The sequence below is a fragment of the Phocoena phocoena genome, chromosome 3 (assembly GCF_963924675.1).
Source record: "Phocoena phocoena chromosome 3, mPhoPho1.1, whole genome shotgun sequence".
Classification (NCBI taxonomy): Eukaryota; Metazoa; Chordata; class Mammalia; order Artiodactyla; family Phocoenidae; genus Phocoena; species Phocoena phocoena.
Window position 1 is genome coordinate 148,374,706 of NC_089221.1, and position 256,112 is coordinate 148,630,817.

At 44.8% G+C, this 256,112-nt stretch overlaps 3 protein-coding genes and 1 pseudogene across 3 annotated transcripts; 2 read left to right on the forward strand and 2 right to left on the reverse strand.

Moving 5' to 3' along the window:
* Window positions 1-47,127: 47,127 nt before the first annotated feature.
* On the reverse strand, window positions 47,128-165,690 carry STK10 (serine/threonine kinase 10). The gene is made up of 19 exons (XM_065873917.1): window positions 165,505-165,690; window positions 141,617-141,781; window positions 114,488-114,536; window positions 109,129-109,278; window positions 96,354-96,426; window positions 95,188-95,382; window positions 94,522-94,603; window positions 86,445-86,579; window positions 85,035-85,580; window positions 82,194-82,324; window positions 77,856-77,979; window positions 77,226-77,405; window positions 61,683-61,775; window positions 58,737-58,866; window positions 56,718-56,842; window positions 54,787-54,975; window positions 54,065-54,190; window positions 51,334-51,447; window positions 47,128-47,284 (listed from the first exon to the last, which is right to left on the reverse strand). The coding sequence occupies exons 1-19, from the start codon at window positions 165,658-165,660 to the stop codon at window positions 47,144-47,146; spliced, it is 2,904 nt and encodes a 967-aa protein (XP_065729989.1). The 5' UTR covers window positions 165,661-165,690; the 3' UTR covers window positions 47,128-47,143.
* An 8,589-nt stretch (window positions 165,691-174,279) lies between these two features.
* On the forward strand, window positions 174,280-182,413 carry EFCAB9 (EF-hand calcium binding domain 9). The gene is made up of 5 exons (XM_065873741.1): window positions 174,280-174,415; window positions 177,195-177,343; window positions 178,129-178,305; window positions 179,055-179,162; window positions 182,384-182,413. Exons 1-5 carry the CDS (start codon window positions 174,280-174,282, stop codon window positions 182,411-182,413), a joined length of 600 nt encoding a protein of 199 aa, XP_065729813.1.
* A 1,968-nt stretch (window positions 182,414-184,381) lies between these two features.
* On the reverse strand, window positions 184,382-239,749 carry UBTD2 (ubiquitin domain containing 2). Its single transcript, XM_065875053.1, has 3 exons — window positions 239,642-239,749; window positions 200,108-200,344; window positions 184,382-184,978 (listed from the first exon to the last, which is right to left on the reverse strand). The coding sequence occupies exons 1-3, from the start codon at window positions 239,709-239,711 to the stop codon at window positions 184,581-184,583; spliced, it is 705 nt and encodes a 234-aa protein (XP_065731125.1). The 5' UTR covers window positions 239,712-239,749; the 3' UTR covers window positions 184,382-184,580.
* On the forward strand, window positions 199,129-199,219 carry LOC136121807 (U5 spliceosomal RNA; annotated as a pseudogene).
* Window positions 239,750-256,112: the final 16,363 nt, after the last annotated feature.

Here is a 256,112-nt window from a genome sequence, read left to right on the forward strand (position 1 = left end):
TTTGGGATGATTCGTTGTCTATTCATATATTCCACAGACATGAAGTTGATTGTGGAGCTTTAATTCGCTGCTCCTGAGGCTGCCTGGAGAGATTTCCCTTTCTCTTCTTTGTTCTCACAGCTCCCAGGGGCTCAGTTTTGGATTTGGCCCCGCCTCTGCGTGTAGGTTGCCGGAGGGTGTCTGTTTTTCGCTCAGAGAGGACGGGGTTAAAGGAGCCGCTGATTCAGGGGCTCTGGCTCACTCAGGCTGGGGGGTGGGGGGAGGGAGGGGCACAGAGTGCAGGGCGGGCCTGCGGTGGCAGATGCCGGCAGGACGTTGTACCAGCCTGAGGCTCGCCGTGTGTTCTCCCAGGGAAGTTGTCCCTGGGTCCTGGGAACCCGGCAGTGCCGGGCTGCACAGGCTCCCGGGAGGGGAGGTGGGGATAGTGACCTGTGCTCGCACACAGGCTCCTTGGTGGCGGCAGCAGCAGCCTTAGCGCCTCATGCCGGTCTCTGGGGGGTCCGCGCTTTTAGCCGCGGCTCGCGCCCCTCTCTGGAGCTTCTTTAAGCAGCGCTCTTAATCCCCTTTCCTTGCGCACCAGGAAACAAAGAGGGAAGAAAAAGTTTCTTGCCTCTTCGGCAGCTCCAGACCTTTTTCCGGACTCCCTCCCAGCTAGCCATGGTGCACTAACCCCTTCAGGCTGTGTTCAGGCCGCCAACCCCAGTCCTCTCCCTGCGCTCCAACCGAAGCCCGAGCCTCAGCTCGCAGCCCCGCCCGCCCCGGCGGGTGAGCAGACAAGCCTCTCGGGCTGGTGAGTGTCGGCACCGATCCTCTGTGCGGGAATCTCCCCACTTTGCCCTCCGCACCCCTGATGCTGCGCTCTCCTCCGAGGCTCCGAAGCTTCCTCCCTCCACCACCCGCAGTCTCCCCGCCCCCCCCCCCCCCCCCCCCCCCCCCCGCTAAGTGGCTTCCTAGTGTGTGGAAACCTTTCCTCCTTCACAGCTCCCTCCCACTGGTGCAGGTCCCGTCCCTATTCTTTTGTCTCTGTTTATTCTTTTTTCTTTTGCCCTACCCAGGTACATGGGGAGTTTCTTGTCTTTTGGGAGGTCTGAGGTCTTCTGCCAGCATTCAGTAGGTGTTCTGTAGGAGTTGTTCCACGTGTAGATGTATTTCTGGTGTATCTGTGGGGAGGAAGGTGATCTCTGCGTCTTACTCTTCCGCCATCTTCCTCTCTTACCTCTGCTAGTATTTTATTGAGAATTTTTGCATCTGTATTCATCAGGGATATTGGTTTGTAGTTTCCTTCTCTGATAGTGTCCTTTTCTGGTTTTGGCCAAGGTGATGCTGGCCAAAGTCTGGGAGTGTTCCCTCTTTTTTGATTTTTTGTAAGAGTTTGAGAAGGATTGGCATTAATTCTTCTTTGAATGTTTGGTAGAACTCAAGTGAAGTTATCTGGTTGTGGACTTGGTTCTTGGGAGGTTTTTGATTAGTGATTCCGTCTCTGTTGAGATTTTGTGTTTCTTCATGATTCATTCTTGTTAGGTTGCATGTTTCTAGGAATTTATCCATTTCTCCTAGGTTTTACAATTTTTTGCTGTATAATTGTTCATAGTAGTCTCTAATGATCCTTTGTATTTCTGTGGTGTCAGTTGTAATGTCTCCTCTTTTATTTCTGATTTTATTTATTTGAGTTCTCGCTTCTTGGTGAGTCTAACTAAAGGTTTGTCAATTTTGTTGATGTTTTCTAAAAAAAACAGCTCTTAGTTTCATTAACCTTTTCTATTGTCTTTTTAGTGTATTTCATTTATTTCTGCTCTAGTCTTTATCTCCTTTCTTCTGCTAACTTTGGGCTCAGTTTGTTCTTTTCTAGTTCCTTAAGGCATAGAGTTAGGTTGTTTATTTGGGATCTTTCTTGCTTCTTAATGTAGGCATTTATTGCTTCTAAGAACTTCCCTCTTAGAACTGCTTCTGCTGCATCCCATAAGGTTTGGTATGTTGTGTTTTCATTTTTGTTTGTTTCAAGATACTTTTTAGTTTCCTCTTTAATTTCTTCTTTTATCCATTGCTTGTTCAGGAAAGTGTTAATTTCCATGTATTCATGAATTTTCCAGTTTTTCACTTGTTATTGTTTCCTACTTTCATGCCATTGTGGTCAGAGAAGATACCTGGTATGATTTCAGTCTTCTTGAATATGATAAGACTTGTTTTTTGGCCTAACATATGGTCTATCCTAGAAAATGTTCTGTGTATTCTGCTGTTGTATTTGTATTTGTATTCTGCTGTTGTCAGAATATTCTATGTATATCTGTCAGGTCCATTTGACAGTGTTCAAATCTACTGTTTCTGTATTGATTTTCTGTCTGGATGATCTATCCAGTGATGGAAGTAGAGTTTGTTTTATTATTAATTTTTATTGAAGTATAGTTGCTTTATAATACTGTGTTAGTTTCTGCTGTACAGCATAGTGAATCAGCTATATGTATACCTATATCCTCTCTTTTTTGGATTTCCTTCCCATTTTAGGTCTCCACAGAGCACTGAGTAGAGTTCCCTGAGCTATACAGTAGGTTCTCATTAGTTATCTATTTTATACATAGTATCAATAGTGTATATATGTCAATCCCAATCTCGCAATTCATCCCATCCCCTCCTTGGTATTCATACATTTGTTTTCTATAACTGTGTCTCTATTTCTGCTTTGTAAATAAGATTGTCTATACCAGTTTTTTCAGATTCCACATATATGCATTAATATACGATATTTGTCTTTCTTTTTCTGACTTACTTCACTGTGTATGACAGTCTCTAGGTCCATCCACGTCTCTACAAGTTATGCAATTTTGTTCCATTTTATGGCTGAGTAATACTCCATTGTATATATGTACCACATCTTCTTTATCCATTCCTCTGTTGATGGACATTTAGGTTGCTTCACCTGGCTATTGTAAATAGTGCTGCAATGAACATTGGGGTACAAGTGTCTTTTTGAGTTATGGTCTTCTCTGGGTATATGCCCAATAATGGGATTGCTGGATCATATGGTAGTTCTATTTTTAGTTTTTTAAGGAACCTCCATACTGTTCTACATAGTGGCTGTATCAATTTACATTCCCACCAACAATGTATGAGGGTTCCCTTTTCTCCACACCCTCTCCAGCATCTGTTGTTCGTAGATTTTTTGATGATGGCCATTCTGACCAGTGTGACGTGATACTTCATTGTAGTTTTGATTTACATTTCTCTAATAATTAGTGATGTTGAGCATCTTTTCATGTGTTTGTTGGCCATCTGTATGTCTTCTTTGGAGAAATGTCTATGTAGGTCTTCCATCCATTTGTTGATTGGGTTGTTTGTTTCTTTGATATTGAGCTGCATAAGCTGCTTGTATATTTTGGAGATTAATCCTTTGTCAGTTGCTTCATTTGCAGATATTTTCTTCCATTCTGAGGGTTGTCTTTTGGTCTTGTTTATGGTTTCCTTTGCTGTGCAAAAGCTTTTAAGTTTAATTAGGTCCCATTTGTTTATTTTTGTTTTTATTCTCATTACTCTAGGAGGTGGGTCAAAAAAATTCTTGCTGTGATTTATGTCAGAGTGTTCTGCCTATGTTTTCCTCTAAGAGTTTTATAGTGTCTGGCCTTACATTTAGGTCTTTAATCCATTTTGAGCTTATTTTTTGTGTATGGTGTTAGGGAGTGTTCTAATTTCATTCTTTTACATGTAGCTGTCCAGTTTTCCCAGTACCACTTATTGAAAAGGCTGTTTTTGCTCCATTGTATAGTCTGGCCTCCTTTGTCATAGATTAGGTGACCATAGATGTGTGAGTTTATCTCTGGCTTTCTATTCTGTTCCATTGATCTATATTTCTGTTTTTATGCCAGTACCATACTGTCTTGATTACTGTAGCTTTGTAGTGTAGTCTGAAGTCGGGGAGGCTGATTCCTCCAGATCCTTTTTTTTTTTTTTCTCAAGATTGCTTTTGCTATTCGAGGTCTTTTGTGTTTCCATACACAAAATTGTAAAAAAAATTTTTTAGTTCTGTGGAAAATGCCATTGGTAATTTGATAGGGATTGCATTGAATCTGTAGATTGCTTTGGGTAGTACAGTCATTTTCACAATATTGATTCTTCCAATCCAGAAACATGGTATATCTCTCCATCTGTTTGTGTCATCTTTGATTTCTTTCATCAGTATCTTATAGTTTTCTGCATACAGGTCTTTTGCCTCCTTAAGTAGGTTTATTCCTAGGTATTTTATTCTTTTTGTTGCAATGGTAAATGGGATTGTTTGCTTAATTTCTCTTTCTGATCTTTCGTTGTTAGTGTATAAGAATGCAAGAAATTTCTGTGTATTAATTTTTGTATCCTGTGACTTTACTAAATTCATTGATTAGCTCTAGTAGTTTTCTGGTGGCATCTTTAGGATTTTCTATGTATAATATCATGTCATCTGCAGTGACAGTTTTACTTCTTCTTTGCCAATTTGGATTCCTTTTATTTCTTTTTCTTCTCTGATTGCCATGGCTAGGACTTCCAAAACTGTGTTGAGTAATAGTGGTGAAGGTGGGCACCCTTGTCTTGTTCCTGATTTTTTTTTTAAGATTTATTTTATTTTTACTTTTGGCTGTGTCAGGTCTCAGTTGCAGCACGCGGAATTTTCACTGAGGCACGTGGGCTTCTCTCTAGTTGTGGCACGCAGGTTTTCTCTTCTCTAGTGTGGTGTGTGGGCTCCAGTGCACATGGGCTCTGTAGTTGTGGCACGCAGGCTCCAGACACATGGGTTCTGTAGTGTGTGGCACACAGGCTCTCTAGTTGAGGTGAACGAGCTGAGTAGTTGTGACCCGCAGGCTTATTTGCCCCATGACATGTGGGATCTTAGTTCCCTGACTAGGGATTGAACCTGTGTCCCCTGCATCATGAGGTGGATTCTTTACCACTGGACCACCAGGGAAGTCTCTTGTTCCTGGTTTTAGAGGAAATGCTTTTAGTTTTTCACCATTGAGGATAATGTTTGTTGTGGGTTTGTCATATATGGCCTTTATTATGTTGAGGTAGTTTCCCTCTATGCGTACTTTCTGGAGAGTTTTTATCATAAATGGGTGTTGAATTTTGTCAAAAGCTTTTTCTGCATCTATTGAGATGATCATATGGTTTTTATTATTCAGTTTGTTAATATGGTGTATGATATTGATGATCTATCTAGTGATGCAAGTGGAGTATTAAAGTCCCTTACTCTTATTGTATTGCTTTCCATTTCTCCTTTTAGGTCTGTTAATATTTGCTTTATATTTTTAGGTACTCCAATGTTGGGTGCATAAATATTTACAAATGTTATATCCTCTTTTTGGATTGACCCCTTTATCCTTCTTTGTCTTTTAATAGTCTTTGTCTTAAAAGTCTATCTTGTCAGATATAAGTATAGCTACCTTCCGCTTTCTTTTGGTTTCCATTTACATGGAATATCTTTTTCCATCCCTTCACTTTCAGTTTGTGTGTGTCCTTACATCTGAAGTGAGTCTTTTGTAGGCTGCATATAGATGGGCCTTGCTTTTTTATCCATTCAGCCATTCTGTGACTTTTAGTTGGAAAATTTGGTCCCTTTCCATTTAAACTTATTTTTGACAGATATGTACTTATTGCCATTTTGTTAATTGCTTTCTGTCTTTTTTGTAATTCTTCTGTTTTTTTCTTCTTCTCTTGCTCTCTTCTTTTGTGATTTGATAGTTTTCTGTAGTGGTATGCTTAAATTCCTTTATCTTTTCTGTATCTACTATAGGTTTTTGCTTTCTGGTTATCATGAATCTTTCACAAAATAACTAATTATATTTACGACAGTCTGTTTCAAGTTGATAGCAACTTAAGTTTGAATGCATTCTAAAGCTCTGCAGTTTTACCCTCCCCCACCACTTTTCATGCTTTTGATGTCACAATTTACACCTTTTTGTCTTGTGTATCCCTTAACAAATTATCATAGTTATTTTTACTACTTTTGTCTTTTAACCTTTATACTAGCTTTATAAGTGATTAACCCACCACCTTCACAAGATTAGATTATTCTGAATTTTATTCTATATTTACTTTTGCCAGTGAGTTTTATACTTTTATATATTTTCTTGTTACTAATTACACCCTTTCATTTCAGCTTAAAGAAGTCCCTTTAATATTTCTTGTAAGGCCAGTTTAGTGGTGATGAACTCCTTTAGCTTTTGCATATTTGGAAAACTCTTTATCTCTTCTTCAATTCTAAATGAAATCTTTGCCAAGTACAATATTCTTGGTTGGCTTTTTTTTTCTTTTGGCCCTTTGAATATACCATGCCACTTCCTTCAGGCCTACAAGGTTTCTGCTGAAAAATCTACTCATAGGCTTATGGGGGTTCTCTCGTATGTAACAAGTTGTTTTTCTCTTACTTTTAAGATTCTTTCCTTGTCTTTAACTTTTGACGCTAATTATGTGTCTTGGTGTGGGTCTCTTTGGGTTTGTCTTCTTAGGAACTCTCTGGTCTTCCTGGAACTGGATGTCTGTTTCCTTCCCCAGGTTAGAAAAGTTCTTGGCCATTATTTCTTCAAATAAGTTTTCTACTCCTTTCTCTCTCTCTTCTCCTTCTGAGATCCTCATAATGCAAATGCTAGTCTGCTTGGTGTTGTCCCTTAAGCAGTTCCCCATGCTATAGAGTAGGTCCTTGTTGGTTATCCATTTTTTTTTTCCATTTTGCCTCTTTTATTTTTAAAAGTGCAAAGGGGATGCAAAATAGAGTATGGCTTCATTTACTTTTATTTTTTTAACATCTTTATGGAGTATAATTGCTTTACAATGATGTGTTAGTTTCTGCTTTATAACAAAGTGAATCAGTTATACATATACATATGTTCCCATATCTCTTCCCTCTTCCGTCTCCCTCCCTCTCACCCCTCTAGGTGGTCACAAAGCACAGAGCTGATCTCCCTGTGCTATGGGGCTGCTTCCCACTACCTATCTATTTTACGTTTGGTCATGTATATATGTCCATACCTCTCTCTTGCTTTGTCACAGCTTACCCTTCCCCCTCCCCATATCCTCAAGTCCATTCTCTAGTAGGTCTGTGTCTTTATTCCTGTCTTACCCCTAGGTTCTTCATGACATTTTTTTCTTAAATTCCATATATATGTGTTAGCGTACGGTATTTGTCTTTTTCTTTCTGACTTACTTCACTCTGTATGACAGACTCTAGGTCTATCCACCTCATTACAAATAGCTCAATTTCGTTTCTCTTTATGGCTGAGTAATATTCCATTGTATATATGGGCCACATCTTCTTTATCCATTCATGTGATGATGGGCACTTAGGTTGTTTCCATCTCCGGGCTATTGTAAATAGAACTGTAGTGAACATTTTGGTACATGACTCTTTTTGAATTATGGTTTTCTCAGGGTATATGCCCAGTAGTGGGATTGCTGGGTCATATGGTAGTTCTATTTGTAGTTTTTTAAGGAACCTCCATACTGTTCTCCACAGTGGCTGTATCAACTTCCATTCCCACCAGCAGCGCAAGAGGGTTCCCTTTTCTCCACACCCTCTCCAGCATTTATTGTTTCTAGATTTATTGATGATGGTCATTCTGACTGGGGTGAGATGATATCTCATTGTAGTTTTGATTTGCATTTCTCTAATGATTAATGATGTTGAGCATTCTTTCATGTGTTTGTTTGCAGTCTGTTTATCTTCTTTGGAGATATGTCTATTTAGGTCTTCTGCCCATTTTTGGAATGGGTTCTTTGTTTTTTTGTTATTGAGCTGCATGAGCTGCTTATAAATTTTGGAGATTAATCCTTTGTCAGTTGCTTCATTTGCAAATATTTTCTTCCATTCTGAGGGTTGTCTTTTGGTCTTGTTTATGGTTTCCTTTGCTGTGCAAAAGCTTTGAAGTTTCATTAGGTCCCATTTATTTATTTTTGTTTTTATTTCCATTTCTCTAGCAGGTGGGTCAAAAAGAATCTTGCTGTGATTTATGTCATAGAATGATCTGCCTATGTTTTCCTGTAAGAGTTTGATAGCTTCTGGCCTTACATTTAGGTCTTTAATCCATTTTGAGCTTATTTTTGTGTATGATGTTAGGGAGTGATCTAATCTCATACTTTTACATGTACCTGTCCAGTTTTCCCAGCACCACTTATTGAAGAGGCTGTCCTTTTTCCACTGTACGTTCCTGCCTCCATTATCAAAGATAAGGTGACCATATGTGCATGGGTTTATCTCTGGGCTTTCTATCCTGTTCCATTGATCTGTCTTTCTGTTTTTGTGCCAGTACCATACTGTCTTGATTACTGTAGCTTTGTAGTATAGTCTGAAGTTGGGGAGCCTGATTCCTCCAGCTCCGTTTTTCATTCTCAACATTGCTTTGGCTATTCGGGGTCTTTAGTGTTTCCATACAAATTGTGAAATGTTTTGTTCTAGTTCTGTGAAAAATGCCTTTGGTAGTTTGATAGGGATTGCATTGAATCTGTAGATTGCTTTGGGTAGTAGAGTCATTTTCACAATGTTGATTCTTCCAATCTAAGAACATGGTATATCTCTCCATGTATTTGTATCATCTTTAATTTCTTTCATCAGTGTCTTATAATTTTCTGCATACAGGTCTTTTGTCTCCTTAGGTAGGTTTATTCCTAGATATTTTATTCTTTTTGTTGCAGTGGTACATGGTAGTGTTTTCTTGATTTCACTTTCAGATTTTTCATCATTAGTGTATAGGAATGCCAGAGATTTCTGTGCATTAATTTTGTATCCTGCAACTTTAGCAAATTCATTGATTAGCTCTAGCAGTTTTCTGGTAGCATCTTTAGGATTCTCTGCGTATAGTATGTCATCTGCAAACAGTGACAGCTTTACTTCTTCTTTTCCGATTTGGATTCCTTTTATTTCCTTCTCTTCTCTGCTTGCTGTGGCTAAAACTTCCAAAACTATGTTGAATAAGAGTGGTGAGAGTGGGCAACCTTGTCTTGTTCCTGATCTTAGTGGAAATGCTTTCAGTTTTTCACCATTGAGGATGATGTTGGCTGTGGGTTTGTCATACATGGCCTTTATTATGTTGAGGAAAGTTTCCTCTGTGCCTACTTTCTGCAGGGTTTTGATCATAAATGGGTGTTGAATTTTGTCAGAAGCTTTCTCTGCATCTATTGAGATGATCATATGGTTTTTCTCCTTCAATTTGTTAATAAAGTGTATCACGTTGATTGATTTGCGTACATTGAAGAATCCTTGCCTTCCTGGAATAAACCCCACTTGATCATGGTGTATGATCCTTTTAATGTGCTGTTGGATTCTGTTTGCTAGTATTTTGTTGAGGATTTTTGCATCTATGTTCATCAGTGATATTGGCCTGTAGTTTTCTTTCTTTGTGGCATCCTTGTCTGGTTTTGGTATCAGGGTGATGGTGGCCTCGTAGAATGAGTTTGGGAGTGTTCCTCCCTCTGCTATATTTTGGAAGAGTTTGAGAAGGATAGGTGTTAGCTCTTCTCTAAATGTTTGATAGAGTTCGCCTGTGAATCCATCTGGTCCTGGGCTTTTGTTTGTTGGAAGATTTGTAATCACAGTTTCAATTTCAGTGCTTGTGATTGGTCTCTTCATATTTTCTGTTTCTTCCTGATTCAGTCTTGGCAGGTTGTGCATTTCTAAGAATTTGTCCATTTCTTCCAGGTTGTCCATTTTATTGGCATAGAGTTGCTTATAGTAATCTCTCATGATCTTTTGTATTTCTGCAGTGTCAGTTGTTACTTCTCCTTTTTCATTTCTAATTCTATTGATTTGAGTCTTCTCCCTTTTTTTCTTGATGAGTCTGGCTAATGGTTTATCAATTTTTTTTATCGTCTCAAAGAACCAGCTTTTAGTTTTATTGATCTTTGCTATCGTTTCCTTCATTTCTTTTACATTTATTTCTGATCTGATTTTTATGATTTCTTTCCTTCTGCTAACTTTGTGGGTTTTTTGTTCTTCTTTCTCTAATTGCTTTAGGTGCAAGGTTAGGTTGTTTATTCGAGATGTTTCCTGCTTCTTAAGGTAGGATTCTATTGCTGTAAACTTCCCTCTTAGAACTGCTTTTGCTGCATCCCATAGGTTTTGGGTTGTGCTGTCTTCCATTGTCATTTGCTTCTAGGTTTTTTTTTTGTTTTTTTTTTGTTTTAACGGTACACGGGCGTCTCGCTGCTGTGGCCTCTCCCATTGCGGAGAACAGGCTCGGGACGCGCAGGCTCAGCGGCCATGGCTCACGGGCCGAACCGCTCCGCGGCATGCGGGATCCTCCCAGGCCATGGCACAAACCTGCGCCCCCTGCATCAGCAGGCGGACCCTCAACCACTGCGCCACCAGGGAAGCCCTGTTTCTAGGTATTTTTTGATTTCCTCTTTGATTTCTTCAGTGATCACTTCGTTATTAAGTAGTGTATTGTTTAGCCTCCATGTGTTTGTATTTTTTACAGATCTTTTCCTGTAATTGATATCTAGTCTCATAGCGTTGTGGTCGGAAAAGATACTTGATACTATTTCCATTTTCTTAAATTTACCAAGGCTTGATTTGTGACCCAAGATATGATCTCTCCTGGAGAATGTTCCATAAGCACTTGAGAAAAATGTGTATTCTGTTGTTTTTGGATGGAATGTCCTATAAATATCAATTAAGTCCATCTTGTTTAATGTATCATTTAAAGCTTGTGTTTCCTTATTTATTTTCATTTTGGGTGATCGGTCCATTGGTGAAAGTGGGGTTTAAAGTCCTCTACTATGAATGTGTTACTGTCGATTTCCCCTTTTATGGCTGTTAGTATTTGCCTTATGTATTGAGGTTGGGTGCATAAATATTTGGAATTGTTATATCTTCTTCTTGGATCGATTCCTTAATCATTATGTAGTGTTCTTCTTTGTGTCTTCTAATAGTCTTTATTTTAAAGTCTGTTTTGCCTGATATGAGAATTGCTACTCCAGCTTTCTTTTGATTTCCATTTGCATGGAGTATCTTTTTCCATCCCCTCACTTTCAGTCTGTATGTGTCCCTAGGTCTGAAGTGGGTCTCTTGTAGACAGCATATATATGGGTCTTGTTTTTGTATCCATTCAGCTAGTCTGTGTCTTTTGGTGGGAGCATTTAATCCATTTACATTTAAGGTAGGGCTTCCCTGGTGGCGCAGTGGTTGAGAGTCCGCTTGCTGTTGCAGGGGACACTGGTTTGCGCCCCGGTCTGGGAAGACCCCACGTGCCGCTGAGCGACTGGGCCTGTGAGCCATGGCCGCTGGGCTTGCGCATCCGGAGCCTGTGCTGCGCAACGCGGGAGGCCACGATATTGAGAGGCTCGCCTACTGCAAAAAAAAAAAATCTGAATGAGAGCCTTGCTGGGTAGAGTAATCTTGGTTGTAGGGTTTTCTCCTTCATCACTTTAAATATGTCCTTGCATTCCCTTCTGGCTTGCAGAATTTCTGCTGAAAGATCAGCTGTTCACCTTACGGGGATTTTCTCTTGCTGCTTTTAATATGTTTTCTTTGGTTGTTTTTTTTTTTTTTTGCGGTACGCGAGCCTCTCACTGTTGTGGCCTCTACCGTCACGGAGCACAGGCTCCGGACGCGCAGGCTCAGCGGCCATGGGTCACGGGCCTAGCCGATCCGCGGCATGGGGGAAGAGCGTGTGGGATCTTCCTGGACCGCGGCACGAACCCGTGTCCCCTGCATCGGCAGGCGGACTCTCAACCACTGCGCCACCAGGGAAACCTCTGTATTTGATTTTTGATAGTTTGATTAATATGTGTCTTGGCGTTTTTCTCCTTGGATTTATCCTGTATGGGACTCTCTGTGCTTCCTGGACTTGATTAACTATTTCCTTTCCCATATTAGGGAAGTTTCCAACTATAATGTCTTCAAATATTTTCTCATACACTTTCTTTTTCTCTTCTTCTTCTGGGACCCCTGTAATTCGAATGTTGGTGCGTTTAATGTTGTCCCAGACGTCTCTGAGACTGTTCTGAGTTCTTTTCATTGTTTTTTATTTATTCTGCTCTGCAATAGTTATTTCCACTATTTTATCTTCCAGGTCACTTATCCGTTCTTCTGCCCCAGTTATTCTGCTATTGATCCCTTTTAGAGTATTTTTCATTTCATTTATTGTGTTGTTCATCATTGCTTGTTTCCTCTTTAGTTCTTCTAGGTCCTTTTTAAGTGTTTCTTGCATTTTGTCTGTTCTATTTCCAAGATTCTGGATATCTTTGCTATCATTATTCTGAATTCTTTTTCAGGTAGACTATTTCGTCTTCATTTTTTAGGTCTGGTGGGTTTTTATCTTGCTCCTTCATCAGCTGTGTGTTTTTGTGTCTTCTCATTTTTCTTATCTTACTGTGTTTGGGGTCTTGTTTTTGCAGGCTGCAGGTTCGGAATTCCCATTGTTTTTGGTGTCTGTCCCCAGTGGCTAATGTTGGTTCAGTGGGTTGTGTAGGTTTCCTGGTAGAGGGGACTAGTGCCTGTGTTCTAGTGGATGAGTCTGGATATTGTCATTCTGCTGGGCCGGTCCACGGCTGGTGGTGTGTTTTGGGGTGCCTGTGGGTTTATTGTGATTTTAGGCAGCCTCTCTGCTAATGGGTGGGGTTGTGTTCCTGTCTTGCTAGTTGTTTGGCATGGGTTGTCCAGCACTGTAGCTTGCTGGTCATTGAGTGAAGCTCAGTGTTGCTGTTGAGATGGAGATCTCTGGGAGATTTTCGCCATTTGATATTATGTGGAGCTGGGAGGTCTCTTGTGGACCAGTGTCCTGAAGTTGGCTCTCCCACGTCAGAGACACAGCACTGACTCCTGGCTGCAGCACCAAGAGCCTTTCATCCACACGGCTCAGAGTAAAAGGGAGAAAAAGTAGAAAGAAAGAGAGAAAGAGTCTAAAATAAAATAAAATAAAGTTATTAAAATAAAAAATAATTATTAGGAAAAAAATTTTTTAAATAAAACAAAAAAAAAAAACGGACAGTCAGAACCCTAGGACAAATGGTGAAAGCAAAGCTATACAGACAAAATCTCACACAGAAGCATACACATACACACTCACATAATATATCTTGCTCTCAGAGCCCACGTCTTCAATTTGGGATGTTTCGTTGTCTATTCAGGTATTCCACCGATGCAGGGTACATCAGGTTGATTGTGGAGATTTAATCTGCTGCTCCTGAGGCTGCTGGGATAGATTTCCCTTTCTCTTCTTTGTTCGCCCAGCTCCCAGGGTTCAACTTTGGATTTGGACCCGCCTCTGCGTGTAGGTCTCCGGAGGGCGTCTGTCCTTCGCTCAGACAGGACAGGGTTAAAGGAGCCGCTGATTAGGGGGCTCTGGCTCACTCAGGTCGGGGGGAGGGAGGGGCACAGAATGCGGGGCAAGCCTGCGGTGGCAGAGGCCGGCGTGACATTGCACCAGCCTGAGGCACGCCGTGCGTTCTCCCAGGAAATTTGTCCCTGGATCATGGGATCCTGGCAGTGGCGGGCTCACAGGCTCCTGGGAGGGGAGGTGGGGATAGTGACCTGTGCTCGCACACAGGCTTCTTGGTGACGGCAGCAGCGGCCTTAGCGTCTCATGCCCGTCTCTGGGGTGCGCACTGATAGCTGTGGCTCATGCCCGTCTCTGGAGCTCCTTTAAGCAGCACTCTTAATCCCCTCACCTCGTGCACCAGGAAACAAAGAGGGAAGAAAAAGTCTTTTGCCTCTTCGGCAGGTCCAGACTCCCTCCCGGCTAGCCGTGGTGCACTAACCCTTTCAGGCTGTGTTCATGCCGCCTGTCCTCTCCCTGCGATCTGAACGAAGCCCGAGCCTCAGCTCCCAGCCCCCGACCGCCCCAGTGGGTGAGCAGACAAGCTTCTCGGGCTGGTGAGTGCCCGTCGGCACCGATCCTCTGTGCGGGAATCTCTCTGCTTTGCCCTCCGCATGCCTGTTACTGTGCTCTCTTCTGCGGCTCCAAAGCTTCCCCCCACAGCTACCCGCAGTCTCCGCCCGCAGAGGGGCTTCCTAGTGTGTGGAAACCTTTCCTCCTTCACAGCTCCCTCCCACTGGTGCAGGTCCCATCCCTATTCTTTTGTCTCTGTTTATTCTTTTTTCTTTTGCCCTACCCAGGTACGTGGGGAGTTTCTTGCCTTTTGGGAGGTCCAAGGTCTTCTTCCAGCATTCAGTAGGTGTTCTGTAGGAGTTGTTCCACGTGTAGATGTATTTCTGATGTATCTATGGGGAGGAAGGTGATCTCCGCATCTTACTCTTCTGCCATCTTCCCCATCTCCCCTGGTTATCCATTGTAAATAAAGCAGTTGTGTACATGTCAGTCCCAATCTCCGTAACTATCCCTCCCCCCATTCTTTTTTTTTTTCTTTCTTTCTGCTCTGATTATGTGAGTTCCACTGCCCTGTCTTCAAGTTCACTGATCCTTTCTTCTGCTTCATCTAGTCTGGTTTTGAACTCATCTCTTATATTTTTCTGTTCAGTTGTGGTACTCTTCAGTTCTGTGACTTCTATTTGGTACTTTCTTATATTTTCTGCCACTTTGTTGAAATTCTTACTTTGTTCATCCATTCCTCTCCTGAAATCAGTAAGAATCTTTATGACCATTACTTTGAACTCTTTATCAGGGAAATAGCTTATCTCCACTTCCTTGAAGTTTTTTTTTTTTATATAAATTTTTAAATTTATTGCCGTGTTGGGTCTGCATTGCTGCATGCGGGCTTTTTCTAGTTGCGGTGAGCGGGGGCTACTCTTCATTATGGTGCGCGGGCTTCTCACTGCAGTGGCTTCTCTTGTTGCAGAGCACGGGCTCTAGGCTTGCAGGCTTCAGTAGTTGTGGCTTGTGGGCTCTAGAGCGCAGGTTCAGTAGTTGTGGTGCATGGGCTTAGTTGCTCTGCGGCATGTGGGATCTTCCCGGACCAGGGCTCGAACCCATGTCCCCTGCGTTGGCAGGCAGATTCTTAACCACTGTGCCACCAGGGAAGTCCCCTTTTTCTGAGATTTTTATCTTGTTCTTTTGTTTGGAACATATTTCTCTGTATCTTCATTCTTCTACGCTCTCAGTGTTGGTTTCTGTGCATTAGATAAAACAGCTACCTCTGCCAGTCTTGAAGGAGTGGCCTTATGTGGCGATGAAATTTATTGTTCAACTTTGCGCTAGCTCTTGGTTGTCTCCCCAAACCTTTGTGATTGTCCAAGCAACCTACGTTATTTCTAGTGGCTCCCTGTAGTCGAGGGACCTGCTAAGACCTGTCAGTGTCCCAAAGGGAAGGATCTCAGTCAGCACCTAGATTCAGGCTGATTGGAAGTCAGACCCTCAGGCAGCAGCTTTTAAAGTATGCAGGTATATGCTATCCTTTGGGACTGTGAGTGTAAACCCCACTGACCACCAGGACCAGGTGATCAAGAAGTGTCCCTGGGCAGAAGCTGTAAAAATTAGGGTGCCAGACAAGTGTATAAGCTCCTTTCTGGGAGATACTGATGACCTAAAGTGAGGCAGAGGGAGAACACAGAGATACTGTCCACCAGCGTTCATTGCAAGAGAGCACCTCAGTAGTCTCTTAGATGCATGCCAAACCAGAAGCCTGCCCCTCAGACCAAAGCTCCAGGAGAAGCAAATAGGCCTCTTTCACAGAAAAACTGGAGATCTTTTTTCAGTCTGTTGTCCACACTGTATGCTGGCAGTGGTAGCTGCTCAAGAGCTATCTCTGATTGTTATAACCCATGGGACCCAGAAACACAAGTGCCACCCCACTGGCCTTGACAGCCAGGTGATCACAGGCCATACCCTGGGCAGCAGCCACAAAAACGGGGCACCCAATGTAAAGATGCATGTACAAGCTCCCCTCTGGGGAATACTGGCCCTCTGGAACACCGTAGAGGGAGAGCAAGAAGATATACCCACCCTCCAAGGTCTCTGAAGAAAATTACAGCCAGCCCCTTAGATATGTGTTTAATAAGAAGCCTGTTCTTCAGGCTACAGCTGTGAAGATAAACTAATAGACCTATTTCACAGAAAGACTAGGTGCCTCAGTCTGTTGCCTCTCTGCTGTGCCCTGGGGTATAGCTGGTTAAGAACTCTTTATTTGCTGTTACAGTCCTGTGGGACCCATAAGCATAAATCCCCCTGGCCACCAGAGCCAGGCAACCTAGAGGTGTCCCCAGGGTGGCAGCAGCAAAAATCATGGTGCCAAATGAGGGTGTAAGCTTCTTTCTGGGAGTCACAGGCAAGCTGGAACAGGGCAGAGGGAGGGTGCAGAGATGGTAACCACCAGCCTCTATCTTTGGAAAATAAGCAAATAAGCCTCTTTCACAGAAAGTCTGTGTGCTTTCCAATCAGCTGCCTCCGTGCTGGGCCCTGGGGTGGGTGAGTCTGCCAGTCTGTACCCTTCAAGAATGATTTCTCAGTGCGCTGAAGACTTGTGGGTCTCATGAAGGCAAGCCCTGTTGGCTTTCAAAGCCAGACTTTTGAAGGGCTCATCTCTCAGGTGCAGGTCTTAAATATTGGGATGCCAGATGTGGGGTTCAAAGCCTTTGCTCCTCAGGGAGAAGCTTGGGGTTTTTGAGATACCTCCTAATTGTGGATTTGTAAGTCAAGGGTGGGGTTTATGGCAAAATCGTGTCTCAGCCTCTCCTGCCTGCTTTTTGATGTGGGTTTTTTCTTGTTCACCTGATGTGTAGCCATTGCTCAGCTAGTATTGGTCTCTTACAGAGGAAATTTTTCCATGTGTAGCTGTAGAATTGGTGTCTGTGGGAAGAGGTGAGTACAGGATCCTCCTACATTGCTGTCTTGAACCAAATCCCAGACAAATCTTTTTTGGGACCACACTTCAACCCACTCCATTTGTCTTCTGGCCTCCATCTCTTCTGATGAGAAGTCAGTACTCATTGAGGTTGTTGTTCTCCTGTATGTAATTTGTCACATTCTTCTCTGGCCGCTTTCAAGACTTTTTTTTAATGCTTCGGTTTCAGCAATTTGACTGTGATGTGCCTGGGCATGGTTTTCTTCATACTTATTCTGCTTAAGATCTGCTGACCTTGAATCTTTAAATTTATATCCTTCGCCAGACTTGGGGCAATATCAATCATTTCTGCAAATATTTTTCTGCCCTTTCTCTGTCTCCTCTTTCTGGAGATTGTCCTACAGGTCCCTGAGTCTCTGTTCACTTTTTTCCTCATCTTTCTTCTCTCTCTCTTCTGATTGGGTAATTTCTTTTACTGAGTCTTTCCTCTGTCACCCCCATTGTGCTGTTAACTCCATCCAGTGAATTTTTTACTTCAGATATTGTGTTTTATTCAATTCTAGAATTTATTATTTTTTTTTAAATATGCGTTCTCCTAACTTTCATTCGTTGCAAATCTGTTTTCCTTCATGCCATCGAGTATTGTTATAATAAACACTGTAAGATGTTTGTCTGCAAATTTCAGCATCTGGTCATCTTAAAATTGGTCTCTATGGACTGTCTTTTCTCCACAGAGTGGGTCACATTTCCCTGTTTGTGTGTTAAGTAATTTGGGGCAGTACCCTGGATGTTCTGAAAGTCATATTGTGGAGACTGGATTCTGTTATATTCTTCTGAAGGGTGGTGGTGATGGTGGTTGTAATTTTAAGCAGGCAGTTGGTTTGGTTGAATTCAAACTGTAAACTCTGTCTCCTGGACATCAGCTCACATCTCAGTTCAGTTCTTTTATTCTTGGCTGGGCTGCTTGCAGTCAGCCCTGTGCATGCGTAGGTTAGGGGTCAACTAGAGTCTGGACAAAGCTTATACACACAATCTGGGGCTTCTCTCTCATCCTCTCCTTTCTGGCATATCCCTCCTCACTTTGCTGCCACATAATTGTCCTGAAGTGTGTTCTCTGGTTTTTAAGGCCAAAAAGACTGAGAATTTTCTTTCAGGGTTTGAGCTGCCTTGCATAGCACCAACTGCACCCTACCCTCAGGCTAAAAGCCACAAAAATTGGAAACTCATCTCATACTATTCTCTTCTTTCAACTTCCAACTCCCCTCCAGTATACACCTGCTTTTATTTACTCTCGTGTCTTTAGGTCATTTGTTGTTGTGTTTTTGTTTTTATTTTCCATATTGGTCCAGAGTTTGTAGTTGTTATCTGTGGGAAGGTGAGAGTTAGTCATCACTCAGAGTATACCTAGGTTTTTTCCTTCTCCATCAGCTGGTGGAGAAAACCTTCCTCTCCCAGTGAAGCCATAGGTATCAGCTGAAGGAGAGGCATTAATGGGGCTCAAAACTGGTAGCCTATTAAGTAACTCAATGGATGGGTTGGAGCGATATTCTCAAGGGCGGAATGTGCCATCTGTGAAACTGGAAGAGGCCTGGCAAGCATGGTGCTTCTTTTTTAGCATTAGGAGTTGCAAGGTGCAATAGTAATTCCTGTACTCTAAAGGGGATGTCCTGGCATAACATGCCCTGGATCATTGAGCACTTCAAAACTATACTTGCATAGTAAGATTTTTATCTCCCAACCTCTTGGAGCACATGGTCTTACTGGGACATATAGAGTAATGGCCACTTCTTGCTCATCAGGTCCAATTAATATTATGTATCCATATAATGGACCACTGTGATGATACGTGGAAGGTCCAGAAAATCAAGGTCCGTTTGGACTGTGTTTTGACAGAGAACAGGAGAGTTCACAGGAGAGCCCTGAGGTAAGATTGTCAATGTATACTGTTGTCCATCTGTAAATGCAAATTGTTTCTGATCCTCCTTTCTGATCAATATTGGAATATTAGGTCAATAGCCACATACTATGTAAGAGAGGCTATGTTGCTTCCTTCCAGTATAGATACCAATCCAGCATAGCAGTTGCCTTGTGGCTGCCCCTTAGCTAAGTTTGCAGTAGACCACTGTCATCTGCCATATCTGTCTGGTTTTTACAGGGACCAGACTGGCAAATTAAAATAAGATATAATGGGGACTACCATCCTTGCATCCTTTAAGTTTTTTAGGTTAGCACAGCATTTGACCCAAGAGGCAGTATTGTTAGTGATTTACTATCTTAGCCAGATTCAGAGTGATGGGGAGGAAGATAGCAGTTCAGGGGCTTTCATTTGGCCTTTTCTACTGTAATAGTCCTTATTACATAGGTCAAGGAGCTAATGTGAGGGTTCTTCCAGATGCTAAGTATATACAACCTGATTATACATTTAGGTACCAAGGAAATGACTACCAGATATATCTGTGAAGACTTTGGACCCACTGTAACGAAGTCCAGAGCCAGGACTTACATATATTACCTGACCTCCAGAGTCCCTGCTTTAATGATGAGTCTTTGATGTGCTTTAGTTTTGGAACTTCTACTCTCCTTCTCAGCACTGTCATGGTAGTTCCATCATAGTACCTCACTTAACGTGGGCATCAGCTTTCCAAGTATCTAAACACTATCTTACTATTTGGATCAGTTCCAAAGCCTCTTTTCAGCATATTAAATATTGAGTCCTGGAAAAGTATCTCCATGTCAACAAACACTCCTTTAATCAGACTAATAGTCCACCACCCCTGACCCTGGTTCAGCATCCTCGGTACATTTGCAGGCAAACACTCCTGGCTTTTGCTGCTACATATTAGCCTGGTCCTGTAGCTCCTTTGGTGAATAATTCTTTTCCACCCTGAACAGGCCAGCACTTCCCCAGGTGGGTCGTGCTGAGACTTAACCCTAGTTATTGGCCTAGGGTCCAGAAGGGGATGTGTAGGAAGATCTTGAGGAAGGCAGATACTGTTTTGCAGGACATCTGCCTCAGGTAAGACCTCTGCATAGTTTCTGCAAGGAGGCGTGCTGCTGTTGTCTTCTAGCGAGGGGAAGTAACTCGCTTTTGCATGCCCAGAGTGTTCAAATGGATCTCAGGTTCAATATTCTCAAGTGCATCTTTCTGGATATCCCTATGCCAAGTCTCAGCGTCCCACTTCATCCCTATCAGGGGCCTAACTTTGGTGTAGGAGACTTATTGAGGCTGTAAAGTTAGCCACTGCTGAAATTCTACTATTCTTACAGTATAGCCTTGTGCCTGGTCTTTAGCACAATTTACCTTCCAGCTACAGTAGATGACAGTCTTTTTTGAAAGCTGCTAGTGAGACCTTCTGATTTTCACATCTTGCCTTAAAGTGGTAATTATCTGCCCTGAGCTTGTCGTTTTCTCTCTTCCATGTATCAGTAGCATCCAGCAATAATGAACTAATTCCATAGTCCTTTAAGTTATTGTTTCCTCTGTATTGCACAAGCCCATACAACTCTTTTCAGTTGTATCTGATTCCAGTTTACCACAGGTACATGTTTTAGTAATGTCAGCGTTATGGCATAGCAGGTGATAATAACACTGCACTTACCATCATTGATGGCATCTTTATTGCCATCTGACCAGCAAGTGATCAGATTCCAAAATCTCATCCTTAGAGTCTGTTTCCTGTGACCACTACGAGTTCCAAATGTCTTAGGTAGGGTTCTTCAGAAGCAGACTATGAAATGGGACTTCATGTGCAAGTAATCTATTTAGGAAATGCTCCCAGGAAAAACTGGAAAATGAATAGGAGAAGCAGGAGGGGAAAAGCAAAGCAAGTGTGTGATCTCAAACAAAGTCCCATGGAGGGTAGCTTCAGCTTGATGCCACAGGGGAACTTTGGAATATAAATTGGGCCTCAGAGTTTTTGTCCTGACTTGTTGCCAGGAAGCTGGGCTTTCACACTCCCACACCAGTCAGTCACTGGCTAAGGCCCATCTCAGGGTGGGTGGATGTAAATTCCCCGAGCACTTCTGACTCTGCCTGTGGGCACAGTGGCTCCGGTAGCCCTTGAGTAGGCCTTTGAAGAGTCTCAGGTGTGGACTGCTAGAAGCAAAAGACACAAGCTGGGGGAGGGGGCAAAGAGAAACCTTTAAGGGGGACCTGGGTGGAGCCCCAGGAGTATCCACTGTAAGTGCTTACCTTTCCTTCCCTCCATAACTCCTCTTTTACTCCTCCAGTCCTGGGGGAGCCAGACACAGCAGAGTGAGTGGGGAAGAAGAGAAGAGCGAAGTGGCAGAAACGATGAAGAGGCAGATTAGTTGGGATAGGCTAGGTTATACTGCACTAACAAACAACCCTAAAATCTCAGTGGCTTATCACAATAACGTTTATGCTTTCTTATGCCTCGTGTCCTGTGTGGATTGACAGCGGGCTGTGCTCCACATGGTCACTGGGGGCTGAAGTTGTTAGAGGATCCACCGTCTTGTTCTGCAATAGCTTGAACACACAGCTTCCCGGGTGATTTTTTTTTCTTTTAATTGAAGTATAGTTGATGTATAATATTATGTTACAGGTATATAATACAGTGGTTCACAATTTTTAAAGGTTATACTCCACTTATAGTTATTATAAAATACTTGCTGTATTCCCCATGTACAGTATATCCTTGTGGTTTATTTTATACCTAATAGCTTGTACCTCTTAATCCCCTAACCCTGTATTGCCTCTCCCTCCGTCCCTCTCCCCACTGGTAACTACTAGTTTGTTCTCTATGTCTGTGAGTCTGCTTCGTTTTTGTTATATTCACTAATTTGTTGTATTTTTTAGATTCCATATATGTGATATCATACAGTATTTGTATTTCTCTGCCTTCTTTCATTTAGCATAATGCCCTCCAAGTCCTTCCATGTTGTTGCAAATGGCAGAATAATTCTTTTCCGTGTGTGTGTGTGTGTATGTATATATATGTGTGTGTGTATATACATATATATACACACACACATACATACACACCACATCTTCTTTATCCATTCATCTGTTGATGGACACTTAGATTGCTTCCATATCTTGGCTGTTGTACATAATGCTGCTGTGAAAATTGGGGTATATGTATCTATTCAAATTAGTGTTTTTGTATTTTCTGGATACGTACCCAAGGAGTAGAATTGCTGGGTCATATGGTAGTTCTATTTTTAGTTTTTTGAGAAACTTCCATACTGTTTTCCACAGTGGCTGCACCAATTTCCATCCCCCCCAGTAGTGTACAAGGGTTCTCTTTCTCCACAGCCTCACCAATGTTTGTTATTTGTGTTCTTTAGCTGTTCTGACAGGTGTGAGGTGACATTTCATTGTGCTTTTGATTTGCACGTCCCTGATGATTAGTGATGTTGAGCATCTTTTCATGTGCCTCTTGGCCATCTGCATTTCCTCTTTGGAAATATGTCTATTCAGTTCTTCTGCCCATTTTTTAATCAGGTTGTTTGTTTTTTTGATGTTGTATTAGCTGTTTATATATGTTGAATAGTAACCCTTGATTAGTCATATCACTTGAAAATATTTGAAATATAGGGAATCAAATGGTGTAGTTGGTGAGTATCATCCCGACCATTCCTGTCTTTTTCACTGCAAGCTTCTAAGTCTAGTTTAAGCTTGAGCTGGATGAGAAAAAGTTTAAATCAAATGTGAAAGTAAAACTTGGTAACTAGACTTGCCAAAATAATTTTAGAAAAACAATGGTATTTGCCAGAGATTTTGTCACCAAGGCAGGGGAAAATGGTTTTACCTAGCACAGAGGATGTGAAAGAATTAAAGTTCCTAACAAAAAACTGAAAATAGCCAAAATGCCTAACTATATAATAGTGGTTAGGTAGATTATGTACATTGACAGGTGGGTAGGTTACTTAGCCATTTCAAACTATGTGTTTCCCGAGAACTTTTAGTGGTCTTGTTAAAATGCTTATGATGTAAGGGGAAAAGTTAGGATATAAAACTGCATATGAGAATTCCCATCTCTTACCTGGATTACTGTAAAGGCCCTACTTACCACCCTTCTGCTGCTCCAGTATGTTCTTTATGTTGCAGCAGTCACCTGTCTCCAACATAAAGCCAATGTCACACATGACCTTCAGGATAAAATCTCTGTTTCTTTTCATAGTTTACATATATCTCTCTGGTCTGTCTCTCCTACTTCATTTTTCTCAACTACCCACTTCATACCCTATTCTCAAATTTATACCCCCAGGCCAGACATTTCCTCCGAGTCCCAGATGTATGTAGACAAGCAACATCCCTCTTTGGTTGTGTCACAGGCATCTCAAATTTAACATGTGCAAAATTAAACTTGGTTTTTTTGGAGGTCTCACTTTAAAATTGAACTTCTGATTCCCTCTCTTCAGTACACCAGTGTCCTGTGCCCATCTTTTCTAACTCTATAAATGCCACCTCTATCTACCCGGTCACCAAAGCCAGAAGTTCAGGAATCACCCTTGAGTCTCAGCTCCTTTCTAACTTCAGCTTGCACTTGGACCCTCATGGTCTCTCTGATCCCTCACTATGTCGTGGTATTTCAGCCTCTCAACTTCCATTTCTAACTGGTTGTTCTCTGAGTATACCCCAGTTCAAATCACTAAGAGAGAGATTCCAGTTGATTCAGTTTTGTCCCTACTAGTTTTTTGATGTCCTGAAGGAAGAGTCAACCCATCTTACTGGTTCTACCGTTTCATCAATTTTTTAGCATGTTTCCTCTCTCTCGGAATTGGTAAGAAAAAGGTTTTGCAAATTTTTCAAAGTCTTATCCAAAGTGAGAAGACATGGACAAGTAGAGGTAGGAAGGATGGAGCTCCAAACTAATTTAATGATTGTTGGAGGCTTATGACAACATCCGCTCTTGTGCCTATACGCTGAATATTTCATTTCAGTTACTCTTGTTTCATGTCTAGACTTTTTACTTGTTTCTTTTTTTTCTTAATAAAACTTTTCTTCAGATATAATTCACATACCATAAAATTCACCCTTTAAAATTATACAGGCAAATCTCAGAGATATTGTGGGTTCAGTTCCAGACTGCAATAAAGTGAATATCACAATAAAGTGAGTCACATGAATTTTGTGGCTTCTCAGTGCATATAAAAGTTATGTTTACACTATACTGTCATCTGTTAAATGTGCAGCAGCATTATGTCTAAAAATGCTTAATTAAACCTTAATTAAAAATACTTTTTTGATGAAAATGAAAAAACAATTACAGTAGTAACATCTGAGATCACTTATCACAGCTCACCATAACAAATACAATAATAATGAAAAAATTTGAAGTAGTGTGAGAATTACCCAAATGTGAAGCAGAAACACGAAGTGAGCAAATGCTCTTGGAAAAGTGGTGCCTCTAGACTTGCTCAATCCAGGGTTGCCACAAACCTTCAAGTTGTAAAAAACACAGTATCTGCAAAGTACAATAAAGCGAAGCACAATAAAATAAGGTATGCCTGTACAACCAGTGGATCTGTTTTTTTGTTTGTTTTTTAGTATATTCAGAGTTACACAACCATTACCGCTACCTGATTTTAGAACACTTGGTTCCTTTTTAAACTTTCGTTTTTAGCTCTCTGCTGAACATTTCGAACCACGTCCTGTCTCCTCAAACAGTGATTTTATCCTCAGATTACTCCAGTATCTGGCACCCCTGTTGGTCAACTTCTAATGTTTTTTCTGCCGACTTTAGCTTTAATATTTTCCTATGTGCCTAGTTTTTTTTTTTTTTTTTTTGCCTGTTTGGGTCTTTGTTTCTGTGCGAGGGCTTTCTCTAGTTGCAGCGAGCGGGGGCCACTCTTCATCGCGGTCTCTCACTATCGCGGCCTCTCGTTGCAGAGCACAGGCTCCAGACGCGCAGGCTCAGTAGTTGTGGCTCACGGGCCTAGTTGCTCTGCGGCATGTGGGATCTTCCCAGACCAGGGCTTGAACCCGTGTCCCCTGCATTGGCAGGCAGATTCTCAAGCACTGCGCCACCAGGGAAGCCCCCCCCCAAGTTATTTTTTAATTGTGTGCTAGACATTTTATTTGTAAAATTGTTTGCAGAAATCGTTGAAACCTAAGATGATGTTCCCCTTCAGAGAGGATTCACCTTTGCTTCTGCCTGGAGCTTGTAAGCACTAGCAATACTGCATCACCCGAGGCCAATTTTAGGGGTTTTGATTATTTGAAGGAGAACTACAGTACCTATGAGGCCTCTTAACATCAGGTTTACTGTTATTCATGGGTGTAGCCTTTGAGGGCCCTACAGAGGCAATGGTTTCACTTGGGTCCCCTCTGTCCTACCCTTCTCAGGCTTCTAATCCTTGTGCTCTTGGCCCTGGGAGGTTGTCAAAAGCTGTTATCCACTCTGGGGTCAGCAAATGCTCCCAGGGTAAAATACCAGCATCGTCCCTCTGGCTCTCCATCCTTGCTTGAATAATTCTGGTAATTCTTCACTATCTTGTAGTTCTCATATGCCTTCAAGTAGATGTGTTTGTTACCGACCAGGGTCCTTGGCCTTCCTTAATCAATAGAAATTGATAAGAGACCAGACAAGAAATTTAGGCCAGGCTTTATTGGGGCCCCTGCTGCAGCAGGGGGAGAGCAAAAACAAATAACAGGTTCCCTTGCTCTCTTGCTCGCTTGCTGAGCGGGGGCCGAGCTGGTTCCTTATATGGGGTGAGGGTAGGGGTGTGTCCAAGGGTCGGGCCCAAACTGTGGTTTGCCCACCCCTTACGTGGTGTTGTGTGGAGGGGGTGTGCACAGTACCCTTCTTTTGCTCCTGTCTCCCTGCTTTTGCTCCCGGCTCTTCAGAAGTGGCAGTTGGGTTTTTTTGGTTTCTTTGTATCTTGTTGACCATAATTTGCCCCAACTGCGTGGGCATGCATGCAGTTATTTTTAGTTCCTTATAGTTTCTTTGTATTTTGTTGCTTGAGGAGACGTTTGTCCAGGTGCAAGCATTGTAGCACCGTAGCAAAGGGTCCCAGGTCCCTTGTCTCATCCCCTGTCTCTTCCCTGCTAAGGGATTCTACACCCCTTATTCTTAAGGGGTAAGGGGCCAAAGGTCTGTTCTTCTGAAACTTCTTCTTGCCCTAGCCTACCCTAGAGGTACAGTTGCTGACTGTTCCAAGGACCTGTAGGGAACTGGGCCATCCTCCGCTGGAATGCGCTGAATTCCTTGAGACATTATGAGTCTTACTTGAAACTGTTGGAGCCTAGAAGACACAAACTTAACCAAAAAGTTAAATAAACAAGGGCCAAAAAGGGGAAGGACAAAAGTAGCCATTAAAGGGCCTAGAAAGGGAAGGAACTAGCTTAACTTCCAGAGGAATTCTTTAACTGCTGACCAGACAGTGGAGGAGATAGCACCCCTACCAAAATTATGAAGCCACTCTGCCTGGTCGTGTATTTCCAGGTGCAGTAGGAAGTATTAGTTATCACACAAAGTATCTGTCGATGGTGCCTGTCCTTTGAATGAGTATCTCAGATTTTCCACTGGCTCACAGGTGTATTGTTCTTTTGCGACCTGCGGGGTTTCTGGATGTCAAAGCTTTGGTCTGGACAAATGTACCCAACTAGCTGTCCCTTGCAGGTTGACAGCAGTGGGGGTGGTTAAAGTTACTTTATAGGGGCCCTTCCATTTTGGCAATAGTTGGCCTTTGGGGAACCCCTCTTTCCAGGCTTTAAGAAGAACTTGGTCCCCGGGGTTTATTTGTGAAGGAATTGCTCCTTCCTCTATATTTTTAGTGGGAGCTGGCAGTGCCCTGTGGGCATAGTCCTGGATTGCCTTCTGAACTTGTCCTAGATTAATAATGAATCTCAGGGCCTGGTTCACTTCCTCATCCAGTAGAATGTCAGTAGTTAGAAAAGGCCTCCCATAGGTCACTTCAAATGGGCTAAGACTCAGACCACTCCTGGGGGCTACACGGACCCCGAGGAGTACAATAGGAAGAAGTTGGTCCAGGGTTCATGAGTTTCTTGGTAGAGCTTTGCTAAGGTTTTCTTTAAAGGACGGTTCATTTTCTCTACCTTCCCTGAAGACTGTGGGTGCTAAGAGATGTGTAGCTTGTAGTCTATCCCTAGGGCAGTTGTGAGCCCCTGTGTGATTTTGGCTATAAAAGCGGACCCATTTTCGCTTTAGAGGGACTTTGGAAGTCCAAACCAAGGAATTCCTTTCAATTGGGACTTACACACTTCCATAGTCTTTTCAGATTGCGTGGGGAAGGCTTCAGCCCATCCTGTGAAAGTATCAACAAACAGCAAAAGATATTTATATCCTGATCGCGGGGGCATTTGGGTGAAATCTGCCAGTCTTCCCCCGGATATGTCCCTCCGTGTTGAATTGGCCTGCGTAATGAAGGGGGAATTGGATGGGCCTGTGGGTTATTCCAGGCACATAAACCACAGGCAAGCGTTACTTGTTTTACTGTTCCTTTAAGCCCTGTCCCTGAAAAAGTCTTTTGCATCAGGTTCCACAGTGCATCCCTCCCATAGTAGTGGCATCATGTAAGCTCTTAGTGAGTTTCCATGGTTGGGCCTCAGGGATTAGAACCTTATCCTCCTTTTTATACCAGCCTGTGCTTTCTTTCTCATAGCCCCATTTCTCAGCATTTTCTTGTTCCTATGGGGAATACTGGGGGAGGCTAGCGAGTTCACGGGGGCCAATCACTAGGGCCATGACTTGTTCAGGTTCCTACAGTCGAGCTGCCTGTTTTGCAGTTTGATCAGCTTTGCTGTTCCCTTGGCTCACAAAGGATCCATCCCTCTGATGGCCCCTACAGTGGGTTACTGCTACCTGGGTCGGGAGCTGCACTGCTTCTGAAAGATCCAAGATCAAATCTTTATGTTTTATGGGGGAATTTCTAACGATTAACATTCCTCTTGCTTTCCAAATGGCAGCATGAGCCTGTAGCACGTGGAACCCATATTTAGAGTCAGTGAAAATATTTAATTTCTTATCCTTCCCTAATTGCAAAGCTCTCATTAATGCAGTTAGTTCAGCCTTCTGGGCTGATGTCTGGGGTGGCAGGGCCTTGGCTTCTGTGACTTCATCTAGACTAACTATGGCATACCCCACCTTCCAGGTTCCCTTTTCTAGAAAACTGCTCCTATCAGTAAACCGTTCGACCTCAGAGCTGTCAGGAGGTTCATCGAGAAGATCAGGCCTGCTGGAGTAAGTTTGTTCTCTGGTCTCTATACACTGATGCAGTAAGTCTCCACTCCCGACCTCTGAACGCACAGTTGCTGGGTTCAGGGTTTGGCACACCTTTAAGGCAATGTCTGGGGTGTCCGTTAGGAGGGCCTGACATCTTGTTAACCTTCCTCCAGTAAACCAATGATGTCCTTTGACTTCCAGCACAGATGGTACCTGATGAGGGGTTAATACATCTAAGTGTTGTCCCAGGGTGAGCTTGGAAGCCTCATTAGCCAACAGTGTTGTGGCTGCTACTGCCTGCAGGCAGCTTGGCCATCCCAGGGCCACTGAGTCCAGTTGTTCTGAAAAGTAAATCACTGGTCTCTCTCTGATCTGGTCCCAGCTTTTGGGTCATGAGTCCTAGTGCTATCCCTGACCTCTCGTGAATGTATAGGGTAAAGGGCTTGTCCAAACTTGGAAGTCCCAGTGCTGGTGCTCTGCTCAACTCAGTCTTTTTTTTTTTTTTTTTTTTTAATTTTGGCTGCACCAGCTCTTTGTTGCAGCATGTGGGATCTAGTTCGCCAACCAGGGCTCAAACCCGGGCCTCCTGCATTGGGAGAGCAGAGTCTTACCCACTGGACCACCAGGGAAGTCCCTCAACTCAGTCATTAGAGTCTCAAAGCCCCACTGGTGGTCCCTATTTCATTGAAGGTTTTCCCTTTCTTCTCCCTTTAGAACCTCATATAGGGGTTTTGCTGTAAGGCCATAATTTGGAATCCAGATACCACAGAACCCAGCCATCCCGAGAAAGCCTCGGAGTTGCCTCTTTGTGGTTGGGGATGGTTATATACTAATTGCCTACGGCCAGGGCTCGTGCCCCTGGGGTCAAAACAAATCCTAAATATTGAACCCTTGTTGTGAGATCTGAGCCTTAGTTGGAGAGACTTTATATCCCCTTTTTTTTTAAGGATTTTTTTTTTTTTTTTTTTTTTTTTGCGGTTCGCGGGCCTCTCACTGTTGTGGCCTCTCCCGTTGCGGAGCACGGGCTCCGGATGCGCAGGCTCAGCGGCCATGGCTTACGGGCCCAGCCGCTCCGTGGCATGTGGAATCTTCCCAGATCGGGGCACGAACCCGTGTCCCCCCCATCGGCAGGCGGACTTTCAACCACTGCGCCACCAGGGAAGCCCTATATCCCCTTTTTGCCAGAAAATTTACGACCCTAACAGTATTTTGATCTGAATCTTATTTGGTCTCACTACTTATCAATAGATCATCAACATATTGTAGGAGAGTTCCCTTCTCAAGGCTCAGTTCCCTCAGTTCCGTAGCTAACACATTTCCAAAAAGATGGGGCCGTCCCGAAAACCCCGCGGAAGCACCGTCCAGGTGTATTGGGTAGCCTCCAGGGGGTCAGGGTCCCTCCATTCAAAGGCAGAAAGGTATTGCGTTTGGATGTAGGGGAATACAGAAAAATGCATTTTTGAGGTCCGAAACAGAGAAATACTGGGTGCTCCCTGACACTTGGGTGAGGAGGGTGTCAGGGTTTGTTTGCCACCAGTGGGTGAATAGGGATGACTGCCTCATTCACTGCTCGTTAAGTCTTGCACAGACCGATACTCCCCGTTAGGCTTCTGAACGGGGAGGATCGGGGGTATTGCAAGGGGATTGGCAGGACCTAATGGGTCCGTGTTCTAGGAATTTGGTGAGCAGTGGTTGGATTCCCCTCAGGGCCTCAGGCTTTAAAGGATATTGTCTTTACCAGGAGTATTTTTCCCCAGGCCTTAACCTTATTTTTATTGGGGGAACACATTTTGCCCTTCCTGGCACTGAGGTATCCCAAACTGCAGGATCTACTTGTTCTCTAATTTCTTGGGGGATGTCTTGGGGGGATATTTTGATGACCAGCAAGTGGGTCATCTGGGGCTACTAATAGATGCATTCTCTGTTTGAATTCTCTACCTCCTTGGACTTCACCCTCTCCTAAGCTGTCCTACTAGCTCCTAACTTATTTAGCAGATCTCTCCTGAGGAGGGGGACAGGGCATTCTGGCATATACAGAAAGGAGTGAGTAATAATAATGGACCCAACTCTGCAGGCAAGGGGAGACGTAAATCGCCTTACCTTTGGCTGTCCATCAACTCTCATCACAGTAGTCATGGCTGGAGAGGCCAGCCGGCCAAGTCAGGAAAGAGCAGGTGGCTCCAGTGTCTACAAGAAATTCAGTTCTCCTACCTGCCACATCGAGGGTGACCCAGGGCTTCACTGGAGTGACGAGGATGGACTGAGTGGGATCTGGAGCCAGGCAGGTGCTTGGGCCCTGTCAGTCCATGTGTGGGAATCTCTCATCCGAGACATTCCTGGGGAACTGGGGCCGGTCGGGGTTGCCCCTCCAGTGTCCCACAGGAGGGCGCTCAGGACATTCCCCCTTCCAGTGCCCCTCCTTCCAACAAAAGGCACACTGGTTTGGGCTTCATTTTTTTTTTTTTTTTTAATTCTTTATTGGAGTATAATTGCTTTACAATGGTGTGTTAGTTTCTGCTTTATAACAAAGTGAATCAGTTATACATATGTTCCCATATCTCCTCCCTCTTGCATCTCCCTCCCACCCTCCCTATCCCACCCCTCTAGGTGGTCACAAAGCACAGAGCTGATCTCCCTGTGCTATGCGGCTGCTTCCCACTAGCTATCTATTTTACATTTGGTAGTGTATATATGTCCATGTATATGGAATTTAAGAAAAAAAAAAACGGTTTGGGCTTCTTGGCAGTCTGTCTAGCCTTCTCGGCCCTCCGGGATCCCCTGGAGGTGGTGGATGAATCAGAGCAGCCAAAAGCTGCGTTTTCTTTATTAGCCTCTTATCCTTCTTGGCTTCCTCCGTTAAGTCTCAGTTATCTTAGACCTTGAAGGCCTCCTCCACCAAGGTTGACAATGGGGTTTGGGGCCCAGCCTCAAGCTTTTGTAATTTTCTCCTGATATCAGGAGTAGCCTGGGTGATAAAATGCATGGCCAACAGTGTCCTTCCTTTTGTGGGCTCAGGGTCTGTATCGGTATACTTCCTGAATGCCTCTGTCACCCGGCTCAGGAAGACTGCCCGGGTTTCATCTTTTTCTTGTGTAACCTCTCAGACCTTATCAAAATTTACAGGCTTCGCCATGCACCTTTTCATTCCTTCTGATTGACAAGTAATTTAATGTCTCATCCTAGCCTGGCCTACACGATCTTCATAGTGTGGGTCATGTTCTGGGACTGCATCCCCACCCACCTGATAAATTTGGTGGGGTAGATTGGTGGCCAGTAGGCCATCTGCATGTTCCCTGGCCTTTTTTAGTATACCCTTCTTTTCATCCAGGGTGCAGCAGTGGGCCAGAATAACCATGATGTGCTGACAAGTAAGAGAGAGTGTTCCTATAAGTTTCCCTATGCTGGGATGTATTCCTTGAGATTGAGCATCTGTAAAGCCTACGATGCGGGCTACTTGAAGTGGCCAATATGTAATCTGTAACAGTGTCTGGGCTGCCAAGGCCTGGAGTGATGGGGGTCCTAGAGGTGCAAAAAGGAACTCCTGGAGGAATTGGAGTTGGGCACAATGGAAAATGCCACAGGAGTCAGGACCTGAGGGCCTAGAGGTGGGAGTATACCCCCAGGGGACTTTTTTTTTTTTGGACATAGAGTAAGGTGAGAGTCTAGGCAGGAGAAGAACCCAAAACCCTTTCCTCTATCTGTTTGGTGGCTACAGTAAAATTGGGGAGAGCCTGATGATTCCATCTGACAACAGGCAACAGTGAGTTTGGACAGTGTTTCACATGTCATTTAACATATCAAATGACCCCAATTAGTTTAGGATTTCTCTTTGGGATGCTCCAGGGGTCCCTTGGAGCACCCCAAAGTTAGCTGGAGGTCAAAAGAATTTCAATTAGAATTTGATATTTGGGAAGCCTGTCAAAAATTTTAAAAAGTTTTAAAACACCTGGTCAGACAGGATCATAGGTTGCTGTGAAACAGTACTTATTTCTTGAGCTAAGGTGGAAAAAAGATTTCAAAAATAAATACAGATCACTTAAAGGCACAGAAACTCACACAATCTGTTATCAAAAGCAGCATTCCAGGAAAACTTTGTTCTCTTATGAGAGAGAGAAACCAAATCCAGACCTGCATCAGCCTACTCTTAATAAAGTCCATTTACCTAATTAAATTTAATCCAACCTTAGAAAGTCCTGACCACATACAAGATTCTTTTTCAATTGTTCCTTTTCCACAAATCTACTGCAAATTTCTGTAGCCATATTTTGTCCCTTATTCTTTTCCCATTCAGAAATAACCAGATCTAGGACAAAATTACCTTTTTCCTTTTAACAATATATTTTCGTTCCTCATACCTTCTTTTCTGAAAACACACATCCTACTCTCCTTAAACAACCATGAACTGTCTTTTACAGTAGCATTCCTTGATTGGAATATCCCATAACCTCTAGAAACTTGTATCTTCCCAAAGCACAATTTCTTTCCTTAATGTGGTGCAAGACATGTGTCTAATAAACCCAAACATTTTTAGTTTCCCTCTCACAAGAAGACAGCACTAGGTAAATTTAGACCTGTTTAGCAATTAATGTTCCAATATTTCATCTTATTTGGAATGGTCTGGATACTCAGTGGATTCCTATCATTCAACTTAGTTTAGTTTCAAGTTACCAAAATTTGGAGGGACTATTTAGATGGACATTTCCAAAACATCATTATTCCTATAGAGTTTACCAAAAAGCTCTTATCCCAGTTATATTTACTTAAAAGTTTAACTATATCAGGTTATTCTACTTGTTGACAGATTTTATAACAGAAACAATATGCACTTATTGACTTCCAGTAACCTTAGGTACAATAAAAGTATTGATATTATACTTAATGTTAATGACTCTAAAGAGAGGTCTGTATTAATTAAACCCACAGACTTAAGCTAGACAAGTTAATTTTTACATAAAGACAGAACCAGAGATCTCATAGTTTTCCCACTTGAATGTATTTTTAAAATTTTTAAACATCTTTATTGGGGTATAATTGCTTTACAATGGTGTGTTAGTTTCTGCTTTATAACAAAGTGAATCAGTTATACATATACATATGTTCCCATATGTCTTCCCTCTTGCGTCTCCCTCCCTCCCACCCTCCCTATCCCACCCCTCCAGGCTGTCACAAAGCACCGAGCTGATACCCCTGTGCTATGCGGCTGCTTCCCACCAGCTATCTACCTTACGTTTGGTAGTGTATATATGTCCATGCCTCTCTCTCGCTTTGTCACAGCTCACCCTTCCCCCTCCCCATATCCTCAGGTCCGTTCTCCAGTAGGTCTGTGTCTTTATTCCTGTCTTACCCCTTGGTTCTTCATGACATTTTTTTTCTTAAATTCCATATACATGTGTTAGCATACGGCATTTGTCTTTCTCTTTCTGACTTACTTCACTCTGTATGACAGACTCTAGGTCTATCCACCTCATTACAAATAGCTCAATTTCGTTTCTCTTTATGGCTGAGTAATATTCCATTGTATATATGTGCCACATCTTCCTTATCCATTCATTCGATGATGGGCACTTAGGTTGTTTCCATCTCCGGGCTATTGTAAATAGAGCTGCAATGAACATTTTGGTACATGACTCTTTTTGAATTTTGGTTTTCTCAGGGTATATGCCCAGTAGTGGGATTGCTGGGTCATATGGTAGTTCTATTTGTAGTTTTTTAAGGAACCTCCATACTGTTCTCCACAGTGGCTGTACCAATTCACATTCCCACCAGCAGTGCAGGAGTGTTCCCTTTTCTCCACACCCTCTCCAGCATTTATTGTTTCTAGATTTTTTGATGATGGCCATTCTGACTGGTGTGAGATGATATCTCATTGTAGTTTTGATTTGCATTTCTCTAATGATTAATGATGTTGAGCATTCTTTCATGTGTTTGTTGGCAGTCTGTATATCTTCTTTGAAGAAATGTCTATTTAGGTCTTTTGCCCATTTTTGGATTGGGTTCTTTGTTTTTTTTGTTATTGAGCTGCATGAACTGCTTATAAATTTTGGAAATTAATCCTTTGTTAGTTGCTTCATTTGCAAATATTTTCTCCCATTCTGAGGGTTGTCTTTTGGTCTTGTTTATGGTTTCCTTTGCTGTGCAAAAGCTTTGAAGTTTCATTAGGTCCGATTTGTTTATTTTTGCTTTTATTTCCATTTCTCTAGGAGGTGAGTCAAAAAGGATCTTGCTGTGATTTATGTCATAGAGTGTTCTGCCTATGTTTTCCTCTAAGACTTTGATAGTTTCTGGCTTTACATTTAGGTCTTTAATCCATTTTGAGCTTATTTTTGTGTATGGTGTTAGGGAGTGATCTAATCTCATGCTTTTACATGTACCTGTCCAGTTTTCCCAGCACCACTTATTGAAGAGGCTGTCCTTTCTCCACAGTACATTCCTGCCTCCTTTATCAAAGATATGGTGACCATATGTGCATGGGTTTTTCTCTGCGCTTTCTATCCTGTTCCATTGATCTTTCTGTTTTTGTGCCAGTACCATACTGTCTTGATTACTGTAGCTTTGTAGTATAGTCTGAAGTTGGGGAGCCTGATTCCTCCAGCTCCGTTTTTCATTCTCAACATTGCTTTGGCTATTCGGGGTCTTTAGTGTTTCCATACAAATTGTGAAATGTTTTGTTCTAGTTCTGTGAAAAATGCCATTGGTAGTTTGATAGGGATTGCATTGAATCTGTAGATTGCTTTGGGTAGTAGAGTCATTTTCACAATGTTGATTCTTCCAATCCAAGAACATGGTATATCTCTCCATCTATTTGTATCATCTTTAATTTCTTTCATCAGTGTCTTATAATTTTCTGCATACAGGTCTTTTGTCTCCTTAGGTAGGTTTATTCCTAGATATTTTATTCTTTTTGTTGCAATGGTACATGGGAGTGTTTTCTTGATTTCACTTTCAGTTTTTTCATCATTAGTGTATAGGAATGCCAGAGATTTCTGTGCATTAGTTTTGTATCCTGCAACTTTACCAAATTCATTGATTAGCTCTAGTAGTTTTCTGGTAGCATCTTTAGGATTCTCTATGTATAGTATCATGTCATCTGCAAACACTGACAACTCTACTTCTTCTTTTCCGATTTGGATTCCTTTTATTTCCTTCTCTTCTCTGATTGCTGTGGCTAAAACTTCCAAAACAATGTTGAATAATGGTGGTGAGAGTGGGCAACCTTGTCTTGTTCCTGATCTTAGTGGAAATGCTTTCAGTTTTTCACCATTGAGGATGATGTTGGCTGTGGGTTTGTCATATACGGCCTTTATTATGTTGAGGAAAGTTCCCTCTATGCCTACTTTCTGCAGGGTTTTTATCATAAATGGGTGTTGAATTTTGTCGAAAGCTTTCTCTGCATGTATTGAGATAATCATATGGTTTGTCCTCTTCAATTTGTTAATATGGTGTATCACGTTGATTGATTTGGGTGTATTGAAGAATCCTTGCATTCCTGGAATAAACCCCACTTGATCATGGTGTATGATCCTTTTAATGTGCTGTTGGATTCTGTTTGCTAGTATTTTGTTGAGGATTTTTGCATCTATGTTCATCAGTGATATTGGCCTGTAGTTTTCTTTCTTTGTGACATCCTTGTCTGGTTTTGGTATCAAGGTGATGGTGGCCTCGTAGAATGAGTTTGGCAGTGTTCCTCCCTCTGCTATATTTTGGAAGAGTTTGAGAAGGATAGGTGTTAGCTCTTCTCTAAATGTTTGATAGAATTCGCCTGTGAAGCCATCTGGTCCTGGGCTTTTGTTTGTTGGAAGATTTTTAATCACAGTTTCAATTTCAGTGCTTGTGATTGGTCCGTTCATATTTTCTATTTCTTCCTGATTCAGTCTTGGCAGGTTGTGCATTTCTAAGAATTTGTCCATTTCTTCCAGGTTGTCCATTTTATTGGCATAGAGTTGCTTGTAGTAATCTCTCATGATCTTTTGTAATTCTGCAGTGTCAGTTGTTACTTCTCCTTTTTCATTTCTAATTCTATTGATTTGAGTCTTCTCCCTTTTTTTCTTGATGAGTCTGGCTAATGGTTTATCAATTTTGTTTATCTTCTCAAAGAACCAGCTATTAGTTTTATTGATCTTTGCTGTCGTTTCCTTCATTTCTTTTTCATTTATTTCTGATCTGAGTTTTATGATTTCTTTCCTTCTGCTAACTCTGTGGTTTTTTTGTTCTTCTTTCTCTAATTGCTTGAGGTGCAAGGTTAGGTTGTTTATTCGAGATGTTTCCTGTTTCTTAAGGTGGGCTTGTATTGCTATAAACTTCCCTCTTAGAACTGCCTTTGCTGCATCCCATAGGTTTTGGGTCGTCGTGTCTCCATTGTCATTTGTTTCTAGGTATTTTTTGATTTCCTCTTTGATTTCTTCAGTGATCCCTTCATTATTAAGTAGTGTATTGTTTAGCCTCCATGTGTTTGTATTTTTTACAGATCTTTTCCTGTAATTGATACCTAGTCTCATAGCGTTGTGGTCGGAAAAGATACTTGATACAATTTCAATTTTCTTAAATTTATCAAGGCTTGATTTGTGACCCAAGATATGATCTATCCTGGAGAGTGTTCCATGAGCACTTGAGAAAAATGTGTATTCTGTTGTTTTTGGATGGAGTGTCCTATAAATATCAATTAAGTCCATCTTGTTTAATGTATCATTTAAAGCTTTTGTTTCCTTATTTATTTTCATTTTGGATGATCTGTCCATTGGTGAAAGTGGGGTGTTAAAGTCCCCTACTATGAATGTGTTACTGTCAATTTCCCCTTTTATGGCTGTTAGTATTTGCCTTATATATTGAGGTGCTCCTATGTTGGGTGCATAAATATTTACAATTGTTATATCTTCTTCTTGGATTGATCCCTTGATCATTATGTAGTGTCCTTCTTTGTCTCTTGTAATAGTCTTTATTTTAAAGTCTATTTTGTCTGATATGAGAATTGCTACTCCAGCTTTCTTTTGGTTTCCATTTGCATGGAATATCTTTTTCCATCCCCTTACTTTCAGTCTGTATGTGTCTCTAAGTCTGAAGTGGGTCTCTTTTAGACAGCGTATATATGGGTCTTGTTTTTGTATCCATTCAGCCAATCTGTGTCTTTTGGTGGGAGCATTTAGTCCATTTACATTTAAGGTTATTATCGATATATATCTTCCTATTCCCATTTTCTTAATTGTTTTGGGTTCGTTATTGTAGGTCTTTTTCCTTCTCTTGTGTTTCTTGCCTAAAGAAGTTCCTTTAGCATTTGTTGTGAAGCTGGTTTGGTGGTGCTGAACACTCTCAGCTTTTGCTTGTCTGTAAAGGTTTTAATTTCTCCATCACATCTGAATGAGATCCTTGCTGGGTAGAGTAATCTTGGTTGCAGGTTTTTCTCCTTCATCTCTTTTAATATGTCCTGCCACTCCCTTCTGGCTTGCAGAATTTCTGCTGAGAGATCAGCTGTTAACCTTATGGGGATTCCCTTGTGTGTTATTTGTTGTTTTTTCCTTGCTGCTTTTAATATGCTTTCTTTGTATTTAATTTTTGACAGTTTGATTAATATGTGTCTTGGCATATTTCTCCTTGGATTTATCCTGTATGGGACTCTCTGTGCTTCCTGGACTTGATTGACTATTTCCTTCCCCATGTTAGGGAAGTTTTCAACTATAATCTCTTCAAATATTTTCTCAGTCCCTTTCTTTTTCTCTTCTTCTTCTGGAACCCCTATAATTCGAATGTTGGTGCATTTTATGTTGTCCCAGAGGTCTCTGAGACTGTCCTCAGTTCTTTTCATTCTTTTTTCTTTATTCTGCTCTGCAGTCGTTATTTCCACTATTTTATCTTCCAGGTTACTTATCCATTCTTCTGTCTGTTATTCTGCTATTGATCCCATCTAGAGTATTTTTCATTTCATTTATTGTGTTGTTCATCATTGTTTGTTTCATCTTTAGTTCTAGGTCCTTGTTAAATGTTTCTTGCATTTTGTCTATTCTATTTCCAAGATTTTGGATCATCTTTACTGTCATTATTCTGAATTGTTTTTCAGGTAGACTGCCTATTTCCTCTTCATTTGTTAGGTCTGGTGGGTTTTTATCTTGCTCCTTCATCTGTGGTGTGTTTTTCTGTCTTCTCATTTTGCCTATCTTACTGTGTTTGGGGTCTCCTTTTTGCAGGCTGCAGGTTCGTAGTTCCCGTTGTTTTCGGTGTCTGTCCCCAGTGGCTAAGGTTGGTTCAGTGGGTTGTGTAGGCTTCCTGGTGGAGGGGACTAGCGCCTGTGTTCTGGTGGATGAGGCTGGATCTTGTCTCTCTGGTGGGCAGGTCCACGTCTGGTGGTGTGTTTTGGGGTGTCTGTGGACTTATTATGATTTTAGGCAGCCTCTCTGCTAATGGATGGGGTTGTGTTCCTTTTTTGCTAGTTGTTTGGCATAGGGTGTCCAGCACTGTACCTTGCTGGTCGTTGAGTGTAGCTGGGTGCTTGTGTTGAGATGGAGATCTCTGGGAGATTTTCGCCATTTGATATTATGTGGAGCTGGGAGGTCTCTTTTTGACCAGTGTCCTGAAGTTGGCTCTCCCACCTCAGAGGCACAGCACTGACTCCTGGCTGCAGCACCAAGAGCCTTTCATCCACACGGCTCAGAATAAAAGGGAGAAGTAGTAGAGGGAAAGAATTAGTAGAAGTAGGAAGAAAGAAAGAAAGAAAGTAAGAAAGAAAGAAAGGAAGGAAGGAAGGAAGGAAGGAAGAAAGAAGAAAAGAGGAAACAAAGAAGGAAAGAAAGCAAGAAAGGGAGGGAGGGAGGGACAGTGGGGGGAAGGAAGGAAAAGAGAAAGAAAGAAAGAAGATAAAGTAAAATAAAATAAAATGTAAAGTTATTAAATTAAAAAATAATTATTAAGAAACAAAAATTTAAAAAAAAACGGACCGATAGAACCTTAGGACAAATTGTGGAAGCAAAGCTATACAGACAAAATGTCACACAGAAGCATATACATATACACTCACAAAAAGAGGAAAAGGGGAAAAAATCATAAATCTTGCTCTCGAAGCTCACCTCCTTAATTTGGGATGATTCCTTGTCTATTCAGGTATTCCACAGATGCAGGTACATCAAGTTGATTGTGGAGCTTTAATCCGCTGCTCCTGAGGCTGCTGGGAGAGATTTCCCTTTCTCTTTCTTGTTCTCACAGCTCCCAGGGGCTCAGCTTTGGATTTGGCCCGCCTCTGCGTGTAGGTCGCTGGAGGGCGTCTGTTTTTCCTCTCAGACAGGACGGGGTTAAAGGAGCCGCCGATGTGGGGGCTCTGGCTCACTCAGGCCCGGGGGAGGGAGGGGCACGGAGTGCGGGGCGAGCCTGCGGCAGCAGAGGCCGGCGTGACCTCGCACCAGCCTGAGGCTCACCGTGCGTTCTCCCGGGGAAGTTGTCCCTGGATCCCGGGACCCTGGCAGTGGCGGGCTGCACAGGCTCCCCGGAAGAGGGGTGTGGATAGTGACCTGTGCTCGCACACAAGCCCCTTGGTGGCGGCAGCAGCAGCCTTAGCGTCTCCCGCCCGTCTCTGGGGTCCATGCTTTTAGCCGCGGCTCACGCCCCTCTCTGGAGCTCCTTTAAGCAGCGCTCTTAATCCCCTCTCCTCGAGCACCAGGAAATAAAGAGGGAAGAAAAAGTCTCTTGCCTTTTCGGCAACTCCAGACCTTTTCCCGGACTCCCTCCCGGCTCTCCGTGGTGCACTAACTCCTTCAGGCTGTGTTCAGGCCGCCAACCCCAGTCCTCTCCCTGCGCTCCAACCGAAGCCCGAGTCTCAGCTCCCAGCCCTGCCCATTCCGGCGGGGGAGCAGACAAGCCTCTCGGGCTGGTGAGTGTCGGCACCGATCCTCTGTGCGGGGATCTCCCCGCTTTGCCGTCCGCACGCCTGTTGCTGCGCTCTCCTCCACGGCTCCGAAGCTTCCCCCCTCCGCCACCTGCAGTCTCCGCCCGCGAAGTGGCTTCCTAGTGTGTGGTAACCTTTCCTCCTTCACAGCTCCCTCCCACTGGTGCAAGTCCCGTCCCTATTCTTTTGTCTCTGTTTTTTCTTTTTCCCTACCCAGGTACGTAGGGAGTTTCTTGCCTTTTGGGAGGTCTGAGGTCTTCTTCCAGCATTCAGTAGGTGTTCTGTAGGAGTTGTTCCACGTGTAGATGTATTTCTGGTGTATCTGTGGGGAGGAAGGTGATCTCTGCGTCTTACTCATCCACCATCTTCCCCTCGTCCTCCTATTTTTAAAATTTTTTTAAAATTTGTATTGGAGTATAGTTGATTCACAATGCTGTGTTAGTTTCAGGTGTACAACAAAGTGAATCAGTTATACATATATTGGGAAAAGTATACATATATTACAGAAAAACCCAACATTTTGGCCAACCCAATATATATATATCCATTCTTTTTCAGATTCTTTTCCCATATAGGTTATTACAGAATATTGAGTAGAGTTCCCTGTGCTATACAGTAGATCCTGTTGTTTATCTATTTTATATATAGTATTGTGTATATGTTACTCCCAATCTCCTAATTTATCACTTCCCTCCAGGTTTCCCCTTTGGTAACCATAAATTTGATTTCTAGATCTGTGAGTCTGTTTCTGTTTTGTAAGTAAGTTCATTTGTATCATTTTTTTTGTGTGGATTCCACATATAAGTGGTATCATGTGATATTTGTCTTTCTCTGACTTACTTCACCAGTATGATAATCTCTAGGTCCATCCATGTTGCTGCAAATGGCATTATTTCATTCTTTTTTATGGCTGAGTAATATTCTGTTGTGTATATGTGTACCACATCTTCTTCATCCATTCCTCTGCCGATGGACATTTAGGTTGCTTCCATGTCTTGGCTGTTGTAAATAGTGGTGCATTGGGGTGCATGTATCTTTTTGAATTACGGTTTTCTACGGATATATGCCCAGGAGCGGGCTTGCTGGATCATATGGTAGTTCTATATTTAGTTTTTTAAGGAATCTCCATACTGTTCTCCATAATGGTTATACCAATTTACATTCCCACCCCACTTGAATTTAAAAGACCTCTTTTTTTTTCTCTTCTCAATTTGGGGGGCTACAGATAGATCAGGTAGTTCCTGAGAGCCCAGGCAGAATAGTTACATTGCAGAAGCAGAGGAGAGAAATGCAAACTCCTTGAGTTCAGATAGAATAGTTACGTTGCAAAGGCAGAGGAGAAAGATGCAAGCTCCTCTCCCCGCCCCACCCCCACTGCCTGTTTTTCTTTAAAATCCCAGTAAGTAGCCCAAGGCTGGAGTCTTGGGCGATGTGGGCTGTGTTTGTATTTCAAGGCTTAAGTGCTCCACTGTGCCCACAATGTCGGCGGAGACTTGCAGGAGCTATTGGACAGATAAAACAAAGATACCAATGACAAAAACTTAAAGACACGAACAAGAAGTTTTCAGGATAAAGGGGACCGGAGTGCAGGTATAAGGATCAAGGGAGAGATAAAGGGAGGAACAGAAAAGACTGAAAAAGAGAGAGACAGCAGGAAAATAAAGGTGAGAATAAACAGGACAATAGGACTTCCAGCCACTACACAGTATGAGGTTTGAGCCTCTATCACTCTCATAAATCTCCCTGCAGAGAGAGCCCGCTGGACCAGGATTTGCACGGTGTGAGGCGAGCCTCTCCCGCCTCTGCTTGTCACCTGTCAAGGTGAGCCATTGCCGGCCAGAGGGAGCATGGTCTCACAAGCTGAGAGGAGTGATGCTGTAGCTGCCTGACGTCCACGCGGAAGGATAGGCCAGAAGTAGGAGAGGACAGAGAGAGGAGAGGTAGAGAGCTATCAGGAGAGGGAAAGGGACAAGGGAGAGGGGGAAAGCATTGCCTGAATTGAGGGTACTGAGGCCCCCAGGGGCCAGGAAGGCAGACTTACCAACATGGTGATGCTGAAACAAGACGTTCAGGTGGCCACTTGTCACCCATGGGGAAGCTGCATTCGGTGGTCCCAGAGGTGCCCAGATCCCCTCCCGGGAAGGGGACAACTGCCCCACATTGGGTGCCATAAATCTGTTACCAACCAGGGTTCTTGGCCTCCTTAATCAATAGATATTGTTAAGAGGCTAGACAAGAAATTCAGGCAAGGTGAAATTTTCCCTTCCCAGGGAAGGGGGCGTGGGCATGAGCTGGTTCCTTATATGGGGTGAGGGTAGGGGTGTGTCCAAGGACCAGCCTGGAGGGGTGGCTTAGGTGGTGTGCCCAGCCCTTTGGTGGTGCTGTGTGGAGGGGGCATGCATCGTACCCTGCTTTTGCTCCCAGCTCTTCAGAAATGAGGATTGGGTTCTTTTGGCCTCTTTGTATCCCGTTGCGCATAACTTGCCCCATCTGCGCAGGCACGCAGTTGTTTTTAGTCCCTTGTAGTTTCTTTGTGTTCTGTTGCTCGAAGAGACATTTGCCCAGGTGCAAGCACTGCAGCAAAGGGTCCCAGGTCCCAGCCTGTCTCATGTTCAGTATTTTTGTCCAGATTTTCTAATCGTCCTCCGTGTCAGGACTGATCAGGATGACCTAGTCTGCCATCACTGGAATTGAAAGTTCTCTGTTTCATTTTTAACTAAAGACATACTTGTTAATCAGACCTAGTGAACACCCATGGTAGCACAGTGAGTTAATATACATCCATTCTATAGCCCCCAGATCCCTACTGCTCCCTTTATGGCACGAGAAGCCCAGACTGCGTATCTTGGTGTTGCAGCGTGCTGGATTCTGGGTGTTTAGGGGTCAGCTAAGGTCTTACTCCCTGCCCTCATGAAGCCTGCAGTCTGCCCTTTCCTTCCTAAAGTCTCCAACCTTTGTGAGCCAATATTCCCATTTGATTTTGTCTCTGTTCTTCTCGGCCCATCTCTTGGATTGCGACGCTCATGATTTCAACTGTCCTTCCTCTGAGTAAACTCTTTCCCAGACTTCGTACTGCTCTCGGGGCAGTAAAGGTCAGCCTGAGCCTGGAATGCCGGTCTGGCCCTGTCCTTTTCTCAGCCTCATGGCCCATAAACCATTCACTCTCAACTATAGCCCAGTCTCTGAATGCATGTGTTTTGGCACATACAAGTTTGTCCTCCTAGACTCGGCATCACCTCCACTGGGAAGCCTTCCCTGATTCTCCCAGGCTACATCAGCCTGAACTAACACGCTGCTTCACCAGGTCTGTTTCCCCAGGAGGACAAGCATTTTGAAGCCAGTGTCAATGTCTTATTCATTTCAGCGTCTCTAACACTTGGCGTTTAAGAGTTGTCAATTAATGTGGAAGGATCTCATGGGAAATCTCATGGGAACTTGGGAAAAGTGCCACGCATCCCCTAATGCAGTGTCTTTTCCACCAGTCGAATGAACCTTTTTCCCTGGGAACCTCAGTCAATTTCTACTCCTTAATGGGAGGCATGCCAGCTGCTTATCCGCCTGCATCCCCCCCAGACACATCGAGTTCACAGACCTTTGGGACACTGTGACAGTGGACTGCCACCTGCTGGTGAGAAGGTTTCTTGGACAGTGACAGGAAAGTTTCTAGGCCAGTGACAACTCAGGGCTACAGACAGAGGAGGGGTTCTTAAGGCATTCCACAAACAATATAAACCCCTTCTCAGAATAGTATTTTCAAATGCACAGTATAAAGCACATAGATTACAAGTGAAAGCAGTCATAATGAAATAGAGGTGTCAAAATATTAGAAAATATATATACTATGTGTGATATATGTCATATGTATTATATTTGTATCTCATTAAATAACAAGATCTAGTAGTAGGTCCAATAACTACTATAATTAAATGATGAACGAAAACGATAATTGAAGATGTCTGCAACAGCTGTAACGTGAGATGCAGTCTCTGTGATTTCTACTGCTGACATAGTCACAAGTACTGCTAATAATATTAGAGTTTGTTGCCTATACCCATAAGGAAAGGAAATGCTGAGTTTCAGTTAGAGGTTAGTGAAAAGACCAAATATTTCCCATCCAGGTACAAAGATACCCTGAATTCTACCCATGGATCCCTTGTGTGTGTTTGAGGGGGGGTCCATGGACTCCAGGTTAAGAACCCCTGAATGAGGTTTTAGAGGCATGGCTGACACTTTTTTGGGGGCTGCACTGGGTCTTTGCTGTGCGCAGGCTTTCTCCAGTTGCGGCGAGCGGGGGCTGCTCTTCGTTGCGGTGCGCGGGATTCTCATCGCGGTGGCTACTCTTGTTGCGGAGCACAGGCCCTAGGCATGCGGCTTCAGTTGTTGTGGCACGTGGGCTCAGCAGTTGTGGCTCGTGGGCTCTAGAGCGCAGGCTCAGAAGTTGTGGCGCACGGGCTTAGTTGTTCCGCGGCATGTGGGATCTTCCCGGACCAGGGCTCGAACCCGTGTCCCCTGCACTGGCAGGCGGATTCTTAACCACTGTGCCACCAGGGAAGCCCATGGCTGACACTTTTGAACATGGCAGAGATGCTGGTGGTTAAGTGTGTGTGACTCTTGCTAAATGGGTGCAGTTGGCAGGAGAGGAGCTGTGGAGGAGACAGTGAAGTTCAAACTTTGAAGCCATAGGCACTTTATCAGCACTTACCAGTGCTCTGAGCTTTCGCCTGACTCTCCCCTTACCCAGCATGTTTCCTTGTCTATAAAACGAGAATGACAGTGTCTTCCTCGTGGGTTGTTGAAAGGATTCAATAAGTTAACATGTAAAAACTCCTGGGGTCAAATGTTCACTGTTAAATGAGAATGATATAAATGTCTGTAGAGAAAACACACACACAGCCAAGCGTAACTTCTTTCAGAACAGAAACCCCAGTGTCACCTGCTGTACAACCTGGGAGGCACCAGTGTACTCAGAAGATAGGAAACCCTTTCTTGTTTAAGTCTGCCCTGCTTTTCCCACCCGAACCCAAGAGAACAAACCCAAATGCAAAGAGTTTCCAACCTTGTTATTTTATTAGAAGCATATTTACATTCTCGCAGTTAACTTTGAAGAGAACATTTTACAAAAGTTTTTTATATAAAGTTTGGAAACTACATAAAAATAACTTCTATTCTTCATGAAGAGGAAAATATAAGTTAGTTCTATTTACTCTGCTAAAAATTGACTGTAAATGTGAAACAGTTCCGTCCGTCCCTTCCAGAGAAAACATTAGCACAGAACACAAAGAATACTGCATGGGCCTTCTCAATGTTGGGCATTGCACGCTGGCTCAATTGTGAGACTGGGAGACCCAACCAGACCCCATCCAGGAAGGACAGGGGAGGTGTTAAGGCTAAGGCAGCACTGAGCAGGAAGCAGCAGCTCCTTGAATGAGATTCCAATGTGAACGACAAACCAAAGAAGGAAATGATCAAAGACTTTCACCTACACCATGAAACCGGCATTTCACCTAATAGTCATTCTCACACCCCAGGCTACAAAAGGCAGTATTGTAAATAAAGCACAAGTCAGCCCTGCCACTGGCCATCACCTGACCATTCGCCAATGCTGGCCTCGCCTGGTGGAACTGGGTCTGTGTTCTGTAGTTACACTGTTAGTTCACGTTTTCCCAGCACCTGTGCACCAAAGAGAATCAAAGGGCATAACTGTTTCACTTGTCTCATTTGTGTGAGACCTGAAAATTGTCCCTTCTGGGTCAAATAGTGAAGCAGGCAAGCTGAGTGCTCACTAACCGAAGAGGACCAGTGCCTTCCCACGGCCCCCAGTGCATCTTTACTGCATATGTAAGTCTTTGGAACCCCAAGTCCCTTTTCCTATTGAATGGTTACGCTACTTTCCCAAGATCCATTTACAACCAGTCCCCAGAAAACTCCAGGGAATTGCTTTAGAAAGACAAAGCACTGAACCCTTACCTATAGGAGTGAAGAAAGAGGAAGTCCTCCCAGGGTGTGTCAGCCACCCCATCACCACCAAAATAGTACGCAGACTCAGTACACCCATTTGATTCCTCAGAATCACCTTCAGTTTTCCGCTTTGTTTTTTTAAAGCAGGCATTTTCCTAAGGAAGCCATTTATTTATATTTTTTTCAAGTTAGACATAAAGGTGAAAAAAAGTTTTCTTTGTAAATAAACCGAACGCTGGGTTGAGCATTTGCTTTTATTGGGTTATCTACGCTCTGCAGCCTGTGGGGATCAGAATCTGTGGGAGGCCGGCTGAGTCATCCAAAGGCCCAGCATTCCATCTGAGATACAGAAGCTTTGCTTTTGCCAGGTTCCTGGGGGCGGGAAGCACTGCATTTCTCCCTGATGCTTTTTCTCCCTGAACAGAAGTTCCAGTGACTGCCAGCCTCTGTGTGAAGTGTGAGGCCGGACTCTGAACTAGGAGGGACACAGAGCAGAGGGAAGCAGCCATTCCGTATCACCTGCAGACAGGGTGGGCAAGTGTGAGACAGAATGACTGGGGTGGGAAAGTCTTGTGCGGCGAGGAATTTATCCCTGAACATAGGATCCCGTGCAGGCCCCAAAGGAATCGCAGGCTGGCGGTTCAGCCTGTGCCTCTGGTGCCAACCCCCAGCACGCCCATACCAACAGCTCCCCTCACGTGTTCAGTGGCACAGGCCCAGGCAGCGAACATGTTCCAATCCACCTGGCACAAGAGGCCCAGGGGGCCAAGGGTGTGTGTGTGTGCGTGTGTGTGTGTGTGCGCGCACGCGTGCATGCGTGCATGTATGTGCAGGAAGGGAGAGTACGAGATGGCACGAAACACTTGAGATCAGGGTGAAGCGTTCAGCCTCTCCCCATCCCACCACTGTAGATGCTGTCTCAAGAAGAAAGCAGACTGGGGGAACTGGAGGAAGGAGGGCACCCCCGGAGCAGCTGGCTGCAGACTCAGGCTCCACTGGGAACCAGAATGGCTGTTAGAAGGCATGGTTCTTGGTCTGACACTGCAGGGAATGACCGAAAAGCCATCGGCAATTACAATAGGACACGCCCACGGTGACTTCAGCAGTAGCACTTTGTGCCCACAGACAGCAAAGCTGGTGTTTTGGCAAACAGGAGGGGCCTCGAGGCCACAGAACCCCTACTCCTCCTGGTCCCTGGCCCCCCCAACAGCCCAAGTCGCTGACAGCTCAAAGGAACCTGGGGCTCAAATGGAATGCACGTTAGTATCAGGCACATCATAAAACCTCGCCCTCCACGACCAGCGAGAGTCAGAAATGCCGGGTGGGTCTGTCAGGCACAGCTGGGGTGGCACAAGGCAAGGGGCTGGATTCGAGCCGGCATGGAAGCAAGAGGGAAGGGGCTCCTGAGTTACTTGTTCACAGAGAATGGGAGGGCCCCGAGGCCCACCGGCCTGCCAGCCACAGCCCTGGGCGGCTGTTACGAAGCATCCGCAGAGCTGTAGGGGAAGAACTTGGTGGCCTTGTTTGGGGTGGTGGGGCTCAGGCACTCTGCCTCCTCGTTCATTTTGAAGAACATCTCCTGCTCTCGTTTCTTCTGGTTCAGCTCTTCTTCCAGAGCCTAGGACAGAGGGCAGACGGAGCTCGTTTGGATCCCTTAGGACACAAGTCTTCCCCAACCACAGGACCCCCACCAAAGTGGCCTTCTCTGGAACTTCCCCTCCCAGGCCTCAATGCTCGGGTAACTTGGTCTTCCCTCGCTCCTGTCCCAGCGCCCATCACCCAGAAGGTAGGTACCACCTCCTCCTTCCTCGTGCCACAGCCACGCAGGAGTTTCCTATGGACCAAGGGCTCTGCTTTGGGGAAATGCCAGTCTAGATGGGGTGTGAGGGAGAAGCAGATGCAAATCAGCTGGCAGGAAAACAACCAAAAGAATGGAGAAAAACCTGAGAGGTTTAACAGCAGGGGAAACAGAGATGCCCAAGTTACATGGTGTTCCTAACCAGGGCACCGTCCTGCAAAATCAGGGGACTTCTTTTCAAAATATACATGCAGTCATGCCACCCCCCTGAGATTCTAATTCTGAACATCTGTGGTAGGACAGGGGTTCTCTACGTTGTAAAAGCACATCAGATAACTGCAAGGGGAGCATCTAGACGACAAGCACTGCAGGAGCTTCCCTTGGGCACACGCAAGTTTATCTAGCTAAATTGTGTCCTACCAGAAAAATTTCTTGAGGGTTCTCCAAAAATAAATAATTATTCAATTAAGAAAGGAAGCAGAGTGCAGAGGAAAGAGCAGGGGCTTTACAGTCAAATAGGATTCAGCTCCATTACCAGCTGGGTGGGCCTCTGCATGCTACCTTTCCTCTCCAAGCCTGTTTCCTCTCGTGTAAAATGGCAATATCACTACCTGCCTGGCCGGGCTACTGCAAAGATTAAATTAAAAACTAATGGGCTATAATTACTTAGTACTTCCTACATGTCAGACACTATGCTAAGTGCATTACATCTTTTTTTTTTTTTTTTTTTTTTTTTTTTTGTGTTACACGGGCCTCTCACTGTTGCGGCCTCTCCCGTTGCGGAGCACAGGCTCCGGACGCGCAGGCTCAGCGGCCATGGCTCACGGGCCCAGCCGCTCCGCGGCATGTGGGATCTTCCCGGACCGGGGCACGAATCCACGTCCCCTTCATCGGCAGGCGGACTCTCAACCACTGTGCCACCAGGGAAGCCCCATTACATCTTATTTTAATCTTCACCCTATGAGATAGATACCAGTATCCCCATTAACGATGGAGAAACTGAGGCTCAGAGAGCTTAGGTCACTTGCCCAAGGTCATTCAGCTAGCTGGGAGCAGGGCCAAGATGGGTCTAACTTCAGAGTTCAAGCTCTGAAACACTGTGTGCCACCATCTGCAAAGCCTGGCACACGAGTTACTCAGTAAGTGTGGCTTCTTTATTACTTTCACTATAGAAGTAACCACTTTCACAGGATTTGACCAGCATTCTATTATGTCTCTCTCTTTAAAACTATTATTATTATTATTTTTTTTTTTTTGTACGCGGGCCTCTCACTGTCGTGGCCTCTCCCGTTGCGGAGCACAGGCTCCGGACGCGCAGGCTCAGCGGCCATGGCTCACGGGCCCAGCCGCTCCGCGGCATGTGGGATCTTCCCGGACCGGGGCACAAACCCGTATCCCCTAAATTGGCAGGTGGACTCTCAACCACTGCGCCACCAGGGAAGCCCCTAAAACTATTATTTGATGCCCTGAAATAGTGTCAACAAACAACTTAATTACTAGATACCCCCTTAAGCTCTCATTCCTTCAACAGTACTAAATTCTAGTGAGCTCTACCTCTAAGGAAAAATGGGGAAGGGACACTGAATCACAATGCCAATTTTTCCAGTCTGTTGTAAGATATCCATATTCAAAAGATACTGGAAATCCAGATTTTTATGTAAAATTTCCTTATACTTAAAAAACTGGCAACTTAAAACAATTTTTTGAATTGCTGTATGTTGGCCATAGCTAACGTCTATATGCCAGTTTCAGCCTGTGGGCCATCAGTTTGTAACTTCTGCTATAAGAATACCAATTTTATTATAATAGCTACTTTTTGTTTGTTTGTTTTTTTGCGATACGCGGGCCTCTCACTGCTGTGGCCTCTCCCCTTGCGGAGCACAGGCTCCGGACGCGCAGGCTCAGTGGCCATGGCTCACGGGCCCAGCCGCTCCGCGGCATGTGGGATCTTCCTGGACCGGGGCACGAACCCGCGTCCCCTGCATCGGCAGGCGGACTCTCAACCACTGCGCCACCAGGGAAGCCCCTAGCTACCACTTTTTTGAGCACAGAGAGGTTTAGTAACTTGCCCACGGTCTCACAGCTAGTAATGGGGGAGCTAGGACTTTCTCCCACGTCTGCCTTCCTTAAAGCCTGTGCTCTTAAGCACTACTCTGTTTTACCTCTATATAACCTATATATTCCTCTATAAAACCTACGGCAGGAATCAGCAGTCTTTTTTCTGTAAAGGGCCAGATGGTAAATTTTTTTGCCTTTGCAAACCTTAAGGTCTCTGTTGCAACTACTCAACTGCTGTTTGGTGTAAAATCAGCCAGAGACGATATGTAAATGAACGAGCATGGCTGTGTTCCATTAAAACTTTATTTACAAATACAGGTGGTGGGTCAGATTTGGCCCGTGGGCAATAGTGTACTAACACCTGTTTTAAGGGAAGAAATGGTATCTTCATCTTATGGCCCCAAAAAGCAAGGTTCAGGAGGGAAGACTTGTCTGAGGCCACACTCTGTGTCAACTATGACCCAAGCAACACCTTATTGACCTTACAAGATATTCTATACTTACTGAAAGAAATCTGAATTTTTCTAAAAATACTCCACAATGTACAGTCATCTCGCCTGCCCCCCCATACATGGGCAGCAGCTCAAAGCTGCTGACTGAAATGCAAGAGTGTAAAAGAACGTTTATTCCAGGATGCAAATCACCACCTCCGGGCCAGTGTTCCAGCAGCAACCCAGGTGACTAAGGATGGGATGATTCTACAAAGAATTCTGGAAAGAGGCAGCCCGCACCAGCAAAATCCAATGGCTCTCCAAATACACACTATGGCACCTCCCCTAAGCCCAGGCACCCCCAAGAAGCAATCTGGGCAGTTGCTAGAGGCAAGATGATGATTCATTTTCAGACTCTCAGGATGTGCCAAGGGTACAGAAGCCCTAGGTAAGAGAACCAGGTGAGCATCTATTTCCTGATGCCAGATTCGCTTGTGTCAGCAGGAGTATAATTGATTTGAGTGTCAAGTATCAAAAGTCCTAGCGGACCATGCGTGGTTACAGATAAGCGTGGGCCTATTAACAGGAAGGTCTGGGACCCTGGCCAGCTTCCAGCTAGAAAGCTCCATTAGCACAGGGAGGGAAGCCTCTATTCAAGGACTCCCAAGGCCGTTATATGGCTGAGGTGGGCAACTGCCTCCTGGGAAGATCACAGTTACAGCAAGTAGAGCTCAAGTACGACGGCAGAACAAACCTCAGGGCTCAGGACACATGATCAAGGGTAATTAGGGCAGCTCTCTCCTCAGAGAGTTTAGGAGAGTGGGAGGACATGAGTACGTCCTTGGCCTATACCGTGGGCTGGTGGCTTTCTGCATAACGCTATACAATATTCATTATCTTCACTTTACAAATGACCACACTGAGGCCCTGTGATGGTCAATTTATTTGTCAACCTGGCAAAGCCATGGTAACCAGGTGTTTGGTCAAACACTAGTCTAGATGTCACTGTGAAGGAATTTTTTATATGTGATTAACATTTAACTCAGTAGACTGAATAAAGCAGCTTACCCTCCAAAATGTGGTTGGGCCTCACTCAGTTGCAGGCCTTAAGAGAAAGACTGAGGTCCCACTAAAGAAAGAGGGATTGGGCCTCCACACTGCCCTGGGGCTCAGCGCTGCAACATCAACTCTTCCCTGGCTCTCCAGCCTGCAGTCTGCCCTGCAGATTTCAGGCTTAACAGTCCCAACAACTGGGCGAGCCAGTTCCTTCAAATAAATCCATAAATCTGTACCGTATCCATATCTGTATCTATATCCATACCCCGGGCAGACACCGATGGCACAACACGAAGCAGAGCCCACGAGCCCAGCCAGGGTTACCTTTTTGCGTGGCCGAAGCTTGTCCCGCCATTCCTTTAGGTTCTGGTTATGGCTTTCATCCAGGGCCTTCAGCTTCTGGGTTTCATGCTCTACCAGGAGGTGACACTTTTCATTCTGCAACATATTCCAGGAAGTACAGGTAAGAAGCACAGAGGGCTGAGATATACCGTGAAGGTACCAGCATCATTCATTCATTACTTCTCCTTGATTATAAACTCCATGTATACAAAACGCTCTGCCTGTAAAGACACATGCACCAAAAGGTGCCTGGAAGACTATTCCAGAATATTAATACTTCTCACTGAGTAGTGGGATCTGCAGCAATTTTGCCACTTTCTACTTCGGGCTTTCTGCATTGTTTGAATTTTTCAGCATGAACGTATAAAACTAATAACAATAATCTCTGCCTTAATCCCACCACAGAATTTTAGATATATTTCCTGTCAGGCTCTGTCCTGTGCATTGTTTAGCTCACCCTGTATACACAATTCTGAAACCTGTCTCCCTCTCCTCTTAACGTTATAATGTAAACATTTATACAAAGAATTAACATCTTTTACAATCATCATTTTAATTCCTACAAAATATCCCACAGTATGGTTTATCTAATTTATTTAAACATTTCCCTATTTTTGGCCACTTAGGTTGCTCTTAATCTTCACTATTATAAATAGCATTGTATTAAACATCTGTGCTATATACTGAATTGTGTCCCCCAAAATTCATATGTTGAAGCCCTAATGCCCAGTGTGATGGTATTTGGAGATATGGGGCCTTTAGGAGATAAATAGGTTTAGATGAGGTCAAGAGGGTAGGGCCCTCATGGCGGGATTAGTGCCCTTATAAGAAGAGACCAGAGAGCTCACATGCTAGACTGCTCCCTCCCTGTCTCCTTCCCTTCTTTTCTCCCCCTCCCCATCTCCCTCTCTCCCCCTCTCCTTTTCTCTCCTCTCTCTCTCTGCCATGTGAGGACACAGCAAGAAGGCATCCATCCGCAAGCCAGAGAGAGAGACTTCACGAAAACCCAGCCATGCTGGCAAAGCTGATCTTGGATTTCCAGGCTCCAAAACTGTAAGAAAATAAACTTCTGTTGTTTAAGCCACCCAGTCTGTGGTATTTTGTTATGGCAGTGTGAGCTAAGATAATCTGTGTGTATAAATAATTTGTATTTATGTAAGTTATATAATTACCTGCATCACATACCATTTCTTCAGGAGAGATGTGTGACAGGAGTAAGGGCCATGGACCTGGCTGAGGCCTGCCAGCCTCACTGTTCTCTCGCTGAGGTAAGTTACCTGCCTCACAAAACTTAACCTGGAATCTCTCAAAGGCAAAAGTGACAATTCCCTGTTGATTCCTCATAGGGAATCAATCTTGTGGTTTATAAGGAGTTTAGAAGCAGGGGGAAAGTGCCTTTATCCAGATACCTCAACCCTACTGGACTGGAAGAGTACAACCCCTTGGGGAATTTTTATTTGGGGTTTCAAGCTCAAGGGTTCTGGGAATTTAGAAATTGCCTTGGTTGGAAATAATACTTATGGCAGCCCTGGAAATAATACTTATGGCAGCCCTGAGTACCTCTGGCCTGCCCAGAGCTGGGGTCCCAGCACTCTTTATGGGTTTTCTCAGTTCATCCTCACAGTAAACCCATGAGGCAGGGTTGGGAACATAGATACAGAAGGTGAGTGGCCTGGCTAAAATTCACACAGCAACAAGCAGCAGAGCCCCTACCTGACAGGCGTCAATACCTGCAATGTTTCCTCCACACCTCCCTGCCTTTCCAGAAATTGCCAGATGGATCCAATAGCCTAAAGAATTTCCTGAGGTCACAGAGGTTTGTGTCAGCCCATCTGTCAGGTATGGCAATGCCTCGCTCCACCACAAGGGGGCTCCAAGTACCAGCTCCCGGGCGGGGACCCTTAGGGTGAGGCAAACCTTTTTTGTGAGGCAAACAAAAGGTCAAGGATCTCCCCAGGGAAGGAGGTCACAAAGGGGCTTGTCAATATCAGGATACCTTTTCCTGACTTCAGTGGGGAAGCTTTGAGCTTCTCACCATTAAGGATGATGGTAAATAGCTGTAGGTTTTTATAGATACCCTTCATCAAGTTGAGGAAGTTCCCCTCTATTCCTAGTTTACTGAGTGTTTATCAGGAGCAGAGGTCAGCTTCTGTCAAGTACTTTTTCTGTATCTGTTGATGATATGATCACGTGATGTTTCTTTAGCCTGTTGATGTCATGGATTACATTAACTCATTTTCATATATTGCACGAGCCCTGGGATAAATCCCACCTGGTCACGGTGTATACTACTTTTTATACATTTTTAAATTCTGTTTGTTTGCCAACATTTCGTTGGGGATTTGTGCATCTGTGTTCATGAGAGATACAGGTCTGTAGTTTTCCTCCTTGTAACGTCTGGTTTTGGTATTAGGGTAATTGGGACACCTTTTCCCAAGACACAGTGGTGACCGAGAAATCCAGCAGCATGCCCACTGCCGGGCCCCGGGCATGGCACGTTCAGCTCAGCTCTGTCATCTCATTTACAAATCCTCACTACAGTTCTGCAAAATAGGAATTATCATCCTTACCCCCTGCCTATTTTACGAATGTGGAAACCGCGGCCTGGGAGGGTGATGTGATTTGGCCACCGTCACACAGAGCAGCAGGATGGAAACCATTCCACCCTGAGCTTCAGACTCCTTCCCCCGTTTGGAGGGTCTTTGGGCAGTACCTGCAGCTGCTGCAGCTCGCCCATGTTGCTCTCGCACTGTGCCGCCATGTCCCGCGTCTGGCTCTCGTGTTTTTGCTGCTGCTGCAGCCGCTCTGACTTCTGTCTCTTCTCCTCCTGCTGGGAGAACTGCAACAGAGAACAGGTGAGGCGCCTCGGCGGGCCACGGGCCTGGCTGGGGGCCCAGCTCAGCCCTGTCCCGGGGAGACCCCATCTGAGGGGCTGGTTTGTACAGAGCCACACTGCCCCGCACCACTCAGGCTGTGCCCCCCGTCTGAAGTCCTCCCCCCTGAGCTGAGACCCAGGAGCCCCCAGATTGGCGAGGACACTGAGACGTGCTAGGACAGCGTGTGTAGTAAGCAGGAATCACAGGAGCCCACGGCCACCGACTCTGTCCCGGAGCCACATGGGTGACTTGTGAGCGGGGTCTCAGTAGAGGAGAGGAAGGAGTTTAGCAGGAGAAGCAGCTGCAGGATAGACACCCTGAGTGTGACAGGGAACACGCGAACACGCGTGAGAAAGCAAGGCCAAGCCTCCTCCCCTGTCCACTAGAGGGGGAGTCAACGTGAGGCTTTTAGGCTTCCGGGCTGTGACTTCTGGCTTCCATTCCTCCTTCCAAGACCCCGTGCTGCGTCTTATATTCTATACCGCCCCCCAGCCATGTAAGATTCAGGCTGCAACAAACCTGGATCTGGCCCCACTCCAGGACACCCCCGGCCCCCCACCTGCTTGATCTTCTCGCGCTGCTCAGCGGCACTGCCCGCCCCGTTGATGTGGAGGCTCTTCTTGTACATGGCCATGCGTGTCTTGCCCTCGCTCCTCTGAATCTTGGGCAGCCGCGCCTTTTCCTGCTGCTGCCGCACCTTCAGCTGCTCCATCATGCGCTGGTTGTAGCGCTGCATCTGCTCGCACTCCTGAGGGGGACACCCAGCCGGGGCCAAGGTCAGCTGCGTTCCACGCACGCGGGTGTGGTCAGATACCAAGGCTGCCACACGCAACTCAGGAGCCCAGGACCTGCGTGGTCCAGAATGCTCAGCAGAGCAAGGCTCGTGTCATTTTACTACTACCCTTCAATATCATCTTCTGTTCTCACTGTAAAGATTACCGTTAATAACCTTACCTTCTTACCTTCTAAATGCCTTCTTAATCTCCAAAATATACAAACAGCTCATACGACTTAACAAAAAAAACCACCAAGCAACCCAATCGAAAAATGGGCAGAAGACCTTAATAGACATTTATCCAGGGCTTCCCTGGTGGCGCAGTGGTTGAGAGTCCGCCTGCCGATGCAGGGGACACGGGTTCGTGCCCCAGTCCGGGAGGATCCCACATGCCGCGGAGCGGCTAGGCTCATGAGCCATGGCCGCTGAGCCTGTGCGTCCGGAGCCTGTGCTCCACAACCGGAGAGGCCACAACAGTGAGAGGCCCACGTACCGCAAAAAAAAAAAAATTTATCCAAAGGAGACATACAGATGGCCAGTAGGCACATGAAAAGATGCTCAACATCACTAATTATTAGAGAAACGCAAATCAAAACTACAATGAGGTACCACCTCACATTGGTCAGAATGGCCACCATTAAAAAGTCTACACATAACAAATGCTGGTGAGGGTGTGGAGAAAAGGGAGCCCTCCTACACTGCTGGTGGGAATGTAAGTTGGTGCAGCCACTACGGAAAACAGTATGGGAGGTTCCTCAGAAAACTAAAAATAGAGTTATCATATGATCCAGCAATCCCACTCCTGGGCATATACCCGGACAAAACTATAATTCAAACAGATACATGCACCCCTATGATCATAGCAGCACTATTCACAATAGCCAAGACATGGACACAACCTAAATGTCTATAAACGGATGAATGGATAAAGATGATGTGGTACATATACACAATGGGATACTACTCAGCCATAAAAAAGAACAGTAATGCCATTTGCAGCAACATGGATGCAACTACAGATGGTCATACGAAGTGAAGTAAGAAAGACAAATACCAAATGATATCACTTACATGTGGAATCTAAAATATGGCACAAATGAACCTATCTACAAAACAGAAACAGGTTCACAGACATAGAGAATAGACTTGTGGTTGCCAAGGCCAGGTGGGGAGGGAGAGGGATGAACTGGGGGTTTGGGATTAGTAGATACAAACTATTACGTTTAGAATGGATAAACATCAAGGTCCTACTGTACAGCACAGGGAACTGTGTCCAATCTCCTGGGATAAACCATAATGGAAAAGAATATTTTAAAAAGAATATATATACGCACATAACAGTCACTTTGCTGTACTGCAGAAATTAGCACGACACTGTAAAGCAACTACAATTAAAGTATTCTGAGGGAATGCATGGGAAAGAGATATAAAATGAAAATGGAAAGAAAGGCAGGACAAAAGGAAAAAGCAAGAGACGCGTACATCAGGTGTCAGGGTCAGCGAGGGAGCTGCTTGGGCCATCTGCTTCCCTGCCAGTTTCCCCAATTCCTAGCCCCTGGATCTGAGGCAGGACATCGCCCAACAAGCTCTCAAGCCTCACTGTGGCCGACTTGGCTGCTCTCAGGAGCAAGTGATGCCCCACTGAGGGGCAGCCTCGCGGCTCTCCCAGGTCTCCCAGCGGCAGGCCCCGAACCCAAGCTGACTAGGAGCCTCACCTTCTCATGCTTGCGCATCAGCTCGTGCCGCTGGAGGAAGTACTGGTCTTTGAGCTGCTGCTTCGCCAGCTGGTGCCTCTCCTGCAGGTGATGCTCCTCCATCTCCCACAGCGCCGCCTCCCGGTCTGTGGAGGACATGTCACCCGGTGAGGTGCAGATGGCCAGAGCCCCACCAGGCCCTCCCCTCCACTGCCCCGAGCCGGGTCTCCTCACACTGGCTGATAACTGTGCCACGTCCTTAGACTATGTGGGCTGAGCCAACTCCTAGAAACTTCCAGGGATGACAGCACCCAGCAGCATGGTAGAGCAGAAGTGTTTGGAGTCAGGAGCCAGAGAAACCAGAGGCTAAAACCCAGCTGCATCACTGGGATTTGAGATGAACACAAAATCCTCTCCAGGCCTCACCTTCCATCTCTGCCAAATGGGCACAAACACACCACGGAGGGAAAATGTCCTTGGAAGATACTTTTATGTTCAGTCTACACTGCACCTCTGCTTTCCTAATGGGTAAATAGGAAGGGCTCACGTGGAAACCCCATGAAGAAGACAGCCTCTTGTCACTATTTCCTCCTCTGAAAAATAGGTGAGACCCTTCATGTCCCATGTATGCATTATTGAAACAGTTCTCTGGCATTTTATCACTGGAAGTCTGTTAACCGACCCCTGTGCTCAGGACAGGGCAGGGAGCTGGTGTCAGATGGAGAAGCTCACGCCCTGCAAGATACAGCTGGTCATGCTCAGCCTGCTGCGAAGTCATTTCACTGCACTCCTGTTCCATGGAAGCCAGCCTCTATCCACAGAACATCAAAACAGTGATTTGGCTTCTAAACCAAAATCAGAACCCCAGTCCCACAGGGAGGATGGTTCTTACAGGCCATCACATGATAAGAAAAGGAAACAAGGGCTTTTCTGAAGCATCCGTGGCTCTATTCAGAATGTCGGAATACCAAGGACCCCATTTTTCTTGGCCCACATCCAGTACTGAGTGGTTTATACTGTTTTAACTGCTGGCCATCAGAGTCCTGGCTGTGGCCCCTGTTATAATAATGAGCCAGAGACAGCACTCGTATATTAGTCCTATGTTTACATCTTTACAACGGACAGGGACCATTAGCTCCCAAGCCCACAGGCACCAAACTCTAATTTTCACCCATCCAGTTGTTTTAAATGCAGTTCCAACAACAGACTTCCAGCCATTTGGAGCCTGCTTGCTTTGCATACCCCATAAAGTTGTACCCCACATCTGCTAGCCATAAATTAGATAGCCTGGGGGCTATATACAGACCCCAAGCCCTGCGCCCTCCAGAGCTCTCTACCCCAGAGCTTCTTCAGCTGAGTGACATCATCCAGATACATAAGCCCCCTCTCTGATCCCCTTCTTTCCCAGGGTCTCCCCTGCCCTCCTCCTTCTGGGTGGTGGCTCACACTGTTGTCCCCGGACAGTCTAATGCTGGGAAGGACTCACCAGCATGCAAACCTGCCAAAGCACCACCACACAAGGGTAGTTAAGAGCTTGGCTTCAAGATAAGGTCTGCATCCAAGGCCCTCTCTACCACTCATTAACTGTGCAACCCAGTCCAAAGAAGAGTCACTCTCCAAACATCAACTTCCTCATCTATAGAAATGGGGAGGACAGTAGGGCCTGCCATGCAGGGCTACGGATAGGATGCAGGGTGACTAAGGTGTACGATTAAGGCACGTGGCTAGGAGCGGCTCTCAGCACTGCCCCCCGACCCCCGTTAACCCAGCTCGCTCACGTGCAATTCCCACCCACTCTACATCGCTTCCTTTTTTTTTTTCCCTTCCTCGACATCCACAATAGTGTCAGATACTGTTGTTGCTAACTGGTGTCTCTGCCTCAGTCTTGACTTCAGTGGGGATTTTCCTCATGTTTCACCATAAAGGCTGATGTTTGGTCTTAGGGTGGAGAAGACCTAGCAGTTCTTCCTTGCCCGGGGCTGGCATGTACATTCATGGAGAGTCTGGGCCAACATGCGCGCCCCGCTCTCGGGCACCCACCTCGAAGGAGCTCCTGCTTCCTAGTGAGGCACTCGCGCTCCTTGCCGCAGATCTCCCGCCTGTTGTCGGCCGTGATCCTCTTCATCGCCAACTCCAGGTCCTCCTTCTGCTTGGCGAGGAAGTCCCGGTCCTATTAAGTATTTAAAATTTTAGGCGTGTTCATGGTACTGTGGTTATTTTTTTTAGAGATACATATTGAGATATTAACAGGTGACATGATACGATGTCTGGGATTTGATTCAAAATAATACAGTAGAGTGGGGCAGTGAGTGGGCAGGAATTAATAATTACTGAGATCAGGTGATGGGTACATGGGGATTCATTATACTGTTATACCCCTTTCTGCCTATGTTTTAAACTTTCCTTAATAAAGAGTAAAGAACTGAAATTTAAATTAAAAATTTTTAGCTACTATATGTGAAGTAGATAACCAACAAGGACCTACTGTATAGCACAGGGAACTATACTCAATATTTTGTAATAACCTATAAGGGGGAGTTCCCTGGTGGTCCAGCGGTTAGGACTTGGAGCTTTCACTGCTGAGGGCCCAGGTTCGATCCGTGGTCAGGGAACTAAGATCCCGCAAACTGCGCATGGGGCACAGCCAAAAAAACCCCAAAAACAAACAAACAAAAATACCTATAAGGGAAAAGAATCTGAAAAAGAATATATATATATATATATATATATATATATATACACACACATATATACATATTTATATATATGTACACCTGAAACTAACACAACATTGTAAATCAACTATACTTCAATAAAAAAATAAATTTTTTTTAATAAAAATTTTAGGAAACATGTTAAGAAACTAAAAATTTGCACTAATCTTATCACTCCATGCCAGCAACTGGTTTTGGTGTATCTATATAAATGTATTTGCATCTGTTGTTGTTTCACAAAGATTATTTTAAAAGACTTGAAGAAATATTTGTACACCCTTATTCATGGCAGCATTATTCACAACAGCCAAGGGATTGGAAACAACTCAAGTGTCCATAAACAGATGAATGCATAAACACAATGTGGTCTATACATACAATGAAATATTATTCAGCCTTTAAAAGGAAGGAAATTCTTATATATGCTACAACACAAATGAATCTTGAGGACAAGGTAAGTGAAAGAAACCAGACACAAAAGGACAAATACCGTATGATTCCACTTACATGAGGTCAAATTTGTAGAGACGGAAAATCGAATGGTGGTTGCCAGGGACTGGAGGCAGGGTGTCATGGGGAATTACTGCTTAATGGGTACAGAGTTTCTGTTTCGCAAGATGAAGAGTTCTGGAGATGGATCATGGTGCTGGTACTCACCATGATGTGAATGTACTTAATATCACTGAAGTGCACACTTAAAAATGGGTAAGATACCAAATTTTATGTTATGTCTATTTTACCACAACTTTTAAAAATTATTAAAAAGACCTTTCCATGTCATAATGTAATCTCCTATCAAAAATAAGTTGTAATGGCTGAAAATATTTCATGGTAGAGCCAGCTATACCCAACTTATCTACCCAATATATAATAGGTTGTTTATAGGTTTTCTTTATTTTAGATACTGCTGCTCTTCACGTTCTGGTAGCTAAATGTCCTTGAACCTCTGTGATGATTCATCTTCAAGATTAGTCCTAGAAGCAGAAAATCTAGGCCAAAGGATGTGTACATTTTTGAAGCTCTTGATGCAACTGCCACAGTGGCCTCCTAAAAGGGCCAGTCTTCTCTCCCTCTGTGGGGACTAGGGCCTGTCTCCCCACCCTCCCTAGCCCTGCATGCTTTTTCTAATCAACCTGTCAAGGGACAGGTTGGAGGGAAGTATGATGGTGTCCTGGAGTCAGACTCCGCTTGAGGCCTTGGACCCCACTGTTAACTGTGCAGTGTTACCTCTCTGAGCCTTAGCTTCTTCCTCGGTAAAGGGGAAACCAAACAGCACCTATCCTGGTAAGCCATGAATGCTAAACCAGAGAACATACAAAACAATTGTAATTGTAGACTCTAATTTTCTTTGCATTTGGGGGCAGAGGAAGTGGGACAAAATGAGAACATGAAGTGAAAAGGCTACCGAGGCTGGGGTAGAGGGGACTGAGTGTAGCTGGGAGAGGCTGACAAGAACGCGACCTATAGGGCCCTGAAAGCATGTGAGAAGGCTGATCTGATCTTATGGACAAAGTGGGAGCCACTGAAGGTTTTAAAGGCCCAGGGCTGTTGGGGAAGGGTGCCATGATCAGATCTGGAATTCGTATTGATCACAACAACTGGTATGAGAGAAAGAACTGCAAGAACTGGAGGGAAACTAGCTGGGAGGCTACTGCAGTAGTCCAGGCAAAAGAAGAATGGCTAGGGAGTCACAGAGATGTTGACAAGTTGATGGATCCAGAGAGAGTTTGGAGATTAAAAAAAAAAAAAACTCAAGCTTCAAGAGGCGATGAAGGATTGCAGGGAAAAGGGGTGTCAGGAATAACAAGGCTTCTGGCCTGACATCACAGTGGAGGACGGTGTCCCCTCAGAACACGAGAACAGGACCAGGTCAGGGAGATCTGGGTTTGGTGTCCTTGAGACTCCAAAAGATGCCAAGTGGGCAGAGGGATGTACTGGGTTGGTCAAGGAGATGGGATGTACAAACAGCTCTAAAACAAGGCGGGAAGCGCTAAAGGCTTTGGGAGAGGTGGATGTAAAGGTCTGTGGTATCTCCTAGAGATGGGAGAGTTCACTTCCAGCTGGAGCAAGGGCGATCAAGGAAGGCTGCATGGGGGAGATGATAACAGGGAGGATCAATCCGGATGGTCTGATTTATTCAGAATGAGAGATAGGTGAGTATCCAAAGGGCAGGGCATGGGCACAGACAGAGAAGAGCTCTGGCCACCATTCAGGGACTCAAACCTGAGACTCCCCAGCCCCTCTACTCCCCAGCTGAGGGGCAAGGACTCACGAGAAGCTGCTTCTTCTGCACATGCTCCTCCATCTTCTGCTTCATGCTCTCCTTCCGCTGCTGCCTGGGGAGCTTCTCCACCTCATTCTTCACCTGCACCAGAGACAGCAGAGAATGGCTAGGTCAGCGTACCTCCACACTTCATACTGAGTAAGCCTTCAACCCCAGAACTCCTGGGCCAGGGAGACTGAAGATGAGGCTCAGCTTTCTAGGCACTAGCCCCGACGCTGCTCTCCACTCTGCTGACAGATGGCACCTACTGGCCACCTGTCTGCTGCTGGCTCCAGTTTCCAGACTCCTTCAGAGCAGACAGATGCTGTTTTTGCTGTTTAGTATCCATCCCCCTTCTTCTGATGACAGCACCTCAGTTTCTTTTAGGACAGTGTTTCTCAACCTCTTCTTAAATTGTTGCCCCCTCAGAAGCCCTTTTACACATTTTTCCCCTAATTAACCAACACCATGAAATTTTAATCCCACAGATATACTGTCAATCTGTTAGACTATTGTAATATCTAAGACGTTTTTAATTCCTTGGGGGTGATATCACCCCGGTTGAGAATGCATGCATTAGGTAGCCCCTGCTCAGTCTCTGAGGTTCAGGCATGGCTGATGCCCCCAGCCCCATCTGACTCTAGGCTGGGCATATGATCCAAGCTGTCAATCAGCATATGCCATGCCCTGGCATCTGGGATTGGTTCAGAGATGAGCGTGTGATCTTCGCTGGGCTAGTGAGAGCTTCAGGATGGGTGCTGGAATTACTGGGGGAAGCCGCTCTCTGTCCTTTGGGGTTGCTGAGCTGGGAGGATGTAGGCCATGGTGGACCACCCTGGAGGGGTCTGCCTGAGACAGAATCAATGCATGGAAGCAATGTTAAGAGATGAAGGATGCCTGGTGACACTTCCACCCTCCTGGTCAGAGACGGGAGTTCTTGGTTTGATGTCTTTGAGACTCCAAAAGATTCCAGGTGGGCAGATGGTGAACTAGTAGTATTCTCAGGCCAGCTGGAACTGGCTTTCTGTTTTTTATAACAGAAGAAGAAGAGATTCATGACACTTCACTATAAGGAAGCTACAGTTCCTCAGTTTTCTCTGAGTAACGCATACCTTCACAGTTACCTGACACCCCAAAACATGCACTCACTGACAGGGCTCTTAGGAGCAGGTAGTGAAGGATTATTCCATACTTGTCCATGATCAAAAAAGAGCATTCCAGGAGAGTTCTACTTCTGGCATGGTGAGGTACGCCAGTGCAGCCTCTCATTCCTGCTGATTACAGTGGAAAACTCTGGATAAAATACAAAAGGCAACTAACTGAGGACTCTGAAAAGTAAACAAAATCAGGCGGCTATGAAAGGGAGTCAAAACGTATAGAAGGGGCTGGTACCGGGGGTGAGTTTCCTGGGATTTTTTTTTTTTCCTTTTGCTCTCCTGGCTTTGCCCCTGTCCTAGACAGTGATGCAGTGGCTAAAACTGTAAGAAACATTGTGTTTCTGGCTAAAGAATCAGGCAGAAGTCAATAAAATTAATAAACCTTTAGTCAGATTATTGACAGAGAAGATGGAGGAAGTGGAGAAGAAAAAGGAGGAGGGAGAGGAAGAGGATACTACAACACAAATTACCAGTATGAAGGGTGAAAGAGACATCACTACAGATCCTACAGTCATTAGAAAGGATACTAAAGGAATCCTATGAACAGCTTTATGTCAGTAAATTCAGCCACTTAGGTGAAATGGACAAATTCCTTGAAAGAAACTACCAAAGCTCATTCAAGAAGAAATAGATGACTAAAACCAGAGTGACATTAAAACCACTGACCAAATCCTTTTCATAAATAGACTCAAAAGTCCTCATCAAAATATTAGCAAATTCCTGCTGGTGGGAATGTGAATTGGTACAGCCACTACGAAGAATAGTATGGAGGTTCCTTAAAAAACTACAAATAGAACTACCATATGACCCAGCAATCCCACTACTGGGCATATACCCTGAGAAAACCAAAATTCAAAAACAGTCATGTACCAAAATGTTCATTGCAGTTCTATTTACAATAGTCCGGAGATGGAAGCAACCTAAGTGCCCATCATCGGATGAATGGATAAAGAAGATGTGACACATATATACAATGGAATATTACTCAGCCATAAAGAGAAACGAAATTGAGCTATTTGTAATGAGTTGGATAGACCTAAAGTCTGTCATACAGAGTGAAGTAAGTCAGAAAGAGAAAGACAAATACTGTATGCTAACACATATATATGGAATTTAAGGGGAAAAAATGTCATGAAGAACTTAGGGGTAAGACAGGAATAAAGACACAGACCTACTAGAGAATGGACTTGAGGACATGGGGAGGGAGATGGGTAAGCTGTGACAAAGCGAGAGAGAGGCATGGACATATATACACTACCAAACGTAAGGTAGATGGCTAGTGGGAAACAGCCACATAGCACAGAGAGATCAGCTTGGTGTTTTGTGACCACCTGGAGGGGTGGAATAGGGAGGGTGGGAGGGAGGGAGACACAAGAGGGAAGAGGTATGGGAACATATGTATAACTGATTCACTTTGTTATAAAGCAGAAACTAACACACCATTGTAAAGCAATTATACTCAAAAAAATATATATTAGCAAATTCAATCTAGTAATATATAAAAAGTAAACTACATAATGACCAAGTGGGCTTTATCCCAGGAATGTAAAGCTCATTCAATATTTGAAAACAAAGCCATGTAATTCACAATATCAATAGACTAAAGAAGAAAAACTATATGATCACATCAATTGATATAGGAAAAACATCTGACAAAATGCAACATCCATTCATGACAAAATCTATTAGCAAACTAGGAACAGAAGGGAACTTCCTTAATCTGAAAGGGCACCTACAAAAAACCCTAATGCTAACATCATACTTAACTATGAAATACTAAATGTTTTCCCCTTAAGACTGGAAACAAGGCAAGGATGTCCACTCTACTATTCCTATTCAACATCCCACTAGAGGTCCTTGCCAGCATAATAAAGCAAGAAAAAGAAACAAAAAGCATATAGGAAGAAATAAAACTCTGTTTGCAGACATTGTTGTCTATGTAGAAAATCCCAAGAAATCTATATTTTAAAAAGTACTAGAACTGGTAAGTGAGTTTAGTGAGGTCAGTATACAAGATCAATATACCACTATTTTCTATACTCTAACACTGACATTAGAAATTGACATTAAGGGGGACCTTCAAGATGGCTGAAGAGTAAGACATGGAGATCACCTTCCTCCCCACAAACACATCAAAAATACATCTACGTGTGGAACAACCCCTACAGAACACCTACTGAAGGCTGGCAGAAGACCTCAGACTTCCCAAAAGGCAAGGAAATCCCTACACACCTGGGTAGGGCAAAAGAAAAAATAGAGACAAAAGAATAGGGACAGGACCTGCACCTCTGGGAGGGAGCTGTGAAGGAGGAAAAGTTTCCACACACTAGGAAGCCCCTTCACAGGCGGAGACGGGGTGGGGTGGGGGTGGGGGGTAAGCTTTGGAGCCACGGAGGAGAGCACAGCAACAGGGGTGCAGAGGGCAAAGTGGAGAGATTCCCGCACAGAGGATCAGTGCCAACCAGCACTCACCAGCCTGAGAAGCTTGTCTGCTCACCCGCTGGGGCAGGTGGGGGCTGGGAGCTGAGGCTCAGGCTTCAGTGGTCTGGTCCCAGGAAGAGGACTGGGGTTGGCTGCATGAACACAGCCTGAGTGCACCACAGCTAGCCGGGACGGAGTCCAGGAAAAATTCTGGACCTGCCTAAGAGGCAAAAGACCATTGTTTCGGGGTGCACGAGGAGAGGGGATTCCTTCCCCGTCTGCCCACAGAAGGCAGAGCAATGCCTAAACGAGCTCCAGAGACGGGTGCGAGCCGCAACTATCAGCTTGGACACCAGAGACAGGTGTGAAATGCTAAGGCTGCTGCTGCAGCCACCAAGAATCCTGTGTGCAAGCACAGGTCACTATCCACATGCCCAACCCCCACCCCCCGCAAGCCTGTGCAGCCCGCCACTGCCAGGGTCCCGTGATCCAGGGACAACTTCCCCGGGAGAACACACGGCACGCCTCAGGCTGTTGCAACACCACGCCAGCCTCTGCCGCCAAAGGCTTGCCCCGCATTCCAATTATAACTACTGTACCCCTTCCTCCTCCCCCACCCCACCGGCATGAGTGAGCCAGAGTACCCTAATCAGCCGTTGCTTTAACCCCATCCTGTCTGGGCGAGAACAGAAGCCTGAGGGCAACCCACACGCAGAGGTGGGGCCAAACCCAAAGCTGAACCCCAGGAGCTGTGCAAACAAAGAAGAGAAAGGGAAATCTCTCCCAGCAGCCTTAGGAGCAGCGGATTAAATCCCCACAATCAACTTGAGGTACTCTGCATCTCTGGAATACCTGAATAGACAACGAATCATCCCAAAATTGAGGCAGTGGACTTTGGAAGCAACTGTAGACTTGGGGTTTCCTGTCTGCAACTGACTTGTTTCAGATTTTTATGTTTATCTTAGTATACTTTTTAGCGCTTGTTATCATTGCTGGATTTGTTTATTGGTTTGGTTGCTCTCTTTCTTTTTTTTTTTTTACTACTTTTTAATTTTTTAATTTTGATTATTTTTTAATTTTAATTATTTTATTTTTAATTTTTTTATTAAAAAAATATTTTTTCTTTCTTTTATTCTCCCCTTTCTTCTGAGCCGTGTGGCTGTCAGGGTCTTGGTACACTGGCCTGGTGTCAGGCCTGAGCCTCTGAGGTGGGAGAGACGAGTTCAGGACATTGGACCATCAGAGACCTCCTGGCCCCATGTAATATCAATTGACAAGAGCTCTCCCAGAGATCTCCATCTCAATGCTAAGACCCAGCTCCACCCAACGGCCAGCAAGCTCCAGTGCTGGACAGCCCATGTCAAACAACTAGCAAGACAGGAACACAAGCCCACCCATTAGCAGAGAGGCTGCCTAAAATCATACTAAGTTCACAGACACCCCAAAACACACCACCAAATGCAGCCCTGCCCACCAGAAAAACAAGATCCAGCCCCACCCACCAGAACACAGGCACCAGTCCCCTCTACCAGGAAGCCTACACAAGCCACTGAACCAACCTTACCCACTGGGGGCAGACACCAAAAACAATGGGAACTATGAAACTGCAGCCTGCGAAAAGGAGACCCCAAATACAGTAAGTTAGACAAAATGAGAAGACAGAGAAATACGCAGCAGATGAAGGAGCAAGGTAAAAACCCAGCAGACCAAACAAATGAAGAGGAAATAGGCAGTCTACCTGAAAAAGAATTCAGAGTAATGACAGTAAAGATGATCCAAAATCTTGGAACTAGAATAGAGAAAATGCAAGAAACATTTAACAAGGACCTAGAAGAACTAAAGAGCAAACAAACAATGATGAACAACACAATAAATGAAATTTAAAATTCTCTAGAAGGAATCAATAGCAGAATAACTGAGGCAGAAGAAAGGATAAGTGACCTGGAAGATAAAATAGTGGAAATAACTACCGCAGAGCATAATAAAGAAAAAAGAATGAAAAGAATTGAGGACAGTCTCAGAGACCTCTGGGACAACATTAAATGCACCAACATTCGAATTATAGGGGTCCCAGAAGAAGAAGAGAAAAAGAAAGTGTCTGAGAAAATATTTGAAGAGATTATAGTTGAAAACTTCCCTAACATGGGAAAGGAAATAGTCAATCAAGTCCAGGGAGCACAGAGTGTCCCATACAGGATAAATCCAACGAGAAACACACCAAGACGCATATTAATCAAACTATCAAAAATTAAATACAAAGAAAAAATATTAAAAGCAGCAAGGGAAAAGCAACAAATAACATACAAGGGAATCTCCATAAGGTTAACAGCTGATCTTTCAGCAGAAACTCTGCAAGCCAGAAGGGAGTGGCAGGACATATTTAAAGTGATGAAAGGGGAAAACCTACAACCAAGATTACTCTACCCAGCAAGGATCTCATTCAGATTCGATGGAGAAATTAAAACCTTTACAGACAAGCAAAAGTTAAGAGAATTCAGCACCACCAAACCAGCTTTACAACAAATGCTAAAGGAATTTCTCTAGGCAGGAAACACAAGAGAAGGAAGAGACCTACAAAAACAAACCCAAAACAATTAAGAAAATGGTAATAGGAACAGACATATCGATAATTACCTTAAATGTAAATGGATTAAATGCTTTAACCAAACGACAGAGACTGGCTGAATGGATACAAAAACAAGACCCATATATACACTGTCTACAAGAGACCCACTTCAGACGTTGGGACAATACAGACTGAAAGTGAGAAGATGGAAAAAGATACTCCATACAAATGAATATCAAAAGAAAGTTTGAGGGGCTTCCCTGGTGGCGCAGTGGTTGAGAATCTGCCTGCCGATGCAGGGGATTCAAGCAGCGTTCAAGCCCTGGTCTGGGAAGATCCCACATGCCGCAGAGCAACTGGGCCCGTGAGCCACAACTACTGAGCCTGCGCGTCTGGAGCCTGCGCTCCACAACAAGAGAGGCCACGATAGTGAGACGCCCGCACACCGCAATGAAGAGTGGCCCCCACTTGCTGCAACTAGAGAAAGCCCTCGCACAGAAACAAAGACCCAACACAGCCAAAAATAAATTAATTAATTTTTAAAAAGCTGGAGTAACAATTCTCATAACAGACAAAATAGACTTTAAAATAAAGACTACTATAAGAGACAAAGAAGGACAGTACATAATGATCAAGGGATCAATCCAACAAGAAGATATAACAATTGTAAATATTTATGCACCCAACATAGGAGCACTTCAATACATAAGGCAAATGCTAACAGCCATAAAAGGGGAAATCGACAGTAACACAATAATAGTGGGGGACTTTAACACCCCACTTTCACCAATGGACAGATCGTCCAAAAGGAAAATAAATAAGGAAAAACAAGCTTTAAATAACACATTGAACAAGATGGACTTAATTGATATTTATAGGACATTCTATCCAAAAACAACAGAATACACTTTCTTCTCAAGTGCTCATGGAACATTCACCAGGCCAGATCATATCTTGGGTCACAAATCAAGCCTTGGTAAATTTACGAAAATTGAAATTGTATCAAGTATCTTTTCTGACCACAACACTATAAGACTAGATATCAATTACAGGAAAAAAAACTGTAAAAAATACAAACACATGGAGGCTAAACAATATGCTACTAAATAACCAAGAGATCACTGAAGAATTCAAAGAGGAAATCAAAAAATACCTAAAACAGGGCTTCCCTGGTGGCGCAGTGGTTGACAGTCCGCCTGCCGATGCAGGGGAGTCCAGGAGGATCCCACATGCCGCAGAGCAGCTGGGCCCGTGAGCCATGGCCGCTGAGCCTGCGCGTCCAGAGCCTGTGCTCCGCAACGGGAGAGGCCACAACAGTGAGAGGCCCGCGTACCACAAAAAAAAAAAAAAAAAAATCTACTAACAATAAATGCTGGAGAGGGTGTGGAGAAAAGGGAACCCTCTTGCACTGTTGGTGGGAATGTAAACTGATACAGCCACTATGGAGAACAGTATGGAGGTTCCTTAAAAAACTAAAAATAGAACTACCATATGACCCAGCAATCCCACTACTGGGCATATACCAAGAAAACCATAATTCAAAAAGAGTCATGTACCACAATGTTCACTGCAGCACTATTTACAATAGTCAGGACATGGAAGCAACCTAAGTGTCCATCAACAGATGAGTGGATAAAGAAGATGTGGCACAGATATACAATGGAATATTACTCAGCCATAAAAAGAAACGAAACTGAGTTATTTGTAGTGAGGTGGATGGACCTAGAGTCTGTCATACAGAGTGAGGTAAGTCAGAAAGAGAAAAACAAATACCATATGCTAACACATACATATGGAATCTAAAAAAAAAAATGGTTCTGATGAACCTAGGCACAGGACAGGAATAGAGATGCAGATGTAGAGAATGGACTTGAGGACACAGGGAGGGTGAAGGGTAAGCTGGGATGAAGTGAGAGAGTAGCACTGACGTATATACACAACCAAATGTAAAATAGATAGGTAGTGGGAAGCAGCTGCCTCGCACAGGGACATCAGCTTGGTGCTTTGTGACCACCTAGAGGGGTGGGATACAGAGGGTGGGAGGCAGGCACAAGAGGGAGGGGATATGGGGATATATGTATACATACAGCTGATTCACTTTGTTGTACAGCAGAAAGTAAAACAACATTGTAAAGCAATTATACTCTAATAAAGATGTTTAAAAAATTAATTAATTAATTAAAAATAAATGCTGGTATACTCACAAAGGAAGAAAAAAAAGAAATTGACATTAAAAAATAGCACCTTGCACAACAGCACCAAAAAAGATATGAGATAAGAATAATTCTAACAAGATATATGCTGAATCTGTATGCTGAAAACTAAAGAAGAACACTAAGGAAAGATGTCAAAGACCTAAATGAATGGAGAGATGTACTGTGTTCACAGAAAGGAAGGCTCAATATTGTTCAAATTCCCTTCTCCCTAACTTGATCCATGGATTCAACTCAATCTCAATCAAAAATCCCAGCAGAGATAGCTAGGGGGAAGCAGCCGCAAGGCACAGGGATATTAGCTAGGTGCTTTGTGACAGCCTGGAGGGGTGGGATAGGGAGAGTGGGAGGGAGGGAGACGCAAGAGGGAAGACATATGGGAACATATGTATATGTATAGCTGATTCACTTTGTTATAAAGCAGAAACTAACACACCATTGTAAAGCAATTATACCCCAATAAAGATGTTTAAAAAAAAAAATCCCGGCAGACATTTTTATAGAAATCAACAAGCTGATTCTATGGTGTATATGGAGAGGCAAAGGAACTAGAATAGCCAACACAATTTTGAAAAAAGGAACGAAGTTGGAGGACTCACACTACCTGATTTCAAGACTTACTGTAAAAATGTATTTATCAAGACATTGTAGAACTGGTAAAAGACAGATCAATAGAACAGCCCAGAGAGTCCAGGTACAGACACATATATGTGTGGTCAATTGATTTTGCACAAAGATGCAAAGGCAAGTCAGTGGAGAAAGCACAGTCTTTTCAACAAATGGTGCTAGAAAACTGGACATCCACAGGCAAAACAATAATGATAATAATAGTGAAACTCACCCATACATTATGCATTTAATATAAAACCTAAAATTATAAAACATCTAAACCATATGACCTTGTGTTACGCAAAGATTTCTTAGATAAGCCGCTAAAAGCACGATCCCTAAGAAAAAATGATAAGTTGGACTTCACCAAAATTAACTGCTTCCGCTCTATGCAAGACACTGTTAGGAGAATCAAAAGACAAGCCACAGACCGGGAGCAAACATTTGCAAAATATATAACTGACAAAAGTACTTGTATTCAGAATGTAAAAATAACTGTCACAGTTCAGTAATAAAAAAACAAATCACCCAGTTAAATAAGTGGGTAATAGGTTTAAACAGGTACCTCACCAAAAAAGATATGTAGATAGCAAAAAAACACAGGAAAAGATACTCAACTTTAGTCATTAATGAAATGCAAATAAAGCCACAATGAGCTACCACTTCCTATCCGAATGGCTAAAACAGAAAAAATAAAACTGATAATACCAAGTACTGGTGACGATGTGAAGCAACTGGAACTCTCACACATTGTCTTGGATGTAAAATAATACAGACTCTTTTGGGAAAGTTTGGCGGCCTCTCCTAAAGTTAAACATACACTATCATCTGACCCCCAAATCCTACCAGCTATTCTTTTTTTTTTGCGGTACGCGGGCCTCTCACTGTTGTGGCCTCTCCTGTTGCGGAGCACAGGCTCCGGATGCGCAGGCCCAGCCGCTCCGCGGCATGTGGGATCTTCCCAGACCGGGGTACGAACCCGTGTCCCCTGCATCGGCAGGCGGACTCTCAACCACTGCGCCACTAGGGAAGCCCCTACCAGCTATTCTTTATTGTCTCTTCTTCCAGTTCTTCGGTGTTTTCTTTCATGGTTTTAGGTTTGTAATCTGAATTCTGCCCCTTTGTTCTTTAGCTTTAATGGCCTTGGATTAGGGTTTCTCAACCTTGGCCCTACTGCCTTTGGAAGCAGATAATTCCTTGTTGCGAGGGATGTCCTACACACCAGGCAGGATGTTAATAGCATCGCTGCCCCTACCCACTAGATGCCGTAGCACCCTCTCCCCAGTTGTGACAACAAAAATGTTTCTAGACACTGCCAAATGTCCCGTGGTGAGCAAAAGAGTCCCTGGTTGAGAATCACTGTGTTAGAAGTCCTCATAAAATATCTCAAAAATCTCATTTGTGCCACTTCACCTTCCATTTCCAAGGGCTCGCTTGGATAATATGGTACTTAACCATAATTCAGCACCAGTCAGGCGTTCGTCAAAATGCCTCTGACAGCCCCATTCAAGGCATCATGCAATTGAAAGGATGCACTAGCTTAGAAGTGTGCTTTTCAAGCTTGATGATGTGGTTTTCCAGGACAGAAGATGAGAAACAGCAGTTTAGAAAAGGGTTTGGAGGTTTCTGCTAAAGGCACTGAAAACAGTAAGAACTCTTATACCACTGACAACGGAGGGAGAAAGCAAAAGAACATTCAGAGTAGAGTCACATGGAGCTACTTAGCAAAGGGACACCTGGACCTGCTCATAAGTAACCCCTGAGGACAGGGATGGACCAGCGCCGCTCTGGCTGAGGCCTATAAAGAGAGGCTTTCTACTACATGTCAGAAATTCTGCTTTCTGGTCCAACTGCACATCTTTGGAACAGTCCCTGGACTCGTTTCCCATTTTCTCATCAGAAAAAATGATCTGGCTTTTAACTAAAACTTCTAGGGTCCTTCCAGGAATATAACTCTCTGATGTTATAGAGATCCAAACTATTTAAGAAATAGTTAAATTATGTTTAATGAGTTTTGCCTAGGAAGGCAGGAAAACAAAGAGTTCTGGAAAGACTTCCTTCAAGACTGATCGAATTTGTTTTCAAACTTAGATGATCTAAGAAGTAAATTACAATTGTCCACTGAGTTTCTCGTGGATGTTAAGTGTACTGTGTGTATGGGGACTGAGGACCAGACCATCAATTCCATTCTCATAGAACACAATTATACATTTATTCTATTTCTATATGTAGACACACACAGTACTAGATTTAGTTAATTACTTGAAACAACAATGAAGAACAAACACGTCCCCATTCAACTAGCTTACGAATAATGATTTTTCCTATATGCATACCTCCTAAATGCTGGAAGGTCATTAGTAACCATGAAAGAGGTCCCATGAGGCATCTCAAGTTTTACCCTCTGTTATTTTTGTACGTTTTCTATGCCTGAGATCACACCATGACTGGCTTTCTCACATTCAGTGGATCATAGGGAGATGGACAGGGTGAACCCTTCCTTGCTCGCCCACGTGGGTCTGTGTATGGTCTTCTTCTCCAGCATCCACGTGTGGATTCCTCTGATGCACCACTGGGCTGGCTAATGCATCTGTGGGTAGTTCAGAGCCTGCTCAACTGGGGGTCCTACTCGTGCCCGCTTTTGTCCTTCACCCCTGCTGGTGCATCCTAACCACCAATCCAAGGGCGTACCCAAGCCTCCCTGCTGGGCTTCGCCAGCAGCCCTCACACAGGTGACCTTTGTGATCAAAGGTCTTCGGACTGTGCAGTAGGCAATGGCAGGACGTGGAATCTTGGGACACCTGGGGGGGGGGGTACCATGAAGCAAAGCCCTTCACCGGCCCCCACCAGCAAGAATCTCTAGACCTTACTTTGGAAACTGATAATAATGATAATGGTAAGAATAAGCGAAAGGGCCAGCATGCAGTAAGTGCTTACCAGGTGCCAGGAGCCTGGTTCTGTCATTTAGTCTCTATCCAGAACAGCTTCATGAGTGATCCTGTCATTACCTGCTTTCACAGAGGAGACAGAGGCTCCGTGAGTTGCAGCAGCTTGCCTGAGCTCAGAGTCGGGATTCAAACTCGGGTTTCTCTGACTCCAGGCCCACACAACCACTTCCCTATGATGCCGTCCTAAAAGAACTTGCTTCTCTCTTTACAAGTGGAAAAGACCACCTTCCCCCTTTACTCCCTCTGATAAAAATGTAGTATGTTCTCAAACTTCTTATAACCATGTAACATGCAACTCTCTCCGCATTGACAGCCTCTTACAACAATGGCAAATCTGAGGACAGGGGCTGTGTAAGATTTGCTCATCACTGCCTAATACAGGGGTGACAAACAGTAGGAGCTCTAAAAATATATACTGATTAATTAAGTAACAAAACCCCTGCAGCTACCTCTGGGAACCGGAAGCAAGCACAAGCCGCCTACACTTTGCCTGGCTCCACCATGAAGCAGGTTAAAGCCGGCAGCTCTGTTCAGTCAGCGAGCCGGAGTCCTGGCAGCAAGAATGCCTCATGGGAGGACAGTGACAGGGTCACAGTCTTAGCAAACGGCAGAAGCCAAAAGGGCAAAGAGGTCAAGCTTTTTCTTTCCATGAAAACTTTTTGAAGAAAAACACCCAGGGAAAAAGAAAAACCTAAAAAGTGAATCTGAGTAGAAGCCCAAGTACCAGATCCCACGCACTGCCTCAGAATTCACTGACAGGCTTGAAAACCCTCCTAGAATGCTGCCAACAACGAGAACGTCCACCTTTGTTAAAGGTCGGTGCCGGCCAAGGGCGAGGAACTCCGTGGCGACCCCTCACACCTCCCCGTCCCAGGCACCTCCTCTTTTTTCCACTTTTAAAGTCCCCACAACTCCTTCCCCCACCCACACGTACAAAGGGTGCGCGTACGTGATGGGGTGAGGCGCCAAGAGGAAACTGGAATCCGCGGGGTACTTGTTCTGGGGCAGACACTGGGTGCTTCTCATTTAATGCTCAAAATATCTGAGAGGAATGCACGGTAAACAGCACCGAATCAAACAGCAAACTCCTGCCTCTGACTCACCTCCCTCCGTGATTTGGCCCCTCTCTACCTGTCTGATTTCATCTCGTCCGAATCTCCCAAGCGCTTCCTAAGCTCCTACCACACTGATCATTTTTTCAGTTCTTTCCAAGCTCTTTCCCACACCTCAGGGCCTTTGCAAATGCTGTTCCAGCCTCCTGGCATGTTCTTATTACTGGAATGTTCTTTGCACATGCCGTTCCACCCTCCTAGAAACATCCTTCTGGTCTCAGCCTAAATGTCCCATACTGATCTCTCCGTAACTTCTCTAGTTAACCAACCTATTTGCTCTCACAGCATGTACGCAATGGGCAAGTGTTTTTTTATTTGATGTTGTGCTTTTTTTTTTCTGGTTTCCCTGGCAATTAACAACTCCTTGAGTGTAGGGACCCTATCTATTTTGTTCATTACAGTATCCCTGGCACCTCCTACAGTGCCACACATGTAGATATTCAACAGAACAGTAGCTGAATAACTCACTGTGACAGAAGGCAGCCAGAACTCAGGCAAGAACTCAAAAAATATTGCTGGCTCGGTTCCCGACCACCACAATAAGGCAAACATCTCAATAAAGCAAGTCACGTGAATATCTTGGTTTCCCAGTGCATAGAAAAAATTATCTTTACACTATACTGTAGTCTGTTAAGTGTGCATCAGCGTTATGTCTAAAAAAAAAACAACGGTACGTAACTTAAAAAATATTTTATTGCTAAAAAAATGCTCATCATCATCTGAGCGAGTTGTAATCTTTCTGCAAAAGTAACATCAAAGACCACTGATCACAGATCACCGTGACAAATGTAATCATAATGATAAAGTTTGAAATATGCAAGCATTACCAAAATGTGACACAGAGACAGGAAGGGAGCAAATGCTGTTGGAAAAATGGTGCAGAAAGACTTGCTCAACACAGGGTTGCCACAAACCTTCAATTTGTAAAAAAAAAAAAAAAAAGAAAACACAGTATCTGCGAAGTGCATTAAAACAAGGTCTGCCTGTAGCTTGTCCAAAGCCCAGCAGTTCACTTTGAGCCACACAGCCGAGACTTGGAACCAAGTCTGTGCTCCCAGCACTGGGGCTGGGGATGTGCTTAGTATCAGCTTCTCCCTCGTCCCCCACACACATCTCAGCCCACTGGCCCATCTCTCAGCAGGAGGTTCAGGACCAGGATAAGTCAAGGCACTCACCTCAGGCACAAAAGGGAATGCCAAAAAACTCAGTAATCAAGATAGATACAATTTTAAAAACTCAAAATTCATGCCAAAAAAAAATTATGAACAAAATTCAAATACAGACCGGGTCAAGTCCTATACTTGCAGGGCTCAGCCTCATCGCCTCACACTAACCCCAGCCCTGTCGGATCCTGCCTATTTTATTTTATTCTATTTCATTTCATTTATCTTTCGCTGCACCACGCATCACGTGGGATCTTAGTTCCCCGACCAGGGATCAAACCCACGCCCCCTGCACTGGAAGCGCTGAGTCTTAACCTCTGGACCGCCAGGAAAGTCCCCTGCCTCTGTTTTAAATAGCTGATATTCTGTTCATCATGAATATTTTACATGAATTTTTATTTGAAAACACTGCATCAGAATATTATTTATCTTGATTATGGAGTTTTTTGGCACCTCCTTAAATTCTGTGCCCTAGACAAGTTGTCTCATCCCAGCCCTGGCCCTGCTCAGCCAGCCAGTGGCCCCGGTTCCCACAGGCAGCCACCGGAGGGCCCTTGGATACACCAAATGTCATGTCCGTCACAGTCAAGTCTAGGAGCTGGGTTCTGAGGTCCCCGAGCACCACGGAAGCTGTTCACCTGCTGCTCCCATCTGGAGATTGGGAAGCAGCCTTGATTGGTATACCTGCCCCAGGGCTTCTACCCTCCTCATCCCCCTCCTTCCCCCTGAGAGTTTAGGAAAGAAAGTCTGTCCCAGCTTCCTAGTGTCTGGCTCCACAGGGGGAGGTGTGAGCTGCTCTCTGGGACCCAAATGCCCTTCCCTGGGCAGGCTGAGAAATACGCCACCCTTCCCTTGTCTCAGGACCATCTACCTCTTTGCCACCTCCCACTTCCCCTTCCAGCTGGATGGGAAAAGAGGGAGAACAGGCACATAGGTCCAAACTAGGGGGCTGCTGTTCTGGGGGAAGGGAGAGTAGGGCACCCATCCAGCACCCACTGCCCCTCTGGAGATAGCATCTCAAGTTTCCCTGAACTGCCATCCCTTCCTTCCTCCTGCTCTCTCTCAGCGAAGGCTGCTAAGCTGGGGGGATGTACAGGAAGCTGCCTGAGGCCACGTGGCGAGGGCCTGCCTGAAACCAAATCCACACAGAGGAAAGCAGAGCCCAAATGATGGGGAAGGGGCTCCTAATGGCACAGTGGGAGGGTGTAGATCCAGACATAGCTGGATGTGAGCTTTTCATGTATACAAGCTCCCCCGAATTCCCTCTGTTTCTGAGGCCAGGTTGAGTTGGGTTTTGATTACTTGCAACTGAGAGGGTCCTAATCCTCCTAGACACCCCTGCTTCCACCCAACACGTATTCACCTCCTTCTTCATCAGCTTGAGCTGCTCCTGGAACCTGGCGTAGTCCCTCTCCTGCTCCAGGCGGATCCGCTTGGCCTCCTCCCGGCGCCGCACAGCATGGTCTTGCTCCATCTTCTCCACTTGCTGCTTTTGCTGACGCTCCAGGTTCTCCAGCTCTGTGTCAAAGAACTTCTTCTTGGCCTGGAAGGAGCAGAAAGGGAAATTCAGGAAAGTCACCTTATACCTGGGAGGGAGATGGGGAAAGCCCAGAGCCCGTGCTCAGACCCGGGTTTGAATCCCAGGTCTACCACCTCTTTGCTGTGTGACCTGGGACAAGTCACTGAACCTCTCTGAGTCTTTTTGCTCATGTGCAAAAGGAAGACCAGACCATCTACCTCGCAGGGCTGTTGCCTGGGGCTCAGTAAAGGTTATGGCCCCTCTAGAGATCCTCCTGTGTGACTCAGAGGCGCATCGTGACCTTCGTGCAATGCTGTGTTTATAAGTCAACGCCTAATGAGATCAGGAAACAGAGGAATCGGGCAATTGTTGTGAATTATTCTCCATGCCCAATCATCCTCACTCTGCAACTTCCGCTCAAAGAAAACATGGAAGCAAGAAGCCCTACAGGGACCCATCTTTTCTCACGCTCACATTGATTTCTTGTTCAAAACGCTTGTGCATCTGCTCCAGCTGCAGCTCATGCTTGCTGCTCAGCTGGGTCTGGTTCCGATGCTCTTCTTTCTGGAGCAGCCGAAGTTCTCGGAGTTCCTGGCGCCTGAAGGGTGGAAGGATGTGGACATTTCCGTCAGAAAGTGCCCTCAGTGATCATATAACTCCTAGCTAGGGACACTGAAGGCTGGGGCGTGGAGAGGCGTCACACAAGACTGGGGGAGAGGCAGGACGCGAACTTAGAACTCAGACTTTACTGGACATTTATGGACGGGCAAAACATTAATAATTTTAATATATAAAGGGTGCTTCCGAATCCATAAGAAAAACAGGAATATTCTAATTTTAAAAAGCGGCACAGAACACGGACAGACCTGAAACAAAAGACAAAATCTTTAAATTAGCTCGGAGATACTGAATTACATGGGAAAAAAAAAAATCTATGAAAAAATGCAGCAATTCTTTATGAACAGATAGGGATGGATCCCTGAATGAAAAAAGCAAGGTGTTGAAGAGTGTGGGTCTCTTATGCTACCTACCACCTGGGTGAAAAACAAAAAGGACCCTGTATGTGTGTGCGCATGTGTATGTGTGCGTTTACTTTCCTATTTAAACACTGAGTGTTTCTGGAAGGATTACACTGTAAAATATTAACACAAGGAGGGGAGCTGGATGGCTGGCAGAAAAGTGAGAGAGGGAAATTTTTCGCTGTTTACCCTCTTTTTCTTGTCGAGATTTGAACCACGATATTACCTATTCAAAATGTAAATACAATAAAAATTTGACCCCAACCACACAGTGTACCTTCATTTGGTAACATACCTATTGTCACTGTGTGTATGTGTGTACACAGAAAAAATACTGGTGGGATAAACCCCACCAATTGTGTTTCTTTCTGGGCAAGTCCATTAAAAATTGATACGTATCATTTATGGAATCAGAAATTAAAATGATGCAGAAAGAACTTGGGCCTCCTGACTGTGAACAGCGTCTGCAGCCTGTACCATGGCCACCCCCGCTGTGGGGCTTTCCTCACAGCTCTGAGTGGAACAGCTGCAGGAGAGGCCTGCACGCTCTCAGGGGTCGGGGGGCCTTATTTGAATCTTAGCTCAGCTCACTTTCCCTTAGGCAGTCGCTCAGTCTGTGCAGGCTCTGTTCCTGCATCTGTAAAATGGGGAGATAATCTTTACCTCTCAGGTTCTTTAAGGTTACATGAGATGATACCTGTAGTGTCTGTCTGGCACATGGCAATCACTCCCCAAGTGGTAACTTCTCGAATGATAACGAGAAGAAGAGGTAAAGGCTGCCCAGTCTCTGGGAAAAGCCAGAAATGCTTTCTAGAGGCACAGAAGAAAGCTTCCTCGGGAGCCTCTGCGTTTGGGAAGAGAGGAGGCAGGAGGTGATTGCTGAGAGCTGACAAAGAGAGGGAGACCCTGACACAAGAGAGACTAAGGCTCAGAGAACAACTGACCAAAAAACGAACAGAGAAGGAGGTAAGCAGCCAGGTTCTGACGTTTCCTCCTTGACCAACCTGAGTTCTCACAAGGGAAAGGCAGGCAGACACAGGCTTAAGAAGGAAAGAACCAGCAATTTTAGGCAAAACCAGAAGGAACTCTGACCTAGCAGCCTCAATCTGTGAGAGCAACTATCCGGTGACACCATTCAAAAGCCTACGTGTCACCCAATCCTCCGGAAATGCTAGGATGCAGGTACGACCAGGGACGTGGGCCAGAGCCCGCCACAGCTTGCAGCCTGGCGGCCTGGCCACATTGACAGGACGTGCAGACCTTCAGACCACAGCAGGCAAACAAGCAAAGCCTTGTTCTCTCACTGTGAGCACCTCTTCTCCACCGCGGCTAAATCTCACCTTCCAAACCTAAGTGGCACCCACTCCTCTGCTTGGGAGGAAGGTGGAGGCCCAGTGCCAGGGCCAGAGGCATCGCTTCTAGACAGGGTGTGCTGGGTCTGGAATTTCAACCCCAGGAACCTGAACTGCCCAGAGACGAGGTGATGGAAAGGAAACTGAGCCCTTGGTGTCTGAAGAGTGAGGAGTACAGGTCACCTCCGAGGTGACCATTAAAACAGAAGGTGGCGTCATCGTCCAAGAGCAACCACACCCACCCCTCCCCCAGCCTCAAGCCTCTCCAGCGCACATAGATGAGGACACCAGTGTGTGCGTGCGTGCGTGCGTGCGTGTGTGTGCACGCATATGCATGCACGCAGAAACTCCACCAATGAAAAGTCTGCCTCTCACCCCCCTGGCTCCTAGAGGGCAGAAATGCCCCCAGCCATCCAAAACTGTTTATGTTTGGCTTTGGGATGTCTATGCTTTTCTTTTTTTTTCTCTCCTTTTTATTTTATTTATTTATTTTTACATCTTTATTGGAGAATAATTGCTTTACAATAGTGTGTTAGTTTCTGCTGTATAACAAAGTGAATCAGCTATACGTATACATATATCCCCATATCCCCTCCCTCTTGCGTCTCCCTCCCACCCTCCCTATCCCACCCCTCTAGGAAAATCAGGCCTTGTTTCTTTTTTTTTTTTTTTTTTTTTTAATATTTATTTACTTATTTTCGGCACGCATGTGGTATCTAGTTCCCCGACCAGGGATTGAACCCGGGCCCCCTGCATTGGGAGTGTGAAGTCTTAAACACTGGACCACCAGGGAAGTCCCTGTGCTTTTTAAAGATATGAATGTGTTTGATATGATATGTTACAAATCAATCATGAATTTAGCCTTCAAAGGCCTGGCCTCAAGGGAGATTCGTGGGTCCAAGGCCTCCCTCCCTAACTGCAAAGCCCCTCACCCCCACCCCTGGCAGCCCCCCAGCAAGCTTCCTCGTCCAGTGGAAGCTGGGTAGAATCCTCACACAGACAGAGCTTCTCACCTGGATGACCTGAGGCAGGTAAGTTCCCACCAAGAAACAGTTTCCTAGGGCTTCCCTGGTGGCGCAGTGGTTGAGAATCTGCCTGCTAATGCAAGGGACACGGGTTCGAGCCCTGGTCTGGGAGGATCCCACATGCCGCGGAGCAACTGGGCCCATGAGCCACAACTACTGAGCCTGCGCGTCTGGAGCCTGTGCCCCGCAACAAGAGAGGCCGTGATAGTGAGCCGCCCATGCACCGCGATGAAGAGTGGCCCCTGCTCACCGCAACTAGAGAAAGCCCTCGCACAGAAACGAAGACCCAACACCGCAAAAATAAATAAATTAATAAACTCTACCTTAAAAAAAAAAAGTTAAAAAAAAAAAAAGAAAAGAAACAGTTTCCTAATTTACAGAACGGCCGAGATAGGGTCTCCCTGAGGAGGGCTGTCAGGGCGCCTTAAAAGTGCAAAGACAGTTCCTAGCAAACAGCTTTGCCTAACACCCTCCTCCCCACACCAATCCCTTCCAGTTTCATGGGGTTTGCCTCCAAAATGCATGCTGCATCCAACCACTTCTTCCCTCTGTCTGGCCACCATCCTGGCCGGGGTCTCCCTGGATCCCTGCATCAGTCCTGCCCCACCTCTACGCCCAGATTCATACGGCAGCGGAGCTGGCTTTCTAAAGGGATGTTACCGCTGGTCACTCTCCACCTGCTTCACTCCAGCTACACTGGGGATGAAATCCACACTCTTCCACCCCTGCCCACGGGCCAACATGACCTTGGCCCTGCACGTCCTGGGACGGCTCCCCATCCTTTCCCTCCCACCTTACACTCCACACTCCAGCCCTGCCCTCTCAGGTCCCTAAACAAGCCACGCGGTCAACCCTCAGGCCTTGGCCTCGCAGGTCCCTCCGTGATCCCCCGGCTCTGCTCGTGGCCAGCTCCTCTCAACCTCCTGGCTCTGGCTCAGGGGATTTCCCACAGAGCGGCGTCCCCGACCCCGGCCCAGGGGCTCACTATCCTTTCACCCATATTATTCCCTTCACAGCATGTACCACAGTTGGGAATTATCTTGTGTGCTGTTTGTTGGCCCATGAGGTGTAAGTTTTACAAAGGCAACAGCCTCAACTACCTGGGTCACCACCATGTCCCCCAACCTGCTGGGGGGTATGGATACATGGGTGAATGGCTGGCTGGCTGGAGGGGAGGGTGGAGGGCTGGGTAGGTGGGTAGGTGATGGATGGGTGGGTGGATGGATTGGTGGATGAGGGGGTTGGGTGGGTTAGAGAATGCAGGATCTCAGGCAAAGCCAGCTTCCTTCTGTGTCCCTGATCCCACACTTGATGCTGTAGACAGACAAACAGCTCTTGCACCAGGAGGACCCACGCCCATCCCTCTCACCGCATCCCCACTCTCTCACCACCATCAGCGGCCCTTCCCGGGCTTACCTGAGAAATCTCATCTCCTCGTCCTTCTTCTCATCGTCACTGATGATCTTGGAGGTGGTGATGCTCACCTCCACGCCATCCACCACAAACTTGCGTGTCCTCTTGAGGGTCTTATTGTGCAGCCTCGAGTTCTGGCCAGGGCAGATCATCAGGCAAAGCTCAGCATCACAGCTAAGAATCCACGGGTGACACAGAGGGTGCAGTCCACAGCCCTCCTGGCCCCAGAGCCTCAGCCCCATCCAGGTAGGAGGCGACTGTCCATTGTCCCCCTCTTGCCTCAAGCTTTTCAATGGGCGGGGTGGGGGTGGGGGGGCTGAGTGTCTGACGCTGGGCCCTTTCCTCTCCCTGATCTCGCCCTTCAGACACGGCCCATCCCCTGCTCGCTGGCTGCCAGCACTCTCTCACACACAAGACGCGGCGTCAGAAAGAGCGAGCTGGCTTCCAATCTTCCCTCTACCACCTACTGGCTCTGTGACCCTGGGCAAGTCCCTTGTCCTCTCCGAGCCTCAGCTTCCTCGACCTGTCAGAGGAGGTTCCAAAGGTGCGATGGTGGCGGGGCATACACCACCACCCGGCTCGTGGCAAGGGTTCAACACTTGGTATTTATTTTTGATACTTATTATTGCAGACCACGATCTCTTTATCCTCAATGCCAAAACCCAAAGAGCCCGGAAAACCGGAGTTCATAACTGCTTTGGCAGCCAAATCTGACCTGACCTGAATTTCACAGGAGGCCATGCCCATCCGGAGCCACCATGAGATTATTCATAATCTTTATCTTTACTTTTCCCTACGAATAAGCATGCCTTTCACGTGTGGTTGCTTACACAGTGCTGCCAGAACTCCTCCAGGAGGAGTTAAGGGTATTTAAATACCCTTTGAAGGTCCTCCATCCTGATTCGGATGAGGCCCGTGGGCCTGCACGGAAGTCATCACGACCCCTCCCCTGCGACCTCTCACTGGTTTCCGAGGCCCTTCCTGGTGCAGTCCAGGCCGGCCTTTCCGAGGGCCTGCCAGCCTGAGAGTGAAGGGAGAGCCAGGGTGGCGCCCAGCAGGAGGCCTCTGCCCTCAAAGTCCACGCTGACCCCCGTGCCCGTTCAGTCGAGCCCAGCAGGCTGCCCTTGGCCCTGAGGCCTGGGTTCCCCTCCCCTGCAGGCTCCCACCTCTTCCCATAGCACCTCGCCCAGGAGCTCTGGATGCTATGGGCCCTGAAAGGTCACCCTGCAGCCCATCACCCTACAGCATCCAGCTCACGTGTCCCAGGACTCAGTTCAAGGTGAGCCAGGCTAGCAACCAGAAATGCAGGCTGGCTGGAGATGGCGGGGGGAGGAAGGAGGCCTGCGTGCAGCCCTCACACTAGAGCTGCTCCTGGTCACAGGGCCTCCGCCTGGGGGTAACAGGCTCCCCGTCAAGCCAAGGGTGCTGACGCAGCCGTGGACTCTTATCAGAAGAGCCTCGTTCCCTGACTCACTGCCAGCCCGTCAGCAAAGGATGTTCTCAATACCCTTGAGAAGAGGTGGGGACCCGGCTGTGGGTGGGTCAACCTTTATTTAAAAGAAAAAAAAAAAATTACTGTTTTCTTTTTAACCCTTAGTGTCTTTTTAAGAAGAGAAGGGACAGACCCCCTATCCTAAGGAAGATGATTATACATCAAAGCTGCTGCCATCTCTGCTTGTCCTGGTGACCTGTTAAAACTGTGCTTTCGGGCTTCCCTGGTGGCGCAGTGGTTGAGAGTCCGCCTGCCGATGCGGGGGACGCGGGTTCGTGCCCCGGTCCGGGAAGATCCCACATGCCGTGGAGCGGCTGGGCCCGTGAGCCATGGCCGCTGAGCCTGCGCCTCCGGAGCCTGTGCTCTGCAACGGGGGAGGCCACAGCAGTGAGAGGCCTGCGTACCGCAAAAAAAAAAAAAAAAAAAAAAAAAAAACTGTGCTTTCTTTCTGTTCCCAAAGCTAACTGTGCTGGCTGACTGCCTCTCCTTTGGCTCCCTTTCATTTGGCCAATGTTTTTGAGTCTCTGCTGTGTCATTTTCACCAAGTTAAGTGACAGAAGGAAAAAACAAAAAAGATGCAGAACCTTCCGTAAATTCAGCCTTGGTTGGGGATGAGGTCCTCAGTGTGGCCAACCAGGTGACCCACAGTGAGTTCACGAAGATCTCACGATTTGTGAGATGGGCAGGGGATGCGGTCTGCCCTTCCTGAGGACAAGCAGGCCAAAGCTCCCACCGCGAGGGCAGAATGGCATGTGGGATTCAGAGCTCAGAGTCTGGAGTCTGACCAGCTCCCCACCTCCCACCTGAGCCTCTGTTTGCTGGGCTGTACTTTGGGATGATTGAAGGCGCCACATCTGTGGTTGCTTTTAAGCATTTTGCAGTACAGGCCCCGTGCTGAGCTCTCAAGTGCAGTGGCTGCTGTCATTCACAATGCTACCTCCAGCAGAACAGCCACGAGCCAGGAGGAAGCCTCGAGCCCACTCCCTTTAACTGAATCAGTCGGCAGCTGGACCACACGGCTGATCTCCAAGTCAGAGAACTTTCGCTTCTAGAATTGTCTCTCCCCCATTTTAGCAGGGCCTTTAACCAAACCCAATTTAAATGGAAACCCCAACTGAAATTAAAACCCAAACCAATTAATTGCCTGACGTGACTAAATCCCAGACCGAACTCAGATATTTGGGGGTTTAACTATGAATCAGACGGAGAGCTCTTGAAAGAAAGAGCGGTCTCATGAACTACTTATAATGGAAGGCAGCCACCATATGCCTTCAAACACCAAAACCGGGCAACAACACATTCTGCAGTGCTTCCTGCTCCAAGCCTGAGGCACGAGGGGCAGCATTAGTTACCTTGATAGACAGAGAGCCCGTCTCTCTGTTCAGGGACAGGTCGGCTGAGAGGGAGGCGCCATAGTCCATGCTCTCGGAGGTGGAGATGCTGGCACAGTCTGAGTCCCTCTTGGAAGGGCCTAGAGCCGCCTGGGCAGGGAGCTCCAGGCTGCCGTTGGCCAGCTTTTCGCCACCCAAGGTCTCCAGGGCGCTGCTGTTGGGACGGCTCTGGCTTGCTTTCTGGGACCTGCTGGCTGTTGGACTGAGGTCCCCACCCTGGTCAGTGGCTTGCTTCTCCTCGGATACCTGAATCCTGGCATCCATGGACACCGGTCGGGACTTCCGGAGGGGCACGGGCACTGCTAGGCCGTTCTCATTTCCAGGGGCCACATCTGGGGGGCTGCTGGCTTGGAGGGATGTGTCCCCAGAGGGTTGGTTGGGCCCATTCACAATGTCCTGAGGCTGGCTAGGTGGCAGTGGGGTCAAAGATGATTCTTTGAGAAGCTTGTCAGCATCGAGGCTCAGCTGACTCACCTCAGAGGATTCCCGAGTGTGGTTCCCCAGAGGCTAGGAGAAAAAAAAAAAACATAGTCAAGGCCATGCTACTGTGTGTCCGAGGCAAGAGTCAGAGACGCAGTGAGGTCAGAAAGTCAGACACCCACAAGGTGAAGTGGGCCAGGGAGGTACAATAGGTATCCCTCTCTAGTAGGCCACAGTCCCCCCCACTCCTTATTGCCTAACTAACAATCAAATTATTGTACTACTTGCTTTGAGGAACAGGTATTCCTCCTAGGAGTGGAGGCAACCGTGGCCAGCTAGATAGCTCATGCCCTGTCGCAAGGGGGCAGTGGCTACTCCGTTCCAGCCAATTGTGACAACATGGGAAAATGGGTCCCCTGTGTCCAGACCCTCCAATTTTCCAAGGCAAGCTCAAATCTGGACTTGTACATGACATCTCCCAATTTTTAGATGGTAACTAACTCAAATTTTAAAAAAAAATCACAGAAAGGCCAAGCCAAACCTATCCAGGGGCTAGATTCAGACTATTAGCCACTTTTTTTGTTTTTTGTTTTTTAGAGCTTTTCAGGGGTAGAAAGTACTGGAAATGTTGCTATCGAGAAATACTGTGAATAGTTGCTGTTGTGAAACGCAGTGAGAGGCCCCCGCACAGCAAAAAAAAAAAAAAAAACATCTGATTCCTGGTCTTCCCTGAAAATGTACAGGATTTGGTCAACACGCCCTGCTGCCTCATCCCAGCCTACGTGCGATCTTACGTAACTGGTGGCGTGGGGGCCTGTGACCTCTGAGCTGGGGATAAACAGAAGGGAACCCTTCCTGCACCGCCGGGCCCCTCCCACACCAGTCAAGGCCTGCGGGGATCCCACCCCTCCCGCACGCCCCCGCCCCCTCCCCGCTTCCTCCAGGCCTTACAGAGGTGGCATCCACCGAGTCCTCCTCTTCCGCCTCATCCCGGCCGTCTTCAATCTCCTCCATCACTTCAGCCTTGGCCTCGGCCACCAGTTCCCGCAGAGCCTTGTTGCTGGTGATGCTGCTGACGAAGGGATGCTGAGGGGGGGCAAGACAGCTGGATCAGAACCACTGTGGGCTGGGGGGTGAGGAGGGGCAGCCAAGGCTGGGGGAGGCGATCCCCCAGGCGGAGAAGGCCAGCGGCATCCCTGAGCGAAACGTGAACGTGAACTTGGTCAGGCAGACCCAGAGGCAGCTCAGAAAGTCCTGTGTGTGGTGGAAAGTGAGCCAGCTCTGCCACTCACCAGCTGTGTGACACCGAGCAAGTCCCCTTCCCTCTCTGAGCTACAGGCTTCTTTCTCACCTTTGAAGTGGAGACAATAATGCCAGACCCACAGGGAAGGCATGAGGATGGAATGAGATCACGTGCAGGGAAGAGCTTAGCCCGAAGCGGGAGCAGAAGTAATGTTTCAGGAGGTTTGTTTGTTAATTCACTTTTTTAAAAGGTTTTCATATACGGTTTAAAAAATATAATAGATACAGTATATACATGCGTATACACACATATACTTTATTGAAGAATTACTTACACACAGTAAAGTTCACACATCATTAAGCTCAGGGACTATTTCCATACGTACACACCTGGTGTAACCACCACCCAGCTTAAGACACAGACCATTTCCATCACCTCGAGAAGGTCCCCATTCCCTGTACAGTCAACCTCACTCCCCACAGCCACCCAGCTCCAGAGACTAGGTTTGCCTTCTCTTTAACTTCATCTGAACAGAATCACAGAGTTCGTATCCTTTTGTGGTTGGCTTTCTTCACTCAACGCAAGTTGAGCTGAGACTATGAGATTCGCCCACCCTGTTGCATACGTCGGTAAACTCTTCCCTTTTGATTCCCGTGCGGTATTCTACCACGTGACTCTGTCACGGTTTGTTTATTCTTCCCGCTGTTGCTGGCCATTTGTATTGTTTCCCACTTGGGGCAACTATTAATAAAGCTGCTATGAGCACGCTCGTATAGGTCTCAGGGTGGATGTGTGTGTTTGCAAAATCTCGAGGCCAAGCAGTGTACGTTCTATTCCTAGGTGTTCACAGAAATGCCACATCTTTAAAAAGTGAAGGCTCTTTCACGGACCTTGGAAAACACCAAAGCTTTTAAGACCTCAGCAGATGGTAAATCAGCCCGAAGATCTCCCTGGTACAAGTCTGTCTCTGAGCATCTTGTCCCCAGCACCAGGTTGTGGACAGGGACAAGGGATTCCTCAATTCCCCACACCCACTTAGAAAGGCATTGGCAGGGGCAGGGTGGGGCGGTTGTTAGGTTGGAATTTGCTCATTTGAAATGCGCAGGAAGGCTCTGATGAAATTCACTGTTTTTACTGTCAGTTATCAGAGGAGGAACAGTGTCAACAAGATTGCAGGGAAGTATTTAAATGACTAAAGAGAATAAATTTTCTTGAAAACACCTTGAAAACACATTCACACCTGATAGGTCCACTACAAATCATTCCTATCTGCTTGTTCATTCTGATCTGTTTAGTACATTTGTGGAAGGCCAGAGGCAACACCCTATTCAACCTGGGTACCCCACTCTGCACACGGGAAAGCAATACACCTCACTCCTTTTAAAGAGCCCTGTCATTCAGATCTTCCTAAGCCAGCCTGACTTTCTCTAGTTAGTCCAAACTAGTAAAGACGTGAAGAATTTTATTTCTTATCTTTCTCTCCCACACCCCCCCCCACCCCATTCATTCGTTGATTCATGCCTGAGCCCCATGTTGAGGCCAGTGATGTGCCAGGTGCTGAAATAAGGCCGAACAAGGAGACAGGCAAGCTCCCTGGCCTCGGGGGCTCGCAGCTGAGCGGGAAAGACAATGGGTACGTAACCAAACGACAAGATCATTTTTCAGATCAGGTAATAGGATAGGCTGGAGGAACATGGGCCTGGATTGGTGCAGTGGATGGGTGGCCGGAGAGTCTGCCTAGGTCTTTGGGCAGAGGGCCCTCCTTGGAGGTGACATTCAAGCTGAGCCCTGAGGGATGTGAAGGGGCTGGCCAGAGAAAGATCTGGGCACAGAGAATTCCACGCAGGGGGAGCAGCAAGTACAAGGGCTGCAGTGATATAAAGAGTAACCCTTTGAAGGTATCACTCTGGCCACCGTGTGGCTCCAAAAGGTCTTGAAATGGATATTAATAAGGAGGTACTAATTGTGAGAGGCAGGAGAGTACAGCACTGAAGATTGCTGGCTCTAGACTCGAGAGCCAGGCTGCCTGGAATAAAATCCCACTTCCAGCAACTCGGGCAAGTCACTCAACCTCTCTGAGCCTCCGTTTGCTCATCTGTATACTGGGAACAATAGTATGGCTGTTCTAAGCATTGTAGTAAGAGCTCAAAATACAGCAGCCGTCATCTGTATCATCACCACCGCCACCGTCATCACCACCATCACTACTGCCTCTGCCATCACCATGCCTACCATTACCACCACTGCCACTGCGATCATCACCACCATCACCAGCAGGAGAACCACAGTCAGAGAAGCCTTTAGCACCAGTCTGCACTCCCAGCCACTCCCAGCCCCTCCTGCAGCCCCGGAGTGCAGCTTTTTGGAACTGAAGGTAAGAATCAGATCCCAAAGCTTCCCGAGCTTCGCATTGCACAACCTCGCACCCGTGAACTGGAGCAAGAAGCCACGGGACACTTCACTGCAGCTGCTGAAGCAGCTGTGGCAGAAACAAATAATGCAAACACAGGCTTCTGGAAATACCAGGTTTTCATCGGGTCATATCACATATTGACCAAATTAGTGACTCTTCAGCTTGGCCAGGAGCCTTGCTTTCCTGAGGCTGAACATCTTCCGCATGGCCTCCCTTGAGCAGCCCGGGGTCTTTAGGAAGCGGAAGGGGAGGCATGGGGAAGAAAGCCTCTGACAGAGGGGCAGGTGAGCAGGGCCATTCCCCTGTACGCCAAGGTCCTGGAATCCCCGGGCAAGAGGGGCTGGCAGATGCGGCAGGCCCTCCTGTGTCTGATTAGGCCCGGAACACTGTTCTGTAAACTGCTCTGGGACACAAAGCACAGACCACCTCCTCCACTGCATCAGCTCTGTTACTTCCAGGGTTGTGTTTAGAAAAGACGTTTCAACCGCCAAGCTGCCAAGAGGCCCATTAGAGACAAAGCCCAGCACAGAAGGGTACGGGGCCTTCCCCGGTGGCCAGTGCACTGTGCACCTCCACAGGGACAGGCTGGTCTGGGCACATGGGTCCCTAGAAAGGTGCTCGGTCAACCCCGTGGAAGACCCAGATCAGAGGGAAACTCAGCCGACCGCTCCTTCAGGAAGAGGAAAAGCTGTTCTGTACTATCTCTGCAGGGAGCCAGCCCCAAGGTGCCACAGAGCTCGCCAGCTGGCACCCACCCTCTGGCCAGGACCTCTCCTGCCATCTACCCAGTCATCCTTCCCAAGAACTTGAGCCTAGTTTTCCTCCGTGTGCTTACAAACCATCAGCCGGGATGTCCCACACTCCAAGACTGGCTTTAGAAAATGCCTAATAACACTTCCAAGTTTTCAGGTGTCAGCATCTTTCCTTCAGTCCTCCTTCCCTCCCTCCTAACTTTATTCCATCTCTCTTTCTTTCCTTCATTCATTCAGAGAGGCAACTTACTAGAGTGGTCAAAAGAACAGGCTCTGGAACCAGATGACCAGGATCAGAAATCAGCTCTGTCGCTTACACACTGTGTGACTTTGTGCAGGCTACTTAGCCTCTCTGTGCTTCAGTTTTATCATCTGTTTGACAGAGATCCAAACAGTACCTATTTCATAGGGTTGTCTTGAGGATTAAATTAGCTAACATTTGCTAAGCATTTAGAATAGAACCTGGCATGGAGAAGAGGTTACATAACATTTAGTTAAGTAAAAATAAGTAAACGTATTTAACGAAGGCCCTCTCCATACCAGGCACTATTCTGGATGACTGGGGCACATCAGTGAAAGCAAAAACGAAAACGAAGACAAAAACAAAGACGGCTGTCCCCAGGGAGCTGACATGCTAGTCAGGGAGATCAACGATAAACTTAATAAACATGTAAGTTATATGCTATAAGTGCTATGTGCCATGGAAGAATCAAAAGTAGGGCAGGGGAGGAAGAATTAGGAATGTGAGGGTGCAGTAGGTTTTAAACAGGGTACTTGGTACAGAGGCCTCACTGAGAAGCTGCCATTTGAGCAATGACTTGAAGAGAAAGAGTCAGCCATGGAGGTGTCTAGGGGAAGAGCATCCCTGGCATAGTGGACAGGCAGTGCAAAGGCCCTGAGGCTGGAGTGTCTGAAGAGTAGCAAGGAGGCTGGTTGGCTGGGGAAGAGTGAGGGGACAAGAGGAAGAGAAGTCTGAGGAGTCAAGGTGGGGCGGGCAGACCTTGCAGGACCTTGCAGGTCACTGAGACTGTGGATTTTACCCTGAGTAAGATGGGAGCCATTAAGGGGCTCTGGACTCAGGAGGTATAGGAGCTGACTTATGTTTTTCCCTCTGGCTGCAATGGAGGTGGTGAGAAGTGGCTGGATCCTGGGCATGTTCTGAAGCCAGGGACAACAGGATTCCCCGGTGGAATGGATACAGAGTGTGTGAGAAAGAGAGGGGTTAAGGATGCTTGCGAGGTTTGGGGCCAGACTGCTGGCAAGGTGGGGCTGCCATCGAATGAGACAGGAAAGCCATCGCTAGAGCATACTTGGGGAAAGATGGGGGCGCTCGGTTGCGGACGTGTTAAGTTTGAGATATCTACGGACACCTAAAGGGGTGGAGGGTAAACAGCCAGATACAAGGGCCTGTGGGCGAGGAGGACAGTCCGGGCTGCAGGCAGAAATGCGGGAGTCATGGCAAACAGACGAGCCCGTCAAGGTGACGGAGATGGAGGAAAAGGCCCTGGCACACTTCACGTTAATGAGCTGGAGAAACAGAAGGCCAAGGAGACAGACGAGTGGCCAGTGAGAAGGAAGGAAACCAAGAGAGCGTGGAGACCTGACATCAGGCGTTGACAGCCAAGGGGAAGAGGGTCGCCTGTGGCTCTGCTGAGTCCAGCAAGACCAGCACCGAGGCCTGAGCTGACCACGAAGTCCAGAAGGTACCAATGACCTTGACAAGAATGCTGGGCTAGAACGGGGTGGGTTGAAGAGCAAATTCAACACGTGCACGCTGCGCACCGGATGTGTGACAGCCATGATGCTGAAGACAGCGGCTGGGTACAGAATCGCATCCACTCACACACTTCCGTGATGCAAGCACGACCCTCCCACAGAGGAGGAAACTGAGGCTCAGAGTGAGGACCGCTCGGGCTTCAGGAGGGCGAGCCTGATTTCCGAGACTGGGTTACCACCAAGTGATACGGTCCCAACAAAATATCCATGCGAGCGAATGAATGGATCATAAACCAGCGGGGGCATAAGTCAGTCAGCTGAAGGCGGGATGCAGGGCAAAAGGAGGGGCCAGGAGGAACGTGGGGGCCGCAGGCAGATGTGAGGCTCTGGAGGGTGTGCTGGCAAGTCAAGGTCTGCGCTTCCCTGTGGCCACTCCAAGTCAGGTGACCTCTGCAGGCCACTTCCCTGCCCTGAGCCTCAGGGTCCTCACCTAAGGCGGTAACGATGCCCCACCCTCCCTAACTCAGAGACGAAACAGGCACGTGGAAAAAACTGACGGCAGCCTAAGCTCTGAAAGGAGCTTTCTTTGTCTGGAGGGATCTCTACTTTCTTCTGCAACCTTTCTGTCTCAGTGAAGAGTCCTCTGACAGGACGTTTTTTTTCTCCACTATGGAACGGAAATTCCTGTCTCTGGCTGAGGCTCCTGGGCAGTCACGAGGGGATGAGGGACAGCTGGTCTCTTCCTGGCAGCATATCCTGGAGGCCGGATGTATCAGGCCAGGGGGTGCCTGCTCACGGGAAACAATTGGCCCCAGGAGCTTGGAGCTTTTGTATCTGACAGTGACAGCAGGCCCACGCACCCCCACCCCTGGTTGGCCTGGTCCAGTCCCTTGCCGACGCCACCCACCAAGCACCGCAATACCCCGAAAAGAAGGCCTCTGGGAACTCCAGCCGTGTGCTTTCAAATGCAGTGCAGAAATCTACAAGGAACAATCACGAGCCCCAGCAGACAGACCCCATTCTGCATCGCCGCTTATTTCCATTGTTTACTAATTCAGTTCAATGCATCAGCTATTCACTGCGCACAGCACTTAACAACTAAGCTAAGCGCTTTACAGTGTCTCCTCACTCAACCCTGTAAGGGGGGCCTGGCTATCATCCTCACTTCAGAGTGAGAACAGGGTCACAGAGAGGTTAAGCCCCCTGAGCAGGGTCTCACAGCCAGTAAGTGGCAGAGCTGGGATTTGAACCCAGGACTTTCCAACCCCAGTCCCACACTGAATCACTGTGCTACACACCCCAGAGAGATGCACTGTGGCCCAGAGTGCCAACCACAGCCCCAGCACCTGGTGCACAGTTAAGTCGGTGCTTGGGAGAAGCGGCTGAATGTGAAGAAAGACTCGAGTGCATGGTGGAGCGTCGGGCCCCCTTTGCTCCCACAACACGAAGGGGGAAGGACCAGAGTGGACAGGCCACATCACCCAGGCCCACTTCCTCTCCCTCTCCCAACAGCATTGGTGGCCCGGGGAGTGGGATCAGCCGCGCTAGAGACACCGGGTGTTTCCAAACATAGCTGCAAACACTCCAACCCTCACCCCGCCAGGACACGAGGCATCGGCCCGGGACAAGGGCAGCTCGCAGCTACCTCCAATATTTCAAAGAGGTTCAAGGAAACAGTCATCCACTTCCCCACCTGGAGGCCGTTCCGCCGGCTAAGGGGATGCTCCCTGAGACAGCTGTCATCCTGGCTGGTCTTGGAGATTCCACACCCAACAGCCAGAGGGAGCCTTGTAAGTGTAAGTCAGATGGTGTCTCCCTCCTCCAAACCCTCACGGGTGCGCCATCACACACAGGGTGAAGCCTGCATCCTCCCGAGGTCCTGCATGACCCACCATGACCTGGTCCCCCTCCTCTTTGAAAGGCCTGCTTCCACCGTTGGTCTTTCTCCAGGAACTTGGATTTGGGAAGGGTTCCCCCCATTAACTGATAAGAGGGACCAGCTCTGCCTGAACTGCTAGCGACGTGGCCCATGCTGAACGCCTGCCAGACGTCTGCAGTCTGGAACGCTGCCCGTGCCAGGCAGAGGCTGCCCACGTGGCCAGCCCCCAGTGAAACCCTGGGCCCCGAGCTCTCCAACACGCTTCCCAGGTAAACAACACCTCACACGTGTCACCACAACGTACAGCTGGGGGAACTAAGCACAGACCGTGTGACTCCACTGGAAGGGGACTCTGGAAGCTCCTGCCTGGCTTCCCTCAGGTGCCTTTTCCTCTGTATCTTTTTGCTGTAGTAAGTCATAGTGGAGAGTACGACTAGGTGCTGCGTCCCGAGTGTCCTCTTAGGGAAGCACTGAACCCGGGGGTGGGCACGCCCCCGTACCGCTCCGATCTCATCTCCAGCCCTGCCCCCCTCCTCACCCCGGCTCCTGCACCCTGGCCCCCCGGCTCTCCCGGCTGTATCGATCGTGCCCCCATCCTAGGCCTTCACCCCTGCTCCTCAGCACCATGTGCCTGGCCCCCTGTGTCTGTGCACAGAGCCCCTTGTGTCCTCCTTTTATAGGAGAGCAACCAGGCCCCCCTCCCCTGTGCTGTTCTCTTTTCCTCCACAGCCCTGCTCTCCACCTGCCACGTACACTATCTGCCCATCAGCTGCCTGTCTCCCCCACTGGAAGGTAAGCTCCTTGAGGACAGGAGTCTGGGGGCTCCCTTACCACAGCCAGCCCTCCCCGCACAAGGGCCGGCACGTGGCAGGTGCTCAGGGAATGTCGGCCAATGAGTGAACAGCTGTGCACACCATGGCCTGGGCCGGGGGAGGACGAACCCAGCTTCCAGGTCACGAGTGATCTGTCCACAGGAAGGGCTGGGCAGAGGGACAGGCAGCCACCCAGGAGAGGGGACCACTCACCTCCAGGAGCTGTGCAGCGCTGGGCCGGGTCTCCGGGTTCTTATCCAGGGCCGTCTTCAGGAAGTCTCGGAACTCCGCAGACCTGGGAGGACAGACAGGTAAGCTGGGAGCGGGCGAAAGCCGAGAAAACTCCCCACCATCACTGACTCCACTCTCCCGGGAGGCGTGTGCTTCCCAAACACGCCCTTCAAAGGACAAAGGGCGCCTTTATAAGCTACATGGCAGAGGCGACGGGGCCTTCAAGATGCCCTTCTCGTCACAGACATCACCAACAGAGAGGATGTGGAAATCAGAGGAGCAGGGACTTGCCCGAGGGCACACAGTGAAACACAGCAGTGCTGGGGTTCGAGCCCCAATTCCCAGCCCAGGGCTGTGCCACGTGGCTGCTGGGGCTCATGTGGGCTCTTACTCCTGCAGTGGGATCCGGCTTATCTGGGTTACCCATTCTCTCTGATGGAGAGCCCATGTCCACAGCACAGAGGGAGGAAAGAGCCAGGAGGGTCCAGGGAGCTCAGAGAGGCCTGCAGACCCCCAGGCCCAACCGCTCCCCAACTGCAGAGCCCAGCAGCAACGGCAGAGCCCTGGCACCCCGCATCCCCCCACCCCGCGTCCCAGGCCCGCTGGCCGTCCAGCAAACACCCTCAGGCAGGCCTCCTGGCCACTTACCACTTAGAAGGCGTGAGTAGCGTGGGAGGGTCTGACTTGGCAATCTTGAGCAGGACCCGCATGGGGTTGAGCTCGTGATGTGGGGGCTCGATCTGGGCCATCTCAATCAGAGTGATGCCCAGGGACCAGATGTCGGCTTTGTAGTCATATGGGGTGTCCTTCATGGTCTCACACATCACCACCTCGGGGGCCATCCTGAACCAACCAAGGGACAACAGAGGGCTCAGATCCTGGCCTCCACAGGCGCTTCTCAGAGACTCAGGGTCAAGGACCAGCACAAGCCAACATCAGGGGGTTGGCAGCACTCCCGAGTCATGATTTTCATTCCTTTCCATCCCACTGTCTTTCTTAGGACCGTTTTCTCACACAAAGACGCCTTCCAAGCAGCTCCAATGCCCAAGTCCTGCTGCAGTTCTGATTCCTACCACGAGATGGCAGCAACAATCCAGAACACAGGGTCCTGGGGAAGGGGTGGGTGGGAGCAGTGGGGAAGGTGCCCAGGAAAAACTGGGGGCGGGAAGGAGGGTGAAGAGAACACAACGGCACAGAGAGAAGGGATGGGAGAGAAAAGGAGAAAGAGGAATAAAGGGGCAGAGAGAGAAAGAAAGAGTGAGTAATAAGCAAGAAAGGAGCCTCACTCCATGATGGGAAGTAAAACAGAAAGTAGTTAGGTGTGAAACTGAGAGAGGTTTTTTTGTTTGTTTGCTTGTTTTTAAAGTAATAGTTTTGGAAAAGAAGGAAACACAGTGGACTGGATAAGTCTGGGGAGATTTCATATAAGCACAGGAACTGAACTTGTATTGTTCATCTTCATGGCCCTAGCCCTACGCCTGGCACTCAGTCAAGAACCGTTTTTCAGGGGTGTCAGTTCTTATTAACGGAGCATTTTCTATATGCACCATCCCATTCAATCCCCACAAGAGCCCATTATGTAGGTGCTATTATACCGCTGATTTTACAGGTGAGTAAACCGAGGCACACGAAGCTGAGCAACATGGCCAAGGTCTCAGCGCTAGTGAGTGAGGGGATCTGGGCTCAGACCCAGCAGGCTGACGCAGGAGTCCCTGCCTCTGTCCTCTCTCCTCTAGACCAGCCAGAGGAACCACGGGGAGTTGGAGGTGTAGCGTTCAGTCCACCATCCCATTTCCAGAAGCTACACGACTTACCAGTAAGGCGTTCCTATGAAGGAATCTCGTTTCTGCAGAGTCTTCAGATTCTTGGCAGACACACCAAAGTCAGCTGCAAGGCAAGAATCTCAGATCGAGTACTGGATGGACATTCCTCCACCCACAGCCCTGGGGCATGGACTCAGAGACACATGTTCCAAATCAACTAACAGGATGCCATTTTCTATCTAGCAAACTAGTGATCATTAAAAAACAATAATACCTACTGCTGTAAGATGTATTGAGACATACACTTTCCTACTTGCTAATAAGAATAGAAACTGAAGGGGACTTCCCTGGTGGTCCAGTGGTTAAGCATCCACCTTCCAACGTAGGGGGTGCAGGTTCGATCCCTGGCCGAGGAACTAAGATCCTACATGCGGCGGGGCAACCAAGCCTGCACAACGCAACTAGAGAGAAGCCCGTGCGCCGCAATGATGGATCCCAGGAGCCGCAGCTAAGACCCAACACAGCCAATAAATAAATAAATAATTTTTTTTTTAAAAAGAATATAAATTGGAGAGGCTTTTAGGAAAGCAGCTTGGCAATAAATAGCAAGAACCTTTCAAATTATCCATACTCTTCTGGTGCAGTAATTCCAAATCTAGGAACCTACCTTAATGGAATAATCGGGTTTTTAAAATTTTTATTTATTTATCTTTTATTATTTTTGGCTGCATTGGGTCTTCGTTGCTGCGCGTGGGCTTTCTCTAGCTGTGGCCAGTGGGGGCTACTCTTCATTGCAGTACACGCAGGCTTCTTACTGCGGTGGCTTCTCTTGTTGCGAAGCACGGGCTCTGGGCGTGAGGGTTTCAGTAGCTGTGGCTCACAGGCTCAGTAGCTGTGGCTCGCGGGCTCCAGAGCGCAGGCTCAGTTGTTGTGGCGCACGGGCTTAGTTGCTCCGCGGCATGTGGGATCTACCTGGCCCAGGGCTCGAACCTGTGTCCCCTGCATCGGCAGGCGGATTCTTAACCACTGCGCCACCAGAGAAGCCCGAAATAATCTTAAATATTAAAAAAAATATATGCGTAACGATATTCACCGAAGTGCCATCATAATAGAGACGAGTTAAAAACAATCACAGTTGCTTGGCTTTCAGGGAGTGACTTTAAAACTTCTTGTATGCAATATATAATATATTCTATATTTTCCAAAAAGAATTTAAGGGACTCTCCTGGTGGTCCAATGGTTAAGACTCCACGGTCCCAAGGCAGGGGGCCCAGGTTCGATCCCTGGTCGGGGAACTAGACCCGCATGCATGCCGCAACTAAGAGTTCGCATGGCACAGCTAAAGGTCCCACACGCTGCAACTAAGACCTGGCACAGCCAAATAAATAAATCAGTAAATAAATATTTTTTTGAAAAGAATTTAAGATGGTGTATCAAATACACACACACACATACACACACACACACATACACACACAGAACAAGATGAACTAGGAAATTAGGAGAGGTAAGAAAGAAGGTAAAGGGTAAACAACTGAACAGATTAAGAAAAATGTGATACACACACAGTGGAATATTTTGTAGTCATTAAAGTTTTGAAGTACTTTATTCAATATTTTAATATTAAATTATACATATTAATATTAAATTTTAACATACCTTTCATAATGATAATAGATGAGGAAGGTTAAACGGTAGAAACTTCCCATTACAAAACAAATGAGTCATGGGGATGCAATGTACAGTGTGGGTAATGCAGCCAATAATCATGTAATATCTTTGTGTGGTGATAGATGGTAACTAGACTTATCATGGTGATCATTTGGTAATGTGTAGAAATATCGACTCACTATGCTGTGCACCAGAAACCAGCATAGTGTTGTCAATTATACTTCAAAACAAACAAACTCACAGAAAAATAGATCAGATGTGTAGGGGTTCGGGGGAGGGGGAATTGGATGAAGGTGGTCAAAGGTACAAACTTGCAGTTATAAGATAAATAAGTCCTGGGGGGTAATGTACAACGTGACAAATAGAATTAACACTGCTGGGTGTTATATATGAAAGTTGGTTACACAGTAAATCCTAAGAGTTCTCATCACAAGGAAAAACATTTTTCCTTTCATTTTGTAACTATACAAATGGATGTTCACTAAACTTCCTGTGATAATCACTTCATGATGTAAGTCCAATCATTATGCTGTGACCTTAAACATATACAGTGCTGTATGCCAATGATATCTCAGTAAAACTGGGAGTAAAAATAAATTAAAATTTTTAAATAACATATTTCAATATTTAATAGAATATTAAAATATTTTATTGGTATATTTATATAGGATAAATGGGAAAGGGAGAGGATGTATATTGTATGGTCAGAATTGTGCCCCACTCCCTCCCCCACAAAAGGGCAAAAATATATTTTGAATTATTGGAGGAAATGTACCAGCCTGCCTAAATGGTTGTCTGTGGGTGGTAAGACTAGACGAGGTTTCTTCTATTTTCTGAATGCCCGAAGTTTGCTGTGAGAAACGCGTATGACTTTCAGGACTAACAGAAAATCAATAAATATAATTTCCCTTTACACACACATCCACCACCACCAGTCTTGCTTCACACACCTGCTGCTAAGGGAAGAGCCCAGCGCCACGAAGAGGAATTTTCTCCAGTGCTCTGGCCTTCAGGGGCCAAGTTTCATCTTCATTAAAAACTAAACTCAGGAGGAAGCAACACCTTGAGAGAACTGTCGATGTTCAGTTTGAAGCCTGGCTTCGAGAAACTGCAAAGTTGCTATGTAACTGCTGGCCACCCCGGGAGCCTCCGCCTGGGTCTGGAAGCCACGATCGGGTGCTTTCATCAGACTCACAATTTCAAACCAGGAGGGAGCATAATGCTGAGAGACGGGCCTGAACACTAGAGAGGTGGGTTCCAGTCTTGCCCCTTCTACCGCACCAGGTTCATTCATCTATTCATTCAGGTACCATCTGGAACCACACACAGGCCCAGGGCAGAGAATACAGTGGGAAAAAAGCAAATGAAGTCCTTGCCCTCAGGCAGCTCAAAGCTTACTTGTGGAAGCAGACAGCAATCAGATAAACACAACCATGGAAAGATAGGGCTGTGGGGCTAGGAGGGTCTACAGTCATGTGACCTCAAGAGCGCAGGGAAGGGAGGACCTGGAGGAAGTGCCACCAGGCTATTCATTCATTCAACAAGCACTAACTAAACATCCCTCATGGGCCAGGCACTGTTTTAGGCACAGAGATGAACCAAAACCCCCACCCTCATTGCCTTGTTATTCTGGTGGTGGAAACAGGTTCTCCACACCACGTGATTCCTGGTAATGAGAAGGGCCATGCAGGGATAAGGCAGGGCAAAGGGACAGAGAGTGCTGGATGGATGGGCGGCTATTTTAGACAGGAGGTCAAGGTCTAGGGGAAACTATTTCCAGGCAGAGGAAGCAGGCAGGCTGGAGGGCCCAGGAGGGGCAGGGCAGCATGGCTGGAAGGGCGTGGACTTGGATAAGTGGGGAAACAGGCAGGGGCCAGGATAGTTACCAAATCTCTGACCCTCAGTTTCCCCGCCGGTGACACGGGGATGTAGAACTTCTTTGTAGGGTTGCAGTGAGAATTAAATGACACATAAAGCAAGCAGCTCCAAGCCCGGCTCTTGGTAAATGCTCTGTCACGATGGTGAATATTCCATGGGTACCTGAGCTGGCACCCTCGAGATCCTTACGTCGGGAAAAGGACGAGGCTGTACTGAGACCCCTTCCTGGGAATGGGCAGGAAAGCTGGCCTCTGAACCTCAGTCAGTGCTAACTGGACAACAGCTATCCCATCAGCTGACGACAGTGCTCACGGGACAGTCTGTCTATTGGGGTTGGGGGGGCTGTCGCCTTCCAGGGTGGGAGCAGCTACTGCTGCAGGGTGAGATGCAAAAACCAGCAAACCCAGGTGAGAAGCCAGCTCTGCTGCTGACCGCCCTGTGGCCTGGGCAAGTCATCACCCCATCACTGGGCTCCCTGGGTAAGAATGGGGAGCCAGGCTCACCTCCTTCCTGCTGGGTCCGCCTGGGCCCCACGTGGGCCTGGCTATCCTGTAAACACCAACAATGGCTGGCACGCCATTCCACGACGTCTTTGCAGGAGAGCGACTGCCTCTCAGACCCAGGGTGAGGCTTCCAGGAGGGAGGCTAGAGCTGGCCACTCCCATACCACAGCGCCCACTGGTCCCTTCCGGAGAAGGGAGAGGAAAAGCAGAAACCACCAACTTTCAAAATGACACACAGTTGGTCCCCAGGGCCCTCCCTGAAGCAAGTGCCTGCCAGCTTTTTGGGTGGCTGCTACTTCCCCTTCTGGGGACCAGCCAGGAGGGTGGGGCGGCCCCTCCCTGCAGCCCAGAACCCTCACACTGTCCCTGGGCAGCGGTGGCCACAGCCGTTTGTTCCCTGAATGGAGTTTATAAGCCATGTCCTCCGATAGGTAGGATGGCTGCCCTCAGACAATTCAAAAGCAGTCTGAGATTTTCACCAGGCAGTCTTTTCTGTTGAAAACATTCCTCCCTTCCCTTTTCCTATTTTAGAACAAGAATCAGAGACAAAGCAGCAGGCAGGTGGGGACTCCATAAATTATCATTTCCCTATGGAAAGAGGCCATTTCTGCTCTGTCCACAGCAGTATCCCAGCACCACGTCTGCCACATGAAACACTCAACAGGGCTCTCAAATGAACAATAGAATAAATGAACGGACGGAAAAAAATGACAAAACTGGGTTTTAAGAAATATGTTGGACAACAATTCTATTTCTGGAAATAAATCCCCCCCCCCCCAAACAGATTTCACATATACATGGAAGCTTCTGAAAGCATTATGCAAAAGAGTGAAAAACTGGAAAAAACCTAAGCTGTTGCTGGAGCCTGGTTGGTAGATAGTTCAGTAAATCTGGGCTCACCCGGACCATGAGATAACACGCAGCCCTTAAAAAGAACGAATTTGCCTTTGTCCACACTAACGTGGAAGTTCGTCCATAACACACTGTCCCCACCAGGGTGCTGACAGACCGATGCACTGTGTGGAATGAACAGTATGAATTCCAGTTGTATCTTAAAAGAACGACCCACGCATACTGCGTGCACACAAAGACGTCCACAAGCATCGAAAAGAGTCTGAAAGGCTGCACATCAAACTAATTGCGACTACCTCCCCGGAAGTGGGATTTTGCTGGGGGCAGTGTGCTGAGGGGGCCTTACATTTTGTTACTGACTACACCTTTTATTCTTTAAAACGTTTATGACAGAGAGTACGCATCGCTTTTATGAAAAGCAGGTTTGAAAAGCTGAGATGCATGTGACAAAGTCTGGGGTGAGGGTTGTGGGGTTTTGTTTTTGTTTTTTTAAAGTAAAACTCAGTGGGGGCCAGGATGTGGTGAAAGAACTTCACACTCCACGGGGGGGGGGTGTGAACTGGCGCACCCAGCGTGAACGGCACACTGGCCACAGGTATCAACACCACCCGACACGCCGCACACACCCAACAATCCTAATTCCAAGACTCCCCCCTCAAAAGTGTGATTACAGACAGAGACGTGCGGACCCATGAACAAGCATGCCCATCACTGCGCTTGTTAGAGGATAATGCGAGAAACCTCACGAGATGTCTAAATATCCAACTTTGGGGGTTTCATAGGTCAGTTATCGTTTGCGCACACGATGGAATGAAAGGAAAACATTAAATAACCATGTTTCCGAGGAATATTTAAGGATATGGGGAATTATCGGATATTATTCAATTTTTTTAAAAAGCTGACGGAAAAATATATATATACTATGATCCAAATTTTTTTTTAAAATACATGTTAATCTAATAAAAACTAATATTTACTGAGAACTTATAAGGTGTACAGCACTCCACAAAGAGGCTTATGCGTATCATTTACCTTCCTCTGTATGTCATTTTGCATCTCATCGGCATATATATTCCTATGTATGTCATTTATATCTATGACCCTTTGGGGCAGGGAAAATTATTATCCCCATCTTACAGATGAGGACAAGGAAGTTTAGAGAGATTAAGTAACTTGCAGATGGTCACCCAGATCTAACGACAAATGTGCTAAGTCTGTGCTCTACCAGTCTCTGGTCTTTCTGAGCTCAGAAAAAAGACTGGAAGGAAGCAGTGCATCTTGGCAAGATGAGAAGAGACTTTAATTTCCTTCTTTGTGCGTCTTATTCCTAAATGTCTATATGACTATATCTACCTATATACTCATTCATGTATTTATTTTCTTATTACCAAGGTAATACTGCTTATCAAAAATTCAAACATTTACAAAATAAAAAGTCTCCATAATCCTGGCAGAGATAAACACTTATGAGTTTGCTGCATATAGCTCCAGATTTATTTATAAAAATAAAAATCATATATGTAAATAAAAATATATTAAAATTATACGTATATGGGCTTCCCTGGTGGCACAGTGGTTGAGAGTCCGCCTGCCAATGCAGGGGACACGGGTTCGTGCCCCGGTCTGGGAAGATTCCCACATGCCGCGGAGCGGCTGGGCCCGTGAGCCGTGGCCGCTGGGCCTGCGCGTCCGGAGCCTGTGCTCCGCAACGGGAGAGGCCGCAACAGTGAGAGGCCCGCGTAACGCAAAAAAAAAAAGAAAAATTATATGTATAGATCATTTTCAGGTATTTGCTACTTTTAACAATGAAATCAGATTAAACATACTATCCTGCAACTTGTTCTTTCCCCCTTCACAGTATGTATATACATCTTTACAAGAGATTACACATTTTCTACAACTTGATTTTCAATAGCTGAAGAACATTCCATTGTATGACAGTACCATACTTATTTAAGTAATCTTCTACTGGAATAAATTGGATCATTTCTGATTTCTTGCTATTACTAATATTGTTGCAATGAATACCATTGTACATATCTTTCTATGCATGCATAAATAGCACATATTACTTTATAATCAGAAAATTACATAACAGTGTAAAATGCATTACATATTATACACACACACACACACGCACGCACGCAGTGAACTTAGAATGTATGAAGATATATAAGAGAATCTTTCATCTGTCCCCTTAACTGCAGGCAACCAAAAGAATCCAAGATAAGAGGAGTCTTTCCCCAGACAATGCCAATTAAAGGCAAACCACTGCCCAATTGTCCTCCTCTCCTGGATCCTCCACCCCACACCAGCGGAGTCCACAGTCTAGCTTGGTCAGGGCTTACACTCGAATTCTAGGTGTCTGAGAAGCTCCCAGGTGGGCCTCAATCAGGGGTCGTTCCATGTGCCCCAGGAAGTATCTGGAAATGAATGGGGGCAGTCAGGTTACCACAACAAAAGACACTGCTGCTGCCATTTAGTGAGAAACAGCCAGGGACACTGCATCTCCTTACACGGCAAAAGTGTCCCAGCCAGCCAGCAGTGGCCCTGTGGGCAAACTAGCCACAGCCCTCCTGGTGCAGACAGAAAAGTGAACTCTCTCTAGAGGGTTTGGGACCTGCTGAAACTGGGGTGGTGACAGGAGAATCAAAGGCTCCCATCCCCAGCCCTGGAATCCCAGGGGTTTCCTTCCTTAGAGCAGCCGGAGGCACGCCTGGGCTCAAAAGAGGGAGGCTTCCACCAGTCACCCAAGTGACCTCTCTTAATTATCAGGACTTCTGCCTTCCCAGGAGCATCATGGGAACAGTACCAGGCAGGGAAGTGAGAAGAGTCTACTGTGATCTGAGACAAACTACTCCCTGTTTCTGAGCCTCAGTTTCCTCATCTATTAAATGGGGGTCATATTATGCAACCAACTGTGAGACTGAAAGAACTGCTCTATTTTTCTATTTTTATTTTCTTTTGTTTTTTAGGCAACCAGGTACACATGGCCACTAATGAGGGCTTTGCTTTCCCATTCATTCCCCTCCATCTTTGGCCTCCTACCTCACTGCCTTCATCAACTCTCTCTTCTCCCACATAACCCTGCATTTTTCTGGTATTTTCTGTTTCTCTCAACCTCAATTGCAAATTCAGTCCTTTGTTCTTGCTTTCCATCCACTTCTGCCTCACTCACTCCCTCTTCTGGGTCTCTATTACTCCAGCAGGCTGTGCCAGTCTATGGTGGACAGCAATCTGTTTTTCTGGCAAGTCCAAATCTTTCCTCCTTCTGGAAAACCATCTTGTCCACTCCCAACGCCACTGTTACAGGAGGGCGAGGGGGACTTCCATACTGCTACATGATCCCACCTCCATTCTCAGAGACTGACTACAAGCTGGGCCAATGAGAGAAGCCCTCCTTACTGGGCCTCCTTGATTGGTCCAGGGATCTGCACCCGAGCCACGCTGGGCCAATCAGAGCTCTTCACTGGGATTACTGACTCTGAGACTTGAAATGATGAGGTTCAGTTCATCCTGCAGGAGGCAATGCTGGGGAAAGTAAAATTAAACCCAGCCAGAAGCTGTGTGTGAGGGGTTGGACTGAGAGCCTAACCAACATACACAGAAAGACAGAAACCACAGACAGTCCTGGCAGCATTGTTTTCCAGGGTCCAACTAACTCCATGTCCAGCTGCATATCTTCCCCAGCATGGTTCCATACACCATATACACACATTCTCCTGTCTGCCTTAAGTCGCGTGACCAGTTTTTATCACCTGCCACCAAAAGAGTCTAAGGAGGGTAGTGGTTAAGCACATGGGCTCTGAAACCAGATGCACTGGTCTAAACCCCAGCTGTTCCTCTTACTAGCTGTGTGACTTTGGGTAGGTTAATTAACCTCTCTAGGTGCCAAATCCTTCCTCTGTAAAATGTTATCAGTAGTCTGTGAGGATTCAATGAGTTACATACCAAACACTGGCTCAGTGCCTGGTAGCCACAATGAAAGAACCAAGACCTCAGCCTGCTGGCAGCAGCACACAGGAATTCTGGGTTAGGGTCCAGGTGGGGGTGAGAGGCAGGTGACTGGTTCCTGCCAGGCCTCCTGAATATCAGGGGGCCTTTGGGAAGTAGAGATCCTGTAGTAACTTGAACTGATAAAGTAATGGCAATGCTGGACACTACGATTTACTGAGCACCTACTATGTGCCAGGCTCTGTGTTAGGCACTTTGATTTTTAGGCCAGTTCAGACCTCTTCTCGGAACTTGAAAGACCCCAAAAGTTGTGAAATTCACCTCCCGCCTTCAGAGAAGCACCTCTGGGGAGAGGAACACAGGTTCTTTGGAGAATGAAGAACATTCCTCCTCGTGACAGCTACTGTGAGACATTCCTCAGCCCAGGAAAGAAACTCAACCTTTGCCAGGCCTCTCTCTGATAGGCTGGGCACCTATAGATGCTTTGCATATATTGTCTCATTAAAGCATCATACCAATTCCATGAGGTAAGAACTACTACCCCACTCTGTTTGAGGAAAGTAAGGTTCAAAAGGGTTAGGTGACTCATCCAAGGCCAAAGGCAAGTCCAGGACAAGAGCACAGACCTCAGAGTCCTCACCCCACTTTATATCTGAACTGTCTCTGGTGGCAGACACTCTTCCTTTCCCTCTCTGCACAAATGGATTCCCACTGGCCATGAAGAACTGCTTCACAGCCACCCAGAGCTGGAATGTGTGCTCTGCTTGGCAACTATCAAATGAATCTCAGAGGAAGTTTGAAATCCTAGACAGAAGTAAACATTTAACACAAGGAAGAAGCAAAATGCCTAGTAGCAGAGAGGGACAGAACCCTGAGGCTCCCTGTGACCATACTTTGTATTTCAGCCCACTGGTCACAACCCTGTGAGGAGGTTCTGTTGTTACACCCACTGCACAGATGAAAAGACTGAGGCCTGAATGGTTAGATGTGTTTGTCCAGCTCGGAAGTGGCAGAGTCAGGATCTGACACAGGCTTGTCTGTGTCTCGGGCCAACGCTTTGCTCAGCTCACCCTGCAGCTTCCCATTTATTCCCACTCCATCGAGAAACACAAACTGTCTCTGATAAGGTGACATCTCTACTTGGGAGATCTGCTGAGCAATTCTCTTATGCAGCCCTGAGTTGCATAATGCCCCTCCAGGGGTCCCAGATGGTCCCAGGGACCTAGGAAGAGGCAGACAGACTGCTACCTCGTCTCTCAGGCCTCCTCCACTGCTTCACCAGACTGCAGATTCCAAGCCCCAGGGGGAAGGAGGATTTTCTAAAACAGAATATCAGGCCTCAGCGGGCGTCCACACCAGGTTCCCAGGGCCCAGCGGTAATTGTGTAAATACTCGCACATTCAACTCTCCCTGAACTTTTCTTCCTCCTTAATTGGTTTCCTAGTTTTCTCAACTGCATCTGCCAAGTCATTTGGAAAGCTGATGCCCCCATCTGCTTCTGCTGGGTTCCGAGTGGGGTTCTGGAGTCAGCTCGGCACGTCAGCGCCCTCCCGATTGAAGGGGTGTGTGGAGGAAGTCAGCAAGGGAAAGGAGACCCTCACCGGGCACATCTTAGCCCCAGGCTGCTGGGGCCCTCCCTCCATCCCTGTCTCCACCCAGGGCTTCCCGGGCTTCCCTGTGCTGACAGCCCCTCAGGTTGCTCCTGACCCAGGCTGTCTGTGTCCTGTCTCCTCCATTTGATATGTTCTTTTTTTTTTTTTTTTTTTTAGGTATTACCGTATGTATTTACTTTATTTTACTTTTTTTAGTATCTTGCATATTTTTTTCAATTAAAAAAATTTTTTATTGGAGTATAAATGCTTTACAATGTTGTGTTAGTTTCTGCTGTACAATTAACACATATCTGTGGAATCTAGGAAAATGGTACAGATGAACCCATTTGCAGGGCAGGAATACAGACACAGACGTAGACAACGGGCATGTGGACACGGCGGGGAAGAGGAGGGTGGGACGAACTGGGAGATTAGGACTGACGTATATACACTACCAAGCGTAAAACAGCTAGTGGGAACATGCCATAAAACATAGGAAGCTCAGCTCGGTGCTCTGTGACGACCTAGATGGGTGGGATGAGGGGGTGGTGGGAGGGAGGTCCAAGAGGGAGGGGATATAGATATACATTTGATATGTTCTTGAAGGCTGAGCGAAGGTTTGCCTTGAATTCCCCAGAGCACATAAGACTCTTCTGTTTCCAGATTCTCCCTGACCTGGCTCTTCCCTGGCCACCTCCCTCCACCTGTGACAGAGCCAGTCCACTGGCAGCTAGAGTCAGGGAGACCCAAGTCCAAACCCTGCTGCTTCTCCCCCCTCATGGACTGATCCTGGGCATCTCATTCCATTGTGGGCCTCACCGTCCTCACCTGTGATGGGTATAGTCACCTCCCCTCCCCCAAGTGTCCTCAGGAGTGCTGACTAAATGAGATGACGTCTGGAAAGTGCCTTGTCTGAGGGCTGGCATCTAGAGGGTGCTTCCTAAACCCGATACATATGCATTATTTTTATTATCACTTTTTTAAATTATTTTATTTTTATTATCACTTTTAACTCTTCTCATATTTACTCCTGCATTTACGCAGGAGTAAATATGAGAAGAGTTAAAAGTGATTGTCTTGGGGTCCGGGGACAGGGAAGGGAGATGGTAGGAGTAGACGACACATGTATGTGTTATTTTGGTTAAAAAAACTTATTAAAAATATAAAGAAATTCTGACACATGCTACAACATGGACGAACCTTGAGGACGTTATGCTAAGTGAAATAGGTACAAAAACACAAACGATTGCATTTATATGAGATTCCTAGAGTAGTCAAATGCATAGAGACATTCAAGAGAATGGTGGTTGGGGACTTCCCTGGTGGTCCAGTGGTAAAGAATCCGCCTTCCAATGCAGGGGACGCGGGTTAGAACCCCTGGGGAGGGGACTTAGATCCCACATGCCGAGGGGCAGCTAAGCCCGCGCTTACAACTGCTGAGCTCGTGCGCCTCAACTAGAGAGCCTTTATGCCACAAACTACAGAGCCCGTGTGCTCCGGAACCCGCGTGCCACAACTAGAGAGGAGCCCGCGGCGTGCTGCAACAAAGAGCCCGCGCACCGCAACTGAGAAAAATGAAATAAAAATAAATTTAAAAAAGAGAGAGAGAGAGAGAGAATGGTGGTTGCCAGGAGCTGGGGGCAGAGGGGATGGGGAGATGCTGTTGAATGGGTACAGAGTTTCAGTTTGGGAAGATGAAAAAGTTCCGGAGATGGATGGTGTGATGGTTGCACAGCAATTTGAATGTGCTTGATGTCACTAAACTGTACATTTACAAACAGTTAAGATGATAAATTTTGTTATGTGTATTTTACCACAGTTGAAAAGAAAAAAACAGAGAGGAGACATAAAAAAAAAATTAATAAGGTTTCACTATATGCCCCTGATGTTCTATTTTCTGTCTGGGAATGGATGAGAGCTGTCTTTCCGTCCATCACTATCTCTCAGATTCTACCTATCAGAAGCAAGAGCAAAAGGGGTTGGGCCAGTGCCTCCTTGCAGCGCTGCTGGCCTGTAGGCAGGATCACTCTTGGTAGCAAGGGGCTGTCCTGTGCACTGTAGGGTGCTGGGCATCCCTCTCTCTACCCACCAGATGTCAGTGGTCTCCCCCAACCTTTAGTTGTGACAACCAAAGATGTCTCCAGACACTGCCACTGTCCCCGGGGGGCAAAATCACCCTCGGTTGAGAACCCTGGATTAGATGCAGCCACGATGGGAACTGTGGCCCTGTGGCCCGGGGAAGACCGGGGAGGACCTCGACATCCCATGGGAGTGCAGACCCACACTCGCTCCCTCCCGCCCGCAGAGCCCAGGCCGACACCCCCGGCAGGTGGCGCAGGGCTCTGCCTTCCCGCCTCGCCCACAGACACCCCTTACCCAGCCTGATGTCTCCCTCAAGCGTCATCAGCACGTTGCCAGCTTTCAGATCCCGGTGGATGACCTTCTTCCCGTGCAGGAAGGTGAGGGCTTCCAGCATCTGGCGGCAAACCACCTGAATCTGGGGCTCAGTGAGGCCTCTGTCCAGCTCTGGAAACAGAGAGAACTTGTCAACCCAGCAAGTGCTCAATGCAAGCAACTCCATGTCAGGCCCCTGCCAGGTACAATAAATACATAAGCCGCCAATGTGGTTGAGCACTTACTGTATACCAGGTTCACTTCTAAGCACTTCACATGGTACCTGCTTCGTCCTCACAGTAACACTATGGAGCAGGCACAACTGTTCCGCCATTTCACAGGTTAGGAAACTGAGGCTCAGAGAGGTCAAGTCACTTGCTCAAGGTCATACAGTAGGGAGTCACAGATCTGAGATTAAAAACAGCCAGCCTGGGGCTTCCCTGGTGGCGCAGTGGTTGAGAGTCCGCCTGCCAATGCAGGGGACACAGGTTCGTGTCCCGGTCCGCGAAGATCCCACATGCCGCTGAGAGGCTGGGCCCATGAGCCATGGCCACTAAGCCTGTGCGTCCGGAGCCTGTGCTCCGCAGCGGGAGAGGCCACAACAGTGAGAGGCCCGCGCACCACAAAAAAAGAAAATAACCAGCCAGCCTGTCTTCAGAGCTCAGGTTTGCAATCACAACCTTTCTGAGGGGCAGAGACCCATTCTGTGAGCAGGCACTGAGTGTCAGGCTCCGTGCTGGGTGTGGGGACACAGAGAAGGGTATGGAAATGACAAGCAACTTTTGGAACACAGGGGGGTTGGGGGGCATGGGAGGGCAGGACAGGCAGCAAGCCCTTCTGCCTGGGGAATCGGGAAGCTCCCCAGAGGAAAGGGCATTCGAGCTGTGTCTTGAAGGAAGAACAGGTGTTTGAGAGGAGAAAAGTGGGGCAGAGCATTCCAGGTCAAAGAACCAGCCGAAGCGAAGGCCTGGAGGTGACATGAGCTGGTGTTGAAAAATGTTAACTGGCCGGTGGTGGTGGTGCCAGAGATGGGGAAGGTGAGGGGCCGTCACCAAAAGCCTCTTGTGTGCTGGTTGGGGCCGTGCGTGCGCACACACACACAGACAGACACACACACACACACACACACACACACACTATTCACAACCCAGCGTCCACTGAGAGACGGCAGGGACTTCTTTTCTGAGCAGGTGAGGAATGCAAAGAAGAGTTCCACAGCATGTGCAAAGGACCCCGCTTGGCTGGCGGGGAAAGTTAAGTGGAGGTTGGAGGTTGGCAGGAGCTATGGAGGCTGCATTTTCTTTGAAATGCAATGGGCAGTCTGGGAGAGACTCTGAGCGGGACAGAGATACAACCTGAGTTTTGCGTTTAAAAAATTCCTCCTGGTGCAGCGAGTGAAGAGCTTGCAGGGAACAAGAGTGGGCAGGGGGCTTGGCTGGGGGCCACACCATCGTCAGGAGGGCTAGAAGGTGGCCAATGCTCTGAAGAGGAAGGATTCCTGGCCTGGGTTGGGGAGGGCGGAATGACAGCGTGTGGGACCAGGTGGGTGCAGTGGGGAGGAAGGGTGCGAGAAGAGTCAAGGATGACATGCCCCACTCTCTGCCCCACTGGTCACCGTGATTATTGAGTTTTTGCTGCCGCCCAAGCTCCCTGTGCTGAGATGAGCCTCACAGCCCTGCCTGCTGGGCCTTCAGGCTGCAGGCTCCCAGGCTGGTGGGCCAGAGCACTGCATTGAGGCCTCCCTCTGGCTGGAGAAGCACTCTCCCTTCTGACTTCCCAGGGCCAGGGCCAGGGCCAGGGTGGAGATGCCAACTGCACTGTCCTGGGAAGTCCGGCCCCAAAGCAGGGCTCCTGGACCAGAGGTCCCTCTCTCTGGGTCCACAACTGCTCCCCTTCCCAACTGCTCATCCTTAACCCCTGCGCTTCCCCCAGGAGGGGTCTAGGCTCAGAGCCTGAGGGGACCTCAGGGCCACACAGACTGTGCCTGAACCCAGCGCTGCCTCTTACTGGCTGTGTTGTGTGGTTTCTGGCAAGTTGCTGTATCCCACTGCATCTTCATTTCCTGGTCTGTAAAATGGGAGTATGATGATGGATGTAGGCAGGGCTCCAGCGATAAAGCATGTTAACCTCTCAGCATGGAGTACAGTCAATAAAAGGTGATCGCTGTTACGCTGGTCCTGAGATTATGTCAGATTATCTGCAGCAAATTTTTTTTGTGTGTGTGGTACACGGGCCTCTCACTGTTGTGGCCTCTCCCGCTGCGGAGCACAGGCTCCAACACGCAGGCTCAGCGGCCATGGCTCACAGGCCCAGCCGCTCTGCGGCATGTGGGATCTTCCCGGACCGGGGCACGAACCCACGTCCCCCGCATCGGCAGGCGGACTCTCAACCACTGCGCCACCAGGGAAGCCCTGCAGCAAATTTTTTAAATGTCAAAAATGAGTCTGGCTCATGTCTGATTTACTTACATAAATGAAACAGGAAAAATCAAAGTGATGATGTGATGATCAAGATCTCAACGCCACCATCTTTGGAGCCTTTACAATGCACTAGGCACAGGGATAAGGATTTGGGTACATTATTTCATTATATCTGTACAATAATCCAGTGAGGTAGATAGATAAGACACATTTTTAAAGTCTAGTTTATTGAGATATAATTTACATACAGTAATAGTCACCTTTTTTTGGGTATAGACTTCTATGAACTTTGGCAAATGTATGTAGTCACAAAAACAGCACCACAATTTATTAATAGAATACATATTCCCATCTCTCCCCCAAATTCCCCTGTGCCCCTTTCACCCCCATTCCAGCCCCAAAGCAATCACTAATTTGATTCCTGTCCCTATAGTTTCATCTTTTTCTAGAAAGGCATATAATTGGAATCACACAGTATGATAAATTTTTAAGATGAATTCTTGATTACACAGCAATACATGAATACTTTCTTCTTAAGAAAAGAAGCTGCAACATTGCAGACGAGTCTAAGTCCCCTTCGAAACCACATCCAGACCCGCCCCTCACCCTACTGTTCTCAGGAGGGCTGAGAGCCAAAATGTTTAGCAGCTAGCAAGGCGCGGCCAACAGGATCAGAACAAACTAAGATGGCCACGTGGTGATGTGCCACGTGCATGTTCTTCCCGTGCCGTAAAGGAGCCAGCCCAGGACCCCACAGCTACCAAGCCAAGGAACCTGGGATGGACCTCAGGAAGCCTGGATCCCAAGCCCAGGCTCATCACTTTGCACAACTCTGCAAGGCGATGGGAGGCAACCTAGGGCAGAAAGGCCCTCTGAGCAGGGCGGGCATCTGCGGGAGAGTCCACCTCTGACCACAGAGCTGCAGCCAGAGCCTGGCTCTCCTTGTCCCAGCTTCTCTCCTCCCACCTTGATTTCTAACATGATGATGGCACTTTAACTGCTGCCACCAAAAAGGAGCGAACCACTTGGGGCCGGAGCCGTCGGTTCCACCGGGAGACGTGAGACACAGAGCCCAGGGTGAGTTTGCCTGCTGGCTGAGCAATAGCCAGAGGTGATGCCCCAGCTGTGAATGAGCTCAAGGACCTGGGACTCATCAATGCCTCTTCCCTCTCTGATATCCTCCCCCAGGTCTCATTCAGCTAAGTGGCAAATCGGGAGAGGCAGGCTGCTAGTTGGTTCCCATTCTCCCCTCTTTTTTAAATATCCAAACATACGGCCAACCGGCCAGAAGACCACATTTCTCAGCCTCCCTTACAGCTATGTGTTACTATCTTCTAGCCAGTGAGATGAAAATGGAGGTGTCATGTGGGGCTTCTGTGGTGTCTTAAAAGAGTGGCAGTGGGATGTGTTTTTGTGGACCTGTCCTACCCTTCCTTCTTCTATCCTGCTATTTGGAATTCTGATGTGATGGCTGGAGCTCCCACAGCCATCTTGTCACCAAGAACAGAAAATCAGCATGAGAATGGGGCCAACAGAGAGGAAAGTAGGGCCAAGAGTTGGAGAAGGAAACCAAGTTCTTACAACAATGTTTTTAAAACCCTTAGCTCAAGCTGTGCCTGAAGCCTGATACCCTTAAACTTTTCAGTTATTAGTGCAAATAAATTTCCCCTCCCACATCCCCTAACTTTTTTTTTTTCCTAAACCAGCCCTTATAACCTAGAGCATCTCAACTCATACAAGACCATCATTTTTACATTGTCAGATTCTACCCAGAACAATGAAAATCTTCAAAGCCAATCTCTGCTGGGAGAAGGCACACCCAAGGGCCATATCACAAGTGCCCGTATCCTGTTCCCTACTGTCATTTACCCACCTGGGAACTCTGGGAGTGGCAAGAGGCTCTGCAAGGAAAGCCAGCATTCTATAGCTCAGGATGGGAAAGGGCTGCCATAAATTTGAGACATTCCTGAGATAAACTGAGGGAGAAAACACCCTCTTCACAATAAAAACGTGGCTGAATGGTGCTATGTTATACTGAGGGCCTCTCCTCTCCTGAGCTGCCCCAGAATCCCGGACATGTTATTCAACCTTCTGGGCCCAAGACTCTCAACCTCTCCTCACTCACCGCTCACCAGGCTGGCAAAAGCAAAGGATAATGCAGGGTGGGCAGCGATTAGGAACCGCATCCCCCAGACCTGGGTTCCCATCTCAGCTCTGCTGTGTGACTCTGGGCGAGCTCCTTAACCTCTCTAAGCATCAGTCTGGTCAATAAAACAGAGATGTTCTTTCTGATTTTATACATGAGGATAATATACATGAAAGCAGCTACTACAATCTCTGGCATATAGTGGCCATTCAAAAAATAGAGGTGATTACTAATATATATGTTTAGTTACTGCTCAAGCTTGCCTGGAAAAACAATTTCCCCACTGAGCTCTTATAGGATGGGTGGGGATCCCCACCTTACAAAGAACCTCCCTCAGGTGTCTCATTTTCACCTCCTAAGAGTACTGTGGGGTCCAGCAAGGGGGCACCACATCTGTCTTATGCCGAGGGCTTGAGGGAGAGAATGACCCGCTCAAGGTCATGTGGCTTTTTGAACGGGAAGTGTTGGTCTTCCAAGTGTCCTGCATCCTCTCCAGTAACCCAGCCCCTGCTCCCAAAATGGGACAGAGTGGGGAGGTACTCAAACAGGCCACGGGCATTACTGGGGCAGAGGAGTGATGGACACCAGTCCCAAGCAGCGCCAACACCAGCACCACTGCACTGCATGAAGGAAGACTCACCCAGGGGGCTTCCCTGGTGGGCCAGTGGTTAGGACTTCACGCTTCCACTGCAGGGGGCAGAGGTTTGATCCCTGGTCGGGGAGCTAAGATCCCGCATGCCGCGCCAAGAAAAAAAACAAAAAGCAAAAAACTCACCCAGCATGATGGCGTCCACAGCTCCCCCAGGACAGAACTCGATCATGATCTGCAGAAAATACAAGGCAGAGTAACAGTGAGCAGACGCCTGGGAGAGCCACCAGATCCAAGCCTTCCAGAGGCTCCCAGCCCAGCGCGGCGGATGGAAAAGGGCAATTAGAGTAAAAAGTGCCGTGGGTATTGACACAGGCCCTCCCTCTCTGGTCCACTCCCATCTTCACACTTCCTGCCCCACTCTAGGCTCCTATCCTTCCTGCCCCACTCTAGGCTCATATAGGAGAAGGCTCCTGTCTTCTCCTATATGAGAAGATGGTTTCTCTGTTTTTTAAAGTGCTGATAGAGGTGGGTGGGGAAGGCAGAAAGTGACACAAAATTTAAGGCACTCCCAGCACCTCCTCCAGCTCCGGGCTCCCGGCCCCTGCTTGTTGTAAAGTCCCTCCAACCGAGCTCAGCAGAGGCAGACACAGTGCCTGCAGCGTGGTCAAGAAGGCTCGTCGCTCTAAATAGAAAAGGAAAAACCTCAGCCATGACCCAGCTGGGCCAGAGCCAGCTCTCCAGCCAGAGTCCGGAGAAATAGCCTTAAGGTTTCGATGAGGCCTCTAAGCTTGTCGTCGCCCTTCCAGAGGCTTCCTGGCAATGTAAACATGAGGATGTGGTGATGCATGGCTGGACCCAAGTCCCAAGCCCACGGCTCACTAGTTGTGACCTTGGGCAAGTCACTTCCATCGTGTGAGCCCGTTTTCTCAGCTGTAAGATGGGGCTGCTGATGCTATTACTCTTAGCTGGGCCCCAGCTCTAAGTATATTTGGGGGGAAGGACACCCCTGGGGGCAAGAAACCAAAGGAGGTCAAGCAGGGGGCTTTAAGCTGGGCCAGGGACACCAGAGATACTGGGACCAGGTGTAGCAAGACTGCACCGCCCTCCCAACCCAGGACAGCAGACAGGCCTGCCACACGCTGTGCTACTCACCATGGGAGGGAACGACGCAAGGGGGCACCCACCCACTCACACACCACCACCTGCCGGGGAGGAAAGACCTGGCCTCTGACGTTCCTACAGTCACTCTGGTCCTGCCTGGCCATCGGAGCATCAGGCCTGACCCCAGCTCCCCCAGACTACCTCTCTACCATTTTGGTGACTGTCGTCCTAAATAAAAGTCATCAGAGATGGATTAATGTCCTGCAACCCAGAACACGAGGAAGTGGTACTACTTTCTCCCACTCACTCACTCATTCATTTGTTCATTTAACCAACCACCAATGAACCAGGCTTGTTCCCAGGGGTCAGGGTGACCTGGACACAGGCAGTGACCTCTCGAAGCTCAGTGTATCATTCTGCCTTTTAATAATCCTCAGCTCCACAAAAGAGAACCCCCAATCCTGTTAATTGCTAGAAAAAAACGCAGCTACGAGAGGCAGTGGCAGAAAAGAAGCCAAATTTAGTCACCAAGCAAGGCCACTTATGAGTTAAGTGGCCTGTGAGATGGTGGGATACACGCCCGAACCCCACAGGAGTGACACAGTCATCCAGGTCTTGCCGGGCAACGGGTGAGGCTCAGTCAGTATGAGCTGTTCCTATGATTCCTTCCTTGAGCTCAGAGGTTCAGGCTTTTTTGGTTTTCGTGTTGTCTTTTGAGACCCCGTGAAAGCCACCCTCTCTCCTCTCACACAGAAAAATGCAAATACAAACAAATGTTTGTGTGCAGTTCCGCTGACTTCTTGCACGCCCTTAAGTCCCACCACCAAACCCAGGTTGGGAACCCCTGCTCTTCACCCGCTACTATCTTTGCGGCCTTGGCAATGACCTACCTCTCTGCAAGATGGGATAATACTATGGATGCCCCCAGAACTACTGTAATGATTGGATGAGGTGGTACTTATAAAGCAACAAGCCTGAGCCTCACACACAGCAGACACAGGACAGGCTCAGCCATTCCCTTCTCTAATGGGAGGCAGCTGAAGAGGAAAAGGTGGTAGTGCCTCTTAATTAGCTACGTGACCCTGGGTAAGCCACTTAGTGTCCCTGAGCCTCAATTTCTTCGTCTGTAAAATGGTACTAAGCTTCTCTCCCTCCAACATCATCAAGACAGTCAACGACATGCCCAACACAAAAGCCACACCAACTAATAGGCACTTGTCGAATCTAGCAAAGGAAATCACTAGAAAGTGTCACACTTAGACCATGTTATTTAGGCCTCCTACAAAAATATGCCTTCCCAGAACTACAGTTCATCAACACACCCGTTGCCGTATCAAAAGTCAGTATGAGAAGTGGTCAAACCCAGGCAGTTCCTGCATCTTTCAGTTAAGCTGTCCCTTACACAACATCCTTACTCAAGGTCCCCCATGACCCCTCCTCTCCCAGGTCAGCACTAGGAAAGCTTGAGCACTGTGCCATTCTGGTTTGCTTCCTCTTCTGCAATTCGAGAGCTCCATGACCCCTTGCCTTTTCCGTATTTTTTTACTTATTATTATTTTGCCTTGGCTGCTGGGAAGCTCTGAGCTTAGCTTTGGTTTTATTCCCATGAATAAATGTACCGACTTTTCATTCTATGCCAGGATTAAACCTATAATGCTTCACAGTTTGCATATGGACCCCGAGGAAGTATCTTTAGGAGATTACTGCCCTGTAACACAGGCATCCCCAACCCCTGGGATCTAATGCCTGATGATGTGAGGTAGAGCTGATATAATAATAGAAATAAACGCACAAAAAATGTAATGTGCTTGAATTATCCCAAAACCTTCCCACCCCCCGACCCCGATCCATGGAAAAATCGTTTTCCACGAAACTGGCCCCTGGTGCCAAAAAGGTTGGGGACCACTGCTGTAACCCACACTTCAAACTGTGAAGCTTTTTTTTTTTTTCTTTTTTTTTCAGGTATGCGGGCCTCTCACCACTATGGCCTCTCCTGTTGCGGAGCACAGGCTCCGGACGCACAGGCCCAGCGGCCATGGCTCACGGGCCCAGCCACTCCGCAGCAAGTGGGATCCTCCCGGACCGGGGCACGAACCCGCGTCCCCTGCATCGGCAGGCGGACTCTCAACCACTGCGCCACCAGGGAAGCCCGAAGCTTTTTTTTGAAACAGCAGTCCTTGTTCAGAGTTAATCAGAGTGATGTTCCATTAATTAACTTTTTGTAATTCTGCCCAACTATAGTCTCACATGTGGCAAAATAAAGTTTGATTTTTCTTCTTTTTTTTTTTAAAGTTGCTTTTTTTGTGTGTGTCCTTTTGGTTTAAAAAGCTTCATGTCTTGGTGCCTTTTATGTGACGCCAAAAAAAAAAAAATGTCCCTTTCATGACATGGTTCTCTCACTAGGTTCCATTACATGTATCTTAACACTTTACCTTTCAGCTTGCCAGTGGTAGGGTCACAGGGGGCTTATATTATAAACTTCTCAGGGCTTTTACAGAAATGCATGAGGTTTAATTAATAAAATAATAATCTCAATAAAGGCAATAAAAACAATAAATAAAATAATCATCTTGATGCCTTAGGAAATTACTAAATATGCCTGCTTAGAAAAGAGAATAGAAACATACATCAACACCCACAGAAGGATTACCGGTGTTCTGTACTTTCATGTATTTTCCGTATTTTATTCAACTAATATGTAAAATAAAATTTTATATTAGAGGTACTCTTTTTTTTAATGGAAAGTACTGGCCTAAAATCACCCATGGCTACAGATGCATCTATTCATCTGAAGGGGGATGGGGCTGTGCCCATCCACGATGAAGGCCCCAGCAGGACCATGCCCAGAGCATCCTGTGATGAAAGGAGGCTCAGGATCCAGGGTTCCTGGGTACAAAGCTGACGGCCTCTAAGCCCTCACCAAGCCCAAAATCCAACAGCTCCCAGTACCAAGGACCGACTCCTAGAACCCATCAGAGGCTCATCCATCACTCTTCCTCGAGAGGGCAGCAAGCAGCTTGTGACCGAGGTTTTTCCCAGGATCTGGTGAAGGGAGGTTTGTGATCAGCTTAACTCATCAACAACTGAGAGTCTACCAAAGGGCTCACATTGCTAGGCAAAGTGGGGGCCATGAAAGAAGTATTTGATCAACAAACACTACCTGAGCTCCCAGTCTATGACAAGCCTGGGGACCCAGGACGATTCAGACAGGTCCCTGCCCTAAGATCACAGGCAGAGGCAGACGCAGACGCTGACAGAGGTGAGTGGTGCAGGCACATCGTGGCTATAATTACCCAGAACCTGTGGCCACAGCGGTTAACCCAGCACCTGTGGCCACAGCGGTTAACCCAGCCTGGAGCTGGAGAGCTTGATAAAACACAGATAATCGGGCCCCACCCCAGAGTTTCTGATTCAGTAGGTCTGGGGGAGGGTCCAAGAATCTGTATTTTGAACAAATGCCCCAGGGATGCTGCTGCTTCTCCCCCCGACTATACTTTAAGAACCACTGCTCTATAGGAATTCGCAAAAGAGCGAGAGGTCTGGACCCTAGAGTCACATCTCTCCTCCGCCTACCAAAAACATAATGTAAGATGGTGGTACAGAAATCTTGGGGACAAACCGGTGGAATTAACATTTCTTTTATGTTCCTTAATTAACCTGAACTTCATAATCAGTGTTTCCTTTACTTCTTGCCTCTAACCAAGGAGCTAGGGGCTTGGGGAGGCTGTAAGATCATCCTGGTGAGCCTTTACCAAATGATGGTTTGAGAAGCCCTGGGTATTGGCAAAGAGGCTTTAGGGATTTGCCTTATTAGAGATGGTCAGATTGAAACAGAAGAGTATTTCAATGAATATTTTTTTAAAATAAGTATAAATATAATTATTTAAATACCCTCCCATCTTTTTTTTTTTTCTTTTCTTTTTTTTTTTTGCGGTACGTGGGCCTCTCACTGTTGTGGCCTCTCCCGTTGCGGAGCACAGGCTCCGGACGCGCAGGCTCAGCGGCCACGGCTCACGGGCCCAGCCGCTCCGCGGCATGGGGGATCTTCCCGGACCGGGGCACGAACCCGTGTCCCCTGCATCGGCAGGCGGACTCTCAACCACTGAGCCACCAGGGAAGCCCCCCCTCCCATCTTTAAAAAAAAAAGATTTGTGGGCCTTCGAGTGTGTGTGTATCAAGGGGCATGATGAAGATCAGGTGGGTAGAAGTGACACCAAAAGCACAAGCAATAAAAGAAACAACAGATACACTGGACTTCATCAACATTAAAAGCTTTTGTGCATCAATGGACACTATCAAAAGAGTGAAAAGACAACCCACAGAACGGGAAAAATGTCTGCACGTCATATATTTGGCAACAGGCTAGGATCCAGAATATATAAAGAATTCTTAAAATAAAACAATAAAAGGACAAATAACCCTATCTAAAAATAGGTAAAGGATTTGAAGAGATGTTTCTCCAAAAAAGATATAGAAATGGCCAATAAGCATATGAAAAGATGCTATCACTGGCCATTAGGGAAAGGTTAATCAAAGCCACAATGAGATACCACTTCATGCCTGCTAGGATGCCTAGAATCAAAAAGATGGACAGTGATAAGTGTTGACAAGAATATGGACAAATAGGAACCCTCATACACCGACAGTAGGAAAGTAAAATGATGCAGGTACTTTGGAAAACAGTCTAAATGTTAACAGTTTAAAATGTTAAACATGGCATCACAATATGATCCATACAATTCCCCTCCTAGATATATATCCAAGACAATTAACAACATACCCATTCCACAAAAGATTCCAAATAGCCAAAACAATCTTGAAAAAGAACAAAGCTGGAGGCATTATACTTCCTGATTTCAAACTATATTACGAAAGCTATAGTAATCAAAACAGTTTGGTATCAGCATAAAAACAGACATACAAATCAGTGGAACAGAATAGACAGCCCAGAAATAAACCCATGAATATTATGGCCAATTAATCTACAACAAAGGAGGCAAGAATATACAATGGGGAAAGGATGGTCTCTTCAATAAATGGTGTTGGGAGAACTAGATAGCTACATGCAAAAGAATGAAACTAAATAAACCCACTATCTTACACCATACACAAAAATCAACTCAAAATAGATTAAAGACTTGAATGTCAGACCAGAAACCAGAAACCTCATAGGAGAAAACACAGGTGGACATCGGTCTTGACACTGGTCTTAGCAATATATTTTTTTGATCTGACTCCAAAGGTAATGGCAACAAAAGCAAAAATAAACAAATGGGACTACATCAAACTAAAAACCATCTGCACAGCAAAGGAAACCATCAACAAAATAAAAAGGCAATCTACTGAATGGGAGAAGATATTTGCAAACCATATATCCAATAAGGGGTTAATATTCAAAATATATAAAGAATTCATGCAACTCAATGACAAAAACCCAAACAACCTGATTAAAAAACGGGCAGAGGATCTGAATAAACATTTTCCCAAAGAAGACACAGGGATGGCCAAGAAGCACATGAAAAGATGTGCAACATCACTAATCATCAGGGAAATGCAAATCAAAACCACAACGAGATATCACTTCCCACCTGTCAGAATGGCTATTATCAAAAGGACAAGAAATAACAAAGTTGGTGAGGATGTGAAGAAAAGGGAACCCTCATTCATGCACTGTTGGTGGGAATGTAAACTGGTGCAGCCACTGTGGAAAAACAGCATGGAGGTTCCTCAAAAAATTAAAAATAGAACTACCATATGATCCAGCAATGCCACTTCTGGGTATTTATTCAAAGGAAATGAAACGCTAATTCGTAAAGATATATGCAGCCCTACATTCACTGTAGCATTATTTACAATTGCCAAGATATGGAAACAACCCAAGTGTCCATCAATGGATGAATGGATAAAAAAAGATGTGGCATATGGAATATCAAGGGACCCCAAATAACCAAAGCAATCTTAAAAAGAACAGTTGTTAAGAAACTGTTCAAAGAAGGTTGGAAGTCTCACATTTCTTGATTTCAAAACTTACTACAAAGCTACAATAATCACAACAGTGAGGTACTAGCATAAAAACATACAGACAATGGAAGGAGATCCCAGAAATAAACCCTTGCATATGTAGTCAAATGATTTTCAACAAAGGTGTCAAGACCATTCAATGGGAAAAGGACAGTCTTTTCAACACATTTTGTTGAGAAAACTCAACTACCCATATGCAAGAGAATGAAGATGGTCCCTTACCCTACACCATATACAAAAATTTACTAAAAATGGACCAAAGACATAAATGTAAGAGGTAAAACTACAAAACTCTTAGAAGAAAAAAATAGGGAAAAGCTTCATGACATTGAATTTAGCCATGATTTCCTGGTTATGACACCAAAAGCACAGGCAACAACAAAAAATAAATAAACTGGACTTCATCAAATTTGATAACTTTTGGACATCAAAGGACACTATCAACAGAGTGAAAAAGCAACCCACAGAATGGGAGAAACTACTTGCAAATCATATATCTGATAAGGGACTAATATCAAGAATATATAAAGAACTCTTACAACTCAATAACAAACAAAAAAATTGGGCAAAATACTTGAACAGACATTTACAGATATACAAATAGGCAATAAGTGCATGAAGAGATGCTCAGCATTACTAATTAGGGAAAAGCAAGTCAAAACCACAGTTAGATATCACTTTACACCCATTAGGCTGGCTACTTTAAAAAAAAAAAAGAAAATAACAAGTGTTGGCAAGGATGTACAGAAATGGGAACCCTGTGTATGTAAAATGGTGTGGCCACTGTGGAAGCAAGTATGGCAGCTCCCCAAAAATTAAAACTAGAATTAAAAAAATTAAAAATGGAATTGACTTATGAACTGGCATTCCATTTCTGGGTATATACCCAAAAGAACTAAAAGCAGAGTATCAAACAGACGTTTGTATACCAATGTTCAGAGCAGCATTACTCATAATAGCTAAAAGATGGAAACAACCCAAGTATATACATCAAGAGATGAATGGAAAAATAAAATATGGCATATCCATACAATGGAATATTATTCAGTCATAAAAAGGAATGAAGCACTGATACATATGAATGAACCTTGAAAACATTATGCTAAGCGAAAAAAGTCAGACACAAAAGGCCACATATTATGTGATTCCATTTGTATGAAATGCCCAGAATAAGCAAATCCATAGAGACAGAAAGGAGATGAGTGGTTGCCAGTACCTGGGGGAGGGCTCCCAGGGCAAGAGACCGTGGGCTCTGAAGATATGACCCAAGTGCTTTTCAGCTCAGAAAACTGCTGACACTATGTGTCAAGCCCTGTCCCAGGCCCTTTATTCACAGTCTCTCATTTAATCCTCACACAGTTCTATAAGATGAAGACAATAATCATCTCCATTTTCGAGATCAAGGGTCACCAAAGTTTTTCTGTAAGGAATCAGATAGTAAATATTTTTGCCTTTGTACTCATGAGCTCTTTGTTTCCCTGGAGACCTCAGCCCATAAACATGTTCAGAGGGTGCCCGACAGGGGACAGCCTGCAGTCCTGCTGGCTTTCCACTCTGGCTGGAGGCCAAAGGAAACTGGAAACCTGTGTTTACCTCGATCCCCTATCAGTTTAGATTAAGCAGCTGTCATGGTGTAGCATAAGGGTCACGGTCTTGCTACATGATCCTGGCAGCCCACATCACCCCTCCTATCATTCATCCATTCATTCATTCGTGCATATATTAGGCACCTACCCTGTTCCTGCACTATTTTAGCCATGGGAATTTAGCACTGCACCTGCACAGCTCAGATCAAGAAGTACTCTCTTCCCTCTCAGGCCAGTGTCCTCTCAGAGTTGCGCTGGGATTACTTACAATAAAAATCTTCTTTGGGGCTTCCCTGGTGGCGCAGTGGTTGAGAGTCCGCCTGCTGATGCGGGTTCGTGCCCCGGTCTGGGAGCATCCCACATGCCACAGAGCGGCTGGGCCCGTGAGCCGTGGCCGCTGAGCCTGCGCGTCCGGAGCCTGTGCTCCGCGACGGGAGAGGCCGTAACAGTGAGAGGCCCGCGTACCGCAAAAAAAAAAAAAAACTTCTTTGAAGCTGTTGCAAATGAAGATTCAGCTCAGTACTCCTTAGGACTGAGAGAGCCAGAATTTAAAATCTCTCCTCTACCCGATCGACCCTTCAGGACTAAACCCTGACCCCACAGTGCCATGCCGAGCTGATTTCCACCCCTCTGAATAACACACACGGAAAACACCACCTGTGCACTGCTTCCCCCATATAGTCTCACTCCACACCCTCAACCTCCTCAGCATGTAAGCAGTTGCCCGGTCAGTTAACCCAGGTCAGTCTCAGTCTCCCCACCCGTGACATTTAACAGGAATCAAGAGTTTATTCTGTGCCAGGCCCCTTTGCATGGATTATCTTACACTCACCATTTGAAGTGGGTATCCTAAAAAATGCCTCTACCTCATGGGGTTTTTGGGAGGATTAAACAGGATAATGGATGCCTGGCACTTAGAACATTACCTGGCACACAGTAAGTAAATGCTTGATAAATGTTACCAATTATTATCAGCATTTGGTGATACTTTATTCCCACTTTACATACGAGGAAACTGAGGTTCAAAGAGATTAAGGTCACAGAAATAGTAAGTATCAGAGCCAGGACCTGAACTGGGACGTATTTGGGTGCCAAGTCAGCTCTGTTTGTCTCCCCGATGGAAGAGACCTAGTGACCCCATCCTCTCTTCCTTGTGCCCCAAGAAGGAAGCCACAAGCTCGAGACACAGCCCCCAGGTGGTGGAAGAAAAGGCCCCTCTGTCTCCCTGCTCCAGCCCTCACTGGGCCCCACTGGTCAGCTCACACACACCAAGTGAGCTCGCTCACCCAGAGATAAGGGAGCCAGGATGTCACAGCCCAGATAAGAGAGGGCCTGGACCACCCACAGGGTTTTAGACATTAACGTGTACAGCCCACAGGCAGCAGGGCCAAGTAGCAGGATGCGTCAGCACTGCCACAGCCCGACTGTCCGCAGGGGACAACTGAGGCATGCTCAAGCCATACCCTGGGGACCACACGGTGCTCGGGGCCTGGGTCCCGTCCTTTCCCTGGCCCTTCCTGAGGCCGGCAGGAGTACTGGGTACACAGAAGGGGCTCAATAAATAAATGCTGGCAACAGTCCTGGAAGTAAAAGTAAATAAAATTAAACCTCTTCTATAGGTCTGGACATAGCCCCAGATCTGCCCCTGTCCTTCTGTGACAGTGCCATCAGAACCACTTTCCTGCTTTGAGCCTCAGTTTTCCTACCTGGGAAATGAAGCTTTTAACATCTGTAAGGTCATTTCCAACACTGACATTTGAGGGTACAAGGTGAAGGACATCACTTTATCACTGAATAAGCAGTTAATATTTATAAAAGTCCATTCATATCATCCATTATCAGAGCCTGGACCTGGTATGTGAATAGTAAGTGTTCACTGAATGAATTTATGAAGAACGAAGAAATATGAATGAAACATTTCAGTGGCTTTGAGATGCCCAGAAATCAGGGCAAAACAGCCAACACGGACTAACACAGCTGTTTCTGCAAAGAAAGCTGGACTAAAGCAAGCCAGTCCCCTCCCTCTTCTGCCGCCCAAGGGAATAGAGATGATGGCTGCCATTACAGAGTGCCTAATGCATACCTTAGAGCACTAAGCATTCTACAGGCATTCCTTTACATACTCCTGTGAGCAGTTATACTTACGTCTATTTTACAGATGGGGAAACTGAGGTTTGATGGGGAAAGGGCTTCCCCAAAGCCACTCAGTTCCTAGGTGAGAGAACGAGGGTATAAACCCAGGTCTGTCTGACTCTAAGATGCAAAGACTGCTGAAATGTGCAGCCACAGGCAAGCTCCTTTCCCTATCTAGGCTTGTTTCTTCTTGGGGCAGGAGGGGTAGGTGCTGCAATCACCCCTTCCTTCCCAGGTCTCCCTACCCTGAGAGGCAATGTCTCCTGGGCACGGGGACACCCCATCAGCACAGAAGACAGAGGCTTCTGGTCACTCAACAGAGACCTGTAGAAAGAAGACCCCCCGCAAAAAAAACTTAACAGTGAACACAAAAATGTCTCCAGCTTCTCAGCAGCCAGTCCCTGTAGGTGGAGTCCCGGAACCTCCAAACGTCTGAGCTCCAGGCCAAACAGTGCGGCCATTGAGCGGGGCAGCCCTCACCCACAAGGCCTCCCAGGAACGCCGGGCCTTCTCCTCCGCCTCCAGCTCCACCCACCACGTCACAGAGAGTCTGAGGAAGGAATCTGGGCTCCCCTCGAGACTGTGGGAACTGAGTGCCCCCTGGCAGGAAGGAAGGGCACAAGGGATAACCTTGGGGTTCCTAAGGGGAGGGGATGGGGTCCTGCCAAGGCAACAGGGAGCCTCTAAGCCTGTCTGGCACATTCTGTGGCACCTCTGCCACAACCCCTGCGGGGAGGATTACTAGATGAAGAGACCGAGATGGCTCCACATCCAAGTGTGCAGGCCCAAGTCCCGAGGCATCTCTGGGATGGAACTGAGGTGACCGCAATTCGGGGTGCCTAAACCCTTCTGATACTGTCTGGCCCAGAGATCAGGAGCACTGGCTTCAGGGTCAAAGTCCTCTGAGCTTGAGTCCAAATGCTGTCACTGTGTGTCTTTAGGCAACATGCTTCACCTCTCTGAGCCTCTATTTGCTCATCTGTAAAATGGGGACAACACATTCTAACCGTGATGGGGTCCTGAGGGGAGTAAATGAGATAGCACATGTGAAAACAACAAGCACAGTGCCTGGCACCTCGCCGGAGGGTGACAGACGACAGTCACTGTCGTCACTATGAATATTATCACCATCACGACTCTCCTCATCGCACCAGGAAATCAGGGCTGGAACCAGACTCCAGGCAGATGCAAACTGGATTTTCAGCCCCTAGGGGAGACACAAGCAGTTCTCTGTCTGCACAGACATTTTTCATCTATTTGACCATCTGTCTGTCCGGCCACCATTACCTGAAGCCAGGGGTGGCAAGGTTCATGCTGCCATAGAGAGGAATGGTCCAGGGCCATGCTCCTCATTAGATGGACTCACAAATCCACAAGACTAGGAGTGATCAGGGTCACAGGAAATACAGACACACAACTGGAAGGCCTGCCTGACTGGTAGGAAACAGCATTTTCAACTAAAATTGTTAAAGGTTTGTGGCATGTGAGATGGTCCTCAAGGGACAAGTAGGATTTGAAACCAAGGGGAGAGGGGTGGCGATGTGGAGAGGTGGGCATGGCAGGCAGAGCCAGCGCGGAGCTGCTCACAGAGCAGGGAAGACGGTGCAGGGTGGGTGTTCGTGTCCTATTACATCCCCAAGGGCAACCCCCAGTCTTCCTTGACTTATTACCCGAGAGACAACGTCTCCAAGGAACCAAAACACCTGAGTAAATAAGGTGAGCCCCGGGTTTTGACTCTGGAGTCAGAGACACCTGGGTTCCAACTCCAGCCCTGACACTGACTAACCTTGGACAACGGAAGACCTCGGAACAAGCACAGAGATGTGAACCTCGGTTTGCTCGTGTGTAAGGTGTGGGGAACTATAGGATCTGCCACCTGGGTAGTGAGCAGTGGGATGACTTGGGGAAAGCCCACGGCTCAGGACCCGGCATTCGGCAAGTGTGCTCCAACCGTTAGTAACACCAGAGGCTGTATCCACGTGGGAAACTGAAAGGACCGGCCCACACTCAGAGACAAGCCCCCAGCACCAGTGGCTGCCCATGAAAGGTTGAGGGAACAATCTGAGAGCAGCAGAGAACAGGGCGAAAACACTGGGCGCCTTGGGCAAGTCTAAGCATCTATTTGCCCATACACTCTACAGTCTTATTATGTCCATCCTCTGCCTCCCCACCCCTGCTGCCCCACAGAATGTAAATTCCCAGAGGGCAGGGCTTTGTGTCTGTGCCTTCAGCAACTAAAACAGTGCCTGGCACACAGTTGGTGCTCTGGAAACATCTGCTGGTGAACGAATGAATGCATGAGTGAATCAGTGAGTGAACGCATGAATGAATGAATAATGGCTGCCCCACGTGCTCCGGGGAGGGGTGTCCAGTCACATGAGATCGCGGATGTGGAACACCAGACACAGGGGAGGCGTGATCACGATGGGGATGCAGAGACTGCCACAGTGGCAAGTACTGAAGGTTCCATCAGTGATGACACAAGTCCGAGGGCTCCTGAGACAGAGACCGGTAGGGACACAGCCAGGAAGGAAGAAGGGCCCTCACTCTCCAAGGAAGACAGGAGACAGTCCCTCAGCCCCCGGCTCATCCCTCTGTTTCCCCACTTCCCCCGCCCAGGACTGGGATTATCTGTTCCCGTTGGGGCCAGACAGGGTATATATGCAGGGAAGCGGCCAGGGTGGGGGTGAGGGCAGATGGGAGAGCAGGTGGCCATCCATGGGGTAGCAGCCCTCAGCCCAGCTCATAGATGCCGCAAGGGAACATGGGCCCCTGTGGCGAGAGCTGCTTCAGGCCAAGCCAAACACTTGGATTCCTATATGAAAAACACCAACTTACAAAGGGTCACACTATTGCAAAACACTAGAAAAAGTCTGCCTTAGGTACAGCCTGTGGACTGGGTTTACACGTTTATCTGCCGATCTAGACTTTGAACGACACACATGACCTTTTCAGCTGGGTGCCTGGTACGGGGCTCCTACTGTCTTGCCAGCTGGGACGAGCTGGGTTTCTAATCCTGGGCCAACAGCTGCGAGATCAGTGTCATCACCCTTCATGTCCAGACGGGGAAACTGAGGCTCAGAGATGTGTCTGGGGTCACATAGCAGCACAGAGGCAGCAAGATTCCAGCCCAGGTCTAGCTGACTCCAAAGCCACTGTTTGATGGACCGAAGGAACGAGGGTGTGAGTGAAGCTGGGGCAGGGGGTGGGGGGCGGTGAGTGGGGATGGAAGGAGCACACAGGATTGCCACAGAGGGGATGAGAGCTGGCTGATGGGGTCAGGTGGTGAACTAAATGCCTGGGAACATGGCAGGCAAATCCCCGGACCACAGAGTCACCCTCGCTCCTGTGAATGTGACACAGAGACCCCGGCCCGGCCATTCCAACAGCAGGATTCCAGGCAAAACCCCACATTACCCCGGCCTGTCTGTCCACAGCTACACCATTCTACTGCCATTCTACCTGCTAGTAGCTGACAGTCCACCGCACCCAAGGTAGAAGCTGGATGGATCCTTGAGCCACAGGCCCCTCCCCACCAGACGCTGCCAAAAAATGGTCTGCAGGACAACGGGCTTCTCAAGTGGGGGGGGGGGGCACAGACTGTGTGGGCTGGCACCTGGGGGGCGTGGGGTGCCCTGCAGAGGTGGGAGCCAGGCTGATCTGAGTTGGAACCTGGATGTGAGCCCGGAGACAGTCACTCTCTGTCTCTGACCCTCAGTCTTCACATCCATAAAATGGGGGTGACAACATCTCAATCCCATAGAATTGTGAGGATTTGGCAAGATAATCACGAAAGCACCCGGCACAGAGAAAGTTCCCAGCAAAGGCCAGCTATGTGTGTTCTTCTGCTGACTCTTCCCTCTCACCTTCACCCCCTGCCTCCTGATTTACCCTCTGAGCCAAGAAGTCACAAGCTTCTGCACCTGCTTCCCCTCCCTGAGCCTCAAGGCACTCTATCTGTACAACAGAAGTGGTAAGAAGTAACAATACGCTTACCCCAGAGGACTGAGAGGGCTGCATTTCAAGTGCTTCACAAAATGCTATTATGGATCTGCGTGTGTGTCCCCAGAGTGGACGCCCCTAATCCAGAAGGACAGCAGGAGTCAGTGAATGCCAGGGAAGCCCAGGGGCACCAGGACCCCAGAGCCCATGGGGAGAGGTCCTGGTCCACAGTCCTGTGGAGAAGGGCCAGCACAGGCCACACAGCTGACCACGAACCCGGAGTTCAGGATTTCAGAGATACCTGGGCGAGGACAAACTGAGCCGACTCGGGCCAAAAGGCCTCCTTGAGATAACCCCTTCCGAGGCCCTGGCATTACGGGCCAGGAAGCAGAGGTGCAGGGAAGGGACAGTGCTTCCTAGGGTCACAGAGGGTTGGTCCCAGATCTGGGAAGATCTCAGGTCCCCTGACTCCATCCAGCCCAGCGCTCCTTCTGCCGCGCTGAGTGACTTTCTAAATGCACACAGCGCAGTTAGTCACTTTCTAATGTCACATTCTCTTTACACTTCTCGTATTTTTTAAGGCCAGATATGCAACCTCTGTCAGTGACCAACAGCTAGCCTCTGAGCCCAAGGCGACAAGCCACAGAAACCCTGGCCAGTGACATGTAGTCATAGGAACACGTGTGGACAGCGGGCCCCTCCCACCCACGCCCTGCTCTGTGACCCTGGGCCCTGCACTTCCTCTTTGTAGAATGTTCACTTTCTGACAAGAAGTCACACTCTGAAAAGCCTACAGTCACTCCTTCAGTTCCTCTCTCTCTCTCTCTCTCTCTCTCTCACACACACACACACACACACACACACTCACTCACACACAAACAAACTTGGTATATACGTACAGGAAATTCACAGCTGCCTTACAAACCTATTTCTGCATTCCCTAGGCCAGGAGTCCCGGCTTAAATGCCACCAGGTCTGAGGAGCTAACTTATGGGGCAAAGCAGCTCTGCCTGTATGAAAAAATGTCACCTTGCACACTTTTCTAAGAACACAATGCTCTTGGCTGTCTGCACTTTCCTCAGTTTCGACAGAGACATGGGAATGAGAAATACATCCTCTCAATTCTACTTTAAGGAAAACAGGGGCAGATATAGAGAACAGACTTGTGGCTGCCAAGAGGGAAGGAAGAATTGGGAGTTTGGGATTAGCAGATGCAAACTAGTACGTATAGGATGGATAAACAACAAGGTCCTACTGTATAGCACAGGGGACTATATTCAATATCCTGTGATAAACCAGAACGGAAAAGAGTATGAAAAAGAACGTAAATCACTTTGCTGTACAGCAGAAATTAACACAACATTGTAAATCAACTATACTTCAAAAAAAATTTTTTCAAAACGAATGAACAACAGTGGCACACACCAATGACATACAGCCCTTAGGCTGAGTATTGGGGACAGTAGGGAGTAGTGAGGTCTGAGGCTAATTAGAGAGCAAATCTCCACCTAAGGGGCTGTTGCTGCTCAGCCCCAGGCAACTGCTGCCACATCTCCAGGTTGTTCAAGAAAAGCCCAAAGGCCAGACCTTTATGTGCCATCTTCTGACAAAATGCTAGCAGCAAATTTCTAAAACCATCTCGCGTGCCAAACAAAACGTGTCTGTAGGCCCGTTCTAGCAGACACCCTCCTCCTCCCAACAAGAAGAGGCCGTGAGCGGCAGAGACACGTAGTTCTCAACCGAGGGTAGTTTTGTCCCCCAGGGGACAAGCGGCAACATCTGGAGACGTTTATGGTTGTCACACTGAGTGGGGAGATGGGGGTTCTGCTGGCATCTAGTGGGTAGAGGCAGGGACATTGCTAGACATCCTACAACGTACAGGACAGCTCCCCGCCACATAGAAAATGATCCAAACCCCGAGGCAGACCAAACAGAGTCCAAAAGACTTGGAAGCTACTCTGGGGACCACCATGGGAGTGGGGGGCTGAGGGTGACGGGTGGCCTGCTATTTTCTCTGTGGCCACAGGAATTCCGTGAAGATTTCAACAGAGGAGGAATCCACAGCTAAGAATGCTGGGAAAGCCGAGGTGTAGACAATGAGAGTTGAGACGTGAGCTGGGGGAGCAAGACCACTGGCCTTCGGGTCAGGAGAGGTGGGTCCAAACCCAGCCTCTGGCCCCTGAGTGTCCCTGGACAAGCTGCTGAGCCTGCCCGCCTCAATCCTAAGAGGACCGTCCCCAACCTCTGGCCTTCCAGGCTTGGCTAGACCCAAACACCCCTGACCTGGGCGCATCCCCAGGCGGAGGTCCTGAGATTGCGGCACTGCACCGCACTGGGGGAGAGGAGTTCCTCCACCGTGCTTGTCCTTCCGGCCAAGCCCCGTCACTGCCGAGCGCTAAAGAGACCCAGGATGACAAACTTCCTCCTAACAGGGAGCACAGGGCCTGGGCTGAGGGCTTTGGCAGGCAAAGGGATTGGGCCAGAATGGAACAGAAGTGGTTTATTTTCTTTTATTTCTATTTATGGCAAGTGGGTCCTAATTTTCCATTTCTGGTAATGAGACGGAAGTTTCTTTTTCAATTAATGTAGTTAATTTCTAAAAAGTGAGTCACCTTAAAAAAATATTAACTATTCCACAGGTAGGAGAATGAATGAGGTTTGGGAGAGGCAGCCCTACGGAGAGTGTTACATAAATATTACAGCTCTTTAGCTTCAAGAATGACAAGTTCATACCTGGGTGGGAAATCCAGGGAGGCTCTCCAACTGTGGAGGCCTTCCATGCAAGCAAAGGAGTCAATGCTTTGCTTGGTAGTCAGCAAGGAGATTCCTGGGCAGATAAACTTGTGCAAGACTTTCTGCCCAGACAAAACTTGGGGGCAGAGGGACTTCTGAACTTTTCCTGTGCTGGGGCTCCAGGGGTGGTGGCCAGGCCTGGCTGTGTGCACGTGAAAGGGCTTTCCTCACCCTGTGCTGATTCCTTCATCCACCCTGACATCACCTTTCTTACTGTCTGGGGGTGACACGGATCACAGCGAAGCCTCGGGTAGGTTCATCAGGTGAAAGGCAGAAGAGCCAGAAGAGAAGAGGCTGCCACAAACCAGGGGGTGAGGGTGTAGTGGGAATGGAATGAAAGGACTGTGAGCGGAGGGGAGAGAGAAGCAATGGCATTAACTAAGCACCCACTTTGTGCCAGACACTGCTGCCCATGCCCGACCTCTCTTAATCCTTACAATGGGATAGGTTTTGCTACCATCATCCCCATTTTAGGGATCAAGAGCTAGAGACTCAGAGGTTAGCTAAGAGCTCAACTGGTGCTACGAGCCAGGACTTGTCCCAGTTCCTCCACTGCAGGGTAGGGAAGACAATGCATGAGACAGACATGGAGAAGAATCAAAGGGACTCAGAAATTAATCAGATTAATGGCCGAGGAAGAGGGCAGACGCTGGACTGCTTGAAACCTCCTTGAGGTTTCCCAACACCTACAATAAGACCACACCCCCTACCTCCCTGACCCCATCTCCTTCCACCCCCACCCCATCCCGGGCACACAGGCCCCTCACTGCCTTTGAATGCAGTAAGCATGCTCTCACTTCAGGGCCCTTGCACTTGCTGTCCCCTTGATCCTCCCTTGACTGGGTCCTTCTCAAACGTCACCTCCTCAGAGAGGCCTCCTGCTGACCATGCACAGAAGGTGGCTTGCCCTGTCCCTAGCCACACCTCTGATTTCATATCCATCATGGTCCTTATCGTTACCTGAATTATGTGTTTCTGTGCTTATTGGCCATCTTCCCCACCAGACTGTAAGCTCCATGAGCACAAGGATTGTAACTCTTGTTCACTACTGAATCCCCAGTCCCTAGAACAGGGCCTAGCACATAGCAGGCCATGACAATCTGGTCTCCTTTCATATGGTTCTCTGCCTCTCTTCCTTTGCCATCCTCCAGCCACAACAACTTTTGTCTGGTCCTTTAGAGGCGTCACTGGCTCCTGCCTCAGGGCCTTTGCACTTCCTATTCCCTTTACCTAGAACTTTCCACCTCTGAATTTTCTGCAGGTCTGCCCTGCATCCTTCCTTTGGCGCCTCAGCTAAAAGGTCACCTCACGAGAAAGGCCTTCCCTATCCATCCTATTTAAAGCACCTGTTCCTGACCCTACCCTGGGAACCTCTATCCCATTTCCCAGTTTACTTTTCTTTCACACACTTATCACTTGCTGAAGCCCTCTCATTTACTTCTTCATTTGCTTCCATATCGTCTGCTTCTACCACAAGACTCAGAGCCCAGTGAGGCCAGGGACCTGGCCGATCTGTATCCTCAGGGCTGGAACTGGGCTGGGCACAAAGAAGGAATTCAACAGACACTTGTTTACATGAATAAATGGAGAACCCTGTGGTCTGACAGGGCTGCAGGCTTAATTCCCCCACGATGACCCAAGCTTCTAGATAGGAGCCAGAGTCCCGGGGTGAATAGGTAACAGATCAAAACATAGGGTTTGCTGTCCTGTCAAAAAGGCTGAGGGCATGTGAAAAAAAAAAAAAAAAAAGGCTGAGGGCAACGAGGGGTCAGGAACCAATCAGAAGGAGCTTTCAAAAATCCTCACAGCCTTCAAAGCAGGACTCTACAGCCACCTTCACTTCTCAGCCAGATTCAGCAGAAAGGAAGAGCTTCAGAGGCAGGAAGATTCTTCCTCTCCTCCCTGCAAGCTACCAATAGCTGGAGAATTGCTTCGGTTAAAAGCAAGCGCATCCTTCCATGTGTTTGTTGGCCATTTGTATGTCTTCTTTGGAGAAATGTCTATTTAGGTCTTCTGCCCATTTTTGGATGGGGTTGTTTGTTTTTTAATATTGAGCTGCATGAGCTGCTTGTATATTTTGGAGATTAGTCCTTTGTCAGTTGCTTCATTTGCAAATATTTTCTCCCATTCTGAGGGTTGTCTTTTTGTCTTGTTTATGGTTTCCTTTGCTGTGCAAAAGGTTTTAAGTTTCATTAGGTCCCATCTGTTTATTTTTGTTTTTATTTCCATTTCTCTAGGAGGTGGGTCAAAAAGGATCTTGCTGTGATTTATGTCAGAGAGAGTTCTGCCTATGTTTTAGCTGCATAGCACAGGGACGTCAGCTTTGTGCTCTGTGACCACCTAGAGGGGTGAGATAGGGAGGGTGGGAGGGAGGTGCAAGAGGGAGGGGATATGGGGATATATGTATACATATAGCTGATTCACTTTCTTATACAGCAGAAACTAACACAACACTGTAAAGCAATTATACTCCAATAAAGATGTTTTTAAAAAAAAAAAAAAAACGCAAGGACAACGTCAGCCTGTGGGCTGCAGGTGCCCCACTGCCTTCAGTCTCCCCAGGGCAGGGCTGGCCTCAAAAGGGGAAGGGGGGGCTTCCCTGGTGGCGCAGTGGTTGAGAGTCCACCTGCCGATGCAGGGGACACGGGTTGGTGCCCCGGTCCGGGAAGATGCCACATGCCGCGGGGCGGCTGGGCCCATGAGCCACGGCCGCTGAGCCTGCGCGTCCGGAGCCTGTGCTCCGCAACGGGAGAGGCCACAACAGTGAGAGGCCCGTGTACCGCAAACAAAACAAAACAAAACAAAACAAAAAGGAGGGGGTCTGCCTGGACCTCCACTCCTTCCCCTGCTCTGGACCAGCCCTGGGGGAGCAAAGTCAGGGTCCTGTCTACCGGAGGAGGGAGACACCAAGACACAGAGGTACTAAAATGTGACTGGTAGGAGAAGAGAAAACTAAGAAGCAGAGAGAAGAGGAAGAGAAGGTAAGTTCCACCTAGAGGTACCAGGGAAGAATTTAAAAGGTCTCATGGAAGAAGCGGCGCTCCTGCTGACTCTGCAGATGACAATGCGGAGGGCCTGCCTGCAAGAAGGCACGAGATGAACAAAGGCCTGGAGGTACCACCCGCAAGTGGCTTAGAACAGCTGGAGAAGAGAGGCCTGGGAAGATACTGACAGATGGACTATAATTAGCCTGTGTACCAGGTAACGGGTTTGGAATGTATTCTGGAGAGCTGTGGAAGGGCTTTTCATAGGGCAGTGTGACATGAGTAGGGCCTCTCATCCACAGTCTCTGACATCTGTATGTCTGGGCTTGTGACTAATTCACTGTGTGACTCTGGGTAAATTCCAGACCCTCTCTGGTCTGCAGTTGTCTCACCTTTCAAATGAGATGGTGGCTGCAGGACATCCAGCTGTAGCGTTCTACAGTTTAGTCAACACTCCTCTGGTGTGGCTCCAGAGGTGTGCCAGAGCCAGCTTTCACTGGCTTATGAGGACTGATTGTTAAATTTTCAGGAATTTTTGTAAGCTGGTAACATAACCATTGTTTAAAATTGTTATGTAACCTTATTATTTTAAAAATTGAATTAAAAACAACAAAGAGGATAAACACTCAAAACTCATCGCTCCCCTAATTATTTTAGCACATTCTAGTGTTATCTCTACTCTTAAAGTTATCTGCATCTATCGTATCTGTACGGCAGGAATAACTTCATCACGGAGTGCTACTGCATCTCCTGCCAACTCTGTGTTAGTGACATTTTGGTTTAGCTTGAAATTGACCGTGGTGGGAATACACCACAGAAACTGGCAGATGCTAGAAACCAGGGCTGTTGTTCCCAGAGAGTTATTGTTAAACATTTACCATCATGTTACTCTGTCTCTGTCTCACTCCCATAAGACGTGTAGGAAAAGAGACCTAACCCTTGAAACACTTTCCCAGAGGCCAAAATCTGGCTCAGGGCTAGGGGTGGGGGTGGGGGTATAGGATTGATAGGGGGAGGGGCAGTTATAAACCAAAGGAAATTCTGAGTTCAGCCCAGGGTTTCCCACATTCACATACTCGGGGGGCCTGGTGTACATCCAGAGCTGCATTGTCTACACAGTCTAATGCAGGAGCCACTAAACACATGTGGCTGTTGAGCGCTTGAAATGTGGCTACTGTAGAACAACATGTATCATTTTATTCACTTTTAACTAATTTAAGTGTAAAAACTGGTACTCGATGCTATTATTGGGATACATTTAAGAATGCTGGAACAACCTAGGGATGTGAATCTACTTTTTCACCTGTAAATGTTATGACATCTAAATACAGATCAAGCATCTCTAACGAAAATTGAGCTCCTGAATTGCGATGTGCTACAGGTGTGCGACACATACTGGATTTGAAGGCTGAGAAGGGAAAAAAGGTAAAATACCTTATTAATAATTTTTACACTGATGACATTTCAGAATGATAATATGTTTTATATACTAGGTTACATAAATTATATTATCTAAATTAATTTCATCAGTTTCTTTTTGCTTGAATGTGGCAATTAGAAAATTTTTAGGGAACTCCCTGGCAGTCCAGTGGTGGTTAGGACTCCACATTTTCACTGCCAAGGGCCTGGGTTCAATCTCTGGTCGGGGAACTAAGATTCCGCAAGCCGAGCAGTGTGGCCAAAACAAAACAAAAAAAATTTTTTTTTAATTACATATATGGCTATCATTATATTTCTATTGGATGGTGCTGGTTTAGAATATTTGGGGTTGTTTTTTTCCCCCCACTTGCACCATTTGATATTCAAAAGCAGAAGTGGTCATAAGGAACCACTAGAAGGATTTTGCAAAGATTACAAATTCTAGAAGAAAATGAGCTAATCTTGTCTGATTGCAGGTAGGGTGGATTAGTGAGTGACCTCCACCCCAGCTGGGGAAAGTCTATCCCTGGCTGCCATGGCTGGGGAAGAGGCCCAGGACACTTGGGCAACAGTTAATTTCTCATCCCAAAGCCCAGCCCCTGAGAGTGGACCCCAGGCCAGGGCTGATTTTGTCAAAGACACCCACGCAGAAAACCTGGCTCCTGGAGCCGCACAGAAGGCCTGGCCTGGCCACAAGATAGGACCAAGAGTCATCACACAGAAGGAAAGAACCAAAAAGTTGGGGCACCTTCAACCTTATAGCTCAGAATGAGACTCCTCCCTTCCACACTTCTGTACATGCCGTCCCTCAGACTGCCTCTCCTTCTCTCATCCCTTGGAGAACTATGCATCCTTCGAGATCCCATTCAAACGTTCCTTTCTCTGAACCCTTTCCTGACCAAATGATGTTCCCATCTCACATCCTTGGACTTCTGGCCTAGTCTATTCTTACCACTTCCTGGACAGTCTCGGTGCTTTCACTCTTGCCCCCTCAAACCTGGTTTCTTCCTAAAACGCAAAATTTGTGTCTCTCCCTGTGAGACTGCCACTGGGTCCCAATTACCTAAAGCAATAGTTCTCAAACTTCAACAAGCATCAGTCACCTAGAACAGATGGCTACACAGCACTGTAAATCAACTATACTCCAATAAAACTTAAAACAAAACAAAACAACAACAACAAAAAAACACAGATGGCTGGGCCTTATTCTAGAGATTCTGATTCAGCAGGTCTGGGTTGGGCCCTAATATCTTGCACTTCAAACAAGGTCCCAAGTGCTACTGCTGATACTACTGGTCTGAGAGGTTGTACTTTGAGAACCACTGATCTATTAAAAGATCAAGTGCAAACTCTTCACCTGGGCATTCAAGGCTCTCCACAACATCGTCTCCTATGACTGCCCTCATCTTTTACCACGTGCTGCCCCAAACCTAGTCCACCGTGATCCCCACATGCCACACCTTTCCCGCCTGCACACCACTGCCCATGCTGATTCTCCTGCTTGAAACATTCTGTCTGTCTCGATCCACCCAGTTCCAGGGCCACCGTCCTTGATTTCACAATGTCTAAAACCCAAATCTTCAAAAATGACGAGATGGCACCTTTAAGGGTCTACAAAGTAACAAATACAGGCTATAGGGGCAAGTACAAAAACGGAGGGTGGAAATGATTTTGACCAAAACAGCAGCCCTGGATAAGAAAGTACCAGCCTAAAGCGACAACTTTGGGACAGAAAATTCTGGTGTATCTGTTTAAACAACCTCATCACAGTCACTGTCCAGTTACAAATTGTCCTTTTTCTCCATGGGGTTTTCCAGCTCTGCCACTTTCTAGCTAAGTGGCCTGGCAGGGGGGGAACTTACTTAGTATCTTTGTTTCTCACTTTCATCACTCAGATGAGGATAAAGCAACAACCTCAAAGAATGAAGATTAAATGACATAATGCAAGTAAAATGCACAGCAAAAGGCCCAGCACACAGTAAGCCTTCAATAAATGTTAGCTGTTGTTGGTATTATCTTTGGACTTGGGAACGTAATGAACTTGGTATCCAGTCACAAACAATAATGGGAACAGACACATAAAACATGTTTTTCTTAATGGGTACGTAATCAGCAATTCAATGAAGATTGTGTTGATGGACAGCAGGATAGATGGATGGATGGATGGATGGATGGATGGGTGGGTGGGTGTGCACGTGTGTTGCAAGTAGGTGGTTTGATGGAAAAACTCATTTGTATAATATCAAAAGTGGCTCTGGGGACTTCCCTGGTGGCGTAGTGGTTAAGAATTCGCCTGCCAGGACTTCCCTGGTGGCCCAGTGGTTGAGAATCCACCTGCCAATGCATGGGACACAGGTTCGATCTCTGGTCCGGGAATATCCCACAGGCCGCGGAGCAACTAAGCCCGTGCGCCACAACTATTGGAGCCTGCGCTCTAGAGCCCACGAGCCACAACTACGGAGCCCGCATGCCACAACTCCTGAAGCCCACACACCTAGAGCCCAAGCCCTACAACAAGAGAAGCCACTGCAGTGAGAAGCCTGAGCACCGCAACGAAGAGTAGCCCCCGCTTGCCGCAACTAGAGAAAGCCCGCGTGCAGCAACTAAGACCAAACAATGAAGACTCAATGCAGCCAAAAATAAATAAATAAATAAATTCATTTTTTTTAAAAAAAGAATCCACCTGCCAATGCAAAGGACACGGGTTGGAGCCCTGGTCTGGGAAGATCCCACATGCCGCGGAGCAACTAAGCCCCTGTGCCACAACAACTCAACGTGCGCTCTAGAGCCCACGAGCCACAACTACTGAGACCACGTGCCACAACTACTGAAGCCCGTGCTCCACAACAAGAGAAGCCATGGCAATGAGAAGCCCGCGCACCATGAAGAACAGTAGCCACCCTCACTGCAACTAGAGAAAGCCCGCACGCAGCAACGAAGACCCAATGCAGCCAAAAATTAATTAATTAATTAAAAAAAAAAAAAAGTGGTTCTGTGAGACCGGCTTGGCAATAGACACTTAAAAATCTTTAAAATTCTCCTAAAGAGATTCTCAGGCAAGAACACAAAAATTCAAAGATGTCCATCACAGAGTTGCTTATAACAGCAATTAAAATTTTTTTAAAAAGCAACAGCCTAAATGCTCAATAGTCAGAAGACGGAATTCAACAGAAAAAGAAAAAATGAAGATGCAGCTGTTTCCCTAAGACGTGAAAAGTTGTTCTTAATATATCTTAAATACAAAGGGTAAAAAGTAAAGTAACTAGTCTGGTGTAAGCTCATCTTTTTTTAATAACTATGAGTGTGTGTATATATAGAAAAAGTCTAGAAAAATATATTTCAAGTGTTATCAGTGGTTATCTTTGGTGTAAAGATTTGGATGGTATTAATCTTTTTTGTTTTTGCTTTTCTGTATACTCTCATTTTCCTCTGATAGCCATATATTTTAAAATTTGTTTAATTTCTTAAAAGAAGAAAAATTTTTTAAAAGGCAGCTCCGTGAATCAAGACAGAAGAAATGCATAGGCTCAGCTTCCTGGGCCTCAGCTATGTGACCATGAGCAAGGAGCCTGCCCTCTCTGTGCATCTGTCCCCTCCCCTTTGGAAAAGGGTGACCAGTCCCCTGCCCGGCTCACCTTCCAAGGTGCCCAGAGACAGTGGATGAGGAAAAGCTTTGCTATCCACAGCTGACAGTCAGGTGATGGTGGTTTTATTCCCCCAGGGACATCTAGAAGACTCCCCAAGGAGATGCTCAGAGAAGCAAAAGAAAGCTGGCCTCCATCGTGGGGCAACCAGTTTTAATGGACAGGGTTCTGGGCGGAGCTGGGGTGCCAAGTTCTCACCCCCCTCGGACACTGGCTTCCTTCATTTCTGTGAAATGAGAGGGATGAACTTTGACAGTGGTTTCTAAACCACTCCTTTGGTTTTCTTAAATAACAGGATCCTTTTCTCAAATGAAACACAGATTTCTCCATTAAGCATCAGTAGCTCTGTTCCTCAAAATCAGGCATTCTGTGCAAAACGAATCAACTTGGAGTCCATTTCGCATTATTTCAAATGGGAAAAATTATAAATCATGACGTGTCAACTCAAGACTCCCCATTAATTTCCTAAAATGTAACTAACACATAGTAACACTCTCCCTGTACACGGCAAACTATCGTAACAGGAGGTCCAATGCTTAAAACATACCCTCTTGGGAATCCCCTGGTGGTCCAGTGGTTAAGACTGGGCACTTTCACTGCCATGGGCCCAGGTTTGATCCCTGGTCGGAGAAGTAAGATCCTGCATGCCACGCCAAAAAAACAAAACAAAACCAAAAAAAACCCCTCCTGACCACCAAGTCATTATTAACAACCAGTAACTGCGGTAGCACGAGCCTGGGCCGCTCTCTCGGATCCGACACATTCCGAGATGCCCAGCCCCCACTGACCCTCGCTCCCTTTGCAAACCGTCTAAATGTGAGTCAGACGGTCTTCCAATTACATCTAGAATTCACGAGACTTCCTGCACATCATTTCGTTACAAATGTTATGCTGAGTTTTAGGAACGTAAATATGATGTTTTACGGGCTCAACACTGGCTGAAAAGGAAGTTTGGAAACATGTATAAACTTGTTGTATAAACTGAGAGGCATTAATACTAGGAGAACATCAATGCCAGAGCCATTCTGCAGGGCAGGCTCTATGAAAACCAGGGCACCCTGGAATTCCTCCAAGGGTGATGCTGAGTTGGGAAGGTGGGGATTGAAGCTGTATCTGCTGTGCACCTCAAAATATGAGGCTGCTGACGGAGAGTGGGGGCTATTAAAGGGTTCCCTTTAGTGCTGCCATTGAAAGGCATCCCCCTGGAGCAGCCGCGGCAGTAGTAATAACAATGCCACCACAACAAATAATACAACAGCTCACACTCAGCGAACTCTGACATGTACCAGCTACTCTTCCAAGCACCCATCATAAATTAGCTCATTTAATCCCAGGAACAACTCAGTGTGCTAGGTACTGTTATCATCCCCATTGTACAGATGGGGAAACTGAGGCAAGGAGCGGTTAAGAACTTGCCTAGGGTTATCCAAGCAGAGCTGCAATTCCAGGCCAGGCAGCAGAGTTTCAGAGTTCCTTCCCGCTCCAAACCACTACCCCTGGTCCCCCAAAGTGGGGAGGTTCTGCAGAAAGAGGGGGCAGGGGACCCAGAGCCCGCCAACTTCACCTTGTCCTCGCCCCAGCCCTTGCCCTTAAAGCAGAAGCTGAGAAAGCGTTGAGGCCCTTAGAACCAAGCAGGGTCCGGTGGCACCAGGCCATGGGAGCCAAGGGGGACAGGCGGTGGCACCTTACCCACAGCTTCCAGTCATAGTAGTAGGCTCCCAGGAGCTTCACGATGTAGGGGTGGTCACAGGTGGCGAGGATCTCAATCTCCACGATGTAGTCCTCCAGCTCCTCCTCACTCTTGGTCTCAATTACTTTGGCGGCAGCCAAGGCACCTGTCTCCTTGTTCTTGGCCTGCAAAGTTGAAGACACAGAAGGTCAGCAGCCATGGTTGGCAGGAAGCTGACCCCTGGAGGCCAGCTCAGAGAGGCCCACGTGAGTGGGAAACAGAGGCCAGATGTCCAGATGTGGATAAGAGGCTGAAGTAGGAGGTACGCTGTTCTCAACAACGGCCAGTGCTCGCTCATTATGTCAGCTCAGGAGGGCATGCGTCGGAAACAATGTTCTGTGGTTAATAATAAATTATTTTAAGTACAGTATACCCATACTATAGGATAAATAAAAATACAAGAACAGCATAGATCTAGAAACAACAACATGGAAAGATTGTTTATTGTTCAGTAAAAGATGCAAGTCACCGAACAATAAAAGTGGTATGATGCTTTTTATATAAAAAATGGAAAACTACTCTTTTATAAATGCTCACACATGAACATAAATGCATGGAAAACTCTGGAGAGATACTGCCTGACAGCAGGCTGGGGAGGAGCCTGAAATGGGGACAGATTCAAAGGACACTTTCACTCTCTCTGTACTGTTTTAAAACTTTAATAGAATGTTTCGTGCATTTATTTGCATCATTTCACATATATTAAAAGTAAAATGAGGGACTTCCCTGGTGACGCAGTGGTTAATAATCTGCCGGCCAATGTAAGGGGATGAGTTTGAGCCCTGGCCAGGGAATATCCCACATGCCGCGGAGCAACTAAGTCCAAGCACCACAACTACTGAAACCCGCGTGCCGAGAGCCCGTGCTCGGCAACGAAGAGTAGCCCCCCCGCTCGCCCGCAACTAGAGAAAGCCTAGTTTCTCTTCGTGGCTGCAGCAACGAAGACCCAAGGCAGCCAAAAATAAATAAATAAAGTAAAATGAAAAGGGTTTTTAGTGCCCACCAATTACAGTGGAAGTAGCTCCTAGATGCATTTCACCTGGTCGTAACAACAGTTTCTTATGTGATGAAAAAGAGAATTTCACACGTATGAGGATAGCTATAAATTTTTAAAAACGGAAAATAAAGTGTTGGTGAGGAGGTGGAAGAATTGGTACCTCTGTGCATTGCTAGTGGGCATGTAACACGGTGCAGCCACTGTGGAAAAGAATCTGGCAGTTTTACAAAAGGTTAAACATAGAACTACCGTATGGCCCAGCAGTTCCACTCAGGTATATTTGCAAAAGAACTGAAAGCAGGGATTTGAGCAGTAACTGTACACTAACGTTCACAGCAGCGCTATTCACAAGAGCCAAAAGGTGGAAACGACCCAAGTGTCCATCGGCAGATGAATGAATAAACAAAACGGGGTACAGTCAGCCCTCCCGCATCCTTGGGTTCCACATCCTCAGATTCAACCAACGGCAGATCAAAAATATTCAGAAAAAAAAAACAAACAGAAAGTTCCAAAAAGCAAAGCTTGAACTCGCCACGTACCTGGCAACGATTTATATAGCACTGACATAGACTTAGGTATCATAAGTAATCTACTTAAGAGGACTTAAAGTGTACAGGAGGATGTGCCTATAGCTTATATGCAAATACTATGCCATTTTATACGAGGGACTTGTGTATCCATGAATTTTGGTATCTGCCGGGGGACCTGGACTCAATCCTCATGGGATACCGAGGGAGGACTATATATACATCCAATGGACTATTATTCAGTCTTAAAAAGGAAGGAAATTCTGACACAAGCTACAACATGGATGAATCTGGAGGACATTATGCTAAGTGAACTGAGCCATTCACCGAAGGACAAATATTGCATTATTCCACTTAAATGAGGTCCCTAGAGTAGTCAAATTCATAGAGACAGAAAGTAGAATAGAGGCTACCAGGGGCTGGTTACCAGCAGGAATGGGGAGTTAGTGTTTCATGGGTACAGAGTTTCTGTTTGGGATGCTCAGAAAGTTCTGGAAATGGATAGTGGGGAAGACTGCACAAACACTGTGAACATACATAATGCCACCGAGTCCTACAGTTAGAATTTGCTAGAACAGTCAATTTTATGTTATGCATATTTCACCACAATTTTAAAAACTGAGAGCGAGTAAGAAGTAACCGTGTAATAGTGCAAGCAATTTCACCCACGATGAGCTGGTGCCCAGGAAAAGGGTGCAGGGCCCACTGTTTCCCAGGTGGTCCCGTGAGCCTCGGGGGCCGCTGCTGGGAGCACCCACACACCACGCTGCTGTTGGTGGTGGGAGATGTCCCGGTGTTCAAAGAGAGCATGCTTTCCTACAACACGGGCCTAAAAGCCAGCTGCTCGTCTGCAGCCTTTGAACAGTAGTCTGGTGTGGAAAGCACGGAAAAAATGAGCCACCCTGGACTCCGCCGTGGTGCCTTCCCGTGGACAGCACCACACGCCACTCGCCTAACAGGACAACTCTGCCACCTGATCCGCTGGAGACGCCAATGGCCGAGTCGCTCCTGCATGCCCAAGTACCCCTGGGGATGACAACCGGCATTCACATCAGCTCATGTGACACCCCATTCTACAGGCTTAGAGAGGGGACGGGACTGGAACTAGGGAGGCAGCACCAAAATGTGAATCTGGGTCCTCTAACTTCCAGGATTCTGAGCACTTTCCACTATCACACAAGGTCCCCCTGTCATCTTCAGAACTCAGAAGCCTCTGAGACCAGATGCCAACAGGCAAGAGCACCCCCAGGCCAGCCCTGCACAGGGCACTCGCAATGCTGAGACAATGACCCTCCTCCTGGCCTCAAGGAGCTCAAGGGCCAGCTGGAGAGACCCACCCCTCTACTGCCTGTGGCGAGATGGTGAGCTTATGGGGGGTGAGGGGTGGAAACTGGGAGGGGGTGCCAAGCTCCGCTAGGGAACCTTCCGGAAGGGAGTGATGTCAATAGGCAATTTATACGCTCATTTGTAAATTTACTCCCAGTTTAGGTAAATGTTTCTGCTAACTGAGCTGCAAAGTCCCCAGGTCCCAAGCAGCGACAATCACGGTTTCACATTTGTCAAGGACCCGCTCTGCAAGGGATCCTGGTCCACACTTCAACCTGTGCTAACTCATTTATCTCCTCATTCATCACCATGTAGGTGCAATTATTATCTCATGTACAGATGAGGAGACTGAGGCAGGGTCCCAGCGACTTGGGTGACAGAGCTGATCTGCAACGCTGGCCGCCCTGCTCCCGGGTCTGCACTCTTGGCGGCCACAGTGTATGGAACCTTCCACAACTGGCCCAGGAGCTCCGTTCGGGGAAGGGAATTTCATGAGGGGCCGTTCCCCCGAGATCAGTCCCTGTCCTAGAATTCACGGTGCTCACTCGGCCCTACCTGGGTGGGGTCCTCCCCCATGAACTCAGTTTAGAAAGCTTGTTCAGAATGCCTTAGAACCTCACTGATTTAGCATTTGGGTGCGCGCTCTCTCTCTCTCTCTCTCTCTCTCTCTCTCTCTCTCTCTCTCTCTCTCTCGCGCGCGCACACACACACACACACACACTGATGATGTGCCTGCCTTTTCATTTGTTGTAAAGCTGATTTTCTCCTGTCCCACTAGAGGACCATCCAAGTATCCTTTCACATTATACAGTACTCATGCTCTTCCTCCTCTCCAAATCCAGAGAGAACTTAAGGCCCACTCTGCTCCTTTACAGAGAAGCCAGGAGCGGCCTTAGTGGGTGGCCAGAGCTAGGGCCAGGTGACCAAGGCACCCACCCTGAACATGCCCTCCCAGCCCCCAGCCACAGCAGCACAGGGAGAGCTGAGTTCACCTTTCATTCCTGAGAGCTGGTGAAGGAGGCTGCAGCCACCTTTTCCTGGGTTTCCTTAAAAGGACTGTTTTCTCCTGAAGGTAGGCGAGGCCCAGGCGGGGACCGTTTTCCAGGAGTGCACAAAACCTGTTTTGCCCTGCATCCTGAAAGGCAGCACTGACCAGAGGTCCCAGCCTCTGGCGGGGTGCCAATATCAAGACTGAGGATCACCCGCTGCCCAGCGCCTCACTCAGATTTCACAGAGACCCAGGGCCTGCCAGAAAGGGGTCGGTAGCAATCGTGGTACATAAAGTGACTTGGCCAAATTAAATTCTCTAAAAGCCTGGTTAAGGCAGTATCAACTGAAAAAAAAAAAAAAAAAGCACATGAGAGTTGTGGGGTAAGTTTTACTTGGGGCAAAACGAGGACTACAGCCCAGGAGACAGCATTTCAGATAGCTCTGAGAAACTGCTCCAAAGAGGTAGGGAGGAAGGTCAGTATACATGTGATTTGGGTGAAGGGGGAGTACATGCAATCAGCTGCATATTTTTTGCAGAAGGTTTCTGCTAGTCTCCTGAAGGTTACTGCTAGTCACAAGGAGCAGACGTCACCACGAAGGATCTTAGTGCTTTTCCAGATATGAGGAGATACAAGAATTGGGCTCATAAAATTGTCTCCTGAAAATATCTAACGATCCGAAGACCTGTTCTGCCAGTTTTTTCCAGTGCACAGAGCGCCTCATCTCTGCTCTCCGCCCTGAACTCCTTTCAGGGGGTGTTGAAAGTCAGCAGCCGCAGCAGCTCATGATTTGATCCTTGTAGAGGTAGATGGCAAGTGCCAATTTGTAGGTGACAGCAGCAATCTATCACCTTGAGGCCACAGAGAACGTAATGATGGCTGATGATAAAAAACAGCTAACACTGTCTAAGCCCTCACTGTGTGCTACGACAGGCCCCAAGTGGAATTTCTCATTTCATCCTCAAGGCAGCCCTTAGAGACAAACATCACCATTCCCAATTTACAGATGAGGAAACTGAGATTCAGAGAGGCACGGTGAGTGTCTCAGGTCACACAGCAAGTGGGAAGGTGAAGGCTGAATACAAACTCAAGCCTGCCTGGCTCAAGGAGCCTGAGCTCCAAATCACTTGCCAGCACGCACTTCTTGGCGAGTGCCCAGTGTTCCCTGCTCCATCTCCCTTTGCTAAAGCCAATAGCAACCTCTCAGCGTCAGAGCGCTTGGCAGCTGCGGAGGACTGAAACTGCCAGGATTTAATTTGCCCACGAGTCATTAAGGCAGGTGCCAGCCATCATGTCCATTTCCCAGATGAGCAGACTGAGGCCCCACCCAGGATTGTGAGCTGTGGTGGTCTCCTGACTCCCAATCCAGTGTTCTCTTTACTACACTAGGCTGGCAGGAATCAGCTTAATTCTATTCATTCATTCATTCAACCATTATTTACTGAGTCCATATTATGTGTGAGGCACTTTTCTAGTGAAGAGTTTCTGCCTAGAGAATCAGCAGGTTGGAATCACTGCCCTCCCATAGCACAATTCACCCTTCCCTGATTTGTCTTCAGAGGAGCCAACCCACTCTCATTCCCAGTCCCTAAGCTGTAACGGGGCTGATTCCACCACCATATCTAGAAGCGGGTGGGTGACGTATGCCGGCCAATCAGAACACTGCATGCCCTCTAACCACAGTGATGGGTTCAGGGATAGACACGTAATCAAGTCAGCTAATGAAATGCAACCTCAGAACAGTTGCTGCCCCAAGCCCTCCTTTACTGCTAGCCTCCAGCACTGCCTACCACAGTCCTGGAGCTTCTAGGTCATCGTGCTCCCAAGGGGAGACGGAAAATGAAACTAACTCCAAAGTAGCAGAGCCTAGAGAGGGCCCGAGAGGACACTGCTAGATCCCCTCAATTAATTTTTACAATAGGGTGGTGTTATTATTAAGAGCCTCATTTTATATATGTAAGAGAACTGATGCTCAGAGAGGTGAAGTCACTTGCTCAGGGTCACACAGCAGGTAAAACAGCAGGGCTGGGAGTTGAATTGGGGCCTGTGTGACTTCAAAGTCCATGACCGCTTTGCCAGAGGTGCCTGTATATTCTGTCAAGGTCCTTTCTGGGTCTCTGCATCGCCCTCTGTGCCGTAGGCGAGAGGGGAAATGAAAATCAAGCTCTCTCCAGGGTCTGATGTGAGGGCATCTTGGGGAGTGGGTGGGTACTGGAAAGCTAAGGGCGTCCACGTGGACGGGGCACCCACGGGAGTTGATAGGCAAGAAGTCATATAAAGAACAAGTGGCCGTCTGTGGCCTCTGACGTCCGTCTCTCCCACCGGCTGAGGCAAGACTGGGGTCCAGCAAAAGATGGGGGGAGCGCCCACCTAGCCCTCCACTGCTGGCCGGCAATGACTAACGCCTCAGCCCACACCCTTGAGAGCACACACACAGTGGCCACTTGTGCTTTCTGCCCAGGCACCTCTGTGCGAACAATCCTCCCCCTTGTGCGGCGCAGGACCCAGCCCGAAGAAGGTGGGAACAACCCTCCCAGAAGAAGCCCTGTCCCACCCAAAGTGCCCAGCCAGCCCAGTCAGGGACTGGGAGCTTCCTGAAAGTCAACCACACAGAGACGGCCCAGCTGGACACAGCCCCCAGGCCCTCCTCTTCCCTCCTGGCTGCAGGCTGATCACTCTGTCCCTCCCTCCTCCTCCAGGGAAAGGGCTGATATCACAGAACTCAGGGACCAGAAGGAACGTTAGCCGCCCCTCCTAAACCCCAACTCCCAATTCCCAGTCTGCAGATGGGGAAACTGAGTCTGTGTAGGTCATGCAGTGCCCAGAGTCTGATCTGTGACAGCTGCCTTATCTGCAGAACCAAAACAGAGTAAATGAGAGCACAAAAGCAGAAGGGCCTTGGAGGGCGTGTTGCCGTGGCACGGTTCACTTCAGGCCTGGGAGGCCGTGGAGCTGCCTGGAAATGAATCATAAAGCGGGGCAGCAGGGGAACTGGCCGGCATCCGTTTTCCCTTGAGGATTCACAACTCCAGCTCCCTTTGCGAGCCGTCTCTCTTTCAGTCTCAGTGCGAGGGATTCATGAGGCGCCGCTGAGCCCACCTGGTCCTGGCACACAGCCCAGCCCAGCCCAGCCACTCAGTCCTGACCCTCTCAGTCACAGCCAGTGGCAGGCCAACAGGGTCGTACCTGAGTGGTTTTTTTGTGTTTTTTTTTTTGTAAAATTATCAGCAAATAAGTTTTTTCTTTCTCAGGGGTTGCTAAACTGGCAGAACAGAAGGCTGGAGGGTCTCATAGCCCACCTTGCCACCCCTTTGAAGAGCCTGCTTGAGGGTGAGGCCAAGACCAGGGAAGACGAGACCAGCCACAAATGGAGGAGGGCAGATGCCGAGGGTCTGCGAACACCTGGAGCCAGCTGATCTTGAAGGAAGGATCTGCCCTTAGACCTTCCTCAGGGAACCAACGAACTCCCTTTTGAATGACTGTCATTTGCACCAAAAGGGAAATGAGCTCCCCAACGCTGAGGTTATTCCAGCAGAGAGCAGACGTCTATGGAAATACTTCACCATGCAACACCTGGTAACGAGGTGCTCTTCACTCCCAAGGGCACCATGACCTACAAAGTGACCTTCACGGAGGCCTCTCGGAGGACCTGACTGATAATCCAGGATCAGGGACCCAGATGGGAAACGTGGTTACTAACGGGCCACAGGCAGACAGAAACCGTGGGATTCTTCTGCCAAAAGACTCTTCCTCCCAAAACGCGGAGAAGATCACTTTACACTTATTAAATTAACAAAGCAAGGGACTTCCCTGGCGGTCCAGTGGTTAAGACTCTGTGCTTCCAATGCAGGGGGCACGGGTTTGATCCCCGGTCGGGGAACTAAAATCCCACATGCCACAAGGTATGGCCAAAAAAAAAAGGCAAGGAAAAATGACCACCTCTACTGCTGGTAACCAAACGGGTGGTAAAATGCATAAACTGATTACTGACAAGAATATAAACAGGTTCAATCTTGTAAAGATGAAAACTGGCATAGGTTTCCAGAGCCTTGAAAATAACTTTTAAGCCTATTAGCCCTCATTCCTGAGAATGTAAGGCCAGGAAATAATTCCAAAAAAGACAACAGAAGACATGTACTAGGATCACATTCACATCAGCCCACAATTATGGCGAAAACAGTGGAAATAACCTAAATGTTCAACTGTAGGATGATGTTTAACTTAGTGCGATATTAAGCAACCCTTTAAAATGATAACTAGGAAAATAATATAGTAAAGAGAAAAAATAATTAAGCCATGATAAGTAAACAAAGCTGGAAGATGATAAAGCTGTAGCTAAGCTATAACTCCGGGAAAACTGTGCGTGCCTCCAGACAGGGAGGTGCTGAGACACAGCATGAGGGTCTGGCAATTACCCACAGGGGGCCCGGTGAGGACAGACTGGGGTTGGGGCACAGAAATTGACCAGTTCATCCAGATCTCGCCTTAAATGTTTCCAGAGATGGGCACTCTCTCCTCTCGGAAACCCACTTGAGCTGTGCTGTCCAATATGGTAGCTACTAGCCCCATGTGGCTATCTCAATGACCTGAAATTAAATGAAATTTAAAATGTAGTTCCCCGGTTACATTAACCACACTTCAAGTGCTTCATAACCACATGTGGCTAGTGGCTACCGTACTGAATACAGCAGATACGGAACAGTCTCATCACTGCAGAAAGTTCTGGTAAGTGGGCCGCTTTGCACTCAAGGCTGCACCTGGCAGAAAAGGCATTCTCACAGAGGCGAGGGAGCATCTAAAACACTCCCAGATCCAGCCTCAGAAACGTGCATTTCTTTCTCTAGGAAGAAACAAAGGGCTTGAGCGCAGAAAGTGGGGAGAAGAACATTGGGTGGCGATCATATGCTCGTGAGGTCGCCTAGCAACCTGGCTGGGCAGCAGGCGTGAGGAAAGGCTCTCAGCTGACCTGTCAGAGAAGCAGCCCAGGCGGGTGGGTCAGAGCTGAAGAATGGAGCAGTCAAGGCGAAAGGTTTCTGTTTTCCCCAGCCCCTTGATTGATTGTGGACGCTGGGCCAGGCATGTGTCAAATGAGGTTCAGGCCACTGGAACCGAGAAGAGGCTTGGTTTGTGCCCCACGATATACGGCTGTGGTATCCCTGCCTGAACACACCTAATCTCTGCGTGGTGACGACGGTTACCAATGGCGGGAAAGGCTTCAACTCTATTAAGGAAGGAGGGAATCGGGCCCCGGAAGAAACAGGGTCACAGCAGAACCGGCTACGTGCAGGAGAAGGGCCCAACATCAACTCAAACAGGGTGGTCTGAGGGCTGCGGACAGGATGGGTGGCAGATATGGCCTTGGGCTCAGATGCTGCCACCGCCCCCGGGCTGTTGGGCATGAGTGGGCGGGCAGAGTGGAGCCATAGGCACCACATGCCAAGAAGAAAAAGGCCTGCTGAGGCCTCCTGTGGTCTCTTGAGGCAGGATAAGGAGCGCCCCACCTTAGCCAGCACGGGTCCACGAGGGATGCAGAGTACTGCCACCTCCTCCTATAGAAAATGAAGGTCCAGGTAGAGAAGGTGACTTGTCCCAGGTCACACAGCTAGGAAGTAGGTGTCAGGGTTCGACTCAGGTCCAGCTCTCTGCCCAGTGCTCCTTCCCCTCAGAAGCCCTCCAGAGGGAAATCTCCAGGGCCTCCCACCCAACTGCTGTGTGTGCCAATCCCCCTTTCCCACGGCTCCCTCCGTTGCCTTTAACCAGAGACCCTCTTAGGGCAAACCCTCAATGGCTCCCTGCTGCTGACACGATCAAGCCCAAGTTCCCTGGCCCAAAGCCTTGGTGACCCGCCCCCTTCACTTGTCCAGGATCCCACTGCTCCCCTGCGTTCACCTCCTGCCACAGCCAGTGCCTGACTGCTTCCTACTTCCGTGCTTTTCTTTATGCTCTTTCCTCCCCCTGGAGTGCCTTCGCCATACCTGTGGTTTAACCATCCCACAAAGTCTAACTCAACCACAGCCTGCTCCATGAAATGTTCCCAGCACCCCAGCACCCCTCCCCTGCTAGAACTTCCTCACACCTTATTAGGGCTTTCATCTCAGACCATCTGGTGCCATAGTCACTTGTGTTCACAAATTCTCTCTGACCTGGCTGTGAGCTCTGAAAGGCTAAGCCCGTGTCGGATTCATCTTGTTCTGCCCCAGAGAGCCTAGAACAGAACAGCCAGTGGATGGATGGGAGCATGGGAGGGTGGGTGTGTGGGAAGATGGGAGGACGGCTAGCCAGACAGGCAGATGGGTAAGTGGCTAGATGAATGGGAGGATGGGTGGGAGGGAAGGCATATGGAAGGATGGGTGTGTGGGAGGATGAATGGATAGATGGGTGGGCAGATAGATGGATGGACGGATTGACAGATGGGTAGGAGAGTGAGTGACTAGGAGGATGAATAGATGGATGGGGGAGAGGGATAAAAAGGAATGAAAGGTATGTCTAGGGAGCAGACAATCATCAAGTCTTCCTTTCTTCCCAAAAGGTACCAGAGCCTGCCTTGTTGCTGGCTTCTGTGAACAACCAGCCTCTTCTTCCCTCTATACTACAGCCAACAAAGTTCTTTTTACAAGTACCGATGCTACTCCATCCAATATCCCCAACTTAGTACACTGAAAAATGGGCAAATTTCTTTTTTTTTTTAGGCCTCAACACACGGCATACAGGATCCTACTTCCCTGAGCAGGGATTGAACCTGCACCACCCCCCTGCACTGGAGGTTCAAGTCTTAACCACTGGACAGCCAGGGAAGTCCCAGAAATGGGCTAAATTCCTATCAAGTGATTTCTGGAATGGAAGCAGCACAGGACCTAGGTTCAAATTCCAACTCTACTACTTACCAGCTACATGCCCTTGGTGAAGACAGGAAACTAGACTTTAGTCTCCTGATGGAGATGTAGATAATTCCAGTGACATGAAAAAGTTGATAAGCCACCACGGGTTAGTCAGTTGACTATTGGTTGTTACTACCTTCACTGGGACTGTGTATTTTTGGTTTTCAAAAGCCTAAAACCATGTTTATCTCGTTCACCAAGGTATCTATTATTCTATCTGGCCAATAAGTATTTTAAAATAACAGATGGATGGATGGATGAATGGATGGGTGGGTGGGTGGGTAGATGGATGGATGGATGGATGAGTGAATCGGTGTGTGTATCTCCTTGTAAACAGAGAGAAATGAGGCCCTCCACATAAAAGAAAGGAAAGTGGCATGAAGTCCACTGTCCCCTCAACACACTTAGATTCCTGAATCTGATCTGTTCTCTGGTTTGGGAAGATGGGCCGTCTTTACCTTGGGAAAGCCAAAGCCTTTGACTGGGCCAGGACATACACAGTTAATGAGAGGAAACCACTTCCTGATCAATAATCACCGGGCCAAGTTTCAGTTCAGTGACAAATGAAACGGCTGAGTTTCAGAACAAGTAACACTTAAGGATGGCAAAGATTATGAAGCGCAAAAGCAGAGAGGAGTGTCATGGCTTCCAAAGACGGGCATTTAATACTCTCTCCCTTGGGGAGGAGAAGCCTGGCGCGCAATCCTGGCACAGCAGGGAAAAGCTGAGGCGCCAAATCCTTCTGGGCCAGCAAATAAAAAAGTAAAACCCGAACAGGATTGGCCCCAAAGATACCATGTCATAGCCTTGGCTAAAAACCCGGGCAACCTGTCCAACTTGGCTGGGGATAGGAGAGGTTTCAGATCTCAGCTCTTCAAAAGTTCTGGGGAATCCAACCCCGCGTTATCACTGATAAAGCAGGTGGGACAGGTGACGTGGGCTCTGCCTCCTTGAGGCTCCTGCTCCCACCTTTCCCAGGCTCCCTCTACCCAGAGGACTGGGAGAGGACTGGGTGCTGAGTCACGGGGGGGCGGGTGGCCTGGGGTCGACGGCACAGAGGAAGGAAGCACCTTTATCCAGGCCGCCGCCCTGGACCCACTCCCTGCACACGCAGGCACCTTTAAGCCTCACCTCACTCAATCTTCACCACAACCTGGGGGTCATGTACTTTTTATCAACTCTGTTTTCTAGTCAGTCCCAAATCTCAGAGAAGTTAAGGTCGCCCTGTGTTTTCAATCAACAGTACTTTTTGTGCTGTTTTTTATTATTCCAAAAGCATTACACACTCGTTAAAGAGCATCTTCAAAACATACTGGTACAAAGAAGAAAATCAAACTAGGCATCGTCGCAGAGACAACCGCTTTAAGCATCTTGGAGCACCTCCTCCCAGGATTCCACAGTACAGAGGCACCTGGACTTGTCTGGAACCCCACCCTAACACCTCCCAGCTGTGTGACCCCAGGGGACTTACGTGACCTCTCTGTCCCTCACTTTCCTGCTTGGTACAATAAAGATGTTAGCAGTTTCCGCCTCATGGGCTGTTGTGAGCATTCAGTGGGTTAATAAGTCAAAGACGCTTAGAGCAGGGCTGGGCCGTAGTGCACGCCCCACGACTGTCCACTCATGCTTGTCTCTCTCTCTCCACAAATGTGTCCTTGCATACTTCATAAAACTGGGATTCAACTATATACATTGATCTGTCATTCTCCTTTTTACTTAGCAATATGCCACGAACAGCCCTTCCGATCACAAAACACCTTCCACAGCATCCCCTCCAACTACTGCAGACTGAATGGTGGGCCCACCGTAGGTCTACCCAATCCCCTGTCGTTGGGCTCTCTACCCCAGTCACAGGGTGCTGCGTCCAAAAGCCTGAGACTTGATTTACAGGTTGCCAGACAGGTCTCCAAGTGGCAGGGTCACTCCAGGCCTCACGGGTCACACAGGTGGGTACCCTAGATAGCACTGAGATGTGAGGCCAAGCCTGGGTCAGTTTTGCTGTGTGCCCTTAGGCACTGGCCTCGTAAGTTTGCAGGTGTAAAGACACTTTGGTCCCACCTATGAAAGGGACTGTATTATCCCCCTTTTTCAGAAAAGGAAACTGAGGCTCAGAGGGGTGACATCACTTGCCCAAGGTCACTCAGCAAAAACAATGGCCTTGCTGGGACTCATGGGATGAAGGGCATCACCCAGTCCAGAGCCTCTGAGGAGGACTCTTGTGGGAGGTGTGGGGTGATTCAGGGGTCTTCTGAGGTGCACCCTGATGGTCTCTGCAGGCGGTCCTGCAGACAGATCAGAAGCTCAGGATGGGGGACAGAGGTTGGCACTGGTGCTTGGGGTTCCAGATTCCTCATGAACGGAGGCACACCAGTCACCTCTCCTCAGCCCCAGCTGTCACCTCGAAGTGGGTGCGGGGGTGTTGTAGGCACTCGAAGGAAAAAGAGGCTTGAGAAAGAACTAGGCCTACCCAGTCTGGCACCAGAGCCCACCAAGATGCAAACCAAAGGCAGAAAGAGGGCTTCCCTGGTGGCGCAGTGGTTGAGAGTCCGCCTACCGATGCAGGGGACACGGGTTCGTGCCCCGGCCCGGGAAGATCCCACATGCCGCGGAGCGGCTGGTCCCGTGAGCCATGGCCGCTGAGCCTGCGTGTCTGGAGCCTGTGCTCCGCAACGGGAGAGGCCACAACAGTGAGAGGCCCGCATACCGCAAAAAAAAAAAAAAAAAAGGTAGAAAGAATCTCAAAGCCCAACAGAGAGGCATGCCAGCTCTGATGGGGTCATTCCTCAGGGCGACAAAGCCAGCTTTGTGACAACCACCTCAGAGGGCCAAGAATTGGGTCTGGGCTGCCAGACAAGACAGGCTGGAGCTTTCCAGGAAGGAGGGCGAAGGGAAGTAAGGCACCGGCATTGGCTTCTCCCTCCAGGCCATGAATGCTGCTCTTCTGGCCACCCAGGATGGCCTTGGCTATCCTGGACCAAATGGTCACAGGGCGGGGGGCATGGAGCTGAGACTGCCCTCCCCGGGCAGGGAACTTCTCAAAGGCTGGATGGAGCCTTCTTTACTGTCACTGAACCATGTTCATCCTCATTACACAGCCGTAAGCTTTAGGCTGATCCCCGGGACTCGACACACCAGCGTCTACCCAGGAGCAGCCTCCAGTGTAACAAGCAAGGGGAGGTGGACCACGAGCCTCAAGGGAATCTGCCTGTCAATCTCCAGAAAGCCAGGCCAGGCAATCTAGTCAACCCGCAGAGAACATCATCATCACAATGACGACAGTCCCATGCACTTCTCCTTCCTCCACGCTGGGCATGGTGTCAGGGTTGGCCACACGTCTCCATCTTCACAAATTCCCTGAGGGAAGCACTATTTTGATCCCCATTGTACAGCTCAAGATACTGAGCCTCAGAGAGGTGAGGTGACTTTCCCAAGGTCACACAGCAAGCAGGCAGCAAAGCCAGGAGAAAGCTCAGAACTGATTTCAGTGCCTGCACTCATCACCACAGTGCTGGCCTGCCTAAAGAGAGGCAGGGGGAGCCTGGGTCTGGCATTTACTACAATTCGTTTGTTCATTCAGCAGTTATTAACTCAGTATCTACTACATACCTGTTATCCACAAAAGATGGATAATTCCCTGCTCTCCAGGACCTGACATTCTCCAGAGAGGAAAGAAAATAAACAAGGAGACACACAAGAGAATCCCAGTTTGTGACAGGAGGCTTGAAGGAAATCAGCAGGGAGCTGTCACTGCGGTCAGGAGGGAACATGGGAGTTGAGACCCAGAGGATGAGAAGGAGCCAGCTGTGCAGTCATCGGAAGAGAGCGGCAGGCAGAGGGACCAGCAAGTGCAAAGGTCCTGAGGCAGAAAAGGCTGTGCTTCCTTCAACTGCTCTCAGTGGCCCCCCATCCTCCTTAGACTTGGAGGCTGGCTAATGTTAACTCTTTAGTCACCAGCATAGTGGTTAACCCTCCACCTGCCACCCTTAGGGCTTGAATTCCGGTTCTGGTACAGTCTGTTCTTAGGAGGAAAAAATAAGCTATAGGAGAAGGAAGAAAAAAAATTGTAGCAAAGGGGAAAGCAGAGAGAAAGGGGAAGAGAAAGAAGAGTGAGCACATGGAGAGCGGGAGGAGGGGGTGGAAGGAGGAAGCTCTTTTGCAAGTCCCTTCCTCCCTGCCTATCCCTCCCTCCCTGCTGGCAGCCTACAAGAGTGCTCGGCACCTTAGGGCCCACAAGGGCCTCAGGAGCACCCAGCTTCCCCACCCTGACACCGCCCCCTTCCCCTGCCACTTCCTCTGCTAGCCCTGCCCAAGACCATCACCACTTCCTCCGCATTAGAGGCCACCATCGCCATCCCAGGGCTCAGATTCAGTGGAGGCTGAGGCAGGCCCGAAGAAGGGGCACATTCCTGGGCTCACAAATGTCAAGGCCACAGGAGATGCCACACTGAAGGGACCCTGGACCCTCTCCTCCCAATAAGCCCGTTTGTCTTCCCCTCTGTATTGTACAGCAGAAAAGGCAGAGGCTCCTGGCCAGAGATATCTGGGTTTAAGTCCCAACTTTGCCACGGAAGAGCTGTGCGTGCTGAGCAAGTCACTGTACCTCTCTGGGCTTCTGCATCATCAGGTGGGGATACTAACTCCTGCTTTTCATGGGGCTGGTAGAAGAATACAGGATGGAATGATGAACAGATAAGAACGGAGTGGGACTTCCCTGGCGGTCCAGTGGTTAAGACTCCGTGCTTCCACTGCAGCAGGTATGGGTTCAATCCCTGGTTGGGGAACTAGGATCCTGCATGCTGCACGGTGAGGCCAAAAAAAAATGAATGGAGCAAGAGTCAACTCCCCACTCATTTATCTTGTTCACCTGGGAACCCACGGTGCCTGACATGTAGCAGGTGTTCAGCTGATCATGCTAGTGACTAACACCCATGTGAGCTTTCCCAGAGTCCTGGACTAAGTGGTGTACATGGGCTATTTCACACTCCAACAACCCTATGAAGTAGTACCTTTCTGCAACTAAAGAAACCGAGGCACAGGTAAGTACTCTTCTCAGGATCACATAACCTGCAAGAGGGAGGGCCAGGCTTTAACTCCAGGATCCAGGATCGCATCCAAGTTCCCAGACCGTCTCTAGTCCCTGGCAAACGTGAGCTTCCCCTCCCATCTCACCAACTCTGCTCTCTTTCCTTACTGACTACCAGGCCTAATTCTCTAGAATCCTCCATGCCTCTCACCCACGTACAACATCTCCCTCTCGAGCTAGTCCCCTTCCATCAGTCACTTCCCCTCCCTGGACTCTAACTTGGGCTCCAACCACAGCTCTGGTCCTCCTCCCACCCCCACCAGCTCCAGCCACCAAGACGTGGCCACTCTGTCCCAGCCTTCACTCATCAGTGGCTACCCTGACCTTGGGCAGCCAGGATTCCTGGCTCTGGCATCCCCCAATTGTGTGGGCAAGCCACTCCCCATCTGGTGACCATCCAAAGATCACTCTTCGCTAACACCACACAAGGCTGACCTCATGACCTGGTCAGACCCCGGAGGCTTGGAGCAGGCAGGACGGTAACCGCCATATTCAAATCCCTCAACTTGGCACTCAAGGCTCTCTTGACTTGGCTCCCACACACTGTTCTAGACCTGGCCCACCCTGACCAGCTCTCCAGGCCGAGCCCAGCTCCCAAACCCACTGACTGCTGGGCTTGAGGAGGCATTTGAAATGTGTACAGTGGACCAGGGGGAGGGCACCAGGTGCTGGCGGACAGAGAGGCCAGATCTGCGCTGCCCAGTATAGCAGCCAAGGTCACTACCGAGCCCCTGAACCGTGGCTGGTCTACACCGAGACACACTGTAAATGCCAAACGCACACCAATTTCAAAGACTTAGTATGGAATGAGAACTTTAAATAACTCTTTCTTTGTATTGATTATATGCCGAAATGATCATACTTTGGAAATACTGGGATAATTAAAATATACTATTGAAATTCATTTCTCCTGGTGTTTTTCCTTGTTTGAATGAGGCTACTAGAACATTGTAAGTCGCACACGCGCCTCCTGTTACATAACCCTTGGACAGCGCTGCCCCAGAGGCTGCCCCTCACTTCCAGCAGATGTGGCCCCCCAGGAGTACACGTGGGCGGTACCAGCACATCTGATAGTTCCACACAAGACAGGGACCAGGGCTCTTATGGGAACTCTTCTGATCTCAAAATGCTTGCAATCACTTCAAACTTGGTTCAGCCACCGTGGGAGCCACACAAACCCATCTGCAGGCCCTTCCTGGCTCAAGGGCCACCAGGGGACAAGCTCAGGCAGGCCTCACTGTCTGGCCTCTCTCCTGGCCCAGACTTCCTTCCCTCCAGCCTTCTATCCCATCCCACCCGCCCCGCCCGGTGGAAGCCGTCCCTTCTCACTCTAGCCCCATCTTGGTCCCGCTACAGCTCGCTCACCCTGGCAGAGCTTTCTTTTCCTCCCCCCGCCGTGTGGCCCTGAAAACAGCAGGGGTGGCAGGCGCCTGGCCCATCCTGAGCACCTATGAGCTACCGGTCTGATTCTCACAGCTGCTCTGTGGGGTGAGTACTGGTCTCGGCCCCACTGGACACATGGGGAAACTGAGGCTCAGAGACAAGCCACTCGCCTGACTTCACACAGCGGCGAAGTGGGGCAGCCAAGATTGAAAGCCTGGTCTGCCTGGCTGTGAGGCCCGAGTCTTTCATCACACACCCCCAGGGATGTGATACACACAGGTGAACGCGGCCTGTTTGATGAACTGAATCGAGGCACATTCATTTGTATGAGGCAGCAGTGCGCCACGGGAGTGATCTTGTCCCCCAGGGGACATGTGGCCTTGTCCAGAGACATTTTTCGCAACTGCGGGTGGAGGGGGAGGTGCCGGCAGTGGTGGTACTTTTGTGGGTAGAAGCCAGAGATGCCGCTAACATCCTATAATACACAGGCAGCCCCCACAGCAAAGAATCAGCTGCCCCAAATGTCAGTAAGGTGGGGAGCCTGGTATCATGGACAAGCTACAAACACCGAAGGCCTTCTGCTTGTCCCCAGTTCAGCTGCAGTAACTGGCCAGGACCTTCTCCATTTGATAGCAAGAGCATCAACCATAATGAACTACCATCCTTTCCTGCCCACTTCCTGGATGGAGATCAGGTGCCGGATGTATTACACCTCCCTAGCTCATCTCGTCCTCCATCGTCCTCCAAATTTTCACCTCCGTTTTACAGACAAAAGAGTCTGAGGCTCAGAAGACGGGGGAATCACTTGTCTGGGGTTACAACCCAGATCCTCCTGAGCCCCAGTTGCTTCCCTTAACCACCCTACTCCACTGGCCTCAGCAGGAGCTGGGCCTGGGAGTGACCATCCTGGGCTGTTTTCTCGGGGCCTGTGGGGCGGCAGCCCCTGGGGATTTCCCCCTAGTCCGGGTAACCTCGGGAGGCCAGGGGACCCTGGATGGAGGTGAAGGCTGGGGGCACTGTTAGTTGTTTAGCTCACTTCACCCTGGCCTGCTCTAGACCCAGCCAGAACAAGTCTCAGGGCGGCCAGTGCTAAATCTGCCCCTCCAGACCCAGGCAGACCCCCTGGGCAGGCAACATCCCCAGGAAGCTCCGGCCACCTTGGTTTTAGGACCCAGCCAGGAACCCACTCACAATAGCATGGACTTGTGTTTAAAAACACTAGACTGAGCGGAAATAAGGTTACTGCCTGGGGGCAGAGCTCTTTCCGGAGGAGGAGGGGAGGCGCACGGGAGACCTCGGCAGACCCCGGAGGAAGGAGGAAGCGGAAACCCAGGCTTTAAAACTCTTAGGCAGAGATGAGGGGAAAGGAGCAGGCCTGGCCGGGGCGGGCTCAGAACCTCAGCTTTGTCTGCACTGGGTGGCAGGGCAGGATATGGCACCCGAAGGATGGGGGTTAACAATGGCTCTCTGAGCCCGGGGGCACCTGAGGTCCCCACCCGTGGGGCAGCTGCTGCCAAGATCCCGGGTTTCTGCAGGGTCCCAGAGGACTCGGGGATTGGCTCTTAAGCGAAGGCAAGGGGCGAAGGGGGCTTCTATTAACTTATCTCATTTTCTTTTAAAAACTACCCTCAAAGAGCCATGCATCACTCCCTCAACCGAGTAACTCCCTTCTAGGAGTCTAGCATAAAAAAATGATTTAAAATATAAAAACTTTACAAGCAAAGCTGTTCATCAATATAGAGTCAGCCTAGGGCTTCCCTGGTGGTGCAGTAGTTAAGAATTCGCCTGCCAATGCAGGCGACATGGGTTCGAGCCCTGGTCCAGGAAGACCCCACACGCCACGGAGCAACTAAGCCCATGCGCCACAACTACTGAGCCTGCGCTCTAGAGCCCGTGAACCACAACTACTGAAGCCCGCGTGCCGCAACTACTGAAGCCTGGGTGCCTAGAGCCTGTGCTCCACAACAAGAGAAGCCACCGCAATGGGAAGCCCACGCACCGCGACGAAGAGTAGCCCCCGTTCGCCGCAACTAGAGAAAGCCTGTGCGCAGCAACAAAGACCCAATGCAGCCAAAAATAAATAAATAAAAATATACAGTCAGCTTTGCTATAAAGTTTACTTTAAAAACTGCCAGTTTTGTTCCAACGCCACTGATGTATTAGGGAACAATTTTATCAAAACGCTAAATTCACATTTGCTTATGTTCTGTTCTGTCTGCCAGAAACACTGGGTGAACGCAGAAAACTTCACCCAGATGAGCCAAGCAGCAAAGGAATGCACAAATGGCACAGGCACCTCAAACATCTCTCAGCAACCTTTAAGCCACACCCACCCCATGTGGGGGTCCAACGTGCCCCCTGATTTCAGACAACCCTCTTTTCAGATAACCCTCCTTCCACAGCTTCACATACTGCAATGCTTCCCACCCACAGCCACAAGCATCCTTGCAGACCTCTTTCCCAGTTCAGTGTTGTATTTATTGTGATAATTTTGTCTTTCTTATCTGCGAAACTTGTGTAAAACGGTGCTACTTGTTTCTTAGGTTCCTATCTTTATTTTTTTCTAATGTGCTGATGAAGTTTTTGAGTGTTGTGCCCTTAGCCCCATTTTTCTCACAAGGCCTCTGATTTTTGTTGCATGTTTTGCACAATTCAGGGATTTTTAGGAAGGCATATTTACATTACAGCAGACCTGACGGTATTGTGTAAAGGGCTTAGCACAGCGCCTGGCACATGGTAAGCATTTAATCAATTTTAACTTGTTGGGCTTCGCTGGTGGTGCAGTGGTTAAGAATCCGCCTGCCAATGCAGGGGACACTGGTTCGAGCCCTGGCCTAGGAAGATCCCACATGCTGCAGAGCAACTAAGGCCGTGTGCCACAAGTGCTGAGCCTGTGCTCTAGAGCCCGTGAGCCACAACTACTGAGCCCGCATGCCACAACTACTGAAGCCTGTGTGCCTAGAGCCCGTGCCTTGCAACAAGAGAAGCCACAGCGATAAGCCCACGCACCACACGAAGAGCAGCCCCCACTCGCCACAACTAGAGAAAAGCCTGCATGCAGCAACAAAGACGCAGTGCAGCCAAAAATAAATTTATTTTTAAAAAAATTTTAACTTGTTAATAGTAAAAAGAAAATGGGGGGGTAGGAATTACTTAAATATCCAATAAGATTAAAATCATGGGGGCACTGAGCCATCCCAGAAGGTATATGTGAAGCATTCAGAATAACACAGGAAGAGGCTTTAGGAATGAAAGATAACATAAAACACTGTAGGTGTGTATTATTACAACCCTACATTAAAAAAATTTTTTTCTCCATAAAAATCGATTAAGTCTGGAAGGAAATATATCAAAATGTCAACAGCAACTGATGGGACTTAAGGTAATGTTTTTCTTTTTAATGAAAAACAAATTTGTACTATACACCTAATTTTGCAAAATCATAAACCTTTTAAAAGCTTAAAGACAACATAAGACGCTAAAGCAATTTTCAAGAAGCAGAAAAATCATCTCAGCCTGTTAACCCAACTCTTTCACGCCCCCATGCTCCCTGTCTCTGTTCAGCACATAAGTACCTGTTTCACCCACAGCTAGGACAGCAGGCACACCCTGCTGAAAGCAGTTTCTTCCATTCAACCCTCCATCTTGTCTTTAGAGTAAAGATTATTATTAAGGGCAAGAATTTTGAAACTATATAGCTTGTGACTTTTACTTTGTATCTAGTAATGAACGAGAAATGATTTTCTTTTGAAATCACTTAAGGAGTAGGTGAGCATGAACTTGACTGCAAAAAATCAATCCTACCAGCCTCTTTCTCTCCCGAGATCAACTGATGATTTATCAGGGAGAAGAGGGAAAAAGAGGCTCCACATCGTGAGACACTAATGTCTCAAGACATTAGGCTTTGACCCTCTGCAAGACACTCCTCGGGAAATCTGTAATTGGAGTCCTCTTCTGATGAGCCTTTGACAAATTGGGATTCCTATGGCTTCTTACACCAGCGAAATCCTCAGAAAGGCCTTCACCACCTAGGCTGCCAGGAGAAAAATCTGCTAGCTCTAGGACAGGGAGAGGAGGTGCTGCTGGCCATCACTTCACCAGCTCGCAGCCAACTGGTTACCAAGGTGCCACGTCAAAATGGAAGTTCTGGTCCCAGACATAAAACCTAGATGGAACCTCTGGCCTGTGCTGCTGAAATGGCCATGCCAGGGAACAAAGAAGTGGGAAGGAGTTATGGTCCCTCATTAGAATCTTTAGTAAAGCAACACCTGCTTCAACTTCAACTCTAAGGGCCTAAGCAGCACTTTTTCAGGATAGGAGACGAGGTCACAGGGATCTCTGATCCAAGACAGGTCTTCCTTAGCTGGTAACTAAGCCCAGAGCCTTGGGTTCTAGTCCCTTCCTTTCCCTGAGCCCCCGTATTCCTGCGTGTAACATGGGGTTGGGTTAGATCAGAGAGGGTCACACACTAAGGCCAGGCAGGGAACCTAATAAATGTCCAGGTGTGTCAGCCATCACACAGCTCTCCTGATCTACCTTCCCCTTGTCTTAATTATGAGAAAATCATGGGTTCGGAGGTGGTGGGGAGGGGCTTGTGGTGCAGCCGGCTCACAGCTTTGAGCACTAGACTCACTTTTAACAGGGTTCACGTGCTCTGGAGAACCAGGAGGAGACAAAATAACTTGCGAATCAGATGCTCCTTTGTATGAAACTTTCAGAGCTGTAAGGGAGTTTTATGGGGCTAAAGCAGGAGGAAATGACAGTCGAAACTGACAAGGGGAAATCTTACCAGCCTAGAAGCAAAGTTCTGCATTTAGGTTTGAAAGAAAATGAACCTTATGAAGCCAGGATTCATTAGGGGACAGGGACAAGACTGCAATGGAAAGTCCGCCCCTAACAGAAAAACATCATGCACTAAAAACACCAACTTAACCTTCTGGAGAAAGCGGGGGATGTGGTGAGCTGACCAAGGGTCCAGCTGTTCTCACGGTGGTCAGAGCACACCTGGCAGAGCAGGCTCCTTCAGGGGAAGGCAAGTACACCGGTGGGGTGTCCGGCGGGGCCGCAAGACTGAGGACAGTTTCCTGGTGCCGCTAGGAGGAAGAGGCAGCTCTGAGAAGGGGAAAGAAAAGATGTGCCAGTGAAGTATGTGCTGAGGGCCCTGGAATACGTGCAGAACCCTCAGGCAGAGAAAGGCAGCAAATCAAGGCAGCTGAGAGCCACAGGTATGAGTGTCACAGAGGCCAGCCTTCCAACCACAAAACCTTTGCTCCAGTGGGGCTTTCACCCTGTAAAAGGAAGTGCTGGCTCCTTGGGGAGGTGGTAAGGGAACAAAACAGGCACCCTGAGGGGCCTGGGTGACTTAAAAATTGCCCCTAGAGCAATGTTTCTCAAACTTAAAGCGCACCTAACATGGGGGATTCTAATCAGGGGGATCTGGGCATCTGTTAAAATGCAGACCCTACTTTATTATTTATTAGGTCTAGGGTGGGGCCCGAGATTCTGCATTTCTAACGAGCTCCCAGGTGATGCTGGTGGTACTCCTCCAGGGACTACACTTTGGTGATTAGGCTCTCCACCACTTTCAAGGCAAAGAGAGCAAGTCTTGACCAGGGGTGGCCTAGAGAAGCTCTCTCTGTGGTCCAGGCTCCTAAAAGGGAAACCCTGGGGTCAGAGTGATCTACAAGCTACAGGAGCCCCAAAGAAGGTGATGGTGGCTTAGGAAGGAGGTGCCCTCCTGTAGAAACCACCAGCTTAACATGTGGGTTTCTCTCAGTAAAGAGCTTCCTGGGGGAAAGGAGATCAGGGAAAGCGTGGAGTCAAGCTCTAAGTGTTTGGGCCCCCAATACAACTGAGCAACTCAGAATGTGTTCTCAGGACCAGAAACCCGACAATGGCCTGCTGCAAACGTGTCTACAAATAATCAGCTCTGCCCCACCCACCCCTCCACAAAAGCTCTCTGGCCTTTCATTCTTCTAGGGAAAGGTGACTTCAGACTGGGAGACTCCCCAGCTGTGACTCATCCACATACTCAAATCTGACCCCTAAGCGCAGGATTCACGAGGCCCTGACTTTCCCCTCTGCCCAGCCCCAGACCACATTTCCATGCCTAACCTCTCACTCTAGATAACACCCCCCTCCGCCTCCTGTCTCTCCCGTCTCTGGCTCGTCTTCAGGTGTGTCCCCAGCTTCACCGGACTCAACCCTTCCAGACGCAGCCGAGTTTCTCTGCCCCCAGCGCCTCGGCACTCTCACAGAATCTGAGTGGCCTCCCTTAAAAAGTATGCCTAGTATCAGTTTTACCGCGGATGCCTCGTCTCGGATGCTAAAGTCCTATAAGCGCCCCCTTTTTCTCCCCCTGCGGCGCCGAGAGCCGTGCAGGGCGCACAGGAAGTGCTCAGAAACTTAGCTCGGGGGCAGCAGCCGTGCCCGGAGGGGGCGTCCGGCACGCAGGGACTCAGCCGGGCTGTGTCAGGATACCCCACCCCCGACCCCAACGAAGAACAAGGATCACCAGGACGGGACCCCGGGACTCCGAGTTCAGGGCCGGGCAGCCCTCTGCGTTCTCCCGAGCCGTGGCCGAGACTGACCAGGGCCAGCGCCCCTTCCTTCCGGAGCCGCTCCACGCGCCCCGAGCCACGCACCACCAAACACAGCGCCCTCACCTTGTAAACCTTGCCGAAGGCACCATCGCCCAGCTCGCCCACGATCTCCCACACCTCGTTGGGGTCCAGGTCCCGGCGGACGTGCTCATATTCGCGGGACTTTCTCTTCTCGAAGGTAGACCGGCGCAGGATGCGGCGGAAATTGGCGAAAGCCATGGCTGAGGGCACGCGAGCCGGCGGGCGAGGTGGAGCCGGCTCGGGCTGTAGCTCCGGCGGCCGCGAGGGAGGGGCTGGAGGACGCCGCGGCGCTCTGGGGTTCTCCCCAGACCCGCCCTTCCCCGCAGCCAGACCCCGGTCAAGTGCGCCCTGGGCTGCGCGCGGCGGGAGCACCCGGAACCGCGCAGGCGGCCGCGGTCCCCGCCCCCGCTCGGTCCAATCGCCGGGCCGCCTCCCGATGTAGACCCAATTCGCGCCGCGCCCCAGCCCAGCCCGCAAGCCCCGGGACGCGTTCCGGGGACCCGGCCCCGCTCCCGCCCATCGGCCCGACTCCACCTGCCGCTCCCCGGCAGCGCCCGGAGACCCCCTAATTGGCTGCGGGCGCTCCCCGGCTCCGCCCGTCGCCGCAGGGCACTCTGGAAACTGTAGTCCCCCGCGCGCCGCACGCCCGCGAGCCACGGACTAGGCTTTGGCGAGCTTAGTGGACCCTTCGGCGGGACCATACCGGGTCTGGGAGGCCCACCGTGTCTCGTGGCTCCCAAAATTTCTGCGGGAGCGAAAGGGGAAGCAGACTGGTTAGTCGGGAGCGCCCACTGATTGCTGTCCAAAGACCAAAAAGGCGAACAGGCATTAATCATTGAATCCGCCCCGCAACGGCCCCGCGCGGCTGCTCTGCTCGCGCCCACTTTTCAGGTGGGGGCGCCCGGCGGGCGAGGGCACTAGCCCCGGGCTGCACATCCTGCGGGCGGATCCGGTGCGGATTGCTCGGCGTGGTGCTGCCTCCTAGCGCGGGAAATGCTGCGCCCTTGCGGCGGCGGTCAGTCCCTGAAAACCCAGGCTCCCCGGCTCGCTTCCTGCTTCCCAGGGGCTCTGCCCCACCGAGATCCACCAACTGGCCAGGATTACAGGGCTAAGAGAGAGCGCTCCGTGGGGACTTACTTATCACATGCTTCCTGATGGATCTTCAGATATATCTGCATATTAGGTAAAAAAACTTCCTTATTCTTAATTTTACAATTTTTAAAAATAAGCTCATTATACATAGAATTGAAGTTTTCTTTGACCACCATCATCCTCGATCCTGTCCGTTTTCCACCTGCTACTGTTAACTGTCTCTAGGACAGTTAACACTTGTATCTAAATCTAAGTAGTTTCCAAGCAGCGAGTGCTGAGGGGTGGGCAGGTGGGCAACCTGTAAAGCTTATTATGGTAACTCTCCCACATAAGCAAATTGAGTCTCGGGGAATGTCACACTCCAATAGACCACGTCCCTGCGGAGAAGGTCCATGTTGAGGTGTTTTCACCCCTTCCTGAGTCGCATGCAAACACCAAGTATAGTTCTAAATTTGGAAAGCCAAATGCAGAAGCCTAGGGTACTGGTGGTGGTCTGCACAAAGGATGCCCTGAGTAAAGGTTGCCAAGCACTTTGAAATGTCCCCACAACCTAATGAGTGGTTGCAATCGTAGAGGGTCTTTATCACTAAAAGGAGGAAATGCAGCACAAGACTGGGCTCTCACCAAGTAAGCCCAAGTTTAAACCTCCCAGAACAAGCTGGAAGGCCGGTCTTTCATTAGTTTCAGTCCATTTGACCAACATTGTGAAGGGGGTGAGGGCACAATGGGGGAGGCTTTCCCACTGGGAGGTGGGGGCTCTGACCACAGGTCAGTCTAGAGGGGCTGGGACTGGGAGTCCCAGTTCCAGTTCATCCCCAAGCCGGGCCAAGCCACACACGACTCTGTGAGACTGGCTCTGCGATAGCTCCAGAAAAAATGAAATGAGAAACAAAAATGGAGCGCTTCACTCAAAAATGTTGTAAGTGAAAGAAGCCAGACACAAAAGAGCACACGTTATATGATTCCATTTGTATGCAATGTCTAGAAAAGGCAAATCCATAGGGACAGAAAGCAGATTAATGGTTGCCAAGGACTAGGCTGAAATGGACATGAGGAGTCTTATTGGGGTGATGAAAATGTTCTAAAACTGGATTATGGTGATGATATAATAACTTGGCAAGTTTACTAAAAAATCACTAAATTGTATACTTGAAATGGCTGAATCTTATGATTTGTAAATTATACTTAAGTACAGTTGTAAGAAATCAGAGAGGTTCAACAAAACCAAAGCTATATCTCTGAGATAACCAACAGACAAGGCTGGTCAAAAAGATAAAAAGAGTTGCAGAAAGAAAAATATTCCCTAAGACAATGAAAATGAAAAAAGTGACAGAATATTAGGTACAGTAGAGATTTTGATATCAGTATTTTAAACAATTTTATGTGAATACATTTTAATTTATGTGAAATGGGTAATCATGTAGAAGAAAATATAAATGATATAAACAAATGATATATAAATATGAGATATGACATATAAAAGACACAATTTCAATAAGAAATAAGCCTAAATAAGCTAATAACCAATAAAGAAATGAATCAAAAATCTAAAGTCTGCCCCCAATGAAAGACATCAGGTTATGTGGTTTTACAAATAATCTCTCCCTTCATATAAATACTTTAAGAAGATAGAAAAAAGGAAATATACTCATTTTTATGAGATGAGCTTTACTACAATTAGGTAGGAATAGTAAAAGAAAATTGTAGACTAATTTCACTTAGGAAATAGATGTGGGGGTGGGGAATACGAGCAAGATGAAACCAGAGGCTAATAAAAACATCATGACTAAGAAAGGTTTATCCAGAAATAAAAGAATGGTTCTATCTAGGAATAAAAACCATTAAAGTAAGACACTGGATTGACAAAGTAAGGAAGAAAATCACATACTCTTGATAGTCACAGAAAAAGCATTTGACTGTATTCTTAGGCTAGATTTCCCCAAAGATAAGAATCTGAATGCAAATAGTTTATTTGGGAGGTGATGCCAGGAGGCACGAGTAGGGAGTGGGAAGCTAAGACAGGAGACACTTGAAGCCAGTAAAGGGTGTACTTTGTAGATGATTACTGCTGTGGCCAACTGGGGCTTAATCCCACTGGGGGATTCTGGGGATCAGGATGATGCAACACACTTCAGACTCAGCCTATCTGACAGTCAAGGACACTGGGGAATTTTCCTCTAAACCTCATCTGTCCTTGGCCAAGGGCTGCTCCCTAGGGCAGCACTTCTAGCCTGCCCTGCTAGAGGGCCAAGAGGACACCGCTAAGTTGAGAGATGTCACGGGTCTTTGTACAGCTTCTGCTGTAACAATCCTTACACTTCTTTTTTTTTTTGTGGTACGTGGGCCTCTCACTGTTGCAGCCTCTCCCGTTGCGGAGCACAGGCTCCGGACGTGCAGGCTCAGTGGCCATGGCTCACGGGCCCAGCCGCTCCGTGGCATGTGGGATCATCCCGGACCGGGGCACGAACCCATGTCCCCTGCATCGGCAGGCGGACTCTCAACCACTGTGCTACCAGGGAAGCCCCTTTACACTTCTTATTTCTTCTACTTTCCTATAGCATTTGCTAGAATCTTTAGCTTTATGTTAAACAGTAACCGTGAAAATAGGAATTCTTGTCTTGGTCCCATATTTGATGGAAAAGGGTTTAAAGTTTCTCCTTTAAGTATGATGTTTACCAAAGATTGTGGCAGAAGACCTTCACACAAAGTTCCTTGCTATACGGAATTTGCTAATAAGTTTTTCTCATAGCTGTAGAACTTTATCAAATGTTTCTTCTGCATTTATCATGAGTTTTCTCATCTAGCCTATAGACATGGTAAATTTCATTTATTGAAACATTCTTGCATTCCTGGAAAGCAGATATTTTATCTCCCTCTAGAGAGGCTAAGTAACGTTTCCAAGGTATGCTTCTTCGTAAGTCAGTCCCCATTCACATGCCTCACCCCAGGCAACCACTAATGTTTTCTGTCACCATATATTGGAAATATCTTTCCTAGTTAACCATATAAATGGAATCATACAGTAGTGCTCTTTTAAGCCTGGCTTCTTTTCACTCAGCATATTTTTGAGATTCATCATGTTGTTGTAGGTATTTGTGGTTCGTTCTTTCTAATTGCTGAGTAGTGTATGGATATACCACAATTTGTTTATCCATTTAGCTGCTGATGGACATTTGAGTTGCCAGTCTTGTTATCATGAGTAAAGCTACTACGAACATTTGTTTACAAGGCTTTGTATGGATATATATTTTCATTTTCCTAGAGGCACCTAGGAGTGCAATTGCCGGATCACACGCTAAGTATATGGTTAACTTTTTAAGAGGCTGTCCAAGTATTTTACAAAGTGGTTCTATCACTTTACATTCCCACAAGTGATGTTGCTCCAATCACACTGATATCATCAGGTTTTAAAAACTCTAGCCATTCCAGTGACTACTAGTGGTATCTTACTCTAGGCTTTTGCCCTCAAGACATCTGCCAAATCCTAAACTGCAGAGCTTAGGGAAAGAGGTCACGAGACCAAACAGAAAGCCAACAGGCTCATAGATCAGAAAAGCTAAGCAGAGCCTAGATTGTGGTCTCCAAATACAATTTTCCATAAAATGATACTATGGCTCCTTGGAGAAGTCTTTCTAGATCTAAGACAGGAAATGTCTATCCTTACATCAACATCTGTGCCTCTGTCTTGAAACAAAATACAGATGGCAAATATGCCCATGTAAACATGCTCAACTTCATTAGTCATCGGGGAAATGCAGATAAAAACCACTGTATCCATTTGAACAGGCTGTTTCGCTGCAATAAGACCCTCAACGTCTTGGTGGCTTTAACACAACAAAGATGGTTTCTTACTGTATAGATAGCCACAAAGAATGTAGCATCTATCTTAGTGAGAAAAGAAGATGGATGATCTACCAAACTGTAACTTTTCTTGAGCATATCAAAGAACTGAGGTCACAAGGCAACCAAGGAAAGTGAATTCTCACAAAGAACAAGCCCCTGCAAGGAGAGAGAGGGCACACCAACCATTGGACCTTTGGCAGAACACGGCTGAAAACGGCAGCCACTGGACAGGTGGTGAAGAAAACTTTAACCAAAGTTTGAGCAGATCATTAGAGGCAAAGTTTGGGATACCACGTCAGTGTGGAATAGCTGGAGTTCCCAGACACAAGGGGCAATCACGCACACTGGCAAACTCCTTCCCACGGGTCGCCAATGGGAGCCTGTGAGAAAAACTGGGGGCAGGGCAGCAGACTGGAGACTGCCAGTTCTTGCTGATGCAGGAGTGAAGGAGGTGGTTGGTGCCTGCCAGGGGATGAGTATAAGGTCTCATCTACTTCCTTAGAAGTAGCAAAAGCAAAATTCTTCAAAGCAATAGCTTTCTGCTGCTGGGAGAGAGGAACCCCTCACTCTCAAGGCCCAGATAAAATCCACGGTGCTCACCCCCAGGACATGGAAAGATCCTCTGTCTTTTCGCGTAGTCACTGAGGAACTCAAGACTGATAGGGAACCATCATCTACTTTTTAAATTTATTTTTTATTGGTGTGACGTTGGTTTATAACATTAAATAAGTTTCACGTGTACAACATTATATTTCTACTCTGTGTACACCATGGCACCCTCAGAGCACCATCATCTTGAATGTTACTGCTACTATGGCATTGGAAAAGAGAGTTCTGACATTTTGGGAATTGTTACAGTAGGTAGCAGTACTCACCCTAATACGCTGGGAAAATGCAGTTAAATATTACACCATTTTTTTCTCCCTTCCCCTAGCAGCAATAGATCTTTCCCTACGTAGCTCCTGGTGAGTTCTGAGGGCACCACAGCTGGCCTCTTCATGTGACGTTATTTTTAGTGTTTTATACAGTCAAGATTCATTTAGATTTACTCACATATTTTCAATTTCTGGTACTCTTCATCCCTTCTTGAACTTCTGTGTTTCCATATGGAATTATTTTTCTGTGCCTTCTGAAGAATTCACTTCAGAAGTGAAGTGAATGAAGAAGAAGTGAAGAAGAAGTGAAGAATTCACTTATGGCTGTTAATTTTGTTTTTGGGTGTATGGATTTATTTTGTTAGCTCCCTCCTTCTGTCATAATTGTATTGCATTTAAATTTTATAATTTTAAACTCCCTATGACATTATTTTACCCCATGGTTGTTTACTTGCACTGACCCACGTATTTTTACTACTTTGTTGCTCTCTATTCCTTCTGATATCTCTATTCCTTCTGCTATCTTGGATTTTCTGTGATCATTCTCTGACTACCGTAAGTTGATCCTTTAGAATTTCTTTTGGGAGGGTCCGTTGGTGATCATTCTTAGTTGTTTGGTTGGTTGTTTGTTTTTGCCTGAATACAGCTTTATCTCATCCTAATTTTTTTTTTCACTATAGAAAATTTCAAACATATTCAAAGTAGAAAGAATAGTATAAGCTAGTACTCCTGTACACCCATCAGTCAGTTCATGTTTGAACAATCCTGTTATATGTATACCAACACCCACGGGCCTGGATTATTTTGAAGCAAATTCCAGGCATCTTACCATTTTATCTTTTTAAACCACCACCACATCCACTGTCATTCCTAATATTACATTCAATCAGTGTTCATAGTTCTCCATCATCTCATGCTTTTGTTGTTTGTTTCTGTGGGTTTTTACGTATACCATCTATATGAATTAGGATCCTCATAAGTCCATACACTGTAATTGGTTGATGTGATTCGAAAGAAATTTAACTATTAATCTAAAGATCCCTCTTCCATCTCTTTTTCTTTTCTTGTAAATGTTTATTGAAGAAGTGGAGTCATTTTCTTTTAGAGCTTTCCACAGTCTGGGTTTTGTTGATTGTGTCCCCGTAGTGTCATTTAACATGGACCTCTGCTGTCCTATTTCCCTGATTTATATTTTCTATAAATTGATCAAATTCAAGTTTGATTTTCCTCCTCATTCTTTTAAATGAAGGTGGAACTCACATAATATAAAATTACCTATTTTAAAGTGTACAATTCAGTGGCATTTAGTACATCGACAGTGTTGTTCAACCATCATCACCTCTGTCCAGTTTGAAACATTTTCATCACCCCAGTGGGAATCCTTATATCCAGTAAGCAGTCACTTCCCATCACCCACTCCCCCAGCCCACAGCCCCTGGCAACGACTGATCTGCTTTCAGTCTCCATGGCTTTGCCTCTTCTGGATATTTAATATAAATGGAATCATACAATATGTGACCTTCTGTGCCTGGCTCCTTTCACTTAACTATAAGGTTCATCTACATTGTAACACGTATCATTCTCTTTCATGGCTAAGTATTTCACTGTATGGATGTGCTACCATTTCATTTGTCCATTCATCAGTTGATGGACATTTGGGCTGTTTCCACCTTTTGCCTATTGTGAATAGTGCTGCTATAAACATTTTGTACAAGTATCTGAACACTTGTTTTCATTTCTTTTGGATATATATCTAGGAGTGGAAATGCTAGGTTATATGGTAATCTCATGTTTAACTTTAAGGAACTTCCCTTCAGTCTTGAAAGACGATTTTACTGAGTGTGTAATTTTAGCTTGGCTATGATTGTTTTTACACATTGAAATAGTATTACATTATGTTTTGGTTTCCATGTTGTGAAGAAGTTGATTGTTCAGTTTAATCATTAGTCCTTTGAAGATAATCTTTCTTCTCTGATTGCCTTTAAAATCTTTGTCTTTGGTATAATGCAGTTTCACTCTGATGTGTACATATATGTATTTCTTCTTATCTCAACTACTTAGGACTTCAGTCTTTTGAGAGGGAATATAGCATAGCTATTAAAAAGCAGTGATTATTGCCAGACTAGGTTCACATGCTGACTTCACTACTAATTAGCTTAGTGACTTTAGGAAAGATTACTTAACTTTTCTGAGCCTTTTTAAAAAACTTTTTATTGATACAATTCATGTACAATATTATACAAGTTACAGGCGTACAACATAGTGGTTCACAATTTTTAAAGGTTATAATCTATTTATAGTCATTATAAAATACTGGCTAGGGAATTCCCTGGCGGTCCCATGGTTAGGACTTTGCGCTTTCACTGCCAACGGTGCGGGTTCAATCCCTGGTCCAGGAACTAAGATCCCTCGTGCTATGGGAGCATGGCCAAAAAAACATATATATATATTGGCTATATTTGCTGTACAATATATCCCTGTTGTTTATTTATTTTATACATAATAGATTGTAACTTGAGCCTGTTTCTTAACCTGTAAAATAGGTACGATCATCTCCACCTCATAGGATTGTATGATTAATCTTTGGACTAAATGAGTTAATATATTAATACACTTACAACAGGGTAACATGTTACTATGTAACATGTAGTTATGTAACTGTTCACCTTGATAATGATGATGAGCACAGTCTGTGGGTGGGTGTCTTTCATGGGTTTTGGAAAATTCTCAACCATGTTTTTCTTTGGCTGCTCCGAGTGGCTTGTGGGATCTTATTTCCCCAACCAGGGCTTGAACCCGGGCCACGGCAGTGAAAGCACTGAGTCCTAACCACTGGACCCCACTGGATTCCCACAATTTTAATTTTTTTATTGACTGTTTCCTATGATGCTTTGACGTAGGAAGACCTTTATTACCAGAGCTTCTCTCTATCCAACATTCTAATTCTCAGGCAGAATTCTCTCTTCTACTTCAGGTTGCCAGAGTCTTCGGCTTAAAGGGCACCATAATGAAACTGAAGCAAGGATCGTTTCTGTGGTACCTCTACCTGGATAAACTATATTGCTTATTATCCGTGAGAAATGTGAAGGCTTTGGTGGAGTATTTTCACCTTCTTGATGTGCACCGCAAGAAAACCTTGAATGGTTAGTACTTTCAGAAATGCTTCCTCTGGGTCATTACCTGGTTTTTAACGAATGTGCAGGAAAACTTATAGAACCAGAAACTATTTCATTAATGTATATATTATATCTTCGAAATGAAGCACAGAGAAAAATTGCCAACTGAGACTTGAAGGCTGTTCTGTGAGGAGGATAAAATTGCAGGCTCTGGGGTTAGGTCCTCCACCCATTATTCCTTGGTGTTTTGGAGAACATCATCCTCTTTTAAGTCTCATTTTCCTCATCTGTAAGTGAGGCTTCTAATAATGGAGTCCATCTCACAGTTGGAAAAAAAAAAAGATAAATGAGATAATGCATGGAAAATGCTTAGCATGGTGCCTGGCACACTGTAAGGATTTAATAAATGTTCCTTATTATTACAACTATTCCTGGGGACTGAGCCCCACTCAGGCATTAACCCTCAAGACTCCCTTAGCAAGACTTCTCGTCTATCGAATGGGAGGTTTGAATCAGATGATCTGCGAGATCGCTTCTAATTCTTGGTAATTGTGAGTGACCAGAAAATGCTGATGATCTCGACCCTGCCTTTGAGTGCACAAACTAATAGAAGACCAATTAAAACACTTTAGGTTTTCTTTAAAAAATATTTATTTATTTATATATATTTTTGGCTGCATCGGGTCTTAGTTGTGGCAGGCGGGCACTTTCATTGCGGTGTGCAGGCTCTTCATTGCTGCATGTGGGCTTCTCTCTAGTTGTGGCACGCAGGCTCAGTAGTTGTGGCGCACAGGCTTAGTTGCCCCACAGCATGTGGGATCTTAGTTCCCAGACCAGGGATCGAACCCGTGTCCCCTGCATTGGAAGGCGGATTCTTAACCACTGGACCACCAGGGAAGTCCCCTAGGTTTTTTTCGTTTGTCTGTTTTGTTTTCAGGACTGGGTATAAATAAGGTGTCCGACTCATTGTGACCTGAGAGAGATGTCATTTATCAATAAGGAGTTTCTTCCATAAAGATATTTTAAAGAGTTCATTCAATCTTTATAAAATAATAAAAAGATACTTTAATTTTCTCATACTTTCATGCCTCCAGTTTACACACAGTATGTCACCAAATCTTCACAATAACCCAGTCCTAGATAAAGCAACTGTAGGATGCCTAGATGTAAACAGAAGATCTGGGACCAAAACCCAAAGCCCACACTCTTAGTCTCACCAGCATTTGCTGAGCAGAGTCTGATCTCCCTGGTAACTAAATCACTCCCTGGTAATGCAATACCCAAGAGATAAAGTCATATTTGTGTCCTCTGGTCACCAAGGGACTGGATGGGAGAAGGCATAGCCTTGAGTTTTGCCTTCCAGGGAGATAGTGACTTAAAGCCTTGGAGACTTGAGTGGGCCAGAGCCAGCTGATTGAAAAACAGTATTTGTTTAGTAACTACTAAGTCTCACAATAAAACATTTCTCAAGGAGCAAACATCATGGTGTTTACACATGGTGTGTTGTTCCCAAGTGCTCGTACCTGGTTGGACTCATACCTGGTGGGACGTGGGGAAGGAACATCAAGAGGCCATCAGAAACCCCCAGATCATGACATTGTGACGACTGGTTTCACTGTGCACTTAGCCAGCTTCAGCCAGGACTCCAAACCACACAGATGTGCTTTACGGATTTAGTGGAGCCATGTCTTGTGCAGGAGGTAGTCTCTGTAATCAATGGGCAAGGAGAAATCACATGTAGACAAAGTTACACTTGAAAATCCCTGAAATCCCCTGGGTGATTTGTACATACAACCTGTACAGCCATATATCACTGTGTAAACGTATCACCATGTTTGTTTCTTCCATCTAACACTCCCTGAGACAGATGATTAGTGAGTGGAATTTCAGGCAAAAACTTTCCCTGTCCTTTACAGTATTTTTTCCTCTGATTGTATATGACTGTATATGCATTAACTAATGTGCAAAAGATATGGCTTCACTGTGGAAAGAGCAAGGCTGTGGAGTCAGACGGACCACATCTGAATCCCAGCTCTGCCACTCAAAGTGTGGTCCACTGACCAGCAGCTGCCGCATTGCTTGGGAGCTTAAGAATGCAGACTCAGTCCCATGCCAGAGTTCCTAATCAGAACTGGTGTTTTTACAAGATCCTCAAGTGATTGGTATGCCTATTACAGCTCAAGAAGCCCTGAGATTAGTTACTACCTGAGGCTTATTGTAAAAGGCTGTGTAGGGTTGTCAGGGTTCAGTGACATGTGGCACTTAAAGTGCCCAGCGTCTAAGATGCTCAGTGATAGCTCTTTTCCCCCATCACTGAATGCATTTGCTTTATGTAGCCATGAGGAAAAGTGATACTTTTACAGAAGAGGAATGATTTTAAAAATTTCTCGTTTTAATTCTCTCAAGTGAAAGGCCCAGGTGAAATGTCAGCTTTTCCAAGAGTGTATCATAGGCCCCCAGTGAGAATTAAACTCTTCCTTCTATGTACCAGGAGCACTTTGAGACTTTTATTGGTTACGTATACACATCTGTCTGCTCCGTCGAGCATGTAAGCTGGGCTCAGGAACCAAGCCCTATCCCCTATCTCTTCTCCACAAGTCCAGGTACAGTGCTTTTCCACACAGCTCAAGGGCAAACTGAGGTTTGAGAAATTGTGGGAGGTATAGTGGCAAAGCCGGAAACAAAATATTATCATTACTATGGCCAGGTCAACAAGCCTCCAACATGACAACCATTTACGTGGTTCCCAGATGTTTAACATTTTGGAACCGTTTCAGAATAATCCATCTCATCTCCTTACCAACAGATGTGCTATTCTACCACTTCCTTCATCACGTGACTGACCTGAAACGGAACCAGATCACAATTGTGTTTAACATGCTGGACTGGAATGCTGTGGGCGAGATTGGTTTTGACCAGTTCTACATGCTGGTTTGCATACTGCTGGCACAGGAGGCAAGTAACGAGTCAGGCTCTGTGGAGCAGAGGGGGCACAGCTTGGCTGCTGCCACCATTTTGCTAAAGGTAGCACCGAATTAAGAGTGCATCAGAATTTTTCTTTTCACTTGAACCAGGAAGGAAAAAAATGGTGGGAGAACTACTTTTGGTACCTAAATGGCCCATCTATAACCTAGGAGTTCCCAAAGGTTATCCAGCCTCCCTCCCACATTGCCTTTATAAAGAACAAATCTCATCCTGTCACATCCCTCCTTGGCATGCCCTTCCTTGCCCCTTCTAGCTGGTGGGTCTTAAAATCATCACCAGTAATCCTAATTGCCTCTCTTCCTCAGTGATCCCTTTTCTCAGAGAACTTTCTGAAGGGGATGAATGATAAAGACAAGACACACTCTTCTTCGGGTTCCCACCTTACCTGGTACACACTCCTAGTGTGTATTTACCTCTTTCCCACTCCTTGAGGAAAGGCACCTTGTGTCAGCATTTTACTGCCAGTGCCACAATTTTCATAAGTAGATTTTCACTGAACATAAGGAAATACATTCTAGTGACTGGAGTTCTGTCTAGCAGAACCAATCACTACAGGTGGCGTAAGTCCCCCCTGAATGCAGATGATGAAGCAGGATCTGGTACATCGACCATAGAACCCTTTCAGCCCTGAGCTGCTATGATTCTGCCTTTTGCTTTTAGCTCTCTAGGAAATGGATTAGTGAATATATGAGTCTTGATGTCGCAAGTTTAGAAAGCAGCACCAACAACATGTTTCCGTATTTCTCTCAAAGCAGAACCATTTGGAAGAGCAATTTATTTTCCGCCATTCCCGGCCTGTTTTTGAGCTGCTTGACCTGGATGGGGAGCTGAAAATTGGCCCATCCAACTTCCACATGTACAACTTTCTCTTCAAAATTAAAAAACAGCAACTCAGAGACCTGTACCATGACTTTGACATCACAGGTGACTGTGTAAGTGCAGATCCCTAAAGTGTGGCCCGGCAGCCCCTCTGTACAAAGGTAGAGGACCCTGTCCTGCTACCTACACTGGAGACGGGGGAGGAAGAGGGTGGGAAAAACCTACTGGAGCGTGTCATGGCTCTGGGATCATAAAAAACTAAAGAGATATATAGGCCTGTGAGAGAGGACTGAATAACTAAGTGCTATGTCACAGAATGTGGATATAAAATTATAGAAGTTTGGAGAAGGAAATTTTGTTTAGAAGTTCAGTTGAAAGAAGGAAATATATCAATATGGCAGCAGTTGGTCTTAGGGGAAGGGTTTATAGATTTTAATAAGCAGAAAGGAAGAAATTCTTAGATGGGAACACATGAGCTAAATCCCCAGAGAAAACAACTGTGGAGAAGACAGTGGATCCTGCGTATTTAAAGAGGAAGTCCATGTTGACTAACAAGTGAGAGCTCAGGTTTACGGTTTAAAAAGATGGATCATACTCTGAAGAAGCTCAGATGGCAGCCTGACAGAGTCTGGACTTGATGTAGCAGAAGTAAGAAAGTGACCCTTGGTGACTTTAGAGTCTACAATAGACTCTGTTCCTGGCTCCTAGACTACAATTAGACTACAATTATGTCCTAATTACTGGGCCTCTTTAATAAAGTTTCCAAGGTTTTAAATGAGAAATGATTACAATCCTGCTGTCATCTGAAACAAAGTATCAAAGCCTTCCTGAAATAACTTTTCTTTTTGCCCCCCAACACAAGCGTCTTAATTACAAGGAATTTAAGCTGTTTACTATCTTCTCCATGAACAAATACCAGGAGAGTCAGAAAGCAGTGAAAGAGGAGAAAGCTGTGCCCGAAAAGAAGAAAGTGTCACAAGTTAATGTGAGCCAAAGAGAGAGTCTTCTTGGAATAAATCATTTTGAAAGTATAAGTAATTACAATTGTTAACATCTCTAAAAATAAATTTAGAACATCAAAGTAGATATCTTTAAATTGATTTTTACACATGCGGGGTTCAGATAAGCACTCCTCAATCAGCATATCCTAAACTTTAATAACCTTTAGACCTCACAAATGACTCACAGTTATGTAAGTGAAGCAAAAACTCTCTCTTTGTTGACATGTCCCAACTCTGCTGCTGCTTTTCAGATCAACTCTGTCCATTAGGTTCCTGTGTATCCAAATAATTACCAACTCTTACTGGAGCCAAGCAGTCGGAAGGTGGTGCTTTCCTAACATTTGTCACTAGTGGTCCAATACTTTCAGAATTCTAATTCTCCCACTCCTTAGGCTAAAACAAACTTCAAATTGGCAAATGGCGAAGTGCCTCCAACCGTAAGGGAAACTGACTTTTAAGGATATGGGGACTGTGTTCTTCCTAGAATTTAAATTACTCTTTGATGAGTTAAGTGCTTAAGCAACTATACCAAATCTACTAGGGTAAAATAATTATTACATGCCCTTGTATAATTCTATTTTTTTGTATAATTAATGCTTTGAATAATTTTTAAGTGTCTTTAGCATGGGATTTGTGAATCTTCCTTGACTACTGTGATGTTAATGATGATAACGACCACTAAGTAAGTGCTTGCAATGGGTCACGCAGGGGCTTTAGACGCATGAATTTATCCCCTAACCCTGCGAATTAAGTGTTATCCTCAATTTACAGATGAGGAAATTGAGGTGTCAAGATTAAGAACCTCGGGCTTCCCTGGTGGCGCAGTGGTTGAGAGTCCGCCTGCCGATGCAGGGGACACGGGTTCGTGCCCCGGTCCGGGAAGATCCCACATGCCGCGGAGCGGCTGGGCCCGTGAGCCATGGCCGCTGAGCCTGCGCGTCCGGAGCCTGTGCTCTGCAATGGGAGAGGCCACAACAGTGAGAGGCCCGCGTACCGCAAAAAAAAAAAAAAAAAAAAAAAAAAGATTAAGAACCTTACCCAAGGTTCTTAATGACTCACTAGTGGCAGGACCAGAGTTCAAATTCAAGGTCAATTAGACGCTTGTACTGAGAACAAGTGATTTGAGTAACTCACTTCAGTCTTAGCAGATTCTGTTTAAGTTTTAAGCTGGCATTTCACTGGCTCAGAAACCCCTTCTACCTAATGCTAATTACCACATCTCCTTCTACCATAGATTTCTGAGGGACATGTTTGGTGATTAAAGAAATACAGCTCATTTACTACAAACCAAGCATTTCTTAAGGAAATAATATATGCAATATAACTGACCGTAAGGCATTCAGTGAGTTCCAGAGTACTTAATAATCAAAAATCACTTTGTCAATGTGCAACAGACAAGAATACTGCCTAAGACTGTCATTCATAAGTCACACGTAATAACTGAAATCATGTTAATTACTATGAACATTCTCTGTATTTACTCTAATAGTCATGAGATTTCGATAACACACTTATGAGTAATGCTTAGCAGCCAAAACTTTTGTCTTCCCCACAACGGTACTACAAAAACTAAATGGAGCTAGCAGGAATCCCCTGGCAGTCCAGTGGTTAGGACTCCATGCTTTTGCTGCTGAGGCCATGGGTTCAATCCCTGATCGGGGAACTAAGATCCCATAACACAAAGTAAAACCACATGACACAGGTTTCCACCTAGACTGTCAAAGATCAGTAAGTTGGTCAGGGACTTCCCTGGTGACGCAGTGGTTAAGAGTCCGCCTGCCAATGCAGGGGGCACGGGTTCGAGCCCTGGTCGAGGAGGATCCCACATGCCGCAGAGCAACTAAGCCCACGTGCCAGAACTACTGAGCCTGCGCTCTGGAGCCTGCAAGCCACAACTACTGAGCCTGAGTGCCACAACAGCTGGGCCTGCACGCCTAGAGCTGGTGCTCCACAACAAGAGAAGCCACCGCAATGAGAAGCCTGCACACCGCCACTAAGAGTAGCCCCCGCTCACCACAACTAGAGAAAGCCAGTGCGCAGCAACAAAGACCCAATGCAGCCAAAAATAAATAAATAAATAAATTTATGGGAAAAAAAAAGTTGGTCAGAACATAGGAAAATAAGAGCAGTCATATTGCTATAGTATTAAATTGGTTAAAATCTATTTGGAGGGCAATTCAGCATCTACTCCCTAAATGTATATACTGTTTGATATAGCAATGTACATAGACGTAAAGATGTAGCTATAGAAAAGGACATTTCACAGTAGCATGGTTTATAGTACCAAAAGACTAGAAACAGCCAGACTGACCTGTGGTACTCCAGACAATGGAATACTACTGCACCTGTAAGAGGAATGAAGCAGATCTAGCTCAACGTATATGGAACAATCTCTAAGACTAACCATTTTAGAGAAAAATCAAATGTATAGAATAGCATATGTTATTTATGGAAAAAACAGGGTAGGGCGGGTAAATATACTCACATACACTAAAACAGTGGTTCTCACATTGGGATCCCCAGACTAGTAGCAGCAGCATCACCTGAGAACTTTTAGAAATGCAAATTATTAGACCCCACTCAGACCTACTAACTCTGAACCTCTGGGGGAAGAGCACAGCAATCTGTGTTTTAATAAGCCTTCCAGGTAATTCTGATGCATGCTGAAGTTTGAGAACCACTGTGGCAGAGCATCTTTAAAGCTATCCAGAAAACTGGGAACAGCTGTTACCTCTGGGGAGAAGAAATGGGATAGGAAGAACAGGCATCTTCAGAGAGACTCTTCACTTCGGTATGTTTGGATTTTTTTCCCCATGTGTATGTATCACTTATTTTAAATAAAAATTAACAATCAAAGCCTACCACTTTGATCCAAAATGGATAAAGAAATGAGCTCAGTGCTTCTGAAAAACTGAATTATGGGTTTTGGTTTACAGCATGATTCTTAAAAGAAAAAAACAACAACCTATTTGAGACCAAGATTTCAATGCAGCAAATAAAGTATATCTATAAATGACCATGTATGGTTTGACATAGTAGAGCCTAAGTTTGGTAGTAATGAACTTGTTAGTTACTGAGCTGGGAGGTTTTAAAAAGGAGAAAAACCTTTTTAGAGGTTTTTTGTTTTTTTTTTTATCAGAATGAAGCAGATTACCCTTATTGTGGAGAGTAGTAATAATTAAAAACCCAGAATAAAGGCAAAGACAAAGAGAAAAATTGAACTTTTTTTTTAAAAAAAGCACAAAAACCCTACATACTAAAATTGTACACATCAAGTATTGGTCCAATCTTATATCAATCTATTTACAATTAAACAGCACCATGGTTTTCTCATCTAGGTTAGTTAAATGCCCAGAAAATTGTTAATTCAAAGTACACGTTCCTTTAAAATAAAATAAACTATTAAGAGAGCTCCAATCCTCAACAAAAAAACTACCAACTATAGATTATTATATCACCAAATTTACTTAAGAAAAATAGATTTGAACACTTTTTTTGTCCTCCAGTTGACAAACTTTGAGAGATGTTGCTGTTCAATGTGACACACAAATTAATAAGGAAACATTTTGATGACAGGGGCATTATATTGAAATACCCTCGCATATCTCCACCTCCATATATAAAAATACTCCTTTGGAATTAATGCTGCTGTTGCCTCTTGAATTTAGATTCAATTATCAGTAAACCTAAATTAAATGTAGCCACATCTTTAAAATGATTGCATGGAAAAGAGAAGCAGTTAAAGCTCTCAGAAACATGATATGTTACAATTATAGATATTATGTGCAATCAGGCTATAGGAAATTTAATAGTATTTTAAACATTACATTTAAACTAGTTTCATTTTGCCATTAAAATTAATAATGGTGCTTCACATCCAAAATACATGTGAAGGTTTGATTATTTCTCATTTGAGAACAAGGTAAGTGCCTTCTTGCCTCTACTTTTCCATCTCATGGATTCTCAGGGGTTCAGAAATCACTTGGTAGCCCCCTTCTCACTTATGGGACCAACCTTGAAAAGGCTCCAAATTAAATATAATCCTTGGCAGCTTTGTTCCAGTCCTAGTACAGAAGAGTCAGGTTATCTCACCAAATTTTTCAGTCCTCTAATATAATCTGCAGATGCTTCTTAATTTGCCTCTTTGCTAGGAAAGATGAGAGAGGAAAATTCTCATCCACCACAACTACAGGTAACAGTGAACTATGGAAAGCACTAAAGTATAAAGCAACGTATCAACATTTGGTCTCACTGTCGATGTTTAAGTGATGTCAGTAAATATTTCACTCTAGCAAATTATGAGTTGAAATTTTTTCTAAAAGATTGAAGACAGGCACAATTCTCCCAGGCACAGACAGAATGGGTTTTCCTTACACCCTTCCTGCAAATTGGGGGAGAAGAGATAATTACTTTATTATCCTACAGTAGGAACAGCTGTACTTGATTCCATGCATTCCCTGGGATTCCCCTGAATCCCTGGAATGATTCAAGTACATTCCCAGCTGTACTTGATTCCATGCATATCCATGCATTTGGGGGCACAGTTAGCTCTGAAAAGTTCTAAGCAGAGTAGGTAGATCAATGAAGGTTTTACATAGTAGTGTCCTTCTAAGCCTGGATATGAAACAGCTTCATTATACAGACATTTCAAAATACCTATGCAGCAAGAGGACAATAGACTTTTCAACTAAGTTATCAGCTGAAAGTCAGAGATCTGAATGCACTGACTCAATTATTGCCTAGTGTTCCAGAAAGGTGCCTGCCACCAACGTGCTGGAAGACACCAAAATTTAGTGTGAATGTAAACAAGGAGCTCAACATATGGGGATGGGGAAAGCAATACTGAAACACAATTTGCCAGTCTATACTCCTTTATGGCTAAATATCAATTGAGCAAGGAATTAAGACCAGAAAAGAAGAGAACCTCAAGTACTGCTCTTTTCAGTTTCCATTTTAAAAAGCTCAAATTTTATAACTGTTATTGATGATTTCTGGAAATTGTATTTATTTTTTAAGAATTTTATATTCACAGGTGCTTGGTGCTGTTCTGCATGGATGCAATGTTCTATTTACAGTCCAAATCATTTAAATACAGCCATTATATAGTTGTTGGGTATTTTAAAATAAATGGTTATCTATTTCTTAACTGCCTCTTGAATTAGAAACTGTAATTACATGAGTCTCAAAGGCTGGCTCTTTGTGTTTTATTAATTATTTTCGTTGGTCTCCATCACAGATGGAAGTTTTCACTGGTAATTCCTCAGAACTAAATCCATTCATAAGGAATTCAGAGCAGTGAAAATAAATTTCACGCCATAGAGTAGGAAATGATAACAACAACAATAAAAAGGAGCAGGAGGGATCTAGGGACAGCCAGCAGGACCAGTTCAGTTCTCAACTGGTGTTGGGTTTTGCAAAGGTTGGCTCATTATAACCTGTACAACATAGTCCTTTGGGATCTTCAGCTCTTCCAACTTCATTTTGTCGGTGAGAGGTCTGCCAGAAAAGAACCACCGCTGACTAGCCGGTTCCACTCCTTCTGCTGCATGTAGCCGCCTCTTCATGTGGTACACTGTGTCTGTGCTGCGGACCGCAAGTTTGAGGTCCTTGCCGGTGGAAAGGCGCAAACGGAGCTGAGATTCATACCCCGAATTGGGTGGTGGCTCAGGAATATCCAGAGTCTCTATGTCGCTCTTTTCCTCTATCATGTTGATTGGTGGTGCCAAGCAGTAGACTGGAAGCTGATACCTATTCCCCAGTTCATCATAGCACTCTGTAAGTGCACCTTAAGAAAGAGAAGATATGAAAAAGAGTTTAATCTAAATGAATGCATTTTTCTTTACATCTTGCAAAATGCTCAAACATCTCATTGGCGTGCCACTGTAGAGAAAAAAATGTAAAATAAGGCCAATCTCTGTCAGTGATCATCAATAATTATTATCAAGACCCATGACCAGGGCTTCCCTGGTGGCGCAGTGGTTGAGAGTCCGCCTGCCGATGCGGGGGACGTGGGTTCGTGCCCCGGTCCAGGAAGATCCCATGTGCCGCGGAGCGGCTGGGCCCATGAGCCATGGCCGCTGAGCCTGCGTGTCCGGAGCCTGTGCTCCGCAACGGGAGAGGCCACAACAGTGAGAGGCCCACGTACCGAAAAAAAAAAAAAAAGTAAAAGAAAGCACACAAAATTCCAATTTACTAATATTATCAATGCTTAGACCAAATTAATGGGAGATGCCAATTACATTGGGATATCTTTTTAGGAAATGAATCAGCTAACCTTAAAAAAAAAAAAGGCAAAAACCCAAGATCCCTAAGCTCAATTCTCCACAACACAGTGTTCCAGAGTGGTTCTCTTAGTGCCTAGACTTCCTAAGTTGAAGTACTCGGCCGGAAGTCCTCAGTCCAAAGAGATCACAAACTAGAGATGACAAGCTTACCAGATGCCATTGTCTCATGGCTTATGTATGGATCTCATTAGCACAACTACCACAGAAATGACTGAGGTGTTTTATTTAACCCAAATTAGTCAATCTGTTACAGAGAAGCTTTGAGTTAAAAAGGAAGAACAAAAGAGGCATGAGGTTTATAACTGGCTAGCTCAGGGGAGGGGGAAAAAAGTGTTTATGGTTTAAAAGAAGGTATTCATGGTTAATTTCTTTATAAAGTATAAACCATTGTAATTACCAGAGCTTCCCCTGGGGAACTTGAAAGCATACTTAATGGATGTTTTATTTTAAGGTTATTCATAATGTGTCTTTTGCTCAAACTGGAACATTTAATGTCAGCTGATTATCAATTTGGATAAAAACCAAAAATATCTACCATATTCAGAACACTCATACACAGGCTAATGAATATGGGGCGTGGACACTGAGAAATGGTTACCAATGAACAAATGACTTAATAAACTGATCTCCATCAATAGGCTGAAAATCCAAAGCATCCCAAATGATGGTGACTGGAACAGTCACCAATCCACCAAGGGTTGAACTGGGCCTGCTTTCTAAGTTACATAAGATGGGCTGGGGTGAGAACTCAGGCACCAAGCATTAATACACGCGCATCTCCCCTTTCCTCTGTATTTAAAAATAATGTTCAGCCTCTGTGTTATTCACTAATCTGAACACTGCTATGACTGTAGAAATAGATATGCTTCAAGCCCAGTTGTGATCACCAGCAATTCCCTACACTAGTAACCATCACACTGCAGTATAAATACTATTTATAAATAGTCAGTTGTGCAAACTTCACTGTTTATATACTTGATATAGCCTTGTCCTAAGGCAAAGAAACCTCAGTGCCTTTCAGGTGGGCTGACCATTAGGAAAACTAGCAAAGAGAAGGTGGAGAGTTCACTACAGACTCATCATCTCTCTCAGGAAAATACCTTCAGATATATATCCCATTGATACTGGGGCGTCAGTAATGTCAGCCTGATAGGAACAAGAACATATATATTTACATAACTGTTTTGCTAGAAAAACATTCTCTAAGAGAGGCACCATTCTAAATCATTACCTTTGGAATCAGGAGACCAAGATGATATTCCCAGCCTTGTAATTAACTAGGTGTACAACCTTGAGCAATGTTCTTTAACCTGTAATACTTCTCTCAATTAGCAAAATGAGGCAGGATAAAAAAGACCTCTAACGTGATTTCCAGGTTTGCACATGCTGCTTCATCTTCATGCACCACAAGAGATAGAAAATAAAAGTGCAAACCAAAGCTGTCAAACTACAGGCAGAACAATGTCTTGACCGAAAGACAGCCTATATTTTTAGCCTCCCTAGAAACCAGGACGAGAGGTGCCACGGCAGCCTCTAGCGCAGTGCTGAAACAGTAGTGCATGCCAAGCTTAAAACAAATGTACAGTCTAACAGGCACTCTGGCTCTTCCTAGAGCTGAATACTCACTCTTTCATCACAATAGAAAGCTGAGTCTTTCCCCTTCTGCCCTTCAGCCCAGCAAGTCAGGGGTTCAGTTTTCAGACTCAAATGGGTGAGAATAAAAACTCCATTGAAGAGGTACAGCTGAAGATGGCATATCTTCTTATTCTAGCTCAGGCAGCCTCCCATCTACGAGGCTGGAAATCAGCTATCCAGACTCTGTTGCTTAGAAGCTCCCATATTCCAATATTTTGGGGAAAGGTAACTTGCAACTTATTTAACATGAAGTTTCCTGGTTTATTCCTTTCCTCACTCCTACCAGTCAAACTATACTGTAATCTGAGTTATAAATATGCTCTAGTTTTAGATTAAACAAAAAACTAAATAGGGGAAGAATTCAGGCCATGAAGTCAAACATCATTTAATTACATTTTTAGGCTGCAGTTTTATGGGTTACCCTATCCCCAAATTAAATATCTGGGATCATAAAGTATCAATAAAAATAATCAATATAGCCCAGAGCTGAATATTACCCCAAAATTACCTATTCAGAGCAAAATGACTCCTCTGCAGGCTCAAACTCTTTTGAATAATATACTCCTAAATCTTCCACCACTCTATGGCCCCATATCTCTTTATTAAAGAAAAAACTGCTCTGCTAATAGGGTCTCTAATCACAAAATCTCTTTAGGACTTCATAAAGATCACTAGAAAACAATTCTCGCGTTCCAGAGTTGCTGCATGAACACTTACTAAACACCTAGAAGTGTGTAGGATATGTCACTGGCACTAAGTAGAGAAGGTTACAAGAGAGCCAAGACTGTCCTTGACCCCCAGGAGCTTATAATCAAGGTGAGCAGACACAGCATACCGACCAAAGATTTAAATACAAATTGACACTGAAAATCAAACATAGGAGCTGAGATATCACACAATAGAAATGTGACTAGAGTTGGTAGAGCCAAGAAGGAAAAATTCTGTAGAAATAGTGTGTTCTGGGCATGACACAGAATACAAATGTAGGGCATCCCAAGAAATACGAATGATATGGAAACAAGAATTAGTACAAGAGGGACTTCCCTGGTAGTGCAGTGTTTAAGACTCCACGCTCCCAATGCAGGGGGCCCGGTTCAATCCCTGGCCAGGGAACTAGATCCCACATGCTGCAACTAAGAGTTTGCATGCCACAACTGAGGAGCCCTCGAGCCACAACTAAGAAGCCCGCTTGCCCCAACTAAGGAACCCGCTTGCTGCAACTAAGACCCAGTGCAACCAAATAAATAAATATTTTTTTAAAAAGAAGAATTAGTACAAGATAAGTAGGGGATAACAAGTGGCTCTGCTGAGGTGGAATACACAATCAATGGTATGAAATTACTAAACAGAGAGCAATAGTGAAAACCTGATAGGAGGGTTCAGGAGTTTAGACTTAATACCCTAGGAAATTTCTAGAGGAGGCTAGTATAGGTCCATGTGGCTAATATAGGTCCATGAGTCATTCATCCAACAAATATTGAGTGCCTACTATATGCCAAGCAATGTTTCAGGTGCTAGGGTTATGCTAGTGAAGAAGACAAAGCCTAAAGATTATTTTATTATTTGCATAAAGGGAGAGTGACTGACTGCAATCAGGGGGCCCTGCTAAAATGACTGGCTGACTAACAATGCAAAGAAATGGATCTGAGAGAACTGGTGGTAAGGGGCGAGACCTAATGATAGGTTAGGAAAGGAATCACCTAACCAGGAAATAAGAGTGACAGAGAATTTAGGGTTACAAGATTCTCTGCTTGGATTCTTTCTTTGTTTTTAATTTACTTATTTATGTATTTATTTTTGGCTGCGTTGGGTCTTCGTTGCTGCGCGCGGGCTTTGTCTAGTTGTGGCAAGCGGAGGCTACTCTTCGTTGCGGTGCACAGGCTTCTCATTGCGGTGGCTTCTCTTGTTGCGGAGCACAGGCTCTAGGCGTGCAGGCTTCAGCAGTTGTGGCACACAGTCTCAGCAGTTGTGGCTTGCAGGCTCTAGAGCGCTGGCTCAGTAGTTGTGACACACGGGCTTAGCTGTCTGCTGCATGTGGGGTCTTCCTGGACCAGGGATCGAACCCATGTCCCCTGCACTGGCAGGCAGATTCTCAACCACTGCGCCACCAGGGAAGCCCTCTGCTTGGATTCTTAACTGCTTCAGGTTCAGGGAGATACTTCAATTGAGTTATCTGAAGGTAACTGAAGAAGCATATTGGGAAAAGGGTAAAAGCAGTCTGTAGCGTAATAAGTTTAAACATAAAAGCGAACACTTAAGAGGGCTCACTAGCTCTGTCTAAGCACTTTACATACATTAACACTTAATCCTCACAACAGCCCTCTAAGGTAAGTCTATCATACTCATTTTACAAATGGGAAAATTGAAGAAGAGAGAGGTAGCTTGCCCAGGGTCAGAGATAGTTAAGTAACACAGTAAAATAATCTGATTCCTGAAGAAGTCAATGTGTAACATAGGGATAAGGCTATAGGGCTTGTGACAGCTCTACGAGACTCCCAGGTTAATGATATGGTTAAGGAGAGGAAGAAATATGCTTGGAAAAAGGCAGAGGACAAACACCAGAGGGATGAAGAACCAAATGTGAATCACAAGGAGCAAGAAACCAACACTCCAAATGCAGCCCAACAATACGTTTGCCAGTGATGTTAGTGACAGGTCAAAGAAGCATCTGGAAGATGAGGCAAAAGAAAGTGTTGACTAAGAAGTTTCAGTGCTGCGAAGCCACCACATGTAGTGACAAAATGGACCTATTACTATCACTGTCTCATCTTTGATATTTGAGAGCAATGTGTAAAAAACAGGGCATGGTTAGAAGAGAGCTTTGCTTAAAGAAACACTATTTAAACACAGAGGGAAGGAACCACTCTAAAAGTTGATAACATAAGGATTTTTTTACGTTTCCAAAAATCACTCCTAGCTATGTTTGCATATGCAATTTACAAAGGGCTTTTAATCATCACCCACTGGCCACTGACGGTGCCGTTCATCTAATAATTCTTCACTAGCTCTAAAGACATTCTAGCCAGGCTTGCTTAGATTGTTCACCTAAGTACTTGTCTTTTTTTCCCCTTCTCCTCAAAAACCCATTATAGGCCTCACTCAAGTCCTAGCAGAGACAGATGGCCACCGGGATAAATGACTGCCAGGCCACGGCTTCCGCAGGTCAGGAAGCCCTGAAAGCTCCCCAGGGTAGGAAGAAAGCTGCCAAGACTACCTTCTGTTCTGATTTCATACATAATTTTTTTTTTTTTTTTTTTTTTGGTGGTACGCGGGCCTCTCACTGCTGTGGCCTCTCCCGTTGCGGAGCACAGGCTCCGGACGCGCAGGCTCAGCGGCCATGTCTCACAGGCCTAGCTGCTCCGCGGCATGTGGGATCTTCGCGGACTGGGACACGAACCCATGTCCCCTGCATCGGCAGGCGGACTCTCAACCACTGCGCCACCAGGGAAGCCCCATACGTAATTTTTTGAAGTTGTTTTTATTTATCTTCTATCTAGATGACTGGCTCAGATGTTCTATTTTCCTTAGTCAACACTTTTCTATGGCTGTTTTTAATTAGGCTTCGAACTATTTCACAAGAAACTTATAAAGACTAAATTATATACCAAATAATAAAAATAGCTTTACTACATGCCAGAACGTCTAACACTTTACTCTTTCTGAAGTAGCTTTCAGGTTAAAAAGAAAGACGTCTTTTTAAGCATTCGAAGGCCTCACTGGTTTCCCCTCTATGTTCACTCCTGCAAGACTGCAGCTCAGTCTTAAAATTTTTACCACGTGAGACTTGCAGAGCTGCATGAACAAATCTGCAAAAGTTAAAAATCAATTTTTATGTAAGGAAACTTTTGAGGATATTAAAATGTTACCTTGACTGTAGTGATGGTTTCACGGGTGTTTACATGTCAAAGCTAACCAAACTGCACACTTTAAATATGTGCTGTTTACTGTTCTTCAATACACCTCAACAGAGTTGGAAACATTTAATATTTAAAACATACTAGCAATCTGATGTAGAAAACGGTCCTCCCAAAATTAATTAAGAAATTAGGAAAGCAATATCCTAGAACTGCAAGGCTTTTGTCACATTGGGGGTTTCTTCCAAGGATGAGAAAAGACGTCTTTATTCTCGACTTCACTTTTCTAACTGATCCAGAAGGCGTGAACTCTTCATAAAACATGACTTCCTAAGACAACAGAAGACCTAAACACATAAGTGAGTTGGACACAGCTAAAAAAGAAAAGAACACTGAAATAACAGAAAGAATGGGAAGGAAAGAAAGAGTGGGTTAGACCTATGATTCAGGAAGCCCACTGTTGAGCCTGACAGAGGAAAAGAAGACTGGAGAAGCAGTAAATGTGATAGAAGGAACAGTGGCTTTGGAGCCATCACACCCAAATTTTAATTTGAATCCTAATCTTGGACATATTCAGTCTGTTTCCTCAAGGACTATACTATCTACCTCACAAAGTAGTTGTAAGGATTAAATAATAAAACACATGCAAAACTGACTAGTACATATAATGTCAGTTCCCTTCTCATACAAGTTTTAAATCTCAGAACCAGACTTACGGAGAAGAGCTCACCAATAGCAATATCACAAAGGATCAAAGTTTCATAATGTTTGAGCCCACTGCTTTACGCTTCATGGGGTCCTTTACAAACCTCACAATAATGTCAAAAGGGCCATCGAAATTACCCTTCATCCAGGTGTTATGAGCCGTCTTTCAGGACTAACTAATTACAGGCTCTCTCATGCAAACACTTTGCTGGGAATTATATTAAGCTTATGTCTGATAGTCAGGCTTTAGGAGAAGCAGGTTCAGTTGTCTCATTCCACCAAATTAGCTATTAAGACTGGGATTCAGAAGTACCAAGTCTATCATCTCTCCTAGCAAGCACGGGTGAAAAGTGGCCTAGTTTGGATGTATTACCAAAGTCTTACGATGGTTAGACCATGATTAAGAGCTTGTGTAACATTTGGCCACATTTCTAACGGGACACTGATCTTTAATTCCAACTCTTTAAAAGGAACAGAGGAACAGACCAGCAGCACTCAGGCACTGGTTTATTTGGCTGACCTGGCTTTACAGAAGTGGAAGTCGGTGCAGTACACTTCCTGGGACCACATCAGAAACCCTGCTTTCCGTCCACCCCCACCACCCAGAATGGCAAAGAATGGAGGTCTTCTTCAGAGACAAGCCTACTGACTCAGGGACAAACTCCCACCTCACCTATTTTAGGCCCTTTGCTGCTCTACCTGAAGAAAAAGGGTGACAGCAGCCGAGGAGTGGATAAAGCTACACTGTGTAACTCCAAATCATTTTTGTTTCGTTGAGGATAGAGAGGAAAAGGATATAACATTTAATTGATGATTAGTCAGTCATCAGATCCTTTATTAAGGCCCCATTTCATTTCTAAACACAAGTCTGGTAAAAATCCTCTGTCTCTCATGTATGTACAATTTTCATGCTTTCGTTCTTAAGCTTTATGTTCATAAATTAAGTTTATTAAATGACAAATTCTTATAGGGACCTTTAAAGGAATCAGAATTCATGGCTTGCTTTTTTTTTTTTTTAATTTATTTTATTTATTTATTTTTGGCTGCGTTGGGTCTTCGTTGCTGTGTGCGGGGGCTTCTCTTGTTGCAGAGCACAGGCTCTAAGCACCCGGGCTTCAGGAGTTGTGGCTCGCAGGCTCTAGAGCGTAGGCTCAGTAGTTGTGGCGCGCGGACTTAGCTGCTCCGCAGCATGTGGGATCTTCCCAGACCAGGGCTCAACGCCATGTCCCCTGCACTGGCAGGCAGATTCTTAACCACTGCACCACCAGGGAAGCCCCATGGCTTGCTTCTGAATGGGCGTCTAACACACTTAAAGGAAAGAGAAACAAGGCCTACACATATGCATTTCCTATCTGTCCATGTCTGAGAGAATTCACTTGTTTCTCTTTAGTAGTAATAGAAGTATATCATTTTAAAGTATTCTAGGGACTTCCCTGGTGGCGCAGTGGTTAAGAATCCACCTGCCAATGCAGGGGACACGGGTTCGAGCCCTGGTCCAGGAAGATCCCACATGCCATGGAGCAACTAAGCGCATGCACCACAACTACTGAGCCTGCGCTCTAGAGCCTGCAAGCCACAACTGCTGAAGCCTGTGCACCTAGAGCCCGTGCTCCACAACAAGAGAAGCCACCGCAATGAGAAGCACACACACCGCAACGAAGAGTAGCACCGGCTCACTGCAACTAGAGATAGCCTGCAAGTAGCAGCGAAGACCCAATGTAGCCAAAGATAAACAAATAAAATAAATAAATTTATAAAAAAACAAAGTATTCTATATAGTGTGGGAGAGAACTGAAATGGTACACATGGAATTAACATTGAAAATTACTCATGTAGTAACTTTACAGAAAACACAGATGAAATGTCCTGACCCTGTAACTTAGTTGCTTTAGTTACCATTAGATCTAGGACTTGAGTTCAAAACCCAATTTCATGACTTCTACCTCGGAAAAATAATGTAACTTCCCTGTGCTTCAGTTTTCTCATCTGTTTAAAATGTGGACTGTTGTAGGTGATTATCACAGGCATGAGAATTAAATAACATCAATTCAAAACATGAACTGATAGTATTCTATTATTTCTGAGTCTCAGACCAGGAGTTCTTTTCATCATGTTGGCTTCCTATACACAGAAATGCTCTATTTATGCTATTTATAAGTGCCTTAGTTTTAAACAACTTAAACTGCATTATACATAATTTAATTTATTCACATTTGATATATTCTGAGACAAGAAAGACCAGGAAAAAGAAAAAAAAATTCTGGGCAACTCCTTTCTCACCTGTATTTTGAAGGTGACTAAAAAATAAAAGTTTTTCAAGAATTACTATTTTCTATCTCACATATCCTGAAGAATGAGAAAGGACAAAAGAAAATGGCCTTCAAAAGTCCAACTGAGGGCTTCCCTGGTGGCACAGTGGTTGAAAGTCCGCCTGCCGATGCAGGGGACGTGGGTTCGTGCCCCGGTCCAGGAAGATCCCACATGCCACGGAGTGGCTGGACCCGTGAGCTGTGGCCGCTGAGCCTGCGCGTCCGGAGCCTGTGCTCCACAACGGGAGAGGCCACAACAGTGAGAGGCCCGCGTACTGCAAAAAAAAAAAAAAAAAAAAAAAAAGTCCAACTGAATGGGTAATAGCGAGCAGCTACTCCTCCTATACAGGGAAGATTAAGAAGGGAGCTTTTACACGTGAATTGCAAGGAGATGGAAAACACATTAATTGTAGATGCTAAAGAAATAAACAACAACCTTTCTAGAAAATTGGAAGGTAGGGAAAGGAGTAGGCAATTTTAAAAATCTTTTTAAATCTTCTGAATAATAATTTTAAAAAAGCATTAAATCCTCCTCTTTACCAGATAAACAGATACTGTTTCTGAAAGAGCTCTCACCGAAAATATCTGAATAGCCACTATGAACCAGACTCTGTGAAATATGAAAATAAAAACCACCTTCTTTTCACCATGTTTATGCTAATTTGGGCATGCCATTTAATCTATAAGCTGGTTTCACAGGCAAAACACTGTATTTAGGAATGTTTTTAGGAATTTCAGGTAGTGACAAAATAGCACTCAATTAGAAAAAGGAAATAAACTCTTTAAGAAATTTAAGACCATGAGTAAAAAATGCTGTGTTAATAATGAAAACTAAAGCTCTTCTAGGATGGGGAGGCTGTGGAAAAGAAGTAGCAGACATTAGAATCACGGAGGGAGCTTTTTCCACAATAGTACACTATTACACATGTCCATACCATCCTCTACCTGAGTCATAATTTCCGAAGTGAAAATATACATTCATATGTAAAATCCCCAGGTAGTTATGACACCAACTTCTCTCTTAAAAATCCCTACTGCCATTTGAGAATAACAAACTAAAGACTTCTCACAGATATCAATAGAGGGAGATAATTAAAGAGCACAGAATTATTTTGTGCTTGGACAGGCAGGAATATAATAAATATAACCTGCTGACTGAACACATTAATTATCAAGGGAACCACTATAAGAGAAAGAAAAGAAAGAGAAAATATGGGGAAAAGAGTTTTTTGTTGTTTCCTTGAAACAACAGAAAAGGTAACTATCATCACAAGAAAAAAGGCCATTGACAAATACATAATTTTTATGCATAAAACACTGACACTAAATACAATTTAAATCAAAAAGGGCATAATCCTTGCTTACTTTGAGCATACGATCTAAAATAACAGACAACACAGATACAAACAACATTTACAAAGACATTTTCATATGGTTTTCAAGGTTTAAAGAACTTTATATATAAAGTTAAATATATATAATATTTATACTGGGAAGATAATATGAATAAGGTTGAGATAACAAAAAGATTATGGGAAGAGAAGAGAGGATGAGATGAAAACAAAAAAGGAGATTTTTGGAAGAAAACTTAGAAAGGAGTGTATATCCTAGGATCTCTTCAGGCTGTCAATCTATGATTAGTTCAGCAATCTTATGGGTAATACTGACAGATGGAGATGAAGGGGATGGGCATGGATCAGGTGTGAGATGATGCTAAACTAACAATGTCCTCACTGCTAGGTGTCTAATTAATAAATCTACTACTAAAAATAAATTAAAAAAATAAAAAATAAATCTACTACTGGGCTTCCCTGTTGGCACAGTGGTTAAGGATCTGCCTGCCAAGGCAGGGGACACGGGTTCGAGCCCTGGTCTGGGAAGATCCCACATGCCGCGGAGCAGCTAAGCCCATGCGCCACAACTACTGAACTCGCGCTGTAGAGCCCACAAGCCACAACTGCTGAAGCCTGGGTGCCTAGAGCCCATGCTCTGCAACAAGAGAAGCCACCGCAATGAGAAGTCCGCTCAGCACAACTAGAGAAAGCCCGCACATGGCAACAAGGATCAAACACAGCCAAAAATAAATAAATAAAATAAAAATTTAAAATAAATCTGCCACTATTGTTGCTATTGAATCAACATAACCTCAAAATTCCATTAGGCATATGCCCAAAAGAAGGGTATCCTAAAAGCCAAAGAAAGATGTTACCGGTAGACAGTACATCCAGAAAATGACTGAAATCTATAATTTAGGTGCAAGGAATTTACTTGTTAATGTCAGAGTTCAAGAAATACAATCCTTGAGAGGGCAGACAGCAGAGGCAAGAAGAACTACAATCCTGCAGCCTGTGGAGCAAAAACCACATTCACAAAAAGACAGACCAGATGAAAAGGCAGAGGGCTATGCACCAGATGAAGGAACAAGATAAAACCCCAGAAAAACAACTAAATGAAGTGGAGATAGGCAACCTTCCAGAAAAAGAATTCAGAATAATGATAGTGAAGATGATCCAGGACCTCGGAAAAAGAATGGAGGCAAAGATCGAGAAGATGCAAGCAATGTTTAACAAAGACCTAGAAGAATTAAAGAACAAACAAACAGATGTACAATACAATAACTGAAATGAAAAATATACTAGAAGGAATCAATAGCAGAATAACTGAGGCAGAAAAACGGATAAGTGACCTGGAAGACAGAATGGTGGAATTCACTGCTGTGGAACAGAATAAAGAAAAAAGAATGAAAAGAAATAAAGACAGCCTAAGAAACCTCTGCGACAACATTAAACATAAAAACATTCGCATTATACGGGTCCCAGAAGGAGAAGAGAGAAAGAAAGGACCCTCACACCAGTCAGAATGGGCATCATCAGAAAATCTACAAACAACAAATGCTGGAGAGGGTGTGGAGAACAGGGAACCCTCTTGCACTGTTGGTAGGAAGGTAAATTGATACAGCCACTATGGAAAACAGTATGGAGGGTCCTTAAAAAGCTAAAAGTAGAATTACCATATGACCCAGGAATCCCACTACTGGGCATATATCCAGAGAAAACCATAATTCAAAAAGACACATGCACCCCAATGTTCATTGCAGCACTATTTACAATAGCCAGGACATGGAAGCAACCTAAATGCCCATCGACAGACGAATGGATAAAGAAGATGTGGTGCATGTATACAATGGAATATTACTCAGCCATAAAAAGGAACGAAATTGGGTCATTTGTAGAGACGTGGATGGATCTAGAGACTGTCATACAGAGTGAAGTTAAGTCAGAAAGAGAAAAATAAATATCGTATATTAACGCATATATGTGGAACCTAGAAAAATGGTACAGATGAACCGGTTTGCAGGGCAGAAATTAAGACACAGATGTAGAGAACAGACGTATGGACACCAAGGGGGGAAAGTGGTGGGTGGGCGGTGGTGGTGGTGGTGGGATGAACTGGGAGATTGGGATTGACATGTATACACTAATATGTATAAAATGGATTAACTAATGAGAACCTGCTGTATAAAAAAATAAATTAAATTTAAAAAAAAAGATACAATCATCAGCACTACTATTTATTAAGTGTCTTTTGGACTATGGTAAGCAATTTACATGTTTTATAATCACATTTAATCAATACGACCACCCTACAATGTAGGTACTTACAATCCATATTCTACAGATGAGAGAAATGAAGCTTACTGAAAAGAAGCAATTTGCCCAAAGGCACATAGCTATAAGTAATACAGTAGAGGCAGGAAGTAAGGCTAGGTCTGATACCAAAGCCTGAGCTAAACAAGAGCTAAAGCCTATGCAATATTTTAAACTCAAAATATGAAGTACTTTGGGATGGTTAGGGTTTAATACAACAAAATGTATCCAAAGTAAAATTTCAATTAAGTAATTACACCTAAAAGATGGAAGGGATTTCACCAATACCAGTGAGGTGTAGGTAAAAACATGTAACTAAATAGCTAAGTTATAAACTAATGGTGAGTTAGAGTACCTGACGAAATATAATTCAAAAGTCCACCCAAGAAACATTATTGATAAGTTTCAGATGTGAACAAGGGAAATCAATCAAGGGTACCAATGACAATAATATTAATACACATAAAGTTATTACAGAGCTTTCAAAGAGGAAAGCTTGAGGAAAGTCAATTTGACTCTTTCACGCTAAAGCAGAAAATATTCCTTAAACATAGAGGGGACGAGTTGAGGCTCATCCAATATTCTCAAATTTCCAAGAATAATTCTCCCCAGTCTGTTGGTTGGTGGGGCTGCCAGGATCATTACTTTGCGGTTCACACAGATAAACAGAAATGAGGGACTTGAGTTTTTAGAGATCTGAGCCCGTTTCTAATAGGATATGCATAGGTCCCTACCTTAAATGTAACAGAGCTGTTATGCCTCCATGAACTTGTAAACAAGGCCATAATTAACAGAACAAAATTAGATTTTCCCATAGGTAACTATGACAGGTACAAAGTAAGGAAGTCAAAGTTCCAAGGTTCTGGGCCTTGGGCTCCTAAATCACAGATAAACACCACCCCCACCCCACTCGCGGGCCTGTACAGATACCAATATATTCTGCTTTTAAAATATAGGATGTAAGCAGTAAAAAGAGATGGATGATAAAACTAACTGTAAAGGAAGGCCCTTCCCTTTATATTATATAAAGGTAGTATTTGAAGACAAATTATAGAACTAAGAAAGGTAATGGAACAAGGTGATGTCCACTCCAGTCATGTAAGAAGTAAAGAATTCAGAGACTATCCATGAAAATAGGGACTAAAGAGTCATACTAAAACTGCATTCTATTATAAATTTTTCAAATGTAGGACGGATTATTTTTACACCTGCGTAGAAAAAGTGATCTATATATAGTGATCTATATATATAGGGTGCTCAATGTTATTAACCCAAGCCCATCCTAATAAGGTTTTATTACTAAAGAACAGAACAGCTATGGAATATATACTTTTAAAAGTTTCTTGGAAGCACAATTAATTCGGGAAATTAATGGAGATTTGGAACACTGGAAAGGATACTAAGTTAAATACCTTTTATTTGACAAAGAGTCAAAGCCGATGATTAAACAGTGAAAAGCACTGTTCCTCTGAAAATGTAGACAAAGTAAGATACTGAACGATACTTGTGTTTCTCTTCAGATCGTATGAATCTTTCACCTTTTACTAAAAATTCCCATGGGGGGGAAAAAGAAAGGAAAGAAGAAAAGAAAAAAAAGGAAGATACTGCAAACAAAACAATGAGAGTATAATAATAAATAGAAAACTATTCAACGAAATATAGGATTATATCGGGCCTAAAGAGACAACTTAGAAAAATATTAACTTGAAAAACTGAAAAGTCAATTTATAAATATAGTAATCAACAGAACAAGAATATAATATACTGTAAAATTAACATTTGAATCTTAGTATAGCATGAAACTTTTTTGTTTCTAATCAAGGAGACTAAACATGAGGATATGCATGCATCCAGCATACATGTGTCCCTGGAAACATTCAAAGCTTATGGTGGTCGTTAGAGTCACATTCCTAAGCAAAGGAGAGAGGTTTCTAATAAAGCTCAGGGATACAGTCATAGAAAACTGTCCTTAAGAACATGTGAGACTCACTTCTAAGTTTAGGTTTGCTCATTATGTTAAAAACAGACTTAATGAGAAAGGATAATGACTAAAGGTGTGTCCACTGAGTCTCCATGGCTTCTGAGATCTAAACTTGAGACTACCTCTCTAGTGCTAGCAGGAAACCAGTGAACTAGAAGCTCTAGAAGATTGGGGCCGGGGGGAGGCCTTGATGGAGAACTAGATTAGACGGAAGTTAGAAAATACAGGTTTATCAAGTGTTCTCTTTCTTGATATTAAAAAATACACATACACATATACACACACACACACACACACACACACACACACACAGAGTAAACCTATCTCCAGCTAAAAAATATACAAGAAGCAAAGAGGAATGTTCCTCTTTGCTACATTAAAAAAAAAAAAAAAAAAAGAATAATGCATAGCAGGAAAATGAACACTTCCCATTTGGTTTCTTGCCATTAGAAAGGAGCTGATGATGTTCCACTTTGTCCTTGACAACAACCAAACCTACCATGTGGTAACGTTATGTTCGCACCATCAATGATTGCCTGTGCCAGTTCATGATCATTGCTTTCAAAAGCATGTGCTGCAGCCTTCAAGGCATCCCAAATCTCTTTACGGCCTTCAAAAGCTGGTGCAGTATCCCAAAATTCATCTCTCTTGCTGCGTAGTTGTCCATCTGTCATGGGATAATCACTTTTCCATTTGGGTTTCTCCTTTTTCAAAGGCTGGTTACGACCTAAAGCGACTGAGAAGAAAAATAAAAGGCTGACATCAAAACCAAAATTTATAAAAGATGTTTTAATAGCTATCTGGCCATTCTTCTTTGGTTCTTTCATCAAAATTATAGCTGGAAAGTTGGCCCACTAGCTAACTCTTGCATTCTGAATTCCCCTAACCTATTTTATTTTAGATCTACAAGAGCAAATGGAGATATTAGGTGGCTCTACCCAAATCTTCCAGTGACAAGTTAGTAGCTCTTTTCCATTCAGTCTGCCTTCTCCAAAGGAGAATTTTTGTTTGTTTTTTGCGGTACACAGGTCTCTCACTGTTGTGGCTTCTCCCGTTGCGGAGCACAGGCTCCGGGCGCGCAGGCTCAGCGGCCATGGCTCATGGGCCCAGCCGCTCCGCGGCATGTGGGATCCTCCCGGACCGGGGCACGAACCCGCATCCCCTGCATCGGCAGGCGGACTCTCAACCACTGCGCCACCAGGGAAGCCTGAGAATTTTTTAAATTATCTAGAAAAATCGTAGTAAGTGTTCCATCAGACAGCAGTGGCAGAATTTAAAGTCAAAGGATAGCATAAAAGAGAGGTGAGATACTAGGAGAAACCAAATGGCATATGTCCAAGGGTCCTTGAATCTCAGGACGCTTGAACATATGAAGCCGGAAAGCAGGAACTGAGAAATCTCAGAGGGAAAAGACTACTTTGTGGTATCCAAAGGAAGAACAGCCAAACCACCAGATCCACGAGGAAACCTGATCATAGAAAAGCTTCCTCTAGCACTCTGTTCTGGACATGAGTCTAAGGAACTGTAAATATCTTTCCCTGAAACTCAAATATAGAAGCTAATTTAGAAAGGGATGAGGGAGAGAGGTAGTGCTTTACTCTTTAGAGGGACCAGGATTGGAACAGGCGATCCTTGATACTAGGCCAAAGGAGAAGTGCCCAACCACAAGGAGAAGAACTACAACACCCTACTCTAGTTTTAATCCAAGAGGAGAAGAAAAAAGAGGGTAAGAGTCCACTCCTTTTTTGCTCTAAGTGGCAGCATGGCTCCTTAGAGAACGTAGTAGTAGTGCTATAACGAGTCTGATGCAGCTTCTTTGCACCCAGATACTTACCTGGCATATGATCACTGATCTCATACTGACATACAGAGACATTCTTATCTTACACAGAGCCACAGATAAGAAATTGTTAAACAGAAGAACAGGTAAAAAGAAAACTGAAGCTCCATGGAGTGTTGGGTAAGAGTGGGTGTGAAATAAATGACAGAGTGGGTAGGAGGGAGAGGGTGTATATCAAAATTCAATGTTCTATATTTAATTGCAGGAAGAATACTAATTTAAAAGAAATTACTCTCAAAATGGTTCTAAAGAATTCCTGATACCAACCATTCCCTCACTGGCCCAGGGTCAGATGAAATTTGAGTTATTCATAACAGAAATAAAACAAAATAACTCTAGCCCCTAGGCAATCTCTACATCCTATACCAGGCTATATTTCAAGATGACGGGACCAATTCATGCTGCAAAGTGTATCTGGTCTGACACCTGGAGTAAACCATGCTCTCTTCACCCAATCTGGCCGCCTTATTTCAAGGCAGCACATCAGGTCTCATCCCCTCACCTTCAGAACACCCAAAGGTGTTCAGAATATGTCAGATAATCACATTCCACCCCCTACTGATTCCACCAACAAGGTAAAATTAAAGGTAAATTTTATTTTCTGCTCTATTAACCTTTAGATGAGTCAGAAACAGTTTAGAGACAACATTCACTATTAGTTTACTGAGCAGGGAGTGGAAGATAAGACATCACGAGTAGATACCTATTTGAATAGGTAGCTAATCCAATACTCAAATAAATACCTATTTGAATAAAACTTCATGTCTACTTGAAGAGTTCCAGAGAATTGTCTAATGTCTATTAGACAACTGTCTATTGTCTAATTGTCTAATGTCATATGTATTAAATGTACCAGAGAGAAAGTTGATATAACTGTAATTGTGGGAGAATCGCAACGCAAAGGCAAAGACAACAACAAAACCTCCACGATCTCGGTACTTAAGCAAAGGAAACTGAAAGGTCCTCAAAGAGAAGAACCCAACAGAAAAACTAGCTCACAGTAAAGGTAGAAGATACTCTGGAAAAAGTAAAAGCACCTTCCTTACAAATATGACAGCTTTATTTTATCTCCCCTCACCTGTAGAAGGCATAAGAATAAAGTCAAATAAAAAGTATAGATGGGACTTCCCTGGTGGCACAGTGCTTAAGAATCCGCCTGCCAATGCAGGGGACACGGGTCCCAGCCCTGGTCCGGGAAGATTCCAAGTGCCGCGGAACAACTAAGCCCGTGCGCCACAACTGCTGAGCCGGCGCTCTAGAGCCCGCGAGTCACAACTACTGAGCCCACGTGCCACAACTACTGAAGCCCGTGCACCTAGAGCCCATGCTCCGCAACAAGAAAAGCCACCGCAATGAGAAGCCCGTAAAAATAACTTTGGAAGTATATATGAATTTTTAAATCTTCAAACATTTTTGCAAAAATATACAGACTAAGTCTTTTTTCTTTTCATGATTTCTGAACAGAACCTGACATTCTGAGACCATAAAACAAAGTACCTTCCTTAATTTTTCCTCACCGAAAAAAAAAAAGAAACAAAAGATTAATAAAGAAATTAATTTTTTTTAAAAACCTAAGTTATTTCAGAAAACACCCTTTTTTCGCTATCAATACACATTTACTTTCAAAACTTTGCCAAAAACTCACCCTTCTCAGAAGCCTCTTGATAACATTCATCTACGCCTTATCTTCTCTTTCCTTGTAACCTTTCAACATTTCTTCCCAAAGATGTGACAAATAAATAGATCTAACATGTAAAAACCCCAAGAAAGATTTGCTTCTCAGAGCTAAATATCGATAAGAAATACAATCTTAAATATTTTTACTCCACAACTGAATGCATTTTGCAACTCATTTTGACATTTTATTGGTAAAAAACAATGATCTCTGAAGTGAAGTATGTTTGTAATTGTTTTCCTGCTTTTGGTTCCTCTTTTGAAAACTGAATTAATATTGGGACTCTTCAAATGAAGTAAGGAGAGGCCATTAATGCACAGGTACTGTAGATATCACAATATGACTCAAGAAATAATAGCTTTAACAGACTGAAAACTCGAAGTTTTCCTAACACAACATTCAGGTAAAAAAAAAACTGAATATTTAAAAAGATCACAATCAAAGGGAAAAATGTTGTTCAGAAGAATTCTGAAGACTTTAAAGCAACACGGAATAGAACTCGGATAATGCACCTATTTTAGATTGATTATAGAGTCTTAAAATCGTGAAAATGAAAGGGAAATTTTTCTGTCACTTCAAGAGTTAAGAATAGATCCTACAGAACCCTTCTGTAACAGATTGTGCTAGCTTAAAAGGATAGTTGTAAAATATTTTATTCTCACGTAAATTTAGAATACACTATATATACACATACACATACATATATTCCCTAAGGCAACTAACTGCCAAAATAAAAATAGGGATATGGGGCTTAAAATGCCTAAAATACGAGCATCAACATGCCAAAAGTCAATACCAAACCCGTATCTGCTCTACTGTCTGAGAATTTAGAGATGGAAGAGACCTTAGATAGTTTGAGCAACCTTACTATTTGACAGAAGACCTAACGAGGATAAATGACTTGCTCAAGGTCAAAAAGAGCCAAGACTAGAACCCAGATGACTAGATTCAAAGGCCAGAGCTCTCTTTGCATTATAGCACTCCATGTCTTACCAGAGCTGAGAAGTATGTTTTCTTTTACAAACCAAATCAATTATGAAGGTTCACTCAAAATAAAGCATGTGTTGAGCTGTTTTTCTAGTATCACTCATCCATCTTTCACGGGCTTCATTATGACCAATGGAATGTCTCTGGTACGACAAAGGAAAAGCTAACCAAGCAGCACCAGCTCCCCAACTCCATCCAATTTACCACCTAATTCATTTCTTTGGAGATATACTCACCAAAGAAGAATCGTATAAGGAAAGAGGTAATGCAGTTTTCTGGCCTGTCAGCATCAACTTACAAAGTACTCAGCATCTATACCACATTAGGCACTAAAGATCACATGTATGCATACTTACTTAAGTAACTTAGATACATCATTTTTTTATGCTACAATTTAATACTAAATAGAAATGAGAACTTTGATTGTACTTCTACCCTAAAGCTTATAAAAATTAAGCAACTAGAGCATAATTTTAAAGGCATATATAATAATTTCTAATGTTGTTTGAGCTACCTTTATTGAGGGGGAAAAAAAATCAACATAATGACCTCATATCGACTTCCTGGCCCTGTTTCTCAGAGTATAAGTCTACTTACCAATGGTCTGAGCATACAAACAGGCAAAAGGAAAGCCTAACTGCAACATAATGTTTCAAAGACTTTTTTAATGATGAGTCTTATTAGAAATGTTACAAAAACATACAATTAAATCACACACACAAAACAACTTTATTAAAAAGGGCAACATTACATAAAATTGGGACTAAGAATATGGTCACCTAACACCAGCACACTGTACCTTTTAAGTAATACATTAAACTTTCAGATGGTTCATTCTACCGGGGGGTAGGGAGGTGGGGAATGGCTTTATCCAGCATTACATTCTTTGGAATGCAGGGACCTTTTCTTCTCTCAATTTACGGGCAGTTTGGGGGAGGGAAGCACACACAAGTCAAGGATGCCCACAATTTCCACTACTATCTAACACTGTGTTGAAAGTACTAGCCAGCACAAGCAGACAGAACAATTAGAAGTATAAGAACCAGAAAGGAAGAAAACCGTCTCTAACTGCAAATGATATGATGGGTATGACTGGAAAATACAAGAAAATCAGTGCTAAAATGAAATGATAAAAGAAATTAACATAGTAACAGGATATAAAATGTAGGCCTTCTTATATATATAAAATACCCAGCTAGAAGAGGCAATGGATGAAAAGGTCCTGTTTATAATAGAAACATAAAAGATATAATACTCGGAATGCAACAACTCAGGAAAACTTTTTTAAAACCCATGAAAGATGCAAAAGTAGACTTGAACAAAATGAAGACATCTCTTGTACTTGGACTTCAACATTATAAAAATGTCAATCCTTCTAAAGTTAACACCTACATTTAACATGATTCCAGTGAAAATAATTTTTTCAAAACTTTTTCTCATGCTAGATGAGTTGATACTAAAATACATACAGGGGACTTCCCTGGTGGTGCAATGGTTAAGAATCCGCCTGCCAATGCAAGGGACACGGGTGTGATCACTGGTCCAGGAAGATCCCACATGCCGTGGAGCAACTAAGCCTGTGTGCCACAACTACTGAGCTTGTGCTCTAGAGCCTGCGAGCCACAACTACTGAGCCTACATGCCACAACTACTGAAGCCCATGCACCTAGAGCCCATGCTCCACAACAAAGAGAAGTCACAGCAATGAGAAGCCTGTGCACCGCAACGAAGAGTAGCCCCCTCTCACCACAACTAGAGAAAGCCTGCACGCAGCAACAAAGACCCAATGCAGCCAAAAATAAATAAAATTTTTTAAAATTAAATAAAAGGGAAAAATAAGAAAAGAAAGGTTCTTTCTTACTGACAAATGCTGGTAATAAACAAAGAAAAGAATGACATATTTAAAAGAATCATTCTTTAGAACCCCATAACTGATTCAGGTAAGGATTATCGATAAATATACTAAAGCATCATGGGTAACAGGATACACAGGGTGTCAGAGGATCACCCCAAAATATTGTGAACTGCTAAGGAGAAATTACACTGTAGATACCTGACATTCATTACCTTAACCAAGTGACCAAACTTAGTCTCCTGATGTGCTGCAATATGAAGTAAACAAAACAAAAATGAAGTGTTCTTACCCAAAATGTTTAACTTGACTCTAATTAAACTTCTAAACCTAACTTCTCATTTATAGGAAATACAAAGACTAAAGGAAAAAGTTAAAACATTTTCAGACATTGCCAAACATCCCCTCGAGGGTAAAACTGTCCCCAGTTGAGAAACACTGGTCTACACCAAATGAGACAAAATATGAACTTTGGTTGAAACCCGGTATGGAAAAAAGTTATAAAAGATAATCTGGGACAACTAGATAAATCTAAATAAGAATAGATAATAGATGTCATTAAGAAATTACTTTAACATTTTCCTAGGGGAATTCCTTGGTGGCACAGTGGTTAAGAATCCGCCTGCCAATGCAGGGAACGTGGGTTCGAGCCCTAGTCCGGGAAGGTCCCACATGCCACGGAGCAACTAAGCCCATGCGCCACAACTACTGAGCCTGCACTCTAGAGCCCACGAGCCACAACTACTGAGCCCACATGCCTAGAGCCCGCGCTCCGGAACAAGAGAAGCCACCACAATGAGAAGCCTGCACACCAGAACGAAGAGTAGCCCCCATTTGCCAAGTAGAGAAAGCCTGCGTGCAGCAATGAAGATCCAACGCAGCCAAAATAAAGAAAGAAAAAAATTTTGTAATGACACAGCAAAACAGTCTTATTCATGAAGTAGAGGCATGCTGAAATTTTTAGAAGTGTTACAATGTCTACAACTTTCATTGGTTCAGCTGTTAAAATGGGGAGTGTGCCTGTATATATACAAAACATACATATACACACATACAAAAGAGAGAAAAAATGTGAATACAGCAAAACGTTGGCTACAAATTTACATGGAAAGTACATGTGTACTCATTTACCATTATGTTTACACAACTGCTGAAGCTCCCCATATTTGATTTTAATAAAAGATAAAGGAATTATACATTTAAGATACAAAGCATATAAATCAGAAGCTGAATCCTTGCTACTCAAACTCCCAGTTTCAGAGTCCTCTTTAGGTATGGCTTTTAGGCACATACCTAATCCTCATATATTCCCATATCCGGATTCCAACGCCAATCCTGAGATTCCAACGCCAATCCTGAGCACTGAAGCTTGTTGGGACCACCTACAATTTAGAACACAACAACTAAAGGGAGATCTGGAAAACTCAAAACAAAAGCAACAGAAGTATTGAACAGTTATTACTTAAACTCTCATCTGTGGGACAGTGCTTATTTGGAACAAAGAATTAATAAATCAGCAATAACATTTTAAAAGAACATTAAATAATTATAAAACAGCCAATTTTGGGCTTCCCTGGTGGCAAAGTGGTTAAGAATCTGCCTGCCAATGCAGGGGACATGGATTCAAGCCCCAGGCCGGGAAGATCCCACATGTCACAGAGCAGCTAAGCCTGTGCGCCACAACTACTGAAGCCTGTGTGCCTAGAGCCCGCGCTCCGCAACAAGAGAAGTCACTGCAATGAGAAGCCTGCACACCGCAACAAAGAGTAGCCCCCACTCGCAGCAACTAGAGAAAGCCCATGCACAGCAGCGAAGACCCAACACAGCCATAAGTAAATAAATAAGAATTTTTTTAAAAAACAGCCAATTTATCAAGAAGATATAACATCATAAATATGTATGCACCTAACAATAGGATTTCAAAGTGCATGAAGAAAAAACTGAATTAAAGGAGAAACAGACTATCCTAAAATTATACTTAAATATTTTAAAGTCTTCTATGAGTAACTCATAGAACAATAAGCCAGAAAATCAGCAAGAATACAGAAGACCTGAACATTATCAACAAACTTGACTTAAATGACACTGATAGGAAACCCCACCCAACAAAAAGAGAACATACATTCTTACCAAGTGCATATACAGGCCATTCACCAAGACAGATTATACAAACCTTAAAAGAAGTCATACAAAGTATGCTCTACAACCATAATTAAATTAAATTAGAAATTAATAACATAAAGATACATGGAAAATCCCCAAATAACTATAAATTAAATAATACACATATAAATAAATCATGAGTCAGAGGGAAATTAGAAAATAACTTGCATGGAATGAAAATGAAAATACAATATATCAAAACTCTAGGATGGACTTCCCTGGTGGCACAGTGGTTACGAATCTGCCTGCCAATGCAGGGGACACAGGTCGAGCCCTGGTCCACATGCTGCGGAGCAGCTAAGCCCACGCGCCACAGCTACTGAACTTGTGCTGTAGAGCCTGTGAGCCACAACTACTGAGCCCACATGCCACAACTGCTGAAGCCCGCACGCCTAGAGCCTGTGCTCCACAAGAGAAGCCACTGCAGTGAGAAGCCCAAGCACCGCAATGAAGAGTAGTCCCCGCTCGCCGCAACTAGAGAAAGCCTGCGCACAGCAATGAAGACCCAACGCAGCCAAAGATATATAAATAAATAATTTTTTTTAAAAAAAGAAAAAAAAACTCTAGGATGCTGCTAAAAAACACTGCTCAGACAAAAACTTATAGCATTAAAATGCTTCTATTAGAAAAGTCTCAAATCAATAAAGTAGGCTTCTACCTTAAGACTAAAAGAACAAATTAAACTCAAAGTAACCTTAAGAAAGAAAATAATAAAGAGCAGAAACCAAAGAAATTCAAAACAGAAAAATCATAAAAGCAAAAGCTGATTCTTTAAAAATATCAAACTGATAAATCTCTACCTAGACTGATCAAGAAAAAAAGAAGACAAATACTACCAATATCAGGAATGAAAGAGGTAATATCACTATAGACCCAACAGATACTAAAGCGATAACAAAGGAATATCTATCTATTCACGAAGAAAACAATTACTTGACTAGCTCTGTATATACTAGCTGTCTATATACTAAAGACATTGCACTGTTGCAACAAAGAAAAGTCCAAGTCCAAATGGTTTCACTACTGAATTCTATCAACATACAAGGAAGAGATAATACTAATTACTCACAATCACTTTCAGAAAACAAAAGAGAAGGGAACACTAAGTCAATTTATGAGGCCATGACTGCACTGATAACACCACCAGACAAATATAAGAAAACTATCAACAAATATGCCTCATAAACAGAGATGCAGAGATGCAGACTTAAAGACCTTATCAATCATATAAGAACTGAAAGAATTCATCACCTACATACCTGTACCACAGAAAATATCAGAAGTCTTTTGGGGACTTCCCTGGTGGCACAGTGGTTAAGAATCCACCTACCAATGCAGGAGACACAGGTTCAATCCCTAGTCCAGGAAGTTCCCACATGCCACAGAGCAACTAAGCCTGTGCGCCACAACTACTGAGCCTGTGCTCTAGAGCCTGTGAGCCACAACTACTGAGCCTGCATGCCACAACTACTGAAGCCCGCGTGCCTAGAGCTTGTGCTCCGCAACGAGAAGCCACCGCAATGAGAAGCACACACACCACAACGAAGAGCAGCCCCTGCTCGCCACAACTAGAGAAAGCCCGTGCACAGCAACAAAGCTCCAAGCAGCCAAAAATTTAAAAAAAAAAAAAAAAAATCCTTTGGGCAGAAATAAAATGATAACAGATGGAAATATGAATCTACATAAAGGAATGGGGAGCACCAGAAATGGATAACTACATGAATAAAAACATTATTATTCATATTGCCTTAAAAAAAATTGGGTTGGCCAAAAAACTTTGTTCAGGTTTTTCCATAAGATGTTACAGAAAAACCTGAACTAACTTTTTGGCCGACCCAATAACTGAGTGATATCATCGGAAAAGGAAGAGTAAGGACTTCCAAAAACTCCTCCTCCATTAATACAATGAGAACATTGGCAAAAACTCAAAATAAACTTCTTCAGTATTTTGGAAATTAACCAAAGACCTGCAACAATCCAGGGAACATTTATTCTTTCTTATTCAAGAAAAATAGCTGAATTTTGGTTAAAAAAAAAAAACAAAAAAAACTGTATGTGGTATTTAAGCATACCCTAGACCCATCCCCCTCTCCTCAAATCCAGGGTAGCCTTGAAAACCAACAGATAGCAATACAATGAAAGCCACCAACTCAGCAGCCACATGAAGGGTCAAAACAGGGTTGGTACTCTTTAAAAGCCCCGTCTGCAGAGAACTGTCATTTTTTGGCCAATCTGAAAGTTCTTTAGAAAATACTACTCATAAAGCTTGTCATTATTTGACCTGACTTAGAGATAACCCAGTATGAACAGCCTTTTCCTGGGGGCATTTGTCAAAAACAATCAGCAGCAATTGTTTAACACTGTATCTGCATGGGGCAATGAAAAATTTGGACCAAGAAGCTAATCAAAGCTGGAGAATGAGATGTCCAGAAAAAATGACATACTTTTGGGGATCTAAAAGGTTACACATACGCACATAACTGTGTACACACAGGGCCGTGCGTTCAGGAAAGACCTGAGAAGGTCCTACACTCTCACTTATGACTGAATATTGAGGCTCTGTGCACAAAGGAAGTAAGAGCTAAGGAAACTGCCTGAGTTTTGAAAGTAGACCCTAATATGAACACAGGGCCACTCAGCAAAGAATAGGAGACTTACTTGTTCTAGGCTGTTAAGGAAATCTGTCCAATCATTAGCTTACCACTAAGCTAATTAAGCAGAGATTTCACTGGCTACACCTAACAAGGAATATAAACTTTACAGGATAAGTTCAGGAAAGTCAGTAAACAAAAAGCAACAACAATAACAAACCCTGAGGGAGAAGGGAGAATCTGATTTCCGGGGTTGCCACATACTAAACGTCTAGTTTTCAACCAAAAATTATGAGGCATGCAAACAAACAAGAAAGTATGGCCCACACATGGGAAAAAAGGCAGATAATAGAAACTGTCACTGAGGAATAGGAAGCCCAAGCATTGGACTTACTAGCCAAAGATTTTAAATCAGCTATTTTAAATATGTTCAAGAACCTGAAGGAAATCATGTGTAAAGAACTAAAGCAATGAGAATTAAGTCTCAACAAAGAGATGAAAATTAGTTTTTAAATTATGGAGTTGAAAAGTACAATAACAAATGAAAAATTCACTAGAAAGTCTCAACAGTATATTTGAGCAGGCAGAAGAAAGAATCAGTGAACTTGAAGATAGGTCAACTGAGGTGACCCTGTCTGAGGAACATAAAAGAAAGAACGAATGAAAAAAAATGAACGGCTCAAGTGGGGCACTGTCAAGATTACCAATAGGGCTTCCCTGGTGGCGCAGTGGTTGAGAGTCCGCCTGCCGATGCAGGGGACACGGGTTCGTGCCCTGGTCTGGGAAGATCCCACATGCCGCGGAGCGGCTGGGCCCGTGAGCCATGGCCGTTGAGCCTGCGCGTCCAGAGCCTGTGCTCTGCGACAGGAGAGGCCACAACAGTGAGAGGTCCGCGTACCACAAAAAAAAAATAAAAAGATTACCAATATACACACAATGAGAGTCCTAGAAGACAGGAGAGAAAGGGGTAGAAAGAATACTGGAATATATGAATATTGGATATAAGAATATAAGAATATTGGAATATATGAATATATGAAATATTTCACATTTCATGAAAAAGATCAATCTACACATGCAAGAAACTCAACAAACTCAGAGATCAGCACCTAGACGCATCATAATTAAGCTGTCAAAAGTCAAAGATAAAGAATCTTGAGGGACTTCCCTGGTGGTCCAGTGGGTAAGACTCTGCGCTTCCAATGCAGGGGGCCCAGTTCTATCACTGGTCGGGGAACTAGATCCCGCAAGCATGCTGCAACTAAGAAGTCCGCATGCTGCAACCAAGAGCCCACATGCTGCAATGAAGATCCCACATGCTGCAACTAAGACCCCACATGCTGCAACTAAGACCCAGTGCAGCCAAAATAAATAAATAAATATATTTTTTAAAAACATTAAAAAAAAAAGAATCTTGAAAGAACAAGAAGTAACTCCTCACATACAAGCATCCTCAAAAAGTTTAACAACTGATTTCTTATCAGAAGCCATGGAGGACAGAAGGCATTGGGACAACATACTAAAAGTAATGAAAGGAAGAGTGTGTCAACCAAGAATTCTACATCCAGAAAAAAGTATCCTTTGAAAATTAAAGAGAAAATAAAACATTCCCAGATAAGCAAAAACTGAAAGGATTTGTTGGCAGCAGACCAGCTCTGCAAAAAATACAACAGGGAGTCTTCAGGCTGAAATAAAGGATACTAGACAGTAACTTGAATACACATTAAGAAATAAAGACCAGGAATCCCCTGGCAGTCCAGTGGTTAGGGCTTCGCGCTTCCACTGCGGGGGGCACAGGTTTGATCCCTGGTCAAGGAACTAAAATTCTACATGCCACACAGAGGGAGGGAGAGAGGTAGGGAGGGATGGAGGGAGGGAGGGAGGGAGGGAGGGAGGGATGGAGGGAAGGAGGGAGGGAGGGAGGGAGGGAGGGAGGGAGGGAGGAAGGAAGGAAGGAAGGGAGGAAGGAAGGAAAAGAAAATCAGTAACATTACACAGGTCAATATAAAAGACAGCATATGTGTATTTTTTTCTTTGTAACTTTTTGTTTCCTCCTATTTGATTTTAAAGACAATTGTATAAAAATAATTTAAAATTTGTGTTGATGAGCATACATTTAAAGATGTAATATGTATATCAATAACAGCCCAAAGAAGGTGGGAGGGAATGGAGCTGTATAAGTTTTTATATGCTACTGAAATTAGGCTGGTTTCAATCAGAACCGAGTTATAAATTAAGATATTAATTATAATCCCCAGAGCAAGAAACAGGAAAATGACTCAAAATATATAGTAAAAAAAAATTTTAAGGGAATTAAAATGATATGCTAGAAAATACCTATTTAACACAAAAGAAGGCACTAATGCAGGGATGTAAGTAAAAAGGAATAAGACATACAGCAAAAAAACAGCAAAATGGCAGGTGTAAATCCTATCTTACTAGTAATTACATGAAATATAAATATTAAGCATTCCAATCAAAATGTTGAAATTTGCAGAATGGACCAAAAAACACAATCTAACTGCATGCTGTCTACAAAGAGACATTTTAGATTAAAAAACACATTTAAGTCGAAAGCAAAAGGATGGAAAAAGATATATCATGCAAGCAGTTATCAAAAGTGGAGTGGCTATATTTATATCAGACAAAATAGACTTTAAGACAAAAATTTTTACTAACAAAGACAAAGAAGGACATTCATAATAAATGTGACAATTCATCAGGAAGACGTAACAATTACACACATATATGCACATACCAACAGAGCTCCAGAATATATGAAGGAAATATTGACATAACTAAAGGGAGAAATAGTTCTACAATAATAGTTAGAAACTTCAATACTCTAATTTTCAATAATGGACAGAATATCTAGATAGAGTATCAATACAGAAACAGAGCTCTTAATATTATAAACCAGTTAAACCTAATATACATATATACAGTCAACCCGAGCATTCAAACACAGGTTTCAATGCTCAGGTCTACTTTTATGCAGATATTTTTCAATAGAAAATACCTCTGTACTACATGGTCTATGAGTGGTTGCATCCACAGATGTGAAGGAGCCACAGATGCAGAGGACCAACTATAAATTATATACAGATCAACCCCACTTGTTCAGGGTCTACATATATAGAACACTCTGCCCAGACTAATAAGTTAGGTCACAGAACAAGTCTCAATAAACTTTAGATGAAATCATAAGACATATCTTCTCTGACCATAATGGAATAAAGCTAGGAATTAATAACAGAAAGAAAACTGAAAAATTCACAAATATATGGAAATTAAGCAACACACTATTATACAACCAATAGACCAAATAAGATATCAAAAAGAAAATGAGAAAATACATTAAGACAAATGAAAACAAAAACGCAAATACAAAAACTCATGGGATGCAGGGTCTTCCCTGGTGGTCCAGTAGGTAAGAATCCGTGCTCCCAATGCAAGGGGCCTGGGTTCGATCCCTGGTCAGGGAACTAGATCTCACATGCATGCTGCAACTAAGAGTCCACATGCCGCAACTAGGCCCACATGCCACAACTAAAGATCCTGCATGCCACAACTAAACATGCTGCAATGAAGATCCCGCACGCTGCAACTAAGAACCAGCACAGGTCAAATAAATAAATAAATAAAACACCTCTTGGGATGCACCAAAAACAGTGCTCGGAGGGAAATCTCCAACTATAAACATCTACATTAAAAAAGAAGACAGGGCTTCCCAGGTGGCGCAGTGGTTGAGAGTCCGCCCGCCGATGCAGGGGACACAGGTTCGTGCCCCAGTCCAGGAAGATCCCACATGCCGTGGTGTGGCTGGGTCCATGAGCCATGGCCACTGAGCCTGCGCATCCGGAGCCTGTGCTCCGCAACGGGAGAGGCCACAACATTGAGAGGCCCGCGTACCGCAAAAAAAAAAATAAAATAAAAATAAAAAAGAAGACAGATCTTAATCAATAACCCAACTTTACACCTTAAGGAAGAGCAAAGTAAACCCAAAGCTAACAGAAAGAAGGTATAATTAAAGATTAGAGTGGAGATAAACAAAATAAAGGACAGAAAAACAACAGAGATTCAACAAAACCAAATGCTAGTCCTTCTAAAAAATGAACAAAACTGACAAACCTTTAGCTAGACTGACTAAGAATAAAAGAGAGAAGGCACAAATAATTAAAATCAGAAATGAAAGTGCAAATATTACTACTGACCTTACAGAAATAAAAAATATAAGAGAATACTAGAATACTATGAATTGTTGTACACCAACAAATTAAATAACCTAGATGAAATGGACAAGTTCCTAGAAACACAAAATTATCAAAACTGACTTAAGAAGAAATAGAAAATCTCAACAGACTTATAACAAGTAAGGAGACTGAATCAATAACCAAAATCCTCCCAACAAAGAAAAGCCCAGGACCAGATGGCTTCACTGGTGCATTTTACCAAACATTTAAAGAAGAATTAACACCAATTCTTCTCAAATGCTTCCAAAAAAATAGAAGAGGAGGGAACACTTTCTAACTCATTCTATGAAGCCAGCATTCCCTAACCAAAGCCAGACAAATACAATACAAAAAACCTACAGACCAATATCCTTAAGACAGATGCAAAATCCTCAACATAATACTTGCAAACTGAATCCAACAGCATATTAAAAAGATTATGCACCATGACCAAGTCGGATTCTTCCCATGAATGCAAGACTGATTCAGCACAGAAAATCACTGTAATATGCCATATTAATAAAACAAAGGAGGGAACTCCCTGGTGGTCCAGTGGTTAGTACTCAGCACTCTCACTGCCGTGAGCCCAGGTTCAATCCCTGGTAGGGGAACTAAGATCCTGCAAGCTGCATGGCACAGCCAAAAAATAAATAAATAAAATTAAAAAACAAAGGAAAAAACCCACGTGATCATCTCCATGACTGCAGACAAAGCACCTGACAAAACCCAACACTCTTTCATGATAAAACACTCATAAAGCTAGGAATAGACAGGAACTTCTGTGACATGATAAAAGGTCTTTATGAAAACTCACAGCTAACATCATACTCAATGAAGAAACACACTGAAAGTTGCCCCCCAAGATCAAGAAGCTAAGAAACTCTTATTGCTGTTGTGAGGGGGGAGGAGGGAGGGAGGGAGGGAGGGGGAGGGGGGAGGGAGGGAGGGAGGGAGGGAGGGAGGGAAGGAGGGAGGGAGGGAGGGAGGGAAGGAGGGAGGGAGGGAGGGAAGGAGGGAGGGAGGGAGGGAGGGAAGGAGGGAGGGAGGGAGGGAAGGAGGGAGGGAGGGAGGGAGGGAAAGAGAGGGAGAGAGGGAGGAAGAGGAAGACCCTCTAAGTATTGGTGTGCTTCACTGTACAATCAAGCAAAAAAAAGTTACTATTCTTTGGAAATTCAAAGCTTTTTAATTCAGACATGTTTGAATTACGTAAGAGGATATACAAAAACATCATTTAAATATCTGCAATGATGATGATCATTAAATACTTGCACTACATACAATGGAAAGAAACTAGCCCATTTCAAACAAGGAGTTCTATGAGACATTCAAAATCTTAAAGAGCATAGTTATCACTGTGCATGATGGTATAACTATTAAGTAATGAGACTGTCTATCAAATGCCACACCTAAAACAAGTTATGTATAATCACTATGTATTTACACAAATATATTCTGAGTAGGTACTGTTGATGAGGCACTGTAAGGCCAAAAAATACACTGAAAGGTGTAATATAATTTGGAGAACCAAATTTTCACTATTCAAAAGAAGTCCTACAACAAAAAGAAAAGGAAGGAAAGCAGACAGACATGTATCAGCTCACTTGTACAAAGGGAACAGAAGGATAAATCAGAAACCAATGGTACTGGTTACTTACAGAGGGTGAGTGGAAATGCAATGGAAATAATGGAAAGATGGGTAAGAGGTAGAAATGAATAAGGGTTACACTTCTGAGTATACCTTTTTGCCTAGTTCTAACTTACACTTCTGAGTATAACTTTTTGCCTAGTTCTAACTTTCAGAACTATGTAACATTACACATACTCAAATAAGCAAACAAATAAAATCAACAAAAGGGGGAAAACTAAAAATGGAACACAACTAGAAATCAATGAATTTAACTGTATTTCAAAGGATTAGAAAACTACATTAAAAGGGTGTGTACCTAACCCACCATTTGAACACAGTAATTTTGTTAGTAATTTTACCCTTAGGCTACAGACATAAAGAACTGTAAACAAATACTGAACTCTAGTTAGTAGTTTTGTTTTTCACAATGTAATGTATTAGCAATTCCAAACTATTCTATGTGTATTCTCAGACTGAGTAAACAAGTAAATACACTGTGGAAATTGGGAGCCAGGTTTCTTTATTCTTAGAAAGAAAATTATAAATATGGACAGGGAAAGGCTAGAATGAGCCCTGTACCATTAGATTGAATGAGAGAGTTCAGTATGAACTCATTGTTTTTAATATATAAAAAGGTACAGATGTGTGTTATATACATGTATATATCATATATATCTGTATCTCCTATATAGCTTAGGGATATACAGGCTATATATAAATATGTATCCTAGCTCTTTCCACTGTGAGGATCTAGAGGCAAAGACACTCCAATAACACCAAACACACCTGCATTCTAGATTCTGGCTTCTAAGTATAATTCTCCACTAAAAGGAACCAGGGGTCTCTGGCTGATTCCAGGGCTCTGACAGGTAAAATACAAAATGAAACTGGAACATCTTGTTATATCGGAAAACAAAGAAGTGATCAAGAATAATGAAGTCATGTCAAAAGAATGTAGAGGCCAGCTTGGTGGAGCTCCCACTGGCCAATCTGGTACAATTTGAGCATCAAAATAAATAACAATAGTAACAGATTATACCCCCATGGAATAAAAAAGAAAACCATGAGCCCATACCAATGCAAATAAGTAAGCAAATAGGGAAGATGAGAGTTCTTTCTTACATTAAAATGCTGATTAATAAATATAAAACAAATAGTGAAATTAGAAAAATCACAATTTGACAACCACCATAATTATTTAAGGCAAGAATTACCAAATGGATGCTAAAACTAGTGACTGTTTGATAAGAAACAAAATATTTACATAGACTCAGTCTTCCTACTAGATACTTATTATTTGCAGAGGGAAAAACAGTAACTGCAGGGAAGAATCTTGGCTGGCACCATAAGTGATTAAAGTTAACATCACCAACAATGGGAAAAGCAGACATTATATGACCCCTGACATGATGCACTAAGGACACAATCTCACTTCTGTGGTATTCTTATCCAGACTGCATAATAATGGAGGAACCTAAGCATGAGGAAACATCAGACAACTTCCAATTCATGAACACTCTGCAAAATAACTGGCACGTACTTTTCAAAACGCCAACGTCGTGAAAAGACAAAGTCTCCAGCACCGTTCCAGATTAAAGAAGACTAAAGAGGTATGGCAGTTAAACACAATGAATGATCCTAGGTGATTTTCTCTGAATATTAATGAAGACAATGGGGAACTCTGAATAAAATCTAGAGTAAATATTATTTCAATATTCATTTCTTGATTTTGATTATTATATTGTGGTTATATGAATGTCCTTTTTCTTAGGAAACACACACTTAAGTATTTAGGGGTAAAAGGGTTTATTGTGTGCAACTTAAACAGCTCAAGAAAATTTAAGTATTTACACACATGTATGTATATATAAAGAGTATGACAAAGCAGCTGTGATAAAATGTTAACATTTGAGGAAATTCGGATGAAGGGTACCAGAACTTCTTTGTACTGTTTTTGCAACTTTTCTGAAGTCCAATGTTATCTTTAAATAAAGTAAAAAAAAAAAAAAAAAAAGACCTGTGACCCTTTGATAATCCCTTGGATATAGATTTGGTACAACAACTATGATATTAACTTAGATCTCACTTGGCCCCCAAAACCCACGACACCCTAAGGGTGCTGATTGTGTCTAGACAGAATTAGACACTTTGAGACTTTCCTTGACCAACTCAAAATTCTTCAGGAAAAGGAAGAAAAGTTCCTGTAAGCATTTCAAAAACCCTGCAGGGAATGATCCCTACTACTCTGACCGTTACATCACAGGTGGAGGCAGCAGTTCGCCAAAAATGTTGCTTTTCTCAGAAAAAATAACAATAGTCAACAGAGAATGCATACTGTGGTCCAGCCACTGTGCAGAGTGCACTCTATATACCACCCCACTCAATCCTCTCAATAACTCTAGTGTAATCTCTATCTTAAAATGAGGAAACAAACTTAAGAAGGTAAAGTATCTAGGTGGGGAGGAGGATAAGGGAGACGACAATAATAATATCTGTTTCATAGGATTGTTACAAAGATTTAATGAGGTAATATTTCTCACACAATTAGAACAGTGCCTGGAACATAAAAAATAATACCTAAATGTCTGTTAAATGAATAAATATAAAAAATATCCCAAAGATCATAAGGTTAAATGGTATAGCTGGGATTTAAACCTAGACTAACTCCAAGGTTCAGATTCTTAGCCACTAGGACTATGGTGTCTCATGGTTTTAAGAATTACTAGAATATATGTTCAACATGGTCCCAGACTTTCACCTACAAAGTGAAACTACATGATCAATCCATCTCTAAGGTCTTGGGGTTCCATGAGGTTTCAAAGCTGTGAACCAGTACTTAAGATGGCATAGCAAGTTGGCATTGATCTGAAGTGCCCAAACAACACGCTATTTCCCAGACACTAATTACCAAAAGCATGTTGGTGCCTGTCCCAAGCCCAGTGCCAAAATTAGTACTAAGTGTTTCCTGAGAAAGATACTAGCAGTCCATACAATTCTTTATTCAAGATGGTTTCCCTTTTCAATCTGAAAAGTTTCCTTTGCTTGAGAAATTCTAATGTTTTTAAGAGCCTGCCAAAGATGTGGGTAAACACACTTTACTTGAAATTGTGTTCCTCTGCCAAGTCCTTCTCCTTGAATGGGATTCTAAGTGCAAAGAACACTTGCTTTTAAGAACAGATAAGAATCCAAGAGTAGGTACCGCAGAACCATAGAAAATAATGATATTTTGGCTTGTCTAAGATTTTGCCACAAAATCCATAAAGCAGAACTGGGGCTCAAACATCAAATTCTCTATCGAGTTAAAAAGAAAGTGATATCTGATGCAAACAATCAAAGTGACAGAAAAAATACTAGAAAGTGTATTGCCTTTGGGTTAGATTCGTAGGAAAAGAATTATATCTTGGATGTCATTTAATCCTTTTAAATTTCGTCTGTGGCTATCACTATTACAAAATCCCAAGCTTTACTTTCAGCTTATTTAACTGTTCAGAAGGAAGTAAAGAAATACTAAATTCTTGCAAACTGCCCACAAAAAAGCATCAAGCAACTTGCCAATTATAGTGTGGTATTCCTTTCTCCAGTTTACACTGCATCTCCTCACATTAAGTCCTGGAATGTGCATCTCTCACATCATTATGATGACTCCACTAATTCCTAACTTTTAAAACAGCCAGCTCAATTTTAGAAAAAATACAACACTCCCAAAATGAAAAGCTAACAATGACATATTCATTATATCCCAAAGGTAAAACATCAGTAAAGTCAAACTCTAGAAGCTGTAGCTGTGACCTCAGAAAGCACGTCACAATTTCTCTAAACATATGAACACATTTTTGCTTCACTCTCTTTTATACACACAGCCATATACTCTGAGTCTGAAAGGATGTACACGAAAATGTTTACGTTAGGTCATAGGATAAGCTTTTTCTTAAACAACTTTCTACATTTAAAATCATTTTCAGTTTTTAAAAAGATTTAAAAATGACCATAAGTTAGTAAAATAAGATTCATCCTACACAAATTCTCATATAAAACAAAGAGATTATATATAATAATGTATATAATAGGCATAGTATATGTCTATATATCTATGTATATGTTGTATATGTGTATAGTGTTTATGTTGTATATATATTGTATATATAATGAACATATATGTATAAGAGTGTGCATGTTATGTACAGGAATCAAAAGCTTTAATTATTCTCTTTTCTTACTTAGAAGGCAAAAGTGATCTTACAAATGCTCCAGTCTGAACTTCTGGACAGGTATTGATTTAGTTTAGCAATGTTATAAGTAGCTTGTAGCTTGTATCTAGGAATAAATGCAAAGATATTGTTAATCAATACTTTAACTATTTTAAAATTGTATAGCATTTCCCCCCCCAAGATTTTACTACAAAAATAACTCACCAATGTTGTTTACACTTCCTTTATTAAATCAGAACTATCAGAATTATTTCTCAACAGAAACTGAATTTTATTCTACATCTTAAGTTTCTTTAATCTCCCTCAATGTTTCGCCTGAAAACGTCTTTTCCCTCCTCTGATAAATGGTGAAACTTTCACACACATAAGACTTTTAGTATACATCCTTGTCCCAAACTGAAAAACCTACCTCTACCACTGAAAAGTAAGTTCTGTCCCTATTTATTATTCCCTTCTTAAAATGGTTAAAGATCATCTGTGACAGAAAAAGAAAAAGGTTATTTTTCTGGTCATCTGCTTGCCCTATGCAGTTACACTGTAATTTCTAGTCAGTACACTTAGTGCTGGTATATAGAAAACAAAAATACAAACACACAAAAGAACCTGTTTTCTACCCCATGATAGATCCAATGCAAAAAGATAGTCTCCTTCTTGCCTCCAGTAGTATTTATTACATTTTATTACAGATAAGCAATTTTCCCCATTCTCAAAGCTCTTGTTACAGCTTAAGTGTCTTATTCAATGTTCAGTCTAGAAATATTGGGTATCATTTTGTTTCCTCAAATTCCTTTTCATTATGTCCCACTTGTTATATGTAGTGACACATCTCAATTTTTCACTTCATAGTTATGAGAATTTAAAGGGTATATAAACTACTCTGAGTCATTTAAGAGAGAAGTATCCATGACAAGATGCAATCATCACAAACCAAGAGCCACAAAAGCCAAATTCACGGAAGAGTTTGTTCAACAGGCCCTGTGTGTTAATTTTTGCAACACAGCAATGATCAAAGGCCCAAAAGCTGTTTAATCACCATCAAGTTAAAATTATTATTTCCAAGTCAAGGAAGAAATTTATCGCTGACTGCCAGAAAAAGTACAAGCTCTGATAATGAAACTGTATTATGGGACCACCATAGGTTCCCCCCTCCCCACTTCTGAATGAGACACTCCAGGTGACCAGGTGATGGATGGTTTCAGTTCCTTTTATCAGGTATAAAACCAGGAGGTGGTTTCAAATGTCCATATGCTGATATTATAAGTACAGACACTCATTCACTTCTGGGTTCCAATCCCCATCCTTAAATTTCTGTATATACTAATCAGAGTGAACTTTCATGTAACCTCCTTCAACTCACCCTTCAGGACAATCACCACTCTATGATTTGAAGCAGACAGATACTCTAATACTCCACTAAGGGTCATTCAAGAGCACCCTTTATTAAAAAGACTTTATAAGCTTTCTCCAAATTAGACAAAGCCTTCTTTTCTTGTACTTTAAGGACCTGAAGGAAACTTGTTTCCCCACAAAGTTCAACTACTAAATTCAAGTCAAGCTGGAATAAAACTGAATTTTAAGCTGAAAACATTCAGTCTGGGATAGGAGGCAGAGGTAACAATAAAAAGAAGGTAACTGAGTAAAGGGGCACAAAAGAAGATGAGCAAGATTGTCTCTTTTTTCCATTTGAGCCAGTTAGATAATTAAGATCTTAGTTCAAAATTTCTATCTTGTGAGATGCAATATAATTTGTTGACTAAGATCAAAGACAATTACTCACCTCATTTCTTACGGCTGCCATCTCCATTTTGGAGTATGAAGAGTCCTTAAGAACCACATTTCATTAACTTCAACTTAACTGTGTTTACTGCCATGAACGAAAACACACACACACACACACACACACACACACACACACACACACACGCACACACACTTCTGCTCCAAGGAAAGAAAAGTCAACCAAAACCCCTCCTTACCATCTGTGGAGAGAATACTGAGTTAGAAAACAGAAGACAGAGCCTACAGTTTGGGCTACTGTTTTTATTCCTTAATCAGATCAAAACCATCTCTGTGCCTCACTTTCCTCCCTTCTAAAATGGCGATATTAATATCAGCCTTCCTTAAAGTCAAAGGTTTCTTGAAAGAATCAAGAAAATGTATGTGGGACTTCCCTCGTGGCACAGTGGTTAAGAATCCGCCTGCCAAAGCAGGGGACACGGGTTCGAGCCCTGGGCTGGGAAGATCCCACATGCCGCAGAGCAACTAAGCCCGTGCGCCACAACTACTGAGCCTGTGCTCTAGAGCCCGTGAGCCACAACTACTGAAGCCTGCGTGCCACAACTACTGAAGCCCGGGTGCCGAGAGCCCGTGCTCCACAACAAGAGAAGCCACTGCAATGAGAAGCCTGCACACCGCAACGAAGAGTAACCCCCGCTCGCCGCAACTAGAGAAAGCCTGCGCGCAGCAACGAAGACCCAACACAGCCAGAAATAAATAAATTTATTTTTAAAAAGACTTATCCAAATTGGTGAATTTTTGTGTAGCCATTTTAATATTGAAGGTGGAAGAAGAAAAAAACATTTTCAGTATATCATGCTTTATTATTTCAAGAAAGGTAAAAATGCAACTGAAACACAAAAAAAGATTTGTACAGTGTACGGGGAAGGTGCTATGACTGATCGAACGTGTCAAAAGTGGTTTGCAAAGTTTCGTGCTGGAGATTTCTCGTTGGATGATGCTCCACAGTCGGGCAGACCAGTTGAAGTCGATAGCGATCAAATCGAGACATTAATTGAGAACAATCAACGTTATACCACGCGGGAGATAGCCGACATACTCAAAATATCCAAATCAAGCACTGAAAATCATTTGCACCAGCTTGGTTATGTGAATGGCTCTGATGTTTGGGTTCCACATAAGTCAGGTGAAAAAAACCTTCTTGACCATATTTCCACATCTGATTCTCTACTTAAACATAATGAAAACGTTCCATTTTTAAAACAAATTGTGACAGGCGATGAAAAATGGATATTGTACAATAATGTGGAACTGAAGAGACCGTGGGGCAAGCGAAATGAACCAGCACCAACCACACCAAAGGCTGGTCTTCAACCAAAGAAGGTGATGTTGTGTATATGGTGGGATTGGAAGAGACTCCTCTATTATGAGCTCCTTCCAGAAAACCAAATGATTAATTCCAACAAGTACTGCTCCCAATTAGACCACATGAAAGCAGCACTTGACGAAAAGCGTCCAGAATTAGTGAACAGAAAACGCATAATCCATCAGGATAACGCAAGACCACATGTTTCTTTGATGACCAGGCAAAAACTGTTACAGCTTGGCTGGGAAGTTCTGATTCTTCCGCCGTATTCGCCAGACATTGCACCTTCGGATTTCGATTGATTTCAGTCTTTACAAAATTCTCTTAACGGAAAAGATTTCAATTCCTTGAACGACTGTAAAAGGCACCTGGAACAGTTCTTTGCTCAAAAAGATAAAAAGTTGGAAGATGGAATTATTAAGTTGCCTGAAAAATGGCGGAAGGTAGTGAAACAAAAGGGTGAATATGCTGTTCAATAAAGTTCTTGGTGAAAATGAAAAATGTGTCTTTTATTTTTACTTAAAAACCGAAGGCACTTTTTGGCCAACTCAATAGTTTTTATATGGAGGAATGTGGTTTAGAAAATAAATAAATAAAGGACGAACAGTTCTGAGCCCCAGAGTGAAATCAGTCTTTAGTAAAGTACTTCAGAGAGCAGTTCCACCCTACAAGTTGTCCCCAGGCTCTGCCCTTCTCCAAAATCCCCTAAAATGTCTCCTCAGAAAAACCCCGAACACCTAAATTCAGAGAATTCTTAAAGGGTGTCTTCATTATTCCTTGTCAATATAATACTTCACAGGCTGCATGTGAGACCTAGATTTCTGCTGCATTCAACATAAGCACAGAATCAGCTCAAAAACAGCCTGACATAAATGCCGCTGGGCTGGGTGGGCTTTAAATAGAATTAACCCTCTTTTCATATGCAAAGCAATTCAAATCACCACTAAGTTTGCTAAGGATGAGAGAATAATACACAAATAAACACAAAATAAGTGGGGAGACTTTAACAAGCAAATCAGATCACTCACTCCCTTTCATCAAATAGGCAAATAAGAATCTATCCCAGAGTTAATTATCATGAGGAAAATCACTAAAGATAATAAATAGGCCCTTGTACAACCAAGGACATAGTTGTACATTACAACATTACAATAGTTTTTATTACTATACATTTCACCCAAAAAACAAATGAAATAACTAAAGCCAAGTAGTAAACTTTTCATTCTCCAAATGATAAAACAATCACAACTATTCATTCATTATTTCACTTATTTATTCATTCAGCAACTACTGAATGCACATGTACCAGTAACTATACTAGACACTAGGCATACAGTAAAGAAGAAATCAGAAAAGGCCCCTGACCTCACAGACCTTATAATATTGTGGGAGAAGAAATAAACAAGTAAACAAATAATTTCCAAAAGCAATATAAAAAAATAAAACATGGGGAAAGATCATGCTATTTTTAAGAACTGTAATAAAAAGCACTACACAGCAAATATTTATTTACATTAAGGCAAAGGCCCTGAAATGGGAAGAAGCTAAGCTTTATTCACTAGATGCAAAGATCTTCCGCTGACACCCCTTTTATGATTCATCTCAATCTAGTCCATTCTTCATAAGCAAGAGTCAGACTCTCACAAACATGGCAGACACCAGACCTCACCTCCAGGTCCTTCTCAGCACCTCTTCTGATTCTAGTTCCTCCTTCATAAATCACAAACACAAGATCTTATCCAACGATCGCGTTTCCATGAAGTACTCACTGTCTGAACTTCCAAAGGTTAAACATAACACAAGTTTGCCCAATTGAGGGCAAAGAGTTGGAATATTTTATGCTGAAGAGAGAAAAAAGAAAAGTGAAAAGTGACATGGCGTCAGAGGTAGGGAAAAGCAAAGGCCTAACCGTGCCAAGGTGCACTTCCAGCTTCAAATGAACTGAGAGGTGAAGTTCACATCTTAAATAATGAAATACCTTCACTTTCAGAGTGCATTCTAAGCCAAAAGTTGCTCTGGAAGAGAAAGACCACCCTGAGGGCTTGTTCCCCATCCTTTTAATTCCTGGTGAAAGCAAATCAATTAGAGGGAGTAAGTGAACCAACTTCCAGATCTGTAACCAGATGGCAATTACTGGTATAGCTACAAAAGTCACCATCTTCTTGATCCCTTCACTATTTTTAATGTTTTATCTTTCCTTTGTTTCCTCTCGAAGTTAGCATCAAAATTAATGTGGATAACATATTATTTCTCTAAATTGTGTAAACTTCTGAATTAATGTAGTACTATTATTTCATTAATTCTATGAAACTCCAAATATCTAATACAGTGCCCAACACAGTACACCGATCCTGAGAGTAGAGAAAACCTGATTGAAATTATGTGTGTTAGGTTAAGACTTTTCCTAGGATCTAGTCACACAACTTTTTTAACTGGTTCTAAAGAATTCAAGAGACCAAACACCTGTTTCAGCGTTCCATAAACATAAACTATTTTGTAAAATATATTTTTGCTATTTTTTAAGAACCCTAATAAAAAGTACCACACATCAAATGTTACATTTCAAACATAAAGACCATCATGAAACATGTTAGCTTATGCTGCTTGGTCAAAATGATCAGTCATTGAAATGAAGCTTCTCTTGCCTTCTCTATACATATATGAAACTTAAGGAACGTCTTGTAACTGTGTCACTGATTGAGAAAACCACAGCTCTGCATGTGCCTTTTATTAATACAAGCACGTACGTGTAACACAGCACTAGGGAACACACTAATACAGCACATGGATGTCTGGGCTTCATTAAATGTCAGAGCAATCTCATCTGCATCTGCTCAGTATATGCTCTCATCTTTTTTGTTTGTTTGTTTTTGCGGTACGCGGGCCTCTCACTGCTGTGGCCTCTCCCATTGCGGAGCACAGGCTCCGGACGCGCAGGCTCAGCGGCCATGGCTCACGGGCCCAGTCGCTCCGCGGCATGTGGGATCTTCCCGGACCAGGGCACGAACCCACGTCCCCTGCATCGGCAGGTAGACTCTCAACCACTGCGCCACCAGGGAAGCCCTATGCCCTCATCTTAAAAATTAACTGGAGAATGCTTAGTGAAAGTAAAACATAAACCATAATACTGTATGACGTGCTAGTGTTTAAGTTCTGAGTATAGCTGATAGTGTTAGTTATTCAAACTTTTAAAAAATCTCCTACAGGGCTTCCCTGGTGGCGCAGTGGTTGAGAGTCTGCCTTCCGATGCAGGGGACGCGGGTTCGTGCTCTGGTCCGGGAGGATCCCACATGCTGCGGAGCGGCTGGGCCCGTGAGCCATGGCCGCTGAGCCTGTGCGTCCAGAGCCTGTGCTCCGCAATGGGAGAGGCCACAGCAGTGAGAGGCCCGCGTACCGCAAAAACAAAAACAAAATCTCCTACAGAACTTTATGAGACTCTAAATCATTTATTTTTATTTTTTAGTGACTATATACAATCAAAATAAAAAGAAATCAAATGCTGAGACTGATATATTAGTGTTCAATGTAACATATACCTAAAAAAGAAGATTCAACTATTTAAAAAGTTGGAGTCTACTGATCTCATCCAACATGCTCATTTTATAGATGAGAAAAAAAAACTAAGAAACCAGGAAGTCAAGTGACTTATTTAAGGTAACTGATACAGGGAACAGAGGTGGAACCAGAACTGAAGAATTCTGACTCCCAGATCTTTTCATTACACTGTATGGTCTTATTTAACAAGGTTTTTGTTCTAGAATTAAATAATGTTCTATCAAGAAAATATCACTTTCTCCCTAACACCATTATAAAGTCAAAGATGTGTTTCACACAATTGTTAACTAAGCCTAAAGTACTATGAAGAAACTGAAGTCTCTGTCCCAGGTCCAATGCAGCTTATATTCTGAGAATATAAGTAATGTACAAAAATAACGATGATAGAAGATTATTGTAAAAATGGGAGAACGGAATGTGGATCAAAGGGCACAAACTTTCAGTTTTAAGAAGCAAAAGTTATGAAGATCTAATGTTCAGTATGGTGACTGTTAATAACAGTACTTTATACTTGAAAGTCACTGAGAGTAGACCTTAAGGATTCTCATTACCAAGAATGTGTTAATTATCTTGATTTGGGTAATAGTTTCACAATGTATATGTATATGAAATCATGATATTGTATACTTTGACAAATATTATTGTATATATTTAATTATTCCTCAATAAAGTTGGGGGAAAGAATGAGAGGAGACTAAGCACTAAAGAATAATAGTACTATGATATTCAGGACGGCAGGATTATTTCTGCGTGGAAAAATGAAAAACAAAAAAAGGCTCATACTTGTTCCGTAATGAAAGATTATCCCAGTGTTGGAAGTTAGATAGCAGAAAAGAACTAGGAAAAGTTTGGATTTTGGGTCTACTGTAGTCTAGGAAATAAAAAATCATACATATTTTGTTAGAATTAGATCTAGCTGGGACTTCCTCTGTGGCGCAGTGGATAAGAATCCGCCTGCCAATGCATGGGACACAGGTTCGATCCCTGGTCCGGGAAGATCCCACACACGCCGCAGAGCAACTAAGCCCATGCGCCACAACTACTGAGCCTCTGCTCTAGGGCCCGCGTGCCACAACTACTGAAGCTCGCACGCCTAGAGCCCATGCTCTGCAACAAGAGAAGCCACTGCAAGGAGAAGCCTGTGCACCGCAACGAAGAGTAGCCCCCGCTCACCACAACTAGAGAAAATCTGTGCGCAGCAACGAAAACCCAACGCAGCCAAAAATAAATTAAAATTAAATCTTAAAAAAAAAAAAAGAATTAGATCTACCTAATTTCCAGTCTAAAGAAAATACAGAGGCTATAAGAATTCACTAAATACACCACAGGGAAACAATAAGACAAATCCAGATGGTGGTACATAAGACTCTTCAAAAAGTCAATGTCATAGGGAAGAAAGCGGGGGCGGGGGAGGTTTTCTAGATTTAAAAAGATTAAAGAGGGACTTCCCTGGTGGTCCAGTGGTAAAGAATCCGCCTTACAATGCAGGGGATGCGGGTTTGATCCCTGGTCAGAGAACTAAGATCCCACATGCCGCGGGGCAAATAAGCCCATGTGCCACAACTACTGAGCTAGAACACCTCAACTAGAGAGTGTGCATGCAGCAAACTACAGAGCCCATGTGCTCTGGAGCCCACGCTCCCTGGAGCCTGCACGCCACAACCAGAGAAGAGAAAACCCGCCGCCACAACTAGAGAGAAACCCACTACTAGAGAAGCCCATGGGCCGCAACTAAAGATCCCATCATTGACCCTGTGTGCCACAACTAAGATCAATGCCGCCTAAAATAAATAAATAATAAATAAATAAATCTTTAAAAATATTTAAAGAAAGAATAAATTTCTAAAGAAAAAAGATTAAAGAGACAAACAAATGCAATGTCTAAATGCAGATTAGATCCTATTTTGAAAAAAACAGATATAAAAGACACTTGGGGGACAACTGGGAGATTCTGATTATGGACTAGATCTTAGGGAATAACAGTTAATCTTCTTAGGAGTGATAATAGTATTGTTATGTAGGAGAAGAGCTTTATTTTTTAAAGATGCATGTTGAAGTGTCATGATGTCTGTACTCACTTTCAAACAGTTAAGCAAATGTATATATACATACACACACATTTGTTCAATCTAATTGATGGGTATTCAAGTGTTTGTACTAGAGTCTTTCAACTTTTCAACATGTTTAAAAATTATCATTAAAAACTTTTTTAAAAGAATCAGATATCTTGATAGAGAAGATCTAATCCACTAATTCTCTCTGTTTTTCAACAATTTTTTTTTTCTTCAGAAGAAACTGAGCCCAAAGTACCACAGCTAATGCAGGCCTTTTCTCAATAGAGATTAAAACTCAGGCAGATCTGCAGAATCTTAGCCCAAACTCTTCACATATGCCAGAAAACTGGAACCCAAGAAAAAACAACTGACCTGGGACAAACACCTACATGTGTATGTAAAAAACAAACATATTTTTATGGGTATTTTTCTATTTTATTTTTTTAACATTTAAAATTTTTATTGGAGTATAGTTGCTTTACAATGTTGTGTTAGTTTCTACTGTACAGCAAAGTGAATCAGCTATACATATACATATATCCCCTCTTTTTTGGATTTCCTTCCCATTTAGGTCACTACAGAGCACTGAGTAGAGTTCCCTGTGCTATACAGTAGGTTCTCATTAGTTATCTATTTTATACATAGTATCAATAGTGTATATATGTCAAGCCCAATCTCCTAATTCATCCCACATCCCCCTTTCCCCCTTGGTATCCATACATCTGTTCTCCACGTCTGTGGGTCTATTTCTGCTTTGTAAATAGGATCGTTTATACCAGTTTTTTCAGATTCCGCATATATGCGTTAATATACGATTATCGGTTTTGTCTTTTTGTTTAATATGTAATAATCCCATTACAACTACAAAAGAATAAAGATCTGTTAAAGACTATAACAACCTAGTACATCAGAAATTTGTACAAAGTCACTTCAGAATGCAGCATTAAATGGGAATTAGTTCATCAGATGCACAAAAAAACAAACAGTAAAATTTTAAACCACTTAACTAGTATCGCCTATAATATTGTCTCACAACTTTGTCGATTATGTCAATTATGCCTTCCAAAATCTGACAACATACCCTAATAACTTCATGTTTCACCATTCCCTCCACAAGCTTCTTGCCAGTCCCCCAAAATGCCATGTTTTTTCATATTTCTATACAAGTAATTTCCTCTGCACACAGAATGCCCTTCTGCCTTTTCTTCATCTACTCCTCTTTCAAGACCAACTTCTTATATCACCTCTCCAATGAAGTTTTCTGACAGCGCTCCACACTGCTCCTTGAACTTCCATAATACTTTTTTCATTGCTATAGAGACTTTTTAAACTTTTCCTAATTATTTAAACATATGATTCCTTCATTAGACCATAAGCTAACCTGATTTCACAGAGCAAGTCTTATTTATATCTCTACTTATAGTTAGCTTCAAGTGCTGGCAATTAGAAATAACAGAAGCTGTCTATTTTTTTTTTTTTTTTTTTTTTGCAGTACATGGGCCTCTCACTGTTGTGGCCTCTCCCGTTGCGGAGCACAGGCTCCGGATGCGCAGGCCCAGCGGCCATGGCTCACAGGCCCAGCCACTCCGCGGCATGTGGGATCCTCCCAGACCGGGGCATGAACCCGTGTCCCCTGCATTGGCAGGCGGACTCTCAACCACTGCGCCACCAGGGAAGTCCAACTGTCTATTTTTAAAAGACAGCTTTCTTCCTTTCAGGAAGAACCTAAAAAATAAAGTGTTTGCCCTGAGTTGAAAGTGATAGTTTATTATGAAGCAGATTCATACCTTGAATGACTTGGACAATTTGTTACTCTGCCCCTTTGATACTCCTGTCACATAGCCCACAAGCATGGAAACTATCTGAACAAATGCAAAGAAGCAATCTGACCTTGCTTATACCTACAAACCAATTATAATAAATACATAAAATTATCTGAAGGGTTTCTTGTGAGGGTAAGAACTCAGAGAAGTCCCAAAGTCACTAATTCATTACTTATTGAAGTCTTGAGCAAATGTATCATTAAGACTTCACTCAAGTAAAATTCATATAAAATTACCCCCACATGTAAATATCTCTTTTTCTTAAACAGCTACCTTCAACAGAAATTTCATTTCTAAAAACAGAGCTATAATGGAAACTTCTAAAATTTTACTGCAAACATGCAAAAATATGGCATTACAATACCCAATGTATACTCAACAATATTTAACCACTCAGCTCAATATATGGAGTATATTCAAAACCTAGCTTGATCCTTGCTGCCTGCAAGTCAAAGTAGCTGATGCAAGATGAATACATGCTTGATTGTTCTTGGCCAACACACATGCATCTTTAAGTACATACGCATTAGTAAAGTCTCAACCTATGGTCCTTGAACTACCAGTGAAACATGAGGAGCCTGCTGGTAGCCTAGTACTGCCCAACAAGGAGAAGCAGAAAGCTGGGTAGGGATGGTGAGGGGTGGCAAGGAGAATCAGCTGCAGTGGTCCACCAAATGAAGATAAACCATTCAGGTGGTTTGCAGTAAGGAAAAAGGAGAGAATCACTAAATCAGCAAATTGATCGCCCAATTAATATGATCATGCTGCTTACCAAAATCAACTTAATGCTCCCTTGCAACAAGAGAAGAATGTGTTTCGGTCAAAAACCATAAGAGAGATAATTCATTAACATAAAGGCAAAAGTTCCTAATTACTGTTAATAACACTCAATAATCATTCACATTAGAAGACTCACCTGGGTATAGTACTACTAGCAAGGTGCTGCCAAAGCTTTGCATTTACTGTAAGAAAATCAGATTTAAAAATAAAATCCACTAATTACAATTTCTCCATAAGAAAGACAGGTATTACAGATTAGAGCCATCAAAAATCAAAGGAATGACAATTCCTATCATTTCTAGTGGCTTAAATCTTCTGTCCATACTGTGTATCACTAGCAACTGATTCCTAAATACAAAATCAGAGATGAAAAAGACAGCCCATTTAATATCCATAATGAGACTCTTCTTTCAAAATGTCTTTCCAACATAAATTCCAAAATAATCTTGACTGGGAAAAAATTTCAACCCTCTACTTAGTAGAAAATTGAAAACGAGTGGGACTAGCCCAGTGGAAGGTAGCTGATGAGGCGGGGGCTACAACATACCATGTCAGTTTTTTATGTAAACCAGAGTTTTAAAATCTTTTCTCAAAGAGGATTCAGCTCGCCCCATATGGCAGTATTTTCCAACTGTAGCTTCCCTGGCCTAATTTCGGTTCTCATACCTACTGGACCTACCTACCCACCCACAGTACCACTCACTGTATTTCCAACCTGCGTTTTCTTGCTGTATATGTCCCTTTTGGTTCTTTCCACACAACTCCACTCCTAGTCAAATAAGCCACCCTCTGTTTTATCAAGTAAATGCCTCCTATTTCACAGTGTGTCTCTCTCCAAATGGTATAAAATTTTATGCATCCCTCTCATAAAGCCCCAGAGCTCACCAACCCAAAAAAAATATGAAAGATTTTTACTTCTACTGTCACACTAGGGATAAAAAAGGGGGAGACTTAATCTTTAGTCCTAGTCACGTTCAGTGTGCTTCATTTTTTACTATAGGCACAGTCCTAAGAGTAGAAGCAAAAGAAAATTCAATAAGCAACCTAGTTAGATGATGTGTATAAATAACATATGGGACACTGAAAATACATAAGGAATAGATTTGCATGATATTCTTGGAGAAGAAAGTAACTGATAGGCTTCCCTGGTGGCGCAGTGGTTAAGAATCCGCCTGCCAATGCAGGGGAACACAGGTTCGATCCCTGGCCCAGGAAGACCCCACATGCAGCGGAACAACTAAGCCCATGTGCTACAAATACTGAGCCTGTGCTCTAGAGCTCGCGAGCCACAACTACTGAGCCCACGTGTCACAACTACTGAAGCCCGCGTGCCTAGAGCCCATGCTCCACAACAAGAGAAGCCACCGCAATGAGAAGTCTGAGCACCACAATAAAGGGTAGCCCCCTGCTCGCCGCAACTTGAGAAACCCCATGCACAGCAACAAAGACCCAACACAGCCAAAAAAATAAAAACAAATAAATAAATTAAAAAAAAAAAAAAGAGTAACTGATGTCTTGTAGAGGATGTGTTTGTTCTGAAGTACACCAACCTCAAAAGGGCTGTTGGTATATTCTGGGGCTGGATGCCTAAAAAGTCTATCTTGTATTAGGATATGAGTCAAACTACAACTAAAATTTCTGCAACCACCGTACTAGAATGAAAAGTTCAAATACAATCAGATCTATCAGTTTCACAGGCAGACCTGTTCTCCCATTTCCCAATAATTCAACAAAATTCAGTAAACTAAGTACTTACTATGGTCAGGTCCTGAGAGGTGATTCTCATTTCCCGACCTTTTGTGAAATTTTCATGACTCAATTCTTAGCACTTTCCTCCTCTTTTTACTTACTCACAGCAATCATTCACTTTTACACCTTCAGTCAATCCCCCAGGTGATTCCAAAATTTACATTCATAATCCTCAACATTTAGGAGTTCCATATCTAAACTTCTGCACCATCCTAAATGATATCTCAACTTAAAAATTCTTCTGTCATCTAAACCTTAAGCCACCTCAATATTCTTGGTTACCCAGGTTCACAAACATGGTATTTTCTTTTCTGTATCCATCCCTACATCCAATAAATCACCAAGTTCTGCCATTTTTTTTGTACCCTAATGGGTTCCTCACTCCAGTGTCTTCCCATTGTCAGCAATCCTCTATCAGTGTTTCTCGAACTTTAACGTGCATGGGAATCATTTGAGAATCTTGTTAAAACGCAGATTCTGATTCAATAGCTCAGGGCTAGGGCTTGAGATTCTGCGTTTCTAACATGCTCCCATGTGATGGCAATGCTGCTGGTTTAGGGACCACACCTGTGAGCAGCTGAGGCCACTTTGTTTTCCTTTATTCCCTCAGCATGTGCACAATTTATTCAATGGTATTTTTATCTGTTTAAATAGTGTTTTATAGTTGCTTCATGTGTGCATATTTTATTACATTTTCCTAAAAAAGGATTCTGACATACTCAAGAAATAGGATAATGATTCCTTTTTTTGGAACAACAGCAACCAATACAAAGTTAGGCATACTTTGGGTACTCGGTGCTTGTTGATTTTAAAATGCTTCCCCAGAAAATACAACAATCGCCTCTTAATTACGAAGTTGAAGCGGGTTAATGGATTACCTTTGTCAACTTTTTAAAAGCCATTTCACTGCAGGTGCTTCCCTGGTGGCCCAATGCAGGGGACAGGGTTCAACCCCTGATCTGGGAAGATCCCACATGCCACGGAGCAACTAAGCCGGTGGCGAGCCACAATTACTGAGCCTGCGCTCTAGAGCCCACGTGCCGCAACTACTGAAGCCCGCGCACCTAGAGGCCTTGCTCCACAAGAGAAGCCAATGCAAGGAGAAGCCCGCGCACAGCAACAAAGACCCAACGCAGCCAAAAATAAAAATAAATAAATAGTTATAAAAAATAAAATAAAATAAAAACCATTTCACTGCAAATCAACCTTTTCACCAGATCTGACAGAGGAAATAAGCTTAAAACAGCTTTCTATTCATAGTTAAGAAAGCAAATGTTAATTTGTGAATTACTGGTTACAGATTTATTCTTTCTCCATCAGTGAAGGATTAAATACGTATTTAAAACTGAAACTGTAAGCACAGGCAACAAAGGGAAAAATAGATATACTGGACTTCATTAAACTTTTGTGCATCGAAAGACACCATCAAGAGAGTGAAAAGACAACCTACAGAATGGGAGAAAATATCTGCAAATCATATATCTTGATAAGGGTTTAATATACAGAATAAAGAACTCTTACAACTCAACAACGACAAAACCCCAAACAACCCAATTAAAAAATAGGCAAAGGACTTAAGTAGACATTTCTATCTATTAAAAGAAGATATTCAAATGCCAAATGAGCACATTAACATCACTAGCCATTACAAAATGCAAGCCAAAACTACAATGAGATACCACTCACTTCACACCCACTAGAAAGGCTATAATTTTTAAAACAGGAAATAACAAGTGCTGGTGAAAATGTGGAGAAACTGGAACCCTTGTATGCTGCTAGTAGGAATATAAAATGGTACAGCCACTGTAGGAAAGTCTGGCAGTTCCTCAAAAAGGTAAACACAGAATTACCACATGACCTATCAATTCCTAGGTTCTCCTAAGTATATATCAAAAAAGCACTGAAAATAGGGACTCAGCTATGTGTACACCAAAGTTCATAGCTGCATTATTCACAACAGCCAAAAAGTGGAGACAATACAAATGTCATTAATGGATGAAGAGATGATAATCAAAATGTGGTGTATATATACACAATGAAATATTATTCAGCTATAAAAAGGATTTAGTATTGATACTTGCTACAGCAGGATAAACCTGGAAGACATGTAAGTGAAATATACCACCAACAAAACAATAAACATTGTATGATTCTATTTATGTGAACTATCTACAACAGGCAAATTCAGAGACAAAACATAGAACAGCGGTCACCACAGGTTGGGAGGGGAGGGGAGCAAAGATACTGCTTAATGGATCCAGAGTCTGTTTGGAGTGATAAAAAACTCCGGAAATACACAGTGATGATGGTTGCACGTTGTGGATACAATTAATGCCACTGAACTGTACACTTAAAAGTGGTTAAGGTGGCGAGTTTTATATGTATTTTACTAAAATTTTTAAAACATAAAACTAGAAAAAAAGAAAAAACTAGCATTCTTTATTATAGCCCTGAGTTTAAGCTCTGACTCTGCCATTTGTAAGCTATGCCATGTTAAGCAAGTTATTTAATTTCTCCCAGCTTCAATCCATCTATAAAACAGAGATACTATCCACCTCCCAGAGTTGTTGAAGACTAAATGAGAACATAATCACAGAACCTGTTACATAATAAATACTGGATAAATGGTAGCTGTTGTTACTCAAAAACCATTGTTCTCATCAAGTAGGTGTTAAGGCTGCTATAAATGGATATCTGAAAGAATTCCATGATATTCTCAAGACACTCTGAAATAAAGCAGTCAATGTTCAGCATTCAGAGTTCTCCTCCTGTAAACCTGGAAACTGGTGACCGCCTGGGTCAGTAATCTTGGGATATCACTGAATGTATACAGAATACATGACACACCCAGAAAGTGAGAACCTACTTTGTACATCACTATTTTCATTAAAGAAATGATCAAAATATGAAAAGGTAACTGGCTGTCTTCAATGAATTTCATTTTATTGTTTTTTCTTCACATATTTCTTATTTTTAAAAATCCTCAGAGATTTAATTACTTAGCAAATGCCTTGGGCTAGAGCCTTGTCTAGAGGACCTAAGTGCCAACCTCAGCAACACAATGTCATAATAAGGTGGAGAACCATACAAAATATGCTGTCTACAAATGTCAAAACAATTGGAAATTCCAGGAGTGTGAAAGCTTGGAGAGACCTGTTAAATGATCTTGTATAACTCCTGTAATATACCTTTCTTGATTAAAATTAGGCATTTAAAAAATGGTCAAAGTAGCTGAAACTCAAAAACTGAATTCTAGTCAAGGTATGCCAGAAGATACAGCAATTGATTCCAAAACAATTGACAACACAAATCCTGTAACATGAATTAAGCAATTTCCATATTCTATAACCTCTTACAAAAATTTCTCAAATTTCTTCAAAGAACTAATCCACCTAGAAAGGAAGTTTTTCTCAATATACACACAATTATTTGCATACTTAAGAGACTTAGATTCAGAGGGAAAGGGAAAGTACAGTATCTCAAATAGCAAAAAAAGTTGTTTTTTTTTTTAGTCATCTTACTAAGTCTGCTGATATTCAGAAAGTGAAGCCATACTAAAACGGTGATGTTTGCACTACACTGTGGATGTAATTAAATCTGTCATGAAAAGCATCGGAAACTGTACTTAACTCCATGCTGATAAAAAAATTTTCATAGGCCAATATGTCCAGATTAAAACTACTAACGACTGTTGTACGTCTGAAAAGTGAAGGATCTGTGCCAACACCCTTAGGAAAAAGTCTTTCCCTTCCCAACAAAAATCTATCATGATAAGCAAGAAACTACTTAACATGTTAACCTGAAACCCTCACCTGAGCTAATTCCTTTAAACCACAATTAACTCTTTAACTATCATGACAATAATGAAGAATAAAGGCCTCCCTAATTAAATTCCAGAAGTAATCCTTTTATGCCACACAGCTCATTCCTTTACCCCAGTTACATCAGGGTCATGCCTTCTCTCCAGAAAAAAAATAGAGAGGTTTGGTGATTGAGGTTCCTTTTGTCTAAACTTTATTTCAAAAAGGTAAAGCACACCTTAAGATCCAGAGAACTCAGTTCTCAAAGAAACTGATACTATAGTTATCTAACTAGATACCATTGGTAATAAATTACCAAAAGCTAATACTTCTTGCTTTAAAAAGCCCATGCTAATAATGACCGGCTGGTCATAAGTCACACTATCAAAAGGCCATAAAACCATAAATTGGTTCAAGTGCATTACCAACAATAGAAAAATGCTGAGTTAGAATATTAAATAAGTGTGAAAATTTTTAATTAAAATTAAACACTACCTGTAACAAGCACACTACCTATACTTACTAAAAAGTAACAACACCTATAGTTCAGTACCATTAATTATCACCTCACCCGCAGGAAGAATCATCTGACCCCCAAGTTGATCTTAACCTAAGGGTGTTTTCAATCATGCCCTTTTTATCTTCCTGCCCTGTTTTCAGGGCAAATCTCATTGTTAATGTGCCACTGAGTAATTATGCTCTGACTTGAAATGCACTATAAAGTACCGTTTTCATGGACGATTTTTTCAAGACACGCTTCGCTGAGCTCTCAAACCATTTACCCAGGACTTAGACATACAGGATGCCCATATATTTTAAATGAAGTGGCATGGCTAAACATCAGGCAATTCAGGACATTCATCAGCCAAACCATTCATGTACATGGTTTACAGATGGAGCTTAGTGACAGGCAAGCAGCTGGTCTAAATGCTAGCTAGCATGTTAAGAAAAAGTTGTAAACCCACCCATCCCCAAACGACTTAGTCTAGGAACTCATGCCCCACATTTTGAGACGTCTAACACAAGGTTGGAACAAAACCAACACTGTCATCTTTGCTGTTCCTAAAAGCGATTTCTTATTTACAACATTCTGTCCTCTACACAAGCTATAGAATGGACTCAGCAAGAGATCATTTAACTAAAAGTAGAATTAACTGTATTATTCTTCTGCTATACTACAACACCGATTGCATTAAAATACTCTCCTCAGCAAACTGCTTTTTACAATAAGAAGTGCGTTTCGTGTTACAAAAACTTTTACAGTACCGATCCTGCTAGGGTAAACGGACTCTCAGGCATTTGTACTTTTATCCTACATATTTTCCTTTACGTAAGACGGACAGGAATTTGACTAGCCCACCCCGACACTGGTCCAACACCCCCGGGCTGTAGCAAGAAGCCACGTTTTACTCGAGAAGACCGTTTCCCCACCCCTCGTTAAAGTAATGCCTGTGGCCGCTAGAGACTTCCCCGGCCGAGCTCCAGAAACTTGCAGGTTTAAATGGCCAAATTGGAACCAACCAGGGCAGCTGTCATCTGAAACTCAGGAAAGCTGAGACCAGCCAACTCTGCTGAACAAGGACGGGTGCGGAGAGATGTGACCGGGCGCGTCGGAGGGAAGGCATCAGGCTCCCCCCCAACCCCCATCAATTGGCTTTTCTGCAACCCCAGCGCCGCCATCCTGTTCCTGAATAATTAAACCAACTGGAGAGGGAGTGAGGTGGCCAGAGGCGGTTTCTGGTCCGAGTTTCCCGAGCCGAGACGGTGGGATCGAGAGGCTGAGGGCTTTATCGAGGGCCAGAGAGAAAAGGGGGCGACCCCGCGGCCAGCGGGGCGGCCGGAAGCGGAGCGCAGGGAGTGACGTGGAGGCGGGGATGACAAAGGGGCACGGGGACCCCGGCCGCGCGGCCCGCGGGCCCGCAGGGGCCGGGACAGGTGGCCGGGCCTGGCCGGGAACAATGGGGGGCCGAGGCTGCCCCCTGGCGCTCACCTACCTCCGGTGCCCTCCGAGTTCTCGTTGAGGCTGCCCGAGGAGTCGTGCTGGGCGCCCACACACCCGCCCATGGGGCCCCCGGCGCCTCGTCCGCCACCTCCGGGCGCTCGTCCGGGCCCGCCGCCGCCTCTGCCGCCTCCGGCGCCGCCGCCGCCGCCGAGCTCCGGACAGGCGCGCCGCTCCTCTCGCCCGCCGCGGCCCAGCCTCCGCCCCCCTCGCCGCTCCACCCACCGCCTTGGCTCGGCCCCTTCCTCCGCGCCCACTTCTACCTCAGTCCCCGGGCCGCTCGCCCGGCAGGCCTGTCCCGCGCGCCGCCCTCGCCTCCGGCTCGGCCCCGGCAGGCCGGGGCTGGCCCATCCCGGGCGAGCCGCAGCGCTCGCCTCACCCCTTCACAGACCCGCACACCCGCGTCCAGGCGAACCCAGCGCCGGCGCCGCCCGACCGCCAGGCCCCATCGGCCCCCACGCCGCGGCGCCGCCCTCCGCTCCCGAGGCCTGGGCTCAGCCGGGCCACCCCGGAACCGCCGGGGAGGGCGGGGCCGCGGGAGGCCGCGCACTGATTGGCTGCGGGCGAGGCCGCGGGCGGAGGTGTAGCCGAGAGGCGACGAGGCAAGAGGAGGGGGCCTCCGAGCTGGAGGAAAGGAGGGGACCGGGCGATTGCTCCCAGGGACTAGGCGTGGAAAGCAGGCGTGGTGGAGGGAGAGGCGAAGACGGGAAGAAGAAAGGAAGTCGATGAAGTCGAGAGAGAGCAGGAAAGGAGGAGCAAAAGTGAGAAAGGAAAAGCGGAAAGGGGCGAAATCGAGTTTCTGACTCCTCGGGCGGCGTCAGCTCTTTCTTGTAGAAGCGGGTCGGGAGCGGAAGGTGGTGGTGCACAGAGCAGTAGTGATGGGAGAGTCGCAGGCGGGGTCCCAAATAACTGGCAGAGGGAATGCATTAGGCTGGCCGAAGGATGAAGTCCCAGCACCTTTTGGATTTGTGTAGAGTTCAGTGGGTTGGTATCCCGAGTCTGGGCTTACCCTTGCCTGCCCCACCCCCTTGCCCCCTAAAATCTCTGTGCCCCATTATTAGACGTAGAGGCGGTCATTGTGGTTGCAAACTGAACTCAGATTACAGAGGCAAGCCATCCGGTGCAGGGAGAGAGAAGCGTGGACCTTAGTTCAGGGGACGTGAGCTAGTTTCATTCTCACAGGACTGATTATTCAGACACAGTGCTACTTCTCAAGATCCTCCCTTTAAGTATCCTAAGTCGTCTTTAGAACAAAGTGAAATATAAATAAATAAAATACCCTGCTTTTTCTCAACTAGAATTTGGTACACTGACCACGCCCGACGTTCTTGGCGGTTGCTATCCCAGTCTAAGCCAAATTGTTAATGGTCCCTTCAGAATCGTGCTTCTTGCCATGATGCCTTAAAATTTTTATCACCTCGCTTGGGTCTTTCTAAAGCTTATTTCTGCCTAAGAGCTGTTTTAACTATCTGCTCCATTTTTATAATCAGATTTCTTTTTTTAACATCCTGGGTCAGCTTTTGCTTAGCATTAAAGAAACAGATTTAAGTAAAATACCTAGGAAAGAGACTCTATGCAGCTTGGAATTTGCATTTAAATATATTTTCATACACTGCTGGTGGAAGTGTAAATTGGTTCAGTCTTTTTGCAAAGCAATTTGGAAACACAGATCAAGAGCCTTAGAAATGTTCATACCCTTTGACTCAGGATTATCCCACATGTGGGGATCTAGCTCACAGAAATAGTCCAAAAGAGAGACAAAGATTCATTTGATAATCAGATTAAAATGAATGTCCAACGAACAAACAAAACCCTATACTTATATGAAAACACAGAAATGCCTTGTGAGAAATAGAAGTCTGCTATATTAAATTTATACTGACAAATTAGCGTTGTCCTGGGTACTCATGAACATTCAGAGAGCTTATATACAAGTGACATCTTTATGAGTTTTCAGAGGGTGCTCTGATATTCAGTTACTGTGTTATAAAGCCTTCTATCTGATCATTCTCTGCTAAGTATTCACATTGGCAGATGGACACATCACTTTGTCACTTCCCCAAAGGAGAGAAGCTGCATACTGATATCTTCAAAGGGATTGCTTTGTTCTAAATTTTGCTCTAGAAACTGTAGAAACCAAGACTTCCACAATGTCTATTAAACAGATGGTAGGCACCCAAGCGATGAGTGCTTTCTGAGGAGCATTGAGGAGTTGGCACTAGGAAAGAGAGAACAATGTCATTGAGAAATTCTTAGCCATGGATGTTCTCCACCTTGCCTTTATCTTAGACCAGAGACAGAAATTCCCAGGAGAGAGTAATGTGGTAGTTAAGGGCCCCACAGAATCTGGCTTTATCCTGTACTATAGCTGTATGACCTTAAATTTCTGTACAGCTCAGTTTCCTCACCTGTAAAATTGGGCCAATAATAATGCTGCAAACCCTGTGGGAACTCCTTATTAACTCTCCTCCTTACTTCACCTCTAGCATCACCTGTCTAACCATACTGCATGACCCAATCCACTTAAGATGTTTTATATATATAAACATGCCTTTGTGTGTGTGCTTTTCTACTTTTTTTTTTCTACTTTTTTATAACATCTTTATTGAGGTATAATTCATATATCATAATTTCACCAGTTTAAAGGGTAGGATTCAAATAAATTGGTGCAGCCACCATGGAAAACAGCATGGAGATTCCTCAAAAAATTAAGAATAAAACTACCATGTGATCCAGCAATTCCACTTCTGGGTGTTTATCCAAAGAAAATTAAAAACACTAACTTGGGACTTCCCTGGTGGCGCAGTGGTTAAGAATCTGCCTGCCAATGCAGAGAACATGGGTTCGAGCCCTGGTCCAGGAATATCCCACATGCCGTGGAGCAACTGACCCTGCATGCCACAACTACTGAAGCCCACGCACCTACAGCCTGTGCTCCGCAACAAGAGAAGCCACTGCAGTGAGAAGCCCACGCACCGCAACGAAGAGTAGCCCCTGCTCACCACAACTAGAAAAGGCCGCGCAGCAACAAAGACCCAACACAGCCAAAAATAAATAAATTTATATTAAAAAAACCACTAACTTGAAGAGATGTGTGTACCCCCATGTTCATTGTGGCACTATTTACAATAGCCAAGATATGGAAACAACCTAAGTGTGATCAGTGGATGAATAGATAGAGAAAATGTGGTGTATATATACAATGGAATATTATTGAGCCATAAAAAGGAGACCTTGTCATCTGTGACAACATAGATGGACCTTGAGGGCATTATGCTATGTGAAATAAGTCAGACAGAGAGAGATAAATACTGTATGATCTTACTTACATGTGGAATCTAAAAAAAAACAATGTAACTCAGATACAGAAAACAGGTGGTTGCCCGAGGCAGCAGGTGGTGTGTTAGCAAAATGGGTGAAGGAATCAAAAGGTACAAACTTCCAGTTATAAAAGAAATAAGTCATGGTGATTTAAGGTACAGCATGGTGGCTATAGTTAATAACACTGTATTGCATATTTGAAAGTTGCTAATGGACCCTTCATACAAATGGGGATCATATGAGGTCTTTTGTGACTGGTTTCTCTCATGTAGCATAATGTTTTCAAAGTTCATCCATGTTGTAGCATGTATCAGTACTTCATTCCTTTTTATGACTGAATAATATTCCATTGTGTGGATATACTACATTTTGTTTGTCTATACGTCAGTTGATGAGCATTTAGGTTGTTTCTGCTTTTTGGCTATTATGAATAAAGCTGTTGTGAACATTCATGTACAAGTTTTTGTGTGAATGTAGGTTTTCAATTGTTCTGGGTAGATACTTAGCGGTGAAATTGCTTGGTCATATGGTAACTCTATGTTTAAGTTTTTGAGGAATTGGCAAACTGAATTTTCCAAAACAGCTGTACCATTTTATATTCCCACTAGCAGTTTATAAGGGGATATAAAATGGTGCAGCCATTTTGGGTATGCAGGGTATCTCATTGGGATTTTTGACTTGCATTTCCCCAATGACTAATAATGTTGAGTGTCTTTTCATGTGCTTATTGACCATTTGTATCTGTTTTTGGAAAAATGTCTACTCAGATCCTTGGCCCATTTAAAAATAGGATTATTTGTCTTTTTATATTGAGTAGTAAGGGTTCATCATATATTCTGATGAATATCCCTTAGCAGATATATGATTTGCAAATATTGTCTCCCATTGTGGATTGTCTTCTAATTTTGCAGATATTGCACCTTTGAAGCATGAAAGTTTTTAATTTTGATTAAAAGTCTACTTTACCCATTTTTTCTTTGGTTTCTTGTGCTTTGGACCTCATACCTAAGAAACCATTATCTAATCCAAAGTCATGAAGATTTATACTTGTTTTCCTCTAAGAGTTTTACAGTTTCAGCTCTGACTTTTAGGTCTTTAAGCCACTTTGAGTTAATTTTTGTATATGGTATGAAGTAGGGGTCCAACTTCATTCTCTTGTCTGTGGATTTCCAGTGTCCCAGCATTTGTGGGAGAGACTGTGCTTTATCCCATTGAATTGTCTTGGCACCCTTTTTGAAAATCAGTTGACCATAAATGTTTGAGTTTATTTCTGGACTCAATTCTATTTCTTCTTTATGTCTACATTAGTCTTTATGTCTGTTTTTATGCCAGTACCACACTATCTTGATTACTGTAGTTTTATAGTAAGTTTTGAAGTTGGGAAGTATGAACCTCCAACTTTATTCTCCTTTTCAAGATTATTTTGGCTTTCTGGATTTCTTACATTTCCATATATATTTTATCAGCTTTTTCATTTCTGAAAAAAAAGAGACAGCTGGAATTTTGATGGGAAATGTGTTGAAACGGTAGATCGGTTTAGTGAGTATTGCCATCTTAACAATATTAACCTTCCAATTGAGGAACATGGATGTCTTTCCACTTATTTATGTCTTAAATTCCTCTCAATGACATTTTATCGTTTTCAGTGTACAAGATTTGCACTTCTTTTGTTAAATTTACTCCTAAGTATTGTATTCTTTTTCATGCTATTGTAAATAGCATGATTTTCTATTTACAAATAGATTTATTGTCTTTATTTCCTTTTCAGATGGTTTGTTACAAGCATATGGAAATACAATTGAGCTTTGTATATTGATCAAGTATCCTACAACCTTGCTGAACTTGTTTATTAGCTCCAGTATTTTTATTTATTTATTTATTTATTTTTTGTGGTACGCGGGCCTCTCACTGCCGTGGCCTCTCCCGCTGCGGAGCACAGGCTCCGGACGCGCAGGCTCAGTGGCCATGGCTCACGGGCCCAGCCGCTCCGCGGCATGTGGGATCTTCCCGGACCGGGGCACGAACCCACGTCCCCTGCATCGGCAGGCGGACTCTCGACCACTGCGCCACCAGGGAAGCCCCAGCTCCAGTAGTTTTTGTTTCATGTATTTTGGGGCTTTGTTGTTAGGTGTTATATGCTTACAATTGTTATACCTCCAGTGCCTTCTTTATTCAGCTAATTCTCCAAGGAGAACTGGCAAAGGGAAAGGAGGAAGGAGAAGAAATGGGTAGGAGGGGGAAAGGGAAGAGAATGAAGTCCAGTAGCTGTCAAACTCTAGTGTGGATTTCAGTCACTTGGGGAGCTTGTTAAAATCACAATTTCCCAGAGATTCTGATGGTGGAGTCTTGGAACCAGCATTTTTAATGCATGCATCAGGAGTTTCCTGATGCAGTTTGGTCCACAGATGGAATTTCACAGAACACATGTTCTTGACAAAACTTGTTTCTCCACATTCCCTGCCAACCTGTTTTTACTTTAGTCTTTCTCATCCTCTACAAATGGCACTCTAGTCCATCCAATTGCTCAAGCCTCAAACTTAAGAGTTATTGGTGATTCCTCCATCTTCCTCACCTCCTGCACCCAGTCCATTATCAAGTCCTTTATATGCTATCCATTAAATATATTCTGAGTCTCTCCTCTTTTTCCCTGTCTGTGTTGCCACCAGCATCTCTCACTTTGACTACTGCAATACCCTCCTAACTGGTCTTCCTGTACCCTTTCCCACCTCCTCCTATAATTCATTCTCCAGTCAGCAGCCATCATGATTTTAAAAAAAATTTTAACATAGTACACTGCACATACTTAAAGTGTATACTTTTATAAGTTTAACAAATATATACACCTATGAGTCCATCACCACAATCAACATAATGAATATATCCATCACCCCAAAAGGTTTCCTCATGCCCCTTTGTAATCCCTGTCTACTGCATCTCCCGAGTCACCTGTCCCCAGGTAACCACTGATCTGCTTTATGTCACTATAGATTACTTTGCATTTTCTAAAAATTTCTGTAAATGAAACCATACAGTAGGTACTCTGTTTGGTATGGCTTCTTTCACTCAGCATAATTAAGATTCATCCATATTTTACAGTTTATTCCTTTTAAATACTGAGTAGCTTCCACTGTATGTTTATGCCAGTTTGTCCAATCACTTGGTGAACTTTTGGGTTGTTTCCAGCTTTTCGTGATTACAAGTAAAGTTGTTATGAACATTTGTGTACAAGTCTATGTATAGGCACATCCTTTTCTTTCTCCTGGGTAAGTATCTAGCAGTAGAATGGATCAATCATATGGTCATTTTTTTGGGGGGGGTGTTGTTTGTTTGTGTTTCGAATTTTATATTATTTGCTTTTTTATACAGCAGGTTCTTATTAGTCATCAGTTTTATACACATCAGTGTATACTCGTCAATCCCAATCGCCCAATTCATCATACCACCACCGCCACCACCACCACCGCTGCTTTCCCCCCTTGGTGTCCATATGTCTGTTCTATGCATCTGTGTCTCAATTTCTGCCCTGCAAAGCGGTTCATCTGTACCATTTTTCTAGATTCCACATATATGCTTTAATATACGATATTTGTTTTTCTTTCTGACTTACTTCACTCTGTATGACAGTCCCTAGATCCATCCACGTCTCTACAAATGACCCAATTTCGTTCCTTTTTATGGCTGAGTAATATTCCATTGTGTATATGTACCACATCTTCTTTTTTTTTTCTACATCTTTATTGGAGTATAATTGATTTACAATGGTGTGTTAGTTTCTGCTTTATAACAAAGTGAATCAGTTATACATATACATATGTTCCCATATCTCTTCCCTCTTGGGTCTCCCTCCCTCCCACCCTCCCTATCCCACTCCTCTAGGTGGTCACAAAGCACTGAGCTGATCTCCCTGTGCTATGTGGCTGCTTCCCACTAGCTATCTATTTTACATTTGGTAGTGTATATATGTCCATGCCACTCTCTCACTTCGTCCCAGCTTACCCTTCCCCCTCCCCGTATCCTCAAGTCCATTCTCTAGTTGTTTGTTTGTTTTTAAAGAAACTACCAAACTATATTCCAAAGTGGCCTTACTGTTTAGGTTCCCATCAGTATTGTATGAAAACTCCATTCCTCCACATCATCACCAACACTTGGTTTGGGTCAGTTTTTTTTTTTTTTTTTTTTGCGGTACACGGGCCTCTCACTGTTGTGGCCTCTCCCGTTGCGGAGCACAGGCTCCAGACGTGCAGGCTCAGCGGCCATGGCTCACAGGCCTAGCCGCTCCACGGCATGTGGGATCTTCCCGAACCGGGGCACGAACCCCGTGTCTCCTGCATCGGCAGGCGGACTCTCAACCACTGCACCACCAGGGAAGCCCTGGGTCAGTTTTTAATATTAGCCATTCTAATAAGTGTGTAGTATCTCACTGTATTTTTAGCTTTCATTTCCCTAATGACTAATGATGTTGAATATCTTCTCCTGTTATTATCTACCATTTGTATATCTTTTGTGAAGTGTGTGTTCAAATCTTTTGCCCATTTGTAAATTGGGTTGTTTTCTTATTACTGAGCTTTGAGAGTTCTTTATATTTTCTGGATACAACTCTTTTATCTGATATTTAATTTGCAAATATTAACTCCTATTCTTTGCCTTATCTTTTTATTCTCTCTCTTTTTTTTTAATTGGTCACACTGCACGGCTTGTGGATCTTAGTTCCCCAACCAGGGTTTGAACTTCAGCCCTCAGCAGTGAAAGCACAGAGTCCTAACCACTGGACCACCAGGGAATTCCCTTTAGTCTCTTAAAAGTGTCTTTTGAAAAAACAAAATTTAAAAATGTTGATGAAGTTCAGTTAATCAATGTGTTCTTTCGTAGATCATGCTTTTGGTGTCATATAGAAAAATCTTTGCCTAACTCAAAGTCAGAAAAACTTTCTCCCTTTTTTTCTTCTTGGCTCTTTATAGTTTGGGGCTTTACATTTAGGTTTATTATCCATTTTGGGTTAATTTTTGCATATGGTGTAAGGTATGAATCAAAGTTTGGTTTTTGTAATTTTGGTTTTGAATATAAATATACATCATTTAGGAACATTTGTGGAAACTGTCTTTTCTCCTCTCAACTGTCTTTGCACTTTTGTAAAAATAAAGTGTTGTCCAAATTCCAATAGCCAAGACATGGAAGCAACCTAAATGTCCATCAACAGATGAATGGATAAAGAAGATATATATACAATATATATACGATGGAATACTACTCAGCCATAAAAAATGAATGAAGTAATGCCATTTGCAGCAACATGGATGGACCTAGAGATTATCATACTAAGTGAAGCAAGTCTGAAAGAGAAAATCAAATATCATATGATATCATTTATATGTGGAATCTAAAATATGATACAAGTGAACTTATTTACAAAACAGAAACAGACTCACAGATATAGAAAACAAACTCATGGTTACCAAAAGGGAAGGGGGGAGAGGGATAAATTAGGAGTTTGGGATTAGCAGATACAAACTACTATATATAAAACAAACAACAAGGTCCTACTGTATAGCACAGGAAACTATATTCAGTATCCTGTAATAAACCATAATGGAAAAGAATATGAAAAGGAATATACACATATATATGTATATGCATATATATATATATATATATAACTGAATCACTTTGCTGTACACCAGAAACTAACACAACACTGTAAATCAACTATACTTTGATTTAAAAAAAAAGAGTTGTCCATATATGTGTAAGTCTATTTCTGGACTCTCTACCCTGTTTCTTGATCTATTTGTCTCTCTTGATGCCAAGATCACATTGTCTTGATTACTGTAGCCTTATAATAAGTCTTGAAATCAGGTGTATTAATCCTTCAACTTTGCTCTTTCTTTTCAAAGTAGTTTTGACTATCCTAGGTTCTTTACATTTTCATGTGAATTTTATTTTTTTACGTATTTATTTATTTTTAATATTTATTTATTTATTTATTTGGTTGCACCGGATCTTAGTTGCAGCAGGTGGGCTCCTTAGTTATGGCTTGCCAGCTCCTTAGCTATAGTACGTGGCTCCTTAGTTGTGGCATGAGAACTCTTAATTTCAGCATGCATGTGAGATCTAGTTCCCTGACCGGGGATCAAACCCAGGCCCCCTGCATTGGGAGCGTGGAGTCTTACCCACTGTACCACCAGGGAAGTACCCCCCATGTGAATTTTAGAATCATCTTTTCAATGTTTTTTTTTTTAACCAAAAAGACTCTGTAGTGATTTTGATTGAATTAACATTGACTCTAACTTTGGGACAACTGACATATTAACAATATTGAATCTTTTGAAGCATGAACACAGTATATCACAGTATATTTCTGTTTACACCTTCTTTAATTCCTCTCAACAATGCTCTGTAATTTTAACTGCACAAGTTTTTGTTTGTTTGTTTGTTTGTTTTTTGGCTGTTCTGTGTGGCTTGTAGAATCTTAGTTCCCCAACCAGGGATTGAACCCAGGCCCACGGCAGTGAAAGCACCGAGTCCTAACCACTGGACCATCAGGGAACTCCCTAAGTGCGCAAGTCTTTTATATCTTTTGTCAGATGTATCCCTAAGGACTTCATTTTCTGATGTTATCAATAACAATATGGTTTTTATAATTCCAATTACTGCCTGTTTGTTGCTAGTACATAGAAATACAATTGATTTTTGGATGTTGATCTTGTTCAATCTTGCTAAATCATTTGTCAGTTGTAGTAGCTCTTTTAGAGATTCCATTGGATTTACTAAATAGATGATCAGGTTGTCTGTGAATAAAGAGAATTTTACTTCTTTTCCCATAGGTATGTGTTTTTGTTCCCTGCCTAATTTCACTGGTTAGTAGGCATTACAATGTTGAATGGAAGTGGTAAGTTCAGACATCCTTACTTGTTCCTTATCTTAGGGGAAAAGCATTCATCTTAACCATGAAGTATGATGCCAGCTATAGGCTTGTCTTACATAGTCTGCAAAATATACATAACATGGTGTTTATCATTTTAAAATGTACAATTCAGTGGCATTAAGAGCATTTATGTTTGCAACAATTACTACAGTTTAGTTCCAGAACTTTTTAACTCACTGCGAAAGGAAACCTGGTGCCCATTAAGTAGTCACGCCCCATTCCTCTTCCTCCAAGCCCCTGGCAACCTCTAGAATGCCTTCTATCTCTATGGATCTGCCTATCCAGGATATTTCATATAAACTGAATCATAGTACAGTGGCCTTTTGTGTCTGGCTTCTTTCACTTAGCAGGTATCAATACTTGATTCCTTTTTATGGAAGAATAATATTTTATTGTGGATTTTATTATGGATATACCACATTTTGTTTATTCATTCATCAACTGGTGGACATTTGTGTTTCTACCTTTTGACTATTGTGAATAGTGCTGTTATGAACATTCACATTCAAATTTTTGTTTGAACACCTGTTTTCAATTGATGGCTAGGACTGATGGGACATATGATAATTCTATGCTTCATTTATTGAGAAGTCACCAAACTGTTTTCCACAGTGGCTACATCATTTTACCTTCCCATCAGTAATGCATGAGGGTTCCATTTTCTTCACATCCTTAACACTTGCTATTGTTGCAACTTGAGTTGTTGTCATTCTCCTCCCCCCTTCCCCTCCCCCTCCCCTCCCCCTCCCCTCCCCCTCCCCCTCCTCCTCCTTCTTCCTCCTCTTCTTCTTCATTGGGTGTGCAGTGGTATCTCATTGTGGTGTTGGTTTGCATTTCTCTAATGACTAATGATACTGAAAATCTTTACATGTGCTTTTTGGCCCTTTGTGTATCTTCTTTGGAGAAATGTCTGTTCAAGACCTTTTGTCCGTTTCTTAATTTGGCTTTTCTTTTCATTGTTGAGTTGTGAGAGTTAGCTATAGGTTTTAAATAGATGCCCTTTATTAGATTGAGGAAGTTCCTTTCCATTCATAGTTTACTGAGAGTTTTTCTTTTTTCTTTTTAAATCAAAAATGGTTTGGGACTTCCCTGGCGGTCCAGTGGTTAAGACTCTGCGCTTCCAATGCAGGGAGGGGGTGCAGGTTCGATCCCTGGTCGGGAAGCTAAGGCCCCACATGCCTCAGGGCCAAAAAACCAAAAGGTTGTAAAACAGAAGCAATATTGTAACAAATTCAATAAAGACTTTAAAAATGGTCCGCATCAAAAAAATCTTTAAAAACAAAACAAAACAAAAAAAATGGAAAATGTTTTGCCAAATAATTTTGGGGGGCATCTACTGAGATGGTTATATGGTTTTTCCATTTTAGTTTGTTACTATGATGAATTACACTGATTGATTTTCAAATGTTAAATCAAGCTTGAATTCCTTGGAAAAATCTGACTCGATCATGACGTTTGTCCTTTTTTATATACCATTGGATTCACTTTGCTAAAATTTTGTTCAGAATTTTTCCATCTATGTTTATGAGGGATATTTGTCTATAGTTAGTTTCCTTTAAAGTTTTTTCTTTAGTTTTGGTATCAATATCATTTCAATGTTTTGGAAGGGGAAAAGTAACTCTAAAGAACAGAGGAGGGCTTCCCTGGTGGCACAGTGGTTGAGGGTCCACCTGCCGATGCAGGGGACACGGGTTCGTGCCCTGGTCCGGGAAGATCCCACATGCCGTGGAGCGGCTGGGCCCGTGAGCCATGGCCACTGAGCCTGCGTGTCCGGAGCCTGTGCTCCGCAACGGGAGAGGCCACAACAGTGAGAGGTCCGCGTACCGCAAAAAAAAAAAAAAAAAAAAAAGAATAAAATACCTAGGAATACATCTAACCAAGGAGGTAAAAGACCTGTACCCAGAATACTATTAAGACATTGATGAAAGAAATTGAAGACAACACAAAGAAATGGAAAGATAAACTGTGCCCATGGACTGGACAAATTGATTTGTTAAAATGACCATATCACCCAAACAATCCACAGATTCAATGCAATCCCTATCAAAATGCCAATGGCATTTTTCACAGAACTAGAACACATAATTCTGAAATTTGTATGGAAACACAGAAGAACCTGAAAGCTAAAAAAAATTCTTGAGAAAGTGGTAGGGATGAAAATATTTTTTCCTCTGTTTTTTTCTTTAAAAGGGCAATGTTGTAGCAAATAGACTAGTTCTTCCAGCCTGCCTTATTGAGACATCATCTCCACTTCCTGAGGTTTTCCAAGCTCAGGAACCTGATTTTATTTTTTCATGGAGGGTGAAAGCTCAGGGAAATGATAAGGAATAGATACATATGATGGAATGCCACACTATTCATTTATGCCTGGGAAGATAACTCTCCAGTCCTGGTTGTATGTGCCAGTCTCCCTCCTAATGCCGCAGGTGGGACCTTTCAAGAGACCAAGTTCAGAAGGTTGCTTGGTAAGAAAATAATTCAAGCAGGTGGCGCTGGATCTTCCTAAGGAATGTTTCTGTTATCTGTTTTCTATCTTCCTCCAGTCTGAAAATAAGCAGATATACTTTTCTCTGGATAAATGGAATCAATTCTGAAAATCAGAGTATTCTGTCCCTTGGAAAATGTTGAAGAGATCCTATAAAATCTTGCTCTCTAACGCAATTTTCTGGACTCCATGTAGAACACTATTATGCCTAGACAATGGACTTACTGCAACAGCTGAATAAAGGTTAGATTTCAGTGTGTGTAGTTTGAGCTCGCCTAGTATTCATTCATTCTTCCCTTAGTAACAGTGCCCTGAATTCCCTTTGAAGAACGAATTCCTCCCACCCATGATTCCGTCCATATGGTTCTGATGGAGCACACACCATCCCCTACTTCAGGGTGGTTCCAAGACCTAGACTTGAGCCAGTCAGTGCATTCTAAAACCATGATGGGTTTAGGATGGGCATGTGAACCATTTTGGACAGATTAGAATCAGATTCAGGACTTTTTTTTTTCCCACAGTGGTTTAGAAGAAAGAATCTTTTTTTTTTTCTGAACACGAATTTGGGAGGACATAAACTTGGAGCTACCTGGAACCCCCGTCAAGGGAAAAATTGGGGGCACTTTCCAATAGGAGAGGGCCTACCCAAGAGACAAGCCAAGCCAAGCCAGAGGAAAATACAGCTGAGAAACAGGGAAAAAAAACAAGCCTTGAACACCACGTGAGCTGGATCCGGCAATGCCTAAATCTACTGCCTGGAATTTTCAGTTCCATAAAACAATACATTTTCACTGTATTCCCTGTAAGTCTGCTTGAGTTGGGGTTCCCTTGCTTGAGGATAGGAAGTAGGTTTTATCTATCTTTGTCTCTCAAGCACCTAGAACAATGCCTGGCACACACCTTCCTCATGTGTCAGGGTAAAGAGGTTTAGACTTTATCTTGGGCAGGTGAGGAGTAACTGAAGGGCTTTAGGTAGCAGACACACGTGTGGCATTTTGTGTATCAGAGCTACGGATGGGTAGAGTTTGGCGTTTCTGCTGCTTGCGAAAGCAAGCAGGGGTGAACATGATACCCTTACCTCGTAGCCCACCTGGCTGAAATTGCACACCTGCTGACAACAGGAGGACGGAGCTGTAACTGAGTTATATGCCCCCTCTAGAGGTATGTGAGCGATAGGCCTTCTGTCTGGACTGCTCCAGCAAGGAGTCTCCAAGGTGTCCACGAGGCAGGACTGCACACATCGAGAGCCGGCGGTAAAGCACGTTTCACAGGGTAACATCAGGCACTCATTGAAGGAATGCAAGAGCTGTGGGTGATTAAAATCTAATTGAAACAAGCATCCTGTGAATGGCTTCCAGAATCCAGGGAAGAAAACACTGTTAAACGTCTGCAAATTATTTTATGGTCAAACACCCCCCACTCCCTTTCCCCACAGACAATCCTATTGGCAGAATTGATGTCTATCTTCTATTCTTCTTTTACTCTCAGAGTCTCTCAATTACCAGATGTATTATCGTATGACTGTAAAGTGCAGTGAAGTCTGTATTCCCTTCTAGATGTGAACCTTGAGGGCAGAGACAGTTATTCATGTTTATTTCCCTGCTGTCCTCACACTCTCCATGGTGCCCTCAGTCCCTGTTTGTTGAACTGAATTGGTGAAACTCCATCTCTAGATAAGTCTGATCCAAAAAAATGATCGAAGATACACATATTTGCTGACTCCCTACGTATATTAGGACTCTCTGCGACTGCTGCTGGAAACCCAACTCAAACTGACCTAAGCAAAAAATCAAAAAACCAAAAACCAACCATCGATCACCTTTAGGCACAGCTAGATCCAGATTTTCAGTGTCACCCAGACTCTTTTTCTCTACATCTTTTGGCTCTCTGCTTTCCTTTGCCTTAGGCTTCATTCTCAGGCAAGCTCTGTGCTGGAGATGACAAGGATGGTCACCAGCATCTATAGGCTAAATTCTGCCAGTTTAGCAAGCCCAGCAGAAAATAGTTCCTCTTCCTCAATATCTCTGGCAAAGGTCCTGAGATCAAGTTTCATCAGCTTGGCTCGGGTCACGTGCCCATTACTAAACCAGCTGTAGCCCGGAGACTGGACTGCGCTAATTGGCCAGGTCTGAGTCACACGCCCGTTCTTGGCACCAAGGAGTGAAGCCCTTTCCAAATCACATGGATTGAGGGTAGGGGAAGAGTGTTCCCCAGAGGAAAATGAGGGTCATACTACCCGAAGAAAGGAAACTAGATTATGGGCAGCTAAAACTCACAATGTCCATTCTATACAAACATTTGATAATTCGTGTGTGTGATTATATCAACAACAATAATAATAATGGTAGCCACCATCAACTAAGTTGTTTCACATTAAGACAACATAGGTTAGAAGCACAGGAGAGTATTTGATTTTTTTGTCTTCCCCTTCCACCACCCAATCGGCTGGGCCATTCACACAGCAAACACTGAGCTCTATAACGTCTGAGTCTTCTACCAGATGCTCAGAGAAAAGTAACAGGAGATCCCTGCCCGGAGGATGCCAGTCTGGTGGGGGGAGACAGACGTATAAACAAAGGATTACCACACAATGTGGTAAGTGTTAGAGCAACATTCTTTAGAACAAATTTTTCCTTTTGTTTCCTTCCACACAAAGGGGTTTTAACATCTTATTAAAATTCAGTGGTGTTATGAAAAGAGGCTCAAAGAATTTCGATCAAGATCAAAATTACTGGGCTTCCCTGGTGGCGCAGTGGTTGCGAGTCCGCCTGCCGATGCAGGGGACACGGGTCCATGCCCCGGTCCGGGAAGATCCCACATGCCGCAGAGCGGCTAGGCCTGCGAGCCATGGCCACTGAGCCTGCGCGTCTGGAGCCTGTGCTCCGCAACGGGAGAGGCCACAGCAGTGAGAGGCCCGCGTACCACAAAAACAAAACAAAACAAAACAAAATTATTTCTACCATGGACCTCAACAAGCATTATTAGATCCAGAAAAGAGTGGTCAAAATGGGGTGATCCTGGTCAAATTTCTCTTTGCAATTATGAAAATGTACGTACTGCTCCCCAGCTGCCAGCTTCAGGGTGCCATGTCCATTCTGACATGTCCACCTCTCTCAACATATCTAGTCTATGTGCAGTTAAATTGTCCTGTGCCCCCTAGACCTCACAAAATCATCCAGATTAATCCACTATCTTTTAAAGTGTAACAAAGGCCATTTGGGGTGGTATTCTCACGTGTGTGAAATGCCATCAACTTATGGTGTACAATTATTACCATTTCCAGTACTCTTGTAATTCTTCTGTTTTATTTTTATTTTTTTATTGAAGTAGAGTTGATCTACATAATTCTTCTGTATATACTTCTTTATATAGTTCTTTTGATGAAGTATAAAATCTAATTTTGGTGTTAGCTTGTCTTTAACACCTCCTTAACACATGCTAATCTCCTTTTAGGAGAGAGAGAGAGAGAGAGAGGGAGAGAAAGAGAGAGAGAGCCTCAGTGTCAGAACCTTTAACTGGTAACTAACTGTACCTAGCCGGAACTCAGTGACACGATTTTGATTTCATTGTGTTTACTTTTACAGTTACCTTCTATTTATGGAAAACCATCCAGGCTTTCCAACTGTCATGATATAGCTTCCCTTTAAGGAAGCATATTTAACTTTTGGGTTAATCAAAGTAAATTATCAAGGAAATGCTGATACAGTTGGGATGTGGACATAGCAACATTTGTGAGGA

Excerpts from the sequence above, each read along its gene's own strand:
- STK10 (XM_065873917.1), bottom strand. The coding sequence starts at position 165,660 with ATGGCTTTCGCCAATTTCCGCCGCATCCTGCGCCGGTCTACCTTCGAG. Across the intron at positions 85,581-86,444 it reads ACTCGGTGGATGCCACCTCT|CCTCTGGGGAACCACACTCG; the intron begins GTAAGGCCTGGA and ends TTTTTCTCCTAG. Across the intron at positions 56,843-58,736 it reads GAAGCAGGAGCTCCTTCGAG|ACCGGGAGGCGGCGCTGTGG; the intron begins GTGGGTGCCCGA and ends TGTCCTCCACAG.
- UBTD2 (XM_065875053.1), bottom strand. The coding sequence starts at position 239,711 with ATGGGCGGGTGTGTGGGCGCCCAGCACGACTCCTCGGGCAGCCTCAAC. Across the intron at positions 200,345-239,641 it reads GAACTCGGAGGGCACCGGAG|TCGCTTTAGGTCGTAACCAG; the intron begins GTAGGTGAGCGC and ends TTTTCTTCTCAG. Across the intron at positions 184,979-200,107 it reads GAACATAACGTTACCACATG|GTGCACTTACAGAGTGCTAT; the intron begins GTAGGTTTGGTT and ends CTCTTTCTTAAG.
- EFCAB9 (XM_065873741.1), top strand. The coding sequence starts at position 174,280 with ATGAAACTGAAGCAAGGATCGTTTCTGTGGTACCTCTACCTGGATAAA. Across the intron at positions 174,416-177,194 it reads CCGCAAGAAAACCTTGAATG|ATGTGCTATTCTACCACTTC; the intron begins GTTAGTACTTTC and ends CCTTACCAACAG. Across the intron at positions 178,306-179,054 it reads TTGACATCACAGGTGACTGT|CGTCTTAATTACAAGGAATT; the intron begins GTAAGTGCAGAT and ends CCCCAACACAAG.